At 54.3% G+C, this 241,605-nt stretch overlaps 9 protein-coding genes and 3 long non-coding RNA genes across 27 annotated transcripts; 7 read left to right on the plus strand and 5 right to left on the minus strand.

The window, feature by feature from the left end:
- Positions 1-5,788: 5,788 nt before the first annotated feature.
- On the plus strand, positions 5,789-49,302 carry PEMT (phosphatidylethanolamine N-methyltransferase). 3 transcript variants are annotated; one of them, XM_055708729.1, is made up of 8 exons: positions 5,789-5,944; positions 8,799-8,906; positions 29,223-29,338; positions 37,537-37,682; positions 41,964-42,075; positions 46,221-46,295; positions 47,048-47,108; positions 47,864-49,302. In XM_055708729.1, the coding sequence occupies exons 2-7, from the start codon at positions 8,814-8,816 to the stop codon at positions 47,100-47,102; spliced, it is 597 nt and encodes a 198-aa protein (XP_055564704.1). In that variant the 5' UTR covers positions 5,789-5,944; positions 8,799-8,813; the 3' UTR covers positions 47,103-47,108; positions 47,864-49,302. The 3 variants fall into 3 exon arrangements, with proteins under 3 accessions (XP_055564704.1, XP_055564703.1, XP_055564705.1); XM_055708728.1 differs by having other exon boundaries at positions 47,867-49,302; XM_055708730.1 differs by lacking the exon at positions 5,789-5,944 and adding an exon at positions 6,091-6,244 and having other exon boundaries at positions 47,867-49,302.
- Positions 40,900-46,214, minus strand: LOC114014927 (uncharacterized). Its single transcript, XR_003558627.2, has 2 exons — positions 44,475-46,214; positions 40,900-41,756 (listed from the first exon to the last, which is right to left on the minus strand). It is a non-coding gene; the product is annotated as an uncharacterized LOC114014927 (long non-coding RNA).
- Positions 49,303-49,519: 217 nt separating the features above from the next.
- LOC114014928 (uncharacterized) lies at positions 49,520-55,861 on the minus strand. Its single transcript, XR_008731978.1, has 2 exons — positions 51,111-55,861; positions 49,520-50,248 (listed from the first exon to the last, which is right to left on the minus strand). It is a non-coding gene; the product is annotated as an uncharacterized LOC114014928 (long non-coding RNA).
- Positions 55,862-57,440: 1,579 nt separating this feature from the next.
- Positions 57,441-59,481, plus strand: RASD1 (ras related dexamethasone induced 1). 2 transcript variants are annotated; one of them, XM_005435670.3, is made up of 2 exons: positions 57,441-57,861; positions 58,138-59,481. In XM_005435670.3, the coding sequence occupies exons 1-2, from the start codon at positions 57,576-57,578 to the stop codon at positions 58,686-58,688; spliced, it is 837 nt and encodes a 278-aa protein (XP_005435727.1). In that variant the 5' UTR covers positions 57,441-57,575; the 3' UTR covers positions 58,689-59,481. The 2 variants fall into 2 exon arrangements, with proteins under 2 accessions (XP_005435727.1, XP_055565005.1); XM_055709030.1 differs by having other exon boundaries at positions 58,209-58,457.
- An 899-nt stretch (positions 59,482-60,380) lies between these two features.
- Positions 60,381-66,051, minus strand: MED9 (mediator complex subunit 9). The gene is made up of 2 exons (XM_055709031.1): positions 65,863-66,051; positions 60,381-62,135 (listed from the first exon to the last, which is right to left on the minus strand). The coding sequence occupies exons 1-2, from the start codon at positions 66,000-66,002 to the stop codon at positions 61,919-61,921; spliced, it is 357 nt and encodes a 118-aa protein (XP_055565006.1). The 5' UTR covers positions 66,003-66,051; the 3' UTR covers positions 60,381-61,918.
- Positions 66,052-66,072: 21 nt separating this feature from the next.
- LOC129735981 (uncharacterized) lies at positions 66,073-69,146 on the plus strand. Its single transcript, XR_008732025.1, has 2 exons — positions 66,073-66,145; positions 67,265-69,146. It is a non-coding gene; the product is annotated as an uncharacterized LOC129735981 (long non-coding RNA).
- Positions 69,147-92,397: 23,251 nt separating this feature from the next.
- On the minus strand, positions 92,398-101,511 carry NT5M (5',3'-nucleotidase, mitochondrial). Its single transcript, XM_005435668.4, has 5 exons — positions 100,891-101,511; positions 97,358-97,458; positions 96,826-96,886; positions 96,303-96,417; positions 92,398-96,107 (listed from the first exon to the last, which is right to left on the minus strand). Exons 1-5 carry the CDS (start codon positions 101,152-101,154, stop codon positions 95,950-95,952), a joined length of 699 nt encoding a protein of 232 aa, XP_005435725.1. The 5' UTR covers positions 101,155-101,511; the 3' UTR covers positions 92,398-95,949.
- A 1,624-nt stretch (positions 101,512-103,135) lies between these two features.
- On the plus strand, positions 103,136-115,093 carry COPS3 (COP9 signalosome subunit 3). Of its 3 annotated transcripts, XM_055708066.1 has the most exons (12): positions 103,136-103,290; positions 105,780-105,909; positions 107,548-107,660; positions 107,764-107,813; positions 108,681-108,773; positions 109,489-109,668; positions 110,903-111,043; positions 112,191-112,364; positions 113,250-113,336; positions 113,686-113,799; positions 114,408-114,488; positions 114,742-115,093. In XM_055708066.1, the coding sequence occupies exons 1-12, from the start codon at positions 103,236-103,238 to the stop codon at positions 114,793-114,795; spliced, it is 1,272 nt and encodes a 423-aa protein (XP_055564041.1). In that variant the 5' UTR covers positions 103,136-103,235; the 3' UTR covers positions 114,796-115,093. The 3 variants fall into 3 exon arrangements, with proteins under 3 accessions (XP_055564041.1, XP_055564042.1, XP_027656145.1); XM_055708067.1 differs by lacking the exon at positions 105,780-105,909 and having other exon boundaries at positions 103,182-103,290; XM_027800344.2 differs by lacking the exons at positions 103,136-103,290; positions 105,780-105,909 and having other exon boundaries at positions 107,573-107,660; positions 108,613-108,773.
- A 4,031-nt stretch (positions 115,094-119,124) lies between these two features.
- On the plus strand, positions 119,125-131,390 carry FLCN (folliculin). Of its 4 annotated transcripts, none has more exons than XM_055710104.1 (12): positions 119,125-119,283; positions 120,126-120,404; positions 121,216-121,362; positions 122,023-122,244; positions 122,738-122,898; positions 124,504-124,595; positions 125,335-125,525; positions 126,683-126,796; positions 127,135-127,258; positions 127,607-127,738; positions 129,050-129,155; positions 129,963-131,390. In XM_055710104.1, exons 2-12 carry the CDS (start codon positions 120,156-120,158, stop codon positions 130,162-130,164), a joined length of 1,740 nt encoding a protein of 579 aa, XP_055566079.1. In that variant the 5' UTR covers positions 119,125-119,283; positions 120,126-120,155; the 3' UTR covers positions 130,165-131,390. The 4 variants fall into 4 exon arrangements, with proteins under 4 accessions (XP_055566079.1, XP_055566080.1, XP_055566078.1 ...); XM_055710105.1 differs by lacking the exon at positions 119,125-119,283 and adding an exon at positions 119,310-119,407; XM_055710103.1 differs by lacking the exon at positions 119,125-119,283 and adding an exon at positions 119,467-119,605.
- A 1,462-nt stretch (positions 131,391-132,852) lies between these two features.
- PLD6 (phospholipase D family member 6) lies at positions 132,853-135,494 on the plus strand. The gene is made up of 2 exons (XM_055710106.1): positions 132,853-133,291; positions 133,360-135,494. Exons 1-2 carry the CDS (start codon positions 132,868-132,870, stop codon positions 133,599-133,601), a joined length of 666 nt encoding a protein of 221 aa, XP_055566081.1. The 5' UTR covers positions 132,853-132,867; the 3' UTR covers positions 133,602-135,494.
- A 6,546-nt stretch (positions 135,495-142,040) lies between these two features.
- On the minus strand, positions 142,041-224,015 carry MPRIP (myosin phosphatase Rho interacting protein). 8 transcript variants are annotated; one of them, XM_055710099.1, is made up of 25 exons: positions 223,573-224,015; positions 212,301-212,378; positions 210,075-210,140; positions 187,604-187,755; positions 184,497-184,581; positions 179,745-179,955; positions 178,572-178,731; positions 178,215-178,451; positions 172,304-172,445; positions 171,625-171,741; positions 169,048-169,104; positions 167,672-167,740; positions 167,358-167,447; positions 166,823-166,932; positions 161,797-162,382; positions 160,759-160,875; positions 153,889-157,770; positions 150,833-150,980; positions 150,130-150,247; positions 149,250-149,409; positions 149,009-149,128; positions 148,450-148,536; positions 147,617-147,779; positions 147,114-147,199; positions 142,041-143,194 (listed from the first exon to the last, which is right to left on the minus strand). In XM_055710099.1, the coding sequence occupies exons 1-25, from the start codon at positions 223,690-223,692 to the stop codon at positions 143,123-143,125; spliced, it is 7,233 nt and encodes a 2,410-aa protein (XP_055566074.1). In that variant the 5' UTR covers positions 223,693-224,015; the 3' UTR covers positions 142,041-143,122. The 8 variants fall into 8 exon arrangements, with proteins under 8 accessions (XP_055566074.1, XP_055566072.1, XP_055566071.1 ...); XM_055710097.1 differs by having other exon boundaries at positions 178,215-178,484; XM_055710096.1 differs by adding an exon at positions 145,897-145,958 and having other exon boundaries at positions 178,215-178,731.
- A 9,512-nt stretch (positions 224,016-233,527) lies between these two features.
- TNFRSF13B (TNF receptor superfamily member 13B) lies at positions 233,528-241,342 on the plus strand. Its single transcript, XM_005435665.3, has 5 exons — positions 233,528-233,658; positions 235,688-235,828; positions 237,080-237,196; positions 237,821-238,072; positions 239,476-241,342. The coding sequence occupies exons 1-5, from the start codon at positions 233,532-233,534 to the stop codon at positions 239,748-239,750; spliced, it is 912 nt and encodes a 303-aa protein (XP_005435722.2). The 5' UTR covers positions 233,528-233,531; the 3' UTR covers positions 239,751-241,342.
- The last annotated feature ends 263 nt before the right edge of the window (positions 241,343-241,605 follow it).

Raw genomic sequence — 241,605 nt, forward strand, 5'->3', positions numbered from 1 at the left:
TTTAGGGCTTTGGGGGAGAGCAGATTGGCAATAAACACTCCAGCCAGCTGGGAAGAGTCAGGACCTTCTGGAGAAGAGAAAGCCAGGAGGATTTCCACCCTCCTGGAGCCCCGAAACCTCCTCCCTCCTTGCAGCCACCTCCCAGGCTGGGTGAGCAGCCGCTGCTCTGTGGGCTACGCTAGCAAGTGCTTCTGCACACCCTCGCTGCTACTCTCTAATCAGACACGGGGTTTGCAATTAAGTGACATGGAGTACCCTGGGGACAGAGTTGCTGTTTGAGCCAAGCTCAGATGAGTTCAGGGAGGGAGAGACCTGATTTCCTACTTAGCAAACAGGTCACGATCGGTGGATTCATTGATCCCAGAAAGTAAAGCCTCCGCTTCATTAGAGACATGCTGGTGATGAACGTGGCCTCAGGGAGTGGAGAAGCTGTTGTGAATCCTTCCCTAAATGTTGTCTCCACCAGGCTCAGCACAGATGCCAGGAAGCTTCTCCGACAGCATGGCTTCCTTCTGAGGGAGTCTGCCCCTTCCCTCAGCACTCATTGCACGCGTGGCTCCCTGGGCACCGAGCTCCCTGGGAATAGGCTGAGGCTGGAAAGATGCAGCTCAGTGCCTCTGGGTCTGCCCCCTCCCTCCGCGGTTCTCCCCACCGATGCGTGGTGAGGGCACAATGCCCTGGGTTAAAGCAATGCAAGCTGTGGCCAGGGCAGAACACAGAGGCGAGACCTGCAGGGGAGGTCCCCAGCCCCACGCTGCTGACATAAGGTGTACCTGGAGTCAGCTGGGGGGTTCCCAGCGCCTGGGCTATTTGTGAGGGATGTTCCCCTAGAAGCATGGACACAGCACTGGAGAGCTGGTTCAGGTGCAGGCAGCATGGGCAGGGCAGAGAAGAGGCAGCCCCAGGTGATCAGGACACACTGATGCTTGGCAAGATCCTTGTGCAAGGTCCTGCCCACTCTGCTCCCGAACCAGGACCTCGTGTACGCAAAATGTTTTGACTGTAAAGGCAAGGGGACTGTTGTTATTCCCCTTTGCCTGCAGGAAGGACAGATCCTGCTCTGTCCTCTGTTACATTTCTGATTTGCCCTCCGCAGATCAGCTCTCCCCGGAGGGAGTTTTCCTCGCTGGCTCCTGCCAAGAGTTACTGGCAATAACTTCTCGGTGCCCTTCAGTGCAGCTGCTCAAGACAGCAGATGGGGACGTGGGCTGTAGCTGTGCCAGACTGGTTGCTCTGCTGGGCTTATGCAAGTAGCTCCATCTACACCCAAAGTTCCTATTCCCTCCTGTAAATATGCATTGAGAGCCTGGTGTAGTTACTGGGAGCACAGCGGGAACGGTTTCACCAGGGGTGAGCGTTGCCCACGAGCTGGAGCAGGGCCCTGTACCGTCCCCTTCCCTGCATCACGACTCTGCACATAACTAGCACGGTAACAACACCCACAAGTGAAAAAGCAAGGCAAGGACTGCGAGCCTTCGACATGGAAATTTTGGAGGTTTTCCTGGTTCTCTGCATGAGGGGAGCACAGGATACACGACGGCTTTTAAGAAGGTTTCTGCTCCAGAGAATCAAGCTATGCTGCCGGTTCGGGGCAGGGATGTGTCATCCTGCTCCTGCGGGTGTTAGGACTTCTTGTTGCTAATTCTTTCAAGAAAGAAAACATCTCCCGTGGGCAAACCTGCCTGGCAGGACGCCCTGACGCCAACACAGGCATCCTCAGCTTGCAACAGCAACAAGCCTCCCACGCCGTGGCACGTCCCCTTCGCAGGGGCTGTTCCGCAACTGCTCCAGGGGCAGATCTCGAGCTCCCAAGTGTTTGGCTCTGGTTTCTGGCTCATGCTGATACACAGAGGAATGAAAGCAAAGCAACCTCTTTCCGGCCTGGCTTTCAGTTTAGGAGCATCTCAGTCTTTTGGAGAATTTAGGAACATGGAGTTGATCTTGGTTGCTGCCTGCGTCCAAGGGAACGCAAGAAGCAGTCAGGGCACGAAGAGAGGGAAAGGAGCAGCTGTCTCTCTGGATTTACAGGGATCAGCAGCCGAGTGAGTCCCCGGCATTAACCAGGGTGTAACAGGGAGCAGAGTCTGACTCACATACCATATGTTCCCAATCCACTGCGTTCAATCAAGCCTAATAAAATTGATAGGGGAGCATTGAAAATCTCGTGATTAATTCTTTATGATCTGTAATAGGGGAGCTGTGTGCCAATTACTCATAAACTGTAAATCATTCATCAGAATATAAATAGAGCTAACCTCCAGCACAAACACTACAGGATTTCCAATAGGATTGCAGGTCTGGATTGCAGCATTGCACCGCTGGTGACAACGTGTTATCTGATGGAAGACAGAAGAGTACCTGCAATTTTGCAGCTTCTGCCCAAGGTTTCAGCTCTGTGCTCCCGTGTTATTTGCTTCCCTCTAGGCTGGCAATGCTGTCCTTTACCATGTGTTTTGATGCTCTGTCCTTGATCTCCGCGACCCATCAGTACAAGCTCTTGCAGGCTTGCAAGGGTTAAACCCACAGGGATCAGCTTTATTTCAGGTCAGGCCTGAACACCAGGACCATGACACAGCCCTCAGGAAAGGGGACACAAAGGATTGGGAAAAAGGTCCCAGCCCCACACTGTGCCCATGGGACCTCTGTATCAGCAAGGGATGAAGCTGGGGTGGAACCAGCTGGATTGCAAGCTCAGATATGAGAAACCAAGACTGCCAGCAGAAAGTAGCCCTTCCCAGGGACCCCAACGGCTTGCTGGGGACCATGATAAAGTCTGGTCTGCCTGGCTGGAGCAATAGGCAAGAGAGCAGTTATGGGAGCTGCCAGCAAGCAGGAGGGGTCATGAGCTTGTCCCGCTTTGTGGAGGATGACAGCAAGAGCCACCATTGGCGAGTGGAAGCTGCGGGTGCTTTATATCCCCTTTCTTCCTTTTTCTCAGCAAGGAAACCAATCCTTTGGCCTGGAAGCTTTCTCCTGGGCTTGTAAGGGGAGACGTCTCTCTGTGCTTAAGTTGACCTGGCTGCAGCTTCCCAGCCAGTGCCCCATTTCTAAGGGAAATCCACCCGATGGCACTCCTTGCCCTGGATTTCCACATGCTGGGAGTCCCCCGGGTCTCCTTGTGTTTGAAATGCTCCTGAACAAACTGCAGCTTGCTGAGCCACAGTGACCTGCTAACGTGCAGGCAGCGAGCATCCTTCACCAGCCTGACGCACACATGCATTGCTGAGCTGCGCGCAATGAACATGTCAAACACATGGAAACCCTCCAGTGCTGCTGCAGCAGATGCCAGCAGAAGCAACGGCGGCTGCACCATCCCTGTGTGCTGTTAACAGCTGTCAACCAGCGAGCCGGCTCCAACCCTCCCTCCGACAGGGCAGCTCATCCCCGCTGTTACGAACGGCCTCGTTTAAGTGCTTTCTGCCCACGGAGGCATTTGCAACTCCATATTCATCGGTGACCTCTTGGGGTTGTGGTGGGATTTCAAAGGGCGCTGGAGGGGTTCAAGCTGACAAGGGACTTGGGAAAGCCGAGGGCAATGCCCTCTTCCTTAGCTCAGTGCTCAGAAACAGAGAGCTGGATAAAAGGCACGCCATGGGGAGAAGGGGAGGGATGGGGACACAAAGAAAAATCCAACCCTGCAGAAAGCCCTCTTTGTCTCCTTCACAGCTGCTGGGATGTTTCTGAAGTGGGATGGAGGCTGGTGCGGAGGGGCCCCACCACTGCAAACACCCCCTGTTCCTCTTATGTGGAAAATGTTCCCTGGACAGGAGACTTGGCAGTGGGAACAGCGTGGGGGTTCCAGTGTGATTCCCCACTCAAAACGCAGCCAAGCTGGTGGTAGGGCATTCGGGTCCTGCAGCACATGCCCTCACTGGGTGCTCCCCAACATGGGGTAACAGGACAGACATGTCCACGACAGCCCAGCTCTGCTGGCCTCGAGCGAGGAGCCAGCGAGACAGCTCACCCCACTGCACCTCCTCACCATCCATCCCTCACTCCATTCCCTGGCCCCTGCCACCACATCCTTGTCCTTTCCCAGCTGGCAGCATTGGCAGCACCGGAATGTTCTCCCCTTGCAGCAGGGAGGATGGTTTGGAGAAGGTTCCTCTGTGTTAATTCCCTCCCTGGGGGAATGTTTCCTCCTCTCTGAACGCAGCCATCGTGCTTTTCCCACTCCGTCCCTTTCGCCTTTCCCGCTGCCCCAAGCACCCAGCTGGTGGGACTCACAAAATAAACATCCTCCCATCTGCTCCCGCGCCCCAGCCTGGGAGATGACAGAGGTGATAATTACACACTCGGCACAGCAAAATTATCCAGCGTGAGGGAGAAGAGGCCGGAAGCAGCTGGAAATCATCCACCATGGGGAACGTTGCTCCCACCCACGGCGCCGTCATGCGCGTCTCACCCCAAACGGGCCCGGTGCTGCAATTTATACCGTGAATGTGCTCCTCGGGCCCTGGTGGGGTGGGGTCCAGCCCTGTGCAAGCACCCCCGAGTGCAGGAGCTGACCCTGCTGGCGGGAGGTGGGGATGTGCTGGTGCAGCGAGGGGTAGCGAGGGGTTTGGAGCGGCAGAACTAAGGAAAGCCGGTTTCCTGTGGAGCTGAGAGCTGTAGCTGGGCCCCCCTGGGTCTGCTGAAGTGCATCCTCCAAGGATGGCATTTTACTGGGGAGGGCTTTGCGTGAGCCATCACTCACGCACATTTTTGGTGCCTGCCAGGGCAGGAGCACTCAGACACTCCCGTGAGACCTCTGGGAGGGACACTTGCAGCTTATTCATGAGGCTTCCCTCACATCAAACTCCTTTCTGAAGAAAATTTATTTCCCCTCAAAGGAGGGTCTGCAAAAGCAGATGGTCCATGCAGGGACCCTCAGAGGTCTGCAGCAATGGTGCTACCTGATTTCCTATGCACAGGCAGGGCGAGGACTGCCGCCCACGATGTGCATCAACCAGAAACATCTTTGAAAGGAGTGAAGAAGAGAAATATTAGTAGTAATAATAACAGCAATAAAAATAAATACTACACCTGCTGAAGGGAGTAGGCTGCAATGAATTGTCCTTAAAATACATCCAGACTTGATGGCTTTACATTTTTCCCTGGAGTGAGTAATACTGGGCAAGCAACATTTAATTTCCACAGCCTTTCCAGCACCAGAAAGCCACTGGTGCCGTTTCCCTCCCTCTGGCCCTGGTGCGAGCACTGAACACGGGCAGCACGGGCAGAGAGACAGGGACTGGCAGGGGGACAGGTAGGGGGGACAGGGACAGGCAGGGGGACAGAGAAAATTAGGAGGGCCGGGGCCAGGCAGGGGGTCAGGCAGGAGGATGGGAACAGGCAGAGGGGCTGGGGCCAGGCAGGGAGTTGGGGCCAGGTAGGAGGACAGGCAGGGGGGACAGGCAGGGGGACGGGGCCCAGCAGGGGGACAGAGACAATGAGGGGGACCAGGGCCAGGCAGGGGGCCAGGGCCAGGCAGGGGAGGCAGGCAGGAGGACAGGCAGGGGAGGCAGGCAGGGGGCCAGGGCCAGGCAGCGGGGGCAGGCAGGGGAGGCAGGCAGGAGGACAGGCAGGAGGACTGGCAGGGGGACAGAGACAAGTAGGGGGGGCTGGGCCAGGCAGGCAGGAGGACAGGCAGGGGTCCGGGGCCAGGCAGGGGCACAGGCAGGGCCGGGTCTCTGCCCTGCAGCCCCCTGTTTCGCGCCCACTGCCCCCTCCGGGCTGTCCGCCGCCAGCCCCGCTCGGCCCCGCCAGCCGCCCGGTGGGGCGCATCCCCGGCCCGGGGGCCCGTCCCGCCCGCCGCGGGGAGGGGGGGCCGCCCCGCGCCGCGGCCCGGTTGCTTCACCGGCAGGGCCGAAGTCCAGGCGCCGGCAGCACGGGCCGCCCCCCCGCCGCCGCGGCCGGACACACTCGCGCAGCCCGCGACGGAGCCGGCCGGGCCCGCGGCGAGGTCAGTGCTTCCCGGGGGCGCGCTAGGCCCGGCCGCCAGGCCCCGCTCCCCCCGCGCCGCGCCGCGGCCCTGCCGGCGGAGGCGGGCCCAGGCTTCCCGGCAGCGCCACCGCGGGGCTCCGCGCTCGGCCGGCCTCGGGCGGGGGGAGGCGGCGGCGGCGGGGCGACCCCGGGCCCCCGGCCCCAACCCATGGCGGGGCGGCCCGGGCCGGGCGCGGGGCGGCGGGCGGCGGAGGCGGGCGGGGGCCGGCCCTTCCCGCGGGAGTGCTGCGAAGGGCTGGGCGGCCTGGAGTACGGCCAGGTACCGGCGGGGCCGGGGGGCGGGCGGGGAGCGCCGGGCTCGGGGCGGCCCCGGGGAAGGGCCCGGCCCGGGGCGCTGCCGCTCGGCAGCGGGGGGCGGCCCGGGGCCGGATCCCCCCAGCCCCGGCCTCTCCCGGTGCCTTGGCGGGGCTGCGCAGCGCTGGTGGCCGCCCCCCCGGCTGTGCCTGCAGGTGCCCGCTCGGGGCCCGAGGGACCCGCTGCCCTCCCCGGCACATTTTCCACCCGAGCCACGATGGCTGGCTCTGGGACACGGCAGGGCGCCGCCGGCACCGCACGGAGGCCCATGGGTGCTGCCACCAGCTTGCCTGGGTGCCCCTTGCAGCTCCCACCTGGCTGTCCGTGTAGCCCCTGCAGCTCCCACCCCGGGTGCCCCTGCAGCTCCTGCTCAGGTGCCCCTGCAGCTCCCACCCGGGTGCCCATGCAGCTCTACCCAGGATGCCCGGGCAGCTCCTACCAAGCTGTCTGTGCAGCTCCCACCTGGGTGCCCATGCAGCTCTCCCCGGGGTGCCCATGCAGCTCCCACCCAGGTGCCCCTGCAGCTCTCCCCTGGATGCCCCTGCAGCTCTCCCCGGGGTGCCCATGCAGCTCCCACCTGGCTGTCCGTGCAGCTCCCACCTGGCTGTCCTTGCAGCTCCCACCCGGGTGCCCCTGCAACTCTCCTCGGGGTGCCCATCCAGCTCCCACCCACCTGTCTGTGCAGCCCCTCAGCTCTCCCCTGGGCCTGTGCAGCTCTCGCCTTCCCTGACGTTGGGGCTGCAGGCAAGCAGGTGGTGTTTGCCACCATTATTGCTCACCCGCCAGGGAGGACGGGGCAAAGTTGAATGTTCTGTGCCTGTTACGTGGCTGTCCCAGCAGCTTGCCAAGACAGCTCATCCTAATGGGCCCCCCTTTATCCCTAAAAGCATATAGTAGGCACAGGCCAATCTGCCTCCCGCTGGCAGCAGCGAATTTGGTTGTTGAGGAGAAGAAAAGGAGTGCAATGTTAAGGTTGTTGCCAGCCAGGAGTTAGTAGGTCAAGAAGCTTTTGTTCAGCCTGTGCTGGCGGTGTGCTCAGCACCGTACAAAATGAGAGGAAAGAAGCTGTCCTGGTCCCACGGGATTGCAATTGAAGCGAGACCAGACAGTTCGGCCCCGGCGCCAGAGGCTGTCTGGGTGCCCGGGTTGTGTCTTGACTGTGCTGGGTCTGAAGAGGCGAGGTCTGATGGCGAAGGGCTGCTCGGGTATGAAGGGAGGGGAGGAGAGACTGGGGAGGGTGGCAGTAGGGGAAGGTGGGTCAGGATCAGGCCCGAGGGGCTGTTCCCATCATTCCTTACCAGCACCCGTGTCCCAAGGGCTTGGATGGAGGAGCCCGTGGGAGCTGGGGTGGTAGCAGTTTGAAGGCAGCCGTGACCCCTGTGAGGATCCCCCCGTGTCCCTGGGGCAGCACGGCCTTTGCTCTTGTGCTTTGCACCGCGGGCAGTGGCAGCTGTGCAGGAGGCACCTGGAGCGGCTGGACATGCCCCGGGACAGTGCGGGAGCCGTTCCCAGGGCCTTTGCTTTTGGCTACGAGAGGTGCTGCGTTTAGCAGCCCCTCTCCATGAATCCCACTGAGGCTCTGGTTGCTTTGAAGAACTTGTGAAGAGCCGGTGGGAATTTCTGTCCCGGACAGGCAAGGTGGAGCTGATGCCTGTTTGAGCCTTTCCTGTCCCCTGGCATCCAAAGGACTTGCAAACACAGCTGTGTTTAGGAAGCAAAAGGCCTCTACGTCTGAGTGTTGTCTTGATTCTGATTCAAGAGAGGGAAGGGCTTGGGCTGGGCTATTTTGTCTTTTGTTTTTCAAAGTTTTTTGGGAAAAAAAAAAAAGGCACTGGCTGTGTTTCATCCAAATACCACTGCAGGGAGAGGGGGCGGGGAGGGAGAAGCAGCATGGTTTATTGCACGTAAAAACGCTGACAATGTCAGGGAGCCATCCTGGGAAAAATACCTCTTTCTTAAAAGGAGAAAGGGGAGAAAACTGAGCTTTAAGGCTATTTGTTGTCATTAAGTACGACAGGAAACCCTTGCAGCCCTCACTGTGGAGGGGGTTTGCATCACTTACTTTATGGAAGGCAAACTTGAGGCTGACACAGTTTCTTGCTTGGAGTTTTCATGCAGACCAGCATCCCTGGGACGTCCTCGTTCCCCGGGGATGCCGAAGCGCTGTGAAACGATGCTCCCTTGCCTGCAGCTTGGAAACGCTGCTTGGGTTGGCAGCTGCCCTGTAGGACTGGTGCTTGTCCTCACAGCAGCAGTGTCCTTGCAGTGCCTCTGTCCTTCTGGGCACTGCTGCAAACGTGGGGCTCCCCGAGAGCCTGGTGCCCCTCAGGTGTGGGGGGTGATGGCTTGGAGGAGCCCTCATCCTTCCTTTTGGCTTTGCACCCTGACATCGCGCTTTGCTTGGGGCCATTAAAAGATGTGTCCGCTCTTGGGGGGCAGCTGAAGTGTTCGGTTTGAGATGAATTGCCCAGTGCCCCTGCAGGAACCTGCACCCCCAGTAACTGGCTCTCCCTCCCCAGGTGGATGTGACAGCCATGGCGCGGCTCTTCGGCTATGTGGATGTGACCGACTCTGGCTTCATTGTGGCCGTCCTCTCCATCGCCTTCAACCCGCTCTTCTGGAACATGGTAAGAGCTGCCTGCACGCCGGCTGCCCTGTCGTTTTTAGCCTTCCTTTCCCAGCTACAGGGGCATCTCCCTTGGGCCATGCTGGAGGAAAAACCCCTTTTTGGGAAAATCTGCTGGGCTGGGTGGGGCGAGCGGTGCCGAGTTATTAGGCATTAGAAGTGGGTGAGCAGGGAGCTGTGCTGCAGAGAGAACTGGCGCTGGGGGTGGCTGTGATGGGTGTCACAGGGGAGGTGAAGGCGGGAGCCAGCATGGGATGCAGAAGGAATTAGAAACTGGGCGTGGGAGAGGGGGCACAGCAATGAAACCCATCGTTCAGCCACCTCCTGCAGCACCTCCCACCCCAGCAGCCAGGCACTTGTCACCACTGGGACTGAGCATAAATGGCATTAAGCCCCGGCAAGGGGCTGCACTGGATGCGTTGCTTGCTGCTTCCCCTTGAAATATGTTGGCAGCCGGTTGTGTGGATGACAAGAAGCAAAAACAGTCAGCCAAAAGTTAACCTGAAGAAATTCCCCCTCCATCATGCTGCAAAGCCTGGCAAAGAGCTGCAGAGCTGGCAGCAAGCCCTCCCTAAGCAGGAGCAAGGATACCTGTGCGTGGATGATGCTCGCTGTCTCTGTGGGTGCCGTAGCACTCTGGGAGCCGAGACTGGAAGAGTCTCTGCTGCCCTTCACCGCTGCGGTTTGCTACCTCCCTGCAAGAGCAGTGAGAGTCGTTGCTGGCCCTGGTTTGGAGCACTGCAGGGCCAATGTGCCAAGCAGGGAGCCTAGGTGGGCTGCAGCACCAGGTGACTCCCACCCTGCAAGCACCCTCAGCAGCACGGCTGAGGTATGGGGTGAAACCTTCTCCTTGCGAGCACTCGTGGAAATGGGATGTTGTCTCAGCTAAGATTCCCAAAACCACCTGCCAAACCTCCCTGCAGGGATTCTCACCCTGGGGAAGTCTCCTTATAGAGGCCTTATTTTTCCAGAGGGGGAGGGCTCGGCGCTCTCTGAGTGCGGGGGCTCTTGAGATTGTCTCACGCTGGGCTTTGGAAAAGCGAGGCTCTCCTGGCTGTGAGTCACTTTGGAAACCTCTGTTGGAGCTCTTTGTTGCAGCCTCCCTAATTTTTCATGCAACTTGTTATTAAAAAATCTCACGGTGTCTGAAATGCGAACTAGAATGTGCCACATTATTTCAATAGTGGAGTCATCATTTAGCATAAAGAATCAATGAACAAGAAGATTCAGGATGTGGTCTCTCAGGGGAGAGACTGGCTCCAGCGAGAAACTGCATAAAAGGGAAAGAAAAAAGTACTTTATTAGCGTCTGCTGCTACGCCTGCGACTCGTGGGATGCCTGCAGCTTGGGAAATAGCGTTGTTTTTGGATCAAGAGTTTGGCTGCTGTTAAAGGACAGGGAAAGCTGATGTAACAGCAGGAAGTTCATTGCTCTGCGTTGCTGTTGTCCCCTTCCAGTGTCTGAAGAGCTTTGCCGTTGGCGGCAGGTGGCACTGCAAGCAAGACGTGCAGGGCCTGCGTCTGGGAGCAGAAGGCATCGCTGCATGGGTTTGCAGTGAGCAACCTGAGCTGGTGTGTTGGTGGGAAGCTCTGGGGAGGTGAGCGTGGCACTAGACGTTTCCCCGGCTCTAACGGCCCGGGTGGCTCTCACAGTCCATGTGCCTCTGGCCATCGCTTGCTCTGTCCAGGCTCCCGAGCACATGACTGGCGTTTTCAGGCTCTGCCAGTCCCGGTGTGTGGCTCACACCAGGCATTGCTGGAAGGCTCTAGCAGGGGGGGCTGTCGCATGTAAGCAAGCCCCCGCTGTCAGGTGCATTTTAGCAGGAGTGGCCCCAGCCATCCCTGAGTTTTTCCTGACCTGTTTCCTTTACCTCCTCCCCATCCTTTCTTCCATGTGATCTGCGTCCCCTGCCTGCACCCAGACAGCAGTTCTTTCCTCCTCTGCATCCCTGCACAGGCTCCCTTTGTCTTTTGCTATTTGAGTTCCTTCCTGGCAGCTGAGATTGCTTCTGCATCTGAATTACTTTGGGCTTGCAAAAGCTTTAGTGCAAACACTGGATTTCTGTGCAGTGCCAAGCACTCTCTGCTCTCTGTGCTTAATAAGTAATGTGGGACCCTGATCAAAAACCCTCCTGTGCGTGAAATTCCTGATTTGGGTAGAAATTGGGTGGGGATGCATTGATTTGGTTCAGTGTCTTAATTCCCCGTTTCTGCTGAACTCTGGCCAGGTCTGCCTCTTGCAAAGTTTGGCGCCGGGCTGTCCTTGCTGTGCAGTGCCGCTGAATAAATATGTGGTGGGGAAACCCTGGCTCCGTGTGGTGCTTGGCCTTGAGCATAGCAAGGCATTTGCCCTGGTAAGCCCTGGGCATGTTTCACTGGGGCAGAACCTGCAGGGTTTGGGGACAAAGCATGAAATCTGGAGGCTGTGGGGGAGTGTGGCTCTGGAGAAAACCCTGATCCTCATCGGGTCGATTTATGCAGTTCGGTTAGGAGAGCAATTTAGAGGACCAGAGCCTAAGTGGGGCAATTTGCAGGACTCCAGCCAGGCTGTGCTGGTGCTCTCTCCTGTTCTCCGCAGGGGAGAAAAGCCCTCCAAAAAAGGCCTCGGGACTCCCAGTTCCCACCCTCCTCCCTGCAGGCATGTGCCAGAGGATACCATGAACATCGCCTGCTGCGTTTCCCCATCAAACCCAGGGCTCGCACCCCATCTGCTTCCACCCCTCCATGCCAATTAAAATCCTGCCTGTCCCCAGGTTGCTCCCAGGTTATGTTGTCCATGGCACAGCTTGTGTGTGTTCCTGCACTATTCTTGGATGTTTTCCTTTTTTCTTTTTTGTCTCTCCTCCTCATGCTGTCTCTGCTTTCCCACCCGCTGTGGCTGTTATGAAAGGAGCTGCTGGGAGCCGTGGTCCCGCATGAGGCTGGGTGCAGGTGAGGCTCCGAAAGGCAGCAGCGGAGCTGGTTTGGGGGATGAAGTCACTTAAAACTCCCCAAAGATGCTCAATGCAGCTGGGAGACCTGAGCCGCTGTGGGGCTGTAGAGGGGCATCCAGCGAGGAGTAGGCGCGTCACCGGAGCCGTGCCATAAAACATTAACAAGGTCAGAGTGGCAGAAACTTCAATAAATCCCATCTGTGTTTGGAAAGCCTCAGAACGATGGGAGAAACTTCCCATCCCTTGGTAACTAAGGAAAGTATTAAATAACAGCTCCTCAGGGACAAACATTTTCAAGTGAGGAGGGGCAGATAACCTGCATGCTGGAGCCTTTAAAGAGCTCGCTGAGCCTTGGCACACAGGGAGTTTCTAGAAAGTTGGAAGGTTTCTGACACTCAATAGCGAACGGGCAAGTGGCACAGCTGTGAGCCAGGTGGTCTGACGTCCATCACCACGCAAGTAAGCTTCAAGTGGGGAGCGCATCTATCAGCAATCTTTTTCTTGATTTGAGCCTCTTAAAAATTTATGCCTGGTGTCGTGGACCGATTTAGAAATGGCACATCTTCAGCTGCTGCCCAGGAGCTTGCTCCTCCCGTCACCTCGAGTGGCCCCCTCGAGACACCCATGCATCTCGCCGGAATCTGCGAGGTGAAACCTCAGATGTCACGGTTAGGAATGGGCTTAGTGTAATTTAGCATGATTTTAAAGAAAATAGACCCCGTCAGACAAATGTGATTTTATTTTTCAAGGTTGCAGCTTTTCCTGTTCAGAGTAACAAGATCTCTGTTCTAGACTTCTGTCAAGTGTTTAAACTGCATGAGGTTTTGATTAAAGAAGTAGTTGCACAGGGACCTGGGCTGACAACGCCTGGCTCCTGATGGATGTATATCTCTTGGTTCATTTATTTTTAATTTCCCATCCTTTTCTCCTTCTTTGGAGACTGGAGGAATCTGCCAAGTGGATCAGAAATGCTTGTGCTGCTGAGGAGGGGGAACTTTGCAGGTGCCGGCAGCCCAATTTCACCTACCTTTTACCACTTCTTGCTAAACTCAGAGGAAGGTGCCTAGCCCAGAACCTCCCCAGGCTGCTGGGAACTGGCCGGGAGGCTCAGTGAGCCAAACTCCAAGAAGCCTTTTGGGGACAAGACAAAAATGCCTGATGCTGGGGGATTTCAGCAGCTCTCGCTGTCTTACAGAAGGGCAGGATTGAGCAGTGGCTTAAGGGCAGTGTGTTAGCACCTGACTGGGGAAAGGGTATGATAATTGCAGGGTATGAGATGGCTGTGCAAGGGCTGGGGCTGGAGCAGCAGGCAGAGCCTTGTGGCGAGCACACCTCGGTTAGCTCAAGTTTACAGGGTCGGGAGATGAATGAGTCCCAGTGATTTAATCTTTTCTGACCTTCAGAATTTGCCAACCTGCGAGAGTTTCATGGGCTTTCCCACAAACCTCTGCCTGCCTGCAGCCGCGGGTGAGAGCAGAAAAACAGCCTCAACCATCTTCTGGAAAGTGCTTTTAGATCCCGTTGTAGAAGCCATGGCACAGCGACGATGATTATCTGCTTATAACAGATGCTAGATCAATAGCAGGGCTTCAAGCTACGCTGCAAGGCAATTGACTGCACAAAGTGTTTCTTTATTGGGGTAAGGCTGGGCTTGCAATGAGGCTCGGATTCGCTCTTACATCTCCGGTCTTAAAATGTCACCACCAGCTCTGATGCCTTTCATCCTTTGTGCAGGGAGAGAACGCACATAATTCGTAATTGGACTCTCTACCAGGCAGCAATAGCCGTTTTCATTTCCTACAATGCCTGAGAAAGAGTGAGAATTTGCTTCCCCCCCTCCCCAAACAGCATTTAGTGGCAATTTTATTCCAAGTGACTTGGTAATGCTTCCCACTCAGGCGGTGAGGGCTTTGCAGCGATGCTGTAACGCGCGTGGTGAGCGGACAGCGTCGATTCTCTGGCCATCTCATAACAGAGCGAGTCCTGGCTGGGTGTGTAACACTGCGCCTGTTTGGCTCCTAATTTTAGCTTTTCCAGTGTGTCAGCACCGCTGCAAGCCACATAACAGGCACCAAAACTGGGTCGCATCCTCCAGCTTGCTGGCTGGAGCGACACAATTAGGAGTGCTGTCACCTTGAGGGAAAGCCACATCGGTCATCCCAGCGCTGCTTCCCTGCAGCCTCCCAGCGAGGGGTGGTGGTGGTTTCATCTCCATCTGCTTTAAGAAGCTATGCAATGTCTTTTTATGATGTTCTTGCAGGCTGTGCTGCCCGCGGCGGGGGGGAAACGCAGAGCCCCAGCCTGGCTGAGCAGCTGTGAGCTGAGATGCTTCATCTGTGTGTCAAGCCAGGCAAGTTCTCAGCCCTCAGGGCTCCAGGCAAGGCAGTGGCAATCATTTGAGCACAGGTACCTGCCAAAGCAGGGTGTGCTTGGGTGGCTGAGCTGTTTCCGTGCCTGTTCTTAGCATGAATTTGGGATCCAGCTAGTGTGCAATATGCCTGCTCAGCATTTCTCTAAACTGAGGTCAGAATCTGTCTCTCACCTCACAGTCCTTATAGATCATGGCCAAGCTGACCCAGAAAACAACCTCCTGTTTTTTAGCTTCTGTGCAGAATGCGTCTCTGGAAACCCAGGGTGTTTGTTATATGTACTGAACTTCTCTGGTTTAGTGTTTTAAAAATAAACTGGGCTGCTGGGAGCCCTGCTAGAGTAAGTCAGCATACACATTAAAAGATGAAAAAATATGTTTAAGCCAAGAGTCTTGTTTCCATTTGCATCAGAGGCTTAGCTTGTAGACCCTTGACGTAGGGAGAGGCTCTTTCCTGTACCACTCCTTCCCTACCGTGCCATGCTGCTGCTGAACACTCTCCTGCGGATGAGGTGCTGCTCAAAGATGTTAGTCTGTGAAAAGGCGAGTCTGTAACCACCTGCATCCTGTGGGACAAGGCAAAAAATGCAGCTGAAGGCAAAAAAGAAGGTAGTATGATCTACCCAGACCGGGAAGTGTGGAAGACAGTGGGTGTCCCCCCCCCCCACCCCCCGCCCCGTGGCGCTGGGCTTTGGCAGTGTTTGTGTGTAGCCCTGGGGCTGGGAGCTGCTGGAGCCCCGAGCAGGGAAACCCATTGCTTCCCCCGGGACACGGGCTGTCCAGGCACCGGGCGGGAGCTTCCTGGGTTGTGTGCCTGCCGCAATCATGATGTGAGCTGGGTGTGCTCCAGCTGTGCCATGGCACAGACCATTTAGCAGAAGCCTGCCCAGTTCCCAGAAGGATGGGATCTCCCAAAATAGGCTGCTTTGACGAAGAAATGCAGAAACACGCAGTGTGCTGGCTGCTCTTGGGAGGTTATTTCCGTAAGAACCATTGCCTGGCTTCCATCATGATGCAATTGCATCTTCTGCATGCCTGGAGACTCATGATGGAGAGGCAGGCGTTGGGGTTTCATGGTGGGGATGCTGGATCAGGCTTGCAGCAGGCTGGTGGCACACAGGGTTGTCACGCCAAAGAAAACGCTTCCTCCATTCCTCTATTTTCATCCCCTTTCATGAACTCTGAGGGGACACTTATCTCCAGTTGCTCATGTGACAGTAGCAAATGAGTAGTAAAGCAGATTAGTAAATCAGTAAAGCAAAACCCTCCTTCTCTTTTCCACTTAGATTGTGTTCCCAATGATACGAGTCACTGGAAGTGGGACTTGGCAGGAGCATCCCACATCCTTGCCCTCTTGAGTGTGAAACCAGATAGTTCAGCAGCCCAATCACAGCAGCACTTGGCAGACACCAGTTCCTGGTAAATATTAGGAGCCTTGTCTCAGTTAAAGCAAACAAGCATCTGCACTCCCCCCCCAGGGCTGCCTGCCTGTGTTGGCTCCCTTACATTCCCCTTTCTAAGGTATCCTGACAAAGCTTTAAAACTCCTGAACCCCAACCCAGGAAGAAATAGTCGATTTTTGGAAGCTGGTGCTGATGCATTACAGTGCCGGAGCTGTGGGCAATAGAGCATGCTTGGGCGGCGGCTTTGGTTGATACGTTGCAGAGGGCTGCGAGCAGCGGTGCACTGGCTGTTCAGAGCAAAGGGTTTTGATTTTGGAAGGTGGCCCCAACCCAGGGGAAGGTCTGTGGACTGGGATGAAATAGCCCTATCCAGAAAGCCGCTGCCTGATTTTCCTTTTCCCTGCCAAGCTATCCGAGCCTCCACGCTTGCTCATGTGCAGGGAAGAGGGGCAACTCTCTTAGAAAATTATGAATTTGGTTGCCAGAAAAGCTGGAAGCCGCAGGCTTCTGCACCTGCATGTGGCTTCATCAAACTCCCCTGATCTCCCAGCGAATGTTGGGGTCGGGGAGAGGAAGGCTGGCAGGAGCTCTTGATTTTCCTGTGTGTCACTGAAATCACGAATCTCCACAGTACATTACCAAGTCGTCTGTATTTGGCAATACTTGCTTGCGTTTTTTCCTTGCAAAACCTTTTTTATTCCCTCTTTTTCCTCCAGACCAGGGATGATGCAGCCATGCGCTTGTTCTGCAGGCTGGGACGTGCAAGCTGCTGCTTTGTCTGGCTGAAGGGTTTTCACACACTGTCTGTGTAGGCGCAATCATTTTTGGTGTGATCCTTTTTGCTCTTTTGGAAAGAAAAAGCGGGCTGCGAGCAGCTCACACCCCTGAAGTGGGTGAAATGGAGATGGGTTTTAGCAATTTTCTCTGCCTTTGGCTGTTGCAGGGAAGCCTGACCATCAGGGCTCACAGAACGCCTTCGTCGCCTCCTTTGTGTGGTGGGAGGTTTGCTCATTATCTGGTTTGTGCTTCAGTTATAAAAGAAGCTGTAATTGTAGCAGCTCCTTGCCATAAAAGCACAAAGACATTTTCAGGGAAGGAAAATGTACATGCGGCTTTTATGATCCTTTACAGTACTCCTTCTGCCTACTTTTTTCGCCTGCTGCCCTTCCTGCAGCATCAGCTCTGTGCCTGCCTGGTGCTCAGCGTGATCTCCTCTGGCTCAAGCCTCTCCTTTGCTATCGAAATGCCCCTTTTAGAAAGAAGTTGAGCATCTTCCTCATCAGTCTTGTTGGGTGAAGAGAGGAGGGACCCCAAATCCCCTCATGTAGTCAGGTGTTCCTATTCCTGTCTCTTCCTTCAGCGCTGTGTTTTCTGCGGTGAGTCCAACAGCAGATGCTCAATCTACAGAATCCCAGGAACGATTTTGAACTGGGATAAAAAAAAAAATCCCTCCGTCTGTGACTACAGCATGCACCCTTAACAGGACTGGAGTAGTACCAGATCAGATCACCTTGGGGCATACATGGCTGTTCCTATTAAAAACTGAATGACCTTAGACGAGATACAGTATTTTTAACTCTGAAGCATTCCTATTAAGTGCCCTTTCCTGTTTATTTTTACCAGGACATTGTGTTAATCACTGCAGAGTTACTCATTTGATTCCCAAGGCTGGAGAGCAGCAATGAATTTCATTTTGAGGCTTTGTCGTGCAATTGTTTTCCAGAGACTGATGTACTTGGAAGCCAAAGCGAGTGCATTGCCCAATGGAGGAACCTTACTTTCCTGCCTGTACCAGTTAGGCTTTGGTCCCTGGTGGGGATGTGTGGGGATCCTTAGCTGGAAGGGTTTGATCAGCCTTCCCCATCCACTTTCACACAGGGCTCTGGTAGAAATGCATGGTGCAGAAGACCATAAGAAGGTTTGAGCACTGCATGCCAGGCTCGTACGTGTGTCTTGGCGTTGGGCTTTGAGGCTGCAAAAGGAGAAGGGATCTCCTCTGGGGTTCAGATCACCGGGTCTGGGGTTGAGTGCTCGTTCGGCTTTTGGGTTACGCTTCTTGCATTGAACAAGACCCGCGGGGCGTGTGGGTACACCCATCGACACCCCAGTGGTAACACCAGCGAGCCTGAGGAGTTTAGTGATTGTGTTTAACCCTTCAGGTCGTTATTACTTGTTGTGCCGCGCGGTTTGAACATCTTATCCCCGAGGAGAGGGGAACAGCGTGCGCGGCTGCCCGCCTTACATAAAGATCAAATTGTCCCTCTCTATTGTTGGCCACTGGGACAGCAGCAGCATTGCAAACACGTGTGTCCTCGGTGCCGTGGGAAATGTTCCCAGGGGAGGCTTAACACGGAGCGTGGAACGTGATATGTCAAGCGGCGAGAGGACGGGAGGCCCTCCAGCCGAAATCAGCACTCCACCGAGCGCGGCCAGTGCAACCAGTACCTCTTTTCCAGCGAACTCTCACTACTCTGTGAAGGGGTATTAGATTTCTCTTGCATGTTGTGCTCTGCGAGGCGGATTTATTATTTCTTTTCTCCCCCCTTCCCCGTCCCCCCTCCCATCACAGCCCCTGGGGGAGCGATGAGCGAGTACACGCTGTCCAGAGGATGGGTGTATTGGGAGTCCTTATTAGCAGACTTATTCCAGAGAATTAAACCCTGATTTCACAAAAGGGCAGCAAGAGAGCGACTGCAGCTCTGGGAGAAGCCAAGCTGGCTTTGTGTGTTGTTTGCAAATGGCACAAGAAGTCCTGATCCAAGACTGCCGGTCCTGGTCATTGGGGTATTACAACCAAAAGAACAATTGTTGAGTTTCTTTACTATTTAAAACAGAATTTACAAAGCAGTGTACAAGGAAACCAGCCATGTCTCCTCTACCATGCTGTCACTTGTGCATCCACTTGTTTTGTTTTCGGTTTTAGGCTTGAAAATGTTCCTAGTCATCTTGCACTTCACCTTTTGACAACCCCACTGCAAAATATGCCTCTGTGACACCCGTCATTGTTTCTCCCCGAATTAATTGTTGTGTGTAATTGCGACCTGCCACAGGACGCTGTCTTGCTCTATTAAAAAGAGAGATGCTAATGAAGAACATTGGGTACCATATTACAGGAGAGTAAGGCTCGACTTGCTGGGACTTGTACTTGGTGTACTGTTACTGCCAGCCCGGGCAGAAATGGTGTTTCTGTCTCTCATCAGTCACTGGCTAATGACTGTAATTTTTACTTGCTGAGAAACTCTGGATATAATGGACTTCATTAACGGATACATGAGATGCTACCAGACCTGCATTAGGGGGAGAGAGGAAGAAAACAACCCCTGCGTGGAGGCAATTTTATTATTTATTTGTAGCATTAGAAGTGATGCAGAATTAGTGTCGGATTTGGTGGTGTGGCTAATGAGCTGGGCTGAGCTGGAATCCAAGCAAACCTATTAATGAGAGCAAACTGCAAGGATGATGCCTGGGTCTGGAAAGCCTCACATCAAACACAAGATCCCAGGCAGTGCTGGGATGGCTCGGCTGCTTTTTCTTCCTCCGCGTGGGGCTGTGTGGCTGTGTGCTGATGTGTTTGCATCTCGAGAGGCTTCTGCTTGCTGATCACCCTCAGCTTTCCTCCGTCCCCTTCTCTCCTGTCAGCTCCTTCTTACTCATACACTGGGTGAACTGGAGCTTATTTAATCTTCAAGACAACAGAGCCAAAGTATTTCCACTCCCATGGGCCACATCTGCTTGAAGAATTGCCCAACTTGAAATACTGCAGTATCCAGCCCTGGTTTTCGGTCGCAGGCAGTGACACATCTGTAAGTCCAGCTGGTTAGGGACACAGTGACAGAGCTCACACTGGTACCCAAACGCATATCTGCAACTAAATACAGGTCGTACAGGAGAGCAAAAAGGCACTTGAGTTAGCTGATATCTCTGGCATAGCTCTATATGGTCTCTTTGCAGTGAATCAGAGGCTGCCAGAAATGCCAGAGTCTTTAGGTGACCTCAGTTTCCTTTTACCTGAAGCAAGTGCAGGCTTGTCGCAGCTCGGTGAGAGGACGTGTCTTACACAGGATGCGCTTGCTGAAGACTGTCCGTTTTTATTCCAGCCAGAATGACTGTTTTTTAATCAGGCTGACCTTATTTGCAACAGCAATAGCGGTTTCAGCTAGAGGTTTGCAGCAATCGTTGGGAAGCTTTGAAGAGCAGGATAGATGCTTTGTGACAAACGTAGAAAGCTTTGTCCCCACATTTGAAACAAAACCCAAGGCACTGAAGTCTGCAGCAAATTTGGAGGGGCCTGACCTCAGCCCTGTGGATCCACTGAGATCCAGAGCCTGATTTAGAAATAATGCAATGGAGTGGAGGCACAAAAATAGAAGGGAAGTCTTAAAAAAAATAAAATAGAGGTGTTTGTCTTGTAACGTGGCATTTGTACTGAGCACTTGCTGACAGTGTGGTGCAGCAAAGAGCTTGTCTTTCTAAATCGATGCCAGTTCAAACATTGTCAGTGCTATTGTTGGATCGCTTTGTTTGAAAATGGGTCTTTTGGGTAGACGGCCTGTTCGGGTAAAGCAGCTGTGTGTATAACACTTCAGGCACTTTCCCCGGTTTTGCTTTTTTTAGTGTTGCATGAGTATGATCAACAGGGGGAAAAAAAGGCAAATACAGGATGTGAGGTGGGCAGAATATTCTCAGTCACTTGAGAGACGACCCACACCTTTACTTATGGTTGGTTTGGGAAGGTGCCTGCTGTGGACTGCCTGGGCAAAATCAGACCTGTTTTTGCTCAGAGAAAATGCTCTGAGCATCAGGAAAAAAGTATGAAAATACGAGGTTTGGGGTTTTCTGGATGGGAACTGTGTGCAATGGGAAGGTGTGGGCCAAGTCATCTGGGCATGGAAGATGAAAAAAAATCCAACAAAACATTGGGCAAAATGCTTCACTGTCCTGCACACTAGATGCTCATCTGGCAGCACTTGCCTTGCGTCTGGGCTCTAGCAGAGCCCCAAATACTTGTGTAAGGGCAGCCTCTGCCTTTCTCTAATCTTGGGAGGTTGTTTTATTTGGTTGTATTAGTGGTTTAGAGGAGCTGGGTGGATCCCGACTGCTCACCGTTCCCCCATGCAGCCTGTGTCTCTCCTGGTGCTTGGCCATCCCCATCATGTCCCAGACAGGGACTGGAAAGGTCCTTCCCCATCCCATGCTGCGCTCTGGAGAAATCATTATTTCACAGATACTTTTTCCATGGGTTTTGTTGGCCGGGAGAGTGGGTTTGCACCGTGCAGCCTGATTCCCTGTGGCTGGAGCACATTGCCCTTCCCCTTCACTCTTGGGGAGCTGCTAGTAAGGGTTCCCTACGCTCACTCTCAAAATTAATTAACACAGCTCATTCTGGGTTACTTGAAATCACCTGCCTTCAGCTTCCAGCTCGTCGGACATAAATCATGAGCTCCTAGCCTTGAGGAGAAACTGTTCAGATTTTGTGTTGGAAATTGCTAGCAAATACAGCCCATATTCCGTGTCATTTTTGTTTTTATTGAAGAGGTGAGGATGTGGCTCATGGAACATTGACAGACCCGGCTGCCTTGGCGTATGTTAAGCAGGGGCTTGTTTTCATTGCAGCCAGCTAATGAGATCGTACTTTGACAAATCACATAAGCACTATTAGAGAAATGAAATTTATTATCAAGCTGTTTATCATGAGTAGATTCAAGGTAAAGGCTCGTGTGGAGGTAATCTCAAGGGATGGCTTTGAGGTAAAGCGTACCTAGTCCTTATGAAACCCTTATCTGTTTACCTGCTGGCTTATTTTGTTTCCCCAACTCACGACTGTTAGCTGAGGTGATCTGTGCCATTTCAGTCCAATTACTTTGACTGAGGATGGATCCAGCAGGGTTTATCTTTTAGGCTAAGCTCGTAAATGATAGAGGCAGGCTGGGTTTTTTTAATAGGCATCTTTCTGATTCTGAAGAAGTTGAGTCACTTTACTCTTCTCCCTGTGTCAAAGTGCTCAGACTGGACCCTATTGACCCCCTCAACGCAGCATTTGTTGGGAAAGAGTCACTAGAAGAGGCACTCCAGCTTGTGTTTTGTCCTCTTAACTCGCTTGTTTGGGCGATGGGCATTGCGAGCAGCGAGGGCTTGTCACACTGGCTCATCTCAGTGCTGCAGCTCCACAGCCAGCCCCTTGGTTTTCGAGAGGAGCTCGCCCTGCTTTCTGCTTGTAGATAGTTCTCTTCTTCAACCCCTTGGATATTCTAATTTTTTTTGCAGCTCTTTGTGCTTTCCAAGCCTCCGATTCCACTGTGAGAGCCTGCAAATGTGTTTTTTCCCTCTGTGAAACCGTCACCTGGGTGTGCAGCCCCATCATTCCAGCTGGCTGTTCCACACCGCACTGTCGTTGCATAGCCAGTCTACACACCGCCTTGTCTCTCCAAAACCCCGCTGCTGTTGCTTTTGGCTGGAATAAACAACAGCCCCCCCATCCAGAGCTTGTCAGAGGCAATGGAAAAGTCTTCCTTGCGTCACATTGATGCCTTACTTTCCAAACTGAAAGCCCTTGGCAGACACGGATGAGCTAAGCTATCCTGCTTGGCTGTGGCTTGCTGACAGCTGTTATTGCCATCGTACCAGTGGGGGAATGGGAAAGGGGAAAAACTAACTGGTGTAGCCTCCTGGGGGGGAGACCTTTTGTGGCTGAGCTGGCCTGTCCCCATCTCTTGGGGCACATGTCAGGTCTGTGCCCGTCACACTGGGTTGCCCGGAGCCTCCAGGCTCTGACAGGAGTCCCTGCCTTGCTCTGCTTCCATGTGCATGGGCACAGAATGTCACCCGTTGTCCCCAGTGCCCATTGCTCATCAGCAGTCCATCTCTGGGTGCATCTTTTCTTGGTGCATTACCATAAAAAGACCTTTACAAGACTTTTTGTGGGCAAAGCCTCCAGCCTGCGCTGCCTTACAGCTCGCATGAAGCCATTAAGATGGTGCCTGTCTCTTCTAATATCGCTTCAGTGATTTAATTGCACGAACTGGAAGCTGCTGCTCCAGTACTTAGTGGGGGAACTTCACAGGGCTTTAATCATTTGCTAAAAAGCTTTCGGGCTCCATTACCATCTCGTGGCTCTCTCTAATTGAGTGCCTGTGAGTCAAGAAGCCTTCAGAGAAATAACTCGGGCTCTGGATTGGGTAGTCCGGAGCCACCGTGGCTTTTCCCAGTGCAGGCGGGAAGCAATTAAACAAAGTGGAGCCCATTAGGGTGCTGGCAGGAGCTGGCAGCCTGCCGCTGGGTCCCCCAGGGAGCTGTGCTGGCAGGAGGGACAGAAGGCAATCTCATGGTCACCCCGAGTGCCGGCTTCTCCTCCTGCCTCTGGCAAGTGTCCAGCTGGGGATGGGTCAGCCTGCTTTCCTCAGGCAGCTCGGCAACACCAGCTTTCCATGCTTGCCCTGTGGCACCTGCTGCCAGCCAGGTCTGGAGCTGGTGCCCACCTCAGCTGCGCCCTTCAGATGGATTCTGTGCTGGGAAGAACAGGGATGAGCAGCAGGGGACCCTGAGCAGCGCTGCGGCAGAACGGAGGGGCTGCGGCAAGCAGGGCTGGGTGGGATGGGGACTTCAGGGAGGCTGGGTGATAGCTGGGATGGGCAGAGGGGAGGGCAATGCTCCTGCCCTGCCAAAGGGAGGGCAAATGACGGCACATGGGATTAAGGCTGCTGGATGCTCAGCTGGCCCCGGTGGTGGAGCGCAGCTGAGAACTGGTGGCTCATAGCATATAAGGGATGGTGGATGGAGGATGCACAAGGGACTGGCTCGCCAAGGGCTGGAGGAGGAAAGACACCCGTTGTCTGCTTCATGCAGGGAGCCACAGCCAATGCACGTGTACCGACCGCCAACGGGCTTCACAGTGGGTGCAGGGGAGTCACAGCAGCCCAACGCCTGTCTGCCAAGGCCTGGCCATGGGCTACGCCTGGGGGGTTTAGGGTACCTTCCCAGGGCCCTGCGCCCACTTGGGGCTGGCCCGGAGCTCAGCAGCGGCGCGGGGAAGGCAGTTCTGCTGGTGGGCGCTTGGTATCGCCACCACTGCTGCACCGGGAACGTGACTGCGGGGAGGTGACGGCTAATTGCTGCAGCGAGTCAAGGACTGTTTAAGCAGCTAATTAATTCCTCCTAATCAGCCCTTGATCTGTTGAAAACTGCATGGCATTATCTCCTCTGCTGCAACACCTTGATAATTCCTGTCTGAATGGCCTTCACGGAGAACATATTTAAATAAACTCAATAGAGATTTCAGACAGATAGCAACTATAATTACCAGCTTGTACAAATTAAACCGTGGTTTGTTCTGTTCTTTTTCTCCTGCCTTCGCTGCCCAGAGCTCCTGCTAATCATGTTCTTGCTGCCAGTGGCACGCTGGTCCCCCGGGTGTTTTCTGCACATGCCTTCGGAAAGCCCGTGCCGGTGTCCCATGCCAGAGCAGGTGCTCAGCAGGCTGGTATTTTGGATGAGGCTGCACATGGGCACATGCCAGCCTCGGCTGGTGGTGTTCCTGTGCCGGCAAACTGCCCGAGCTGCCCCCCAATATCCCTCGGGGCTGCCAGGCACAATCCTCCCCAGGACCAGCCCTGCGGTTTCCCCTCCTCTCTCTCCTGAGGTTTGCAGTCTCCTAGAGAAGGAGAATTCTTCTCACCTAGGAGCGGCACAAGCACTCGGGACATTTGCCTTGAGTGGCTGCAAGAGCCCAGGCTGGAGCTTTCAGCCTGGCCACGGTGTTCAACCAGCACCATCAGCGCTTCCCTACCGGCACGTGGGCAATAAACCATCTGCACTAAGCGCTGCCAACTGCAGAGGGGCTCGAGCGGGGTTTGTTAGGAGGGATAAGGTCAGGCCACACTCATTTCCTCTGCGGTCACTTGGGACAGCCAGAAAGGCTGGCTCCTCTGGCATTCAGCAAAGGTCAGCCAGCCCCAGTGCTCGCAGGCGGGCGGTGGATGTGCATTTATATTGCAGCCTGCTCTGCTGTTGCGCGCTGTGTTGGCTCTGCTTCCCTGCTCGCTCCTGGCAGCACCGCAGTCAGACTTTGGGTGCTCAGGTGTAACTTCTTCCTGCCTGTCTTTTCGACAAATGTAACAGCTGCAAGCAGGGTCACTTTCCAGCATCCAAGAAGTGACAGAGGGCAGAGAATGTTGTTATGCTTTAATGAAGGATTCCAGGGAAACAGAAAGGAAAAATGTATTTTTCATAATGGGAACAGGTTGGTGCCTCTGGTCTCCATACGTGCAATAATGGTAACGTCAGGTTTCCCACCCTTTCCTTGGGTTACAAGCTAGCCAGGGCACGTCTGCCCCAACGGGAGATGCTCCCATCCAGAGTCAGGGTTCCTCCTGCCCCAGCACCCACAGGAGGACGTGTCCCCACGGCTCGTCTAGGAGAGGTCAGACAGAAGGAGAAAGTTAAAAAATTTGCTCAGGTTGGTTTTGTCTGAAGGGTTTTTTTGAGTCAGGGCTGAACCGTCCGTGTATCCAGGGCTCACCCTATGGACATGTATCCCCTTGGGACCGGGGTTCAGATGTGCCCTGGGGAGCTGTTTATTCTTCCTCTGAGATTTTTGTGGAATTTCTGACTTTTGGATCCCTTGGCAGGCTGCTTCCTAGACGCCACGTGATGGGGCAAAATCCTTCATGCTGGCAAATACTGCAAGGCAGGTACAGTGAAGGTAGCGTATCCTATTCACTGTCATCTTTTCTCCAGCCCAGACTTGGGCACCGAATATTTTTATGCCAACAGTTTGGCCAGGGCAAGAAGCATCCCTAAAAGTGGGCAGAGCATCTCCCCGGGGGGGGGGGGGGGGCGGGCAAAGGGTCCAGGAATTCCTGGAATGCAGGAGCACAGCCCCTCCACCCTGCTCCCTGGAGAGCTGGGAGCAGCCACTGGCCTCAGCCCTCGAGTGCCTCAGTTGCTCTTGGGTTGAAGGGAGCTGCTGATCCATCCCAGCTCCCAGGCATGCCGCAAGGATAAATTCACCAGTGGCCACACCGCCATCAGATGCTGTGGCGATGGGGCAGCGAGGGCATAGAGCAGCTGGATAGCACTGAGCTGCAAAATGTCGCTTAGACCTGAGCCTTTGGGCTGTGTGAGTTTGTTCCCCATCTCTGGGTGAGCCAGATGTAGACCTGGACTCGGGCGAAACAGCACAAAGTCCCTGCTTCAGAGCTGGGGTCGAGCAAGTTAAAACGTAGCGTGTTCAACAGCCAGCTTCCCTGGATGGCAGACAAAAATAATCAATTTCCTTGAAACAATTACTAAATATTAATGAGAGGCGATGGTCTGCCATACACACAGAGCTGTAAAGAGTGTTTCCTGTTGATCAGCTGCAGAGACAGGTTCGTGAGATGAAATTGCTTTTCAAATGGTTATTTGTGGCCCTTCTCGAGGTGGCTCGGGAAGGTTTGCCTGCCCGAAAAAAGAAAAGAAAACTCAGAGCGTTTCCATTTTGCATCAGGGCAGCCACTGGGGATGCGTGTTGGTGCTTTCATTTTTGTTTACGCACTTGCCTGAGCGGTTGGGGAGATGGCTGGGTTCAGTTACGTAGAAATCAGCCCTGAATTTACGTCGGGAAGAGGATATTCCCTGGGAATATCAGCCAGCTGCGCCTGCCCCCAACGAGTGCCGAACGGCCTGCCAAAGGCAGAACATGGGACCCAGGAGCACTCCCCGGCTTTGCAGCCACATCCGCTCGTTGATTTATTTCAATAACGAGCATTGGGGGAAACATTAAAAAAATTACTTACAGCCCTCACCAAGTATCCTAAAGTGAAAGCAGAGGGCTGGGAGCTTTAGAAAAGGAGCCTTGAATTTTTCTATTGCTTTGACCCTTGGGTAAGTCAGGAAACTTTGTATTAACTCGGTTTCCAAACCTGGAGGTCGGAAGAAAGAGAAAAATGCTCCTTTCCGTCCCTCACCGGGGTGCACAGCCATGGTGGGGGGCTTTTCCCTCCCCTATGTTGTGCTCTCCTGCAGGCAGCACAGTGCGGAAGGCTGGGAGAGCGGACGGCACACCGGGATGGAGGCAGCCCTCCTGGGAGGCTGCCAGTCACAGCCCTGCTGTGCCCCACACACGGCCACGGAGGATGCTGAAAGCATTTTGCATCCATCATGCAGTAAATAATAACACGTCGAATCATGATTTTGTAAAACCCTGAAGCCAGCTGCGTAGCCATGGGTCAGACAAGAGCTAATATTAGTTAGAAATGACTAAAATTAGAAAATTAGAACCGAGCCAGAACTAATTAGTCATTCAAGGAATAGAACCAGAACCGGAACAAATTGTTACTGAAATATCGCTGCAAGGCTTGGCAGGCACCGGTGCTTCCAGCCCCGTGCCGGCTCCCACTCTGCTTTGCTCGGGATGGCTCTCGCAGGGCCTCGGAAAGGAGCCGGGGGTCCCATTGGAAGGCTGTGACAGCTAAATAAAAGTTGGTGTCTGAGTCCCAGCTGGGGAGTTAGCAGCAGCACAATGCCGCAGGAGCTGGGCTGTGCTGGGGGCGATCCAGCTGCTGCCCCGAAGGGCTTAGGGAGGGCTTAGGGACGGCCCCTCGCTGCTCAGATGTGCCTTTCCAAAGGCGAGGGCAGCGACGAGGCTGCCGGCAGCACATGGGCTCTCCCTCTGATCCCGGCAGTGCTGCCTTCTCTTTCAGCTTCAGCTCTGCTGCCGGCTGAGATGCTTTGAAAGCTCTCTTAAGTGAGCCAGGAGCTGCCATCCATGCAAACCCCGCCAGAATAATTTCCAGGGAATTAGGAAGTTGGTACAGATAACTGGCATGTGGCTGCATTTTTCCCTCTGTGACTCAGTCACCTGTATGGTCACTTCTTTTTACTTTCCAAAGGTGGTAACTCACCCCATATTTCTTTTTCCACTCTCTCAGCACTCAAACAGCAGCTCCCATTTTAGCAGTAGTGTGACGCACAGTGTTTTAAATTCAATTTAGAATACAAACTATTTATACCAGCCAGAAAAAGGCAGTGAAGCAGCTCTCTCTGTCATGAGTGGATTTGTAATTTCAGAGCAATCATTGCATAACTAATTGAATCAGCTCTCAGCATGTGAAATCAGTGCCCTGCTTATTGGAGGTTTTCATCGTTCTCCCCTCCTGAAGCCAACAGTCCCCCGCCACCAGCAGTACTTTGTGCTTCTGCATCAGCCTGGGAAGAAAGCGGGACCTGCAAAGCTGCCTTTTCCGCTCAAATAGAGCCAATAAATTACCAAATACATTCAGAGTGGATGAATAGCTGGGTTGCAGGTGCCCCCTAAAAGCTGCCCAGGCTCCATGTGAGGGAGTGAAGTGCATTTGAAGCTAATGAAGTGCCAGCCGTGTCTGAGAAGCAAATTGGTGCCGAGATGTTCTGCTGACTCCCACCTCCCGCTTCGTTGCCCAGGTGTGCTCGGCTTGGCTCGAATTCAGGGTCTGATCCCAACCCCAGGCTTGGTGCCTGAAAGTGGAGCCTAAAAGAGGCAATAAGTACAGCGACAGCTTTCCGAGAGGTACAGGAAAGGTAGAAGACAGAGCAGCTGTAAGGATTTTCACCAGCTTGGGAGTGAGGGCCCTGGATTTGGTGACTTGGGTGGATCCATTCCTGCAGATTTTGGGAGCAGCTCCAGCCACCTGCGTGCAGCAGCCTCCCAGGGTGAGAGGGCACCTCCTCAGCTGTGAGGCATTTTGGGCAGGGGCCCATCAGCTTCTGCAGAACATGAAGCTTCACGTTGCAACCAGAAAAGAAATAAATGTGCTGCAAAGGATGCTAATGCCTCCCCAGAGATGCTGCCTTCGTACGTGTGAGTCCTGGGCTGTCACTGATGTGCTGTATGGGTTGCACTGAGACGGCCGTGCAGGGATGGGCGAGGAGTGCAGATGAGCCCTTAATGGCCACAATTCTGAGTGCTAATGAAGGCCAGCTGGTTCAGCCTGTACAAGTGGAAGCAGTTCTCCAGGCAAAGCTGGCAGCTCTTGTTTAGGGGGAGTGCTTGTAGACTTTTCTGGATGTGTACAGGGAGGAGTTGTTCCTGCCAGGTGTGATCCTTAAGTCTGGCTGTAGGAGATGATAGAGCCCAGGGATGAGAGCTGGGTGTTTCTGTTGTCCATCCCCTACTCAGGGATCTGGTTTCTTTGGAGAGCAACACTTGGCTCCATGGCAGGGGCCTCTTGGCTTTGGTGGCCTGGGGACAGCCTTAGCAACGCTCTCAGCCTTGTTAGACACATGTTGTCCAAGCCACATGTTCCCCAAAACCTGATGGGTAGGATGTTTTGGGGTTTTGTGGGGTTTTTGTTTTTTGTTTGGTTTGGATTTTGTGTGGGTTTTTTTATCGTGGTCCTGTGCCTCAGTGCTGCCAGCTGGCCTGGTGCACTAGGGCATATGCAATGCAAGCATCAGCAGGGGATGGGTAGGAGAAGGAGGTTTCATCCCCAGGCTTGGTTTAAGCCATGTCCCGCCAGTGGCCTTTGCTTGCTTTTTGCACAAAGCCACAGAGACGGTGTCTGCCCTTGCATCGGGCTGAGGCTGTGGGATTCCCGCTGCTGGGGCAGGCAGTGCCCAGGCTCCTCCAACCACCCACTTTGTTTTCTGTTGTCTCTTCAGGTTGCCAGATGGGAGCACAAAACGCGAGCGCTCAGCCGAGTCTTCGGCTCTCCACACGCTGCCTGCTACTGCCTGGGCGCTGTTATCCTGATGCTTAATTGTGTGCGGAGCCATTGGTAAGGCGCTAACTCTACTGCTATGTATCGAGGCATAGAAATGCCCCGACGGGGGGGGGGGGTGGGGGTGGGGACGGGGGATATTTGCTCTGCAGTGCTGGATCCAGCCCCAGCATATTGCTTTTACGTGGTGGGATACCTTCAGCCAGCAGCAGATTGATTGCAGGGTTTGTGATAAAGATGAGGGATGCAGCAGTATGGCAAAACCCATCAGTATCAACCGCTGTTGAGTGTCGCAGGTTTCCTTGCTCCACTCTCTGGGGGTGGTTTCCCATGCCCTGTGAGCAGCCCAGGTGACAGGAGGGCTGTTTGCACAGGATGGATCATATGTAACAGCAGAATTTTTTTAATTTTCTTATAAAAACCATAAACAAAGTTAAACCTGTTTGTAAGAAGGTGCAGTTTCCCACATAGAAGAGTGGGATTATCTGTGCACTTAGCAAGCAGTCTCTTTAAACTCTTATCTGCAATCTCTTTAAATACTACCTGTGCTAGCTAATAGTATTGTATGACTGATACACCATACACCATGGGGATACGTCCTTTGACGTTCTGAGTGCAGCAGAGAGGTTTACTGCAGAAGACTTCCTCAATGCCAGCAATTTATCTGCGATCTGGTAGGCTTTATCTTCAATGCTGTTAGGAGAGACAGACTCTCTTACTAAATTCCCAAATTCAATTATGCCAGGGTCAGAGCTAATGGGTTGTTTAGTACTCTGGGTAATTTCCCAGGTGCAGAGATCTCAGGTTGGAATTTGCACATGTATTTAAGAGCTTTGCCTTCCTGGAAGTGACACCAAGACCTGCCCTTGCCCTTCTGCGTTTGTCCCAGCTACTGCTTATTGCAGAAACCATAAGAAGGCTTGCAATGAATGGGGCCGTAATTGAATGCAGGCAGTACAGAGGTTGTGTGTGTGTGTTCTGCTGATGTCTTAGCGACATAGCAGGCTTGGATTTCACTGGGGAATGTCTCGGCAGTCTCTTGCACAAATGACACAGTCACTTGTTGTCTGGGAAGCAGTGCAAAGCTTTGTGCCTGCCTTTAATTAAAACCACAGCTGACGGAGGGGCAGTCTCTGTTCCCAGTGGTCCTGCTGCTTGCTGGGTCAGTGAGGCTTGCTGGGTCAGAGCAAGGCACTGGTGGGGAACTGCTGGGAGAGCCAAAGGGGCTTCATCTTTCCCAGCACCACATCACGCCTTCCACCTGCAGACCTCCCGGTGCCCTGCCAGGGCTAGCATCGCTGGCTCTGCTGGCTCTGCTCTGTGTCATGAGTTTGTGGGTGCTGTGAGGCTCATTGGGGGTGGCTCTGCCTGCGCAGCCCTTGAACTGCGCCTTGAAGGAAACAGCAGGATCAACCCAGGAGGCTGGAAAAGCCCCATTTGGACCTTGGTTTTGGAGGAGAGGCTCTAGCAGATGGGGCAGCTCACCACCAACCGAAGACAGATGAGACACTAGCCCACCCTGGTGGGCCAAGGCCGTTTCAGATGATTGCAGTGTGCTGTTTATTTTACCCAGGTGTTTCAACATGGTTTGGTTATTCCCTTGCTCTCCTGGGCACTGACGTTGGCCCGAGTGACAGCTAGCAGGCTTTGGGCTGTTCAGGCAAGGCAAGCCCTTAACTGTGGGAGTGACGGGATGGTTTCGGGGCGGTCATCAGAGCAGCAACTGCTGGAGTTGCCCTGAAACACAACTGGGAGACTCACTGCCTCCATCCCCACCCCAGCGAGCCCTCCAGGGCTGTCCAAAGCTTCTTGCTCAAGCCTGGAGAGGTTGGGCTGTTTGGGAGGGATTCATCCTGCCCCTTGCCCTTGCATGAAGGTACCAGCCAGGTCCAGCCGAGGGTTTAGCTGCCCAGAGAGGGTTCATGGTTTGTACGACACGGGCACTGTCTTCTCAGTGGCCAGTGATGCCAGGAGGGATGTCTCACCTGCTCTTGCTATTTTACTTTTCCCTTTATTTTCTGACTCACTGGTACTCGAGTGCGCTGATGAAAGCTGGTTTTCTGCTCCTCAGCCCTGCAGAGGCAACCTACCTGGCAAAGCATAAGCTGTGCCTCATGCTTCGGCTGTGCGCGGCAGTCAGGATCGCTTGCACAGAGCGTGCAGGCTGCTGATAGCAAGCAAGAAGAGGCAGCCCCGGGGGGTCCCTCCACCCCTAGTGCTGTAATCCAGCCTTTAAAAATCCTCTCTTTGTGCTTTGGGGACTTTTTATGTGACTGGGGGATGCCAGGGAGTGATTGAGGAGCCTACAGGATGACTCTTTTTGTTTTTAAAACTGCTTCCTTTTTGCAGCTGAATTTTTGAAAGGCTTCATGCTGGGGGCAGAGGAGGGGAGGGCAGAGCGGACAGAAACTTTGCGAGTGGGTTGGCATCGTGGCTGAAAGCACCCGGGAGCTGGGCTGTATGGCTGCTTCATCACCCACCCCACACAAGGTGACGTGGTGTGGGACACTGTGCCGTCGTCCTGTCCCCAGTTCAGTGCTGTGATGCTCTCGTGCAAGGTTTGCTCCAAAGGGATACGTTGGGTGTAAGGAGAATCTTGTGCTCAATTAAGCAATTAGGTGCTTCCCAGCTCTGCGCTTCATTATCAGTTTTGGCTTGCTTCTGAGAAGCAATCCAGAATGACCTGTGACCAGGGGGGACCTGCTTAGTCAACTGCACAAGACAAGCATCGTTAATTGCTTTGGTGCAATGATTATTTTCATTATAGCCGTGTGCATCCTGCAAGAAGAAGGGAACTTCCATCACTGAGGCTCTTATCTGTGAAAACAATGCCTGAACTTTTGAACTACCCACACTGTGTGCACTACCCCAGTGGTTTATGACTGTTATCAGTGTGATGTGGGACGTGACAACCTTTGCTGTCCTCCAGACATAGAGCCAGTGCCTCTCTTTCCTGCCTTACGGTGTTGTTGATATTTTTCCCTGCATTAGCTCTGTGCAGGAAACTGCCACTGGCACTGCCTGCACACCCTCCCGTGCTCCCTTTGCACACCCTGGCAAACTCCCCATCTCGGGGCAGGTGTGTGCAGGTGTCTTTGTGTGCAGGGAGCTGATGAACTTCCCACCTTAAGGGTCCTTGGGGTGTTTGCCTGAGCTGTAAAGGCAACACCCACGTGCACACCCTGAAGGGGGGGGGCTTGCAGATGTGAGGGTCCTGGGGTGCCCAGGGCTATGGTGCCTCCTGTGGGAATGACCCCCTGAGCGAGGGCAGCGCCTTTGGCAATGTGCTCGGTGGGTACCACGCTGCTGGCTGGCATGGAGTCCTTCGTCGATGCCACCCGCTGGGTGTTGCCTCCTGCATGGATGGGCTTCTTGCTTGGCACTGGGATTTCAAGAAAATGCATCCACCCTGGGTTGGGATTTTGCACAGGGAACGGGTTGTTTGTCATTGCCTGGTAGAGCCTCTCGGCTTTATGCTCATTTAATTTTATAAGTTAGTACCATGAACGAGCACGGTGTAAACAGTATTGATCAGAGAACTGCGTGGCCTCTTGTGCAGAAGTGACCAAGTTTGATGCTGGGAATCGAGTGTGGCCCAAAGGAGCTGATGTCCCCTCTGAGCTGCGCTGCCAGCAATCTCCGATGGCTGTGTGCGGAAAGCCCCAGGCAGCTAGTAGCACCTCCTGCTCCTGTCGGCCTGGCTGCTGGGCATCTGGATGAGGAAACAGGGCAGCTGAGAAGCGAGGCAGGGGGAGAAGCTGCCATAGCCCCCAGCTGACCTAAATAACACGCACACTGGCACTGGCAGAAAAGCAGAGTCATTATTGGCAAAAGAAGCTGTGAAGATGATGACCAGGGTAACAATTGCCGCTGGTATCGGCAGGACAATTTTAGTGTTGTTGGAGTTGCTTTTTTCAAATGAACGAGATCTTTTGTTGCAGTGTGTACTGCCTGGGCACCACTGGATGGTTTTACCCCCGTTGCCTCCTTTTGCTGAGAGGAACAAAACCTCAGGTGTGGGGGATGGACCGACGTCCTGTGTGGCGAGTGCGGCACCTTGCAGCGGTGGCTGCTGCCTCGGAAGCCCTGGATGCAGGCATCGCTGCTGCTTCCTCACTGCCTGCCGGCCCCTGGCCCAGTTCTGCCCCAATTGCATTTGCCAGCCCCAGTTTCCAGGCTGGTTTTTGGGATCAGGCAAAGGGAGCGCTGCTGGGAGCAGCCCAGCAGCGACCCAGTTTGCTGGATGAGGTCTCCACACTCCTCTGCAGAAAAGGGCTGACAAAATATGCTCGCTGTGGGCCACCAAGAGGCCCAGAAACCTAAAAGCTCAGCTTGTCTCTTAGCACGGTGTTCTCAGGTTTGCTTTGTGCAACATGCAGCCATTGGGATGTATTTGGGGCTGTGGGTTTGATTAAGTTTTCTGGTGTTTCAGTTGCCATAGTCTGGGGGGATAAATTGGTGTTTGTTGGTGCAAACCTGCCTGCGTGTCCTCTGTGTCCCAGCAGGAGGACCTGCAGCCAGGTTCCCTTGCTCCGACGTTCTTCCTGCAAGCCCACCGGCATGACATCTCTGTCCCTGTGCTTCGGTACCATTTTGAGTGGTTTTCCAGTTTTTGTGGTTTATTATGCGGTAATCTAAAAGAGGGGAGGTTCAGACTAGATGTAAGGATGAATTTTTTATGATGAGCATGGTAAAACACTGGAACAGCTTGCCAGGAGCGGTGGTAGATGCCCCATCCCTGGAAATATTAGAGTCCAGCTTGGATGGGGCTCTGAGCAACCTGAGCTGGTAGAAGGTGTCCCTGCCCATGGCAGGGGGGTTGCACTAGGTGACCTGTGAAGGTCCCAACCATCCCAAACCAGTCTGTGATTCCCACAAAGGAGCGATGTGCACGTAGAAGTGGCTGAGTGAGCCAGTGTGCCCTGTTTTGGGAAGGGTGGGCAGAACAGTGCCTGCTGCCTTGGCTTCCCCCCTGCAGAACCCTGCGGCACGCCGTGGCCATTGTGCAGCCCAACTGCAGCCGCCACAGCTGCTCCCACTCTGCCAGGAATTGGCCAAATCTGCCAGTTTGGCCAGAGTGGAGCTGATGGATTTGGTCTTTTCCCTGGTGGGGTGGAGAATGGGTACCTCCGGTGTCGTGCTTCGTGCTGACAAGCATGGGGAGATGTCAGGGGAAGCCCCATTTCCCCAGTTGCTGTTTGCCAAAGCTGGGGGCACCTTCCAGACCCCCCTCCTGCCCCCCCAGTGCCAGACATCCTCGTGCCAGCAGCCAGGTATGTGATTAAAGTAGGTCACAGCCCACCCACCCCTCCCCTGTGTTGGTAAGAGGGATGCTCCTCACCATGGCAATCGCTCCACTCGGCACATAAAGCATTTCCAGGTACTGGGAAAAAGCGTGGTTTTAATTGGTGTCCTCTCGGGTGCCGAGCTGGGCCGCTGCCTTGTCATGCAGCCAGAAATAAATGCTGTAACAAACGTGACTCAGAGGCACATGGTGAAAGGGACTGGTTTCATGACAGATTGGCTGCATGACTAGCTCCCCTAGCAAGGGAGATGGCCAACACCTTGTCCTCCCCCTGCCAGGGAGGGTGAAATGCAGTGCGGTGAGGCTCCCTCGCCACCAAGGAGCAGTCGTGGATGCCAGAATAATTGACGACTCCGTGCTGCTTGTCATGGCCCAGCATCATAAATGCTTAAAAGGTTTATTTACCAATTCTGAAAACTCCTGCACGCATCATGTTTAATGCAAATAGAGAGTGTGTTTAGGAAGATATAAAACATTACTAGAGGGAAAGGCAGTCCATTATCTCCATGCAAACACCTCCCTCTCTAGCTGTAAGCCAAACAGCAGGGGACCGAGCAAGACATGCTGATGAGGATAACTAATGCAGGTCTATCCAACCATGAAAAGGAAGGATGGGATCATCTGGAGCAGGGGAGACTGCTTTGCCAAAACAAACCGCATCACGTGCTGACTGCAAAACCTTCAAGGCTGGTCTGCAGTCAACCAGTTCATGCTCTTGAAGCCACCTTTGTCCTTCTTATGCTCTGAGGCCAAGTCGGGTCACTAGCATAGGATGGAGGAGCCTCAAGGATGTAAGATAGCCTGAATGCAGTTCATCTAGAGCAAGAAGCAGCCTCTGAGTGCTTTGCTGTAGCTGTACCTCTCTCTGCTTGGCTGTCTCTTTACTGGGGGCTGGAATCCAGGCAGCTGGGGCCAGCTTAGTGCTGCTCTCCCAGACCTGCCTCCCCAGGGATCAGCAGCAGCGTTTTTTGATCACTGTGAGATCCCTTCCCAGTGCTGGTGCCCTGTAGAGAAGTCCTGGCCGGACACACAGTCAAACCCCCAGTGCTGTGAAAAGGCATTAGCATCTTCCTCTGTGGGAGAAGAGAGCTCCAGAGCATCCCCAGGGACCTCACGTTGTGCTTTGAGAGCACGGCCAGGCCAGGGTGGCTCAGGGGGACAGGCACATCCCCGCAGGGGGACTGCTTTCCTCCCAAACCCAGGCAGTGCTGGTAGCAGGGGTGTGTATTTGGGCTTTCTCATAGGGGAGACTTGTGTAATTTAAAAATAAATACCAGGGAAATGATGCAAAGGGTTGTGCAGCTGCTGCTGCTTCACGTTGCATCCAGATTTGTGTGTTCCCATCAGTAAGGATTTGAAGCTAAACCAGTGTGAGCCTGGTGAGCTCGAGGAGGTGTGCTGGGTGCTGGAGGAGGGCCAGCCCTGGGGACGTGTGCATTTACATCACCTGGGGCCACGCTGTCATTCCTCTGCCTGTGCTCAGCTCCCTGGAAAAGAGAATTTCCCTGTGATTTCCAGCGTGGGGAGTGTAAATCACCAAGATGCTGTGTTCTTGCTCGCTCCCAAGCACATCACATTTGTTCTCTGTTTTGTTTCCTTGCTCCAGTCCAAAGTGAAGATTAAATGGCTTGCTCCAGGGTCCTAAAAACTTCTGACAATAGAAAACCTAGTGGGAACGAGCTCAAAAAAAAAAAAAAATAATTATCCAGGTCCCTAAACTATGGGGTTTAAATATCATCCTGGACTTTGCTTGGTGCATGTAACTTCCTGTCTGGTCTTTGAGACTTCGAAAGGAGCATCTCCAGCCGCTTGTCTGTCAGCCAGGCAGGCAGGGCTGTCCCTCTCAGCTTTCATTTGGGCAACAGAGAAAATCCAGGGATTTCCAGGGCTTGGGGAGGCTGGACATCATGGGGAAAAAAAACTATCCCAAGCCTTGCAAGTAACGTCACGGCAGCCCTTTCCAGCTGAGGCGCCTGGGAGTGCGGGCAGGAGCAGCTCTCCTGGCCCAGCCCTGGCAGGCATCGGTGGCCGGAGGCGTGGGAGAGCTGCGATTCCACTTGAATTTCAGCCTCCAGGGTGCTCATTAAAAAAAGGCTCAAAGTTTCCTGCCTCATGTGTCAGCAGCATGTGGAGAAACACTGTGCACAGCTCTGCGGGTCTGTTATCTCCTCTCATTATTATTAATGGGCATTTTTTTAATCACGGTGTTGTCTTCTTTGTAGTCATCCATTTGTGTCGGAGCTATGTGAGGTGCTGGGCCTGTCAAGCCCTGCTCTGGGCAAAGTTCAGGGGGCTGAAGGGAAGGGTCACAATTATTCCACTCACAAACGAGTTATTTGGAAGGTCAGACCTGCAATGCCTGAACAAGCTGGGAGCTGAGAAGCTGTGTTCACACTTGAAAATGCGCGTCTCTAGTATTTTCCTTTCGCCGTCCCAGTCCTCCCCCTCACTGTCAGGCTTCAGCCGTGAATCACTCCTGGGCACGTGGCTAACACATGAACACTGCAAAATATTTTGATGGAGAGGAACGGGGGTGGGAGCACGAGATAACCCAGCCGATCGATCGTTCCCAACCCTTCAAGCCCTGTGCTGAGGCATGGCAGCCTCCAGTGTTTGCAAGGGTGGCTTTCCCAGAGCTCCCAGTCACGATGAAATCTGGGGTTAGTGAGCAAGGCAAAGCTTTTGATATTGCTCGGTGAGGCTGGTATTTCCAGAAGTGAGCAAGGCTTGCAAGTAGAAAGGGCTGCCCCAGCAAGCCCTGGCTGCTCATGGGGCTGCGGCTCCTTGCTTCTCTCCTTGGGAGGCTGAGTAGGTCTAGAGGAAAAAAGGGACCTGGGGAAGGGTCCTTCTCAGCAGCATCCTCTCCCAAAGCTCCGTATCTCCCAGGGAGAGGTAGGTGATGTTAGTAATGAGTCGCCGCTTTTAACAGCCCTTGTTGTCTCTCTGACAGCTTTACAGAAGCCATGAAGAGCCAGCCGAAGCTGGAGGGCTTGGACTGCCGCTGGGGCTATTACTCGGGCTTGGCCATCTTGGCTGTAGGGACCCTGTTCGTCATCTCCAGCTTCTTAGCACTGGGATTCACTGGGACGTTCCTAGGTAAGCACCAAAAATTCAACAGCTTAAGCAGAATGTGCATTTAATTCTTGCAAGGGTCTTTTGCTAGGGCAGAGTCCTGTAAGAATTTCCTTGTCCCTGTCCTTGGGGCTGTTAGATTTTCTCTTGGCTTTATGATACCAAAGCACGATCTCACCATGTCCTTACCTGGCAGTGGTTTTATACAATGAGTCCCATCACCTTCCATGTCAAGTCTGAAATTTTGGAAAGCACCTGATAATCTGACAGTCCAAATGCCCTCCAGAAAAGGGACCCCAAGTGCAGACCCCACGACCAGGTCGGCACAGCGCAGCGGGTGCGAGCTGTCCGGCAGCTGTGCTCTATGCCCCCACCCACTCGACACACAGGCAGATGCAAGATCTCGTTTGCTTTTCCCTCTGCAATAAACCCGATGTTCGTTGACAGATTCTTTTATCTGCCGCTTTATGGGAGAAGGCATTTTCCACCGCGCCTGCTTTCACATTTAGAGAGTAATTCTATTAGCATTGTTGACTTTAAAAACATGCCAGTATGTGTGGAATTCATAAAAATAAAATAGAGACAGGAACAATAAATATCTAAGGAAAGGGGCAGCTCCCGCTGGCTGAAATAATCACAGCCCCAGCTTTGACACTGCATTTAGGCTGTGCTTTTGCAAGTGCTTTACAAACCAAATTCAATTAGCTCCTGCAGCGTCGCCAGGAAGAAGAGAGGGAGGTAATAAGCCTTCCAGGTTTCAAGTGAAGTTGCAAAGAAATGTGTTGAGTTGGCCAAGATCCTGCCACCAGAAATAGAGCTCAGCACTCCCGAATACATGCCCTCACCCTTCATCTGTGCAGCCCCACTCCTGGCCCCATGTTACACCCCTGTCCTCCAAAATCAGCCACAGCCTGTAGGAGTGACACTGTGCCTACATGTCCAGGGAGGCTGGGCACAGGAGTACCCGCCAGCAAGAGCTGCTTGAATGCTCCTGAAGTTCAGCCAGGTCTAGGGTTGTTTATGTAAGCCTGATTCATCCGACCAGGAGGATCCACAGGACTTGAACTGCTGGGGGAAGGCAAACAAGTGAGTCAGGCTCAGCATAAGCAGTGAGAGTGGCCCTGTCCCCCTCTGCTCTGCATGACCAGTGGCTCCCGTATCCCCCGGGGCACAGAGGAGGCAGGGGTCAGTGGCTGTATCGGGCACTTCTGCTCCATCCTCTCGGCCGGCGGAGGTCTCTGTGCTACCAGTGTACCGGGCTGCGGCTGCACAGCTCCGAGCCTTGCATGATGCAAGCAGGGCGTGAGGCCAGCACTCTCTGCTAGCCGGGGCATGACGGGCACTGGGGCAGAGCTGAGCTGGGATGGGGAGAGGCCAAGACCATGGGCTAGTGCAGCTGGGCTGGCTCGGGACCTCTGTGCCACAGAGGCATGGTGCAGCTGGAGCCCCATGTAGCATCCGTCCTTGGACCGATAACGGCTTCTCAGCTCCGTGCAAGCCCCCATGACTCCAAGTCAGCAGACTCTTAATGGAGAATGTTGTTCAGCCTTGGGGAAGACAAGGGGTCTGCAGGTCTTTGGGGATCCCTTTGGACTAGTACTTCCAACGTCCTCCTGCATGCAGGGTTTTAGTGATGTGCTGGTGCTGCAGGAGGAGCAGGGTCCTCCTTGGTGATAGCACTTCTGACTGCAGGTAGCAAAGGGCCGCACTGCTTTGGCAAGAAGGGGGTGTCCAGCTGCTTCTTCCAGTTGATATCTGAGCTCAAGAGAAGTTTTGAGAGAGCCTCTGACACCCAAGCACTTCAAAAACTTACTGGAATAACATTTGACCCTTTCCTTCGGGGTTTTCCTACAGCAGTGAGGGCTGAACCAGGCAGGGCAGAAGAGACCACGTTGGGGCTGCCCGGCAGATTCCTCTTTAACAGCACATTTAAGCTTTGGAGTGGCTGCAGAGCACTTTGTCTCTTGCAGGTGGGCTAAACAGTGCAGCGAGAGAGCAGTGCAGAGAGTCACCCCTCTACAACAAGCCTTTCTGTGCCACCCCATCTCCCGCACAGCAGCACCGACCCCAGCCTCTGCGGCAGCTGGATGCGGCCCCTTGCCCCGGCAGCTTTCTCCCCAGCACAGCCATCCTCCTGGGCCCCTGTCTCCGCACCGTGCCCTGGCAGGGATTCAGGCATCAGTTCAGCACCGTCTGCCTCACCGTTTGCCCTATTTCCCGACAAACGTAGGAACAAGGGTTTGGCTTCCTGGAAGCCAATGGCACCAAGAGGTGGCTCTGCCTGTCTGAGCCTATCTGTCTCGCACCCGAGCGCAGTTCCTTCCAGCACTGACTAAGATTTCAAGTAAATCTGACTTGACCAAAGTCTGTTACTGGGCTATGGTGAAGCCAGAGGCTCTGTGGAGAGAAGTGGAGGTGGTGCTTCAGCCCAGGTCAGGCTCCAGGGACGGGGGGGACCTTGTGGAGTGCATTAGATGGCTTTTTGCTGCTGTGATCCAAAGTGTCTACCCTGTGCCACGAGAGTTAGGCTGACCTCCAGCAAAAAATAATTCAAACTAGGTACCAAAGTCCCTCAGCCTGACAAGGAGCTGGTTCCTGATTTGAGAGCTTAACGGGGGCACCGGAGATGTGCCAGGCTGATGCTGTGCCACGCGACGCGCAGTCCTTTCCCTTCGCACCTGCCTGAGCAGAAAAACTGCAGGTCCTCTCTGGTGGTCATGTCCGTTTAACTGTGTGGGTCTAGAGGCAGGGTTTAAACTGGAAAAGCTCGTGTCCTGGGGGAGCTGCCCGCTCTTCCCAGCTGCTGTGTGCTCTGCTGGCAGGGAGCCTGCCAGAGGGTCCCAGGCCCCCCCCCCCCGTGCCAGGCACGGATAAGCCACTGCCACTGCACGGACCCAGGGCTTTGTGCAAATGCCATTTGGAGAGCGAGGTGTTCAACCCAAAGGCGAGGGCAGGCAGGGTATAATGAAGCATTTTGACACATAAGAACACACGGAAATGGGCTGTGGCAGGGGGGTGATGTGTTCTTTCTACTAGAACAATCTCAGAAATGCATTGCCAAGTAACTGTGAGAACATATAGTATGAATACCAGGCAATTATCTCACTTAGTGGCCTGTAGTTAAAGCCCAAAAGTATTGTCTAATTGGGCAGGTGCTGTTTATCCTTAGAAATAAATGTTTTTGCACTGTGTGAGGTCAAAGAAATTACACTACGATCCAGGTAATAATAATAACCTTGAATAGTTTGCACTCCTGTAATGCCTTTTATCTGGATATCCAAGCACTTTCTCACCATACATTAATCCTCACCACCCTCGGTGCTATAAGAAAGACTGTTATTATGATCGGTGCACAATAGCACCGGGAGGGATGGAGGAGACTTGCCCAAGGTCAGGGAACAGGCTGGCAGCAAAGCTGAGAACGCGACCCAGGGCGGTGGCAGCTCCCTGGGCTGATGGACCTGCACTGCTTCTTGCTGATGGATGCTGTGTCTTGTACAGTGGACTTGGAGCAAAGTCCTTGCTGGGCTTTGTGGCCTCGCTTGTAAGACCAACAGAAGTCAGCGATCTGCATCCTGGCCCTTTCTCCCCCTGAAATGCTGCTCACAAGCTGCATAACATCTACTTGCTTGTCATTTCTTTTCCAAGATCCTTTCAGGAGGCTGGAAGGATGACTCCGAGGTAGATAGGAGGCTGGTTGGGTGCTGACAGTTCTGAAAGCTTTCCTCATTACAGATGACAATCACCTATTATCACCATCATGCTGATAATTGAGTGTTTTGTAGGTAGAGGTGCTATTTTCTGAAATTCTGAGAAATTCTCTGAACTATGAGATAAGGGTGACATTGAATGAGGGCATTTGGTGGTGGCAGTCGTGATTATAACATCTCAAAACACCATTACAGTGCGCTGGGCTTCTTTCCCCATTAAATGGATTTGGTCCTGTGGTTCCACGTGCTTCCTCATCAAGTGGCATCAGATGGGCAGTGTTCAAATGAGAATGCCAGAATCAGCTGGGACCTCAAGAGCTGCTCCCCGATGAGGGACGTGGCTGCCGTAGCCTCGTTGCAATGCACAGACCTTCCTCATGGGCCATTCCTGGAAAAGCCGATAGACACAGAGTAAACAGCCAACCTATCTGTTGCTGTTTTCTCAGCCTGGAAGTCAGTAGCTAAACTCCTTTTTGCCTTCGCTCCGTATCCCTGGCAGGGATGCCCCGTGGCACAGGGCATCAGCGTGCCAAAGCCCCCCCCATGACTCCCAGCTTCACGGAGCCTAACCAGAAACCCTTTGTTTGCTCCGTAGGGGATTACTTCGGCATCCTGATGGAGGCAAAAGTGACCAGCTTCCCCTTCAGCATCCTGGATAACCCCATGTACTGGGGCAGCACAGCTGTCTACCTGGGCTGGGCCCTCATGTGAGTACGCACCCCGCAAACGCCACCGGTTGCAGGGTGCCCGTGGGGTCTGTGCGTGGCAGGGCGCGCGGGGCCAGGCTGCGCCAGGGCCCACAGGGACCCTCGGTGATGGCAGTCAGCAATAAAATGGCAGGGAAAGCGCAACACGCCCTGACTTGTGCTTCCTCACTATTTTTGTGCGTGCAAAGTCTTCTGCTGTCATAAAAGACTTGCAGCATTAATTGTAGAAAAATAAATAACGGCCAAGTGCTGGGGAGAGAGAGGAAGCATCAGCAAATGCTCTGCAGCTGAACGAGGTCCTTGGCAGGCTCTGCATGTGGAAAAATCAACAGTCAGGGCCGAATTCATGCCGGGTGTCACTCAGCAGGGGCAGGGTACTGATATGGGGGATCAGCGTGACCCTGTAATTACCTCCGAAAAAAGCAAAACAAGCCCACACACCCTTTCCCCCACTGCACGGTGATAACACTTCCGAAACACTCCTCATGTGATACAACACAGCTTAATAGCCTGCTTAGGAGGAAATGAATAGGCTGTAATTTAGCAGCAAATGAGCAATATACTCTATTCAGTGTAACAAGTTTTATGTGGTTTTCATTTAATATCACATTTTATTTATTTGCCCAGGAGAAAAAACCCCTGGCTGCGTTACACCAGGAGCCTGTAGAGCGTTGCAGGCCGTTATCACTAGATATTTTGCACTGGTGCTCCTCAGTGTGAGCACCTCTTTTCTACTTCGGTGGAAAAAATGAAGTGCTTTGTCACTTTCTGGTCACTTTTTCAGCCACGTGTGCAGTACTTTCAGGCCCCTGGTAATAAGTAAAGCTGATGGTTTCTCTCTTCTCTCCACTGAACGCTGCTGCTGTTCGTTCTGCACTTGAAATCCCTGCCCCCCCCTGCCCCGAGCGCCATCGGGGCTGGCTGCATGAGGCTGTTTGCTGCCTGGCAGACCCACAGTGCTGGACGGGGTCTGAACCCTGGGGAACGGTGCACGAGAGCCAGAGCGGGCTCGCTGCTGGGGCTGCAGCAGTGCCGGGCAGGAGGGCCAGCCGTGGGGTCAGCAGTGGCACAACGGCAGACAGATATTGCTGGGGGGAGTGGGGCAGAGCTGGGGCAGGATGAGCCCCCCCATACCACACCGCAAGCAGAAATGACCAGCACCACCACCCCTGCAACAGCACGGAAGGAGGAATAATGAGATTTTTATTTGTTCTAAGATGAGCATCGAACTGTTTCCTAGAACCTTTGCAGAATCAGCTGAACCCTCCTGAGCCGTTTCTGTCACAGAAATCCCTTCTTCGCCCCTGCGAGAGAGCAGCTTCACACCAGGTGCATGTTGCCTGGTCTTCCACCACAATCCTGGGCAAAGGCAGCTCCAAGTGGCTCGGGATAACAGCGTGATTGCCTCCTTTTTCTCATTAAAAAGCTGCCACTGTAAAGGGCAGCGAAGCATGACAAATAATTGCTCTTAACAAATTGCTGGAGCTGTGCAAAGTGGCACCAGGAGCCCGCCCGCCTGCCCTGGGGAGGCTCTGCACAGCCCTCAGTGCGGTGATTTGGGCTGTTTCTCTTCCTTGGGATCTCAGCTCATAGAATCGTTTAGGTTGGAAAAGACTTTTAAGGTCATAGACTCCAACTGTTAACCTAGCACTGCCAAATATGCCACTAAACCATGTCCCCAGGTGCCACATCTACATGTTCTTTGAACACTTCCATGGATGGTGACTCCACCACCTCCCTGGGCAGCCTGTCCCAGTGCCTGACCACCCTTTCGGTGAAGACATTTCCCCTAATATCCCATCTAAACCTCCCTGGTGCAACTTGAGGCTGTTTCCTCTTGTCCTGTCGCTTGTTACCTGGGAGAATAGACCGACCCCACCTGGCTACAGCCCCTGTCAGGCAGTTGAGAGAGCGATAAGGTCCCCCCAGAGCCTCCTTTTCTCCAGGCTGAACCCCTCCAGCTCCCCCAGGAGGAGCTCCTCACAGGGCTCGTGCTCTAGACTCTTTTGCCAGCTTTGTTGGCCTTTGGACATGCTCCAGCTCAGGCTGCTGAGTTTTTTTTGGGGAGTCCCAGCACTCTTCTGGGCTTTCAGAAGATGAGTCCCAGGGCTTTCAGAAGATGAAGAGCACCAGGAGGAAAGGGCAAAGCAGGTGTTCCACATCCAGTACCCAGGACCAGCGCGCCGGCACAGAAGGATTCGAGCCCCCACTATTGCTCTTGCAGACCACCCGCAGCCATGGGGAGCTGCGGCACGGGCTGGGGACAAACGGATTTCTTGCAAAAAAAAAACCTCCTACCAGGACCATGAAACCTTCCTGGCTGACTTATCATCAATGCTGCTACAACACAAGCCGTTGCCCAATAAGTAGGTCGAGCTCCTAAGAGAGAAACAACTCACCCAACTGCTTCCCATCGCCCGTGCGCACGGAGCAGCCTCCCTTCTCCCGAAAGACAAATGGAGCATTAGCTGTTTGGGGACAGCTTTGTGTATCTCTGGTAGGGAAGTGTTTTAACTCATGGCAACAGGCTGTGTAAATCAGAGCTGGAGCTGCAGCCAAATGATGCAATTAGAGGTCTTGCTGTCAACAAACAATCATGCAAATTTGTTCTCTCTGATAGGAATCAAGGAGGAGACATGACTAAGCATGTAATAGCAGGGGGTTGGGAGAGGAAGAAGTTGCCCAATGCTTCCTAGGGAGGGAAAAACTTATTGCAAAATGGAAACAGTGAAAAGGTGAAAATCTGTGTGCGTCTCTCCAGGAACTGATGAGGCCAGGCGGTACCTGAAAGCGGGTTCAGTGGGAGGTTTGGGTACTTCGGTCTCTCCTCTGAAGGGATGTTTTCCCAGCAGCACCAGTCGCCTTGCACAGGGCTCGCAGGATGTTTATCCTCATCAAGGACCAGCTGAGTCCTTTTTTTTGCTGACAGCCAGCTCTCATCCTGCTCAGTGCTGAGCTACAGCCGGCAATTAAAGGCAATCAGCAGTGTGCTAATTAAGGGTAACACTTGCAGCCATTAGCTGGAGGTGCAGGAAGGGTGTTTTGTAGGGGCTGGTGCCTGTGGTGAGCTGGACACAGCCGTGCTCCTTGCTGGGGAGAGGTGGGGCTTGGACCTCAAAGGTGCTGGATTAGTAAGTGGGGAACGGCTCCTGGGGTGGCTGCTCTCACCTCGGGGAATTCACACACTGCAGGATGGTGTTGGCACCTGGTTTGGGGACTGTAACCCACCAGCTGAAATCCTGGTGCCTTAGCAAAGCCCCCACTGCCTTCACCGGCATCTGCATCAGACACTTTTGGGCCAAGCATCAAAGAAGTGTCCTCAGGTGGGTGATGCAGGATTACAGCCTACATTGACATCTCTCTTTAGAGCACGGGATGCAGATCTTTTGGTCCTGATTCTTTGGCCTTGGTGCTAAAAGGAACGGCCATCCACATTGCATCCACAGCCCTCAAGCGCCTCTGCCCATAACCAGACAGTGCGGTGCCATGGGTGACGTCAGTCCCCAGTGCTGTGCCTGGTGACCTCCTGCTGAAGGACACCATTCAGCTGGACCTTGGGGGTGATATGGTGTGTTCTTAAAACATCTTGAACTGGGTTTAAATGTGAACTGAGCCCCCAGCACCCCTGCACCCAGCCCCACCATGGCACCTGTCACAGGGCAGGCAGGGACCTTTCCATCCCCAGCCCTACAATGCCTCAGTCACCGTTTTGATGTATAGGTACCATATGCTGCTCTGTCTGCCAGGTGTCTCCTGCACCCTGGGTGGCCCATCTTTCCATGCACATCAGGCATTTCCCTTATAGCGTGCTGGCTGGGAGCCACAGCCGTACGTAAGCAGCTGCTCAGCTATTAAACAGCCTTACAATCTCAGGACTTAGCATCAAAGCAGAAGCTCTCTTAGCAGAGACGTGCAGGGATCAGACTTAAAAGAAGTCGCCGAAGTAGGCTGGGGAAGAGTCTTTGCCAAGTAACATCTGTCTAAGACCGTTAACATTAAGTAGAAAAAAACTTACCCTTTTGTTCACTTCTGTTTAATGAGCAAGAGAGCGCTCTCATGGAGCCCAGCGTCTCATTTCACTTTCTAAACCAGGTCTTGCATAAGCCCATGTACTTACCTGATCTTTTCCTTCTCTTTCAAAACAGGCACGCAAGCCCAGCTGGCCTTTTGCTGACAGCTGTAGTGGCAATTTCCTACACAATCGCAATGCTGTATGAGGGGTGAGTAGCTCTGCAAAACTGGAGAGCTTCTAATTATTTCTACCAGTTTTAACTCCTGAGGTTTTGGGGAACTGCAGAAGTAGAGATGTTTTTTCCAATTAATTCAGCGAGGAAGAAGGAAAACAGAGGATTGTTTTTCAGTTGTTTTGATAATGGGCAGATTCCTCTCTGAAACTATTTGCTGAGTTCTAGGAACATTTATGCGTTTGTTTATTTTTATCAAAATGAGAGCTTTTTTTCTTTCGGGTGCCTGATTCCGTCTGTACAAGAACAATAAGGCAGGCAAGGAGAGGACTCATTGTGTCATCTGAAGAGACCCTGCAAGAAGAGCTTGCTTTTCATAGTTCCTTGGATGGGCTTCTCTGAGGTTTTGCACCACAATAGCCGGCAGCCCAGGACAGAGCAGCCCAGAATTGTTCCCAGAAGCAGTGGTTGTACTTCAGCAGTGAAAAGTCTTTAGTATTTGCAAGAGAGCGGAGATGCGGAGAGCTGAGGCTGCTCTGCATGCAGGGGGAGTCTGAGCGTGTTCGGAGCCTCATCCCACCTGACACGGGGATGGGAGCAGCTTGGAGCTGCTTCACAGTCAGAGAGACCGAGCCGAGGATTGCCATGGCACAGGAATAGTCAGGCTGTGCCAGCCTGCGAAGGGCAGAGTTTCTGGGTGCAAAGGAGAGCACGCAGTAGTCCTGATTTTAATTCTTCACCCCTTCTTTTGCCCCTCTCTCCCCAAATTCCTATCCTCCCGACTACAGGCCTTTCACAGAGGAAATATATCGGCAGAAACAGAAGGGAGTGAAGAACAAGTAGCAACAGGTATGTTTGCTGATCAGTGTTTCAGCAAGAGGGGCTGCTTTGCCGGGCTCCCCCGCCTACGAGCGTGTTAGATGGGGACGGGAGCAGCATCCACTCTCCCAGTGCCCCCCTGCCCAGCCCTGCCTCCCCCGGCTCCTCCAGAGCCCTTCCTGCACTTCTCAAGGGATTTGAGCTTCAAACCTCCGCAAAAACTCAGGTGGGAAGGCTTTGCACAGCAGCGGTTGTGTCCGCCTCTTGGCACCCAGCCAGCAGCCCCCAAATTGTTTTGATTATAGACTTGAGAGTCGGTATGAGGGAAAATTGCTGGGGAGCTTCAAGGCTCTAGGCTTAGTCTAAATCAGGCAGAAAAAAGCAGCTATTGGCCATGGCAGGTGCTCCAGCGATGGTGCAAGAGGGCAAGCGTGCCCCCCCACCCCACACGGAAATCGAGCATCCCTGCCCCAGGCTTCTCCTTGCCTGAGCCAGGAGTGTTTCTGCACGGGGGCTTGCACCAGCTCACCCCAGTAACCCAGCAGGGGCTTGCTTCTGGAGCCAAAGGCTTCTGCAAAAGCGCAAGTCCCTGCCCAGGCTCCTTTGCCGGGGGTTAAATGCCACCCTGGAAGCTCCCAGTGCCTCTGCCTGCTGGTGGCTGGAGAGGCTGGACAAGCACACAGCGCTGCCGAGGTTTTGGCAGCCCCGTAGCCTCTACCCCGGCACAGACGGTGTAGCACCGGTGAGGTCCCTAACATGCTCTTGTCTCTTTGTCTTTTGCAAAGCAGTGTCTCGGATACCTTGGTGCAGCGTGCCTCTGGTCCCCACGCTGTCCGATTTGCCCGTTTTCCTACTGAGATGTATCCTACTAATTAGCCCAGCAACCCTTAATGAGCCAACTGAGCACCCTGCGGTATTGGAAGCAATCAGAGGAGCAGCCCGAGCGTGGCGGCACCTCCTCGCTGCAGCCCACAGGAGCTGGAGGTCCCTGTCCCCAGGTCTCTGTCCCCATTGCTGGGTCACCGCAGCTCCCGCCGTGAAGGCGATGCTCTCCCAGGAACCACACAGCTCAGGACCTCCTGGCCTCTTCTCCCACACTGATTAGCAAAGATTGCAGGGGAAAAAGCAGTTCAGTGCCAGCCCTGGACTGGAGGGCAAGCAGAGTAATGATGGAGACACTGGGGACCTTTGGCAAGTGAGCTCTGAGCGCAGGGAAGCACCAGCTCTGGCTGATCCTGAAGATCATCTGAAGGTGCTGCTGAAGAGCCACGGGAAGCAAACAAAAGCTCGGGCGAAGCAACAGCGAGGGCTCAGGAGCCCCTGAGGCATTCAAACATGGCTGGAAGAGGGGAAACTGCTGCCAACCCAGCAACAAACCCCCTCTTTTCTGGGAGAGGGAAACCTCCCCGTCTAGAGCGTTTCCCACCTGTGCGGAGCCTTGTAGCATCGCCGCACTATTTGCGAAGTCTCCGAGAAAAGTGACTGAAAAATGTGTAGAAGTAAATGTATGATTTAAATCGCCACCCAAGGGGGATGGAGGGATGGCAGCCATCCCACGGGAAAACCCCAGCCTGGAGAAGACCAAGAGGAAGAGTCAGTCGCTGTCCGTGCCCTGCAGATATCCCATCCCTGGCCGTGTCAGTGCCCTGACCCGCTCCACACCCACCCAGCCCCTTTCTTTTCCCTGGGAGCCAGGTGGGGGTCCTGCCTGCCTTCCCCACCATGCAGTGCCTTCCAGCTATTGTTCACTGCCTTGCAGGGGCGGTGGGTGGGAGGGAGGGATAGGGCTGCTTCTGCCTTCTGCGCTGTGCAGCAGCCGGGTACGGATCTGCCCCTCCAGCCCTGCCACCAGCCTCGGCCAGTCCCAAAGAGCCCGGTGCTGGATCCTGCCCTGAATGGGAACATCCCAGGGGTGATGCTCCAGACCCAGGCTCAGTGTTTACAAATTCCCAGAACAGTTTGAGAAATAAGCTGTAAATGACCAAAAAAAAAAGCAGCGTAAAGCCCCCGGCAGTGGTGCTGAGAAGGGAGCTGTGCTGCTGCCGAATCCTGCGCAGGCACCAGGACGCGGTGCCACATCTCAATGTCATGTCCCCTCCGCAGAGGGTCCTCCCTTTTCTCAGTGTCATCTCCGCGAAACGGTTCGATTTCCTTTTGCTTTGCATGTTGTAATTCACCCTTCGGGCATCACTCAGCAGGAATTAAAAGTGCTGGTTTCTTTTCAGTTCAGCCTGTTTCCTTCGGCCAGGCACACGGACGCTGTGTGGCACCGCTTCAGAACGACTTTTTTTGTTTTTCACCAACTTAATGACCTTCCTTTTAAAGACTTGGGCATAGTAGTGTATTTTTAGATAAGTTTCCACATCCCCTTCACAGTTAATGTTTTTAGATGGAGGCTAAAACAGCCCAGTACCCATAGCAACCAGCAAGGAGAGGACACGTTGCATTATTCAGACAATTTATGTCAGAGTTGCCAGTCCTGGCTCAAAGTCTCTGATGTAAATAAATTCAGATTTGTTGAGAGGTGAAATCAGTATTTACCGAAGAGACACGTGCTGCTGCGGGAAGGATTGCTCTTAACAAGAAGTCAGCGAGGGCTGTATTTTTGCTGTCTTGTTCCCAGTCTGGGGACTGTGTACACTTTTCCCTGTCCCCTCTGCAAGGTCAGGGGGACACCAGTGGTACCATTCCCATCCCCAGCCAGCATCAGCCCCACCAAAATGGGTGTCTGTCACCATAAACCCCGGTGACGGAGCTGCTTTCCCTCCTGTGCTCACAGCATCCCAAAGGCGCAGGAGTTTGGTGCTGCGCCGGGGCTGGCTTCACGGACTCCATCCCCCTTGACCTGCTCTTTCCAACCCAACCCTTCCCACTTCCCAGCCGCTCTGTGTTGGCTTTGCATTGTACAGGGTTTGTTGTGGGACTATGCCAGATCCCCGTTTTTAGTAGCTCTTGCCACAGCAGCCAGCACGGATTAACAAGCCTTCGCAGAGCTGCTTCTGGCTGCTGTGGAGCTGGAGTTCGACGTTTCAGAGGCATCTGCTCTCTTCCTGAAGGGAAGGTGAAGTTCAAGCCCATCTCACAGGGTCCAAGCCTACCTTTGTCCCTCGGGCAGGGGGTTGGGCTCTGGCCAGGGCCAGTCCCCAGTGGTGCTGTGCTGCTCGCCTGGGCTGCGGGGAGGAGAACACAGAGAGATCATTAGTTATATTGTTTAACAGTATTGGGGGGCTGTCCTTGCTTACAAGGGAAAATATTTGATTCCTCTCCAATCACCTAATATTTCTAAGAATTGGAGTTTACAGAGGGTGGGGATGAAACCTTCAGGTTGAGCATGAAGCATTGGGGTTGTCGCAGCTATTTCCCTCCTTCCCATCCTCAGGGCCAGCACCTGGCTGCAGCTGGGCCACATCCTGCATGGATGCAGGGGTGGACCTCATGGCCTCCAGGTCAGGATGAGATTGCTTCTGCTTCCAAAGGAGAGACCTGCGCTGTCAGACCCCCAGGACCATCGGCTTGCAGCCTTGGTGCCATGCTGGCATGGGTAGGTGCATCCCTCCAGCTCTTGGGGAGGCATCGAGCACCAGTCAGAGTCCCTGGAAATGTGGTCATGGGTCTGGTTTTGTAACTTCACAGCTTCAAAATCCAGTGTGGGGCTTGCTGGGCCCATCTGAGCTTGGCAAGGAGGTTTGTTTGTAGCCTTGGGAAATGCTGCACAGGAGGCTGTGTGCAGATACTGCAGATAACGCCTCCCTTGATGTTCGGGACATTTCTCCAGAGCAAACACCAGGAAAGGGGAAACTAGTTAAATCACAACTCCTGCCTGGCAGGGACGGCTGGATCACCACGTCCATCACGCCGCACTGCCTCAGCTCACCCCATCCTGGTGCACAGCCCCCGACAGTGGCTGTGCCCACCCTCGTGCTCCACACGGGTTTTCTCCACGTGGCCACTTGCATGACTCCCCAGGACGTGTCTCCCCTTCCCAAAATGGCGTGTGGGTTTTTTTGGGGAGGGGGGATCACCCATACGAACCCAAACAGCCCCAGTGACGGGCACGTGATGTGGGCCCAGCTCCACATTCGTGGGATGCTTCATCCAGGGACACCTTGGGAGATGGAGTCTGTGTCCTGTGGTCTTTTCCCTGAAGGCAACCTGATGGTGGGGACCTCCAGAACAGGGGACACTTCCCCAAAGGCCCTGCTCTCCGTTGTGACCACCCATAACCCACACCCCTGTTTGCTTTCACCCAGCGCTGCTGCACTGCCTTCACAGAACGGCCACTGGCCCTTCGGTGGCAAACAAACATGCTTAGCCGGGAACGGAGAGTAAACACATGGTGCAATTGATGCAGCGTGTGTCGCATTGGTGGAGCGATGGAGAAGTCACCATGTCCCTGGGCTCCTGCCAGGCTTGGATTGCTGGTCACGCTTGGCTAGGGAAGGAAACGGGGGCTCAGGACCCTGGCAGTGGCTCCCGCACCCATCCTGACGCTGGGGCTGAGTCCCTGCACAGCCGCTCGTGGGCAGGGGGGACTGCCTGGTCTGCCAGCGGTTGGGATTTGATGCAAAAGCAAAGATGAGCTTTGAGTGCAGGTGGTATGGGGGCTTTCGGGGTAGTGTGGGCACTGAGTGCTTTATCAGGGACCCCTTAATCCAGGGAAGGCAGACACAGCAGGACTTACCTTTAGGGGGGAATAAATCAGTCCCCTCTGTCCCTGCTGTGCAGGGAAGGCAGTCTGGGTTTTAAATGGTCACAGAGAAATGCAATGGGAGAGCGCCCTGGTGGGAAGCTATTTCCCGGTGGGAAACCACCAGTGTTGGAGCCTAAACAAATGCCTGTGGCAGGACCAGGATCCGTCCTGCCTCAGTAGAGCGAGGGTTGAGCCTCACAGTCACTGCTGGCAGGCTCCTGCTCTGGGGTCTGTGGATGCAGGCAGCCCCCGCCTCACCAGTGCCCAGGGGATGCTTCAATATGACCCCCAGCCCAGGGAGGGCAGCGCCCCATACCCACCATTCCCCCTGCCCTTCTCATCACCCCTGAGGGACGGTGTGGAGACACCATCCACCCCACCCCGGCCCACCTCCGCCCTCCACCCCAGGGGTCTTTACGCATGGAGCTCCCGCCATGTGCCAGAGGACAAGTTACAAGGCTGTTTTCTTTAATTTCCACACTAAAAAGCCACCCCGGGACAGCCAGTGAGCTGGCCACGCTGTGCTGCATCCTCCTTGGATCTTATTTCAAAAAAAAAAAAAAAATATCCTAGGAATGTGCTGCTTTTCCCATGTTGCGTTTTCTTCAGAGGGGAACTGTTTACCGAGCGGTTCCTTTCTGAATCAGGGTTGCAGGGGGGAGGCAGAGCAGCCAGAGCCCCCCAGGAAGGCAATGTCGGGGCCAAGCTCTGCCTGTGTCCTGCTTTGGGCTGCACCAAGGCTGAGAGAAGCCTCGAGGGTCCTCGTGTTGGGCTCAGCCCTCACCCAGCTCAAGCCCCCCCGCCCCACACCTCCACCCCCAGCCTCAAGCCCTGCGCTGCCCTCAGCCCCCTCCGGACCCCGCCGCCGGAGGAGTGGGGGCACATGCAGGACCGAGACGCAAAGCACCTCCAGGCTCCAAGCCCTCGGCACTGGCTGCGCATCCCTCTGCTGGTTCCATCCGTTGCTGCCCAGCTGGCTCCGCACCTCCTCTTGGGCTTTGAGTTTTGTCCTACCCTGGCAGCTGGAGGGAACCCACCTGAAATCTGTAGCAATGCGACCGCTGGGGTCACAGAGCCTCCCTCTCCGCCGTGCCTCATATTCGGGGCCCTGTCGCTGCCCATCTCCAGTTACAGGTGACATTTCTCTCTAATCCCAGGGAGGCTGCTGCTCTCTGGAAGGGAGCAGAAGGCACTCGAGTTTGGGGACACATCCAGGACATGCAAACGCCTTTTGTCCATGCTGGATGCTGGCAGCATGCTGCTGCCTTGGAGCAAACTGTGGGCAAAAGGCTGGCATGAGGTGGGATGGAAACTGGGAGCAGAGGATTCCCAGGCTGCCCCTGGCTTGGGGAACCCCAGTTCTGCTCTGTATGGAGCTCTTGGCCCAGCTGTGCCTCATGGTTATTGACAATGGGTTCATGTCACCTGGGTGCACTCAGAGTGGAGATGGTTCCACAGCCTCTGCTGGAGAGCAGAGCACTGTCCCTGGGGTGTGAGGCAGTGGAACCAAGCCCCCTGCGGTGTGGTGCCAGCAGAAATCCAGCGCTCACCACATGCTTGGTCATCCAGCACGTGTTTGTGCTGCCGGTAAGGAAAGCAGTGGCACCGAGTGAGCCCCTGGATAACACCACTTCCCTGGCTTTGCACTGCGATACCGGCATTGCAGCCCCATCCCTGGGACTCTGGCGAGTTTATTGCAGCAAACACACACCAAAGATGGGAGAAGGGGAGCTGATGCAGAAAGTCCGGAGACCACGGCACAGCACAAGGCTGCTCCGGGAGCTGCATCGTGCTGGGCACAGGGATGGTGTCTCCAAGGGAGTTCTCACCACCCCTTGCCTGGATGACTCAAGGAACTGGGGATTTAAGGCATGTCTCAGGCTTTCAGGTTCTCTTTTAATCAAATCCCAAATGCTAAAAGGAATCAAGAGACATGAAAGTGTTGCTAAAGAAGTAGGGGGTGGGGGAAGGAAACAAATAAACCCACCCCCCTGGTCCCCAGCGACAAAGCAGCCCACTTCTGCATCATATCTCATCTGGGAAAAATTATATGTTGTGAATTACGTGCTTCTTCTGAAAAGCCTTAAAGGAGATTTAATAAAATGAGACAAGCTAATAATATAGGGAATGAATAGCAACCCTGGATGTTGCATCTTGATTTAATCAGATGCTTTTTCCCAGGGGGACAAGCAAGAGCTATAGCTAAAGCCTCCTTTCCCTTCCATACCCAGCTGCTCCACTCTTCCTCCAGCCCCTTGCTCCTTCTCTCGTCCCAGGAGAGCAGCCAAGGCAGGATTTGGGGTCCCACAAGACCCCACTGTTCCCCAGTAGCCGCTGGGAAACGCACAGCCCATGTTGGTTATTTGTGAGCGGGCTAACAAGCAGCACGCCGGGGTGCTGTACACAAACTGGGAGGGGGGGCCTGTCTGAAGACCAGGTCCCTGTCTGGGAGTGGAAAAACAGGAATTGGGGGGCAGGCTTGGCTCTGTGTGCGTGCTCCCAAAGCCCTGGTCCAGAGCCCAGGGATGCTGTGTGCTGCTGTGCAGGGGACAAACCCCTGGTAGGATGCGAAGCAACCTAAGAGCAACGGTAAGGAGCTCGAGTCGGATGTGCTCCTCTCCATAGCTTGGGAGAGGCTGCGGGGTCTGCGTGTGCCGGGGCGGGAGAGGCAGGAACAGCCCTTCCAGCCTGGGTTTTTTCACCGCTTGCACCCGTAGGACCCAGCTGTGAGCCGAGGCCAGCTCGACCCTGGGGTGACGATACTTCCCAGCTCCGCAGCACACTCGGAAATCAAAGCCATGTTCTGATGTCATTGTTCTTTTCCAAGTATCCCCCCGCTCGCCTGTCCCTGGGCCAGGCGGCGTGGTGCACACTCCTGCCTCCTGGTACATCTTGCTTCCTACATTTTTGCGAGGCTGATGCTGCTGTGAGCTCTATTTTGCCTCTTGCACAGTTCGTCCAAGCCAGACCCTGAGGAGTCGCATGTTCTGTCACTGGGATGTTTGTGTGACTTTCATGGAATCTCCCTCCCTCAGCCACTTGCTCGTGGTCACTGGGTGGGTTTTGTCCCTCAGCAGGTGGCTGGTAAACCCCAGGAGGGTGCAGGTAGGGAGAGGAACAGCAAGAAAAGGGGGGCTGATGTGTGCTGAAGGTGTTTGATTCCATTAAAGGTGTCTGCAGCCACTGGGTTTTGCGCACAGCAGTCTGCCTGCAGCTCTTGCTGTACCGAGCACCTTTGTGAAAGATCCTGTATCCTCCAAAACTGGGTGAGGAGCAAAACACCCCGCAAAGGGCAGGGTCAGACTGTGCAGGCGGTATGGCAGCCGTGGGGAAAATGCTATTTTGCCTGCCCCTGCTTAAGACTCAGGCTGTTTGCAGTCAGGTCAGAAATAGGTGGTGATTTTTAGCAGAGTCATAACCGTGGGAAGGCTTTGCCTCACAGCGAGGTGGGTCCTGCATCATCAGTCACTGGCAGCCAGCTCCCGGCAAATGTGCTCTGCTTCCACCATGAGACACGTTTCTAGATGATCTTGGGGGGACTCAGCCTAATGCCTTGTAATGCTCCTCTCCTTAAGCTCTGTGTGACTGCAAGGAGCTGGGCTCTGGAATAGCACAGGCAGTGCCCATATTCCCTCCCCCGGAGCTCCCGCAGCCATCAGCTCTCCTCCGTCTGCCCAGGGTCCCTGCCATTGCTTTTGGGGTGTCCCCATCAGGATGGCACCCCTGAGCCGAGCCCACGGGATCCTGGCGGCACATTTGCCTTGTGGTGTGCTCTGCCTTTGCTGTCGCCAATGAGCCTTTTGGAGGCAGCAAATGGATTTTCCGTGGCTGAAGTCTGTTAACCAAGGAGCAGACTTCAAGCTGGCTATTTTTACCTGTTCTGGCACTATTAATAGTTGTACGGTTAGCAATAAACGCCAGTCGAGATATTTGATTTGTCTGTCCCCCCAGAGGTTGGCGCTTCCTATTCCCCCTGTTGTTTTCCATCAACTGCTTCAATTAAATGATCTTGTCGTTATTTTGGGGTGATACATTTGTGCTTTGCAATCGGCTGTTAAACTCCTTCGCTGTCTCACACACAGATCAATAAACATAGGAAGCTGTCCCACTTTCTCTCCCCAAAGTGTCCTTGTGCCTTTGCTGCCAGGCTGGATGCTTCCCTGCAGGCAGGGATGGGGCCGTGAGGGGCTGTTTGAATCACCCCTCCCTTTCCCCCCCCCCCCCAACAACAACTCCAACTCCTCTGTAAACCTTTGGACAGTGTTTAAATTAATATCCAAGTGTAAGACCACACCTGGGGGAGATGGAAAGCTCAGCACCATCCGTTTCCCAAGCAGTGCTGATGAAATACACCGTGCTGCACAAATTTGTGTGTTCTACCTGTCCCTGACATCTGTCTTGGTGTGTAGGTAAGGCTTCTGCTATCCTGAACCTTATTTAAGTGTCACCTTTTGGGGTTTTGGGGGTTTGGGGTTTTTGGGTTTTTTTCCTAATAGATCCTCACAGGTGTTTTTAATTGACTTTCACATCAGCTTGATGTGAAAGAAGAGCTTGGCTTTCCTTGGGCTCTGTCTCTCACTCATCGATGGTGCAGAGATCCCTCAGAGCAGCAACATTCCCACTTTCCCAGGACTATCGCCTGCATCTTGCTGGTCAGGGAGGTGCTGGTTCAGCTCAGCACCTCTGCAGGCATCCCGCAGCCCTGGGCGGCTGCCGGGGCTGGCCCTTGCATCCCGCTCCAGTGCAACCAAGAACTCAGCACCCAAGATCAAGCGGCGCAGCTGCAGCCATGCACCCTGCCTGCCCCGGCAGCAGCGCGGCTGCAGCCATGCACCCTGCCTGCCCCGGCAGCAGCGCGGCTGCCTGCACTGCGCCTGCATCCCTTCCAGCAACCTTCCTCCTCTTCTGCCTCCCCACGGCCCCCGCTGGGCCCTGTGCCGTGGCTCATGCCCCCAGGCCAAGCATCCCCAGCCCTGCTCGGAGCGGTACTGCAGGTGCGCTGCCCGCGCTGCCCGCCCTGCCCGCGCTGCCCGCCCTGCCCGCGCTGCCCGCCCTGCCCGCGCTGCCCGCCCTGCCCGCGCTGCCCGCCCTGCCCGCGCTGCCCGCCCTGCCCGCGCCCTCGCCTGCCCCCTAGCGGCGGAGCGGGCGCTGCAGCGACACTGCGCTGGGCACCCGGGGCTGGGGTCGGGGCCAGCCGCCCCCTTCAGGGGACACCGAGGCCGCTCTCGGCCCCCGCCCCGGCCCCGCCCCGACCAGGGTCTTTTCTCTGGTCTTTCTGCGGGGCAGGTGGCTGCACTCCCGCCCCGGCACGGGCAGCGTTCACCGGAGCGGGGGGCGGGCTGGGACCCCCCGGGAGCCCCCGCCCCGGGTCCCTGCGGCCGGGGGTCCCACTGCAGGGGTGCGCAGCCCCTCGCCGGGCTGCCCGCGGGGCCGCTGCAACGCACCGGGGCCCCGGGCTGAGCTGCGAAGGGGTCGGCTGGCAAACGGGACCGGGAGCGCGAACGGGGCTGCGAACGGGCCCGGGCTGGGCAGCGCCGGGAGCGGGGGGCGGGGGGCGGCGGGCCGCGCGCGGGGCCGTGCACTGACTCAGCCGCCGCCGCCCCGGGCCGTGACGCGCCGAGGGGCGGTCGCTGCTGCCTCCATATAACGCGGCGGCGGCGGCCGTGCAGAGCTCACACCGGCCTTTCCTGCGAGGGGAGAGGGGCTGAGCAGCCGGGCAGCCGTCGCCTTCCTCCCGCTCCTCCTCCTCCTCCTCCTCCTCCTCCTCCTCCTTCCTCTCCGCGCAAGCTGCACTTTCACCGGCTTCAATGAAACTGGCAGCGATGATCAAGAAGATGTGTCCCAGCGAGGCCGAGCTGAGCATCCCTGCCAAGAACTGCTACCGCATGGTCATCCTGGGCTCCTCCAAGGTGGGCAAGACGGCCATCGTCTCGCGCTTCCTCACCGGCCGCTTCGAGGAGCAATACACGCCCACCATCGAGGACTTCCACCGCAAGTTCTACAGCATCCGCGGGGAGGTCTACCAGCTCGACATCCTGGACACATCAGGCAACCACCCCTTCCCAGCCATGCGCCGCCTCTCCATCCTCACAGGTACTTGGCTGGGGAGTGCCAGGAGAAAGGGGGGGGTGTCCCTTGCCAGCTTTCAGGGGTTCTTGCCCAGTTTGGGGATGTTTCTCCAGTCCCGGGAGGTGGGATTTTGTGTGTGCAGGGAGTGGGCAACTTTGCACCCTGCACGGGGTGGACAGGAGGATGCAGGACCCGGGTGCTGCCTGGTCCTTCCCTCCCCAAGTCGCCGTGTGGCTTAGGCAGTGGGTCTCTGTGTGTCCCCACCCCTGGAACCATCTCACGTTCCCTCTTTGTCCCCAGGAGACGTGTTCATCCTTGTGTTCAGCCTGGACAACCGGGACTCCTTTGAGGAGGTGCAGCGCCTGAAGCAGCAAATCCTGGAGACCAAGTCGTGCCTGAAGAACAAAACCAAGGAGAACATAGAGGTGCCCCTGGTCATCTGCGGCAACAAGGGCGACCGGGACTTTTACCGGGAGGTGCAACCCAGGGAGATTGAGCAGCTGGTGGGAGGGGACCCCAAAAAATGCGCCTACTTCGAGATCTCGGCCAAGAAGAACAGCAGCCTGGACCAGATGTTCCAGGCGCTCTTCGCCATGGCCAAGTTGCCCAGCGAGATGAGCCCTGACCTACACCGCAAGGTCTCGGTCCAGTACTGCGACATCCTGCATAAGAAGGCGCTGAAAGGCAAAAAGCTGCTGAAGGAGGGGGGCCGGGGCAGCACAGAGGAGGCGTACGGCATCGTGGCCCCCTTCGCCCGGCGGCCCAGCGTCCACAGCGACCTCATGTACATCAGAGAGAAGGCCATCGGTGGTGGGCACAGCAAGGAGAAGGACCGCTGCGTGATCAGCTAGGAGCCTCCGCTCACCCTGTGACGGGAAGGAAAGAAGGAAAGAAAGGAGGGGGGAAAGATGCTCGTTTCTGAACTGACTCAGGGTGGGCAGGTGCCCCCCCAGGCAAAGAAGGGGTCGCCTCTTCCCCAGCCTCCCTCCTCCCCAGGGATCACTTTCATCGGCTCCCTCCCCCAGGGGGGCATTTTGGGAGCGAGGGATGCAAAGGGGGAGGCTTTGGGGGGCAGGAGGGGGGTGTCGCTGGGACCAGCCTCCTGGGCAGAGAGACAGGGAAGAGTGAGCTGCTGGGCAGCCAGCTGGGGGGCTGAGCGTGGAGGGCACGGACCTTGGTGTTTCTTTCCCTCCCAAACCACCCAGCCTCGGGCACTGCCTTCAGGTGGGAGGGCAGGGGTCTGCCAGCACCTGCCTGGGGCTCTGGGATTGGTTTTTTGTTGTTTGTTTGTTGTTGTTTTTTAACTTGAGAAGCTGTGCACGGCCTCTGGCTCTGTGTCGTGTGTTCGTCTGTGTCTGCAAAACACGTGCAGAAGACACTCCTAAGCTGTTGCAAAGACATTGCATAGTTACAGCCCTGATGGACCAAAAAACTGATTCTTGTTTACATTTGTCTTGTCTGATTTGCAAGATTTGGGGAAGGTGGGGGGAGGAGGAAGGGTTTTTTAAAATAAGAAAATAATAGGCACTTTATGTAGGTATTGCTTGTCATTGACATGAACAAAAAAATCTTCAAGTGTTTCTACTGTGGGTGAAACTTGATGTTTTATTTTTTCTACAAATTAATAAAATCTTTTTAAAATGACACCTGTGGGTTTGCCTTTGCTTCCTCACCCTGCCCCCTAGCAAAACCCGATCCTGCTGAACAAAGACCTAAGCCCCACTCCAAGCTGCTAAAAACAGCCCCTCAGCTCAATCCCTTTATTACCCCATTTTCTTCGACTCCCAGTGCAAAGGTTTCCGCCTCTGCAAGCAGCAGATTTCTTGCCACACAGGGTAACGAGGGGCCACGCACAGTTAGTTACTCAAACGGGTGACCGAGCCAGGACTCTTTCCTCACTTCACTAACGCTGAGTGACGATCCTGCCAGCCCCATGACACGCCGGGCATTGGCACGCCATTCACTGCAGAGACCAAGCTAACTGACATCACTTCGTTATAAAGAGCTGATTGTGTTTCATGCTTTTTCCCGATCAACTAAGCACACTTTAATGATGTCAACAGAGAGTGATTCATTTGCACCCAGTCTGGGATATTGTTTTTATTTTGCAACATGAGTAAAGGAAGTACTTTGCTCAGAAGGTCACCTTTGCATCTGATGGTTTCTAATCTCTTCCCAATAACAAGTCACAGTAATCATTGCTAGAAGTGAAAGGGAAAGGGGGAAGAGCTCTTTCTGGCTCCAGCTTGTCTTTCAGTTCATTTTCAGTCCCTGCTCTCCCCTCAATTGGCAGATCAGATCTACATTTAATACACATTAATGGCAAAAAAAAAATCTATTGAAGCCACAAAAACTAAGGTGGGTGAGTGAGACTGCAAACCAAACCACTTCAGTTTTGTTTGAAACTTGGATTCAAGTTGACAGACTTAACTTGTTCCTGTGCTAAGTGCCAGACATTTCTTTGGAAACATGTTGTTTCTTCCAGCTCTGCATATGCCCCGATTTCACAGGAACAGCAACTGGCAAAAAAAGGGAAACCACCATCCAGGCATGAGACACAAGAATTTATTGAGCTGGGACAGGCAATGGCTGGCAGAAAGGTAATTTCAGTAATAAAAAGAGTGTACATTGTGCTTTGTTTATCTTGGTGTTCTGCTTTTCTCAGTGTTTACACACTGGCACCTTCCCAAAGAAAGTACTAGTAAAGTATTCCAGCGGGACAGAGCAATCCTTAGGCTACAGGTGAGTCACAACCATCCCCGCTATCAACAAGCAGAATTACTTGCCTTTTGGTTTAGGAAAGGAAAACCCAACCCAGACCTCACTTCTCTTCTTTTGAAGGCACCCTCTGGTGCTGGTTCTCAACAGACACTCTATTTCACTAGCTGGTTTTTCACCTCTTCTGCTACCGACCTGCACCCTCTTTCAAGATAATTGAGAGAACCATGAGACTCAAGGTCCTGTCACACCTTCGTTAGTCAGTGAGATGCAGCGCTGCTTACCAGGTTGTCATCTGTCACCGTAAGAGCTATCAGCAGAAGGACAGCAGGCAGGGAGCCCCGGGATCCATCCGAGTGTGATACAACATTCAAGAGCTTTCCATCAGCCACTGGCAAACGTTCAAGCCACACAAATGCTTGTGCTTGTGGGAAGCCCCTGGGGCACTCTGGATGTGCAACTGACCCATCGTGTTGAGCTCGACTGCTTTCTCATATGGAATAACTGAAAGCTCTTATCATTTAAGCCCTTTGTTTTGATTCTGCTTGCCCTCCTGTGTTTTAACAAGATACACAACGTATTGCCTACAAGACACACTCACCCAAGGAGACTTACACACCCAAAGCCTACCAAAATCCACTTCCTTGGCAGTCCCTGCTTCCAAAAAAGTGATGTAAAGACACAGGAGCTGTGCCCAGGCTATGCACATCCTCTGTGCTGCCAAAATCCTGCCCCTGCTCAGCCCACATCCACTCAGTGAATACACAAGAGGGGCAGTCTGGGATTTCTAAATCTTTACTTGGCTCATCTCAGACACAATCATCACTTGTTTAAAAAAACGGAGAGAAATACAGAAGTAATTGAAAGCAATCATTCCTCTTTCAACACACAGAGACTGGAAAGTGTCCCAGAGACCCTTTCCAGGAGCAGGGCCAAAGAGCTCACGCTTCTGTCTTATGCTCTCTTTATATTTGTCCACTTTTAAGGGGAAAAAATGCAGAAAATGCCCCCTTTTTTCTTGTTGAAGTTAACCACCAGGTACTTTGACCCTTAGCAAGGAGAAAACATAATGTCTCCTGCTTGCATGTACAAAAAATAACCCCACCCCGAGAGGAAACAGATGCATATATAAATGCACAGTCCTGCAGCAGATCAAAGTGAACATACTGCTGTAATCACCATATGTGAAGCACACAGTGTTCTGGTTCAGCGTGACGTGCCTGTGATCCACTCAGACACAACTTCAGAGCAACATGACCGAAAAAGCATACAAGAAAGAAAAGCAAACTTCTTCCACCTCTTTCTCTCCTGTTCAGCCAAGATAGGAGGTATCTCAGACCCGGAGAGCAGAGCTGTGCCCTTCCTATTCTTTGGGAATTTCAAACATGCAAAGGCTCTTGTACTTCTGCAGCAGTTCATTTTTGGTCCGGACCTGCTCCCGCAGGTTCTGCAGCTGCTGCTGCTGCTGCTCTGGGCTCACACCGATGCCAGGCATGGAGCTGATCAGCTTCCTCATCTCCTGGAACTTGTTCTTGAGCTCATTCAGCACCTGGTGAACATCCTGGCTGTCCTTGTCCATGCTGCAGAGAGGAAATTGAGATATTGTTAAATTCTCCTATTGGAAACACCCCTTTAGCCCACGGGGGTGACTGTAATTTCCAGTACAACCAGGGCTTAAACTGGAATTTACTGGGAAACTTTTGCCCTTGGTAATTCACCTATCCCAATAAAATGGACACAGACAGATATACAGCCTGGGTAGCCTCTGGGGCAAACTGGTTTCCTGCTGATCTCCAGCACAGAATCCGGTTACTTCGGGACCCATCAATTGTGTTAGGAGCTGGCCTGCAGTTCTAAAACATTACCACGGAGCAGGCTAAATTCTTCCTCTTGTTTGAACTCCCATATCTCTTTTTGGGGAAGTTAAGATTACATATGTGTGTTGTGTGTAGGCACCTGGAAAAAAAGATCTCAGTCTCACCCATGACCCGTTGCTGCTGTAATACAAAAATAAAAAAAATAAATCAATGCAGTCAAACAGCTTGACAGCAGAAAATAGAAACTGTTCCCCAAAGTATCAGAGAGTATCCAATGGCAGAGAAAATGGTACTTTGGGGCTTTAAAACGACTCTCTGGGGATGTATACCTAATAAAAGAGAAGCGACAGCTTTTTTTTTTTTAAGAGCAGCACAATTGGTTCAGCAGCCAGCTCTGTGCTTTTCAAGGCTCAGTGTTGTCTGAGGCAATGTCTGCCCTCAAACCCTCATTAGTATCTGCCTCAGCTTTGTTAGCACCAGCAAGACGTTTTACCGATTCCAGGCAAATACGAGCCCCTGCTTCCAGGACACCTATTAATAACAAGAGCGGGATTCTAATGGTCTTTGAAAACTGGGAGCCTGTTCAATAGCCAGACCTAAAAATAAATCTGCTTGGCATGACCAGGGCAGAGAGGTGCTCGATCATAACTTTGGGGAATCATGACACGGCTGAGAACGAAACTTTTAACCAGATGGTCGCCGTTTGTTTCAAAAGCCTGTTGGAACAAAATATTCATTACTCTCTTCTAAATAAAAATGCAGCTGGTACTATAATGTATCCCCATTATGCAGGCATTCACGGTCAGGTCAGCAATGGAAAAATACAGGCGCACACACAACCCCATGGCACGTCTGGGGAGGCATGGGCTGACACCGTCTTTAATCCCCCGTAGCTGCAGGCTGGCTTTGAGAGGGATGTCCTCCCTGCTCCACGTCTCCCCAAGTCTTGTTCCCTTCACCACACATAGAGAATTGACAGCTGACTGTCCGGCTGGTTGATCCAAAGGAATAATTATTTCATTTTTCGTTGGCTTGTTTTTTTCTCTGATGGGTGGTTTTCCTGCTGGATCAAGCCACTGAAGCAACTCCCTCTTTGAGGGCACGGACAGGCAGGGGTAAGGAGATGTGGGAAGAGACTGCAGCTGCCTGCAATAAAGCAGGATTCAACGCAACGTCCAGCCACAGGCAGTGCTGACCGACTGTGTGTAAGACCTGCCTTTAGGGACAGTGTTCATCGTTCTACCAGCACAACCAGCTGCCAGCGGAGCCACGCACTGGGACCTCAGCGGCAATGCTGTTTGACTGTACAAGGTTGAAAATATCAGCAAGCCCTGCTTAGGAAAACTTTCCCCAGACCCAAACAACAGGAAAGAGCACATGTCCTTGAATGTAAGCAAATTTACGCGGCTCCTGAGCACAGAGTCACCTTGGAGATGTGTCTTCATGGCTGAGTCAGTGTCAAAACAGCAGGGCTGGGCTCTGTGACTAGTGGCAGTGTTAAAGGATAATACATTTGCCATCTGTCAGGGACATGAGGCAACACATCCCACCACTTGCCTCTGTGGTCCTACACGTCTGCAGCACTGCTCAGCGTACCTACATCTGCTCAAGCTGCCCAGAAAATGCCGTGTATGAAGCCAAGGGAGGTAGCACGGTAGCAGGAGTGGGTGGCTCAGTGGGACAGGGCACAAGATATCCCAGGGACTGTCATCTGTGGGTCACCGTGACCTGCTCAGTGACGTATAGGAATCTGGGAGGTCTCAGCCCATGGCTACTGCCCACTTTGCTTATGTACATGTGCGTACCTGGCAATGGGCTTAACCTCACTTCTGTGGTCTGCACAGATCAGGCAGAAGCAAGGTCGGGGACAAGTTCCCCCAGCACAATGGGGCAACAGAGGGAAATCAGACAGTTTGCGTTCTCATGCCCTCATGTTTTGCCTCTGGACCAATCTGTCTGGGGATATTCAGTCTTTCCTTGCCATGGCTCACGCTGCAGAGCTGTTAAGGGTGAAATTCTCTGACCTTTCACACATCCTTGATACGAGTGAAACATCAGCGGGACACAAACCAGCCTCAGCTCCTAAATAAGCACACAGGGAAAGGGCAGCCAGGCCCACAACCAGTAACAAGGGAATTCATGCTTCCCATGCCCTCCACCTCACCCTGCAGGCTGCCCAGGTGAGAGCACAGAGCTGGCCTGGATGGCTTTTCAAGGCACAGCCATGACCCTAATGGGACTTCACACAAGCATCTCTAAAGGGGTTATCCTGAGCCAGAAATGTCACAGTTCTCAGGATCTGTTACCCCTACAGTACTTATCTTGAACTGGGAAGAGACCAATTTAACTTGTACTACTGCAGAAGCCATCCTCCCTTTTGCAGGTCCCCAGAAACCGGCTGCATTCCTGCTCCAGCAATGCCTGTACTTTTTGAGGCTGTTATCAGCCAAACAGTACAGTTATCTGGAGTGATAACCCAGCACAAGTACAACACTCCTGCTTCCTGGCTGTTACCGGTGGGGCATTGTCCCTGGGACGTGGGAGCACCTGCACCGCCCAGGTGACCCAAACACCAACCGAGGTACTGGTGTGACTCAGAGGGAGATGCACTTGGGGCTGCGCCAGCTCCCTCTAACACTATTCCCAGGAATTCCAGCTGGGAGAAAAAGGGCCAAGGAGATGCTGGGAGGTTGGAGAGCATTACTAGAGGGGGGACCTCATTGCCCTGCTACCCACCTGGGGCACCCTGAGGATGCTGGCAGTTGGAAAGCGTGATCAGAAGGAGGAACCCACTGTCCAGCTCCCCATCCAGAGCATCCCAGGGATGCTGGGGGCTGGAGAACATTACTAGAGGGGGATTCCATTGCCCCACTCCCTGTCCAGGGCACCCTGAGGATGCTGAGGGTGGGAAAGCATCATTAAAGGGGGGACCACACTGCCCTGCTCCCCACTCAGGGCATGCCTGAGGATGCTGGGGGTGGGAGAGCATCATTTGAGGGGGGGACCCCACAGCCCTGCTCCCCACCCAGGGCACCCTGTGGATGTTGGGGGCTGGAGAACATCCCCAGAGGGGGATCCCATTGCCCCACTGGGAGCCAGGGTACCCTGAGGACGCTGAGGGTGGGGCAGCATCATTAAAGGAAGCCCCATAACCCCACTTCCCACTCAGGGGATGCCTGAGGATGCTTAGGGTGGGACAGCATCATTTTTTTTTTTGGGGGGGGGGGTGTAGCCCTGCTCCCCATCCAGGGCACCCTGAAGATGCTGGGGGTTGGAGGACACCCCCAGAGGAGGATCCCATTGCCCCCCCGGGACCCAGGGCACCCTGAGGATGCCGAGGGTGGCACAGCATCATTCGAGGGGGGACCGCACGGCGCTGCTCCCCGTCCAGGGCACTCCGAGGGTGTCATCAGCGGGCCCGGGGCAGGGCAACCCCGCACCGCGGTGCCCGGCTCGGGGCGGGGGGCCCGGTGGCCGCGGCCGCCGTTACCATTTGATGATGTCGTGGACGAGCGGCAGGAAGGAGAACTCCTCCTGCGCGGGCGGCGGCGGCGGCGGCTTCTGCTCGGCGGGCGGCTCGGGCGGCGGCGGCTCCTCGGCGGCGCGGGCGGCGGCGCCCCCCGAGGCCATGGCGGACCCCGGCCGGGCCGCGGCGCCGCGCAGTGACGGAGCGGGGCGGAGCTCGGCCGCGCCGCCCTTCCCGCCCCGCCGGACGCCTGCGCTGCGCCTTCCCCGGGCTGCGGCCTGCGCCGGGCCCGGGCCTGCGCCGGGAGGTGGGCCGAGCCTGGCCCTGGGCCTGGCCCGGGGTTTGGGCTGGGCGTTCTCCTGAGCTTGGTCCTGCGCCTGGGCTGGGGTTCGGCTGGGCCAGCACTGCGGTCTGGGCAGGCCTCCCTCCCCCTGAACCTGGGCTGGGGTCTGGGCAGGCCTCCCCTGAGCTTGGGCCGGGGTCTGGCAGGCCTCCCTCCCCCTGAACCTGGGCTGGGGTCTGGGCAGGCCTCCCCTGAGCTTGGGCCGGGGTCTGGCAGGCCTCCCTCCCCCTGAACCTGGGCTGGGGTCTGGGCAGGCCTCCCCTGAGCTTGGGCCGGGGTCTGGCAGGCCTCCCTCCCCCTGAACCTGGGCTGGGGTCTGGGCAGGCCTCCCCTGAGCTTGGGCCGGGGTCTGGCAGGCCTCCCTCCCCCTGAACCTGGGCTGGGGTCTGGGCAGGCCTCCCCTGAGCTTGGGCCGGGGTGTGGGCAGGCCTCCCTCCCCCTGAACCTGGGCTGGGGTCTGGGCAGGCCTCCCTCCCGCTGAACCTGGGCCGGGGTCTGGGCAGGCCTCCCCTGAGCTTGGGCCGGGGTGTGGGCAGGGCCTTCCCCTGAACTTGAGCTTGAGCTTGGGCCTGGGCCTGGGCCTGGGCCTGTGCCGGGATCTGGGCCTGGGCCAGGGACAGCTGGGCCTGGGGCTGAGCCTGGGCCGTGCCCCTGTGCCCCCCAGCAGTCCCCGCTCCCAGCCAGGCCCCTCGCACCCCGCTGGCGCGTTGCTCCGCACAGGACTGAGCTTTGCGCGGAGGTGGGAGGCTGGAGAAAGGGCAGAGCGCAGGGTCCTGCACCCCGAGGGCAGGGCAAGGAGAAGGGCTCCCAGCCCCTCATTGCACGCAGATCAGTGAGCTGAGCCTGTGTGCATCCCTCCTTTTTGAGCCAAATCTTAGGGGAAAAATCACATATTCTGTGTTAAATCAGTAACACTGCAGGGTTTTGCTGTTGCTTTTAGATCCCAGCTTTCTGCTGTGGTTTTTCATTAGTTGGTGTCCTTAGTTTGACTTTAATGCAACTGGGGACAATATGTCGAGGGGGCTGAGTGACAGGGACGTGGTCTTTGTAATGCCTTAAAGATGGATACTTATGTGTGACCAGGCTTTCTGCCCAAGAGAGGAGGCACAGCTGACATCAGTCGGAGGGGAAGCAAGCTGGAGCGTTGGCTGAGAGCCTGAGCTGGAAGCTGGAGGAATCTGGAGGGAGAGAGACACAAATCTGGTGTCAGGGCTGGGGCTGCTGTGAAGCTGGGAGACGGGGAAGAAATGGGGCTCTGGCGTGACTGACCTGTGGGTGGAAGAGGCGGCTTGAGATGGCGTGTGGTCAAGGTTGGGAGATGGAGGGTGATGCCTCTCTGCACCAAACGGCCTCAAGAGTTCGCTTCAGCAAATGGCTGTGGCTGTCTTTAAACCCCTCTGTCAACACAAAGGATTGCAGCACTAATAATACCAGCCACAGTCATGAGTTTTTCTTCCTGAGTTGGCCTAGAGAAAATGCATAATTTAATTTTTCATTTGAAATAGGCCCCTCTGCTCAGTTATGAGCCGAGGATGACTGGGAAGGCAATTTTCTTGTTTAAACCAATTTCTTTTGAAAAAGCAAACAGAAGCTATTTATATATCAAATGAAAATGCTGGTAACCATTTAAACATGTGGAGTATTGACTGTTTGTTCTAAATATAGCAGATGTAATCGCTCACTTTGTTCCTACTGTCAGGAATAGAGCCTGGCTCAGGCGCTGATGCTGGAATGTGCGAAGGAGGAAGGAGCCCGGGGGAGCCCAGGTCCTGCTGGGCAGATCCCTGCGGGGAGGCTGGTGGTATTTATGCTCCTTGACTGAGCCAAGCAGGAGGTACAGGATGCCGTGTCCTTTGTATGGAGCTGAGCTGAGAGGTTCATTTCTGTCACTTTTTATGGGCTGTTTCTAAAGCAAGGCTTCGTTCAGGCTCTGTGGGGGACGCTTTTCTCTGTACTGTGCCATCTTAAACTCTCCCCTTGGCTTGATGGAGGAGGGCAGATAATTGCTAGGCTGCTGGGCGCCTGCCTCTTGTGGGTGAGTGAGGCAGTCGTCAGAGCAGGTGACAACATGCAGATACCATTCAGCCGTACCTAAAGCCCTGTCAATCAGCATTTCTTTGTGTCATTCAGTTCCCATTTTGGGTCATGTGTTTCCACAGCAACTGAAACACACAGCTTTATCTAGTTAGTGTGCCTCCTTGTCCCTGCCTCTCACCTTCCCTGTCTTGTGGGAACGGCTCCTCCAGCTCCCTCAGGTGACCCATCTCCCTCCTTTGGGGCTTGTCACATCTTGTGGCAAGCCCAGGGGAGAGTGAAGATGTTTTGTGGTAGGGTTGTGGTTTGACAGGCTCCTCCATCACTGAAGATGCTGGTGAATTGGCTGGGTGAGACTGTGTGGTCACCATTTGAGTGTCAGCTTGTATGAGGGGCACAGTAGAGCTGTTGTCTGTACCATGATGGTGTATCCCGATCCCTGGTGAGGACTGCAGGGGGATGTGAGACCCAGCTGACATGCTGACAAGTGTTGACCTCAGGCGAGGAGCAGTGCTGGTGTGCCCTAATCTTCACCTGCCCTTGTGGAGCTCCAAGTTGTGAGACCCTTGTCCTCACAGGGTGACTGATGGCCTGGGTTATTTCCTTGCAATGCAGTTCCTATTAGATATTGCCCACAGTGTGGTCTTCTTCATCCATGTCACTTTGCAGGCCTGTCGGGTCTCCATCTCGAACGGAAGGGCTGTGTGACCATCTGCTGTTCTGTGGAGCTGGTGTTGGTCTGCAGTTCTACCTCATTTTCAGTCTGTATTATTTTTACCCGCTGTCAGTTCCTCAGCAGAAGGGTTTGAATGAGCAACCTATGAAAACTAGTGAGGCAGCTAAAACATGAACAAAATTGCTTAGTGTTGAATGAAAAGAGTAATTTCCCCCTGGATTTGGTAATAAACCTGAAGTGCAAATGATCAACCCATTCCTCGCATTTGATTGTGGCTCTTTGTATAATTCACTTGCTGGACAGCCAGTTTCTGAAATGTGCAAATGTCTCCAAACCATCTGATCTCGGCATCTTAAAACCATCATGCATACTTGCTGCTCACCCAGACATTTGGTTAACCCATTAGCCTGAAAACCAGCTGATCAAATATTCTATATCCAGACCCTCTTTTGTTATTGCCTGTTTCCTTTACGATACCAGTGTTACTCTTTTTTTTTTTCTTTTTTTTTCTTTTTTTTTGTCATTTCTGTACAAATTGCACCTCTTGTCTGCTTCCAGAGGTAACTTTTGAGGGATTTACCACCAGTTACTTAATCCAGCACCAGGTGACTGTGCCTTTCACTGTTTCCTTACAATGACTTCACATTTTTATATTGATGGTCTGGCATTTCACTGGGCTCCACTTCTTGCTGCCGGACCATCTGGAGCTTGTTGTGCTGTTGCCACCAGCTCTGTTAAAATTTTTTACTGTGTGGCTATCACCAGGTTGAACTTTATCTCTTCCTCCTGCTGCTGCACTGCATCGTCAGCCTGATTTTCTATTTAAGTCTTGCTGTGCTGCCGTGCTGGGATAAGTCTGTATTGCTAAGTCGGGAAGGTGTTGTCAGGGTTGTGGCCACCTGGGATGGGGTGATAAGAATGAGAAGTTCCAGCTCCAGTCCTTGGCTGTGGTCAGCAGCACAGAAACGCTGAACCTTTTCTTTAGGTCGTGGCTGTGATCCTGCAACTGCTCAGGTTCCTGGCCAAGATCCCCCTAATTTTGACCAGATGGGAATTTGGTCTTGGGCTCTGTTCTGAGTCCTGATGTCGTTCAGGACCCTGGTGTCCCAGACTTCTTGGGGGGTGCTGATGGGAACTGGGGAGGTCGTAAGTCAAGCTTCATCCGCTGAAGTAATGTTTTAGCCAAAGAGATTTAGGCCCTGGAGGTCTGGCTGCCCCGGGACATGCAGCCCTGCATCACCACGCGCTCCCAGAGCTGCTGGTGCCCCAGGTGCTGTTGGTGTTTAAGATCCAGCTGGTATCAACAAGCAGCACCAAACGTGTCCCAAGCACCTTGGTGCCTCCGGGAGCTCACCGTGCTTTGGCACAGCCGCTTGCTGCTGGGAAAACCGCAGTGCCCCGTCCCAGGGCTGCCGTGGGGAGGAGGGCTGTCATCCCATGGCCCAGGAGATGCTGTCCTTGAGGAGAGTGGCTGCTTCTCCCAGGCAGCCCAGTACAGAGGACAGAGCCTGGGACAAGAGGTGGCACAGGAGGTTTGGCCAAGCTGCTTGTAGCTCGGGGTTGGGTGTCGGAGCTGCAGCGCATTGGCCTGGCCGGGAAGGCCAACGCTTCGGTGCACCGAGCCTCGGAGGGAGCATGGGGATGGTTCAAGGGCACAGGGAGTGCCCGGCGATCTTGTGACGTTCGTTCACTGGTGCCACCCCATCGCTGAGCAAACAGGGAGGCTGGCCCAGGCTGTGTGCCACCATGGGGAGGCACCCATGCCAGTGCGTGGGCAAGGCTGGCACCAAGGGCTGCTTGCGCAACGCCAGCTACGCAGAAACGTGGATCCGGGAAAACACGCTGGATCAGCCGCAGCCCCCAGCCTGGCCCATCTCTGGGTGCAAGCGTTTCTGAAGCTCACTGTCTCCGTTGGGCAGCGCTGGGGTATCCCGGGGTGGGGGGTCCTGGGAGCCACCAGTCCTGGCAGGGTCCCACCAGGTCATCCCAGAGTCGGGCTTGAGACTCCCAGCCTCAGCTTCCACCCAGTGCAAAGGGGTGAAAGTCACCTCGCAGAAGCAAGGCAGGAGCTTGGATTGTGAATTTGGGGTGTCCCTGAGGAAACCTACCCCTGCGGGGGGGATGTGCCCTTGTTACCACCGGGCAAAACTAGCTCCGTCTCCCAGCTGGCTCTCTCCTGCGGCGCAGTGACTCAGCCATGTCCCTGCCTTTATTTACAAATAATGAGTTTGCCACACAACACGTGCTGCAAAACACGAGGCAGCGGTGTTTGCGCTCTTGATATGTACTCGTGGCCTTGAAGCAATGCTGCAAGAGCCTGCACCAGTGCCCAGTGCCCAGCCTAGGGCATCTCTGACCTGCTGGATGCACACCCTGCATGTTGGGCAGGTGATGAAGCGGGACAGCACCTACCTGTGTGTCCCTGGACACAGACATCCCTGTGTGCATCCCTGCGAGTGAGTGTCACCCCTGTGTGTGCGTGGATCCCTGTGTGTGCGTGGATCCCTGTGTGTGCGTGCATCCCTGCGTGTGAGCGTGCATCCCTGCGTGTGAGCGTGCATCCCTGCGTGTGCATGCATCCCTGCAAGTGAGCGTGTATCCATATGTGTGCGTGTATCCATATGTGTGCGTGCATCCATATGTGTGCGTGCATCCCTGTGTGTGTGTGCATCCCCTGCGCTCGTGCATCCCTGGGTCCCAGAGCAGCACTGCCCTGCGCGTGGGCACAGGGTGGGTTTCACAGCTCCCTCTGTTCAGAGGACACATTTGTCAAGATAAATTTATCTGGATGCTTGTAGCAAAGACTTGCTAATAGGGCTGCTTTAAGGACATTAGTGAAATCCCTGCTCCATTTCTTGGTGCAGTTCTTATTCTGCTAAAGTGGGTCAGGCTTTGTTTGTGTGTTTGTCAGGTTCCCTTCAAGTGTGGCAGCAAAAGCCATTACCTTATGTTTGAGCACTTAAAAGTGTTGCTCTTTGGTTATTTAATGCAGGGGGAGAGGAAAGAAGCGTTGTTCAGACTTTTTTTTGGCACCACTGAAAAGGCATCAGGTTCAGATTTTAGCCTGTCCTTTGCTCTAATTGCAAATACAGTTTCACGATAATTGGCCTAATTACTGAAAACAGACAAATTTTACGTGGGCTTTGGAAGATTAATCAGGTGTCCTTGAGGAATTGCAGTTTTATATGCCAGAGCAGTGAGTGGGTTTCTGGGGCAGCGCTTGGCATTGTGGGAGACACATCTCCCTTGCAAATCCAGGCACTGGGAAACGGCAAAGTCTCCATCCACCTCCACTGAGAAACCATTTAATCCTTCTCCCGATCTGGGGAAAGGTGCATTTCTGCAGGACCAAGGCCATGGCCTTCTTCCCCGGCCCTGGGCTCCCTTTCGCAACCACAGCCAAGCCCGGACCCCCGGGTGCTCCTGTCACCCTGCCTGGGGCAGCCTGTCCCCCTCCTCAGCAGTGCTGGCAGCTCTCGCCTGTTTTTGGGGCTGGCAGCCCATGGGGCTTGTCACGGTCACACGGCTGCGGCCCCAAGGAGCCCTGTTTGCCAAGGGGTTAATGTTTAGCTGCTAATAAACAAAGCATATCAGAGAGGTTTTGCTAACCAGGTAGTGAAGCTTTCCCGGGAATTCTGCTGGCTCTTCCAGCACAAGCAAGGCCAGGATGTGACGGCATGTTTGCCTCAGATAAAGTTTTCAATGGAAAATGGCCTGGATTTTCCTAGAGCAGGCTCCTTGCTTCCCTCCAGCTCCCACTCGCTCACTCCTGGCCACCCCCTGGGCATCAGGGCATCTTTTGCTCAGCCACATCCCATCCGGCCCAAAAGCTTTCTCGCCATCCTGGCCATGCTCTGATTTATCTGAGGAGGAGTTGTTTATCAGGCTGGGATCGGTCTGCGGTTTTGGCTCCGAGCAGCTGTCGGGGAGCAGGGCTTGCTTCATGCTAGCAATGTCAAAATAAGGTTTTCAAACAATGTCAAGGGGGAAAAGAAAAACCCTCCTTGTTGTTCTGACTTGAGAAATGAGTGAAGTTGTCTGTTGTGCCTTTACCCCATGGGCATTTCTCAGCTAGAAGACTGACTTTTCCCCCTAAAGGCACGTGCCCTAAAGCCCAGCTCAGCAGCTGCTGCCCAGCCTGGTGACCATCGGATGCCTATGGCTCGATCCAGCCTGGAGCCAGCTTTTGCCCTTTTCTACCTTACAGATAACGCTGAGCCCAGCCTGGCTTCTCCCGCAATGGCAGCCGGCAGGGAGGGAGGCCGGAGCATCATGTGAAGCAATTCAGTCCGTAACACCATCCTCTAAACCCAGCGTGGCTCAGCCCATTTCATCAGTTCCTCGTGCCCACTTCATCATGCAAACAAATGTCATTAGAGAGGGGCGTTTGGCTGTCAGATAAACTCTTGCCTGTCCTTGCTCTCACTCCTGCCCCAAACCAGTGCTCCCAGCACTGCAGGAGGCCCTTCGGATGCTGCTGCTGCTGCTGCGTTTTGCTCTTCCTCCCATGGCGATGGCAGCTCCTGGCAAGGCTGGCCCCTGTGTCTCTCCCACCCGGGGATTACACCGGGAGCTGGCTGCCGGCCGGCCCGTTCCAGCGTCTCTCAGTACTGCGGAGATAATTGCCATAAGTCTTAATTGTTCCTGCTGGATAACGAGCATTTTGCATCATCATCTCCAGCTGCTGTGAACATCATCTGAGTTGCTATTTCAGGGGCGGAAAGCGGCTCCTCTGAGCCAGGAAAGGCTGAGCCAGGCTGGATCTGGCCACCCGAAGCAAAGCCCCTGTGCCGAGCCCCCATGACAGCAGTGCCAGTTTGCAGGCATGCTTTGGGACAAGGTGCGGGCCAGGGGCTATTCCCAAGAGGCAGCCTGGACACGAGGGTGTGCAAATGTGTGATTTTCATTGTGCTGATGAAACCCAGCCAAATCCCCAGGGATTAGTGTCTCCAGCCAGGCTTCTCCCACCTAGACACAACATTGTCCCTGTGGGATGCAGAGGGCTGGAAATGCATGTGCATATGCACGTATATGGATGCACACAAGCATACACACATGCAGGCATGCACATCCACATGAACACGCGTGTGTATGTGCACAGAGCTACTCCCACGGTGGGAACCTGCGGGCACATTTCCTTGCCAGCCTGGTGGGTTCCTGCTCCAGCCTTCACCCTGTTTGAACCTCTCCACACAGGTGCTGGTGTCCATATGCTCCAGAGGGAGACCCCTCTTTTATTCCCTGTGCTAAATTTTATGGTGTTTTAAACTAGCTAACAGGCTCATGAACTGGGCAATTGCAGGGGGAACCCAGCAGATGAGCAAACAGAAACCTCCACCCCTTAAAACACAAGGAATTGTCTTTACAGTGCAGTCACTGCTCAGTGTAAAGAGCTGTGTGTGTTCTCAAACACATCACATTGCTCTTGTCTAGTGGTGCCCCTTTTTTCAGGCGATGCTGTTGCAGACAGCAGGGCTGGCCACAGCCTCACCATGCTGTTAGACCAGGCAGACCTGCTCTGTAGAGGAATTATAGAGGAATGAAGCTGGGTTAATTAACATTGATAATATACAGCTGTGGGCTGGCTTCAGGGGCGGTGGGTTGGCTGACGTGGATAATGTGCAGCTGTGGCTGGTTCCTGCTAAGCAGTTAAATAGCTGAAGGAGTGGGTAAAGAGAGGTCTAGAAGAAGCAGGAGGAGGAGGGGGAGTGTGCCCTGGGTGTAGGAGAGCTAAGAAGAGGTCCTGGGAGAAGCAGGGGGCCTGGAGGTGGATGCAGCAGAGGCAAGAAGCAGGGTGGACTGGCCTGAAGAGGTTGAAGAAGCAGCCTAGATGGTAGATGTACTTTTGCAACCTTGTGGGGACTTTGTGGCTGTGCTACGGCAAGGTGAGGGAACTGCTTGTTGAAATTAACTTGGTATGTGATGGTTAAAGCCTTGTTGTAGTTGGCTGGTTTTGCTAGTGCTGTGACACTGCTCCACGCTGGCAAGACATGTGGCCTAGGCTGTGACCACAGCAAACATCACCCCTTTCCTCTGAGTGAGTGGGTGGAGGAACCAGCCACGTGGTGGAAACACCTGATGAGGTACTGATTTCTTCTCCACCAAGTACTCTGCAAGATGCAGGAACCTGCCACCTCCCAGGCAGGGCTGACCACAACTGGGGCAGCTCTAGTGCATGAGCCTTGCTTGGCAGCAGGGCAAGCATTTGAGCAAGGTAAGACTGTGGTGCTTGGTTCCCTGCGCCCTGTCCAGCACCTGGCATGGCTGCTGGTCATTGCTCAGTGCTGCAGGATGTATTGAGCAGCCAGCTGTGGGATTGCTGCTCCACTCATGCTCACAAATGTGGTTTTAGGGCAGCATCAGCAGAGGCTGTCCATCCCGTCCTTCCTGTCCCATCCCATTCCATCCCACAGCTCCCAGCCCTGCGCTCTGCACCTCACTTGCTTTTTATTCTCTACAAAACATAAGGCTGCAGCTGACTCGAGTGTGAACCTTGTCCTCGGAGCAGCATGCCTTGAATTAACCCTCTGGGCTCTTCGGGCTTGCAGAAGCTTTCAAACACAGTTTTCCCCTCTGCTCCAGAGATTTCATGGCCACAGCCGAGCAGTGAGGAGGCAATGCTGGGCATTGGGGTCCACGCTTGGCTGCCTGTGCCCTGTGATGGACCAAGCTGCTTTTGCCAGCTACTTTCGGCTGCTGGAAGGGGTTTGAGGACATCAATGTGGCATTAAAGATGTAAGGCAAAAGGGTTTTGCTGCCAGCTTGTCACTTGTGCCCCTAATGTTGTGCGCAAGCCCCTGGAAATGGGTTTGCGAAGGATGCTGCTGAGTGTCTTGGGAAAGGGTGATTCAGGGCTTGAGATAAGAGTCCTACGAGCCAGCTGGGAATGGAGAGAGAGGAAAAAATGTGTCAGGGCAAGAGAGGGGAGAGATAAGTGGTGCATCTGGGCCGGGAGCATGAAGCTGTCGGCCTCCCTGGCGCCGTGGGGCTGCAGGGCAGCCAGATCTGGGCTGCGACAGCCTTGGATGGAGCCGGCCATGCGGCAGGGCTTGGGGAGACCATGTGGGAGCCCCCTGCCAAAACCCTCTGGCTGCAGAGGGGAGGCAGCCCCATCCAGGAACCTGCTCCGGCTCCCGAGGGCTGTGAGAGGAAAGGGTGATGGGGATGGCTTCCCCCAGCCCCATGCAACCTGCACCCCACTCTCTGTCCCGCTTCCTGCCAGGGCTGCCGTTGCAGGGCACGGGGTCTGGTACATGCCAGGGCATGGGCCACGCTCACAGCAGGGAAATGCTGATTTAGTGCCATGAGCTCGTTCTGTCGGTGACTGTATGTTACACCTTTGAGAACTGCAGCGTGCTGCCTTTCGTATCAGCTTGAGCTTTTGGGGCTGGGGGAGGTTTTGTACCGAAACAGCCTCTGCCACTGCCCAGGTGGGGGTTTTGGGTGGCCAAGAGGGAAGGCAGCATCCTCGGGAGCCAGCTGGGCCCTCATGGCTGATTTTGCATGTTGTCTTCTAATTGCAGTTCTTCAAGTTCTCTCAAAGCAAAAAGCATAATTAGCTAGAGGACAGGAAAGGCAGGGAGCTGGGAGCAGCCTCCGGAGCTGGCGGCACAGGGGTGGCTGCCGGAGGGCTGGGCTGCCGCTCAGCTTCTGCAGGATCCCTTCTCCCCACCAGCAAACCAGCCGCTGGCATTTCTCCTGCCACCATCACAGTCCTTCTCCCTTGGTGTGCTGCATCCGCTTGGCCATCCTGGGAGGAAATCCAGGTGCTGGCAGCAGTTCCTCGATCTCGTCCCACCACCACCGCACCCCTGCAAGCACACAAACACATTTCTTTTCTGCCAACTCCATATTTGCAGCCACTGTATATACAGTATAATCCACCCACAGGGTATCCAGGCTGTACTTGGCTCGGAAGGACAGAACATCCTTGTGATTCAAAAGGTCAAAACGAATGTCAATACCCTGTTGGCTTGAGTCAGCAAGAATGCCAAAGCTGCCCTGGGGACACAGGGTGCTCAGAGGGTCAGTGGTGGCTGCTGGGTGTGCTGCTCTGCGCGCAACAGGCATGGGGTCCCTGAAAGAGTTCTGCTTGCTGCAGGGTCGGGCAGGGTGGCTATCCCTAATAATAACAATATAATGCTGTGCAAACAGCTTTGCCTGCTCCTGGAGGTCCCCTGTACACCTTTTCCACCCCTGGATAGTGAGGGGGGAAGCAGGATGTGATGCTGCTCCACAACGTCCTCCCAGCCCACGCTGGGAGCAGCCGCCCGGGGCTCAAGGCTGGAGCAGGACCAGCATCCACCCCGGCCAGACCTCCACCTCCTCCTCCCTAATGGAGAGAAACTGCTGTCGCTTTGAGCTGGGCTGGAGGAAACTCGGCTTAGGCGGATGCCTGGGATTGATTTCCAAGTGACAGAGGCGCTCGTGTGTCCCTTGAGCTCTTGGCCCTGTGCTTAACGATTTTCTCTGCTAATAATCTCTGCTGAGCAGGCAGCAGCACATGCAGGCACCGAGCACAGGGACGAGGGGGATTGTTTGGAGCTTGACGTGGTGATGGCAGGGCCACGCTGCTGTTCCTGACATACAGATTCTTTGCATTTCTCCCCCAGCCATCCCAGCAGGATGGCTGCCTGTGAAGCCCTTGATGCTGGCAGCACCAGCCCCTCTGATGGCCCCCTTCTAATGAGAACGAAGCCTTGTTTGGGCTTAGGGGATTTGCAGGTGAATTAGGAAATCCCTTTGTGGTGGCAGGGCAGATGCTGGGAGCTGATGGTGTTTTGCAGCAGGGTTTGGAGGCTTCGAGGCTGTGCTAGGCACAGGGGGTCCTTGGTGTGGTCCTCCTGGATGCAGCATTCCCTCCCACGCATCTCCCCTTCCCTCTCTCCATGCAGCACAGGGAGCAGGAACAGGAGTGTGAACTCAGGTGCAAGATTCTCCAAACACAGGCTTTTGGGGCAGCCTGTGGTTCTCGCCAGCCAGGCACAGCCTGCGAGGAGCCGTGTAGCCGGGCAGGAGCGGCAGCACGCACCAGTCCCCTCATGTGCCGAGGTCGGAGCAGGCAATGGCAGCTGGCAGTGCTGCCCAGCCTGGCAGGGCTTTCGCAGCCCTGACCTTTCTGGCTTTGAAAACAGGACGGGAACAAGACGGACTTTTGTTTTCATTTTGGGAGCTGGAACGGGACCTTCGGGCTGTTCCTGGGATGTTACGGCATCCCAACTGCCGTGGGGGCGGGGACTGCGCTCTGACACCCTAGGCAGCCTTGCCTGCACCCTTGTGTTGTTCCCATGGTGTCCTTCAGTGACAGAGCCCAAAGCTCTCCCTGTCCTCTCCTGCAGCCAGGCTCCCTGGGGGTGCTCCCCCAAGGGCCACCGGCGGGGACAAGCAGCTCTCCAAAGGACCAGCCTTCAGCTGGAAACCCCCACTGGCTCTCGCTGCAGCTCCTGTGCCCAGTGAGCCCCAAGGAGGTCAGGGAGTTTGTGCCGCTGCTCAATGCAAAACGTGACTGTTGCCCTCAGTGGCGCAGGGCACTGAACTAGAAAACCAGCGTACGAGGAATGTGGGTGCCCCTAGCTTGTATGACCCTTAAAACCCAGCTCATGGCCACCAAGCAGCCGCTGGCCAGTGACCTCAGACCGTGCTGTGGGGATGCAGCCAGGGACAGGAGGGCAGGGAGTGGCTGTGGCTTGCAGCAGGGCCATGCTTATGCCCATCACATGAGCCCAGCATCCAGCCACGAGCAAGGTCAGTGGTCCTTATCCAAGACCTGGAGACCTTCAAGTCACAGAAATTGGGGACAGCGTGACGCGGCACCACCATAATTAGGAAGATGCTCCTTGGCAGCCTCTCCCTGCACGGAGCTGGCACCAATTTGCTGTTTGATACATCGGCCATGAGACAGGCAGTAGATGACAAGAGTGTTTTATCTCTAGTGTGACAAGGGCTCTATCTAGAAGAACAGGCAAATCACCACATCCCTCTGATCACCAGTGGGGATCTGGCACTTCGCTGTCACCCACTGCCTGCCATGGCGCAGCCCCAAGGACAAAAAGCTTAGTGGCTCTCTGCTTCCTGGCCCCGCTCCTTATCAACCTCCCCCACCCACAAACAGAGAAATAACCTGCCGGCTCCCTGTGCAGGAGATTGCGGAGCTGGCCTGTGATGGGGAATAACATGGGCCCTGTCACGTCGGTGCATGTGGCAGTCACCGGCAGCATGGAGGCTTCCTGGCAGATCCCTGGGATGTGCCCGATAACCCCCCATGGAGGCTTCCTGGCAGATCCCTGGAATGTGCCTGATAACCCCCATGGAGGCCTCCTGGCAGATCCCTGGGATGTGCCCGATAACTCCCTGGGAGCCATTCGTGCTCACCCACGGGGTTGCCTGCCACTTGTGTGCCAAGAGCCCCTTTAATCTTGTTGAGTGACAAATTCATGCCACCCTTCGCAGGCTCAGGCTTTCTGCTGCAGCCGCCACAGCAGGGAAACACGTCATTTTCAAAGAAAATCAAGATTCCCAAGTCACCTGAGTAGCAGGGACTTGAAGAGTTCACTAGAAAAAATCAAGCCCGTTCTCAGCTGCCGATGCCATGGAAAGCTGGTGTGGGGCTGTTGGTGCGTCCTGTGGTGGTTGGTCCAACGTCTCCCCAAATATTCCAAATCCTTCTGCTGGCAGAGCTCAGCCAGGGCTGGTGGGGACAGGTCCCCATGGGCCAGAAGGCACTGGAGAAACAGGAGGGTTTGTAGAGTGTGGGGCTGGGGAAGGAGTGGGGACCTGCCGGGGCAGCCCCATCCCTGTCCCCTTTGGCCACAGCCCCTCCGCAGTGCAGTAACACCTGGCACCTCCTTGAACCCCCCAACACTGAGTATTCCTGCCCTGCACCGCCATTGCACTGGCCAGTCCCTTTTCCTTGTGCTGGCATAAGAATTTACACAGGAGCTGCGTCAGGAGCTGAGTCCGGCTGGAAGCATCTGCCCTGCCAGAGGTTTGTGCCCCAAGTCATCCCTGCACCAGTCTGGCAGGATTGGTGCCACCCTGAGGTGCTGTGGTGCCAGCACCCCCCTGCTCCCAGCTCTTGTTTGTGCCTGTGGGTGATATCGTCCCTGTGAAAAACATGATCTTTGGTTTTGCTGCCTCAGGGCTGAACTGTTGCCCTCCCTGGGGATGAGTCCCTGAGGGCTGGCAGGGATTTATAGCTTGCTGTGATTTGTGCTGGAGGTGGAGCAGGATGGAGCCATCGCAGCTGGCGCTGAACAAACCTTGGCATCAGGATTGTCCCGGCATGACCTTACCTGGTGATGCAGGGCAAAGCCCTGGGGATGGACAAGCATCCCCTGACAACTGCAGTGGCATCCACAGGATGGGTGACAGGGTGCATGTTTAGAGTCACCCATCCCCCTCCTGGAAAAAAACAGATGGGAGATTTTAAAATGTACATTTTTGCCTGTGGTTCAGGGGTTTAATCCTCTGCCCCAGTCCAGGAGGGACACAGTGGGACCTGGCACTGCCAGGAGGGACAGCAGGTGACCCGAAGGCAGTGCAGGCTGGGGCAGGCGGCAGGGCAATCAGCTGAGCAACAAAGCAAAGCAGAGGGGCTGTGGAAATAAGGGGCTGCCAGGTAACCAGGCCCTGGGGGCACCCCCAGGCACCTCTTCTCCTTGTACCATCACCCTCCTCTGTGCAGGAGTGGGGAGGGGAGAGGGCAAAGCAAGCCCTGAGAGCCGACCCCAAATCCCAGCCTCTTCCCTGGGCCCCCACCACCCCCTTCCCACCCAGCTCCCCCCACCAGCGCGGGGCTCTGCGGCCACACCAAGCACCGTCACACACGAGGCAGCACAGGGAGAGCTGGGACTCAGACGATTAAATAACAGCATCTTGTCTTCTGCAGGGTGTTGAAATCCAACCCTGGGTGCCCTCGAGCAGCTCCATTTTCCCTGCCCTCCTCTCCTGGGTGAGAGGTCTGTAGTTGCTCGGCTCTGTTTACTAACCGTGGATTTTTCCCTCCAGCTGTTCCTTTATTTCACTGCAAAGCGATGCAGAACCACCTTGGCAGGGAGCAGGTGAAAGCCCAACACTGATGCCTGCACCAGTTCAGACCAGCAAGGAGCCGGCATCCTGCCGGCAGGTGGGATAGAACACGAGGGGACATGGGGAGGCAGGGTCGGGTGTGCAGGGTTGGGGGACACCTGGGGTGGTGGGGCACGTGGGGTCACAGCAAAGCCAGCGCTGGTGGGGGGACTGCTGGGGACCACCATCCTCAGGGGACCTCAGGAGGGCCCTGGGGCCGTCAGGATGGTGCTGTCCCCCTTCTGAACCCGGGGCTGGAGTGTTCCTCACCTCCCATGTCACCAGCATCCCTCCTGGGACAGTTGGGGACAGTGGCTGGCTTTCCAAAGAGCTTTTGGTGACGAAATGCCTCTTGAGCAGCTCTGTACCAGTGCAGCCAGACACACAACCAGCCCACACCGAGGTCACGCTCTTCCCACTGGGCTTCTACCAGCCAGTGAGTTATTGCAGGAGGAAAGAGATGATTTAGCCTTAATTTATCCTTGCTGGAAAGATCCAGGCATCTCTCCCCAGCAGCCTGCATGGATCCAGGGCGGTGGGACCCACGTCCCCCGCGCCCCTCATGCACGCCTCGCTGCCTTGCTCCTGCGAGGTCCCCGCTGCCAGCCCGGTGTGCAGAGGACCGTGGGGACCCCCTGCATGATGCAAACTTCTTCCAACACACGTCCCGCTCACCGGAGCCTTTCAGGGACTTGGGCAGCCCCTGGATCAGCACCGTTTTGGGCCCTCCCTGGGTGCCCAGGCTGCCCGGGCAGAGGGAAGGCAAAGGGCTCTGGCACACACGGGCTGTGCCAGCACCATCCCAGTCACTGGCACTGGGAAACACCTGGGTGAGCCCGCAGGACTGTACTCGCAGGAGTATTACCCGATCGCTGTTGCTGATAACAGTCTTTTACCGCTCTTGCCCAGGCTGGCTGGGAAAGGTGGATTGGTTCAGCCTCCCACAGCCCTAAGGAGAGGGAACAGAGGTGCAAACAGCTAAAAATGAGTTTGGGGAGAGCCAGGGCCAGGCTGTGCCAAACTCTTTTGCCTTCCCAGCGGGTACCGAGGCGGGCATCGCACCCTGGGAGAGCCCATTTACCTGCCACTTACCCCCTGCTAATACTTTCTGACTCCAGTGCTCATTTTCACCTAAATTGCACACAGAGGTAGAAGTCAAAAGGCTATTTCTATGCGTGCCAGGAGAATTGCTGATGGAGAGACAGCTCCTGCTGAGAAAAATGCTGCAGCGTGAGCCCAGCCCTTTACTAGACACCAGAGCAGCCACCAAGCAGCAAAACTTCACAGGGAATCTGGCATCCTTGGGCTGGCCACTCACGGTGTTGCTGGGTTTGTTTTGTTCTGGACTTGAGATACTGGTTGGGCAAAAAGAATGCTTTGTAAGTATTGAATTAAAAGGATGATGCAAAAGCCGCAGGGTGCTGTGGCTAGAAAACGTGAGCGGTTTGCAGTCGGCCCCGGCGGGGCGCAGGCTGTTTGGAGAACATGGGGTTCCCGCAAATAGCCTGTTCATATGACTCAATATATAACCACCAGTTACACACTAGATTTAATCTTGGGTCAAAAGTCATGGATAATTCAAACCACGTAGAAAATGTTGTTCGCACGCTTGCTGGAGCTGTGTTTTTCTGCTACTCTTTGTTTGGGCCAAACAACCTCGGCAGAACAAATGCACCCCCGGCCCAGGGCAGTGGGGTTGGCGTTACCTGTGCCAGCTCCTGCCCTGGCCGGAGCAAGCTCTGCTCCCACTCCAGGAGCTGCCTGCTCTGCCTGCATCCCACATCCAGCTTTCTGAGTCTCATTTCATCTCACGCATTTGCTATGGGGGGGAAAAAAAAGGATGCTTCATGCCGTAAACCTCCTGTCAGCAGCACAGCATCAGTCCTCAGCCCAGTTGTTTTGCTGTTTGTGCAGATGCCTTCCCCACCCTGAATTAGCAGGGCTGTGGATGCTGCCTGCTGGGTCCCTGTAGCAGACTGGGAACCTGGCTCGGTGCATTCTGTATTTCAGTTGCTCCCGCTCAGGTGCTGCCCCAGTTTCTTATCTTGGGCAACATCTTTTCCAACCGAGTCATGAAAGCCACTCTGGTATCAAAAAGATGCCAGCAGGGATGTTCAGGACTGTTCTGTCTGGTTAGGTTAATTGAGCAAAGGAGTTCAAAGCAGGGTCTCAGGGACGTTGATCAGGGTAAAGATCTTGTGCTCTGGTGTGTTGGCACGGGCTGTGGGGAGCATCGGCTGCTCCATGTAGCGGTTCCCATGGGTGGATCGTTGCGCTCTCACTGCTTTCCAGAGGCAGCACCGGCGATTTCTTGTCAGGTGCTTCTCTGATGAAGGCTTCACTGAGCAGGGAAGGGAGAAGCCATCCTGCAGTTTTGCAGAATACTATTTGTAGGGAATGTGTCGTCCCATCTGACGGTGGCAGCAGACGTCACTGCCTGGCTGTTGCACGGGGAAAAGGGCCTCTTAACGGAGCACGGCTGAGCTCATCCATCACTGAACCTTCTCCATGCCTCGCTCTTCCTCTTAGGTCATTAGGAAGGATGAGTGATCCTTTCCTTCTCTTGCAAAACCTTTTGCCATGCAGTGACAGAGAGAGGGATGCAAAGAGCGCCTTAAGCACAAGAAAGCTTTTCCCTGCAGGAGCATGAAGGAGGCAAAGAAGCAGCATCATGTCCCTTTTGCAGTCAGGAGAGGCAGTGAGACAACCATCTCGCCCATGGTTGGGCATGATGATGCTAAACCCCATCTCTGGGCAGACCCTCTGGGTCTCTGGCTGCTCCTGCCCTCACACGGTGGAGCCGGTGGCTCCAGCCCAGTGGTGCTGGCATAGCCGGAGGGTTTTGCCAGCAAACTGGGGATCTGAGCCTGGGCTAGAGACAGCCAGAGCCTGGGAGGGCTGATTCCTCTTTCTAGCCCCAGTACATCTGCACAGGGAAGAGGGAAAGCCCTTTGGGACAAGGAAGAGAAAGCACTGGAACAGGCATAAATAGCTTAGTAATAATACTAATGATAGCACTTAGCACGTAGGCAGCAGTTTGCAGAGCAGAGCGCTTTACAAACATTAATTAGTGCTGGTAGACAATTCAGCGATATGGTTCCCATTTTGCCAACTATGAAGAGCAGAGAACCGACCATCTGCTTAAATCCTCTTTAATTTAATCCTGGGGCATTCGTAGGAAAATCCTGAGCCTGTTTCAGCATCGGATGAAGCTGCCCGAGCGCGGACGGACCCTTCAGACCCTCTCAGAGTGCGGCAGACACCAAGCATCTCGGGAGAGGGATGTTTGGAAGGGTGTTGGTGGCTGTGGGCTGCGCCTGGGGAACAGAGCTGGAGAACACAGGGCGGTTGTTTTCCGTGTCAATAAACACACGTGGCACAGCCAGAGTGCGGGTGGTTTCCCTGAAGACACGTTGTGTTGCTGGAGCCTTTTGCCAGCTGGGGGTGGAGGGTTTGTTTGGGCTGCTCTCGCCCTTTGTTGGTCTCTGTTTGACCTGTGGCAGTTTTTAGGACCTCTCGGGACACTCAGTTCATTAGCAAGAATTAAAGTAGCTGGCAAGAATGATCAGGTGAGTTAAAGCTGTACCTGGGGTTCTGCCTCAGGGGGTGGCTGTCCCAACCCTGGGAACATGCGTGGCTGGCACTGTAGGCACCAGACACAGCAGCCGAGGGTGCCTGGTAGCAGGATAAGTAAAAGCTGCATAATTTAGGGTGTTTGTTTCTTTAAAGATACCTGCATTGCATTGCACAGCAAGCAACATCCCTGCAACATGCGCTGCAGCGGGTTTTTGCTAAGGATGGGGGTCAGGGCTGGGGGCTCGGCCAAGGGGCTGGAAACAAGTTTACCACCAGCATGAGCCGGACGCAGGGCAGCACCCCAAAAATTCTGGGCGGAACCGCAGATATTGCAGGGTATCGCGCCAGGAGAGCGAGCAGCTGCGGGCACAGCCGGCCGGCGCTGGCATGGCTCGGTTGGAAGCAAAGCTGCTATCGCACCTTGAGACGGCAGCACAAACGGTGTGCAGCTGTGCATGGTGGTTTTCTGCAGATTTCACTCTCTCCATGGATAATTTCCAGGCAGGAAAAGGGGTAGATGAAAACACAGGGGATGGGAAAGGCCAGCCCTCCCGCAAGGAGATCCTCTTCCATTTCAGCAGCAGAAAAACATGTTTGTCTGGTCTTAAGCTAATTGAAACCCGCGGCCCTTTCCTAAACACTATGTTTAAATTTCCCACTACATACAAACTCATCAATCCTACAGATGGAAAAGCCTGCTCAGCTACAGTGCTGGCTAGTTTTCTCAGGTTGATTTATTAGGATTAGTGGCTTTTTTTTTTATTAGGTATAGATTTAAAAGTCTGTAATGAGGGAATTTTTCCTCCTCTCTGGGCAGATGGGTCCTAACACAGAGCATGAAGGAAAAGGTCAGGTAGGGTTTACAATGAATTTTATTTCTTCTGCAGACAAAAGAGCTCCTGAATCGCCTTGTCCCTGACTGAGCACACCACATATCTCGCTTAAAACCCTCGCTGAGCTGAGCCAGACTTGCAGCTACATTGCAATTATGCAGATGCTTAAGTGTTTGGCTAAGTCAGGGCCCCCCACCTGCTCACCGTCTCCAGAGCCTTTCCAAATTATCCCCCATCCCGGCCACATTTTGGGTCCAGGATGGTGCAATGGTCCAGATAATGCTGATTTCAGCAACATCCTCTGAGCTCAGGCTCCAGCTCTCCCTGCACAGCTTGGGCTCTCACTCGGGTTTGCCTCGAGGATGGCTTCCCCAGGCAGCTCCTGTGTCCCGTCTCCACACCAGGTTGCCTTGTTAAGTGTCTGATTTTAATTTCACTCAATCAGGAGCTGGGCCCAACCAATTACATAATAACGAGCTATTTATCCAGAGGGAGAGCGCGGATCTAGGTTAATTGGTTTGACAATTGAACCCAATCCTTTCCGGTTTTGCCCAGTTTTCCTTATTTTTCTCTCCTTCTGCACAGTATCAGCAAAGCTCTCAGCCTTGTTAATTAAGAAGGTAACTTCACCCCGAGGGCTGTTTTGTTCTCCCCTCCTTCCTTCAAAAGCTAGAATACAAAAAGCAGCAAGAATTAGCTAGTTTGGGATGAAGCAACCACCTCGGAGCAGGATGGAGCCGGTTGGGTCTGACGGGGGTCAGACTGCGTCGAGCTGCTGCTGTTCTCTGGGCTCTGAGGGAACAATGCTGCGTGGTGAGAGCAGGTGCTGTACCAGAAACCCTCCTGCCAGCATGTTCAGCGTGTTTGACAGGCATGTCACAAAGCTGGGTGGCTCAGAAAGCAGCGGTCTTGAGGGCTGGATGGGTGCTGGGCTATTGCTGGGGCTGCAGTGCTGCAGATCTGGGGGGAGAGATGCAGAAGGGTTTCTGTTTTCTTGGGAATAGGCAGCCCTAAATGTTTGGGAATTTCTGAAACCCTTTTAGCCAACAAGCGCTGCTGAAAAAGCCCCGTGCATGGGGGTCTGATGAAAGGGGGATACTACGGTCCCTGTGCATGGGGGTCCAATGAAAGGAGGATGCTACAGTCCTCGTGCACGGGGGTCTGATGAAAGGGGGATGCTACAATCGGGCATCATGCCCCAAGGCCACACCAGGCAGAGCAGATATAAAGCTTTGCCCTTTTTTGTGGACTCTCTGGTCTCTATTTATGTGCACTCAAAAGCAGGGACCCCCTCACAGAGCCGGTCTCTGACCCATGCCAATGGGGGTGGGACACTAACCTCCCTATTTTCCTGCCACCCATAGGTGTGGGCAGCCCCAACCCCGCTACATGTGAAGGAACTATAACATATTTTGTGCCACCATTTTCATAATCTGAAAATTTGTGGGCAGCCCAGAGATTGATTTTGGACCAGCTGTTGCCAGATCAGCACGGTTTATAGCCAGATGTGCTTCCTTGCAGACTGGTATGTCTTGCAGAGAATCAAGTGGCATCTGCAAAGAGGAGCCCATTGCACGGGCGAAGCAGCCCCAGCACGGCAGCGCTTGTGTCCCTGCTGCAGCGACGGGCTGTGCCCGGGCAGGCTGTGGCTGCCACTTTGCCCCAGTGCTTGTCCCCAGGAGCCCAGCCGGGAGCACTCGCCCTGCCATAAACAATGTACAAGATGTATGAGCAGGCAGCACAGCGGTGAGACCATGCTGCTGGACTAGAAAGGGAAAATCTGTTATAAAACAGGCATCCAAGGCACCAGTTCGTTTTTCCAGAGGCTGCAGGGGGTTAGAAGGGGTCTGGGACTGAAAGCAAAGGCAGTGCCTGCAAGAGGAGGGGGTGGTAACACCTGAAAAGCTGCGGGGACCTGCTCCCTGCAATGCTGCCTCAGGGCTGATGGAATCATCAGCTGGCGCAGCTGTAACTGGGATGGGAAGGAAGCAGGGTCCTCCGGCAGGACGGGGCACGGCTTGCCCCAGCAGCCCCCCGGGCTGGGGTGATGAGCCAGGTGGTTCCCAGCTGGTGCCTGGCCAAAAGCCTCGTGCAGGTGAGCACAGTGCCGCAAAAGGTAACATGGGCACCAGCAATCCCAGTCCCACTGAGACGGAGAGCTGGCTGAGGACAGGCACCGGCTGCTGCCCGCTCCTGGCCAGCGCCTTCCGCAGTGACACAACGGTGATGGCACTGAGCCTCGTGTGGGTGGCACCAGCACTGTGCACAGGTGGCTTTGCAGCACCAAGTGTAGCAGGTCCCTGCCTTTCCCATCCCTCCACCTTGGAAGGACTCGCTCCGTGTAGCACAAGCTGGGCCTTGTCCTAGGACATCCCCTGGCACATACGATGGGGCCCCCTTGCCTCCCCTTTACTGAGTAGATGCTGGTTCCTGGCATCCACAGCTGCCCCCGCTGCATCTCCCAGCACCTTTGGGAGTTTCCCCGAGTCTGCCGGCATTTTGGAGCCGTCCCCACATCCCCAGGAGATGTTGGATGAATCACCACCATCGCTGGCGGACGTGCAAGCATTGAAAGCAGTGCAGGTGCTGCCCGGCTGGGGCTCCCACTGGGTTGGCATGATGGAAACAAGCCACAGGCACCAAGCAGGTCACAGGGGACTTGCAGGGCTTGGGGACAGTCCCTGTATTTCCATAGACCCTCAAGTGCTTTCACCCGCTAACAGCCTTTCAGTTGTTGCTCTTAATCTCCATTCCCTGGATCTCAAGAGACCAGATGCAGTTTCAGTTCCAGCTACTTGGGGATGCTGAACACACACTCTGGGACATGGGGGATTGGACCTAGACACAGCCAAGGCAAGTTTCCCTGAAAAGCTGGCAAGTTGAAGTTCAAAACAGTTGTATATTCAGGGCAAGTCTGTTCTGGGAAGGGAGCAGCACCATTTCCCCAAGGCACCCTCTCCACCTGGGGAACAGTTTGGCACCCGCCAGCCAAGGAGAAGCATGTGGGCGAGGGAGCTGGGGATGGGGACAAGCTCAGACCCATCGAGGGTGGTCGTGGGAGCAGGATGTGCAAGCCCAGCTCCATGGGTGTCTGCCCACAGGGTGGCCCGAGGCCAGAGCCCTCCCCTGTGACGGGTATTTATGGAGCTGGATGGAACCCTGGAGCCCTCGTGTCCACATGCCAGCGGCTGCACACCAGGGCTGTACAAGCTCTTGGTCAGACCCTTCCCCCAGCTGTATCCCTGCTCCAGGAGCGTGGGGTGGGAACCTCCAGGAAAGAGCCACTGGTGGGATGTCGCCAGCAGGTTTGGTGGTTGGTGGGAACAGGAGGCGAGGTGGCCTCGTGCTTGGGGTTGCCGGTCCCGGCGGTGCTCATGAGTGCAGCGTCAGCAGCATCAGCAGTCGGTTTCCAGCTGCTGTGAGCTCTGGCCCCACGCTGCCCACAAGCCTGGCCCCGGGGAGGCAGGGAGAAGGTGGCATGCTCACGTCTAAACACAACATGTTCCACAAGCATGTTTGTTAACACAGTCGCAAATAAACATTTCACAGGATCTTTGCCAGGATGTCGGGCATAATGTGTGTGGAGCCTTGAAGGACATGAGAAAGCTGATGCAGCCCATCACCGTGGGTTCTGATCTGGCCTCCCCAGCACTTCTGGGGTAAGGGAAGTTTTATTCCTCTCCAGGGAGTGCGTTACTTAAGCCCTCGTGCACAAATAGAGAAGCAAAGCTCATTAATCCTACCAGGATGGAAATGATCGTGATGCTGGGGGAGAAGGGGAAGGAGAGAGGAAACCACCAGAAACCATCCCGGTTCCGCTTGCCCTTGCCACCCATGGCACTGCCCTCCTCTGCCCCCCACAACGGGCTCTGGCTTCAGGGTGAGCGGGTAGAAAAAGCAAAGTAATGGCCCTGGGTCCTTGGGGGATTTCAGGTTTGCAGGGGCAGGTTGAACAGTCTCAGCTCTGGGAGTGTTGGGGGGTCCCGGGGGGGCGCAGGGACAGAGCTAAGCAGGGAGGCATGGAGAAGGGGGGTATTTTTTCCAGGATATTTTCTATCTGGACCCTATAGACCCCTAGCTCCTCTCCTAACCCACACGTTTCCCATGCTTTTGCTCACCTCATTCCCTGCCCCATGCCACGCGGCAGCAGGTGAGCGAGGGGGGGGCTTGGCTGCTGGCAGGGGCCAGCCCAGCACCTTTCCCCAGCGCCTGCAGCTGCTTCCTCGGAACCCCACGGTGCTCCGGATGGCCCCGGCACACTGTGCTGCTGTGCCCACCCGGAGGGATGTGGAGGGCGTTGGGAGCCCGGGCTGGGATAACCAGGAGGGCTGGGGGCCGGAGGGAGGACTGACCCTGCTGCTGGAGGAGCCCAATCCTGCTCCGCAGCCCGGCTGGCAGCTGCGCTCCCACACACGATCGTACAGTCCCCTCTAGTGGATATTTCTCCTTCATCTCCATGTTCATCCTGCCTACGGTGCGCGGGCACCGCCGGGCTCCAGACCCTGGCCCTGAGCAGTGACCCCGGGGCACCATCCTGCTCCCCTCCCAACACCGGTCCCGGTGGCCGAGCAAAACTCTGTCCAGTGGTTGCCGTGGGCTGAGCCATCAGTGCTCCTTCCCCTCCTGGGCATGGGGGTGACTCATCCCCCCGCTGCCCCCTGCCCTGGCTGCGTCCCACGACACCCACCGCCCTTGCGTCAGGGCTGGCCCCAGCTGGCCCCGCAGCCCTCGCTCTCCCGCTTCGCCGGGTGTTGCACCAGGTCAGAGTTAGTTGGGCACTGGCCAACATGAGAAAGAGCTAACGAACACCCGCATGGCGCCAGCGTCCGAGGGATCCAGGTGTGAGCGTCGCTTGCTCCCACGCTGCTGGGTACTGCAGGCTCGGGCCAGCTCGGACCGGGGTGAAGCGGGTGGCTCTTGGGGCGAATTCCCTCGGCACCGCACTCCCGGCAGGTAAGGGGCTTCACACCATGGCTGTGAACTTTTCCACCTAGGACTTTTCCAGTGCAATGCCCAAATTCAGCATCCAGCCGAGGGCAGTGCTTACACGTTAGGGATGGCATATTTGCTATTGACAGCCTTTTCCCCATGGCAGTGCTGCTCCACTGCAACCCCTGGCCATGGGAAGGGTGCGAAGGCTCCTGTTGGCACCATCCCAGAATGCTCCCCTGTGCTGAGGGTGACCAGGGCCAGGTCACCACCACCTCCAATCTGTAGAGGAATGAAGGTAGTGGGTTAATGAACATTGATAATATACAGCTGTAGCCTTGCTTCAGGGGCGGTGGGTTGGCTGATGTACAGCTGTGGCTTGTTCCCACAAAATAGTTAAATAGCTCTGAGGAGGGTGAGAGAGGGGAGTTGGGGATGAAAGAGGTTTGGATGAAGCAGAGAGTAGGAAGGGTGTGGTGTGACCTCTGGAAGCCTGGAGGAGCAATGTGGACAGCGAGGAATAACCTGTAGTAGCAGCTGGATTTATGGACAGTAGAATCTCACCCATGGTAAAGCCTTGCTGCAGCTTGCTAGTTTGCCTGTGTGGTGACAATTGGTGCCCTGTGTGAGGTGGTGATGGCAGTCCCCGATGTACCTGAGACAGGTGGGGAAAGCCTGCGATTCACTGGGAAAGGTGAGCAGTTGGGGACAAAGAGAAGGGAGCCTGACCGCCGTAACTTGAACTGCAACACCTTCCTGCTCCTCTCTGCTTGCCTTGGAAACTGTGCTTGTCACCGGAAGATATGTGATAACTACAACCTGAGGCTTTTCAAGGAGAAAAAAGGTATGCAGGAGAGTGTGGAGGAGCTGATGCAGCCGCGGACCTGTGGGTCAACTGTACACCAGCAGTTTGTGATGACTGGTAGGGATGCGGTTCCTCCACCTTGCTCCACCTTTTACTGGGAAACATGTGGCCCTGGTGCCAGCCTGGCTGGTGGCTCCTAGCAGAGCTGGTGTCAAACCCGCTGCCTCTGTCCCTGCGCCAGGGAAAGGACCGTGTCTCCTCTGGGGAGCTGGGACCTCCAGCATGGTGCAGGGGTAGTGGGGGATGAGAAGCAGCTGGGGCCCGGTGCTTGCTGCCAGGCTTCGGAGGCAGCCCCAGGAAGCAGCTGCAAGGGCAGAGAGGTGCTTGCTGCCCAAACCAGCCCCAGGGCAGCTTTGTGTGCCCCACAGCAGGATCCTGGGGGGATGCACACCCAGTCCAGGCTGTGCTGCCTGAGCTGGCAGCCAAACCACCCTGTCCCCATGCTGGCCAGGAGCCCCCGGGGTGTCCCAGCTCCAGCAGGGCTGCACCTCCAGCTCACGGATGCAATCCTGCTCACACCTCGCGTCGTGTCCTGGAGTCTCACCAGCGTGAGGACAGTGTACCCCAGCCCCAGTGCAAATGCCCAGTCCTCCCTGCTGTCTCATGGTACAGCAGGGCAGGTCACTGCCTCCTGCGGGACACTCCTGACCTCAGCATCGGGGCAGCAGAGTCAGTCCTTGCGCTGTCCTGTCTCTGCCAAGCACGGCTCAGGCCCAGAAACGCACATCTCTGGCATGGGCTATGGCACAGACCACGTTTTTCCTTGCTGTAGCATCTAGGCAGGGGCTGAGCTATGGCAGGATTGGACTCACCAGTAAATGGGCAAATTGAACCTCCAAGGACTTGTAACTTATCTAATGCAGTGCTCTGAGCTGGAAGAGGCAAACCAAACTGTTCTTAAAGCTGCACGTGGTAGTGAGTTAGTGCTGCATTGAATACCTGGGGGGGAAAAAACCAGTTCCTACGCTTTGTCCCAGCATCAGCACTCACCTCCTCCATGCTGTGCTGATCCCAGCTACTGTGCTCAGGGCAAGAAGAGTCCAGGGCAGGCCACTGGAGCATCACTACCCGCAGCCTGATCCAGAAATGGGGATTTTCCCAGCCCTGCAGCCCTCCCTCCCTGCTCACAGCATACAGGCACTGGTCAAGTGCAGGGGTCCTTGTGGCATGGCCCCACAGTGGAAGGAGAAACCTGTGGATGCCCTGCGGCCTTGCGTGGAGCAGCCTGCAGTGATGGACAAGGTAGGAAACCCTGGGGAGAGCCAGCCCATGACGGTTCCAGTCCCTTTTATAGCATCTGCTCTGTAGCCCAACAGGAGACACACCTCACAGCTTTGTTTATTACAAAAGATCTTTAGGAAGCTGATTGCTACCAAAACCATCCCTCAGCTTTACTTCTGCCCACAGAGCATCTAACAGGGGACCGGCACTGCCAGGGCAGCAGGGCTGGGTCCAGGCTTTTTGAGCAAGGGGAGTTTCCCAAGCGTGGAGGTGAACCCCTCCATCCCCATGCTGAGGGCAGAGCCACAGGTGGGAAACTGCAAGACCCAAATTTCATTTCTAAGAAGCTGGATGCCAATAAAATCCAGTGTTTATTGCAATCTCCTCATCAGCCTCAGTTTTTAGATGTGCATTTAAAAATAAAAGCTCTGCACATCTTAGCTGGCCGCAGAAGGGCTTGAACACTGAAAGGGCTGATCCTTTGGGCGATGGAGAGCCATCTCCCAGTCCTGAGCTTGGTGGGAGCAAACAGGCCAGCTACCTGCTCGGGATTTCTGTGCATCGAGTCAGAGCCTCACGCATGAGAAACTCCAGCTCTGCTTTCAAGTACATTTGGCATGAACTCACATGGTCTCTCTGGTATCACATGTCCCACCAAGGGGGAAATACCTGCTGGCCCCCAAAGACCCGCATCCCTCAGCTCTGCCCCAGCCTTGGGGGAAGAAGCAGCTGCTGTAGCAATGTACCAGCTCCAGTTTTGGCTTGAGGATGGGCAGCAAGAAGGCTCTGGAGAGCTTTGGCAAGTTGTTTTTACATGGTGCTGCTGGGAAAAGAAACAGCTTGGACCCCATGAGGCCATCCTAGCTGCATGAAGGGGCTGGTAGCTGGTGGGGCTCCAGCAGAGCCCAGGGGTGTGTGATGCTCAGCAGTCATAGTGGTTGCCCATGGTTCTCGTGTAGCATCTCAGCTCCCTGCTTGCAAACCCTCCAGCCAAGGTGGCTCTTGGCCAGGGGGCTGCATATTGCAAACATCCCTCCCAAATACACCCCCAAACCAAGCCCACCACTCAGCAATGTACACAGTGCTTTAAACAGGGGTGGTGGTGTAGAAAAAAAAAAAAAAAAAAAAGCTTGTGGTATGTCACTCCCAGCACCATGGGCCAACCATGCTGTCTTTACAGACACGTCCCATCCCAAGAGACAGGATGGTTTTCAGAAAGATGGGAGATGATGCAGGCTCCATCCCTGGTGCTGCAGCAGCCGGGGAAGGCACAGGTTCAAAAGCACCACCTTCAGTAGCCCCTCTGTGTCCTGGACATGGTGGGAGGCCGCTGCCACTGCCAAAATAGGCTATTTGTTGGCTATGTAGCTTTAAGCTCACACAGTTTTTTTGCTGTGCTGATGGGGGCCCATAGGAGAGAGAGGCAAACCAAAGGCAGGAGCAAGCAGCATGGGGTGGCTAACCCTGGCTACCGCCGCTGCCCATGGGGCTACATGTCTCAGTGGGGAATTCTTCTCCTGCAGCCAGCAAGTCCTTGGGCCAGAAGAGCAGAGACATGCAGTGGGATCCCAGACATCATGGCAGGAGCAGGGGCCACAGAGCCTCTGTGGTGCCAGCAGTGCTGCATGCCAGCTCTGATGCACCCAGCACATCCCTGGGGTTTTGCTGGCAGCCCAGCACTGGCTCCTGCTTGGAACAGCCAGGCTATACCTGCCTTACGGCAGTGCCACGGGCAGCAGGGGGACACTGGCTCTCCCCAGCAGCTGGGATGTCTCTTCTCTGGGGCCAGGCAGAGCTGCAGTTCAGGGCAGGACTGGTGTGGGCTCGGGGAGGCAGGAACAGGCCAGGCAGGGCAGGAAGAGGCTGTGGGCACAGCTATGCAAAAAGCATTCCTCTTGGAGCTGTCTCTTGGTCCAAATGCTCCCTTTTCAGTGTCCAGCTGCAGCTCCCCAGCAGTGCTGGCTGCTCCCAGAGCTCAGCAGCCCCAGCAGAGCCATCTGGCAGTGGTGGCTGGCTCTGACAGCCACATGCTGCAGCCCCTTCACACCAGCCAGGTGGCCAAACACCTCGGCCACAGGGGTCCCAGCAGAAGGCAAGCAGGGCCAGCAGCACGCTCCGTCCCCAGACATCCAGAGCTGGGACAGTGACAGTGGCAGGCATCTGCAGAACAAACCCAATGCTACAGCCTCATAGGCCCCTCTGCTGGGCTTCCCCAGCCTTCAAGAGCAACATCCCCTCTGCTTCTTCCCTTACAGTACGTGAGGACTGAAACCAGCATCCACGGCTGCAGCCGTGACAATCCTCCACCAACACAACCCTCAGCCTGCCCTCTGGACACCCACGGTATGTCTGCTTTACCCACTTCTCAGCAACTCTGTAGCTCCTCCACCAGCCCCACATCCCCACACAGCAGCATCTTCTCAGGCAGCTCTGTGACACTGACCATCTCTGTGCCAGACCCTGGTGGGATGCAGCACCCAGGACCTTCTGTGTGGAAGCAGGGTGTCTGGCAGATGCACACCCAGAGCTTTCCCGGCAGGCTGATGTCAGATGCTACCAGGAGGAGGGAGATGAGGTGATGTGACCATGCAGCCTGTCTGTGCAGACCTTCCTGCTTTTCAAATCCAAGGAGCAACTGTCCGATCGCTGGCTGGCAGGGTGAGCCATAAGCACCCCCAGGGACTACCTGGCTCCTAGGAAAGGCTGGTGCCGCCACTGCCTGCTTGCTGCCCCAGAGATGCCCTGGGCAAGCAGCCCAGGAGTAATGAGCACGGGAGAAGAGCCCCTCTCTTCATAAAGTCTCAGCTCTAAAGCTGCGGCAGCTCCTCAGGGATGAGGGCAAGTGGGGATTCCTCCTGCCAATTGGAAGATGGCTATATCTTGGGTGTGACATTGCCTCAGGGCTTGCTCTCCACAGCCAGATCCACGGGAGGAGTGGTACTGTCCCTGTATCCTGCTGCAGGGACTTCCTGCGGGGAAGCATGTAGCTGTCGGGTTTCATCAGCTGCAAGGAACAGTGCAGCTGAGTCCGTGCAGAGAGTCTGGGCAGTGTCCACCTGCTCCCCCTGCCCTTCCAGCTGCCCCTCTCCCCAGACCCAGCACAGGCCGGGGGGATGTCTCCTCTGTATGAAGCCCTGCGAGGGCAAAACAAACCATGCAGATGATCCCCAACATAATGCGGAGAGGAGGATGGAGAGCTGGTCTGTGCCATGCAGTGCACTGACAAGGGCAGTGACATGCTGGGGGTGACCTTGTCCATCAGAAATGCCAGGGTGGCCTTGCAGGGGGTGCAGATGCAGCACTGAGACCCCAGGAGCCAGTGGAAAATGCCCCCCCAGCTGAGCTGCCAGGTCCACAGGGGCAATCCTGCTGCTGGTCCCTTGTGGCATGGCCAGGCTGGGGTCTGCTCTCTGGGTCTGGGTGGCTGTGGCTCTTCAGCTCACCCTCCTCTTCCTCTCTGTAGTAGGCACAGTGTCTGTCTGTCTGTCTGTGGTTTCAGCCTTCAGCAGGACTCCACATGGACACGAACGGCTGGCTGCAGCCTGGGCTGGCTGTGGGAGGCTGGTGTTTAGGTGGCCTGGCCAGGTGGCAGGCGTTTGCTGTCCAGAATGGCCTTCCAGTCGTCGGTCCAGGACTGCAGCCGGCGGCTGGGAGGCTTCAGCTGCAGGTGCTTGTTGTGGCAGGCCGTGAAGAGCACATGCTCCCAGCTGGGGTTCAGCTCAGCCCCTGCAAAGCAAGTGGAGAGGTCAGTTCTCTAGACAACTCCATGAGACGCAGAGGTTGTCCCTACTCCAACATGAGGAGCCTGCGGATACAACCCCCTGATGAGAGCCTGATTAAACAGGGAGAAATCAGCACCCATCACCCCCAGGTGCCATCTGCCCTCAGGGCTGCCTCTGGCCACTCCTGCCACCCTCTTACCTGTTATATCAGGTCTATCGTCTATAAGCAGGTCAGCAGAAACCACCGTCTTGTCTCGCGTCAAAACGATCTGCTCAAGAAACTCGGGGCCGAAGTGCTTCTCCACCCAGGCGTACTGGAAGGCAGGAGGCGAGCGGTGAGCTTGGGGAAGGCTGATGGATGGGGCAGGGGCTGCTCAGTGGAGCAGCAGGAGGGCACGGCACGAGCTACAGCCCCCATACAGGCGCACATCTCTCTTAATTAAGTTCATTAGTGGGAAGGATTTGGATGCTGCTGGAGCACAAGTGCTTTTAAAGCCAAGCAGCTTTTGACGTGATGAAATACTCAGCTCAAGCGTCTCAGTACATGCCAGTGGCAGGGGTCAGCTGATGGCAGAGCCGCTGCTCTGCCAAGATGCTTAGGAACAAAACTTGTGGGGCAGGGCAATATCACTGCTGCTTTACAGCCAGAGGCACGAGGGGTCAGCTGGCATGCGCTGAGCAGCGCAGTAGGGGACAGGGAGCTGGGATTCACAGCTGCTCACCTTCTCGTAAGGGCAGTAGCGGTACTTCTTGATTGGGCTTGTGCAGATGAACACGTCGGTGCTGCCACGAGGAGAAAAACAGGGGCAGAGTGTCACTCGGTGGCCAAACATGCTGATCAGACCCTGCTCCCCCTTGAGATACACCTGGGTGCTTCTGCAGGACCCCACTGTGTGCCTGGGCAGGCAGGCGCCCAAAGCAGACCCCCCACAACACACAGATCAAACCAGGGTGATTTAAAGTGTTAGTCCTCCATCTCGCAGGATCCTAACCCCAGGATGTGCACCCACACCTGCAGGACAAGCATGTTCCCCCTTTGACTACCCTTATGGGAGCAGAGATGAAGGCAAGGGGCTGATTTTCTTGGCGACTGCCCCCAGAGTCAAAGCCCTTGCTTTCCTTCCACGTTCGGCAGGCCGGGAGGTATTTTTAATGCTGATGTATTCAGTGCTTCTGCCAGGAGGTGGATGAGCCTGCAAAGCCACGGCTGCTCCCCCATCCATCCCTAAATCCCGTGGGCATGTTCCTACTCACTCTGCCAAATTTGCCATTTGCTTTACAGCTTCCACAGCTCCGGGGAGTGGGTCCAGCTCGATGAAGAAGTTCTTGGATTCCCAGATGCTGATGGCTTTCTCCTGTGAGGGGAAAGAGAGCAATTAGCGCACGGGGCTTCTTGCTACTTTTCTTCTTGCATGTGCATCTTCCCCACCCTTTGCTAGGACAGAGAGGATGGTGATGGTGAGAAAGGCAGGAGTGCTGGCTCTGGTCCCCTCCTGCTAACCTGCCCTGCCTCTGTGGGTGCCTCTGCTCCCCATCTTCCAGCCTGCACCCGTCCCATGCAATTTAGATGAGAGATGCCCTGGAGCCGGCTTGGTTTTGCCTGTGCAGCCCCAGACACAGAGGGCATGGCACGGTCCTTCAAGGCAAAACACAAGAGATTGTCCAAAATCAAACCAAACCCTGGGTCTGCATCTGGAGGGGCACCTCCACGTGGTCCAGCGACGAGCCCTGGTAGCCCTGCTGTAACGTGATGCTGTTCAGCCACGGATGCTGTCTGGCCTATTTGTCTCCGTCAGATCACTGAAATTCACAGCCAGACCACTCTCATAGGAGAAAGTGTATTATGGGATGAATTAATGTCAGGATGAATGCAGATGCTCCTCTTCAGAGATGCCTGGGCAAGGTCTACCAGGCAAATAGAGCATCTCCAGGCAGGGTTTGAAATGCTTAACACCCAGGTCGGCATCCCAAGTGCACCGGTATGGCACAGAGGGAGAGCGGAGCAGAGAGACCACAGGGAGCAAAACCTCGGGACAAGGGCAGAGTCCAAGGGCTGCCTGTGATGGGTCTGACACAGCTCTAAGGAACAGCATTCCCTGCACTCCCTCAAACAGGTAACAGCTTGTCAGCTGCCAAGCAAAGCAATTATTTTGCACAGACGCTGTGTCCTCGGGGAGGAGAGCCTGGGAGTGCTGCAACGTGGCTGCGGGCAGTGGAAGCAGCCTCATGCCAGTGTTGCAATGCTGCCAAGTAGCTGCAGCTGGGAGCAGTTTTGAAGGAAGCCCTGCCCTGAAGGATTGACCTTCATTTTGAGCACCCCTGTTTCTGTATTTGAGGTAGGGAAATTGGGACAAAAGGAACTCTAAGCCCATTCCAGCTTTCTTGTATTGCAAGGGTAGGGAGGAGCCGGCAGAGTGTCAGGGCAGGAGAGAGCAGCCTCGGTGGCACTTAGATGCTGGTTCTTACAGCTCACGGCAACAAACAGGCTGGCTGGACATGCCAGCTAGACTTGCAACTCCCTCCTGCCTGATGAGTAGGAATCTAGTGGGTAACCACCAGGTTTTGCCTTTACTACACTGGTACTGGGGGAAGAAAGCAGGCAGCCATGAGCAACGGGGTCTTCGCTGGAAACTCCAGGCTCGGGGCAGCAATGCCCCAGAGTAAACGCAGGGCTCACTCAGGGAGTCACAGTCTTCATCCTGCTGGCTGCCCATGCCGGGATGCTGGCTGCACACCTTGCCTGCTCTCAGGAAGATGAATGCATGAAGCCATTACGTTATTTGGGCACCAAGCATTTAACATGACGAGCCAGGATCAAACCCTGTATTTCTCAAAAGATCCCAGATAACATGTGAAGAGCAGACACCCAACTTAAAAGGAGAGACTACTCAGATCAGCTGTTGCATTCTTTCCTTTTGCCTGAGCAGCAGCAAACATTGGTCATTCAGAGGAGGGAAGAAAAGCTTTCTTCACACATGGTCATAATGGAACACACTGATTCGGTGCAAGAGAGCCAGCAGAAATGCCTCCTGGCACCATGACAAGAGCAGCTACCTTAACAGTTTGCCATGGGGCAAGGCAAGTATTCAAACTCCTGTTGCTCTGCTTTAGACCGGTGAGAAAAGATGGTTTATTTTTAAGATACTGACTGTAGTTGCACAAGAGACATCTGAGAAACGTGGCCTGATGCAGCAAAGCACTTCAAACCGTGCTGAAGTGTTCTCCTGCAGCAAGGACTTCCATAGCTATTCTGCTTCTACTTATGTCAAAAAGGATTTTGCAATCAAGCTTGATGAGGGAAGAACTAAGCTCGTCTTGAAGAAAAGACCCGCTTGGCTCCCAGAGCCAGAATAACTCCCTGAGGCACTGCACCCGGCAAGCTGCCTGGCAGATGGAAAAATCCCCCAGGCTGGGAATCCCACCATGTGCCAGGCAGGACAGACCCTCGATTTCCTTCTTCTTATCTCTATCAATGAGCAACTTCCTTGCCCGTCCAGGGCTCCCCATCCTTCCAGGTCTGTGTGCTCAGTGTATTGCTGAGCTGTTGTTGTCCCTCTCAGAGCTGGGACCTACAGCTCGTTGGACTCCTTGGCTCCTACTTTCTGGTGTCCTACAGCTGGTTGATAGTGCTCTCTGATGAGAGGAGACTGGAACAGCCCACGTGCCTGTAGCCACAGAGTGCCTCCTAACTCTCATTATCCCTGGTCTGAAACCACAGGTGAAATCAGGGCTGACCCGAGGTCAGCCTGTGGAAGTTTTGCTACTTGTTTAAGCCCAAGGTTTTGGTGGTTTTACGTGATCACAGCAGACACATGACAAGCTCCCTTAATTTAACACATCCAAAGTAGTTAAGATCAAGGGAAAAAAAAACCCCCAGCCACGTAGTTATCATGCATTCCTCTGCCAAACTTTCAGCATCTGCCTCACTGCATGAATGATGTCCTCCATTTCCCCTTCAGCAATCCCAACTAGAAAGGACTCAGTACTCCTTCAGCTCATCAAGCTATTTAGGACTTGGCCAGTGGGAGAGCCGCAGACCTTATTCACGTTCCCTTCCTTGGAGCCATCATACCAGTAACAACAAGAATACTTGCATTTGCTGTAACACTTTTCAACTAGCGCAACTGCAATCCACAGATGAGACTGCAGACATCCCATCGAGATGGGAACTTGTAGAGGCAGAAACTGACTTTCTACAGCACTCAGCCCTTCGCTGGATGATAAAGCACAACATAAAGAAAACTGCTTCTAGGCTTTAATTATTAAAATGAATACAATAATTTTCAGGCATGGGAGGGCTTGAAGTTGTTTTAAGTAAGCCCTCACATGAAGCATCAATTGCATGGCTTGCTCTCAACTTCTCTGCTGCAACCCACCCCTCACATTGCTGTTGAGGAACGAAATAATCCATCTAGGAGCAGTACCAATCCATGCAGCTTGGCCAAATCCGAGCTAGAAAACCCCAGCTATGCAACTTGGGGTATTTAAAAACAGATGTTTGGAAAGATCTCCTTTCTTTACATCTATCTGTATCCATGCATGCAAAGGAGGAGGGGGGGAAGACTGATGTGCATGAAAAATGCGGGATTTCTGGGAAAAAAGGCACTACTGGAAGCCCTCCTGTGTGCCGACCTGTACTTGTGTTTGGGTGGGACCTCTGGCCAGAACCCACAGCCCTCCCCAGCACAGCACCCACAAGTGGGGAGCCAGTGGGTCCCGTGGGGCCGGAGCTCCAGCCGCAGGGTGCGGAGCCAACACGCGCAGAGCCAGGGGATGCACAGACTCACACTCAGCTCAGGTCCCAGGCGCCCGTATTGCTCCGACACCCAGAAGCCCCTCCGGTCCTCCAGGGCAATGTAGGGCTTGTCGGGGTACCTGGCCCTGAACTTCTTGAGGAAGCCTCCCTCGAAGTCGGCCAGCACCCCGTCCATGTCCACCAGCACCCGCAGAGCCCTGCGGGACCCCGCTGTGGGGCCGAGCCCCCTGCCCAGCCCTGCCCAGGGGCCGCAGCGCCGAGGCCGCAGGTGCAAGAAGCTGCTCAGCAAAATCATGGTGGAGGGGGGGGCTCGGGGCAGGGGATGGGGGGCTCTGCGGGCAGGGAGGGGGGCCTTTATTTCAAGCACGCACCCCGCAAGCACCCCGCAAGCAGGCAGCCCTGGCAAGCACGTCCCCTTGCAGCAGCAGGAAGGAGCGGGGGGGATGCGGGGGGGGACGCAGCGGGGAGCAGAGGGGCCGCAAGAGGGGTGCGGGGGGGATGCAAAGGCCCGTCCTCGCCCCCAGCGCCTCTCCCCCGCCCCATCCCTCCCGGCGGGGGGCCCGGTGCCGCCCGGTGCCCGGCGCTGTGCTGCCCCGACCCGGCAGTGCAAAGCCCAGTTCCTCTTCCCGGTGCCTGGCCGAGCCCGGCGCGGCGGCACCGCCTTAAAGCGGCACCGGCGCCCTGCGACGGCGCGGTGCCCCCGCCCGCTCCCCCCGCCCCTGCCTCGCTTCCCCGGCTCCCAGCCTCGGGGGCACCCCGCGCCCCCGCCCCACCTTCCCCCTGCGGACCCTCTGCCCCCCGGTCCCCTGCCGACACCCCCCTCTGCCCGCAGCGGGATGTGGGTATGGCTTCGGGGGCACTTGCACGGTGTGGGGGCTTGTGTAAGGTGGTGAGTGTGCAGCTAAGCCTTGACGTAAAATACCCCCGTTTCTCCCAGTTCATGGGGAGGGGGCACGCTCTGCCCAGGGTCTCACTGGATGTAGTGCAGGTCTGTCCCCACGGGTGACGGGAACCCTTAAGAGATACTGCTGGGACCCCAAAGAAGTGCTGAGAGCACACCATGAAGGTCTGGGGCCCCAAAAGAAGTGATGAGAGCACACCATGAAAGTCTGCGACCCAAAAGAAGTGAGAGCACACGGCGAAAGTCTGTATGTTTCTGATATGTTCTGACACGGGACCAAAGATCACTCTGGTCGAAAAACACTGTGGGGATTAAAGCTGCTGAAGAAGGGGGAGGCTTCCGAGGGTGACTAACAGGATTAGGCAACCGCTGAGCTGGGAAAGAAAAGATTTTGGTTGACGGCAATAATACGGCTTTAGCGGTTCCAAACTATTTCATCTTTCAATTCCAGAGTGTTTTCCAGTGGAATATATTGTCCTTGTTTCACAGAAAGGGCAAACAGGCTGTAGAGATCAGGTGATTTGGGGAAGGTCACAGCATGAAGGAAGGAGAACTGCCAGCCAGGCTGTATGCGATGGTAAATGCCACAGCGAGGTTAGGCGGGAGAATCTGTGGTGTGTCCATCTGTATCCCGCTTTCACTCACACAGGGAGCACGTTGTTTATTACAAGGGGATTTCAGCACAACTTGATGTTTCTGACTAAGCGGCGAAACAATACGCACACATTGCGCAGCAGGGGGAAGGCCTCCTGCTTCGTGAGGGGAGGGCATGGGACCGACACGCTCCCTGGCCGCGTTACCTCAGGGCCGCGTCACCTCAACATCCATGCTCCTGCAGGTACGGAAAACACGCGGCCATAAACCGAATTAACCCGCATCAAGAACTCGGACCATGTCCCCGGTGATCAGAGCGAGTGTTACACGGGACATGACGGTCCCCGGTGATCAGGGCGAGCGTTACGGAACGTGACGGCAGCCACCTCCCGCACCAACCACGCTCCCCCGCCAAGGGGGATCCACATGGAATCCAGCCTCCCAGCGCCCGCTGCCCCGGGATCAGGCCCCGGGAGCACGCCCCAACGGCGGGGCCCGCGTCGCGCAGGGGTGACGCCACGATGGCGTCACGATGCCCGCCTCCCCCCGCCCCCCCGGCTCTGCTGAGTCACGGCTTCTCGCGCCCAAGGGGCCTCCCTTGCGCATGACGCGGGGCCGCCGCTTCCGGGCGGGTGGAGGGAAGGCGGTGGTTGCCATAACGACCGCGGTTCTCGCGAGAGGTGGCGAAGCGGCGGAAGTGACGCGCGGCGGCGGGCGTCGCGCGGCCCCCGCATCGGCGGCTGATTGGCTGGCGGCGGCGGCGCCCGTAGCGGTGGCTCCTTCCCGCTTCCCCCCGCCGCTCCCGGCCCGCGCCGCCCCCTCCTCCCCCCGCCCCGCCCGGCCCGCCCGCAGCGCGCGCGGCCGCGCCGCCAGCCGCCAAGATGGCGTCGGCCCTGGAGCAGTTCGTCAACAGCGTCCGGCAGCTCTCGGCCCAAGGTGACCGTGAGGGGGGAGGGAAGCCGCGTGTGGGCCCGGCTGGTGGCGGCGGGAAGAGGGGGCCCGAGGAGGGGGCGGCGGCCGGTGGAGCCTGCCGGGCCCCGAGAGGGCGGCGGGCCGGGGCCTGCCCGCTCTCTTGTCTCTCCCTCGGCGCGGGGCCGCTCCCGGGGGCCGCTGGCTGCGGCGGGGCCCGTGCCGGGCTGTGATTCGGGGCTCCCTGGCCGCATGCAGCGGGGAGAGCCCGGCGCCGTTTAGCCGCCGGGGCCTGCGGGGGGGTGGCCGTGCGCTCCGCGGCGCTCCCCGCGCCTCTCCCGGGCAGCGGCACGGTACCACTTTTGGGTGGCTGGAGGGCCTGGGTGAGCGGCGTGAACCGGCACCGGCGGTGGAAAATCAGGGGGGAGCAGCGGGCAGCGCAGGGATGTAACTGGGATTGTACAGCCCGGCCTGTCCCCTAACTGGGGAGCGTGCGGGTGCTGGCATGGGTGTCAGAACACATCTCAGGAGCGTTGGCTCCTGGGGACAAGGTAGAGCAGGACGGGAGAGTCCCGCCTGGCCACAGAGGTGTGTGACAGGCGGCCCGTCAGGGTTGCCATGAGCAAGTGTTCAGAAAATGCTTCAATAACCCTGGCTGGAATTCTGGGGTTTCATTGCCACGCTCCTCATTTTCCAGTGTGTGGGCACAGCGTTTCCTAGTTCTTGAACTTTTTGTCTGACCCTTGCTCTGTGTGTGGGATGTTTGCTCCCTGGAACTGATCAAAAATTGATGCTTTCCGCTGTGGCCCCAGGCTTTACTTTTGGGTGGAGCTTCATCTTTCTCATACTTTGGTTTAACTTATTAAATACAGAGCGTTTTTACAGGGGATATCGGATACAAGCGGCACATTATACCCGCAAGGTGCAGGTACAAACCAGATGAAAGGCGATTTCTTTGTACACGTGTAATTTAGCTGGAGAACTTTTTATTACGAGGTTTTATGGATGCAGAAGGTTCAAGGGGGGCTGGTTCACCTTACGGGCGCTCGCTGGGTAGACATTCTCTGTGAGAAAGTAAATCCAGGCACCAGACAGGCAGCTGGAGGTTCTGAGAGCACGCAGAGGTCTGTGTGCATGTGTTGGTTTGTGGTTATCAATGGACATTTAGTTGGGCCTGGTATGGGTATTTCTACTTGCTCTGTAAGTTCTTCAAAGTGTGTTTGTGGGTAGAAGGTTGTTGGGGTGGGTTTTTGCTTTGTTGTTTAGTGGAATGATAGATGATAACTGTAGAATGGGTGGATTTCTCTACTAGGGAGGACAGCAGAACTCAAGTTTTGCAATGCCTGAATACCGTTATCAAACCACAGAGCCTTTTAGAAGCCCTATTCCTTTCCTTTCCATGCTTATGCCTGGAGTGTTAATTATGTATGGAGAGCGTGGTCTTGGGGATGCGTTTCTGGAGTTCCTGGACTCTGGTCCCCCATTTGGAACTTCTGATCCCTCTTACTTCAAAGATAACATTTCATTGCTAGGGCTTCCCAGGTTTTCTTTTTCAAAGGAAAAGGCCAGAGCACCGAGGATAGCATAAATCTCTGTAAATAGAGGCACTATTCTTCATTTCACAAAGATTTTTGTGAGGGTGAGAGAACCTATTTTCTCTCCCTAATCTGCATGGATTGAACGTTGAAACAATACTCCGCTTCAGAAAGGCCTGGTTTTGATTCAAGTAATTGTGGGGGGAGGAAGAGTTTGAAATCAGTTCGTCGTAATTGATCTGCTTCCTTTGTAAGGTTTTTCAGGCGTGCTGTACCTTCCTAATACAAAATAGTTGCCTTTCATGCTGTGCTCGTAGCTCACAGCAAATAAAATGACATTGTAGATTTTAGTATGCAAAGTAAACTTAAGAACAGATATTTAAGTTCTTTTGTTGTAGGTGCTCTAGTTGTAACTTTAATGTCTACTTCCAAAAAAAAATGCTTATGAGCAGACGTGAAAAGTGGATAGGGCGCTTGAGAAGCAGCAAGGAACAAGCTCTGGTACTGGATGGTTTAGAAAGAGGAGGACACTATTTTTTGTACTGTTTTGGTTTTGTTTCTTCCCATAATGCCTAGAAGGCACAAGTGCAGATAGATTTACCCACATGAGGCAGAATTTGGCATCACGGTACACTGGTCAAAGTTTTGTAGACTTGGCATAGAGAGAGCCTGGCGTTAATACAAGACCCTGAAGCCCCATCTCTAACGAGGTGAGCTGATGCCACTTTTCATGTTGTGTTTGTGTTCTGGGGCCTTCCTTTGCAATCCCAAAGGCCAGAAGCTTAGCTGTCACCTGGTAAAAAAACATGTGGTGGGTACCTCATGTTGAAAATGAATGCTTGTTGTATTAAAGAAAAGTAAATTCTCTGGGTGGTGCTACTTTTTCCTCAGGTTATATAGGGAAGGATGGTGTAAGCCAGAAGTATGGGAATGCATGAGTGCTCTCTAATTAGAGTTTGACAATGATGTTTTGTATTTCAGGGCAAATGACCCAGCTTTGTGAACTGATCAATAAAAGCGGAGAACTGCTAGCAAAAAATCTTTCCCATCTGGATACGGTGCTTGGTGCCCTGGATGTGCAGGAACACTCATTAGGTGTTCTTGCTGTCTTGTAAGTGTGCCTTGCATTTCTTAGAATGGTGCTTAGTTTCCTTCAATGATGCATGTTTTGTTAGTAAAAATACCAAGGCAAATTTGTATTTCCAAAAGGAAAAAAAACCCCTCTGGAGCTTGTAAATGCCATTACTGTCAAATGGTAATATTGAGGGGTTGTTTTCCTTAAGGCTGTATCTATTTCTCTTATTTATGTCTTTAAGTATTTTTTTATATGTGTTCTGCAAAAAGGTATAAAACTAACTTTTGAAACTTGATTGGCAGGGCATAAATGTGCTGAACTGTAAGCATGAAGCAACCCTGTTTGTTTTTTCTGGTGGGTTTTTTTTTCTTCTCCAGCGAAGCCTAGGTTCTTATCATAGTTCTTGGGTATTTGTCTGTAGACAGCATTGAGGGTCTTGTTGCTGTCTGTAATTTAAGATAATACTTGAATTGTCTTGGTGATGCTGAGGTAAGGGGTAAAGATATTTGGCCCTGAAGCTCAAACTATTGTTTCTAGCTATACCTAACCACAAGTGAAGCATCTACAGGTTCTACTATTATTTTAAAGTTCTCTTCTAAAGACATTCATTCTATTATCCTTTTGAAACAAAATGACTGTAATACATAGAGATAATGCACTTAATACGACAATTCGCTAGCATCTCAGGAAAATGCATTATGGAATTTGCAAAAAGCAGGGCGTTAGTACTGTGTTAGCAGAATAATTGTATTGTAGAGTATATGAAAGCAGTCGTTAAAACAGGTGGAGGAAGAACATAACTGTTCATAAGAAATAATATTTAAAATATATTATTTGAAGGGATGGTATCAGTGGAGCATATAGGAAAGCTCTGCTGGCAGGAAGTGTGGCATGGCAAACTCCTGTGCTGGTAGAATAAGGCTTGGAAGGGAGACAGAGACAGCGGGTAACCTGGACAGTCATAATAAACCTTGTGGGGAAGGATAGGTCGTGATCTAGGTAGGTTTGAATTGCATATTACAGTGTATAGCAACGGCAGTATGGGCAGGGTTGTGTACCTTCCAACAGCATTAAACAGAGTTTTTTCTGTATGTTTTTATGATGTTTCTGGGAGGCATAGCTAGAGTTTTCATTGTCCTCAGATGAGTGTAATCATAGTTCACCTTACAGAAGAAGCAATGTGCAAGGTGGCAGGGTGCTACGCAACCGCTGGAGATGGAGAGGAACTGGAAGTGAAGAGAAAGAGCTCCTAACAAGAGATACACATCTAATAATTTAATAGTTGAGAATAGTTGAGCACATTCAAGGAAGAGGTGGATGTAGGATAGGCAGAAGTGTCCAGAGAAGTTGTGTGGCCGAGTATTACAATTCACCATCCTTAGCCAGTGTTTCTATTATGATTGTAACTATTGTGCCAGATAAAGTGATCTTTGTTCACCATAGTTTGTTCTAAATTGTGACTTGCACGAGACTGAGAATGGGGGTGTGTGTGGAAAGTGTATTTTCAAATGTTGTGCAGCTCCCGAGGAAATGGTATGCCATCTGTCATACACACTTCAGATCTGTTTGCAAGCATCTACATGTATCTTACAGAGACTTGACATTTGGAGGTTAATAAAAAAGCTTCATCTTCATTGTTAAGTGCTAAACTTCTTGTTTGTTTGCTTGTTTTAGGTTTGTCAAGTTTTCTATGCCCAGCATCCCTGACTTCGAAACGTTATTCTCACAGGTGCAGCTTTTTATCAGCACTTGCAACGGGGAACACATTAGATATGCAACAGACACTTGTAAGTTAAGCTTACTTTTGGACTTTGTGTGTTTTTGGATAGTTTGGTGTTACTGTTTTTTCACTGTGTTCGTTTTTTTTTGTTTGCTTTTTACTGTATTTAGTTGCTGGCCTGTGCCACCAGTTAACAAATGCCCTTGTGGAGAGAAAACAGGTAAGCAAGTGTCATCTAGTACAAATAAACTACTTACACATCCAGGCTCTTAAAGGGAATGTTAGCAGTCTCTTATTCAATTCATAAAGATTTGCCACTAACTTCACATTAAATATTTTTGTGCAGTTCCTTACTTGTTAAGTTTACTGAGAGGTAATGAACCTTAACCAAGATTTTAACATTACTTTAAGAAAAGCGTAAGGAAGATAAATCTTGGGGGGAAGAGTCACCTGAAAACACGTGCTGTCATGCAAACTAGGAGGTGTGTAGTACCAAGAATGTTCTTCAGACAGTGTGTGCGTGAGTAGGAGAGAGTTGTAAAAATTATTAGCGTTGGTGAGTCAGTGATGCTAGTTTCAGTGTTATTCTCACCAGTGTTATATAATGCTCTTAATGAAATGCTTTAAAATGTAAAGGAAACTTGGGTTTTGACCAGTGTTTTTGTTGCTAAGATACTGATGTTTTCAGGCCACTTCAGTGAAATCTAGCCTGAAATAGAAGTAGAGATCAAGTCTGGTCTAAGTGGAGTAAGGCGAGAGCCTTGCCTTTGTTACTTGGTGGGAGTTTAGATGGTGCCATGGAGTCAAGAAAGGTTTTCTTATTGTTACGAATTACTGTACTTCTGATGAGGCTGGCTTTGTGGATCAGAATTGATCACTTTATTTAGTTTATCAGGAGAAGTTGTATAGCCAAGGTTAATTTTATTTTCTGGGAGACTGCAGTATCCTACAAAAAGGGAACCTCAAGTTAAGTATTACTTAATGGAACCTGTCAATTAGTGTTATTTTTCATTTGTAAGTGTCAACATAAGATCCAATGTGCTGCCATCTATGAGAAATTATCTGAAAGAGATGTAATTTCTGACAGCCCCTGCGAGGAATTAGCATTCTCAGACAAGCCATAGACAAGATGCAGATGAACACAAACCAGCTGACCTCAATACATGCAGATCTCTGCCAGGTAAGGGATGCGTAAGGGCTTTTTATGAAAGTAAATGCTTAAAAAATACCTATAACCCTTTGAGGAAATGCATGTTCACATATTGCAATGTAAAAATGGCTTTTAACTGTTTTTTTCCCCCAAGTAATAAATAATATACTGGAAAAAAAAATCCCTTCTGTTTTAAATGTTCAGCGCATGTCCCCAGATCCTTTGGTTTTGTTTGTAACTTCTGAAAGTTCTTTGGCATCCCTTCTCTCTGAGCTGAAAGTCACACACAGCTTGTCTCAGGCAGTATAAGTGTAACATCCAGTTACTGTTTGCTCAAGTTTGACAGAAGGCATGTTTGTCTCTGTGTCTTTGGCCTGAATTTGCACTTGTGTCTCATTCTTGGCTCCTGGGATTTAGGGTTGGACAGGAATGTTTAGTGCAATATTTAGTGTTGCCAACACGGTAGTCTGGAAGGCCTGGAGTTACAAGCAACTTTGTCAAAGTCTAATTTCTTAAGGATTCATATAATTTATAACAGTTCACAATCAGTGTTAAGGGTATCATGAATAATTTGTGCAACAGCACTACTGACGTGCACTGTTTTTCCACTCTTGGAGGAGTGAGCTTTATTAAATAGTACAACCTCTACCATTCTGTGATTCTATGAACTTGGTTTCAACTTCTTCCTTATGGAAATTTGAATGGAAATGGCTAATTTACGAAAACTTGATTTATTTTCTTGTAGCTCTGTTTGTTAGCAAAATGCTTTAAACCTGCCCTCCCGTATCTAGATGTGGACATGATGGATATTTGTAAAGAGAATGGGGCATATGATGCGAAGCACTTTTTATGTTACTACTACTATGGTGGGATGATATACACTGGGCTAAAGAACTTTGAAAGAGCACTCTACTTTTATGAACAGGTAACTTTAAATAAAATGGTAAGTCTAAAGTGTGATCAATTGAAAGGCAAAAGTAGCATGTGTAATAGTGCTGAGAGAACGTATCATCTTTGAACTGCCACCGAGGATAGTAATAAAAGCTGTAAACCTGACAATGTACAAGCAGCCTCCACTTATTTTCATATTTAACCTTAAGGATATAATTCTGCTAACAGATCTATACCGTTGTTCATCATTCACATAGGTTTTGGTTTAGCATGTGTTCGTCATAGCGATACGTAAAAACTGATTTGGGTTAGTATTCACTATTAGCTCTTCTGTACTCTTCAGCATATGAAGTGAAGTAACAAACTAAGTCTTTAGGGGTGTTTTCCTTTAAGAAGGTCTCTTACAGCCAAGTAACCGTTCCACCATAGAACTATGCAACTCAAAGGTTGATGTTAAATTTATCTCCCTATAAATATTTGTCAGATGCCTGCTTATTACTGCTAGCATAGAAACAGTTCACAGGCTAACAGTCAGAATTGTGTGTTCTTAAAGAAAAAATAGCCTAGTGGTTTTGCTAAGACCTTGCTAATTTTATGAGGGGAGTTACACTTCTTCAAGGCTATTACAGTATTTTATGTTTTTACTTTTTCTGTGAAAGAGGAGAAAATCACAAAATTGGGAAAACTTTCTGTGTGTACAAGAGGGAAATGTTGTCAAATGTGCAAAATAAACTGGTGTGGCATTTTTCTTTTCTGTAAACAAGGGTCAGCTCTTGAGTAGCTAGCAGTATCACAGTAAACTAAAATTCCTTTTCCCTATTCTGCAGACCTCTTTCAGCATACTTAAATAGGAGCTCTGATGGTTTAATAGGTTTATAAAACCTTGTTAAGGATCTTTGTAAATCCAGGTTCTACAGGAACCGTATAATCACTCCTGGTAACAAGTAGCTACAGGTGGTTTCTAGTACAATTTAAGATCAAATCCAAGCTTCTTTCCTTGGTCTATATCTAAACAGGGTTATTTTAAGGTAGGCATCACTGTAATGTGCTATGTTTTGAGTAGTTTGTATAGAATTTACTTTTTTAGGGCATTTTTTGATAATTTTGACAGAAGTTTCTTAAGCTTTAGTGCTCAAAGGTGAATTTCATATGTCACTGTATCCTTTCTGCACGCAGCTTTAAACTGAGATTTTTGTTAATGTGGTAGCTACCAGGATTTACCAGTAAGTATCCTAAATTTCTGTTCCATTTCTTTCTTTCTTGCTTAGGCAATAACTACTCCAGCCATGGCAGTCAGTCATATTATGTTGGAATCGTATAAAAAGTATATTCTAGTTTCTTTGATACTACTTGGCAAAGTTCAGCAGCTACCAAAATATACTTCCCAGATAGTTGGTAGATTCATTAAGGTAAGTCTTGTGAATACAGCTAAATAATAGAATAAAAAAATCTGAATTTGTAAATTACTTTTTTTCCTACCCTCACTTGATGGTACTACTTTAACACCGCAGATCACGGGAAATAATGCACAATGTGCTGGAGTACAACCTCTTGCTGCCTTTCTAGCGTATGGTAGCTGAAGATTGTCTGGCAACTTCAACATCTGTTACAAACTGTATTTTTCATATTGGCGATACAGGTTTTTAAACTTAACTTTAAAAAAAACTTCAGGGTTGAGCAGTACTTACCAATGTTCTCTTCACTGATACTGCACATCCCTTGATAGTGTTTTGTGTTAGAACTCAAGCAAGACTCAAATTTCACTTGGCTTTCAATATGCAGTGTCCCTGTAAAAACATTCAACCTGTAACTTCATCCAGCTAAAGTATGAAATGCTAAATGGTTTGTTCCAAAACTCCAGCTTTATAAAGAGTAAAAGCTTCTGAAAAACCTGCAAGTTTGGAGTCCATAAGCATTCTGATTAGGAGGTGTAGGGTGGAGGACAAAACTGCTAGCAAGAGAGTTCTGATCCTAGGTAAATAACACACTTTAAAAAGTTAGGTTTTATTTAATACTTTGTTGATTTGTGACCAAACTTTTAGAGTTCCAAAGATCATCTTCTAACTTCAGATACTAATAAGCAAGCTCAAACAATTGCCATTTTAAAGTAATTCAGGTGAACTAGTCTTCGCCGTCTAAGTTTGTGTTGTCCATGCTGTGATGTGTTGTGGTCAAGGATGACTGTGTATTAGGGGATAGAACAAATATAATGGGCTGTGACTAGTCAATATGCTACTTGCCTTGAATTCAGCTTACTTCGTATGCTGGTCAGCTCACGGACTCTTCCTTGCAGTGCCGTAACTAGTACTGTTACACAGAGTTCCTTGAGTGATGTTTACTACATCTTATATTGCAGTAGTACAGATTTAGTGTATGAGGATCTATCACTGCCATGAAGCCATGTATGGGCATTGTGTATTTTTACGAGATTCTTGACCTACTTAAATTTAGTTCTATGACTGCATGGCTGCTAATGTTGAAGGAGCGAATAGATTTTGTGAAGCTGGTTGAACATGCTGTTCTTTAAGGAGGGTTCTCTCACTTTTCTAATTGCAGCCCCTTAGCAATGCTTACCATGAATTAGCGCAAGTTTATTCAACCAATAAACCCTCGGAGCTTCGAAATCTCGTGAACAAACACAGTGAAACATTCACAAGGGATAACAATATGGGGCTGGTTAAGCAATGCTTGTCATCTCTCTACAAAAAGAATATTCAGAGGCTAACCAAGGTAAGATGTAGGGGCTTTGTTTTGCTGAGAAGTTGTGAATAGTTTTTCTCAGAGTGTATTTCTGAAATGTATTAAATTCACAGCAAAATGATAATGTTGTAATGTCACAGAAATGACTAAAAATAAGATTTGTGTCTCTGAAAAAAATGAGACTAAAATGTTCTGTATAGAAAAACCAATTAATTTGGCTACTTACGTACTATTTAAAAGGTGATTCAGTATGTCTGTCAGAGGTGTTTGCCCATGAGATTTTCATACATAATCAAAAAAGTTTTAAGCACTGCTACCCAATGACCTGCATCTCTATTTGAAAAATAGGAAAACTGAACTTCACAGGCTACTTCATTAGAGAAGAGTGAGTGAATAGGACAGATTTTGGAAGTGTCTGAAGTAAAAGAAAAAACAGAAGCAGTGGAGTGATATGCTCCTTCAGCTGAGAGATCAGATTAATCCTTAAAGATGATCAGGGGAAAGCTCTCTTTTGGCAAGCTCAAATGATGCCTGTTGCAGTAGAACTAACCTCGGAAGGAATGCAATGTGCGCATCTCTTGAAGGAAATTCAAGGGATGGAAGGTCACCTTATTCATGTAAAAAGGTGAGGGAAGAGGTTGGACATGTCAGGACTGTGTCTGGGGTAAAAAGGAATTGCTGAGATGGAGTCGTGACTCCCATTGCACTGTGCATGTGTACAGACTAAACTAACAAATTAAAGTCTTTGGAGGAAGAACTGACTCCGCTCTCATGGTGCTTTTATAAGTAATAACTAGGTGTTCCACTTGTTGGTTCCCATTGGACTTCAAAAATAAGATTGCATAGGCCGTGGAGGATGGATAGGGAAAGTTCTTAACATCTTGTTTTAATGGTTTGATACTTTCTGAATTTCAGACTTTTTTAACATTGTCGTTACAAGACATGGCAAGTCGAGTGCAGTTGTCAGGGCCCCAAGAAGCAGAAAAATACGTCCTCCACATGGTAAGTCTTGTGACTTGGCTAAACTATCCTAATTTAAAAATTGATCCAACGTAAGAAGTCTTTAAGTGTTTAGATTGGCTGTGTGTGTGCTGAATGGCTGAAGAACCGTTATTTTTCAGAGTGAAGGAAATACTGTCAGTCTGCTGTGGCATTTAGAGTGTTCTTTTAAGACTTAAGTCTTAAAAGATGCATGCCCTATCTTAGGCAGAAAGTATCATTTGTCTTCAGGAAGCTGTTAGGAAATAAAAACTAAACAAGTTAAAGATGATTCCACAAGGAGTCTGTGTGTTGTAGTTACCTGAAATTCTGTTCTTAGTGATACCTTACATTAAACCCTCTCTCATTTCAGATAGAAGATGGTGAAATCTTTGCAAGTATTAATCAGAAAGATGGTATGGTCTGTTTCCATGATAATCCTGAAAAATATAACAATCCTGCTATGCTTCATAACATTGATCAGGAGGTAAATCTTTAAAATAGTAACTGCTTTTGCAATTCCTACTGAAGAATCTTAGTCTGTAATCAGAGAACTGCTGGGAGAAGCCAGTGTAGGTAATTTACACGCAGAGATTGAGGACCTTGAATCACTATTTGACAATTTCACACCTCCAAAGTACTGGCATTTAAAGGTTTTAGATTGGTAAGTCAGTTACTGTCAGTGTGTTCCCTGTTGTATTTTTTGTACAGTTTGAGAAGTTTCAGAAGACTGACAGCTTAATGTTGGTGATGTGAAATTCCTTGAATTGAATAGATTATAAAGATTGTTTCTAGAGCTTTAGATTTCAAGCCACTTCCTCTGGCTGTCAATAGCCTGCCTATAGGTTGAGATGGTTGACCCTAATGGGACTGTCTGTCAGTGGCCTTGAAAGGGTTTGTTAGGAAGACATGGATTAAAATAAAGAGAATAAAAAATGGTCTGCTGCTTTTGTTTGGGAGATGACGGATGAGAACATTTTGACATGGAACTTTTGTGATGGGAAAAGTTGTTGATTCTGCATAGCACAGCCATAAAATATCTTGAAGATCGTGTACAAGCTGGACAAAATAATCAACTTATATATTTATTTTAAGATGCTGAAATGTATAGAGCTTGATGAACGACTGAAAGCCATGGATCAAGAGATCACTGTGAACCCTCAGTTTGTGCAGAAGGTAATTGATTTAGTATTATGTAAGAGTATGTAAGAGATTCAGTGCAGTGAGTATGTTGCACTGAATGTCAGTATTTACAGTGTTAATTACATACTATTAATACATGCATAAACATCGTGCTTAAAAACAAAAAGGAAGTGCACGTTATTTCATATGCACTTTATTTTCATACCTGTTAGCTTCAAAGAACTGTCTGTCTCAAAGATAAGCCTTCAGACCTGTTTTTGAAAAGAAATAATTCTCTCCTTTCCAGAGTATGGGCTCTCAAGAAGATGACTCAGGGACCAAACCATCCAGTTATTCTTGAAATGAATGTTGCTCACCACTCCGCTTTCAAGTAAAAGCTTATGAAAGAATCACGCCTGGAATAGGGCATTGAGGAGTTCCACGAAGAGAGCAGAGAGAACTGAGCTTTGCTTTTCACCTGGACATTAAGAAAATAAAAGAACACCCTCTCAGTACTGTATAATATCAGAAATATTCTCTGCAAAGAAAAAGGAAATCTCAAAAGAAACTTAAAAGTCTGTTGTGGATTTATTTATCTTCAGATTAACATCGTTAATGCATTAAATAATCTACCTTTTGTTTTAAAGGGTTTGAATGTTGCTGTGTTTCTGTAGCAGTCCTTTTTATTTTCCTTCTGCAAAAAAGTGTTATTCAGGGAAGAATACAAACTAGTGTTGGTTCACTTACAAGATAATTGTTGGTTCGTTATTCTGTATTTAAAGTTGGCTCAGAGTGCAGATTGATCATATGTGTGGTGGGGGGAGAGGGGTGGAGTTTAAGTAAATTCTCTACATTATGACGTGCATATGTCCAGTGTAGCAGGCTGCTGTCTGTTAAATGGTGAAATAAGAGCTGTGTTCTTCCCAAAAGGATAGGCGTCTTAACGAGCCCTTGTAAGGCGGTTTTGCTGAAAAGCAGAAATCACTGTAGGGAATCCATATGTGACAGCTATTTATGATTTTAAGTTTCTGGTACAAAATACCTCCTAATAACATCTGCTCTTAGATCAAACTTATTAGACTTAAAAGGATAATCGGAGAAACCCTAGGTGTTCTGGAGGATTCTAGATATGAAGGTGTTAACGCTGCGAGAAATGAAAAGTTTTGTTCCTATAGAATTGGCGTGAAGGTGTTCAACAGGCTAATACTTTTCTGTGGTGGAAATCAGTGTAAGTGAAGGTGATGCTATAGATCTTTGTTTCCAAAGAAAATAATTTCTATGTGGAACATAAACAGAATTCTATACAGCTCTCAAAACGCAGGATTTTATTTGGCGATAACGTGCTGGAATGCTATCTGGTTTTTAATTCACTATTTTAAATGTAGAAACTTTGTCGTTGGATTCTTCTAAGTGCTTCACCCCTTAAATGAATGGGCTCTTTAATTTTCTGTAGTTGTCATGTATCTGGAGATTCTCACTGTTAAAACACCTTTGGAACACTTCATGTCAGTGCAAATCTACTACTACCAGGCATAAATAAACCTGTCATCAAGTCAGAATGTGAGGAGCTCAGCATCCAGTGCTTCCTACTTAAATGCCTGACTAGGAGCTGCTTGCTACTGCTAACCTGCCAGCTTTTTTTCAGGAGCCTAAGTGGGAGCTAAGCATTTCTGGCTCTTGCCATGTGAAGCTTGAATGTATTGAGGTCACCCATGGCTGAAAATACTCCATTTAATGGTTTCCAGTGCTGATACAGAACTGTTGGGGTTTTCATGTAAAATTGGTGTCTTAATTCTAGCAGAGCCTCTGTGACAGCGGTATGCTTTCTAGGAGAAGAGATGTCCCCAGGCTGATGTCTAGGTGGTGAACGATATTTTTAAAAGTATAAAATAGCAGTTTAGTATTGAACACAGCGTAGGTCCATAGTGTTAGTAGCTCACCACTGAGTACTTGTGCTTCCTATCATAGAGACTTCCATATTTGAAGGCAACTTTTACATCTGATCTTAAAGCCAAATCTTGGGTTTTTTCATAACTTGCCTTACCAGTCATGTAGCTAAAGATACTTACGATTTTTTGAAGGGTTTGGTTTTTTTTCCTAGTTAATTCTGCAGTGATTTCAATGCTGAACATACTTATGCAATTTTCCTCTCTGGTACTGTGGAAGTGTTAAATTAGTAGATTAGTAATGCTGTGGGCTCAAGCACAAAGCTGGGTTGTCCAAGTGTTTACAACCATGTGCGGTACTCAGAGAAAGGACTGCACATGACTAACCCCAAACTGCCACCTATACAAAAATGTGGATGGCTCGCCTTTCGTTGCCAAGGGCTCACTTGCCGAGGGAGAATGTATGCAGGATGCTTTTGTGAAGTTGGAGAAGAACCAGAAATGCCCACTTTGTAGTGGCTGAGCTTTTATGCTACTAGTTCCTATTAGTAAGCGTGGATGTAGCTGCTGAGAGCTGCAGGATGGCTTTCTATCAGTAGAATTAGAAGCAAAGTAATACGTGCAGCTGGCAAATAGCAGCTACATCTTCTCTTGTTTTTTTATCTAAAGTAGATAAAACAAATCCATGCTCACATCAAAAGGATGGTAGAAATAGCTATGTAATAGTTTCAAATGATATATTACACTATTTTTCTTAATTTGATTTTTAAGAGGGCAAATGCTTTTAAAGTTAGAGAACTGCTAAGGTTCCTTTTTCTGACGTGGGTAGTTGTGCTGTTAAACTCTGATTGCTGTTGAATTTTCAAAGTCAGGTCCCACCTGTAGAATCAGTAGATAAAGCATTCACCGAAAGTGCTTCAGGGAAGGGCTTTTAAGTACTAGTTTGATAAACACACACGGTCTGGCATCTGCATGTCTTGAGATACTGTTGAAATTAAGTCAGATTTTTAATGAAGTAGCTCCTCCAAGTCTTTGAACTAATTGCATGGGCTGTGGTCAGCTGAGACGCTTTGAGAACACTTGAGCTTTCTGGTTTTAATTTGTATTTATTGCAGGGAAAGACTTTTGATCAAATATAAGAATACGGCGTGCTGTGCTCTTCCAACCTTAGTCTCTCAGAGGTCCTGTGGCTAGTTTTTCTCATCGTGCATGGCCACAAGATGTGTTCACGAAATACTGAGTGCATGCTTTGATATCTAACTCCTATTTTCAGGCACCTTAATTAGCAAAGATACAAAACGCAGCTCTGAAGGTAGATGAGACGTGCAACTACACTTCTTAGCCACAGGAGGGGTCTCTAGCTCAGCTACTATTCGCTGCTATTAAATGTTGCCAAGAAGGAAGGAATGGTCAGAAGCTGTGTACAACCACCCCCTCCTGTTCCTGTGCCACCCAGGAGCCCCAGTCAGCCACCTCTGCTAACACACCTGTAGCGCTGCCACTGTGCCACATGCTTTTGCGTAACTCCGGCTGCCTCCTCCTATACAACTTCCCTTCGCTATTCTACAGTACAGCCGCGACCCGTTGTATGTGTTGTCATAGGTGATCTGTATAACGTAGGAAATGTTTTCTGCATGGCCAGACTGGCTGAGGAGGTTAGTCCTGAGAAGTTGTTTAAATGTACTATTGAAAAATAAAGATAACAAACGAGTTTTTCTTAGTTTTGTCTTAAATGAGATAGCAGGTCTTTTGTGTTTGGCTTTTCCTTAAGTTTTTTTTTTAGGGGGGGGAGGATCTCTTGTTGCTTCTCAGGACATGTGATGCTGGCAGGAGGCTGCTAGTTGTCTGCTGTGTGTGGCGGTGCCCTCGGCTCAAGAGTTTTTCAGGCTCTGCAGGTGGCTTCTCGGCATGCTCCTGAACAACCTCCGGTAGGAATAGCAGTTACTTTTTTGCAAACAGTGAGTCTTCCTTGGGAAGTGCTACCACAGGTCCTTGTCCGAGGTGGACTCTGGGATTAGATGGACTTTGGATTAAACATTTCTATTAATTTCTCTGTGTTACAATAATCATCCGTCTCACTGACCCTCTGAGTAATTGTTGTCTTCGGAGGTGTAATTACTAGTCTGTGCGTGGCTGCTTGAATCCAGAGGCACGTATTGTAGGGTATTAGCCGTAGCTGCCCTTTCTTGGGATTCCAGTACAAGTTGTACTCAGCTTAATGATCTGTGTGGTTACCTTGTGAAAGGCTTTTGTTTGGTAGTAAGGCCTGGAGGGATGCAGGGCAGGACTTGTGTTTTCAGAAAGCTGTAGGGATCAACTCCTATGTAAAAATGTGTGTGGGATGCAGTGATTTCACGATTTTGAGGCTGGAAAGGATTACGAGTTCACATGCAACTTGGTTTATTTTTCCATCGTGGTTTTCTATAGGTAAACAGGCATTTAATAAAACCCGATACCCTAAACAGAAACTGGAGGGGTTTAACGGAGAGGATCTCCATCAGAGCGCCCGTCCCTGCAAGGCCCAGCCTGAGCTCGCCTGCCTGAGCGGCTGCATGGAACCGCTTTATGAACGGAGCAGGAAAAGACGGTCCCTCACGGACGCCTCCATCTTCATCCCCGGTGCTTTAAGGAATTAAAGCACCCGCTGCGTCCTGCCAGGGCTGCCCCGAGTGTCCTGCAGGGACCCGGGGTGCCCGGCCGCGCTGAGCGCCCCGCCACCCTGCGGGGGGACCCGGCGGACCCGGCCCCGCCCGCCGTCACATGACCCGCCATGCGGCCCGCACCACCCCGCCGCGGGGGAGCGCGGCCCGCTCCGCCTGCGGCGCCGAAGGGTCGCAGGCGGCGGCTTGTCCTGCCCCCGAGGTCGGGCACTGCTGTCGGCTCCCTGCGGCGGGGCAGCGGACAGCGAGGGAAGGGAGGAGGCGGCTTCCGAACCTCCTCATCTGCCCCCCTCTCGCGTTGAGGTAATGGTTCTGCCCAGCCCCGGTGGACAGGGCGGTCGTGGGCCGAGGCACCGCCGCGCCCGGGCGGGGGGGGGTGCGTGGGGCTCCTCGGGAGAGCGGCGGGAAGGACCGGCTCGGTACCGCGGTACGAACGGCCTCCTGCTCCCTCTGTCCCGCTTTTTCCTCCCTCTCGCCGCTCGGCGGCGGCGGGTGGGCAGCAGGGAAGTTGTGTGCCCGTCTTCCCCCCCCAGCTACCGCTAGGGATGGTACGGGCCGGCGGGTCAGGCTGTGTCAGGCGCCCGCTGACACGGGACGGGCCGGGGCGGGGGAGCCCGGAGCCGCGGTGAGCGGGCCGGGGCCGGGCCGCAGCCGTCCGAGCGCGGGGGGCCGGGGCGGGCCGGTCCGGGAGCGAGGAGCCCGGGGCCCGGAGGGGGAGGCCGGGCCGGGGCCGGTTGGGCCTGAGGCGTTGGACTCCGGGCGCGCTGAGCGGGGCCGGTCCCGGCGCGTTGCGGCCTGAGGACCCCGGGCAGGGGCCCGGGGTGTCCGGGTACGGAGCTCTGGTCGTTCAGACCCCGGCCTGTCCCTGTAAAACTGGCCGTATCCGGGCGTGGGGGGCCGGCCCAGTCCCTGTTCCACCCCGGCGGGGCCTGAGGGGTAGCGGGGCGCGGGGGTCCGGGCCCCATCCCGCCAGGGCACGGAGGGTCGTTGGTCAGGTCGCCCCTGGTGGAGCGGTGCTGGTCCCTGAGGCTGAGCTTAAGGCCAGCTGCTCCTGGAGGGATGTACAGCAGGACTCGCACCAATGCTGCCGGAGAGATGCTTTAATATCTGGTTACTGATACTGTGTGTGTCTCCCTTGCCTGCAGGAGGCCTGGCGTATGTGCTGAGCTCTCACTATGAACGCTATTGTTGCCCTCTGCCATTTTTGTGAGCTCCACGGTCCTCGCACCCTCTTTTGTACTGAGGTTCTGCATTCACCGCTTCCCCAAGGCGCGAGCAGCGGGGACATCTCGGGGCAGAATGAGCAGGCAGAAGAGGAGGAGGGTGGCATTCAGATGAGCAGTCGGATCCGCTCGCACAGCCCAGCAGAAGGTGCCAGTGCCGACTCCAGCAGCCCAGGGCCAAAGAAGTCAGACATGTGTGAGGTAGGTGTGTGGGTCTGTGTGCAGGCAGCAGAGGCCTTTGGCTTAACTAAAAGGCTCTTGGGTTCTGGAATGCAAATTTAATCATTTAAGAGAGGAAAAAAAACATGTGAACGGCAGTTGTTTTGTATGTGACTGCTAGTACAAGAAGATCTCCAGGTCCTCATGCACCATAATGATCCATGACAAGAGGATGAAGGAACTGTTGTTGAGTATATAGACCTTGATAAGATGTTGTCTCGAGGTCTCTTTAAACCCTGTGATGTGTGATTCTCTTCTGTCTGAGAAATGCTTTCCTCGTCCTTGAAGAGCATTTACTTTATCAGATTAGGTCTGGTTATCTTTTAATAGTAATTTTAAGAGCAGTATTGATTAGGAAATGGAGAAAAAATGCAAAAGCAATTAAAACAATAGAGCAAATGTATGTTCTCGGTTGTTCTCATGGTTGTCTACTGTTAATATTGTGTTCTGAGATATTTGTTATTTGTTTTCCTTTAGATTATGGCCAGGTTTGTTAGGCTAGTTGGTTTCACAGCTGCTGTTAACTGAATTTTACCAGCACCATGTTCACAGCCAAATTAAATAGTGGAAAATGAACATAAGAACAGAGGAAGTATATTGCAGGGAGTTCTATGTGAGGAGCTGGGTTCACATCCTGACCTTGACTTATATTTCTTGTCTTCTAACTATTTGTGTTCTTACCTATATGTGTAGGTGACGTTTCCCTACATTTTTAAGGGAATATGCAGAGGCATTTGGAAACCTTAAATAACTGCATGCTTATTTATGGCTGGATTTGCTTTTCTGTCTTCAGGGTTGCCGCTCTCTTGCAGGAGGACATCCTGGATATGTCAGCCACGATAAAGAAACATCTATCAAGTACGTCAGTCACCAGCACCCAAACCACCCCCAGTTGTTCAGCATCGTGCGCCAGGCCTGTGTTCGTAGTCTGAGCTGTGAGGTAACTGTCCTGGGAGTACAGGGAGAAAACCTGCTTATGGACTTACGTGTAATTTCAAATCCAGGATAGTGCTTTGCTCATCTTGGCTCTCTGTGCAGCCTGAAACAAAGGGGGACGGAGGTGGAAAGTCAGACACACAAGTCTGTTCCATCCAGGATTGGTGGTAATTTTTAAGGTTGATCTTTGATAAGCTTGCGGTTTCCTTCCTGTCACCTTGTGACACCAAAAAATTTCCCTTTCTTGTTTTTGCTCCTAGGTGTTTATTGGGTTTTTTTGGTAAAGATGTTGGAATCTTTGTTTAGTACAAAGAAATACTTGATTTTTGTAGACCATTAACATTCAGCATCTCATAGAAGTGAAGGGAGAACCTTACAGATTGGTGAACATTTGTGTGTCGGGATCAGCAACATCCCTTGTGGATTCTCAACAGTTTCGTAGTTGAATAGAGCTGAATTCTTAAAATACGGTTAAATTGAATGTTTTGTAGTGTTTGTAGAATACCTCTGAAGTTCTGTTTGACCAAACCTTTTGTACAGTAGCCTAAAAAGGCTTGTTTTATTCATCAAGTGTGTTAAAGAGCAGGAAGCTTTATTCAGTTTATTACCATTTCAGCTGTGTGATGTGCTTAACTGTTTTTGTGTATGTGTCCCTGCCCTTCAGGTCTGCCCAGGACGTGAAGGCCCTATTTTTTTTGGAGATGAACAGCACGGTTTTGTGTTCAGCCACACTTTCTTTATCAAAGACAGCCTGGCTCGAGGTTTCCAGCGCTGGTACAGCATCATCACTATCATGATGGACCGGATTTACCTCATCAACTCCTGGCCTTTCTTGTTGGGAAAAATCAGAGGCATCATTGATGAGCTTCAGGGCAAAGCACTTAAGGTAGGTCAATGCACAGAGTCCATTTGACTCAACGCTAATAAAACATTATGACAGCTGATTTACAGCTGAGTCAAAAAGCTGATGCTGCTCATTGCAGTTAGGTGGTCATTAAGGTTGAGACAAGGGACAAGAGGATGGTGCATATCTGGGGGTGCAGGAGAGAAGGAACAGGATGCCTTTGTCATTTTCAGGCAGTCATAACACTTCACAGACGTAACTGCTAGACTGTAGCTCTGTTAGAAATGTAAGTAACTGAAGTTGTTAAGGACAGTGGTTTTGGAGCACAGGCATTGCCTAATGATAACTTTAGTCAAGCTAAGAATAAGATGTCCCTTCCCTCTCTGTTCCCATAATTTACAATATATTTTGGATGCCTGTGTGTGATGCACCCTTTTCATTTTGTGTTTTTGCTGGTTGTTTTTTTTTTGGCTCAGCTTTATGTAAGCATTCTGTCTTCTTCGGTCTCTTTCACTGCTCTTATTCTGTGGTGCAGGTGTTTGAAGCAGAGCAGTATGGGTGCCCTCAGCGTGCCCAGCGGATGAACACAGCCTTCACTCCCTTCCTGCACCAGCGGAACGGCAATGCAGCCCGCTCCTTAACCTCACTGACCAATGATGAAAACCTGTGGGCATGTTTGCATACTTCCTTTGCTTGGTAATGCCATTTGTGTTTCTAGCTTCTACTGCTCCTTCATGAAGAGGATATTGCCATATTCTGAAAGGGTGGAAATGTGATTTGAGTGTTTGGGGTATTTTTACTTGAGGTAGTAAGTTGGACTTTGCTAAGTAGTCTCAAAATCGTAAAACAAGCAGGGTTGGAAGGGACCTCTGGAGACCATCTAGTCCAACCCCCTGCTAAAGCAGGTTCTCCTAGAGCAGGTTGCACAGAATCATGTCCAGGCAGGTTTTGAATGTCTCAAGAAGGAGACTCCACAGCCTCCCTCTGGGCAGCCTGCTCCAGTGCTCAGTCACCCTTAAAGTAAGGAAGTTTTTCCTCATATTCAGATGGAACTTCCTGTGTTGTGGTTTGTGCCCATTGCCCTTTGTCCTGGGCACCACGAAAAACGGCCTGGCCTCATCCTCCTGTCTCTGGCTCTTAAGATATTTGTAGACCTTGATAAGATCCCCTCTCAGTCTTCCCTTCACCAGGCTAGAAAGGTGCAGCTCCCTCAGCCTTTCCTCCTGAGAGATCCTCTTCATAGCTTCTGCTGGCCCCTCTCCAGTAGCTCCCTGTCTCTCTTGAACTGGGGAGCCCAGAACTGGACACATCCCTCCAGGCACAGCCTCACCAGAGCAGAGTAGAGGCGGAAGGATCAACTCCCTTGACCTGCTGGCCTTGCTCCTCCTAATGCACCCCAGGACACCACTGGCCGGCTTGGCCACCAGGGCACACTGCTGGCCCATGGGCAACTTGCTGTCCACCAGCACTCCTGGGTCCTTCTCTGCAGAGCTGCCTCCCAGCAGCTCAGCCCCAGCCTGTGCTGGTGCAGGGGGCTGTTCCTCCCCAGGGGCAGGACCCGACACTTGCTTTTGCTGAACTTCTTTGGGTTCCTCCCTGCCCAGCTCCCCAGCCTGCCCAGGTCTTGCTGAATAGCAGCGCAGCCCCTGGTCTATCAGAAGTAATCTCTGAATTGGAAGGAGCTAAGCACAGGAAGACAGGAGCCTGCTGATGCCTTTAGGACAAAAAAAAGTCTTGTTGCTGTGAAGTAAACCTACTAACGTGGCTGCTAATGGAAGCCATTTCTATCTGGACGGAAAGGCCATGCTGTATAAAAGTAAGCATGGAAGAAAGAAAAGATACTGTACCCCCAGTGTGTTGTACCTCGGGTTCACGCTTGGAGTGCAGTGGTTGTTCACCTGGAAGTGCCTGTGTGTTGCGATAGGCAGCGTGGGAGGCGCAGCCGTTTGGCACAGCGGTATGTTTGTGGGAGTTCGGTTGCTCCAGTGCCTGATTTGCTCCTCAGGCTTCCCTGGAAAGATGCCACAGAGAGGGTTGCAACACTGGCATGTGACTTGGATGGGGGATAAGTATGTTGCACCAAGTGGTTGCAAAATGGTAGGTGACTTTGAGTGGCGGCGGTTGTAAGATGCGTTGATAGTTATCACACCGAGGAAGGCACATTGATGTGTTGAAAGGAAGCACAAATTGGTGTGTGGCTGGATTCTTTGTTGAGCTCATCGCACCGAGTTTCTTACTGGATTTTTGCACCTAGCAAGCAGGCCTAATGAGTGCTACTTCTGTTTCTTTCAATGTCTCCAGGCTTTTGAAAGCTTGTGGTAGCCGACTTACAGAGAAACTTTTGGAAGGAGCACCAACAGAAGACACCCTTGTTCAGATGGAAAAACTTGCAGGTGAGCTAGAAATTTCCAGAGCTGGAAGATCCTCTTGAGAATGCTTTAGATGGTAAAACACCAAGTCCTTTCAGCAGCAGCATGAGCACAGCCATCACTCATCAACTTTACCTTAGTGGCAGTTTCCACAGTAGGTGATGTGCTCTCCCGTGTGGAGATGACTGGGACAGGAATGTGAAATCAAGGCCCTTGGCCTCCTAGGCTCTCTGCATGCGCATGTGGTGTTTGTTACTTGAGTTAGGAGTGTTGCATCATTGTGATTATTGTTCTGGCTGGCTGGGTTGGCCCTCCTGATGAATCTCTACAGCCAAAAGAATTTGCAGTCACATCATATGGACTTCTTTTTTTTTTTTTTTACAAAATTTCTAAAATTAAAGGATGACAATTTTTTCTTGCATTGAATTAATCCGTTTAGACTAAAGTCTACAAAACCCTCAAAGCTTTGGCCATGACCTTTAAAAAGAGTAGAGAACGGATAATTGGTCAAAAGATGTGACTTTCTGTTCTGTAGGTGAAAATTCATTCTTGACCCTTTAGTGGTTGTCTTCTATGTGAGTTAATAAACTTCGATAACACTTAGGTGTGTCTGTGCTGCTAGTACTTTCAGTTACTGTGTTCTGAACTCTTGCCTTCCCACATGCAGCCAAAATCAGTCGGCTGCAGCATGCGTAGGCGCTTTTGAGGCAGTTCCCTCTCTTAGAGAGCAGCAATTTTTATGACCGCTGCCTTTTTTTCCTAGATCTGAAAGAAGAGTCAGAAGGTTGGGATGGTTCTGAGGAAGAAGAGAAGCCTTCTTCCCAGCCAGATGTTGTGGAAGGGCAGGAGCTGTCTAAATGCTCACCTGAAACATCTCTGATGCCAGATTGCAATAGCTGGAATGTGGCTCACAGAAGATTGTCTGTCTTTCGGTCTCTCCGGCACATGAGACAGGTAGGAGAGAAGCACAGTTACTCTGACGTTGAATTCACAAGATAATAACTTCTTTTCTCCTGATAATGTTTTTTTCAAAGATACATGTATTTCCTGCAGTCTAGGCTTCTTTCCTGGTTCTGTGTTCAGCACAGAGCCTGCACAGCTTGGGGCATGGTGTGAACTGCACCTCTTAAGGACGCTCGCTTCCTCAGAGATCATGTGTGCCTCTAGTGATCATTGATCATGTGGGATGGGATCATATGATTTCTCTCAAACTCTGCGCTTTTCTTCTTCCCAAAGCAGTGACAACAGTAACTTAATACAGAGGTCGTGTGACATCTTCAAAGCTAAGTACTGTTTGCTTAAAACAAAAATGTTTCAGAGGGGAAAAAATCATTTAGAAACAAAACAAATGATTCTGTACAGATCTAGCCTTTCACCAGTGCTTCCAGTTCTCCCTGGCTGAGGGGGAAGGTTCAGTGCATTTGACCCAAAGTCTTTTTCATACCAGCTTGTTTTCCTGGACACTCCTGACAAATACCTGCTTTATGTCTTTAGCCTCCTTTAGTTGTACTGTCTCCCAGTATGCTTGAATGCTTGAAGCTAGTGAACTACAGCGGTGTATTGCACGTGTGTGCTTTTGGAGGCTTGTCTAAGAACATTGTTTCACCTTCTATGCCTGAATCGCTGTTGTGTACATAACCCAGATCAGAGAATGCCTGAAAGTTCTTGTTTAACAGAAGTTGTTCAGTTCCATTCCAAATGGGCCTGTGTGCCTCTTACCAAACCTGCTAATTTGGCCAAGTGGGCTGGTTGATGCAGTCCAGCCAGAGCACTGAAGAATTTGGAGCAACTGAGAAATGAAACTGTTGTTCTCTTCATGTGCTTGATACTGAATTGGGTCATTGAGCGGGCATATTGGCAAAGTGGTACTTTGCTGCTCTTTGTTCTTGAAACCACAGATGGGGGCGAATATTGCTTTGCATGACAGTCTGATGCCCTTCGCACCTGTCAAAGAAATTCTGATCTTGGCACTGGTGGTTTAGAGCTATTACTCTGGGCACAAGACCTGCTAAATTTTCATGTTCGTTTCTGCTGTTCAGCTCAACAGGGCGAAGCAGGCATTTCACTACTTTTCCTAGCTAATGCAGAAATTTTTTAATTTTTTTTTTCAGGTTCTTGGGGCATCAGCATTCCGCATGCTGGCTTGGCATGTTCTGATGGGGAATCAGGTCATCTGGAAAGCTCGAGATACAGATCTTGTCCAGTCTGCTTTTGATGTGCTACGGGTAGAAACTTTTTCCTTTATTTCCTGGCTGCATATTTTTACATGTATTTTTCTAGTAGTCCAGCCTCATAATGACCTGTCTTTGACATGTCATCTCCTGGAGAATGTGTTCTAAATTACATGGGTTTGAAAAAGCAACAACAAAAATGGAAAAACACCCACCAAACAAAGAACTTTCAACCTCTGGATGTCTTGGTTGTCCTCAGCAACTGCATAGTCTATAAGGCTGAGTAGGGTACTTCTGATCCCCCTAAATCAGGAGCGTGAATTCAGGGAGAAAATTGTACTTTACTTGTTTAACTCCAGTGTCTCTGTTGATACGTTTCTTTCCCTCTCTAGACTATGCTGCCTGTTGGCTGTGTGCGGATCATCCCCTATAGCGACCAGTATGAAGAGGCATATCGGTGTAATTTCCTAGGGCTTAGCCCACATGTCCAAATCCCACCCCACATACTGTCATCTGGTAAGAGCCTGTTGCAGAACCCTCTCCTTTCCCTATCATCTTTTGTTGAAGAACATGAGATTTTGGGGGGTTTTTTATTAAGCATGGGCGGATGGTCTAACAATGCTGTGTGAACTAAAACCTGTAGCACTTTTTGTTTTCCCCGTGACCTTTCAGTAGTTGAAAGGTGTGACTCCTGCTGTAAGCACTGATCATAGCTGACAGTCCTGGTTCCTGTTGGGGAGAAGTTAATGGTGGGCCAGATACTTCAAGCTGATGGAGGTGTGCTTTCTCAGAGCAGTGTGCATAGCTGTATTTTAGAATCAAGGCTAGTACAGTTAATATTTTTCTGGGCTCTTGTTGCTCTAGAGTTTGCGGTGCTTGTGGAGGTTCGTGCTGCTACCCGGTCCAGCCTCTACCCAGCTGTGTTTGATGATGAGCAGTCCCTCAACAAGTACGAGTTTGTTGTGACCAGTGGTAGCCCTGTTGCAGCAGATCGAGGTAGGTGATTTGAAAGCAGAAAGAGCCTGTATCACTGAGATTAAAAGAGCATCTTAAGCTGTAACTGGTTTTTAAGCTGTTCGTGTACTGGCGCTTAACGAAGTCTGAGTAGAAGCCAGGTCAGTATACAATGCTATTATATAATACAGCTATTAGAGGTGAGTCGTTTAATCATAAAGCGTTTGCCTTACCAGATCAGTATTTTGCTTATGAATTTTCAGAAATGAGATACGAAATCTGTAGCATGGATACAGTAGCAATTGCAGGGTAATTCTTCTGTAACCCACAGCGAACGGTGTCTATTCTGGAATACTTGTGCATTTATTTTGAGTAAGTCTGGTTTGTAAGGACTGTGACATTATTCATCTCCCATGTTCCAATTGGCAGACAAGTATGACTGATACAGAAATACCCAGACCTTTTTTATTTGTCTCTCCTACTTTGTTGAAGGACCTGAACACTTGCAGTTGGGTATGATTCGAGTCAGGTCCATCAGTCTCATGTTTTTCTGGGAAGTCTTAATTTAGATGAATTGGCTTCACTGACTCTCAAAAGACACGGCAGATGGCTAATCCTTCTGCTCTGTCCTCTGAAGATACTACAGGTGCAATGCAAAGCAGAGACTACTCTTTCTGTAGTGTTCTTCCTGTTGTAAATCCTACATGAATAATTACATTAGTTTACTTTCCATCCAACAAGTGCATGTTCAGAAGCTTCTGGACAAAAACAGTGACTGAAAAGTCTTTTCACCACCACAGCATCTTACTTACTAGGCCATGGACTGCTGGGGGGAAAAAAGCCTCCTGGGGAATTCCAAATAGTGGTCCAGGAGAGGAATGCCTTGGGTTGGTTCTTGGTTTATTTTTTTATTAAGTATCTTGGAACTGCCCTTGGTAAGAGGAACATTAAATCCAGAGTAAGTGGAGACTTCAAACGTGGTTTAGTGGTGGACTTGGCAGTGCTGGGTTATTGGTTGGACTCGATCATCCCAACGGTCGTTTCCAACCTAAACGATTCTATGATTCTGTGATACGATTCTGTGGTAATGTAGCTTTCTGCATATAGAGGAGGCTGCATTAATGCACCAGACCAAAATACTGGTGACAAATGAGTGCAGACTAGTGCTCTTAAACAGAATAACAGGTAGAACAAATATGTATCCTTGTCTGTAATTCCAGCAGGTATTAAGGCCCAGGCCGTAGAGTAAATGGACTAGTCCTTGCTAACAATTAACTAGTAAAGGGGTAAGGGGTAAGTTATAGCTTGTGTGTCCTCTTTCTCACCCCTTCCCCCCTCTTTCTCACGCTGTAGTTGGCCCTACAATCTTGAACAAGATTGAAGCTGCCCTGACCAACCAGAACCTTTCTGTGGATGTTGTGGATCAGTGCCTTGTTTGCTTGAAGGAGGAGTGGATGAAGTAAGTACGACTACGCTGGTTTCAGAGAAACGGCTTTAGCACTAATCCTGGCACAGTTCCAGCTGAGTACAGGACAAACTGGTAGTCAGGTAACTGCTGCTGTAGTACTGACAGTAGTTGGCTTTACTGTTGGGAGCTAAGGATACTGGAGTCCTTCTGCTCTAGTCCTAACTCTCTCTTTGGCTTTCAGCAGTTCTTAACCTTTATGCTTCAGTTCACACATCTGGAGGTTAACCTACATGACAATACTTGTCTGCCTTGCGTACATTGTGAGGATTAAGCATGCAAATACATACATGCCTGTCAATGCGCGCTATATTCCAGTGCAGATAACATGCCAAACAGATGTCATGATTGCACCTTCAGGCACTACATTTCAAAGCAAGCTGCAAGCAGTTATAAAGGGAGACCAGACAGTCATGCGAAATAATTCATGGAACATTACAATTTTGTGAATTTTATCTGAAGGCCAGATGGGCACTGGATTTGTCTCCCAGGGAGATTCCCAGTTGTCACGATTAATTGTTTTACTTTCTGCTAGAATGGAAAAATGAACTAGAAATATGCATATTACTACTGAAAACGAGTAATCCCCCTAACTAATCCCCGCTTTTCTCGTACTCTTCCCCACCACCACCACCACCTTCTTCATTCAGAGCATGAGAATAGTTTCCACAGAATATTGTTTGAAACTTTTATTAACATTTAGTTGCAGTAGGCACTGAGAGAAGCTACAGTTACTGCTCTTTCCCTGTTTGATGCCTGCAAGTCCATTGTAATAGTGACAGGAGTTTCTTGTTTCTGTAGTAAAGTGAAGGTCCTCTTTAAATTCACTAAAGTGGACAGCAGACCCAAGGAGGATACCCAAAAACTGCTGAGCATCCTGGGAGCTGCGGAGGAAGACAACGTCAAGCTTCTCAAGTTCTGGATGACTGGCCTGAGCAAGACATACAAGTCCCACCTGATGTCAACAGTTCGCAGCCCAACGTCCTCAGAGTCCCGGAACTAAAGAGTGCCCAACCTCACTTGCTGCCTTCAGATACTGGCAGGGAACTCCGAGTTACCACTGCTGAGCCTGCAGCATGTGCGTTAGGCGGATAGTGAAACTTCATCGCTGTTCTCCTGGTCCTCCAACTAACTTGAAGAGCAACTTGAGTCTTTCCTGATTGCTGTGAGACTGGACTAATAAGTGCTAATAAGTAGTGCTGCTGTCTGTCCTGAAACTCAACTCTAAATCTAGACCTGCACACTCAAGACTAAAATACACCAACACTCAAAGAATCGGTGTGAATTAATTAAAATCCTGTACTGTCCTCGTTAAGCATTATGGTGTGGCAGTAGACCTCAGTTTTAAATATAATTGGCAAGACTCTGATACCTGTGACAACATCCAGAACTCTTGGGAGTGGATATAGTTAATCTCTCCGAATCCCACATAGATCTCCTAAATGCCTGAGAGAACGAGAACCAAAAATAAGTGACGTGTCACAGGGTATGGATCACATAAATTATTTCAAACCACTTTATGCTCGGATTTAAGAAGAGACTATTTTCTGCTGTAGCATAAGTCAGGATATCCTATTGGAGTCCTGTAACTCCACTTTATTTATTTATATCTTAACTTGAGACGGTTTTCAGCATTTGCTTTGGAAATCTTGTCTGGGAGGGAGAATTTTAATGTAAGAACTCTCAAAATGCAGCTTGCTCGCCTGTCCAGATGGTAAAATACTTGCCTTGTTTTGCCTGTGGTTGCGAAACTTCCAGGTAGTGAAGATAACCTCACCAGGATAAGGTTGCTGGTGTTCTTCTGTCTTCAGAAATAGTTTTCTAGCTTCCTTATTTAAGTTAAGCAGAGGAGATCCAACCTGTAGGTGCTCCCTTCTTATATAACTCTATAGTAGCCATTTTTGCTTAATAGTTCATGGAAACATTGGTGCATTTTTTAATTACCTAAACAGATATTCCTTATCTGTATTGTAAGGAATTACTGTTTTTGTTGTGAAGTCTTTTTTCTGGATCATTTTTGGGAAAACTTGACATTACCGTAGATGTTTTTAACAGGCTAGAGGCAGGTTTTACCCAGGTGACCTTCTACACTCATCCAAACAAGACTCGAGCTCAGAGGGGATGTTCCAACTTGTCACAAGTTCTGTTCTTATATATAAAATATGCAGGTTGATTTTTGTCTGGAACATCTGTAAAATGGAGACAGGCATTAAATCTCATTAAGAGCTATTTTTGTAAGACGGACAAAGCCTAGTTTTGTGTTGATTTTCAGTGTGTGTATGTGTGTTGTGGTGGGGGAAACAACAGCCGATCCACGGTAACTCCTGCATCTTAGCAGAGATCTAATTTACAGAACTTAATAGACCTTTTCCTCTTAACTTTATATGTTAGTTTCTTGTACATATGGAGCAGGAGATGCTCAGATTCATTATTAATTGATATTAATTGAAAATGCTTGACTGGACATAAAACAACTGCAGGATGTTATGCTTGGAAAAAGGCATTACTCTGTTCAGGGTTTGCAAAAAGGCTTGCATTTCCCAATGGTCAGTAAGGAAACGGGAAACAAAAGAGGTGCTCAGGCTCTAAAGGAAGCTTCAGATCAGGTATGTGTCTTGCTTCCTCCGTGAGGGAAAAACGGAGCCCACTAGCAGTGGGATAAAAGCGACAGAAGTAATTACAAAAGCAGGGGTGAGGAAATCAGCATTGCCGGTGCTGGGTTGCTGCTCGCTCCTGTGCCTGCCTTTTAGGTGAGCTACTACTCTGGTTTTGTACCTGAAAGCTGTTCTGGCCCTCTTCAGAGCTGTGCACCGCAACAGGCAAAATGTTGTTTGGCATTTAGACCTTCTCCATCGCTGAAGTGTTTTTATCCTTTAAAGAACAGCTCTCCCACGAGACCCAGCCTGAACGTCTGGTCTCTAACCTGTGGTTGTGTGTAAGCGCCCGTTAGCAACGCCGGCGTTTCTGTGTGGTTTCCTCCGAAACAGACAAAAAGTGGTCCCGAGGTCAAGCCTGAGGCTTCACCATCTTCCTTGTGCTCGTGGCAGCGGTGAGTTGTGCACGGGGCTGGCTGGTCCCTGGCCTGGTCTGGAACGGGGCTGTGGCACAGGCAGCCCGGTGTGGGGTGACCACCGTGGGAAACCATGGCCTTACCGCTTACCGGCTGCCCCCGGGACGGCAACTGCCCCCGGGACGGCAACTGCCCCCGGGAAAGCCAGCAGGGGGGAGCTGCTGAGGCTGCGCCCCCCGGGCTCCTGCGTGGCCTCCGACCCGTGTGCCGCCCGTCGGGGCAGGGGGCCCGGGGGCTACCGGAGGGTGGGCCGGGCCAGGCCCCGCAGCTGGCGCCGATGCCGCGGGCGCTCCTGCCGCCATCGACAGCTGGCATGTGCGCAAGTTCATTAACGAATTAACGAACCGGCCGGTCCGTGGGCACCGTTCCCCACCCTTTGCGCGATGCTCCTCGGGGACCGGCTGATGGGGCCGGGGCTCTCCGTGTGCCGGGGCCCGGCCGTGCCGCGGGGGGCCGGGCGGGGGCGAGGGGTCGGTAGGGGCAGGTGGGCCGGGGAGGGCCGGGAGAGGCCGCCCGCCGCCACAGCCGGGCCCTTCCGCCGCCCCCGGCCCGCCCCGCCGCGGCGCGCCCCGGCCCCGTGGGCGGGCCCGGCCCCCCGAGGGCGCGTCCCGGCGGCGGCCCCGCGCAGGCGCCGGCATGTGGGCGGCGGGCGGGCGGGCGGCGCTGGCGCTGGGCCTGGCGCTGGCGGCGGGGGCGGCGGCGCTGGCGCTGGGGCTGGGGCGGGCGCTGGCGGCGCGGCGGCGGGCGCGGCGGGAGGTGCTGTTCTTCCCCTCGCCGCCGCGCTGCACCGAGGCCCTGCTGGCCCAGGCGGAGGCGCCCGGCGCGGCGCCCCGGCCGTGCCCCTGCCCGCTGCCGCACGGCGAGAGCTCGCTGGGCCGCCTGCTGCGGCACCTGCTCTCGGCCCGCCGCTCGCTCGACCTCTGCCTCTTCGCCTTCTCCAGCCCGCAGCTGGGCCGCGCCGTGCGGCTGCTGCACCGCCGCGGCGTGCGGGTCCGTGTCCTCACCGACGCGCAGTACATGGCGCTGCGGGGCTCGCAGATCGGGCCGCTGCGCCTCGCCGGTGAGGCGGCACCCGGGGCTGGGCCGGCGCCGGGCACGGCCGGTGCTGAGCACCCTGTCTCCTTGCAGGGATCCCGGTGCGCCACGACCAGGAGAGCGGCTACATGCACCACAAGTTCGCCGTGGTGGACGGGCGGCTGCTCATCACGGGCTCCCTCAACTGGACCACCCAGGCTATCCAGAACAACCGGGAGAACGTGCTGGTCACCGACGACGCTGAGTACGTGACGGCTTTTCTGGATGAGTTTGAGAGGATTTGGGAAGAGTACAACCCCGCCAACTACGCCTTTTTTCCCCAAGGTCATAAGTGATGGAGCCGCCTCGGGGGCTGGCGGCAGCCCTGCCTCAGCCGTCAGCGTTCACGGTGTTCTGTGTGTCGGTGCTGTTGTATCAGCCCCAGTTTCGGCGAGCTCCCCCCAGGAGGGATGTCCCGTGCCCTGCAGTGCCCCAGGGGCCTTCCTGTGGGTTATTCCCATGCTAGAGGAATGACCCAGCTGCCTGGCGACTTGTTTTGTGAGGATAGTTGTGATACAACTGCGTTCGTAGGGCTTGAAACCCTGGGCAGGCTCCCCGCTGCGCCCCGGCACAGGTGTGTACGTCCATATCAGTGCTGGGCACGTTTCAGCGGTGAAATGGATGTTTCCCACTTTGGGATCCTGCAGGCCCAGTGGCTCTTCCACCTCCACAGCCAAAGGAAGAGTCAGGAGGGCTACAGCAAAGCCAGAGTCTGTACAGGGAGGTTAAGCGCCTTATGTTTCTTATGTTGGCATTAATTGTTGATTTTAAAAGTTTGTAAAAGGAAATTTCTGGAAATTTCTGGAAAGTAGGAAGGCAGAGAACAAGTACGTTTTGACTGTGTACACATTTCCTTTGGCTTGAGATTAGCAGAGCTCCAGCGTAAAAGCATGAGAACAGATCCTGACAGCTCGTGTTCCAGCAAGCAGGCATAGGGAGTCTGGAAAGGAACAAAACTGTTCTGGGGATCAGTCGAGCTTGTCTTCAGAGCAGACGCAGCAGCAGTTGGGTCCCCAGCGTCACAGCCGAGTGGTAGAAGGAAACCCCGGTGTATTCAGGTGGTGGGACACCGTGTCCTCTGGTTTGGTGACTTTGCCCGCCTGTGCTGGGCAGCAGGTTGGGGACAGCAAGTGAATGTGTCCCTACATGTCAGGGTGGAACAAAGATGGGTGTAAGCTTAAGAATTTCAAAACTAAATAGCATCTGTGTAAGAATTACTTTATCCTGAATATACAGTGTCTCAAAAGCTCGCAAAATGAAAAAAGGTCTTGATGTTTTTGTTACCAGGTTTGCTCGATACAGTAGTGCTGCGATTGGCACTACTAAATAAACCATTTCCACAGAAAAGCTCAGCGTCATCCCGGTTTTGCACTCCAGGCAGTCCTTGGGGGTTGGTTGTTCCAAATTGTTAAAAATTACTTAAAGCCTTAGGTGTTACTTAGGATACACGGAGTAACATCAACAGACTGCTGGGCTGTTCTGCCCTGGGTCTGGGGGAAAAGCATTACTGTTACCTGTGGTAGAGCAACTATGGAAGAAGCCGAGAAAGGTCAGTCTTTAGTAAATGCTGTTCAGAAGCATTAGATTTACACTACTGTAAACGTGTTACTGCTATTAAAATGCTACCTGTTGCATTTTCCTTGTGGAGTGCGACTACAAAAGCAAACAGCTCACTCATTTCCAGGCTCTGGCCTCTGCTGCATCCTTTCTGTAGTGTCTTTTTTTCAAAGAAACACCTCACTACACAGCATGCAAAGGGTGGTGCAAAAATAGTTTATTACGATATAGTTAATGTAAAGTTAGGTAATTATATTTACAAGATAAAAATGATCAGCTACATCCATGGGAACCTAGCATGTCACACAAGATTTTGTAAGGAATAAATACTGTGAGAAAAATGACATTTCTATTACCGTGAGCAGGTGATTGGGAAGAGTGGCTTTTAAAAAAGCACTGAAATAAACAAGTGGGAGGGAGAAGGGAAGGAGGGAGGAACTCGCACGAACTGAGAAACAGGAGCCTCCAACACCCATTCCCCTTTGCAGAGGGGAAAAATCTTGTGTGAGACTTAATTTCCTGGACTAATTTCTATGGAAAATGGCAATTAAAAGAGGCCGTTCCGCCCTACGGATGGACAGGGCTTGAGGACAACGGTGCTTCCTCCTCTCCCCGCCCCCCACCCCGCTGGGATTGCTCCTGGGGCTGAGCCGCAGGGATTTCAGCATCCCAGTGCTGCCCGGGTACCTCTGACCCTGCTCCGCCGCCACTTTGTCACTTGGCCACGTCACCGGTCGCAGGCGGGGGGCTGGCCACTGCGTTGCATCGTCGCAGGAACTGGGAAGTGACTCTTGCATCCTCGTTGCTCACAATTCCTTTGGGTCACTTCCAGAGGACGAGTGGTAGGGAGCGGTGTGTGCGTGGTTTGCATCCCGAACGAGCCCCCTTCGGCTACAGGTCAGTTGTCGGTTAAAGCTAAGGCCAAGCCTTCTGTTCTCATTAGGATGGTGGAGGAAAACTGACTGTTATTACCTGTACGGCCACTTCGGACACCACCCACGGCCTTGCAGAACTTCCCTCTCTCTCCCTGAACCTTCATCCTTTCCAATCAATGGTTCTTTAAAACCTCAGGTCATCCAGAACTCCAGGTTCCAGGAGGGTGGACACGGGTCAAAGGCTGCGTGTTCACATCTGCTTTCTACTTACCATAGTCTTCAGTGTTTTGCAACATCCTCTGCTGTCTCTAGGAGTGAGTGCTCTTGTCAGTCCTGCACACAGGCGGTGTGTGACGAAAGCATGAAGAAAGAATAGTCATTGCACCCATGATTCATGAGTTCGTGGCCAGCTGGCTTAGTTCAGTTAGTACCAACTTGTCTGACTCATCAGGTTTCTGCTAGTAAATCCCACACCCTCGGTTTCTTTTAGTAGTCTCAGGCTGAGGCAGGGCGAACCGCTGGGGCTGACTCCTGCGTTGGTTCCAGCCTGGAGCTCCCTGCTCCTGCAGCAGTACGTCGGCTCCTCTTGCAAGGAGGGGTTTGTACTGCAGGATCACCTACGTTCAACTCAGTAGTAACTACGTTGTGCTGAAAGTTATGGTTGAAGTTACATCCTGTACGTTACAGTGCGCTTCCATGCTGCTGGAGGATGCGTGGCTGTACCACGGGGGCCGTCAGTCCCTGGTAAAGTCCGAGAGCATCTCGGATGGGCTGGGCTGCACAAGTGAGTTCCAGCGTTACACCGGTGCCTCCCAGACCCCAGCCCTAAGCTACTCTGCAGAGGGCTGTGTGCACTCTCACCGAGTAGTTACTGCTGCCCCGTATAACAGGTAACAGCTTGCATGTGCGCGGTGTTAATGTCACTATCAAATACAAGATTACCGAGTTCTCTGCATGAAAAAAAACAACCAACCCCAAGTTTATAGTGCAGTAAGGTTACAATTCTCAAACAGACTGTACACAATCTTTGGACAGATATCTTCAAAACTAAAGGTGTAGGTCAGCAGAAAAGGTTTGAAAAGATATTTATAACAGTCATCAAAACCAAACAAAACAGTTTATCGGGGTAGGTGGGCTGGGCTGGGCAGGGTGGGCACTCCTCTCCCAGCCCACGGACATCTGTGTTAGAGCAAGATTTAAAAATCAAAACCACAACTTAGTCACAAAAGAGAACCCTCCACTAATTGTTGAGTAATAAATATTTACATTGCGTGCGTTGAATACTATACAGGTTTTAAATTATTTTAAAAGAGAAGAATAACAAAGCTTTTTTTCTAAAAAAGAAATGGAAAAAAATTACAGAGCAAAGGCAAGCTACGCTGAGCGTGCGCGTGCTTAAGTGTTCACAACCAAGTACTGTATCCGAGCTGTGGAAAAAATGCAAAGGTCTAGTGGAAGTGCAATCAGGTACAGAGCTGGTACCAGGGTGCCACATGTCACAGTGCTGGGGGCAGTGCTACGAAGGCAGCCCAGCCCGCCTCTGTTACAGGGGGAAAAACAAAACAGACTTTCTGGTTTGCAAATCAGCACACAGTTCTAGTTCTGAAGCAAATGAACACAATTTGCTGCTTTTTTTTTTTTAATATGTGGGCAAAGAAAAGGTCACGTTTAAAGAAGGATGCAGTTTGTCTCAGGGGAGACAGCGCAGATGGTTGGAAAATTTAACGGGGGGGGGGGGGGGGGGGGGGGGGGGGCGGGAGGTGGAAAGTCCTTGGAGCCCATCGGAAGGTGTCTGTGTCTGCACCTTCGTTGCACTTGACTCTTCCCAGACCTCCCGTCTCAGTGCTACCGACAGTTTCACACGTTTCACGCATTCCGCCAGGCGCACGCGGTGCCCTGAGAGCATCTGGAGCAGGATGCGGCCGCTGCCTCGCCGCACACAGCTGGCACCGGCCCACGCCGCGAGGCCACCCCACCATGGCCAGTACCGTGCCGCACTGGCCCCCATGCTGCCCGATTCCAAAAGCCTCCAGTGCAAGCGGGGAGCTCGCCCTCTCCTCCCTGAACTTTCCCCCCCCTTCTCCAGACACTTTCTAATTTAAATAGCCACTGATTTATCCTGGAAGCTGGGTGAAGCCTGGAGCGGGAAGAAGCAATAGGATAACTAAGGACCGCTGCTGTCAGTAAGCTCTCTAGCTGGCCCCCACCCCCTGGTTATTTTAAAGCACTGCTCTCTGCAGAAATATTTACGCTTTTGTCTGTTTGTTGATGCTGCAGCTTCTCTCTCTTTAATGTAAAGGCAGGTCATGGATGCCTCTTGCTTTGGAGGGATGCTCAGCTAGTTGCCAGGCTGCAAGCGGAGCGAGCCCGCAGCCCGGAGCAGAGCCTGCAGCGGTCCTTGGGAACAGCTGTCCGCAGCCACAGCATCCCCCCTCCTCCTTTGCCTCGTGACCCCCCCAAACTCATAGCTATCACCGTAAGACACCATATACAGAGCTCCCACCTGGTGAAGTGCTGCCCGGAGCGTGGCTGATCCTGACGACGCCAAGCGGCCGGTGCTCAGCCCCAGTGCACCCTCGGGACAGCAGAGCCAGGGTCTCTGGTTTAATTTTCCAAGGAGCCTAACTCCGCAGTGGGCGATGGCTGCTCCTACAAGCTACAGCATATGAGACCACCACCACCACTATGCTCATGAAAGCCCCCTTTGCTTAGCCATAAGTATTTTAAACCCATGAAGTTCAGCAATAAGATTAATTATTTGGCTTATTAAACATTGCCAAAGCCATGACAACGGTGGCCATGACAACGGTGGCCAGTCCCCCCCCAGTCCCTCCATACCGTGTTCCTCTGTCCTGCCATCCAACACCTTTTATTCCTGCTACACCTCCTGTTAGTGCCAGGGTTATTTCCCAGCAAACCTGCCTGTTTTGCTTTTCTCAGCTATCTGAAGGTCCAGAGAAGCTGGCCAACACGTATTAAACAAAAGCTCCCCCACAGCAAACCTCTGAGCAGCTGATCCCCTGGCGCTGATCCTGCTCATACGCAACTCCTAGCAAACCTCCTTTCAAATCCTTTCACAGATGTTTCAGGGAACCCCGAAAAAGGGGCTGATGCAAAGACCGACACGTTCTGTGCAGTAAGGTACAAACAGACTGGAGGAAAGAGAGGAGAAGAAAATCCAGCTGTGCTCCTGCTGGCACCGGACCCCCCGGCAGTGCCTCACCGGGGAGACGCAGGACAGCGCGTTTGTTGCCCTGGGTGAAGAACTGACACGAGTGGCCCAGAAGTGATGCACGATCCCTTGCTCAGTGTACGGGCACCTCTACGGGAAAGGAGCAGTACACAGGTGTTCCTGGGTGACCTTTCCCCCCTCTAAGCATCAGTGTGTTTTCATATGTGTCTAAAGAAGAGCACTCCCCACAGCCTCTCTTCACAGGGAGATTTGGGGCCAGCACAAGCAGAGATCTCCAGATCCCCCTCGCTGCCAGCACCCTGTGCTCTGCACAGCTCCCTGTGCCACTGCATTTCTATCACACCTTCTTCTGCCTTCCTGCACTATCCACCACCGAAGCGCTGCCACCTTGGCCGACACACTGCAGTGACCTTGCACCCATCCTCACGCCTTCTAGAAAAACCAAAAAACCCCACATAAATGTATTTACAAATGCCGAGTCAGAAGCTGCGGACAATCCCCACTGACTGCTCCGCGTGCGTCCCCCACTCCCCCCACCTCTTCTCTACACGGAGCAGTGAGGCTCGGAGCAGGAGCACTGGCGAAGAAACCAAGCAGCTCTTACTCACTAGGCTCAACACCGTAGTGCCAGGCCGGACACCAAGCTGCACGAGAGGACTTCCTGGTATAAGCACGCGTAGAGCAGAGAAAACCCCTCTGTGGGGAGCCCCAGGATGCTCAGTGCTGTATCCGAAAGGGTCCATCCTGCGTCCTCCGCACCACCGATGTGGTATTGGAAGTAGCAAGGTACAGAACTGCTAGTCCTCACGCTTGAAAGGAGTTCTGGGCAAATGAAGTATGCAAAGATAAAGCAGGATTTGCTAGGGGGTGTAAGAAAGGTCAGGGTCCACAAGGCAAGGAGACCAGCGCAAGTTCTGCTTGGTTGGCTAGAAAGGATGAAGGCCCACCATATATCTTGAGAGAAGAGGAGGAGGAGGAGGGTGTCCTTCTGGAGCCAGTGACATCTTGTAAGGGAAGAGCAATGACAATGACCAGGCTGACACACCATCCTAGCGCTGTGGCCCAGGGCCTCTGCCAGGTCACAGCTGCCAGGGCACAGAGCCCACCATGGAGCCGGAGCGGCCAGGGATGAAGTGTGAACTTTATCCCTGCCGAGAGCTGAGCAGATGACTTGGGATGTGACCAAGCCAGGTACCTGGCCAGGTGACATCTCCTGACACAGCCAGAAGGTGCACACACTACCCAAACCACAGTGGGTGGCATCACCTTCCCACCCCAGTAACAGCCCGAATGTGGATGAACCTGGGCCACAGCACTGCCATCTCCACGGGTCCTGCAATCGGCTCTGCTTGGTGGGCACTGGTGTCCCTGCTTTAACTTAAACACTGTCCTTAACTGCTCGTAGGTGCCTCTGAAGTGGTGCTGTGGGCATGGGGACCTGAACGTGCACGCCTCACCCAACTGTGAGGTTACACCAGAGACCCAGACATCCCAGTTCAAAGAAGCTGCCAGGGAGAGAGAAACCCCACACACCACTAGTGACAAAGGACCTTCTTCCAGAAGTGGACTTCTAAGCACAACACATGTGCACTTGACCTGGAAAAGGCTGAATCTGGGAAGGGCATCAACCAGGGAGAGCTGCATCTGGATCTCCTCGGCTGGAAGTGAAGCAGGACGCCACATCACAGCTATAAAGAGCAAGTGCTAACCATGCCCAACGTACCTGGGGTTTATCGCCACCACTCTCCGCTTCTGCTGGCCATCAGCTCGCTCAGCGTGGGGAGAGCTGTTATTTCCACAGTCCCAGGCCAGCACTAAGGTGACCATTTCCACATGGGGGCTCCCCAGTCTGGACTCCCATCAGGCAGGGGAGAGGCTGACGGCAAGCAGCTCTGGGCACACAGGCCAGGTTCCTCCACAGTGGGGTGGGAAGCAGGACTAAGGCGGTTGCCGGCTGATGGGTCGAAGCAAACACAACGCAAGCAGCAGCACGGAGACTCCTGGGAGCTGCTGATGGCTGATCAGAGAGGCGGTCCAGGTGGGTCGCGGCTGGGAAGGCTCCCGGGTGCTCCAGCGCTCAGATCACAGAAAGCGCTATGGTAGGCTCGGACTAGGACAAGTGGCTGCACGTCAAAACGTCTTAGAGGGCACGTGTCTGCTGATCAGGGAGAAGTCTTTGTATCCAAGCGGCTGAGCATCTTTCCTACCCTGCTCCTATCTCCAGGACTTCCAAGTACACCCAGGCACAGATGACAGAGGATCGCAGTGGCAGAGCATCCCCGTACGGGCTCTGCCTGCTGCATGGCACAGGCGTCTCGGCTGGGGACAAGCAGGGCTCCTACGGGTGGGACCGGAGTGCGGCCACACGTGCCCCAGGATGTGTCAAGCCGATCCCTTGGCCGTGGCCAGGCCACACAAGCTGGATGAGAGCCTGATCCACGCTGCGCTTAGATGACGCCATCTCCGGCTGAGGGTCTGGTGGCTGAAACACAAATTGGCTGCTCCGAGGGGCAGGATGAGGGTGACCTCTCCGGCACTGCCACGGGCCAACCTGGCAGGATTGGAGGTGGCTGTCACCAGCCCTGTGGCTGCAGCAGGGTTTGCTCTGAGGGCTGCGCTTGTACCGCCCGCCTAACAGACCCGACACCAGCCATGAAAGCAGACAGAGCTGCCTGCTCCAACCTCGTGTTACGCACCCAAAAGACAAGAGGAATTGCTCCACGTGAAGGCTGGGGCGCATCTCGAGGAGCCCAGCCCGATGCGATGCAGGTTGATCGGCAGCTGAACGGGGCTGGGACGCCAACGTGCCAGATGCTGCTTCAGCCCTGCTCCTGGCCAGGGCGATCGGGGAGGCAGGACCGGGGGTCTTTACAGGTGGCATCTTGAAACTGAGCCTGGGACGAAGCCACCATGCCTGGGCTGTCCTGCTGCAAGGCAGCGTAGGCTGCTTCTAGAAAGACAGCCTCTGCTCGGCTGGCCGCGTGCTGCACCTAGTGCTACCAGCTCCCTCAACTCACTTCTAGTTTGCATCTGTTCATCGGTCTCACGGTGCTAAACTGCGTGCTTTAAATACAAAAGCTGTTAGGACTGAGAAGGTCTGAAGCACATACTGGTTTTGAGATTTTTATTTCAGGAAAAGATCAAAGAATTAAAATAGGAGCTGCCCTGCTGACAAGAAGAGTTGAATTCAAGAAGCTGATAAAAAAGGAGCATTATATGCATTGAGCACTGTGCATTTTCAGTCAATATTGGCTCTACTTTCTACTCTACTTTCCTTTGACTAGGAAAAGGGAGTTTCACATGCGCACAGACCCTGGGATACACGGGACTCAATGAGAGGAAGGGAGTAACAGCAAAAAAAGAGGGTGCCGGGCTTGATCTAACAGAGGCAAGAAAGTGATCTTACATCTCGGCCCCCGAAGCACCAACTGACCACCAGCGAGACGGGAGGCAAAGACACGCCGATGGGGCGGACTCGACGGTGCACGCGAGTATCTGCAGCTCCCTATCCATAACCACCTGGGCAGCCACCAAAGCTCACCGGGCTTCGGTATCGCCTACATTCAGGAGACGGCACAGTCACGGGGCAGGAGAATCATTTCTTGCATCCTTCTCCAGCGAGACGACAGTGTTGTACCTCCAGGCTGCGTATGCCGGCACAGGCTTGCGCTCCCCAACAGCTTCCCCCAGGCTTTCCCCCCTCTTAGGTGCAAGTAATGCAATCGAGATCAACGGTTAGATTAGGCTCCCGGTGTGCTCTGAGCACTGGGTCTCTTGACAGCAGTAAGAGCTAGGTATGGCCGATACCACCCAGGCCCTGCTTGCATACCAAAACAGTTGGTACGACAGAGCTAGCTTATTAACAGGCTACTGAGCCTTAATACTGACACTTAGTGTAATGGTTTACAGTAAAAGAAGGATTCTCCTACAAAGCGCTGAAGAGAGGGGGGAAAAAACCCCCACCCTGATCCCTTCCTCTCCTTCTCAGAGTCTCTGGAGCATCTCACAAGCAGGGAAAGGAGCTGGGGAGGCGAGGGGGTGGCAGGGGGCACCGCCACCAGGGTGCCGGGTCCTGTCGGGGGTGTCAAGACGAACGACAGCAAGGACAGTCGTAAGGAACGAGAGACAAACGGTGCTGGTGCTGTGCTGCCTCAAGCTGGGAGGTGCGCGTGGTCAAGCAGAGCGGGGAGAACTAGTCTTTCTTCAAGTCCCTGGATTCAAAAAGCTTCAGGCGTTCTTGCACAGTCAGGCCTTCCTTCAGACTCTGGGAGAGACAAAAGACAGAGAGCGTCGGACACGGGAGGCAGCGGGCACCTGGCACGCAGGAAGGCAAAGGAGATGCGGGCAGCAGGAGAATGGCCTCCTTGGCGGAGAGGTTAGTGGGCCATGCTAAGAGAAACCACGTGGTTATGGAGAGCGGTTACTGGTGAATGGCACCTAGAGAGAGGGTGAGATTGCAAATGAACCAGCTGACACAGCAGGAGTGGATGAGAGGCACGCCATGCCGCAAGCAGGGTTAGCTCGACTCGGACAATGACCCCCAGAGCCTGTGGTGCCGTGGGCAATTTCAGCGGAGCTCTGGCACTGCGGGAGCCCCGGGGAGGTCAGCTGGGATGGGCGATGCTAAGGCATCACGCCGCTGAACAGGACCTGCCCGCCGGTCCCCCGCACCTGCCCGCAGCACCGACTGAACGTGCATCCATCCGGGACAGCCCTGGCTCCGGTCAACGTGCAAGCTTTGCTCAAGCAGCCCTGGAGACCGTGTTTTTGTTGCCAGTGACAATCCCACCCTTTCTCTAACCCCAGTGGGGTGTCCCAAGCCAAAGCTGCCTCTACTGCACAGGGTTAGACAGCGGACTGGCTACACGCTTGCTTCAGGTCTGGCAGGATCTAGTGGCTGATCCAAGTCAAATGCAGCAGCCAGACTGCAAGGCACCACGCTCAGCTAGCCAAAGGAAAAGCCTGCCCCGCTAGCTCTCGGCATCTGGAGTTGTGAAATCTCTCGCCTACACATGGGGAGCCCGGAGAACAGCCGTGTGAGGGGTACAAACCCAGAAGCAAAGCGCTGGACCCCTGTACGACAGCTTTACCGCAAACCCAGCCGCACAAGGCTAAAGCCAGCCTCCCCTCCTTCCTGCAGCCCCGAAGCTGTGGCTTTTGCTCCAGGGGAGCAGAGCAGCAGTGAGTTGTCCCTGCTCGCTGCTGCTGAGGGGGCACAGACCTCTGCCCCCCCTGCTGCCAGGCCCACAGAGCGAGGGCTCTGCTGCTGTGTGCTGGAAAAGCTTTCATGGCCAGCACGGGCAGCTGTCCACCTGCGCCCTGCAGGCAACCGCTGCCTGCAAGCCAACTCCTTGCAACCTGCAAGGGATTCGCTCTGCAGCTGGACCATTACTTGCTTTACAGACCAAGACGTGGCAGCTTCAAAAGGCACAGACCTGAGCACAAAGCCCCTTCTCCTAACACGCAGCCATCTCCCCTCACGCTTTTACTTCCCTGACTGTGGTGTTAGGACTGTACGGTCCTAACAGCAGGTTAGATTTTTGGGCTGGGTTTTCTTTCACGTGTGTTTATCAAGGCAGGACTCCATGATAAACTTGCCCCCAGGCTGCGCACATTCCCATGGTTACTGGATTTCTTTCAATGTTTCTGCTCCCACAGGCCCACAAATACAGAACGGCTTTGTGAAGCAACACGGAGATGAAAACACTGGAATGGGTTGGTCTGGGTTTACAAATGCTGTATGCTTTCTTTTCAACGGGCAGCAGAGTCTCTTGGGATGCGAGCCTCTGAGCACAGATTTCCTAAAGGAAGTTTACTTTGGGCCTCTTTAAATGGGCAGCAACCCCTGCATTCCAGCTTGCACATCTGATTTCTCACCAGGCAGAAGGAGACAACAGAAAACTATAAGACTACCCTGTCTGACAGCACAAATTCCAGTAAATTCACCCCTTAGGCGGTCTCACAACCCATCCGAGCTGCTGATGAGGGGAGCCTGATGAAGGGAGACTAATGTAGGATGAAATCCGTGATAAAGAGATCCTCCATCAGACCTCCCGGGGCTCTCCAGCCACCCCTCTGCCACTGTGCTGGGGGCCTCCCCTCTTTTCTCTAACCTCCCTCTGCAGGTGCTCTAATCTCACTCTTTACCACGGGCCAGTAAATTAACTATTGCTCCAGTTACTTGAGATAACTGGGTCATTACGATCAGCCTCATTTCTCATCAGCTCCCTCCTTTTGCTGGATGAGCTCGGAAGCCTCAGGCCAGCGTGGAGGCGCAGTGCACAGGGATGGAGAGCAGCAGGGTGGACACCGGGGAGCTGGAGGAAGCCTGGAGAGCAGGAGGAGGAGGTTACTGGGCAAGGAAGACTCTTTTGCTCAGGCACAGATCAACCTAAAGAAGCAGCAATTACGGGCAAAGGAAATTCAGGGTGGCCCTGGAGACCCCCTCTGCAGCTGGGACGGGGGCCACCATTTTACATGCCACTGGCTTTTGTGGGAAACGCATTTACAGGCATCACTGACCCACGCCTCCACCTGGCTAACAGCAAAACGGCTATTTTTTCTACCAGACCTGGCTGTTGAAGTTTAGTCTGAGGCATGCAGTCATTCAAGCATGCACACTCAGTGTCCCACGCTCCCCACACAGCAAACAGGAAAACGTGCCCCACTGTGTCCAAATCCTCACCACGATGGTTAGCTGTGTTGGTGAGGGTGGGAGGAGCAGGAAGGCAAGAAAGCCGTATTCCCCAGGGAAGAGCCAGAGAGACTGTTTCATACGGATCTTGGGCACGCTGACTTGTCCCCTCGCCTTCCCCCTCCCCCCGTAAAATAATTAGCCGTAAATAAACCAGTCAGTCATTAAGAGAGGGGCTCTCATTTGCCATGGAGGTGTGAGCAGTGCATGCAAAAGTGGGCTGCTCCCGTGGGCAGCTGCGGCGCTTGGTGGGTGCTGGTTTGTTTACCTACGTGGCAGGGAACCTGGACTCGGATTCATTTCAGTTATCCCATGAGACCTGCTCAATAACGGACTGTTGAAGGAAAAAGCAAAATAAAGAAAACAAAACAAAACAAGAAGCTCATAAATCCTAAATGCATTGGCGTTTGCGCAGCCCCAGCCCCCCCGCCTCGGTGGCGATGCGAGCAGGCACAGCCCATGCTTGCTCTCCTCTCTTTCCCCCACTGAGCAACACACACAACCACAAGGTCAGTGGTCTGAGTTGAAGTGGTGAAGGGAAACCCACCAGCAGACCTGGAGCAGCAGGTCTGGGCTGCCCTGGAATGCGCAGAGCTGCTCTCTGCTTTTCCTCGGTGCAGCACGGACACCCCAAGCTGGCCACCCGCCGCTCGCAGAGCCGGGGTGGTGGCTGTTTCCCCAGCACGGGCACCGAGCTAGAAGCTTTTTGCCTGCCCAGCTTCTTGCTTTGCCCAAGGTCCCAACCACTTCAAACATCAGCCTGAGACACCAGGTAGCGAGTGGCGAGAGGCAAAGCAGGTTTTGCCCAAGCTGATCTTCTTGCCAACTGACCAACGTTTAACGATGACTCCCGAGCGGCTTTCTCAGCCCTTTTAATCCCTGTGGTCCCACAGCAACAGCCAGCGTGGACCACCACATAACTCTGGCTGTCAGCAGGCCAAGCAGGGCAGCTGGGCACTGCATCACTGGGCTTGGGGACCCACAGCCAAGTACACAGAGAAACACACCTGCGCCACGTTAACACACAAGCAAAGCGTGTATTACATACACCCAGGACCAAGGCATTGTCGTTCCACATAAAGACCAAAAATCTTGCGGTGATGAACACTAACACCTAGAAGGATGTGCATGTTCCCACCTACTGACACCACCTAAATTTCAGCTGCAAACAGGGAGCAAATACTGGGAGAGTCCTCCTGTGAAAGACCAAAGAGCAGGGTGAACTTTGTTCTTTTTTCCAAACCAGGAGCAGCGTCACGCCTCCATCTCGGCAGGGTCAGGAGCGCGTGTGCCCTGCTGGGTGCTGCCTGGCTGCACGGCCAGCCCTTCACAGCCGAGAGCTCGCTTTTCTTCCCAGTGCCACCCAGGCTAGCACTAGTGATTGGGAAATTCTCAGTTTTTTTCCCCTACCAATTTCTTCCCTCCTGGGACCCCCATCGGAGTGTAACGCCGGGCATTCCCATCACACGGGCAGGAGATCCACGCTCACCTTTGACCTGATATTCCTTAGTTGCCGGCTAACACTGGATCTGTCTTTCTTCAAGAAATCAGGGTTGCTTTTTGATTTCATAATATCTGGGAAGAAGCAAAAGAAACTGCGTTAGCATGGTGCCCTCCACCTTCCTGCAAGGAGCAGGGCTGCGGCTCTGCTGCCCTCCCAGCCAGTGCCCTGATGAGCCCCACTCAAGCAGCAATGCCCTAAGGGCAGAGGAGACTCGGGGGTCTCCGCTCCCCTGCACCGCGTGCAGCATGAGGTTTTCCCAGTGCAAAATGCCTGAAGGCTTTCAAAGCCCATCAGCTCCCCGTCTGTGGGCTGGAGGGAAGCGCTGCCACTCTGGCAAGGCTGCGTGCAGGGAGTGGAGGTGGGAAGCAGCACGGAACAGGAAAAAAGCACCGTGCCAAGTCCTACACTTGGACCCGTTACTGCACAAGTGCTTGTATGCTTAGCTTGGGAAACCCAGAATTGCTTAGAGCTGCTGGAGGAGGACTGACCATATCCTGATACAGTGGTGTTCACAGGGGATTTCTCTCCCTGAGCTTCTGTGGCTGCTTTCAGCTGCTCTTTCAACCTGCTGATATCACAGTCTGCCTTGGCCTTCACGATGCTCAGCTCCGTGTAGATGTCCTTGTACTTGTCACTGGCGTATTTCTTATCCTGGCAAAGGAGCAAGAACAACCCAGTGGAGTCAGACAGACAGCTGGAGCCGAGGGGTTTGTAAATGCACTGAAAGACGAGCCTGGCAAACACCGACGGAAGAAGAGCCGGCAGTGGGGAGAAATGTTTGGCTGGGGCAATGCATGCATTTCACACAAGGCTCCTAAGAGCGGGACTGGGCCGGAGACAGGCAGAAGGCTGCGAGCCCCGCGGTGAGCGTACAGCGCTGCCTGTGCCTGCAGCCCCTTCGTCACGGGATTACTTGTTCATGGCTTTTCATTTTAGCAAAGACGCAGAATACAAGCAGAATTCCCAGAAATGGCCTTGGCAAAGGGACCATCCAGAGCACACCAGATCCGATGCTGGGAGGCTGGGCAGTTCTCTAACACTGACTATTTTTGCCAGCCTGATCTGAAGTGACAGGAAATGGGGAAAAAACACCAAAGGGGATGTTTTCCCACATGGTCTCCCTTGCGGGGTAAATCCTAAGCTGACACAGTCCCGGCGTGCTTTACTGACAACACCAAGATGGGTATTCGATTTCATTCATGGGAAAAATTAAGTATTTTGTTTCATGTGTGGGTGTGAGTGAGCCAAAATCTAAGCACACACACGCAGGGGAGCAGAGCACAGCCCGTAAGAAGATTTGCAGAAACCTCCCTGGCATTACCCTCAGTGCCGTCTGCAGCTCGTCTTTGAGGGAGCTGATCTCCTGCTTCAGGTACTGGATTTCGGATTCTTTGACCCGCAGCAGGACCTGTGGGAACAAAAGCAGCGTGTGTTCATACCCAAGAAGGCACAGGATGATCCCCAGAGGCTCGCCTGCTGTGCCTGGTGGCAACCAAGTCACAGCTGGAGGCTCAGCCCTGTGATGGCTCCACGCCAGCACCACAAAGCTGCTGGTTCACCCATCTTCTGGTTCATGCAAGGAAATTACTGCTGGGTCTCTCGGGAACTTGCTCAAGTTTGCACCACTGATGTGCTCCCTGCACGCCCTTTGGTTTCTCTCCCCACTACTCTGCATGGGCTGGATCCCAGGGGACAAGCAGGGCTGGAGGAGGAGAGGCGGGTGTATGGCTTCGCACGTCGAGAAGGGAAGGACTCCAAAAGCTCCCGGCCCCATTGCACCCCATGATGCACGGTGCTGCCCAGCCACGCAGAGCCAGTGTGTGGAGCGATGGATGGCTCTGGCACGTTCCCCGGGCTCCACAGGCAGCGGCAGAGCTCACCTCCAGCTCGTAGGCGTCCTTGCCCTGCGTGAGAGGCGATCCAGCAGCCTCTCCCCCGCCCTCCCCGGTCAGCAGGGTCCGCAATCGCGTGATCTCCGCAGCCAGGCGGTTATTCAGCTCCTGGGAAGAGGAGGAGGAGAGCTGTTGCGGGAAGGAGGAGCATGGCCACGGTGCGTTGCAGAGCCCGCCGTGCTGCCCGTCACCCCCCGCCAGCCGCCCAGGGTACGGTGGGGACCCTCACCTGGTTGTGGGCGTTGAGCTCCTGGTTCTCCCGCTGGCACTGGCGGAGGGCCTGCCTCTCAGCCTCCAGCGCCTGCGCCAGGTGGGCGTTCTCCAGACACTTCTGCGAATACTGCTCCGAAAGCACCTCCAGCTCCCGCTGCACCGACTGCAGCTCCTCCCTGGCAAAACACGCGCTGGGTAGTGCCCCCGCCGCACACACCCACCCGTGCCCACTCTTCCTCCAGCACCCTGGCACAACCCAGCAGGGATCTCAGCATGGAAGAGAATGACTTGCATACTCCCTTTGGGAAAAACCTCAACCCAGAGCGAGCCAACCCTTCCCGCTCCCGGCACAGCGGTGCTTGGACACCAAAGGGATGGGAGGTCCTGCTCTACGGGGTTAAATGGCAGGACTTCCTCAGGTTTCCAAAAACTGGGCTGAGATCTATCAAGCTGGCTCTGGGCACTCAAGACCGAGCGTGTCTGCACTCTTACGCAGACGCATCAAGGTTAACAAAGCGGCTTGGCTGCCTTGCTCAGCCCCCACGTGAGGACAGCCTTGCCACAAACAAAGGTATGGGCTTTCTCCTCGCCTAGTTAGACTTGTTTGAGCAACCCTGCTGCTACAGCTGCATGAAAAGCAGCACTGTGTCTTCACATCTGCTACTCCTGGTGACCACGAAGCAGCAGAATTTAGGAAGTATGGAGACTCTGACCTGGAGCCCGAAAGATTAGGGGCAACCAGGAGACTCTTGATAGTTGCAGCTGAGTCAGGACCAAGGGAAGAGGACCCTGTGATGACAGGTCTGCCCCTAACCCATCGCTGAAATCAGAGGGGAGGAAGGGGTCCTCCACACACATCAGACACAGTGACAGACAGAGGACGACAACGGTCTTACAGGTATTGCCTTCGGAGGGCCTCGATGTCAGCGTTGACGCTGCTGATCTGGGAGCGCTGAGACTTCTCCAGCTCTCGCTCCAGCTCCTCCCGGTGTGCGTTCTTCATGGCTTCGATGGCTGCATGGGACAGCAGTGTTAGCACCCAGCTCCACTCCACCCAAGGGCGGTTTTTTTTTTGAGGTTTTGTTTGTTTTTTAAAGGAACAAAAACTGAATCAACCCAGCAAATTTCCTACTGCTTCAGCCTGTGCCCCTGGCTGTGAAGTGGCTTCTGCAAATCCCACTTTTTAATAAAGTCCAAACAATTGTCTAATTCACATATTGTTTCCTGGATTGTAGGACCTCTAATGCAGAAGCCCTGGGCTCCAGCACTTTATAACTCCCCAGGGACACCGAAGAATGAATTCAGTGTGGAACTGGCAATAAATTAACCACAAAAATGACTAATGCCTTTCTGAGAGAGAATGGAAAATGGATCGGGCTATGTTACAGCCAAGGAGATGGGTACCGAGCCTAAAGGACCAGGAGATGGGCCTTCATCCAAAACATCCCTCCTACCAGCCCTTTCCCATGTCCCTGTGATCCCCACCCAGCCCTCATCCCACCCATGCTCTGCTCCTCTATACTGGAGCCACCACCACCCCGTGTCCCCATCAACACGGAGCTGCCCCACCGCAGGGGACCCTCTGGCATGTCCCTGTACCTGAAATAGTGGCAGCCGTTTCTTCTGCCAACAGACGGTCTTTCTCCTCCCGCAGCTTCTCCAGCTCCCGCTGGTGCTGCCGCTGCAGGTCCTCAATCTTCTTCTGGTGTGTCTCCTCCATGGCTGCAAAGCCCCTTTCACATGTTGCCTGCAGAAGGGACAAGGGGAAGGGGTTGGCCCAGGAGCGTGGGGCCGGTGTCACAGCGGTGGCCAGCCTGCTGGGAGCCACATGCCAGCACGTCAGTCGGCACCCAAGTTCTGTGTCATGGGGATCTTCTTCCTGCCCAGTCACGGAGGAGCCAGCTGAGGATGGACCTCGCAAGGTCAGGACTTGTCCTGCAGCCCCTTGACCCCTGACAGCTCCAGTGAAAGGGAAGGACAGGGCAGGCCTGGGGTCAGACCCAATCGGGGAATGCAAATATACGTTAAAGACACAAACCCAAAGCCTGCTGTGCCCCTTGGCTCTTTTGCAACGCCTGATTTTATGCGGCCACCTCTGGGGTGGAAAGCAGGTGACTCGTGACGGCAACAGGACCTTAATTCCCAACCAAGCATCGCTTCAAATGCTGCATGAGCAATTATTCGCTAATCAAATCACTGGGAATGAACTTAGGCCAGGACCAGGGTCACCAGGGGTGAGGTCCCCAAGGGCAGCCCATTCCTGCCCCAGGCACAGCCCCCGCTCCTGCCTTCGCAGGACAATGCAAAAACCTGTCTGCGGTTCAGCGCCAGCCCTGCCGCCCCGCCGAGCGCACGGGGATCCCGGCCGGACACACGGCTGCAGGACAGAGGCAGGACAGCAAAGCCACAGGCAGGCCGGAGCCGGGAGCCGGGAGCGGGCACGCACTGGGGACGTGGTGCACAAACCACCTCCAGGCATCTGGGGGCAACCACAATGCCAAGCGCTGCACCGGGCTTCTCTCCCGCTGGATGTTAAGGGCTGGCATTATTTCCTGATTTCAACGGATTTCTTCTTGATTCGCACTCCTGTTTTCCAGAGGAAGTGAGAACTGTCACTCAGGGTCCACTGGGACCCCGTGGGAGATTTAAGGGGAACAAATTCACTCCCTCGGTGACAGAAGTGCTCACAACAGCCTAACGCCACTGCCCTACACTAACAACATCCTCAGCATCACTTTGCTGTGTAATGCTCTGTACCCTATGCCACCCTCATCCCCAATTTTCAGCTCTGGTGCTTTTTTCCCTCCTCTTTAAGTTTTAATCCTGAGGCATTCTTCGCTTTCTCAGCCTTGGTGGTTTGTTTTTTTTTGAAACTCCCAACTCAGTGCCAGAACCTGTCTGGACTTGGCTGACTACGGAGTGGCACGAAGCAGCTTTGCAGGATTCTTCATTTCGCCTCTAATGCTGGAGGAGAATGGTGACGGCTCCTCTACAGGGCTGGCTGTAGATCTGGTATTTAACATTTTGTCAATGCATTGCTATAAATCCAGGACATCTGAACATGTACAAACCAGCACCTCGTGTTACCGATGTTATGTTCTCCATCAGGTTCAGAAGAGAAGAATCGAGCACCTTTAAACCTGTAAATTGGGCAGGGTTGCAGCCGCCGCGTTAGCTTTCTAACCGAGGGGAGTTTCTACCCTGCTGGCTGTCCCTCTGCTTCCTACAAAGGCGCACAGACAGGTCGGTCCCCCCTGCTCTCCTCCTGGACCCCTCTGCCCAGAAGATGCTGCCTGCCCTCCTGCCAAGAAAACTGCACATTTTGGCAGACCAAAGCTGAAAACACAGCCGGGAGGTCAGGTTCACCGCTTCCTCGTATTTTTCAGCCTCCAGTTAGGTTCTGGACTTTTTGCCTCTTCCAAGGAACACGCCTTGGTACAAGCAACCCTGCTTGGTGCCTGGCTGGCAGGCCAAGGCGTTACCCGTGTGTCCCACTGACCTGAGCAGGGGGTTCAAAAGGGCTTTTCCTTCCTAGGGGTTCCAACGGAGGAGACGGCATTCAGGGCACACCACCGCTCCGCTCCCATCTCCCCGGCAGCTCCCCCTCCCCCACCACCCAACTCGCCCCTGATGGGATGCAGCAGAACTCCTGCTCTCCCCAGGCTAAAACCAGCTTTTGGCTGGAGCTGAGCCACGCTTCGCCCTCAGCCCAAACGTGTGCCGAGGGTCTTGTGGCTGGAAGCGAGCTCTCCCACATTTTTGCCGGCTCTGAAGAACTGCTCCATGGAAGCCTGGCCAGCACGGTCTCCGTGCACAGCCGGCACCGCTGCCCTGTCGGCTGCCCAAGCAACCTGCGAGCACCTCCCTTGGTGCTGCCCAGAGTCCTCCACTGCCCTCAGCCACTTCCTAACTGGAAACGCTCCCCCATCAAAAGCCAAACACCAAACCCAAGGCTTTTTTTTTTAAGTCGCTGTACCACCTCAGGCTAGTTTGAGAGCCAGCCTGAGCAGCGGAGCAGTCTGAAGGATGGCATTTCTCTGCACCCAGCCTGGGTTCCCCTAACCATGTGCCGTTTGCGATGTAAGGAACCGCCGGTGTGCACCACCAGGGTGGTTCTCCTTGAAGCCTCGTGCAGAGGAGCTTTGCTACAGAGCATGGCATCCCTTCGCAGCTACTTTCCCCAGGAACATACGTTTTGAGATTATTAAGTTTCCATTTCATCCTGCGTTTTTGACAGCGGCAGAGACAGACTGGAGATCTGATCAGACTGGGAAAGACAGAGTTGAGGAATGCTTTTAAAGGGAAGTCACAAACAAAATGTACACCTCAGGTAAACGCTACGGTCTTCGGATTGAAGGAGAACGTGACGTTATCAAGCTACTTTGAAACTCTCCCTCCCTCCACATGCAGAGACCACCTCCAACAACCAGCCCTCCCGCTGAGACCAAGCCCTCAGCAATGCATTTAGAATAGCCCAGCATGGAGGGAAGGGCAGCACCATGCTTTACAGAGGCTTTCTAACACCTTGGGGCTTCCTTCGGCACGCTGGCCCTTTTGGGGGACGCCCCTCGGTTCAGCAAGTGAACCCCAGGACCGAATGCACCCTCCTGCACACTCAGCAGCAAGAAAGCATAAAGCATCAAACATATCAAGACCTTTAAGTTTTCAAAGTCCTTCTGGTACTTTTCCCTCAAGGTGGAAGCGTTCCCCTCCAGATGTTTGTTCTCCAGCTCATCCCTCATGACATTCATCTGGGCCTCCAGCTCCTGGATGCGTTCCCTCAGGCCGTGCATGGAGTCCAGCTCACTGTCGGGGCCCTGCCCAGTGCCCCCCGCCTCACCGGCCACCCAGGGGTCCCCACCACCTGGGCCCGCCGTGGGCGATGCCTCCGGGTGCTGCCTCTGGTACTCATCCAGGGTCTCCTGCAGGCGCTGCAGGTTCTGGCTGTAGTGCTCCTGCAGCGCCTGCAGCTCCTCGCCGTGGATGACCTGCAGCTCCTTGATCTTGGCCTGGAACTTGTCCTCCAGCATCTGCATCTGCTCCAGGTGATACCGCTCCATGTTCTGCTTGTCACGGACAATGGCATCCAGCTGGTTGAGGCTCTCCGTCCTCTCGGCCTTCAGAGCATCCTCTGTCCTGTTTAGTTGCTCTATCACATTTCGAATCTCCTCCTCATACCGTCCTTGTAACTCGCTCAAGCTCTTGCTGTGTTTGTGCTCCTCTTCCTCCAAGAGCCTTCGCTGGCTGTCAAGCTGGGACACCTTTGCTTTGAGATCGGCGTTCTCCCTTTCCAGCATGGCGATCACCTCGCCGTACTCACCCTGCTGCTTTCGGAGCAAGTCCTCATACTCATCCCGAAGGAGAGAGACTGTTTTCACGCGCTCCTGGCAGAGCGCATCCATGCTCTGTAAGGACTCCTTGTAGGACTTCATCTCTCTCTCGTACTCCAGCCGGACTTTGCAAGCGGCGTAACAAACCTGAGCCTGAACAACTGCATCATGGACTAACAAAGAGGAATACCGTTCAAGGTCTCCCATGCACGAATGATAGGAAAGACTCTCAGATATCTTCAGGAGCTTCTGACAGTCTCTCATTGCCTCCTCGGGAGGCAGAGAGAGTAAGGCAACAGAGATCTCCTTCAGAACATTCGCTTTGTCCTTTAGTTGTTGGGCGAGATCTTCCTGAATGGAAACAAGAGCTTTGCTACTGCACTCTGGCAGGCTGCCGATCTCCTCCACCTTGGCTAGTTCCTGACACGGCACCATTTGGAGACAGCTCCCGTCCCAGGAGATTTGGGCTCTTTCTGAAGCATCTTTTTGAATTTCAAGTGCTTCAGAAATCTGGTGCATAACTCCGTCAAAATCAGGAGTCCTGTACGCTTTGATGATCTCCTCCAACATGCACTTATGCTGCTGGAGAGCCGTTTTGGTATTATGGAGGTCTTCTTCGATTGTTTTTAATCTCTGATGAAAAGATTCTCTCATTTTCTGTGCAACAAACCCGAGTTCTGCCTTGACCAATGTGGCATCTGCTACAGCACTGAGAAAACACGGAGAAGGGCCCAAACCTGTTGTTTCTGTTTTGCCCTCAGTTTCTCCTTCTCTGGTGCTCAAGTGGGCTCTCAGCTCCTCCACCTGGCTCCAGAACTCCCCTTCCAGCAGCAGCTTCTTAGATAGGACGCTGGCCAAATCAACGGCTGTATGAGAAACATTTGCTGGCTCCAACAGAACCACCTCAGCCGTTCCCTGCATCTCTCTCAGAAGCTGAGATATCTCAGAGCTTGCATTTTTCAAAGACTCCGCTATTTGGTTGATGAGAGAGGCCTCAAATGCCACTCTCTCGGAAAGCCATCTCAGCTGGCTGGCGTCAAACATCTCCGCTCGCTGCTCCTTGGGGACATGCTCCTTGGAGACACGCTCCTCTTCTCCCAAAAAAACTCCTTCTGGAGTGGAGCCTTCCGTGATAAGGCTATCGCTCTGCTGATACTCCGATGGGACTGGCGCCCCTCTCAAGGTGTAGATTGCGTTTGATAAGGTTGTTTCCATGCTGGACAGAGTAACGAGGAACAAATCGCCCTCTTTTTCCTTGTCTGATTCGGGCAAAGATCTTAGTTGCTCCCTACACTTCTCTAAGCAAGTCAGCGCTTGATCATTTTTCATTTGGAAACTTCCCAGCTCACTGACATGATTTTCTATGAGCTTGAACTTTTCCTGCCTCTCACTCTCCAGCTGTGAGATCAAAGAACTGACTTGGGATAAGCTGGTCTGAAGTTGTTCCCGCAGCTGAGACTCTGTGCTGGCCCACTGATGGTGAAGGGCGATGAGTGTCTCCTGATTATGGCCGTGCTGGCTTTCCAGCTTCATCGTTACATCTTTGAGTTTTTCCTCTGTAATATAAAGTTTGGTTTCCAGGGAATGGATGATGGAGAGATAGGTCTCAGAGTCGCTCGTTCCTGATGATGGGTAACCAAGAGCTGGCTCTGATGACATGCTTTCTTCAGACAGCGATCTGTCTTGGCTCGTGTCCGAAGAGGTACTGCTCGTCCAGTTTTTCTCCGATCCGTCTGGGTGGATGTACTTTTGGCACTGGATGCTTGAGAAACGGATTCTTTGCCTCTTGGCCCCCATGATTCCTACATCAGGCTTTGCTAAGGCTTTCTGAACCAACTCTTGGTCCTGGAGCTCTACAGCTTTGGACGGGGAGCCAAACTCCTCCGCTTGCCTCTGGCTGGTCTGGAGAACCTCATCGTCCTCCTCCTTCAGTGCGTAACTCAGAGCTGGGAGGACATCCTGAGTTTGCAGGGTCTGCCCTGGTTGGGATGGATGACTTTCGTCAGCCTCAAGACTGGGGCCAAGGTCTTCCACCTCCTCAGCACACAGACCTGTGCCTACACCAGCTAATTTCTTTAAAGCCTCCTCCTTGGCCTTTAGCTTTACTTTAGTCTCCTCTAAACTGCTATCTAAAGCAACCATTTTAACCAAAGCCTCACTGAGATCTTGATCTTTCTTCTCCACAATTCTCAAGTGCATTTCCTTAACGTGTCTCAGCTCTTCTTCTTTTTCTTTCAGCACCTCCTGCACACCCTGGAACTGATCCGACACCTCCTCGAACGATTGCTCCAGATTGTGGTAGTTGGTCTCTTCCATCTTCAACTTGGCTTGCAGCTTCGCAACTTCATTATCTGACTCGGCAACCTGATTCATGAGCTCATGGAACCGACATTTGATCTGATCTCTCTCTCTTTCAAGCTCCTTGATGTGCTCTGCGAGTTTCTGGATGCTGGCCTCCTTCATCACCAGCTGCTCCTCCAGCTGGTGGACGAGCTCACTGCCTTCAAATTTTGCACTCAGTTTCTCCTTCTGCAGAATCTCCATTTGCTGCTCGCTGTTTTGCAGCTGGTTCTCGTACTCGTTGGCCTTATCCTCCACCTCCTTCAGACTCCGTATTAAAACCTGCTTTTCCCTCTCACAGCTCTCCAGCAGAGCCTCGTAATTCTTCTGCAGCTTCTCCTCCATGAGGATCCGCGCTTGCTCACTAGCATTCAGCTGCCTGCTCAGGTCCGCGATCCTGTCTTGGAGCCGCTGGACCTCCTTCTGGTGGTCCCTTTGCAAAGCCTGCTGCATCTCCAGGTCCCGCAGCTCCTGGGTCTTCTCCAGGAGGAGAGCCTCTGCGCTCTTCAGCTTCTGCTCGCTGGCCTTCAGCTGGGAGCTAAGCGTGGCCTCGCTGTGCTGCCACTCCTCCAGCTGCTCTTTGGCTTTCTCCTTCTCGCTCCTCAAGTCGCTCTTGAGCTTGGCCAGGGTCTGCTCCTTGATGGAGAGCTCGGCCGCCGCGTTACTGAGCCTCGCCTGCAGGCTCTGAATCTCGGCTTCGTGGTGCCGGATCACGTCCTTGGCCTCGGCATAGCTGCGCTTCAGCGACTGAATCTGCTGATTGATCAGCTCTTGACGCTGGCATTGGGCTTCCAGCTCGCTTTGGAGGTCTTGGTTGACTTTATGGAGCCTCTGCCAGGCACCTGATGGCGAGGCGGCCACCTCGGTCTTAAAAAAATTGATTAAATACTAGATTAGTAACACTCTTGGCTCTCCCTTCTGAGTGTCACACCTCTGGCCAGGCAGGCCATGGAAAACCTCCTTGCAGCGATTTGGCTGCTACCCACATGCTCCAATTGGGATGATTTGTTCTTGGCACAATTTTTTTTTGTTTGTTTTAACCAACGTTTTTGGTTGGTTTTTTTTTGAATGAGCGACAACTGCTCTCCAGTAACAGAAAACACGGACCACAACATCAAAACAGCTGTACAGTAACAGGCTAAAAGGGAAATAAAAAACCCAAAATCAAATAGAACCAAAAAACAATGAAAAAGAAACACCAGCAGTAAAACAGAGACGACAGACGAGAGAAAACCAGGAGGGGTGAGAAGGAGGAGGGGATGGGAACAGGGCGAGGAGAAAGGAACTGCTTTTTTAGCATGTTTGTTTTGTTGTGAAACAAAAAGTGCACAGTTCAGGTAACACAGTCCTACCGACCAAAAGCAACAACAGAAAGTGAGGTGACAGCAAATGACATCACATCCCACCCAGATGCAGGGAGACAGGACAGCCGGCGTGGCGATGTCATTTCTGTGATTGCCAAACAGGACTTAGTGGCTGCTCATCGTGTTAAAGAGATGTTGTTATGCTAAAGTTTAAGACTAGGGAGGATCTAATTTCTCTACCTGCAAAAAAAAAAAATCCAACAAAGGACAAAATAAAAAGCCTGGCAAGTGAAGGGAGGGAAAAAGTGTGATGAGAACATAAAATAAAAGAAACCAACCTTTGTGAGATGCAAACCAAAGCAATGTAGCATGCAAAGAGAAAACTCACAGACAGAGTCATGCAAAAGGCAACAGAAATTATGTATCTTTAAAAAAAAATACACAGACAGGAAGAGGCGAGAGAAGCACAGCGTGAAGCCTAAGAATTTGGCCTGCCTTGCTGTACTCTGGTTGCTGATAAGGAAAGCCCACAGATGTGACACTCAGTTATGTTAAGTTAAATTTCATGCTTTACACCAACATCATGCAAGAACATCCACCCGGGACAGGTTAGTACGTGACCCCTCCCGCCCACTGTGCCCAGAGCTGCGGCACATCTCCGTTTGTGGGGAGCAGGAGCCCCTGTCACTTCTCCCAGTAGGGTTCCAAGTCGGGGTGCCCCGTCCCGAGGAAGCTCAGAGTGAGAGAGGGGTTACACGAGGCCAGAGAGGCTTCGGTGCACAGCACATGCATCAGGGTGGGTATCTCAGCGGCTGCCTTACGAAATGTGCGGCATCTTTTGTGTCGGGGCACTGCTTGGGGGTCCATATGGGGCTGGTCATGCTGCCAAGGGGGGGTTGCTGCCCCCTGGACAGCTCAGGAGAGATGGGCTGGCAGCAGTCAGGCTCCTCCATTGCCCCTCCCCACAGACAACATAGGAACCTCTCCGAAATCAGGCATGATGGAGATACGGAGCACATGAAATTCAGAGGGTCCGCCCAAAAAAATGCTGTGATGTTTGCCCACAGTCTGGGGTTGCAGACCCCCGCCCCCCATGATTCCAATCCCTCCACCTCAGCAGGGTTTGGTGGGGTTACTCCCTTCTGCAACAGGACTTTAATCCCTCCACTCCCAGAAAAACGTAAGGGAAATCCCCAGAACAATTAGACCAGAGCAAGCAAAAGCCTCCAACCCTTCCAAAAACCCTCTCCAACTTCTAGGTCAAAGTTTGGGTCACTTCTCACTGCAGCAATGATTTGCTCGGCCCTTCTGTAGACTTGCTCCCCCTCCTCCTATTGAGGCGCTATGGCCAACTTCAACACAGCCAATCTGACAGTGGATTCAGCATCCAGCTTTTAGCCCCAATCCCTGATTTTTCTGGGCTCCAGGCAAAGGGAGGTCGGATGTCTTTGCCCCAGGGAAGCGGGAGTTAGTTACTCTTCCAACACTGCCAAGTGAAAATGGAAATCCTCCAAGCAAGTGCTGTCAGCTCGGGGACTCCAGAAATAAATGCGCTGTTAATAACTCCTCCAAGGAGATCTCCGGCGAGGAAGGCAAGATGCCCCCCTGCCTGGGCTGGCTCCACTGCCTGTGCAACTTCTTCAGGGGTTGTTTTTCCCGTGAGAAATAAGGACAGAAGGTTCAGCGTCAACACCAGGTTTGCTACCACAGGCGTGCAGCATGCAGCCACGCGTGGCCACTTTGATCCAGAGCCAGTTTGGCCAAGTAGATTTGAGCAGGTCAAAATTCTGTCCCTGCACAAAACAGAACTACGGACTCAGGAGAGCAGCCAGAAGCTGCCCTTTATGTGTCATGGCTCCTCTGGGCACGGACACTCCCAGAGGAAAGGCGAGAAAAAGTGCATTTTGTTTGGAGGAGGGGAGGAAAGGCTTCCCAAAAGACTCCCGTCTCTTTTTCCCCGAGCCTCCAAAACACCCTTCTCAGCTCTGCTGAGGAAAGGCATCTTATAACAGAAGAAACACCAAAGTGATCCAAGACACCAGGTCGTCCCGGTGCAAAGCCCACCCGGGCTGTGGGGAAGGTGCTGTGCTGTGTTTGCCCATGTAACCACCACACAAACCACCCATCCAGGAGCAACTGCTGGGCTCCACGATGCTTAGAAAGGCTCATGTGCACCCTGCTGCCCGAGGGGAACATCTGGGGCACAGAAACGGGGCAATAGCTGTTGCATAGACAAACACAGTACAGGAGGGATCAGAGGTGGACTTTGCTGAGGTCCCATCCGTCTGCCATGGCTGTGTTTTGTTTTCCCTCGAGGACACCAGTAGGTAATGCTACCTTCTGTCTACTGCATCCCAGATCAGAGGTTTTGTTAAGCATGACTCCAGTAAGGCTACAGAATCAGTAGTATTTGCAAAAAGGTCAAATCTGTTGGAGCCACTCTGTGGTGCACATCTCTGCACCCTCTCTGATGTCCCCTAGACTGAAGCCCACCAGGGTCCCCCTCGGGCACAGAGGAAAATGGGTTTCTCTCTCCTCCCCACGTTCCTACCTGCAACACGTAGCCCTCCCGGGCGCTCTGCTCCCGTCCCAGTGCCACTTTCAGCTGGTCCTGCAGGTGCCGGTTCTGCTCCAGGAGCTCCAGGGCCTCCTTCTGCTTCTGCTCCAGCTGGAGGGACACAAACAGGGACAGTATCCAGGGAGTGGGCAGGGGGTTGGCCATACGGAGCAAGCAGCTCGGAGGGGATGTGGAGCAGAATGAACGGGACTTCGGATGGCACCGCTACTTTGCTCTGCTCTGGGATCTGGATTTCATTTTGCCAGGCAAAATCCCTCCCCCCCGAAAGAACTACGTTATGAGTTAGTTTACTTTCTAAAGGCTCACTGCAGCAAAGGATGAACGGCACCAGCTCGTGCCAGGCGGGACCCTGGCAAATCCCAGCCTGCTTCAGATCAGCGATACTCCTGATTATTGCACGCCTGCACCCCTTTCATTCCTGCTAATACACCTTAATCCCAACTAACAACAACCTTTGTTACCCCAGCCATGGACCTCTTCCAAGTGAGCTGAGTCTCCTCCTTCCTTTTCCCAAAATCCTAAGATTGTTTGATGTAGGCTCCACAAAAAGGGAACCTTTGTGGTGCGTGCTACAACTCTGCTACAGCCAGTTTACAGCTTTGTAGACATAACTGCAGACGCAAATCTCTGCAGCTGCAGAGCCATGCAGAATTACGAGCCTGAATTCAGAGCCTGGTCCATGCCCATCAGTTGTACCCATCCCATCAGAGCAGGCTGGCTAGCAGCCAGCAGGGGTGGGGGCTGGGAGGGGGTAATGAAGTACCACTCTTGCAAGAACAGCCCTGTTTGCAACCGTGGGAACATGAAAGCTGCTGGCAGGGCTGAACGGGAACGGATGCGGATCTGTGCCCTGCCAGCTCCCCAGGGGACTCCACAGCATCCCTACTCGTTGCTATTACAAAGCAGGAATAAATGCAGCTTTTTGAAGCCTTGCTCAGGCTTCCTACAGTTACTGCAGTGGCCTGAAGGCCATTTCAGCAGGCAGCCTGCACCCCACACATGCCGCTTTACCTCCTTCTCCAACAGTGTGGTCAAGTGCTGCTTTGTCAGCCCCTCGTCCCGGTCTTCAGCGTGGGCGAGGTGCAGGGGTGTGATGGGGATCTGCTTCTCCTCCCGCAGCGGGGTGGTCTCCACCTGGTGCCAGCGCTGCTCAATCTCTACGTGGACATTCTGCAGTTTGATGTCTGCTGGGACGGGCAGGATCCGGTCCACCTCCATCCTTAGTGCCTCTTCTGACCCTGCCCCGTCCACAGTATCGATCATCTCAAAGCGCTTGCGCCTCTCCTCACGCCGCCGGGCCCGCTCCCGCTCCAGCTCTCCCGGGTCGGCGTCGGTGGCACCAGTGTCCCTGGGGAAGGCGGCAGAGCCGCTACTGGAGGAGTCTGCAGCGTTTGCACGCTCCTGCACCAGGGCTTGCTGGATGGGGCGAAACTCAGCCCAGTCAAAGGTCTTGGACCGTCCTTCTCGCCGGCGCTCGCGGGCACGGCTCCGCTTCTGCTCCGGGTCCAGCTCAGCTTGCTCTGCGTCTGGCTTCTCGCTCGGCTTTGGACCAGTCTCGAAGGAAGAACTTGTTTTACTTTTCTCTTCCGGCAGGGAGCTGCGAGGACAGAGAGAGGGTGAAGGAAGGCGTCAGTGGGTGCTCAAGTTGGCCAGGCGCTCCCACGCATGCCTCAAAGAGCTGGGTGGAAAGGGGCTGCTGGAAGCCCAAGCCAATACCAGGTGGGTGCCCCCCTACCCCTCCCGTCCCCTCGCCCCTCAGGCGCAGGAGCCACCGCTGCCCTTCCCCGGGGTCACGCTGGTGCGCAAAGCCTTGGTGCAAGCAGCCCCGGCTGCTCCCCAGCACGTCCCGGCCCCCGGCGAGCGGCCGATCCCAACCTCGCTCCTCCTTGGCAGCCACCCCCGGGCTAGGGACCACGACCCAGCAGCCCCCCACGGCTGAGGCACAACCCTGAGCTGTCCTGCCAGGTGGGGAAGAGGCTTCCAAAGCTCCTGCGGCACCAGCCGGCCGGCCAGCCGCCCGCCTCCCCGGCTGCGGGGCTCCATGCACACACGCCGGTCACCGCGGCCATAGTCACGTGCTGGCAGGGAGGATGCCACCAGTCCCACCAAAGTCGGTCTGGCTTCGGAGCTGCGGGGTGGAGAAGCACAGAGCAGCTCCCACAGGTCTTGGGTAACAGGGGGAAGGTGCTCCTTGAGCTTGCCAAAGTCGGGGTATTAACGGGTCGAAAACTTCTCTGTGCCGCTATCTGCACTGAAGGCACAGACCTCCCCCGGGGAAACCTGCCTGTGGGCAGCACGGGCAGCACGGGCAGCCACCCCGGCACGGGCGTTGCACGCCGTACGCACAGTTGTTGGTGCAGCAAGGAGAGCAAGAGTTACTCAACACACCGTGGAAGTCACTGAAAATGTCGATTTCTCAAGCAAGGAATGATTTTTAGTGCTGAGTTAGAGGGTGGTGGGTTGAGAGGGGAGACATACTTGTCAAGCAAGGGAAGTTAACAGGGGAAGGCAATACCGTTTCCAAACCTACAGATAATCCATAATGCAGTATTAGCTTATTAAACGTAGACATGCCAGCCTTGTAACATGCAGATCAAAATTAAAAAAGAAAACAGCAGTATGCTAAGTTGGCAGAAGCCCGTTCTGAGGGAGCGGCAGGCATTTGCTGAACCCTCTTTGCTATCAGAAGCCCCCGAGATGCCTCCCGAGGTGCAGCCTTGCTGCTCAGGCTGACTTCTGGCTCTCCCTGCTGCCAGCACCACCACGGCATCCCTCCGGGCTTCAGCCTCCAGTGCAGCCTTGACAAGCTTTCTAGAAGGGTGCAGTGGGAAGAGCTGGAAAGCAGCTCCCCGGGCCCTTTGCTGCAGGCACATCACCGCTAACGGGGCTCTGACCCACGGGACCGCATGCACCGAGACTGCCGCGACCGGGAGGGAGCAGCAGCAGCATAGCTTCTCCTCCTGCCTCCGTAACACACCCCAGCTCCTGCAGCCAACAACCTCAGGTATGTGCATACGCCCAAAACAAAGAATGGAGCAGAAGAGATGACTCTGCATGGGTCCAGGGCTAGTATCTTCCGATGCACCACAGGCTCAGTAGAGCTGGGTTTCAAGAAACTCTGGCAGTTACAGGCTAAAACCAGCTCAGAGAGAATTCCTTCTTCAGCTCTGTCACTTGCAGCTAATAAAATAAACCCAAAAGGCACCACGATGGAAACCACCTTGCTCCTCAGCCATTAGAAGATATTGCACGACTCCAAAGCCAGGCACTCAATCTGGAGTCAGTTAGCGATTAGAGCTGCATTTTAAATAAGTAAAGCGGGGAAGAGGTCGAGTCTTAAAATGGAGCAGAGCACTAGGAAATACAGGGTGTCCTGGGGCCCCTCGGATGTTGTTGAGAGACAGAAATTACACTGTTCTAAAATACCCGTGAAGAATCTCAGCATTTCTGGAGGCAGCATCTCTCGCGAGCTCCTTTCTCCTCTACTGCTTCCCAAAGGGCACGGGATGTGTGTCAGGGAGCGGAGGGGCAGCCACTGGGAACTGAGTGAAGAGACTCAGAAGGCTGACCCGAAGTGTCTCGCTTCATCTCCCGCAAGTGCCCCATGGCAATTAATTCTGCTTAAGCATTTCACGTCTCCGCCATCCCAGACAAAATGAAGCCACATCACATGGGAGGAGGGGGTCTTGGCCTCATAATGGTATTTATAGGTCAAAACAAAAAGGTTTTATCTTTTAATACAGGTGGCTGCGGGAGTGGTGCGAGCTGAGCACGCCGTGGCAGTGTGCAAGAAGCACACGAAGGCTGCAGGGAACTGGGGGAGCGCTGGGGAACTCGCACCGCAGCTGCGAGCTGAACAAGGACCCAGCGCTGAAGCAGCCACCTTCTTTCTTGTGGCTATTTTATACCTGCGTGGTCATCGTCAGCAGAGTGTAATTAAGTGTCTCTGCAGACTGCAGGGCACTGCTGAGGACAGGGAACAGCACAGCATCTGCCCCCACCCCAGGTGCTGACGCACACAGCAATATAAACAGTAATTAGGACTCGAGCAACCGAGAAAACGTGTGTTTGGCTCGGTGGAGACATGGCAGTGGGTTAATGAGAGCCACAGGAGAGGGCGGCAGGAGTGTGCAGAGTCAGACTGGCCCCAGGGATGGGGTGAACACCGCTGCCCTCCCGGCACAGCCCAGCATCCACACTGACTTCCCTCTTGCACCCTGGCTGCGCTCTGCAGACATTCACCACCTCTCCATCACGAGCCTTTGGCAGTCTGTCCTTTGGCTTCCCAGCAGCCCTGTTCCCAAGCCGCTCCCCAGGTGTGGGTGTTAATGACGTGCCCCAAGCCAGGCGGGACGGGCTGGGATCCCCCGGCACACGGCAAAGGGCTTGTGAGCAGGCAGCAGGTGAACACAGCCCTGCTTCACACACGGCACAGCCCTGCAGCTCACAGCAACAACTCAGCAAGGTGACTAACCCACGCCAGACCCTACCCCATCTACAACCAGCTCAGTGGAAAACACCAGAAGCGCACCCTCTTCTTCCCCAGCTGGGGGACTGAGAGTCACCTTCTACTTATGCAGCGTAACAAGTTACTGCCCAACTGGTACCCACGCTTGGACCCTCCCATGAGGGTGAGCCAAGTCAAACCACTTCATGTGGGCTTGGGGCAGATGCAAAGACAGTGAGCACAGGACCACCGTGCTGCAGTAACCTGTTAGGCTATAAATACAGCTGGTTCTTTACAGGCAGAGAGGTCCCCTCAAATCTCCTTGGTCTTCATCTTCATATCTAGTCACATCGGAAGATACCAGTGTGGGAAAATCAAGTGTCAAGACCAGGTTGCTTCTTCCCTTCTCTCTGGCTTTTATTTAAAGACAAAAAAAAAAAAAAAAGGGGGTGGGGTGGGGAGGAGGGGGACGGCGAAAAAAGAAAGAAAAATAAATGGAAACTGCAGGCCTTCCCATCCGAGGTGCAGAAAGGAGGAGCATGCAGTGAATCACGAGATATACAAACCACAAAACGTTAATACAGGAGAGAACACAGTTTTCCAACCTGGGCTTCAGCACGGATAGTTTCAAAGAGAAGTTTTTCCTGGGATTGCATGGAAATCAAACATACACAGGAGTGAGGAGAGAGGTGGCTTCCCCGAGACCCCCACGAGATCCACCAGAGCTCGGGCAGGGCTGGGAAAGAGTGGCTGAGTGCCAAGCGGGATGGGGAAGGAGAGGCTGGAGCATCTCCAGGTCAACAGCACCAGGTGAGAAGAGCCATTCCATCAACGCTGGGACAAACCTGGCAAAAACCTGCTCGTTGCAGCTACGGTAAGGACAGGAGATGGAGTTAACGGTGCGGCCGTGTCCACGAAGCCTGTAAGAGGTGGCCCGTACGAATGTGGCTGGCACGGTTAGCTGTGAGGTCAAACACCCTTCACCCGCAGCCACAAGTGCTCACAGAAGGTACTCTGTGAAGCAGGGGGTCCCTTCCTCTGGCACTGACAGCAGGAGGAGACGCGAGCATTACTAAGGCACAAGGGGAAACAAGCTGCGGCAGCTATCTGGAAGATCAAAAGAGGAGGGAAGACGATCTGCTGGCTGGAGTTTAAAATATATCAGAGCCAAACAGCTTCTAAATTGAACCCTGGGCTCGTGCTGCCGTGACCCGTGGAGGGGATGGGCAGCTCATGCTGAACAGTAGCCAGAGGAAAGGGGGAACCCAGCACAACTGAATCCAAGTGGTTTCACAATACCTGGTGGGAATCCAGAGGAGCCTTGATATAGGAACAGTATTTCATATTCCTATGCACAAATTAAAGCCACATTTTCAACCCTCTTTGAAATCTGCACGCGTAAGAGTAACTCAGCATATCAGCATCCCCACAAAGCGTATCCAAATTAAGCCCAGAGAGAGGGATGTGAGAACGCGCTGCAGCTTCCAGGAACAGACAGGCTCGGAAAGAGGGAAGAAAAGGGATAAGGGAAAAATTACTCCTGCATAGCAAACCAGACAAATGCAGGGGCTGCTAAACTCCCCCCTTTACCTTGTTACATCAGGAGCAGTGGTGGGGCGGACGTGCTTCATGATGGTCTGGATCCAGTTGCGACGAATGCCCGATGTCATGGCGGAGAGGGTGAACTCCCCTTCCTTCGTCTGTGGAGAGCAGGATCAGCTCAGAGCAGCTGATTGCAGACACCAGCACCTTCCCACCCCCCGCCATACCACCCTGCACCCAGCCCTGAGCACCCAGTGTGGGGCACTGCTTGCTGGCTGCATGGAGACCGCAGCCAGCCCCTCCATCCCCCAGCACACAGTGGGAATTAGCATTTCTCAGCAACCAGGCCGGTTTTGGCATAGCTGAGATCCTAAGGTAGACACAAAACCTTCCCATTCCCTCTTGCTCTTCCCCCAGCCAAAAAACTGGCTCTCCAACCCAAGGCTGCAGCTCTCTGGAGCACTGTGGGTGATGCCGAGTGGCCTCTCTTAGGTGCCACGGACGAGCATCTCCAAGTGGCAGCACAGCATGAGCCACCAGATCAACTGTCCTGCAGCCAGACTCTTCCTCAAGTTTTCCTTACGTGGATCTGGAAGCCGTAGTTTCGCTGAACCGGGTACTCGGTAACATCGTAGCATGTGGATAAATCAATTTCTCCATCCAGGTCAGCTGCCTGCAGAGGGAAGAGGTAAAATAAGCCGTAATGCTTTGCAAGCCCAAAGCATGGTGGGCTCACAGGGAGGGAAGCAGCAGGTCCTCAAGAAGCACAAAGCCCTGAAGGGCGATGCTCCAGGACCTTGACATCTGGGAAGACAACCCGTCAGGATCAGTTTGGGAGCACCTGTGGCTCCCCTGGATGCAGAGCGATGGGTAAACACCGATGGGGAAGACAATTACCTCCTCTGCCACGGAATCCCGGTAGTATCTCAGGCTCTGGTCAGTCAGCACAAACCAGTGCTTCTTCCACTAGGAAACAACCAAGACAGAGCAATGACAGTCCTGCACCTTCCCAAGCAGCGGGGCCTGAGCAGCCTGTCACAGGCCACCCAGCAGAGACATCCCGCAGGGAGGCAGCTCACAGCCTCTCCCCTCCCAGCTCCACACCCGGCTTCACCAACAGGCCCCCCGGGGGCGAAGGGGAGACCCGGACAGGCAGCAATGCAAGGGACACCGTGATGGTTTGCACCTCCAGGACCCTGATTTCCTCAGCACCGCTGCACCGGCAAAGTGCCAGACCCCCGGCAGCACCAACCCTGCGTGTGGCAGTGAAACACGGTGAGAGCCACGGGGGCAGCCGGAGCCTTCCTATTAGCTCTGCTGGCAAGGATGACGCTTTTAGTGATTGCACTTAACACCCTGGAGGGACTTTTTTTTAAAAAACCCCAAAACTCAAGAGTAAAACATTCATGCTGCAGATGAAGCAGCAGAATGAACGAAGAACCTAGGAACTGGGCTGGAGCCTGTTCTTGGCCCTTGCTCTACAGGAATATGCCTTCTGCACACTCCCGGTGAGGCACAGGCTTACCCAAGGCAGTTTCAGCTAACAAAGCGCTCGCTCCAGCAGCTGATTCTCCCTCTGGCTGCCTACAGCCCCAGGGCACAGCACACCAGTGGGGACACTCAGCGGAGCCCTGGCCACGGTGCTCACAGCCACGGGCAAGGTGCCCTCGCTCTTCCTCCATGGGCTGAGCAGGAGGGAAGCAAATCCAGGGAAGGGGCAGTTTGCAACCAGCTAGGGCACCCACGCTGCCTCGGCACACTGCCTGTCTCTGAGCCTTCGATAGGGCGGCACATCCCACATTCCTCCGGGAATGGACAGGAGGAAAGCGGCAGTGGCTGCTTCCCAGTGCCAACTCAGAGACATTTATTTATTTCTTGGCCTTGTCTTTTCTCCAGCACTCCAGAGACCTGATCTGAGCCTCATTACTGACGCCAAAGAGGTTGCTGGGTCGCAAGGGAGATGAGCCTAATAGAGAACAGGAACTTGAAACCAGTGCTGCTATTCAAGCTGCCCTGGCTCCCTAGAAACCCACGACACAATATCCAGCTGTGGGGCTTTGAAATCTCCCCGGGACAGAGAACCAGCTATTCCTGCTCCGAGACAAACACCGTTTGCACAGGGCTTGCACGCAGCCACTGCTGCCTGGCTCCAGAGAGTTGTACGAATTCCCTGTCAGTGTTCTGCCCAAGCACCTACAACTGGTTTCTCCCACTTGGAGCATCATTTTGAGATGTCAGAGAGAGCATCAGCCGCCAGAAACCAGGACTCTCACCTGTCCGTCCTCGTACTGCTTTGTCAACCAGCCCTTCTTGAAGTTCAGCAGGTCGGGCTGCAAGAAAGGAGAGAGGCGATCAGAGGGGTGGGAAGCATTTGTGCCCAAAAGACAACAGCAGCGGCTCGATAAAACACAGCGCAGCAATAGAAGAGGCTAGCAACAGTTTCATTAATAGAACTGTAGAATAGTTTGGGTTAGAAGGGACCTTTAAAGGTCATCCAGTCCAAACTGTATCATTGCACTGCGTGGTGGCTAACCGTTTGCTCCCAGAACAAGAGAGACCTGCTGTATGGTTTATTCAGGCTGTTTCCTTCCTAGCGTTTCTCTTGCAATTTCCTACTGCTACACCAGCATTACAGATGAAGGGAAACAAGGAATTGGCAAGACCGCAGGCAGTTTTGTCCCTCTATTATATATTATGAACGAAAAACTATGTGCTATCGAGGGAGCGGACAGACGCCAGCCTGAGCAGCCTCGGCTGTGATGCGGCTGCAGGCAATAAACCCACCAAGCCCCACCAGGACCTGCGGACGAGGCAGTGATAAGCCACGAACAAACTATAGAGAAAATTGCATTTGCAATGAGTACGTCCATCTCTGAAGGTGGCTGTGAGAGCTGGGAATCCTGATCTTAGCCCCAACCTATCCTGCGAGTGCAATACCACCACCGACCTGCTTCTTCCCTGCCAAAGTGCAGGTGGGTTCGTGCTCTTCCCTGCCAAAGTGCAGGTGGGTTCGTGCTCTTGGGGTCTGGGTCCTGTTAAAGCCCTTTCCTGTACTGCAGGAGAGCGTCAAGCAAATAATCTACATTTTGGATCAAAAATAACTGGCTCCCAACCATGCACTTTGCAGAGAAGGAAAACAGAAGGATTGCAAGAGTTACAGTTTTTCACAGGCTTGTTATTTATCAACTAGGAAGAAGCACAGGGCAAGAATCTTCCACAAAAGCAGATAAATCCCTCTTTAGCAGCATTCATACTACTTTACTACACCTCTTGGTTTTCTCCAAAATGTAAGCAAACCTGTAGGAGCATCCATGGAGGAACGGTGCTGCTAAGCAGTATATGCATGTGTTTCAGACTGGGCTGCAGCGACATGCTACAGAAGCACTGGAGGGGGAAGGTTTCTCCTGCAGGTCCTGCTCCTCCACAGAAACCCAGCTGCTTTCCCTGAGTGCTCGGGCAGGCAGGAGAGCACGGGCTTTGCCTGAAGCTGCAAAGCTGCTGAAGCATGAGAAGTTTGGGACCAGCTGCCACTGCAGGGTGTAGACATTAGAAACCCAAAACAGATGAAGCACTTGATGGAAGAGATACCCACGCAACACAAGCCACAGCTACAGAGCCTAACAAGGGATGAACTCTCCCTCAGCTTTTATCCTGATGGAAAACTGATCTGATCTGACACAGAGAACCCAATGGGTAGGGGAGAGTCTTGCAATCACCGCTGCAAGCCAGCAGGCGTGCACATTTTTCATATGTTGCCACTTTTATAACAGGAGTGGCACAATAAAGGTGTACTTAATGCCAAGGAAAAGGTTTTCTTCCCACTGACTGCATAATTTTCTTGTCTTCACTAGATGATGTGCTTTGCCATTTAACGTGCACTTACTGCACCTCTTTATTACCACCAAGAATTTAAAAATCACTCTTGTGGCTGTACAAGTCTACATGAAAAGCTACAGAAATGCCAAGCTACTGCATTTTTCTGAGAAGTCCTTGAACAGAAGCTGTCCATCCACAAAAAATGCAGCTTGTATTTACAATAGGTCTGTAATCTTTTTGAGAGATTAGCACGTGTATTTATTTTGTTCCTACAGAAGGGCGGTGAGAGGATAGCAATTTTGTGTTTGCTCTGTACTGTTTGCCTCCAGGTCTGGTGAGCATTTGAAATATGCAAAGGGAGGAAAGCTCAGGAGGGCAGGTTCAGCCCTTCCTCACAGCCTTCGTCCCACTCACACCCACTTGCAACTGCACAAACATCAAGGAAGAGGCATTAGAAAGCTGGGCCACGTTAGCTCTCTGAAAATGCATCAGTCATGACCCAGCACCTGGTCTGAGTCCAGAAAATTGCACTGACCCTCTGCTGAGCTGGAAATGCTGTGCTGCAGTCTCTGCCAGTTCAGGGGGACAGCACAGGGCAAAGAGGGGCTCTGGCCAGGCGAGGTGACCCAACATCTCCAGGGTGACCTACAGAATTAGGGTCTGACATACCAAGCAAAGCACTGAGGAAACGGAGCAATCCAGAGGAAAACAATTAGCAAAACGGGGATCTGCTTTCCAAGCTGCTGCTGTACTTTAAGGAAAAGGACTCCTCGCCAGACTCTGCATTTTAATTTCTGCAACAGTAGAAGGGAACAGGCGAAAAACACAGCTCTCCCCCTGCTGAGCCCCTGTGACTGTCAGGGTCAGTCACACCTGATTCAGGTCACTGAAACCTGCTCCAAATCTGAGTCCATCCCATGTCCTACGTGCTGGCTTTGGCGAAAGCAGCAGACAGTCCAGTTTTCTCTGGACCTGCCTGGGAAAGGCCCCTCACAGCCTCCCCCACCGCAGAGGACATGGCCCTGGTAGCTCACCGTCATAGAGGACTCTGTGGACCTTCTGTCCAGTGACTTTGCCCGGCGATGCGGGGACAGAGGAGATGCAGACACATCCAGGATGGCACCCACAGCTGCACCTTCGCAAGCGAAGTCCTGTGTAAACAGCATTAGCCCAGAACAGTGCAGGAACTAGGACAGCAAGTCCCACTCTCTTGGCTCATGGCACAAAAATCCACATTATTTAAGGGGCATCTCAGGCTCAGAACAAGTGTCATTTCATTGGCAATACTTTTTTTTTTTGTCCTTTCAGGCATTAATTTGTTCCCAATATACCTAACCGCATCTGGGACTCTGAAGATTGCCTGTTTCTTTTGTTACTTCACCCCATCCTGATGTGTCCTGCCACGCCAGATCTGAAGTTTCCCTCTTTCTATTTTGGAGGAAGGAAAAAAAAAAAAAAAAAAAGACAACCTGATTTCCCACTCTGATCTGCAGCTGGGCCAAGGAAGCGGAGCAGCAAGCAGCAAACCAGCGCAGACTGAGCACCCACAGCGGTTTGGCTCCTGCATGTGCCTGCCTGCGACTCCAGATCCCCTGCTCCACACAGGGACAAATCCTATAGCTAAACCCTATAGCTAAACCCTCTGTGCTGGGCTGCCGGGTCCCAGGTGCCATCCTCCAAACCCCACGGTGAGACCTTGGCTGAGCAGCTTACCCGTTTCCGTGGGAAAACCCTCTTCTCGCTCCTGCCCTGCCGCGTCTCGCTGGAAAGGCCAGCCCCGGCCGACACATTCGTTTCCATGTGCTCCGCGTTCTCAATATCTAATGCCTCAAATTTTTCAATTACCTGGGATCGCCTGGAAAACAGAGAGAAAGGGGAAACCAAAGGCGGTTTAAAGACCAGAACAGCAACTGTGTTGAGCTGTACAATCCCACAAATGTAAGGCTGCAGAATTGCTTGACCCAGTGTTCGCTCACACTTGGCTTTGGGTCCCTGTTCCTCTGCAAGCTCCAGCATGCACAAATCCAGGGCAAAACACCCCGATCTGACATGTATCATTCTACCCATGGCCAAAGTGGGGAAAAACCTCATGCTACTCAGCTCAGAATAGTATTTCCTTAAATATTTAGAAAACCCTTGCAAAACCAGCAGTAACTTTTTACTTGTATATTTTACAGCCCTTTGAGAAGCAAGGATTATTGAACAGCTTTGACTTAAGCTTTGTCTTTACTCCCTAGCACTGCAGCTGGTGACGGCCCCCCAGGCCACAGAGCAGAGACACATCAGACCAAGCTGGGGTGCAGAGGTAACGGGTGGCTACGGGTTCACTGCAACAGCACCCTGCAAAACCTCAGCCCCACGCAGGTAACCTCCCCAGTGCTGCACTGAGTGAGGAGTGTCCGTAGATGCCTCCAGACAACGGGTCTGGCTTGCAGGCTGTGCCAGCTGAAGAGGCATGAAGAGATGAGGAGCAATCTGTGCAGGCACAACAGGGCACCCCCTGCAAAACCCCAGGGCTCTACCCTCCTCTCAAACTGGTCTGCAAAGCCAGTATGAACAGCAGGGAGCACAATGTGGGCTCTCAAACAGCACACCTTGGTGGCCCATTGCACCACGGCACTTATGTCTCCAAGGATGGAGGAGAACTATGAAAAAATGTGGATGGAGCTGGAGCCAACCCCGGACCAAGCCTACATGGGATGCTCCTAAGAAGGAGCAAACAACAAACCTTTGCAGGTGGAATTAAAAGCACCGTTTCAGCATGAAAAATTGCTCACTGACCCACAGGTGAGGAAATACTGGATTTTTCAAAGGACCTGCTGGTGTCTATGCTTGTGTGTCTAGCGGTTCGGGGGCAGGTATCAACCTCAGGGCTTTAATCACAACCTGGGAACGTGCAGCAATAGCCCACCACCAACATACCCCCCAGCTGAGCTCCAAGCTGTGAGGTTTAAAGCTCAATTTCAAACCTCCCTAAAAAGCTCAGTCCGAGTGTGCTCCTGAGGCACAATTTGGACCCACGTGTGCCGCACCTAAACTCAGGGCTGCTTGCTCCGTGTGAACCTCTAACGTGCATGAAAATCACAATGGCAACCACATGAGGGGAAACAGGTTATTGAAAAAATCGGTTTTAACATTTCCCACAAAAAGGAACACCAGGTTAAGGGCTCAAAAATCATGAGATGTTCAGTTTTCAACCAACATTTGCACCAAATTCTGTAAGTGAGACAAAAGTCTGAGCCTATCACATCCCCCAGCGAGCTGGGGGCCCCCACTGCTGCTCAGAGAGAGGCTGCCAGGACCACGCACCGAAGCCCATAACCAAAGAGAAGGGACAACATTGGTGGGGAAGACTTTGCTTTGTAAATTCCAATCTCTCTGATGTTTTTATGAGACATCTATTCAGCCCCTGCTGCCTCCCAGTTTGCAGACTGGGAGTGGGCAGATCCCGGGCTCATGCAGAGCTCTCAATCCCCTTGGGATGTTCTGCTCAGGAGATGTCCATTCGTGTAAGCCAGCCGACGGAGAACTGTTTTGGAGTCACGATTTTTTAACGCTTTTTACACTGGCCCAGCCTTCTCTGAGTCTCAGTTTAGAAGGGAGTAAGAGGTCCATGAATTAACATTGTCTGTGCCCTATTAGGTGTGTGCCTGAAGAAAAACAAATCAGGAGAAAAAAAATAAAAAACAACCCAACCAAAAACCATAAAACAAAATTAAAAGCAGGTTGATTTCTCATGAAAGGGGCTGCACCACCAGGTTGTTCTACGGCTTGAGATTGAGATGAGATGGTAGCGAAGCAGGCGAAGTAAAGGTGGACACGTCACACAGCAACACAGCAGGAGAAGGTGGAGAGCAACAAGACCTGGAAGAAAACAAGGCTGGAAAATGAATGAACAGAAGAGGAAATTATATATCTGCATCTACATACAAAACAAAATCAAAATCATTCCAGTAATTTGTCATTGAAAAAGGGAGGAGAAAAATAAATCACTGCAACCAAATCACAGCCCCAAGGGTTAATATTATCCAGATTACAGGAAAGAATCATATATTTTTTTTTCCTTTAGCTCAATGTTTCAGAGAGGCTACTGCTAGAGATCCTGGGGGGATGGGGAGGGGAAGGGCTCTCCTCTCCTCCCCACCATGCCAAGGAGAGAGCTGCTCCCTCTGAAGAGCAGCTCTGTGTGGACCAAACAAGGCTGCGGACAGGTACAGAGACACATTTTAAAAGCTGCGGTGCCATTTAGTGCTTCCTCAACTAACAAAGCTCGTCCCAAGGAATTCCTCGGCCATGCAGGCTGTTAATCTTTTCCAGGCCACTAAACCCAAGCTGCAGATCTCAGCTGTTAGGTGGAGGGCTGCGTGCACTGGGAAGGAAAGCTATAAAGACCAGCACGAGCTATCATTACAGTGATTTTCTTTGATTGGAAGAAAGGGCTTGTTTTTATTGGATTCATTCATTATTTAAAAGCAAGAAAGACAGTGAGTGTCAGGAAAAGGAAGAGGAATTTCCCCAAAGGTCCACAAAAACCAAGAGGATAGTTTTACAAGAAAAAACAAACTATACTTGGGAGAGCAGGCACTCCTCTCTACGGGTAGAAGCAGCATTCAGAGCAGAGCCATACATTTCAAGAATTCAGAGAAGGAATTTGAGAAAGAAAAGTCTTTTAAGCTATTTCAGGCAGCTTTGCTATTTATGGAAGCTAGAGATACGCCTCAGCCCCCTGACCACGCTCCTACAGCGGATCCAGCAGATGCCAGAGCAGACTCTTGCCAGCATGCGCAGAACATGGGGTCAACCAGGAAAGCCACGGTTTTAGAGGCTGCATCCCTGGAAGTGTGCAAGGAAAGCCAAGCCTGCCACCCAGAAATTCCAGTGCTCCCGGGAGCTGCAGGAGGTGGACGAGCCTGCAGCCGCACACCCAGAGGAAGGGGCTCCGGGTCTCTGCACCCAAAGGACTCCCCACCCCGCTGGTGGTCTCCTTCCCAAAGCCGCTGGGATGTGCCAGGATTAATCCCTGCAGCTGCAGAGCCCTGCTGGGATAAATGGGGACGGATGCCTGAGGTGTGGGCAGCGGTGCTGGCAGCCCCGTCCTGCCGTGTGCCAGCAGAGGGAACTCGCACTCTGTCGCTCCGCCAAAATCCCAGCGATTATCTCCTGGTTTCTGATTCATGTTTGAGCGGCTGTGAGCTCAGGCGGCTGCATGGGGCGTGGAGCCAGCATCAGGTATAAATGGTCAACAGGGAAAATTTCCAGCACAGTCCTGCACTTAAGTCACGTAATACCTCTTACTGTAAGGGAACAGGACGAGAAGCCTTGAACAACGGCTTCATCTGGAGCTAAGCCTACAGGTGTGTCACTCAGGATGCAGCACCGGGTACCTAAAATTATTTTTTTTTCCATCCATAGCTCTGACACTCGCACTGATCATGGTAGGTAAACAAAACAAAAAAAAGGGGGGGGGGGGTGGAGAACGAGCCAAAAATACCAACAGAATCAGAGCAAGCTTGTTTGGCTGCACCGAGGGATGAAAGGCAGATCTGAACGATGCCCGGCTGGCGCCTATGGGATTGGCATTCGGGCAAGTGATTTCAGGCAAGCGTTCCTGGACATGTTAGTGGGTTACTGAGAAGGATTATTAGAAATGGTGTTAGACCCAGGGGAAAAAGCTGACCCCACAGCATGGAAGTCAGTTATTGTATTTGCTCAACCTCAAACAGCACAGACTGAGCTCAGGGGAGAAAAATGACAGGGATATGTGGACTAAGTAAACTCAAATTTAAAAAGCAGCCAAGCCAAGCTGAGCAGGGTGCTGGTGAATGTTAATTCTCTGGTGGCACACTGGACTGCCTTGTTATGCCCTGCCGAGCCCACCCACACACTCCAACACCCCAGCTCCGGGACACACGGCCTCTCCACCTGCCTGGACCAATTCCCAGGTTACCGGAGGAAAAAGCAAACGTGCCAGTCCCCATACACCGCCCGCCGAGCCATCCCTGCGCAGGGCACACTCCTCCAGGGCCACGGGCTGCAACCTCCAGCCAAACCCAGCCAAACCCTCCAGCGGGCAGGGAACCCTCGCCCTGCTCTGCCATCACCACCCTCGCAAATGAACACTGGACGGGCTCAGCGCCACGGGCAAGCACCCACGTGCAAACCTGGTGCAGCACCTGCTCCTCCCCCCACACCCGTCCTGCTCTGATAAAGGCCCTGGGCTGACGTAAGGGAATTTTTGCCAATATTGATAAAGCAAAAACACCTGGTAACAGCTCCAGGAGCCCAGCTGGGCTGGTAAAAAAGAGACTTTCCTTGGAAAAGGCACCCACCAGCAGGCAATGAGTGGGGCTGACAAAAGGACAGTCTCTGGCATCAGCTTCCTCTCCTGGGCCCTGTTATCTGCCTGTAAATCTGCTCCTCCCTGTCCTCAGCTGGCATATCCCAGCTCTGTTCTGGATCCCAGTGCTGCAAGATCCCCCCAGGGCTTGAGCAAGGGACCTCGGAGGAATGCAGGTGCTGGCCAGGGCATCCTGTGCAAGCAAACCCAGCAGGGACACAACCTCACCCACACCTGAGCCAACAGGCTGCACCAGTTCAGCCTACAAACCAGCAGTCACCAGCCTCTTCCCAGCCCCAGCCCGGGTGACCAAGGGACCCATGTGGCATCCCTCTCCTTAATCCTGGGGAAGCCCCAATTCCTGAGGCAGAGAAAGTCAAACCCGTGCTCCTCTCTTTTATTTCCCATCCAGCACTCCCTGTGCAGGCTGTTGGGGCTGGGCTCAGTTTGGGATCCTCCTGCCGACCAGCAACACCAGTACAAAGTTACACCATGCTTCCCAGACCTGCTCCCAGCTCTCGGAAGCCAGGCTGGAAAACAATCCTTTAGGGGCTGGGAAGAAATGGAAGAGAAGCGCCTGCTGAAACCGTGCGAGAGAGAACATGCCCGGAGGAAAACCAGGGCAAGAAAATCAGACTGGCAGGCAGCCCTCTCGCCTGGGGCCTGTCTCCCGGTTTGCTCTGCTGCCTTCACTGCACAAATGCATCTTTCCCAGGGCAAGTCGAGCCTGTCCTTTGCCTCGCCTGGAAAGCGCCAAGCACGCCGGTGCGCAGTACAGGCGTGCGTGTGGACGCCCTCCCCATCCTCCTCCGCACTAAGCTGTTTTGCAGCCCGCTGCGCCCTGCCTTGGCACTGCACCCGCCTCTCCTCTCCCAGATTAATGCCATGACATTTTGAAACCTCTTTCAGCTCATTAGGCAGTTGCGTAACGCACCCGGCACTAACACCATTTAGAGAGCTAACCTAATTAATGGTACCAGCTGCCAGCGTGTGCCATGCCAGGGAGGGGACGGAGAGGGTGGGCTTGCTTGCAAATACAGCCACCAAACATCAACCATCTCAGCCAGCTGTCCCCGGAGCAGCCAGGCAGGGTGACACCCGCCTGCCGGCACTACTAAGGACATCCCAGCTCCTGGTCGGGGTGGATGGGCATCCTTAAACCCAGGAGCACTGTAATAAAAAGGGGCTTCACCCGGCAAATGCCACCTTCTCTGTCCAGGGCGGTGGTGGGGACACAGCTTTGCTGCCGTTGCAAGCATGCAAGGGGACCAGCCACTCATCCCTTACCTTCTCTCACTGCCAAAGAGCCGGGCCACTTCTTCTCTCCCAGGGCTACGGGCCCGGGTTCTCCGCTCTAGCCGCTTCCTCTCCACCTGGAAGGCCTCACGATTACTGATCCTAATGGCCTTGGGAACGTCGGCCAGGGTGGTGTACTGCCGGCTGGCTTTAAAAGAAAGGGGACGCCCCGATTTTTCAGCTCCCCTTCCTACATCTCTGCTGCTGGAGTCCTTGTGCATGAGACAACTGCTCTTCGAGTCCAAGGAGTTCAGAGAGAAGCTGTGAATCATTCGGTCGCCTGATCGGGTACCTGGGGAAGGAAAGGGCTGGGCATGCTCCTGCGAGGGTGATTTGGGATAACTGTACCTGTTGTTTGGGGTGCTGGGGCTGGGTGGGCTTGGTGGGGGCGGCAGCTGCTGCTCTTCCAGCTTCGAGTCTTGCTTGGTCTTCTCCAAGGAAAAGTACCCGCTCTCAACACGCGTCTTCCGCCCACAGTCTATCCGCTCTCCATTCATGGAGCTCTCGTCTAAGGGACAGAGAAGTCACTGCACTTGGTTTCAAGTCCAAGTTCCACTTTAACAAAGAACACCCCGATTCCACCCAGGACAGGGGCAGAAAAAAAGCAAAGACGGTTTGGGCCCCAGCCCTGTGCTGTGCCACCTCTTGCACCCTTGGCTTTTCGAACCTGGCCACCCCTCATGCCCGTGGAGATGGTGGGATGGTCTGCAGAGAACTGGGGATGCTGGTCCAACCCTTGGGTCAGACTTGCAAGGATGAAAGACCTAAACCTTCAAACCAAGAAAGGGACAGCTGCAGTCACCACTCTGCACCCACCGCCATCCCCATCCTTCCCAACCTGGCACTGGCCATGTCTCCGTGGGCACAAGGCGATGGACACCTTGCTCCTGGCAGCCACGAGTGGGTGGAAAGCATCCCCCCCTCCGAGTGGGCAGATAAAGGGAACGGCCGCAGCACCTGGGGTCTGCCCGTGGCCCCAGCAGGAAGAGTCCCCAGCCCTATTGTTCCAAGCAGAACAATGCCACAGGCACAGCCTCTTCCAGGGACTCATCGGGGAGACCAAACACAAACAGGGCCCTGACGCGGGGCCCAGAGAAGGAAGCAGCACTCAGGGCTTGGCAGCCCCCCCAAACCCCAGGCTGAGCACAGAATGGCCCTGCACCCTCTGGGTGCCCCAGGCAGGGATTCAGATGGGTGAGAAAAGGCTTTCCCCACCCCAGCACAAGCACAGTGTTGCCTGCAAGGGCAGGCAGCCCCATCTCCCTGCTGGGGCAGAAATGGGTCCCACGCTGTGATTTTCCAGCATGTGAAGCAATTTTTTTCCTTTCTGAACTCCAGCCTCCAGGACCTTGCTCTGGTCCCTGCACAGCAGGGGCGTGGTCTGCCTCCCCCTCCTTGCTGGGATGCTCCAGGAACCAAATCCACAGAAAATTTCTCCGTCTACAGTGGTTTTCTGCCAGCTCAGCTACCCGAACCAGGTCATTGCAGCATCACACCAGTACTGGCACCCTGGTCCCTCACCTTCCTTGCTGTCCAGCACGGGATCCTTCAGGGAGCTGGCAGCCCCAGCCTGGCCTTGCACAGGGCTCTGCGCTGGGCTGATGCTGCTGCTCCCGTCCGCTTGGTCTTTGCCCCTCATTTCTTCCTGCCAAAGCGTGGACTTGGTGGCAGGGACCTTCTCTGCACTGGGGATGTTGCTGCTGGTCACGGCCATCTTAGCAGGACCAGGTTCCTAAAGAGAACAGGGGAGACAGCAGGGTTAGAGGGGTTTGTCCCAGCTCCGCACCCAGGGTCCCCATGGGGCTGTCCCTGGAGCCATGGGTGCCACACAGCTTGGGTGTTGCTCACAATGCATGCCACAACAGGACAGGGACAGGGATGGGGCTGCTCAGCCATGTGCCACTGCCACATTCGCAAGGGGACAAGCTTGCAGGTGGAAACCCTGCCCCAGGGCAGTGCGTCAGGGGGACAGGACCTCTCTGGCCAAAGGGACCATCACCGCTCTTACAGTGAGAGAGGAGATGTCCCTCACTGTCCCTCCCTGGGGAGGGCTCCTCAAACCAGCTGCACCTCCCCACGCATCCAACTGGGAAAAGATCCAGAGTAAAGGCAAGCTGGTAAGTGAAGGAGACCTTCAGCCAGCGCTGAGCAGCGGAGGGGCTTGCTGGCTTTGTTTGGAATACGAACCATCCCTCCCAGCACGGTGTGCAGGACGCTGTGGCCACCTCCACGTAACCCCTTGGGAAAAGCCCACCTTGTGGTCACGCAGCCCAGCCCCGAGAGGAGCCCTGACTCTTCCCAGTGTGCAGGGTCCCACATGGCTCCAATTACGCTCCAGCTCAGCAGTTCTTCCCAACGCTCACCCGGTGCATGTGTGGGGCTTTGCACCTAAATTCATGTGCAACACCGCAGACCCACGGAGAAACGGGTCTGTCAGTCCTCACTCACAGGGAACCTGGAAATGCTCCCCTCACCTCCACCAGAACCCAGTTTGGGGTGACAGTGCACCCTCTGTAATTGATGCAAATAAATACAGCATGCTCCATTTTCCCCTGCATGTCCCTGGTCCTTCTGCACATCCCTGGTCCCTCCGCGGGCTGTCTCTGCCTTTCACACACACAGACCAATACCAGGCTTCTCTCCTGGGTCCCATTTGCCAGGACTGCATTTTCTCAGTGTTATAACTAACATCAAAAAACCAAAGGACACAGGACAGAGGAGAAAATTAATTCCCAGTCACCAGCAGCTGCGCTGTTCATCTGTCACAGCTGGTTTGCTACAGGCCACTGATAAAAAGAATAAAACCCAACCGGTGCTGTACTCCTCCCAGCCACTTCGGTTACCCAAGAGGCTGCTTGTTTTAGAATGGAAACACAATGTTGCATTGAGCTTTATGCTATTTTAAAACAATACCCCTCATCTTAAATGCTTCTCTGGCTAACAAGGGGGTCTGGAGTCCCTCAGATGATGCAGTTTTGGTGGCCACAGCCCGGACAGCCCAGATTTGGTGCACACACCAGGGGAGGCAGCAGCTTTCACAACTCGTTTAGGGTTTGGCTTTATTCATTGGCAGATGTTTTGCTGTTGCTGTATTAAGCTTCTGCATTAGCAGATTATTTTCCTTAAAGCCACCAATAAATCAATGACAACGAACCCCCCCTCCAAAGTCTTCAGACTGTGGAGATTTTCCCAGCTACTTGTTCCCTTTCCACGGAGCAGGGGGAATCCAGGAGCACCCAAGCTGGCAGCCATGGGCTGGGGACACAGGCTGCGAAGAACATCCCCTCTGTCCCCCCTCCCACGTCAGCAAACCACCGGGGGTTTTAGCCCTGCACCTCCAAACTGGCATTTGCAAGGCTGTGCTGGAGCCACTGGGGATCTCCCAGGGAGTGGGTCCTGGCTCCATGCACGGCCACAACAAGCAGCAAATGACCTCAATTTTTAAAAGAAATCCCCTGGGAAATTTCACTTTAAGGGAATGCAGTGCTGGAGGTAAACAAACCAGAGTTCACGGGCATGCCACTCAAGGGGACCCTGCTTGAGCAAGGGGTCAGACCAGACAATCTCCCAGGTCCCCTCCACCCTCAACAACTCTCATTCATTGAACTGAAAGCCCAAAGCTCATCACCCGCTCAGGATATATATTTTTATATATCCCTTACTCACACCCCCGTACAATTATTTGTAGATATGTATTTAATTAGACAGAGATATGAGGGCCAAAAAGCAGTCTATAAGCAAGCAGAGAAATTAACTCTTTGCTGCTCAGTGCTATGAACAGCTCCAAAAAGGAGTGTGCACCAAAATCAACCAAACCAGCCTTCAGTTACCTGAAGCGTGTCTGGGCACGCTCTGCTTAGCTGAGCCTGCCACACCCCTGTGCAAACAGAGGGCAGCGCCTCAAATCCCACATTTCAGCCTGAAATCCTGCCTCAATTTCCCAGGTACAGCAGGCAAAGGCAGCCCAGTCTCTCCTGCTGCCCGCACCACTCTGCCAGAGGATGGCAAAAGCTGCAAGAGAAACCTGCCCTCTTTCCCCACCAAGACTGCAACCTGCTTGCAAAGCAAAGATTAAAACATTTCTAGGCTTGCACCTAACAACATGTCCAAAAACCTGCAGCTGCAGCAATATGGCCAGCTTCACCTGCATTGCTCCCACCCCAGTGATTTTGCAGGGGGAAGATGCAAAATGATGGAGGAAGCTGAAAATGGCCCTGATGCCCCAGGAGTGCTCAGCTGCAGCCAAGCTCTGCTGTAACATGGACAAGGAGAAACTATGTGTAGGATTGAGAAAAAGCAGAAATATCTATTGTTTTAAAATTTTTCTGTCGAACCATAGAGGTGTCCATCCCTGCCTGAGTGGCTCTCAGACACGATCTGCTGCCAGATTAGTGTGCAGCCGTCTTTAGAAAGAAATTAGGCTTTCTCCGCCGGCACACAGAAAGCAAGCTGAACAGCAGCCAAATTCAGGAGAAGCCATTTCACAGAGGGGGATTCTCTCCCCAGTATCCTCTCTCCTTCCCCAGACCAGCCACCTGCATCAACATGATTCAGGAGACAAAGGAAAGATGATTCTTCTGCCTTTACAGGTTGCTCATGAGCACCCGACGCAACACAGCATCCGTCTGGTAGCAGGTCCCACCCACATGGAGGTTGTTTTCAGAAAAGTGAATTAGAATCTTCTTTTGGTGCCATGGGGCTGGGAGCGATGGGATGGATTGGGTGGAAGGAGAGCAGCGAGCAGGATGGGGACGGGGTGGACCACCCCACTCCCTCCCGCACAAGCCTGAGCTTGAGCTCCTGTGGGATGGCTCACCCCCCGCCAAGGTGGGGAAAAGTGTCCCCAGGCTCCCCCAAGTACCTGGGGAGCCTGTCTGGCCGTGGGGAGCCAGCATCCTTCCCGCAGCTGCTTCCCTTATTTGGTGCTCAGGAGCTCGGATCCTGTATGGTTTCCAAGAAGTTGCCATGGTGATGAAACGTAACCCAGAATGATGTTTTTCTGGCTCTGCGCCCCTTCTCTCTGCCCCGTCCCCCTCCTGAACCCAGCCTGTATTTAGTGTTGAGCCAGGGATGGGGTGAGCATCTCTGCGCTGCTGCATCAGCTCACTGGGGTACCCAGAATGCGGCAGCCCCCACCCTGGGGCTTGACGATTCGCAACTCACAACATGTCAACTCTTGGCCATGGAGGGAGAAGAGACCTTCCCTAAAGCATCACCAGAGCCACCACTCAAGGGGCTGTGACAGTCCCAGCCCTTGGCAGAGGGTGGCTCAGACTTCAAGCTTGCTGTGCAAAAAAGCATCATCTTCTCCCCCGTTTTTTCTTCCTGTTGCCCAGAACCTCTTAATCTGATGGACTGGTGGAAATCCGATTCAAATGAACGTCGTACAAAACCCATGCATGACCCAGTTTGCACCAGGAGCACCCTGGAGACTTCATCGAACGGGACCTGAAAACTGGGGCTCAGGGGAGCCCTGGTGCTGGTTTCAGTCCCCCAGTGCTGCAGCCCAGCTCGGCCGGAGGAGCCCTCCCAGCCGGTCCCCCACAGCAGCGGGACACGTGCCCAGAGGTCAGGCGGTCTCGGGGACGCGGCTGTTCTCATCCCCGGCGAGGGACGAGGGTGGCCCTGGGGTCACGTTCCCCATCTGTGGGATTCTCCCCCACTCTGGCCACGTGGGAGCCCGGCAGGAACCAGTGAGTCACGGACAGCCCCACTTTTTACCATTTATAGTCAAAGTGAGCACGAAGCCACCGCTGGGTCCCTGGAGAGCCCGGCTCCAGCCCCCGGAGCTCCCAGCCTGGCCCTGGCCTTTAGTATTTTCCTTTCATTCCCATTATCTCTAGGGTCATCTCGAAGGGGGTAACCGGAGCCCGATGGAATTTCATCCTGTTTCTGCCAAAATGGCCCGTGAACAGCCAGCACCTCTCACTGGTCCCCCAAGGGGACCACGCAGCTTCGCAGCCGCTCCTGGGACAGCGTGTGTAGGGGCCAGTGCCACAAGACAGCGCCTGGGGGGAGTTAAATGTGGCCCCAAGGCAGCCAGGAAAGCAGCATGTGACCCTGGGAAGTGATGAGCAGGAATTAATTCACGCCGACCTGCTGCCCTGGCTCACCCTGGCTCTCACCCTCCATGCCAGCAGCATTGCCAGGCTGGCAGCCTGCTGGTCTGGCTGGTTTGGGAGGGGGGGGCATCTCCCCCAGGAGCTGGGCAATGCCATGGCCCCGAGAGGGGGGCAAGGGACGGGGTGACAGTGTCCCCCCCCGTGGGGTTACCTGGGGAGTTGGGGGCTCTACCTTCCTCTTCTTCTTCTGGTTCTGCTTGTTTGTCCTCGGATAGACTATCAGCATCTCCAGCCATCTGCAGGCAGAGAAAGCAGAGGGTGAGGTCTGTGCCCAAGGGCAGTGCACAGGGACGGGAGCGATGCTCGCACGCCATCATGGGGTGCAAGACAGCCTCCCACAGGCTGCGGACCCCAAAGCTGTTCCCCTCCGCAGGTGACTCTGACCACACTGCCTGGGGAGATGCTGCCCCATCCCTCCTCCAGCTGCCTGCAAAGCTCCAGAGACGGAGCATCCACATTTCACCCCCAACCTCAGCCTCCCGGGGTTTGTAACTTGGCCATAAGCACACCCCTGAGCTGGGGCTGGGCACGCAGAGGAGCTCAGCTTCTCCAACCTCGTCAGGCTCAACATGGTAAACAGTACCCAGAAATCACCCCAGCCCGCTCCTGGGGGAAAAGCAAGGCAGGACAGGAGGGGAGGACAGATGACCCCAGAGTGCTTTGGCTCAAACCCCACTCGCTGCAAGAGCAAGGCCGTGGCCAAGGCTGACGTGGGACAGGGATTCAAGGATTCTGAAAGACAGCCGAGAAGGACAGAGCCTCTGGGGGGACCTTCCCCTTCAGCGATGCCAATGGCCGCACACTGCACACAAGGAGCTTTTGTCCAAGAAAAAGCAGCGTGAACTTGGCATGGAGAAGTCCATCCCCTGCACAAACTGCTTCTTTGGGGGACCTTCCTGTGCCCTCCCACTGCGGCCTGATGACCTGCCCCTGCATCTCTTGTGAGCTCCACAGGGATCTGTGGACCCCTGGGAAACATTCCTGCTTCAGATGTCCCTGCTTCCCTCTCCTGTTCCCCCCACTTTGCACGCTGCTGCTGTAAAGCGTTTTCAGATGACCACATCAAGTGGGTTTTGGTTAAGCAATAAATGCCAGAAGCATGCAACAAACGTAAAACAAATTCTCCCCCGGCCAGGGAAATCTTCCTGTCGTGCTGCAACTGCAAATGAAACCCGCCTGGCTTGGACCCGGAGCGGGACTGTTTCGGGATGATTAATGCTTGCAGTCAGGAGCAAACGTGCTGCTTCAAAATCCAGTGCCGGGCCAATGAACAATAAATCAGCCCCACCTTGCTCTACAATGCCTCTCCCTCCCGTGTGGTGGGCAGGACTGGCAACAAAAGGCTGAGCTGCAAACTGGAGTTTGGGGAGAAGGAGAAGAGAGCAAGGCGTGTGGGTTGGCCATGTTTTGGGGAGTAGCCATTGCTCCTGCCTTGGCTGCAGGAGAGCTGGCTCCTCTGTGCCGTGATTCCCCTGTGCCTCTGTAAGCCGGCTCCGCAGCCGCTGCAACCCCACTGCTGCAAACGGGGCCACGGAGCAGGGATCGCCTACGCTCACGTCTCAGTAGAGCAGGGAAGTTTCAATGTTCATCTGATTAAAATCCCAAGCTCTTGCTAGAAAAATGCCTATTTCGGCCAGTATTTACCAAAACGGAGGGAGTCACAACCAAAGGAAATGCTTGGAAATAGAAATCATCTCAACAGAAAGCACCGACTCTGCTGCTGCCAGGGCTCGGGCAAGCAGGTGACATCACGCCTTGGGAAGAGTGGGAAAGAGCAAGCGCTTCATCCCTTCAGCTTCCTGCTCTAGTTTCAAATGTCAGCGAATTCTGGGAGGGAGGCACTGAGCCCCAGACATCCCACAAGGGAAATGCTCACAGGTGAGCAGCAGCACCATCCCAGCCCATTGCTGCGCGCTGGCAGCTCGGCTCTCCCGCAGCTCTGCACCCTCACCAGCACCGGCTTCGACCCAAGCTGGCACGTGAGATGGACGAGGATGTTCCTAGGTCACCATCCAGCACCTGGAGTCAGGGAATCTACCGCAATTTGCTCATTTTAGTGGCTTAATCTTCAGTGTTGCTGAGCAACTGCACCCCAGCAGCCGGCACTCCTATGAGCAATGATATTTTAATCATCCTCAGAGGTCAGATGCTCCACTGGGACCAGGAGGATGGGCTGCATCCCATGCAGGGAGCGAGCGAAGCGGGGCAAGGTGGGCACTGTGAAGGCAAGTCCGAACAGGGACAGGGCAAATGCAGAGCAGACAGCCCCAAGAGGCCACATCTGCCCAGGGATGGACCAGAACCATGGCGTACGGCTCTCAGGGTCTGACACGCCAGTTCCAGGACTATGGGACCTACCGCTGGTGTGTGGACAGGACCTGTGCCAGCGGGCTGGGTACCTGATCAGATGGTCCTAAAAGCACCGTTGGGCTCACCCCCAGCACCCATCAGCTCCAAGCCTGTCCTGATGTTCACCCTGTGGACAAGCTTCTTCCCTAGCAAGTAAACAGCTACCTTCTGCTGGGGCTGAAGCTGCCACGGCCAGCCGAGGAGCACCTTGGCACCTGATGTATCCTCTGAGCATCCCACAAATGCTCCAGCATAGCTCAGCTCATCCTCTGGGGTAAAAGCCACTGGGAGTGTTGTTCTGCAGCCGGGAGCAGGATGCTGCCCATCGGCAGACAACAAAACCGTGAAACAGTGGCCTTTGTAAGAAACAAGTGATTCAGGAGGATCTCAGCTCCAGGGTCTGGCTCTCAGGCTCCTGGCAGAGGCTGAGCTTCCTTAAGCACTGGCTCTGAAAGGTGGCCGGCGTGTTGGGGAGCCTCACACTCCAGCCCGGCATGACCAAGCACACGCACTAGGCATGGAGCAAAGACAAATAAAGGATGGCTACACAGGTCTCTGCTGAAATCAGTCCTGCTCACACCATAAATCTGGTGGCTCAGTGGGTGCTTAGGCCCCTGCTCAGCTGCAAAGCACCAGGCAATGGCAGGGGTCTGCCAGGCAGGGGAGTGGGGAAGGGGAAGGAAACCCTGTCCTTGCCAAAAAGTTGGAGAAGACTGGAGCTGACCCCAAGGCAGCAGCTACACCCGACCCCCAGGACTGTCCCTGCAGCAGGCTGTGATGGGCACTCAGAGATCAGCCTGGGTACGCACTCCCACCACACCTGGCCTGGGGCAAGGTCCTACCTGCCCTCCTCTTCCTCCCAGCTAAGGGAAGATCCCTGTGGTGGCTCATCCCCAGATCTGCACTCACCCGCTGATGATCTCCTTGTTCTCAGCCCGGATGAAGTGCTCTTTCTCCGGTGTCAGGATGCACAAGGAGAATTTCTGCCCTGTCCGGCTCTCCCCATCCACCACATCCGTGCACTGGTTCATGTTGATGGTGCCCTGTGGGAGGGTGGTTGGCTGCAAGGGGAAAGAGAAAGGAGTAACATTTAAGAAGAGGAGAGCAGATGAGTGCGGAGTTGAGTCCTAAAACCTCTCCTGGTGGACATGGGGATCCTACACACCAAGATGCTTTGCCCACGAGTACCCATACCCACCTGTGCACCATGCCAGCACACAGCAAAGCCCTGTGTCACACACTTGGGGACACAGCCCAGCAGGCACAACTCCTGCCAGCCCAGCCCACTGCTGCCAGTGAAACACTCCTACGCCAAACACCCAGGGAAGGATGGCTGCCCTGCTGCAGCATGGGGACACCCAGGCAAGGCACTGAGTGGCCAGCTTTTGGGTTTCCAACCCGTCTGGGGTGGTGGGGTAGCACGTGGGGCAAAGGGGTGGCAAAGCAGCAAGGCCCCACCGCCCTCAGCACTGAAAGGCTCAGGCAGTACAGACACACATGTGCCAGGTTTTCCCCATTAAAACTAACAAAACATGGACATTGCCAGGGAGGGACAGCAGCACAGAAGAGACCTTATCTGTCTGATGGGCTTTGCAAAGAGTCTCACCTCCTGACCCTCTTGCTCCAAGCAGACACAGCAGAGTGGGACAGGCAGTGCCCCCCCCCAGCCTAAGGGGATGCGGAGGGACCCAGAAGGGTGTCAGCGCAGACGAGAGCTGACAGGCCCATCTGGAGCGGCGCCGGTTCATCCGATTACAGCACAGCCACCCGCAGCCTTCCCTCCCTGAGCAGCGATGCCCTGTCTCCCCCCTGCCCACCCTACTTCTGCCCCCCCAAGCTTAGTGACACTGGGGTTCCCCCGGCACCCTGGCACAAACCTGTACCTGGGGCATAAATGACCAGGCAGAGGGACCCCTCCAAACTGATGACAGCATCACAGGAGCACCCAAAGCAGCCCATGGCCACCTCCTTGCCCTGCCAAAGCCTCCTGGTGCCCTCTAGATGGCCGGGCCAACGGGGAGATGGATTTTCGGCAGATGCTGTTAAGGTTTTTACCACGGAAACCAGCTCCCCTGCTAGTAAAACCCCTCCAAAAGCAGCCTGCGCCATGCAAAGAAGGGGCAGCTGGGGACAGCTCGATGGCCCCAGCCCATGACCCTAGGAAATTCAGATCAGCCCCCCAGGCTCCCTGGTTTACCCATCTGTGGGCTGTGGGAATGAGTCCCCTTCCCCAGGAAAAGGGCTTTCCCTGCAGCTGTGTCCCCAGGTGGGAACATCCTACAACAGCCCAGGGGTGGCATAGAGCCCTCATGGGTGCTGCAGCATCAGTGTCCAGTGTAGGCACACGATCGGGACTGGTTGTACACCAGGGACACCAAAACCTCCTCTTTTCATTCATGCAAACCAGCATCAGCATCCACAGACCCCACAGGATAGAGGGAGGGAGAGAAAGGGAAGCTGAGCCCAGACCCCTGGCACAGCACACGCACAGCCGCCCGCCCTGCACTGCCGCAGGTTGTCGGCTTCTAAGAGGATTTTTTGTCTTAGACAACAAAAATAAAACCCCGCTTTCCGGGAGCGATAAAAACCCAACGGAAAAACTTTCTCCTGCTCCAAGTACAGTCTTAGGAACATTTTTGTCTTGTTGGCCTTCGTCGCAGCCAGTGCTCTCAGGACTGTGAGGTCTGGGTCCAATCCCCTTCCCCACCCACAGTTTTGCACCAGGGAACACAACCCGGACCGGGGAGAAAGGGGATGAGGGCAGCTGCAGGAGGGAGCCCCAGTCTCTCATGGGTACCCTGGGCCACTCGGTCCCACGTGCCACAGGCCCCCCTCTGCTCCCTGGGAGGCCCCACAGGGATTTGGCAGGGAGCTGGCCTAGGAGGAGACAGCTCTCCTCCCTCTTTGACCCCACGGCAGCATTCAGGGCAGCTTCCCCTGCTGATCACACCCAGCCCTGACCCAAGCGTGCCCGGAGCGGAGGAGCAGGTCTGCCCCCCCATCGGGCCAGCCCCACGAAGTGGTTTTGCTGCACACCCCTCCTTGCGAGGGTGAACAGCGGCATCTTGCACAGCCCGACACATGGATCCCTGTCCACCACCGCGCCTCTGATCCAGGACACCAGGAGAGGGGCTGCAAGAAAAGCTGGGATTGCCCCCCTTGCACCTGCAGCCAGGGACAGGATGGGCACCGGGGATGAACCCCCCACCCCACAGCAGCCCCCCTGCACCTCTCAGCAGCAGATAAAACCTGACGGACCAGCAGCCTCGCTCGCTCAGGATGTAAATTCCTTTACACCATTTACTTCCTTCCTTGGAGGCAGCGCAGCCACTTTGAAGCAAAGCGAAATGCAAATGGTGCCAGGTGGAAACGCGTGTGTACACACACAAACTCCAGTGAAGAAAAGGACAGGGCTCAGGCAGCACTGCACCCCAGGAGTGCCTCGAAATCAGCCGGGGATCCCGGCGAAGGAGCTGGCAATGGTGCATGGCTGCTGTCCCCAAGGAAGCAGAAGAGGGACAGCCTTCGCATGCCGAAGCTGTGGGTCGGTGGCGTGGGAGCAGGGGAGACGGGAGAGGCTCTGCAGCAGGGGATGAGGACACACAGACCCCTTCCCTGCCTCTGAGCACCTGTGTTTCTCAGGGGTTTCTCAGGGCTGGGGATCCCTGGGGAAGGATGAGCAGAGCTGGTCCCCAGGCTGGTCCCAGGCCAGGTGAGGACTGCATGGCTCCAGCAACTGGAGGGGAATAAATAAATGCAAGAGCTGGGAGGTGTTACACGGCAGAGACGCCAGAGCAGTAACAAGGCTGGGACTCCAACCAGCCCTTTGAAGAGCAGGTGCTTTGATACATGGTGGAACCCAGCGTCAGACCCCGGAGCTACGGGGAGGCTTCGCGTCTGGGCAAGGCAGGAGTGGACGCTCAGGCTCAGCTCGGGCTCCAGCTGCTGGCTTCTGCTGGTCACCTCCTTGGGGACAGCCCCGTCCCCAGGCACTGACCCTGCCTTTACCATTTCCCATGCTGCTGTCCACGGGACAGAACACACAGCTACCCTGCCACTGGATCTGGTGCCTGGGTGTGCCAGGCAGCACGGCAGGGCGCACCAGTAGAGAACACTATTACGGGCACCACCACAAGCAGCATCTCTCCTCGGTGCTACCGGCCACCCCCAGCCTGGCAAGTGGAGCAGCCCCCTGCCGCTCACCACGTGCCGGCACAGGGAAGGCAGCACCTGCACCATATGAGCAGCTACAGCTCTCCACGCTGCCAGTACCAGCAAAGGAACCGCAGCCAAGAAACAATTGTGTTGCTGTTTCCCTCTGGTGTAACAGATCCATATTTACACACACACGTGTGCTTGCAGCATCCCTCTCCGTACTACACAAAGCCTGTAGTATGTTCTCCTCCTCTCCCTTCTGGGCACCCAGGGTGTGAGTCACACTGTGCCCTCCGCATCCACAAACCCAGCAGCCTCCAGATGAGATGCAGGGACCTTTGGATGGATGCTCTTAGGTTGCACAACCAGCCACTGCAGCAAAACAGTGGAAAGGAGGGAAAGAAAGAACGGGGACCTCTTACAAGCCCGAAGGAAGACATTCCAAGCAGGACATTACCAAGAGACCCAGGCACTGTGGCAGGAGGATGCACAGCGCTGGATGCTCTGTGGGTGATGAACTGCCAGAAGCAGCGGGTGATGCTTTAAGTCAACAGGGTTTATCTGCAAGACTCCCTCATTTCCATACGGTTTTGCAGGGCTAAGGCAGAAATACAGGGTTATTGAGATAGAAAAATTGGCAATTTTTTTCCAAGTACCTTCCCCATCATTTCTAACACATGTGCATCATAGAAGCTCGATCTAAAACACAACAGAACTTGGCTCAGCAACTGTACACAAGATGTTTCCCGAGTAGGTAAACCTGTGGTCAAGCTCTCGAGGAGCAGCACTGCCATGGCCTCAGTGGGACACAGCCAATGCCCACGCTGTTCTCCAGCACTATTACACAACGTGGGTTGACAAAATCTGGAACACAACCTTTAAAGAAAGGCGATGGGGCAGGGGGAGGAGGAAACCAAACAAAAGGGACATTTTACTTTCTGCCAAGAACCAGGAGGGGAAGAAAAAAAACCCCCTACAACCATTTGTCTATCTTGCATGGCGGGCTGGTTGCCTTGGCACCAGAGCCCGCCTGTCCCAGGGGGGAGATTGCAGCTCTGCCATCCCACCCCTGCAACGCTGCATGGGAAGGGCTTCGGCTCCAGCTGGCTCTGCCCTGGCTCCCAGTGCTGCTGCCGAGCAGCAGCGAGCCCGGAGAATAGACATCCATGCTTCCTCCACGAATGCTTCTTGACAAATGTTAATTCTCCGAGCTAAAATATTCATGAGGGTGGCTGCCAACAAGTGCGCTGCCCATTCGCAGCACTTTTGAGTACCATGCAGAGGCAGCTGCCGTGTTTGCTAAAAGCTTCGCCCATCCCCAGTGCCTGGGCACAGCCGACAGCGGTGCTCGAGGTGGGATGCAAGCAGGATCTTGGTTTTGCTGCAGCGTGGGAGGGAGCAAGGCTCCGCTGCCCCATCACCACCAGCACATCAGAGCAACATGGAGACAACCATACCTTGGGCGAGGGCAGCAATGCAGCTTGGGCAGGCAGCTCCTGGCACCGGCACGGCACAGGAGGCTCACACCAGAGCCGCGTCCACCGCTCCCACCCAGAGGGCATCAACAAGAAAGCACCAACCCCTTGAAAAGTCACGAGGAGCTCACTTCAGCCGTAGGAGGCTATGCATGGCCTCCCTAAACCACAGCTGGGGATGCACCGTGCACACACCGGGGCTGGCCCTGCCAGCAGGCTTGGCCGGGGGGTGCTGCTGGGGTGCTCAGCCTGCTGGTGCCAGCGGGGTGGCCACGGTGTGACCCGAGCTGCCCGGGCGAGCGTGGCTGGCACAGCAGCAGGCCTTTAATGAGCATTTTAGACTTCCTGCCACTAGGCACAAAGCTATCGATACGGTCACAACGCGCCCGGAGCTCTGCGGCAGGCAGATTTTATTACACTTATAGATCACCTAACAGGCTGAGCACCCTGGATTTATTAAATTAGACAAAGGCTCTTGAAAACAACCTCTGTGAGCTCTGCAAAAGGATGGACTAGAGCAGTCACCCACCGAAGGGGAGCAGAAGGTTGTGCTCCTCCATCCCACACCTCCCTACAAGCAGGAGCGCTCCCCCATCCCTGCCATCCCTGTGGCAGCTCTCTGCTCTCCCTGTGCCACACAAGCAGGAGGCAGGTATCTTTTCTTGGCCACCTGAGCACACCTTCCCCACCTGCAGCCTTCCCAAATCAGCAGCTACTGCTCAGTGAAGCCACTGAGAAACCTCCAGCTCACTCAGGCTGTGCACCAGGCAACAGAAAAGCAAGACATGTCCCCCTGCACCTCTGCAGGCACGCTTCGCGCCTCTGTGCAAGAAACAGGGGGAAGATGCCCCCAAATCTCGCTGCTACCTGGACTCACTAGCCAGCTAGAAGCCATCACCCCCCTTTCACCCACAGAGGCAGAAGCGGTGCTCTGCAGACGTGGCCTTGGCACGTGCCTGTGTGGCTCTGCACCAGCAGCAAACGTGGCTTGTGGTGCCGCCAGCAGCCACCCAGTGCCAGCACGAGGAGAGGACAGGACACCTGCCCCGGTGTGCGGCCAGTGACACAGTGACACCCTCCTGGTTGGATAAATGCCGTAACACTTTCCCCAGCCCCATCACGCATTTCCCCACTGTTGGCCCCTGCTTGTTCATCACGGGCACCAACAGCTGGCTCCTGAAATTCATTTTGCTGGAGGAGCTCCCCACAGCCACAGGTCACCTACTCCAAGGAACGGGCTCAGAGAGGTGGGCTTGGAGGATGGGTTAGCAAACCCTATGCATGCCCGTCCCTCCATGCCGAGCCCCTGTAGAGCCCTCCCGAGCCTCTACCAGGAGATGAAACATCATCAGCTCCATTTTTGCCAGGGGGAAGGAATTTTCTTCCCTGGGAGCAGTTTGGGGAGGGGGTGAAGCATAGGGGCTGGCCAGGAGAGTTCAGCCAGGGGCCACTTTAAGCAGAGTTGGTGTTTACATCCACAGACAGCGAGTCTAAACACTGAGGGAGGCCACGAGCTGCCTGCAAGCTGGCTGTGAGCACCCTCAGGCTCCTCTCCCACCCAACGCCACCTCGGCGAGGCATGGGCAGCACCCACCCCAGGGGTGCCCAGGCAGCAAGTTTGGGGCAACGCATCCTCATCCACAGCCCCGTCCCCCATGGGCGCCCATCCGGGGAGCGCGTGCTGGAGCGGAGCAAGCCTGGCTGGGGCTGTGCCGGAGGCTGGAGCTGGCTCCTCTTGGCCTTATATGGCGATTTTCGATTTTCACACCGTTCCTGCAGCTCCCAGCTGCTCCCACCCCAAAGCGGGTCGGGAGCTGGCAGCCAGCGCCTAGCCTGCCTCCTTCCTGTTAACCTCTTTCCTGCTGAACCGCCTTCAAGGGGTCTGTGCGTGACGGGGACAGCCGGATCCTGTCTTGACACAACCGCCCGCAGCAGGCAGGGAGGGTCAGCAAACCCAGCGGTGGTCATCAAGTGGGTGCGACCTCCCTCGGCGCAGGGGTCCGACCCTCTGGGTCCTTGGCAGCATCCCCAAATCCAGGGAGCCCTTCAGGGGAGCTTGCACCCATCCACATGCACACTCCACATCCAACACTGCTGGACAGAAAGAGGGACAGAAGACGCAGAGAACATTAGCACCATGATGGGAACAAGAACAAGGTCCCACCGGGAATGGGATCTAGAGGTCGCTCTGCGCGGCCATCCTGGCTCTTTGGGGACCAAAACAAAAGCCCAGTATTACACAAAGAACCTGGCACAGACACTCATATGCTGGCTCTCTGAGGACCAAAGCAAAAGCCCAGCATTGCACGGGCACTTGGCAGCCCCACCACGCTGAAGGCATCATCTCACAGCCCTGCAAACCCAAGAGTTACTCTCCCCTCTTGTTCTCTGGGATTTAATTGCATTTCAAATGCAAAATGTCCTCCTCCCTTCCTAAGAGGGCGGTGGGAGGAATACATGATAACAGATCCGACCCCATCTGCTTGCAGCTGCCAGCATGGCATCTTCCCCGCTCCCCAACGCGCAGGCACAATAGGTCCCCAGCCAAAGGGGAAGCAAGTATCTGCAGCGTTCAAGCAAGTTGTCATGGTAATCAGCCCAATGGCACAAGCCCAGTGAGACCATGCACTGGGACGGTACATGCAGAGAGGGACCGGAGCTTGGTGCAGGGACCACGGCAGGTGAGTTGCCTGGAGAGGGAAACACAGTCATTTGGGGGTGGGAAGGAAAGGCAGGCTACATTTGCATCTTCATATTTGAATTTCAAATTGCACTGCTCCAAATTGGCCTCGTCAACTTTCTTCTCCACCCCCTCGGTGTAGGAGACAAGTCCCAGGTGGTCCCTGCACCACACACATGTACAGGCACTCACCAGCACCTTCGTGCATGCCGGCTCGCATGTCCCTCCCCAGGAGCAAAGGGCTTCACCAAAACATCAGAAACCACGTCCCCACAGCAGGACTCCTAAGGTCACCCACACAGAGATGGTCATAGCCACGGTGATGACAATTTTGGAGACAGCTCAGGAGGTGGAGAGCTCAGATCCACCCATGTTGACCAGCCACTCAAGCCTTGTTCAACCACATCTGGACCTGAATTTCTGCTTCATGGGGGTAAGGGAAACAGCCTGAACATCTGCCTGGGCATCGGCTGTGCTGGAGAGCAGGGGCTGAACCGGGGCAGGTTCTGCCCAACAGCCCAGGCTGGCTCTGCTAACCAGTCACACCAGGGCTGAGGCTGCTGCGCTGACTCTCCAGAGATCTTTCACTTTCAAGCCTATAGCTGGGTAGGAAAACCGGTGAGACAGGCAATGCCCTTGCTCAGGATCTTTACAGCAGCTACAAAAAAGTGTGAAAGACATTTAAGTGAAAAAGGCTTTGCACCTTGGAAAAAACCTTACGAAATGAACCCAGGGCAAAGCTCCCTCTCTGCTCAATTTTGGAGCCAGTCTTCTTGCAAAGTGGGAAAAGAACCGCAGTTGACGTGGGCTCCATTATTTACAGCACCAAGCGCTGCTGGAATGACTCCCAAGGTCTTCTGTTCAGCACTGCTCCGACCTAAGGGCAACTCCCACCGCGGCCAAGGGCCACCCGAGGTGCCATCACCCTGGCAGCATGGAGGTGTGCTGCGGAGTGCACTGAAACCGGGCACTGGCTAAGATGTACAAGGCCACCCCACAGCATGTGGCACCCAGAAATCAGACTTGTGTGGAAGGACTCAGGAAGATCCAGACTAGAAATATGGGAGGAGAGAAGGAGCTGCAGAGCGAGCTGCTGCTTCTGTCTTCTCGGAATCATCGAGGATGGGCACGGCCAAGGTAAGAGCTATACAAGGAAAATGGCAAATTAAATCAATCAAAGCCCCATACCTCCCTAAATGAATCCATCTCCCCTTCAACTTAGGGGGAAGGAGGGACGGGTTTCCTGGTCTCCAGCCATCCCACAACCCCTCCTGTAAACGCACTCAAGCAGAGGAATCAGAGCAAACACACAGCAACAGACCGAGCCATCACCACCGTCACAGCCAAGCGAAGCCACATCTGACAGCCATCATCTTGAGCTCTGGCTAATTTAAGGCCCTGCATTACATCAGCTCCGGGAGCACAGTGAACTGCACACAGAGCAAGGTGAAAAATGGCAAGTACTTCCCACAATGAAAGAGCGTATAACATGGCAAAACATTTCCTGGTGTCTCAGTAAAAGAAAAAACTTTCTATTCTGTATGAACCAGAAATTTTCATTTCTTCACTAAAACACAAACATAAATGAAAGAAAGCACCACCTTGCAATGAACAAAACCAGCAGAAGCATCTCAGCAAAGCTCTGCTGAACATTCTTGCAAGACATAGGGTTAGACCCACTCAAGCCAACTCTGTTCCACCAGTGGAGCCGGTGCTGTACTGCAGGGCCACAGCTGCGGGTTCTCCCTGGTTTGGCTTATTTTGGGCTTAGCTGAACTGAAAATTTGCTTGGTAGGTTTTGCTTTACAGTGGGTAAAGGCAGTTTATTTGCGGTCAACACTCTTCCCACCCCACTGGGCGCACACAGGTCACCCGATGCCTGTCTGCTCGCCCTTCTGTGGGGAAAGAGCGGGCTCCAGTCTGGCCGCAGCAAAGCAGATGCCAGTTACATCCCACGCTGTGTTATCTCCCGTGGGAGCCATGCACTACAGCGCTGCTGCCGTGGTGGGGTTTCCCCCAAACCCCCACCTTCACCCCCAAGGAACTGTCAATACAGCATCTTGCACCAGCACTTGACAACTGCAAACGAGGTGAGGACAACCCTGGGGATCAGCAGCACCAGATCTGCCAGAAGTTCGGGCAGCTCCCACGGGCGCAGATGCTTCAGTGGAAGTTCTTGAATCTGGCCAAATTAGTCTGGAAATCTCATTATTCCCCAGTGCTGCTCTTATGAGCTTTGCAGAGCTTCCTGCTGGGCTGGGAATACCACACGGCTGGGGTCCCAGGGCGCTCGGGGGTCTGCAGCTGGAGGTGCAAAGGCCAAGCCAAGCAGAAGGGGTTGGGATGGGATGGGATGGCCAACCAAGCAGCAGCCACAACCTGCACCCCACACCTCACCCCATAGACAACCCCACACCTGCCCTGCTCCCAGCAGCTTCCAGACAAGCTTGGACTCTGCAGACCTTCCCAAAAGCCAAGGGGGTAGCTGGAGAGCATTTTCTGACCTTTGACTGCTGGCCATCCCACTGAATGGCACAAAATAGGAGGCTTTTTAGCCAAGAAAGGCAGTTTTCCAAGGAGAAAAGCTCCCAACAGGCACACACAGCTGTTGCAGAGCAAGGAGACCTCCTGGCAACACAGCTCAAGCTGGGCTTTGCTGCCACACGCAGGGTGCGGTGGAAGCACCGATGCGGCCAGCAGGCCGGGCAGGCACTGCTGGGTTCAAAGGCAAGCAGCACCCAGGGGGAAAAGTGTTCTGAGCACCTGCCATGGCCAGGGACAAAGGCTGGGAGTAAGACACCAAGCTGCCGGAACCATCCCTGTGTCTCAGGGGAGCAGCATGTTCTCCTGAAACCTGCTGCTCACATCTGGCTCCTGCACTTGCAGAGGAGTTCAGGGCGAGGAGCAAGTTCACAGCCATGAGCAGCTCCCGGGAACACTCCCTGCAACCTCTCCTCTTGGTTTGGCTCCAGCAGAGAGGAGCAATCTGGGGCTGGTGCACCCAAGTGGGATGAATCCAAGGAGGTTTCTCCATCCCCCATTCCTGGGATGACAGACTTCACCCCCCAGCATCAGCCTGTGTATGGCATTAACCACCCGTGCAAGCCAAACATCCCCTTCCTCCACACATCTGCTCCGTCCATAATCCCCGCTGTCCCTCCCCTAATGGGAAAGCAGCCAGAAAAGTGAACCAAAACCCTAATTATATCCCAGTAGCTCCCCAGTGCCCCAGTGATCTGCTGTGACTTTATCGATGCGGTTACAACAGGGCTGACGAAACAAGGAGGAAAGGGCCAAGGTTGGGTGGGCTCCAAAAACACCCCCCTTCTCCCCCGGCCGCAGCATCACAACGGGTGGAAATCCTGTGCGAGCGCAGGGTGCTGCCAGGACACTCCTAAACCCAACCTGGGTGTCCGTCCCCGCCACCTCCACCCCCCAGGGACCCTGTCGCCCACAGCAAAGGAAACACTGCAAGAAGCACTGCACTGGGAGGAGCGTGGTGACAGCCACAGTGGGAGAGCAGCCCACGGCCTCACTGCAGGTCCCCAGGGCAATTATTTGGCCATAAAATCACGGAGAGTCACAGCTACGGCACCTAGAACCACGGCACACAGGGCATGCAAGAGCGAGGACCCCCAGGGCCACGTCCCCACAGCCCCACGGCTAGGGATGCAACAGCAGCGGAGACGGGGCACAGCCCTGGGGTGCATGCAAAGGAAAACACGGGGGAAAAACCCTCCCTGGTAGGTGGGAGCCTTCCCGGCTCTCCCCAGCCCCCCGAGCAGCACCTCTGCCCCAGGGCCCTGCTCTCCCTTAAAAGCAAAAGAGGTTGCAGAGGAGCCCACGCTGCCTGCGGCGGGTAGCAGGGTGCAAGCCGTGTTAATGCACACACTCAGAGAAATCAGCTCCTGGATCCTGCGGGAAGGAGGTGAAGGGTAACGTGAAGTTGCCGTGCACGTGATTTACCTATGGTAATTTTAACTTTCAGCAAGACTGGCTGGCTGTTTGATCTTGTTGCCTGCTTGCAGTCAGACTTCAGTGACTGCAGGGAAGAGCCTCTTCCGCAGCTTTGAAGGAACAGGGCAAAACAAAAAGATCTTACAAAATATATATAACCAAAAGCACAATCACATGCTGTTACCAGCAGTATTTTGCTGGCTTTTTTTTTTTTTTCCACCTTACGTGTCTTGCAGCCCATGATAGCTCAATAACCAAGACCAGTAATAAAACCTGCCTGGGAATTCTCATTTTTCACCAGAAATGCCTCAAAACAACGCAGACAAAAGGTGGAAGACTTCAGCAAAACCCCCTGCATTCGGTAACCCTGAGAAAAGCAGTTTACAAAACCTCACTGAAGACCTTGGCTTGTCTCCGCACAAGTTTTAACCTGACGATATCCCTTTTACAGACTCCAAACCTGATGAATAATGCATGCCCAGGATAAAGCAGAAATATAATATTCACTAATGCTTACCGTAACAGAGAAACAAGGACTGCAAATAAGTAATTTATTAGCCCCAAACAGTGTTGCTGCTTGAACAGAACGCACACCTTGGCTTTCGGCCCCAAAAACACCAGGGGAAAGTTTGCTCTCGAGCCGTGGCAAGAGCATGCCGAGGGCTGGCTGAGACCCCCTGCTCTCATCACACCGCCAGCACAAAAATGCCTTGTCTCGTATTCTGAAAGATGCCAGCGGAGTGGAATACACACACACACACACACACCCATGAGCAAGGCTGGGAGCTGCCACCCTCCTTCCTCTTCCTCGGGGGCTGCAGCCGCCCCTTCTCCGCTGGGAGGAGAGCGGCGGTGGGAAGCCCACAACCCTGCGCTCGCCCACAGGCTCCAGCCGCTTTCTCAGGCATTCCAAAATTTGGCCGGAGACACTTTTTGCAACACACCCCCCTCCATGGCTGGACGCCTGCCTAATTGCGTATTTATTTATTTCTGCATTTTCCCAGCGCCCTGTACACACTGGGGTGGGGTGGGGGAAGCCAAGCCTGCCTCCCGAAGTGGACCCAAAAAAACCAGGGGGGGTGTGCAGCTCCCCCCATTCCCCAGAGGCCAGGAGGAAGCCGGGAAGCGCAGGGCTGGCTGGGAAAGGGGTGGGAGCCGGGAGCAGGAAGGGGGGATGCCGGCAGCATCGCCCACCCCCCTTTGCTTTGTGCGCGTGCTTGGGGAAATTAAAAATAGCTGCATCCAAAGAGTGGCTGCAAGCACCACAAAGAGCGTGTTGAGCGGAGGCAGCTGCAAGCTATTTGCTGCCCCTAGTAATCAGCATCTCAGCTTGCAGAGACCCTGCACACCCCCCCATCCCCTTCCTCCCCTGCCAGAAGCTGCCACTGCCTTTCTCCAACCCACATATGTCATGTCAACAATCAATGAATACAGGATCTCTGCTGGGAAAAACGGGGGAACATACTTTGATTTTTTGGAGCAGCTCCGTTGCCTTGTTTGATTCATGTCCTTGTCCTCCTCTCTGAGCTGTCACTGAGGGTTTTGCAAGACCAAATCCCACCCAGCGCAGCCAGGATACCCACGCCACCCAGCAGAGAAGGGACCCTTGGCAAGGAACAGGGATGTGCCAGCCACCGGGATGGCACTTCTAGGGATTCCTTTATGCAATGGGAAAAGGGAGAACTATTGCCCAGCGTCACCCTACCCGTAGCCCACAGCCCACCGGTGGTCCTCACCAACCTCAGCCAGTGGCCTGTGACAGGGCTGGAAAGAATTAAAACCGACCCTGTCCCCACCACCATGTGGTGCAGCTGGCAGGTATGGGGCCATGCGGCAGACAGCTCATTTCACACCACCTCCCCAGCACCAAGCAACAGTGGGGCAAGAAAACTGAGTTTGCTGGTTCTTTGGGTGGGCTGGTCATGCATGTCTGCAGACAGGCACGGCCACCCATGGACCGGGGATGCTCAAGAGCCCAGTGCTGCCCTGGCTTGTGGAGAGCTGGGATCAGGCACTGAAGGCACCCACCACTGCACCTCTTCCTCAGCTGCCTTGAGGGACTCCAGCAGAGCTCTCACCAGCTTCACTTCAACCGTTCCACCAAAAAGGGGAAGGAGAAAAGGGGGGGGAAAAAAAAAAAAAAAAAAAAAAAAAAAGAGAAAAAAGGGAATAAGCAACTGGAGCAACTGCCTGCAGTAAACAGCAGTGCCACCATCTGTCACCCACCGCTGCGGTATTCAGGGCTGTTGCTGGAGTGCTCTGTTTTGTTATGGCATTTGCAGCATGGTGGGATGCAGACGAAAGGCAGGTCTGCGGCCAGCACGCGAGGCAGAGGATGGAACACCAGCCAGGGCCCAAAGGGCTCATGTGAGGGTAATCGTGCGCTCAGCAATTAGCTATGTCATTTTGCTACCAGCTCTGACATCTTCACTGCTAAATACCATTAGAGGCGGGTTGATTCCTGGATCAACATTTCACACCATGATTTTTTCATTCACTGTGAGCGTGCAGCCAGGCTGGAGGCCACGGGTACAGAGCCCAAGTTTCCAGAAGTCATGAAGACTCCAGCTGCTGCAAGCGCCCGTGTCACTCTGCCTCCCATAAACTAGATAAATGCAATTTCAAATCCAGCCCATTTTCCTCCCTGCTCTTGCAAACGTCTTCTACACAAATGTCTTTGCTAGGTCTCAAGAAATGGAGGAGCAGGGAAAAAGCAAAAAGGACAGAGCCACTTGAACCTGTCCTCACTGCTCAGCATAAGAGCAATTCCAGCTTTGCAGCTCACCCTGCAGAAGACAATAGGGGCTGTGTTGTTTCCAGGAAGGAAGCACCTGGGCCAGGTCATCAAAGCTGCTTGTTCATTAGGAGGTCGCTGGCTGTACTGAGCTCTCCCAACTCAGCTTTCATTCTCTTGCCTTCTGTTAACTCCCAAACCTCCCACCACAGACTGCTTCACGCCAGGGCCTCTCCTGAGTGGGTCCTGCAGGCACCTAACGCCCTGCTCAGGGGGCTTGGATGTGGACATCACCATCCTCCATCCATGCTCAAGAAGATGTGAACAGAAAGAGCCAGCTCAATCACAGTAAAGCCAGGCACTTTTGGGGCCCCAGAGCCAGGTGCCAGGACTGCTGGTGGAGCCATCCCTGGAGGAGCCTTCCCCTGTTCTCCCAGCCCCCACAAACTGCCCCTCTACAGCTAGAGCAGTATTACTTCCCCAAACACCACATTAAACCAAACTAAAAGTAGTAAAACAGAAGAGGGTAGGGTAGGGTAGGAAACCATTCATGGAGGTGCCCACAGGTGTCTTGACAGCAGGACCCACCTCCAGCAGCAACTAGGGCCAGATACTTTGAGCGGACAGAAAAGGGAAGACACTAATCGCCCTGACGCCACCGTTATGGGATCCCCACACCCAATCCCCACAAACAAAATGACACCGGATCAGCATCAAGCATGACATTACTGCTAGAAAGACCACGAATAAAGATCTGTCTATTCTCCCAACCCTTTCAAGGCTGCTCAGTCCCAGCTTCAGTGATGTCCCGGGGAACAAGTTCCCAGGGCTCCCTGGAGGTTCATGGATTTTTTTCCCCCAAAAGGAGTATCGAAAATTAAACTCAACTCCATCAAAGATCTCCAAGCCCTGTCAGGAACCACCAGCACCTGTGCAGTCTCTACATCTCCTGTAGAGCAATCAGAAGGTTGTGCTTCGTCTCTTCTCCCTTGCACTCTGACTTCAGTGTCCCTTTCCTGCCCAGCTCCCCTGAAGGGGAAAGAACTGTTGCTCCCCAATTATTCCCAATGTCTCCTTATTTCTACTGCATCATCTTTGAGATATGCACTAAACATCCCAAGTGAAACCTCCCCACAGATCATCTTCTACCCTGCTCCCCAACGTAGTTCTTTCCCCAGCTCTGCTGCCCACCGCTGCCCATCACTCCCATCCCAGCCAGCTCATGTCCTGTGTGATTTCCCATCCACACTACTACCATGAAGCCAGGAGCTCCTGGATGGACCCATTTCCACCACCACCGCATAAACTGGTGGGACTGGCAGGGCACTATCACCATCAATCACCACGGAGACACATCACCTCTGGACTGCTGCAGGATGTGGCCATGCAAGGGGTCACCTTCCCTCTCCATTGGGCTTGAACTGAAAACCAGAGGAGCCAGGCAGAAAGTCCTCCAGCTACAAGACCAAGCCAGACCCACGCCCTGGAAAAAATCTGGAACAGGGGACCCTGCCACCATCCTGCCTCCCACACCCGCTCCCCTCCAGCCTTTCTGTTTCAGCCTGTTTTAAATTTGAAACATCCTTTCATTCAAACCAAAAGCTTTTTATGCTAAACAGAAACTGAAAGTCTTGAAGATCTGGCAAACAGAGGCACTGGCAAAATTGTGTCCGTGCGGTGAAATGCTGAGGACACGAGGAACTGGGATTTGTAAAGCCTGGTGCTCCCACGGAGGAGGGGGCAGGGAGAGCTTGGAAACACTTAAATGGTGAAACGTGTGGAAAAAGTAAGGATGTAGAGGCCAGGATGTTTAAGGTTCGTTTTTAATCCCTGCCAATGAATTTCTATTCCGTGCCAAGACTGAAGTAAACTGCTTTGATCTGAAAAGGAGGAGAAAAACACATGCACATATTCTTGGCTTCTTAACAATATAGATGACAAAGGAGGGAACTATGATGAAAATTAACATGGTGCAGCAATGCTGACAGTGACGTTTTAAAATGCCCCTTTCTTCCAAATAAAGAACATTTTGGAGGGGGGTCAATTAGGAAACAATAATTACATGCATCCATGCATCACAGCATCATCGGGCATGCATCCCTCCCTCCCTCTGATCCCCCATCAGCAGCCACCGACATTTACACCAGTCTCCTTTTTTACCCATTTATCAATTCCTTAGGTTTCCATGGCCAGGAGCGGGGCCTGGGGCCACACGGGGCTCCAGATGTGACCCGGCAGCCCCCTGCGCAGTGCCAGACCTCCCACCTCCGAGATGGCCTCTCTTCTCCTATTTATACACCCAGCCCAGGGGTCCCGGTGCTCCCCTAACCATTGCCAGATGCTGGGCTGGCCTTGCTCTTCATCCTGACCCAGTCCCATCAGCTCCCAGCTCCCTCCTGACCTCCCTCCCAGCCACTGCGGGCTGGAGCAGGGATGCCTGCTCCCTCATACCGGGGTTAATGCTATTACGATCCACCCGAGTTCCTGACTTCGGAGCAGGACTACTGTGCTGTGAGCTTGGGAAGGGTCTGCAACGCCACCGTGGAGGATGCAACCATCCAACCCCTACACATGAGTAAACTCTGGCACAGAGGTAGCTGATATTTCCTTATTTCTACTGCATCATCTTTGAGATATGCACTAAACATCCCAAGTGAAACCTTCCCACAGATCATCTTCTACCCTGCTCCCCAACGTAGTTCTTTCCCCAGCTCTGCTGCCCACCGCTGCCCATCACTCCCATCCCAGCCAGCTCATGTCCTGCATGATTTCCCCATCCACACCACCACCATGAAGCCAGGAGCTCCTGGATGGACCCATTTCCACCACCACTGCATAAACTGGTGGGACTGGCAGGGCTTAAACACCTTCTTATAACCACCCCAGCCCCCTAAACAGCTCTTAATGCCCCCTCCCTAATTTTAGAAAGCAACTTGACTCCAGCAAATAAGGGGCAGGACAGAGGCAGAGCTCACAGCCCATCTTCACACTTCACCCCACCACGCTGGAAAGTGCCGGACATGGAGCAGGGCCAGTTTGTTGGGAGAAGGACATGTCATGCCGAGGGATGCTCCCCCTGATCCCCCATGGGGGAGCTGGGAAAGCCCATCCAGAAGATGCTCTCACCTTGGCATTAGTTATCCACAACACCAGCAAGTCTGAGATACTGCCAGGTGAATGTGAATTTTGTCCTCCTTTCAAACCAGCACATCCACAAAGGAAAAAAGCCAGAATTTATTCTGTCTCAGGCAGCCACTGGCAAGAGGCCTGGTGTGATGGGATAACACCTCCAGGGAGAATGCAGCTCTTGCTGGGGGCAAAGCACTGGCACAAATGCCAACCTAGTAAAAATCCCAGCCCGAGGGAAGTGGCAGAGGGGTAAACTGAGGCACAGAGACCAGCCCTGGCCCACAAACACATAATGAGCCATTTAGAAGCTGGGTAGGAAATCCAGACCCTCTTCTCTGACCTGCTCTAGCCACAGGGCTGGATCTGTTCTCAGGCAGCACTGAGGCCATCACCCACCTGCAGGTCCAGCGAGGGAGGGGACAGTGCTCTCCATCCCTGCAAAACCCCTCCTGCACACCCACTGCCTCTCCGCTACGTTCCCACGCAGCAGGGCTCTATTTATAGAGATATTTATAGAGACCTCGGCTGCTAATTATAGATCGCAGCAATCAAAACAAAGGAGGCAAATGCTCTGCACTGCCAGTCTCTGGCTCCATCCCCTTAGCCCAGCGCTATTTTTGTGGCAGCTCTCATACCTCAACCAAAACCCCTCAAACCACCGAAGCACCACGGTGCCGGGCTGCTCTCCCACTGCAGCCGTAGCAGCGGTTTCCCCGGGGACCGCAGGGTGTTTTCCCAGGAGGACTGAGACCTTGCACAGCACGAGGACATGTCAGGAGGTGCAGCCAGCAGCACCTGTTTGGGCATCTCCCCCTGGACAGAGCGTGCTGGGATGCAGCTGCCAGGCAGGCAGCAGCCAGGGGGGTTTCGCTCCCCATCCTGGCACAGGTGCCTCCATGTCCCCTCCAGTAACGGAGCACGATCCCTCCCAGCTCAGGCAAGGCTGTTTCCCCACAGGCTGAGAGCTTTATCCTCTCTAGTTTCAAATATCCTGGAGTACCAAACGTCTAAGCAATTTGAGTGACTCTTCCACCTCCAAAACAAGTCTGTGGACACAACTGGCTCGGCTTCAGGTTTTTGGCAGGCTTTAGCCTCGCACTCCATGTAATGGGGAACTTGGGAACGCACCTCTCGGGAAAAACAAGGAAGTGCCACCAGACTGGCAAGCACATGGGGGAAATGTCCTCAGACACTCGCAATGCAGCATCTCATCCCCAAGTCCCTGCCACCCTCTTTCCCGTTTCCTTCAACTCAGTGTAAGAGTGGTTTTGCCACGCTCCAGCTGCTGCGGAGAAACATCAACCCCCCGTACATCACCTGGCCCAGCACAGAGGTTTGTCAAACAGCAGGAGCAAGCCAGTACCGAGGGGTAATCACGGTGGTTCAGCATGGAAAGGCATCCTCGAGCGATCGCACACCCTCCACATCCACCCACAGCTGGGAGGGAGGAATTTCTGCACGTCTGAGCAGGCTCGGCTTAGCCGGGAACGGCTGCTAGCACACTCCCACAAAGGGAAGGGGATGTGCTGCGCTTGGCGTTCCCAGCGGCCAGGCATGCTCCGGGTGGTGGCACCAGGCTGGGGCTGCCGGCAGGAACGGCACCCAGCATGGAACAGGGAGACCCTGGGGAGCGAGTCTGGCAGCTCAGCCTGGGTCCAAGGGGACAGAGGTCCACAGCCTGTGCACGACCTTCCCATCACAGCTGTTATGCAGAACTGGGTTCAGTTTTCAGAAATATGGCAGACGGACGGAAGGATGGACATACAGAAAGAAGGTGGCTAAGCAGGCACATAGGCTTGGGATCAGCTCAGGAACACCCACGGGCAGGTCTCAGGAGGGAGCTGAATGCCAGCGGGGCAGTTTGTTCCCACTTGCCCCACCTTCTGCTAAGGGATTTCTCTGCCCAAACTGTACCAATCCAACACCAAACTTGCCCACCCCACAGCAAAAGGCTCCCATCCCCAAGGCTGCTCCATCCCATGGCCTCTGCGTACCACAGCACACATCTCTGGGGACCCCCTGAGGTTTCCCCAGCCTGTGGCTGGGCTTTGAGCCACCCCTTCACCCCACTGCTCCCCAGCTGGCTGGGAGCAAGGAGCAGCATCTCCCTGGCTGGGCACGGGAGCATCTCCACCACCATCGCCAGCCCAGGGCTCCCCTCCCAAGCCCGCCCACCCCTCCCTCCTCTCCCACTTTTAATAAGAGCAGAAATTGCCAAACCCACAAAATTAATGCCTAAAAGGTTCAAGACAGAGCAATACAATCCCTGCTTGCAGCTGCCTGGGAGGTCTCCGGCCAGCTGTTGCCCAGTTCCCAGCATGCTGTGGAGGCTGCCCCCACACCGAGCCCCCCACGGGACCCCCACTCAGCTCCCAGAGAGGGGAACTGGGGCACACAGTGGGTAAGTCACCCCTGTATGGGCTGCAAAGTGGATCCCCCATGCAAAAAACAATGTCCTTGCCGTGTGTGGGACAGACACCTCCTGGTCGAGACCCCATCCCTGTTACCCCCCCTGCCCCACAGACGTAGTGGGGACAGGGACAGGAACCGGCACAGCCTGGGAGTGGAGAGCTGCAGGCTGCGAGCAGGCGAGAACCTCGGGGGAGAAACCAGTGTCCCCCAGCAACGCCAGCCAGCAATGCCCAAGGTGTGGTGGGCACAGGGCTGAGTCCTCACCACCTGCCCCCCGCAGCAACATGCTTGCTGACAGCCTGAGAGCCACCAGTCCCCTCCAATGACCCACAGCACTCAGCCATCACAGCCTGATCCTATGGGATGGTGGCTGTGGGTCCCAAACCCACTGGAGCTGTGGCACCCTCCAAGCCATGCTTTCCTGGGATGGAAAGCTGCACCACAGCTGAGCCCCAACACTCGACACGCTGCACCCAGCTACTCCCCACACAGGTCCCCCCTTCTTGTGCACACCAGCCGAGGGCTGAGCGCTAACATCTGCGCAGACACTTGGTTCTGGTGTAAGCTCTGAGCTGGGGGGTACTGGGATCAGGGTCCTGCCAGAGCGCACTGTGATGGCCACAGGTTACCCACAGGGACTGCAGCAAAAGCTGTGGGAGGTACCTGACCCTCTGTAAACACAGCCTCCCGGTACGCAGGGAGTCAGCCTGGCCCTGCCATCAGGGATGGAGCGAGGGCAGGGCTGTGCAGGGGCATCAGGAGCTACCAGAAGGGGTGCCCCGCTCCCGCCAGCTGAGCCCTGCTGGCACCCGATGCAGAGGGGTCATGGGCTGGCAGTTTGGAAAAACAACCTTCCCCAAGGTCAAGCGGAGGATACACCACAGGACACATTCCCACGTAAGGAAGAAGACAGTGACAGTCTGTCCTTCCTCAGGCCCCCAGCCCTGGTCTTGCATGGGCTGAGCAGCAACAAAAATCCCCGTTTCCTCCTGCTGGGGGGCTTTTCTCCCTGCCCCAGCTCAGCCAGCACAGCAGCGGTTGCTCTGGTGCCATGAGCTGGAAGGGGCTGAGGGAAGCTGTGCCCAAGCAACACCTTTAGCAGAGCTGGGGCTAACAGCAGCGTGGATCCCATGCAGTGCTGTGCTCCGCAGAAAGGTCAGAAGGGTATTTTTACACCATGTGTCAGATCCCAATGAGTAGGAAGGAGCCACAACCATCTTCTCCCTCTATGGCTGCAGCGAGGCCAGACTGAGCCCTCCTGCCCTCCTCCAGTGCGACCCATCATGCCACAAAGGGCTGTGGGGGCAGCGAGTCCCAGTGCCCCTTCCCAGCTGGGTCAGAGCCCTCCCACATGGCGCACAGGGCTGGAGGGGTGCAGGGACCCAGCAGTGGCCGAGGAGGGGGCCCAGACTGGAGAGGTGCCAGCATGGCGGTATGTCACACTGCCTGGGACACCGACCCACGCTCCACATGCGCGTACTCCCTTTTTGTTTGGGTTTTTCCACTTTTTCCCTTCTCAAGGGGAAGAAGCACAAGGGGAGCCTGGAGAAATGTGGGATGCCCCTAGCTCCCCGTGTGCTCTCTGGCATGGTCCCCTGTGGTGCCCAGGAGGCATGGGGCTGGGGCATGGCCCACCTGCTCCTCCCCAGGCGCAGCAGCAACCGGGGCAGGTAAACCTCCTCGGGATAACCAAGCAGCAAAACAAACAAACAAACAAACAAACAAAAAAAATCAAAACCTTTGTTTCCCAATATCCTCGCACCTCCGCCTCAGACTGGGGCACCTCCCCACTCCAGCCAGCCACACACTGCTCTCCTGTCAGCACAGGACATGAAACACCAGCCCACTGTGAAACCAGGTTGCCGAGACACTAAAAACGTATTAAAAGCCTCCACTGCTCTTACCAGAGACCTTTAAATTATTTAGGGCACTTGGATCAACCCCAAGAAAAAATACAAACAAACAAGGCATGAAACTCGAGCAACGCCCGCTGTGCTGCTGTGCCTCCCCAGCCCACGGTGCCCTCGCTGCAGGCATCACACGAGGACCAAGACGTACCGCCCTCACAGGGAGCCTCCCTGCCACAGGTCCCCACACGTCCCTGCCCCACGCGTGCGCACGCACTGCCCTGCATCCCGGCACGCCTGGCTTTGTGAGCCGCCCACCGGGGCAGATCCCGGCACATGGGTGCCTGCTGCACCGTGCTAGCAGCCTCAGCCTTCAGCTTGCGGTAGCCAGGAGGATAAATCAGCAGCCCTGTGCGGTCACGGCTGGGCTGACCCTGCTGGGCTCACCAGTCCTGCTCTGCGGCTCGCAGTGGACAGGTTTCCCTTCCTTTCGTCTCCCCACAGTGCCGGCAATGTGCCGCGGCTCCGAGGCGGGCAAGCAGCAGGAAGGCGTTCCAGCTGACCTACTTTCCATGGACATCGCCAGACAGGGCCTCCTTCCCAGGCACTGCCAAGGCGATTCACTGCCACCAAACCCCAGCTGGCACCAAGGAAACGGACAGAAAGGAGAGGGGATGACTTTGGGGACCCCTCAGCACTCCCTGTCAGAGCAGGATCTGTTGGCAACTGATTGATCTCATGCCAGGTAGGACTCACACACCTCCAAAACACCCACCATCCTCCGCAGGCTGTCCGCCAAGCTCCCACGCAAACCCAGCCTGGCATTAAGTCAAACCCAGCAAGCACAACTCTTCACCAGTATAGCAGAGACCGCCTCATGTCTCGTACCAGGAGCATCACCCCAGGCTCCTCCAAGGGCAGCAGAGGTGGCCCTGGCTGATCCCCACAGCCTGAACACAGTGGCCACATGCCTTGGCCGAGCAGCACTTACCATCTCGTCGAGGGCGTAGCGCAGCAGCCCGTGCTCGTAGAGGATGAAGAACCGACGCTGCCATTTCTGCAAGAGAAGAGAGCAAGGTGGGTCACGGCAGCGCCCACCAGTCCCCAGGCCTCATCTGGGGCACCAGGGCTGCACACCGCAAAGCTGGGGCAGAGAAAAGACACTGAAATCCCTTCGTGGCAGGGGACTTGTGTCAACAGGACATGTGCTCAGGTCTCACTGAGCACTGGCCCACAGCTGCCAAAAAAGTAGGGCGGACCTCCCCCCAGCACTGTGGAGACCGTTCCTAAAGAATGATGAATGTCGCAGAAGTATTCCTGCTCAGCCCCTCACGCCCCAAACCCAGCGGTTCTGGGTGCTGTGGGCTTTGCAAAGCAAAGCTCAGCTCTGCCGGAGGTCTGCTCGTAGCAGCCCGCATTGCCCCGTGCCGATTTACTGCCTGGCTTTGCGGGCACCCAAGAGGCGGCTGTTTCGGGGTTGCTTCCCCATCCCATTCCTCTCTGCGTCCAGACAGACCCCAAGCTGGCCTGGTTTAACCATGCAGGGGACAAAAATAACCAGTGACAAAAGCCTCCAGCTCCTAGGCTGGAACGAGGACTTTCCTCCTCTCCCAAAGGAAGCCCACAAGTCCCATCACTGCTCTCCAAGAGACTCAAGATATGCAGGTCACCAGAAGGATCCCTCACCTAAGTGCTCCCAGCCCTCAGCTTCATCCTGTGTCATCTATTCCAGCACCTGGCCCTGCAGGGTGACAGGGTGTCATGTTAGATGTCCCCTAGCAGTGCCTGAGCTCGATTTGGCTGGTGGCTGCACCTCCAGGGGAGGTACTGCCCTGGTGGTCCTGCTTCCCCTGGCACTGTGCTGGCACTGCTGCTTCTGTAGCCACGCAGCAAAACAGATTGGAGAACTGATCTGGCTGGAAAATGGCCTTTTTTTTTTTGCTGTGTGCCAGGTTGTTTTCAGCCAAGAGCAAAAACTGGTTGAGCAGGCTGAAATAAAAAAGGTCCTAGATTCATAGCCCCAGTGCAGCAACTCTTATCTTGCTTTTCTCAGCCCTCCAGGCAAAGTCCAAGGTCCTCAGGGACAAGCAAAACTGTGGAGGACCCTGTGGACCTCTGCATGCCGCAGCTTAGCGGGCAGCCTCTGCTCTGGGGGGGACCAGAGTCCCATGTCCCCTTAATGCTGGGCCAGCCTACGACTAGATGTGACTCCAAATAATGACCCATATACCCCAGGCTGAACTCAGAACTCAATTCTTGTTCACTCGGGAGAATTTTTATTTTTTTTTTTATTACTAGCAGCTCCAAGAGCATTTTGGCTGCGTGACAGAAGGTTCACGGACCACTGCCATCCCTCCCACGCAGAAAACAGCCCTGTCCTGGCGGCCTCAGCAGCAAGTTCCCGGGAAAAGCAGCTTGGGGACAGGCTGGGAGTCTTCGTCACAAGCCAGTGGTGAAATGACGTCAGCCTGGCCATGCCCTTATGGGCCTCACACCTCCCAGGGCAGGAAAGCAGCGCATGCTCCAACCCCCCACGATGCTGTTGTTTCTCCAAGGCACAAGCAAACCCCTTTAGGCAGGAGCCGAGTGTGCCCCGCTCTGTCTGCGGGTCTCTGCTGCCAGGCTTCAGAGCTCTGCAGGGTTATAGCACATGGGAACCACCTCTCACCCCCTTCCTTGCTGCAGGATCTGCCTGGCACAGGGGTAGGTATCTGCATCAGTGGATGGGATGCAGCCTCCCTCCAGGGCTCTGGGCATGCCCGTGATGAGCTGCAGAAAATAAAGCAGCTGTTTCCAAGCTCCAAAGGGAAAGTGGTTGCCTTACTGATGGTCCCAGCACAGCCCAAATCCTGCCAGCTTGAGCACCTTCCCAACAGTGTGGCACATGTCAGGCCAACCAGATGCCAACCAGAGCAGCATCAAGGCATCTAGAAGCAACAGCAGCATGCAATAAAACTGCATGGACTGAGCCTGCCCAGCACGTGCAGTGCCCCAGCCTGCTGCCCAGCACAGACACTTCACATCCCAGAGAAGGCATTCAAGCCCTGCTGCAGGAAACATCTCCTGGTTTCCTGGTTTGCACAAGGGGCTGGGTGCATGGAGATGCCTGCGGCAATCCCAGGGCTGCAGCCGTCTATGCGGGCACAGACAGGCCCTCACTGCTGCTCCTGCCACCCCCACCCACAGCATGAGGAGAGGACATCTCTGCTTCCCTTACCCGCGAGCGATGGACAGGGTTGTCAAAGTCCGTTCCTTCTGGGGCCAGCAGCAGCCAGCCGCCGTAAATGGGTTTGGCCTGCAAAGAAACAGCAGAGAAATACATCAGGCACAGAGGAAACTGGCTCACAGTGACCAGCACCGTGGGGCATCGATGGTCAGGGACCACAGGAAACCACACCAGTGCCCGGTATGAAGGCAGCAGCATGAGTTCAGGCTCCTGCACACAGGCAAACTCAGCCCTGCCAGTGCAGGGAACACGATGCCTGATGGCAGCCCATGGTGTTATGTACGCTACGTGCAAACGGGACTGAAATGAGGACTCTGGATGGGGTAAAATCCCAGCCACAAACACTAAACTGCCGTTTCTGCATGGCACTGCACCGAGAGCATCAACCTCCCAGGTACTGCCAAGCTGCAGAGCCCGTCCTCACAGACATCTCTTCCCCTCGCCATCGGCAGCGTGCCTCTACTCCAAAGCAAAAACATACTCCAAAGGAGAGCTCGATGTTTTCCTTTTGTTAATTAAGAGAGGAAAAACTACCCAGTGCTGGCAGTTCTCCAGCTCACAGCCGCTTCCCGTGCCGTGCACATCCAACACCCGTTTCCCCGCAGGGGTGGCCCCTGCCAGCCTGCTCCTCCCCGCCAGCGGCTTCCAGCAGCCCACGGCCGAGCACGCAGGAAGGTCAGAGCCAGGCAGAGGGAAAACAGCTCATTCGGCCAGGCGGGAAGAGAAAGGGAAAGAATACCCGGAAAGAAATGTCTTGCAGCACTGCCGTTTATCAGTGGAAAAAAAATATCCAGGCTCTCTCCACCAGTGGTTTGGGCACAGAAGTGGCAGGCGCGAAGCAGACCCAGGTGATGGCGAGCAGTGGGATGGGGATGGGCACCAGGCATGTCCTCCTCCGCAAAGTCCTATGGGCACCGTTCCTGCTGCCTGTCATGCTGCAAGCTATTAGCCAACTCCATTCCTGGCAAGGGTTGGGGCCAAACGCTGGTGTGCAAGAGTGGCACGGCATTGCCACACCAGTGAGGCGGCTCCGCAGAGGTACTGGGATGGGCCGGGAGGGAGGAAACCCAGGGCAGATCCAGCTTCGGGAGCCCCTGGGTCCAGGGACGCTGCTTTCCACCATGAAACATCCGTGCACGCCCAGCCCAGCTGCACAGTGACAAGGACACATGTTCCCAGCTCCTCTCAAAATTATTTGGTTAATCTCATTGCTTTCGTTCTTTTTTTCTCTTTTTTTAACTCTCTCCCCTTAAAGCTTAAAACCGTTTCCAATTCAGTACCTCCCCTAGATTCCTCCTGCCAGTTTCTGTGGTTTTGTAATGTTAAAAAAAAAGTTTCCCCTCTGGAAAAATCCCTGCAAACAATAGAAGAAACTGCCTATGCACCAAAAACTGTCAAATGCATGAAGCACTGAGTAAGCAAACTGGAAACAAGCCGGAGGAGCCCTTTTACTGTTTGTAAAGTGAAAAAGAAATAACAAAAATCTCTTATCCCCCCCTGAGAACATGACATATCAGCTCTAGGTGTTGCTCTCCCGGCAGCTGGGAAAACATGATTTGAGAAGACCTTCCTTCCTTCCCCCTCTCTGTAAAGGGGATTAAAAACAATAAAAATGAGTGCTGGGAGTGGGATCCAGTTGGGGGGAGTTGCTTCCCTCCCTCCCTCCCCGGGGCCCGGGGCATCCCTGCGCCCGCCTGTTCCCACGATCAGCACGAGCCTCACCCACACCGGGGGCCACGCTGGCACAGGAGGGCACCCCGCTGGCCCGGCAGCCCCCAGCCCTCCCCGGGTTTGGCGAGGAGCCCCCCACCAGCCCTGTCCTGCTCACCTGGGTGCTGGCGCCCTGCTCGCCCATGGCCCCCACGCTGCCCCCCAGCCGGCGCGGCACCCGCTCAGCACCCGCTCTGCGCCCGGCCCCGCGCCGCCCACGCTGCCAGCGCCCAGCGGGTGAGCCGTGCTCCGCCACTCCCCCGGTGCGTCCCGCTGGCAGCCCGCCCCATGCCCCCACCCAAAGGCACCCGTGACGCATCCATGCCCACGCCAGGGGAGGACTTTGGAGTGGGGGGCTCCTGCCGCTCCCTACCATGCCAGGACGGGGCCGCGGTCTCCCGTGTGGCTTGGGCAGAGCCACCTACAACGCCTTTCCCAAATTTCTCTTCTGTTTTACAGGGGGGAAAAGCAAAATTGCAAATAAATGGCTAAGGATGACCCACCAGAGAGCCAGGAAGCACCTTCAATGAGCCACTGCAGCAGGGAAGAGGGTCCCCAAACTCCCATGAGAGGCAACGCGGTGAGCCCTGAGCAACCGGCTCTGGTGCTGGAGAAGTCATTGCAGGTAGCCTCCACCACCCAGGAACAAGGAAGCAGATGACAGCACAGGCAGGACGCAGCATCCCCAGCACTCAGCACCGCCATGCCAAGGTGGAGTCCCAAGGATCCCCCAGCGGTGACGCTACGGGCAGCAGAGCTGTTCCCAAGGCTCAGCCTTCCTCCACCCCCTGATCTTCCCCTCCGTGCCCCAGCAGAGCCCCTAGGCACGGCCAAGAGCTCACCCCAGCAAAGCCCCACGAGCAAAACCTCTCTCTGACCCAAGCCCCAGCACTGCAGCTCAACCCACCCCCACCCAAGAGGACTATCCCACGCCATCCTGCGCACCCCAGCAGCATCCAGCCACACACAGCACCGCGTGTGACAGGTAGTACGCAATTCTGAGTGCCACACCAGGGAGGAAGTAACCGTGAAACCCAAACGGAGGACACCACCACCAGGGCCAGCACCGAGCAGCCTTAACCCACTATTACAGGCACGAAACCCTGCCTGGCTCACAACCTTCAGCAGACATCATTTTGCCCTCAAACACCCCAATTCTGGCTCAACTGACCACATATAAAGCACCAAGCACCGAAATACATGCCCTTAACATGGAGCACAGTCATTTCTTCACGGGTGTCACAAAAACGCACCAGTGGGCTATACTTATTTCAGCAGAAGCATCCAATTTCAGATATTGAAACCAAAATAGCTGAAAGGTATGAATTAGAGCCAGCCAGCGTGGGCAGCCTGGTTCCACCCACCAACAGATGAACACGCAGCAGCGCTTTTTAAAGGCAAACTAAAACAAGCTACTGCTAAAACCAAGCAAATGCCCAGAGAGGTAAGCATAAATAAAAGGGATATGAATCAGCGCATAAAGTGTCTGAAATAAACCCACCACACCTGCATTGGAATGGCCCTGCTGAAGCGAGGTTTAAAATAAACCTTCTTGAAGCCACTGTGGGAGGCTGGTCCAGGGGAGTGTTACCACACCAGGATGGAGCCAGAGCCGCACGTCGCTTCGCACCAGCTCAGCTTTCTCCGGAGAGCTCAGCAAGAGGAGGAAAATGGAACACCCAGCACTGAGCAAGAGCTCAGAGCAAAAACTTCCCTTGCCCAAGCAGATCCGTCCAACCTCACATTAAGGGATGGCATTAGAGCAGTCCCGGGGCTCCCAGGATGCCTTTGGCCACGCAGAGCCCTGTCCACCTCCCGCAAGGTCTGACGACGTTCGAAGGGCAGCTCCAGGCGGTTTCTCGCAGGAAGCAGCCACACAGGATGCTTGGGTACTGGGCAGCTTTGCTTTTATTCAGACGATACGTGGCCGAAGGGGTGAGCCACAAAATGATGTGGAAAGCAGAGTGGAAGGCAGCTACTGTCAGCGCGATGCATCCATGTATAGGGTGGGGCAACACTCGCAGGGCAGGCAGGAAGAGGAGAGCCGGTTCCTCTGGCACGGCTTGCGGTGATGGAGCCAACCACCCGCCATGACCTTGGCCAGGAGGTGCCTAAGCCAGTGCCTCACCACTCTGGGAGATCTGCCGGCACCTCAGCACCCAAAAAACCCGTGATATAGCCTCAGCACCTTCCAGGGGCACCACTGCATGGGACATGCGGCTGGGCTGGAGCCCCACAGTGGCCAGTTCCATCAGGGCCTGTGGGACCAGCAGAGGCTGACTCATGCAGAAACGCCCCAGCGTCACCGCTCCGCTTCCTGTCGCACCTCTGGGAACTCCCAGGTATCATATCCCATCCCACCTCTGATCCTGCCCGGCCCTGCTTAGCTTCAGGGCCCACCACTGGAGCTGTGCTGCGGGTGCTCACAGCCCCTCACCTGCCTCTCAGGTCGCTGCCCCAGCCACTGCATCGGTGCCCTGGGCCTGCAGCTCTGTGCTGCATCACGGGGAGGGGGACACACGCCGCCTCCAGCCGAGCACCCAGGCCAGCACTGGCAGCACACGGGTGGGAGGAAGTGGAGAACGAAGCGGCCCCAGCTCCGTTTACACAAAGCTGTCAGGCTGCTGCGCTGATGCTGCCCAGGCCCGGACACAAGTCACCCCACCCCAACCAGCTTCACCAGCACTGGGAATGCAATTCCCAGCAGCCAAGGGACTGGGATCCACAGATATGCAGAACCACTCAGCACTTCCAAAGTCCATGGTGATCAAGGAACCTCTGCACATCCCCAGGGCAGAGAAGGCACCATCACCCGCTTCCAGCAGGCAGAACAGGTCACAGGAGCATAACAACCCACAGAGCGCCAGGTCACAGGGCTGGAGGTGGGCTGCGACACCAAGCAGCACGCCTGTTGGATGGAATTTCACGTCTGCTGTGTTTGTCCGTGGCACCTTCACCTCCTCCCTCCCCAACGCAAACCAGCCAGCCAAGCAGGGTGCTTGGCAGCACTGAGCAGTCGCACAGCACCGGCCACGCAGTGCCCCACAGGAGCTCACAGCACAAGGTGGAACAGGAGAGCTTTGCTGACATCCACATCTCCTCTTAGGGTCCAAATTCAGCTCCCTGGCAGAGCACCCACATCCCCATCGGGGTGCTGGGACAGCCAGGTGGGCTGGGGATGCCCCCACAGCCAGTCCCCACCCACCCCAACGTGCTCCAAGGGAAGTCTGAATCCATCGCCAGGAGAGCCCTGGCTCCGAGCGCGTGGCGGGAGGGATAATCTGTTTAGGCTGCCGGCAGACGTAATCAGCCTGTCTCGGGTGGAGGCAGGGCTTGTTTTGTTCAGGCTTGGCAACAGAGCGCGAAGGGGAAAAAAAATGGACCATTGCAGCGGAGCTTTAGCCTCTGCCTCCACCACTGAATACAGAGAGCCCTGTGCACGAGGGAAGCAGTGCCAGGGCTTCCAGCAACCCCACGAGAAAGCGATGTCCGATGTCCCCAGCCTGGCCAAGGCTGTGGGTAAACCCATGGTAACTCCTGTCTCACCACCTCTATGTGTTCAGTCCAAATATTCACCAAAAGGAGCTTCTTTGAAAGCAGCAGCAGCGCCTGCTGTTCCCTGCACTCAGGGCAGGGCAACAGGGTCACAGCTCTCAGCCAGACCCGCAGGAGAGCATGGCCCCCAGAGTGGAGACAGTAAGGTCCCCTGTCCACCGCCTCCTGAACCACTCGGGGTTCCCCAGAGGCAGGGACCCATTTCTAGCACAGCTCAAGGGGAAAGTCACCACAAATGCTGTTGTTGCAACCTTGAAAGAGGAAATCTGGGTGGTTTCAGCTCTGCTCAGTTATGCACACCTTGGAGCCAGAGAGAACATCGCTGATGGGCGAGTCAGAGCAGCCATCACCTGGCAGGAATGAGGAAGGTGACATGGTGTTTGGGAGGGGAATGGGATGCAATACCCAAGCAGGCTTTCCTGCCCACAGCACAGCTTTTAGGAACTGAGAGACAGGCATCACTTAACATTTTGCACGCTCGCAGCGGGCTGCTGCATGGACCGCTGGAGACCTGCGACCCCGGCCGGCGGGAGGCTCTGCAAACACCGCTGTGCAAACCCATGCTCCGGCGGCAATCCCAAGGGCCGGGGACATTGCCCAGCCTCGGTGGTTAAGCCGCTTACATCTCTGTTTCCCTGCCTGTACAGTATTTCCCCTCCACTGTATGTCACTTGGCGATGCACGACGGAGCAGGGCCAAACCCCAGCGCAGGAGGCTGCTGTGCTGCCAGTGGGTGTCCACAGCCGCTCCTGGAGCAAAAGCACTCTCTATCCCCCAGCTCCACATCCAGCTGCTCGCTGTCCCTGGGCTCAGCCCAAATTGTGCTTTTTCTAGGCCAAGACCTGGGCATCTCCCGGGGACCATCCTGGACACGTGGTGACAGCCACCTCTCCATCCACCTCCTGCAAAAATATACTTGTGCAGCACAGGTGTGGGCATGACCTGGCTGCTGCCGAAGCTCCAAATCACCCAGGCCAGGTTTTCTCCACCAACACATCTCACTGTGCAGGAAGAGGCCAAACCAGACCAGACTGGACCTGGGGCACGAGAAGCACAAGGTGCCACTGCCGTGGGGTGGCCGGCAGTCACCGTGCACGGCACACCGGCAACCGTGACCCAGCTGTCGGCAAACCCCAAGGAACAAAGTTACCAGGGCAGTTTGCTGCGTGGGCAGCGGGAGTGACCGACCGACCAGAGGAACAGGAAGGGGAAAGGTTGAATTCACCCTCCGTGCAAACGGCCCGTCTCTCTGCAAATACCCTGGCCCTGGCACCAGGGCTGCACTTGGGTCCAAGCGCTGCCATCGGCTTGGGCGGCTGGAGCAAGAGCTGGAAGGGGTCGGCTGCGGTCAGCATCATTTGTCCAGCAGCAGCAAAATGGAAGTGGGAAGGGACGGGCTTTGTAATCCCAGCACGCCCTCCTCGAGCAGCCCCAAAGCCCGCAGGCGTATCTAAACACCTCTCACGATGGGGCTTCCTCAGCACCTGGGAGAAGCCACAACATCTCTCCAGAGTGCTGGAGTGTGCCAGAGCAGATAAGGTGCAGCGCCATGTAAAAAAAACAGCAGCAAATAAGTGTGCAAAGCAGACGGCTCTCCAGCACCCAAAGGCACCACCATGTCCCTTCCCCTGGGCCACACAGAGGGTTTAGTGCACCCAAAGCTGACCACAGCACCCAACTTGACACTCCCCCCCGAGAACCCACTGCCTTCACCGCCTGCATGCCACTCTCCAAGGGTGGGATGCTGCCCGTGGGGGACAGCCACCATGACCCTGCCCACCCCAGCTCCTCTGGCTGTGCCCCCCACGGCCCTGCCCGCTGCAGCCACCGATGGAGGCGGGTTTGACATTTGCAGAGAATCTTCCCCTGTTCGGTCCTAATCATTAGTCAAGTACAGGCGGATTTTTGCAGCATGATACAAGCAGCTGGGAGCAGGGAATGCAAGTGTGGGGGCTGCTTTCCAGGAAAGAGGGGCTTCTCCTCCCCCAAGGAGTACAGGGTGGAGGCAAAAGCAGGCCCAGGACACAATACCTCACCTTTTTGCCCTTTGGACAATGCACAGAGCCAGGATAAGACCCTGGCCCAGGGCATCACAGCCCCATCAATGCAATGCCCCAGAGCAAAGCCAAGTCTGCGAGCCCAGTCGACACTCTCCAGTCCCAGGGCTGCTGGTGGCCAGCTGTTTAGAGGCCAGAACAGTAGGAAAGTGATAAAGTCCAACAGGGGAGAGGTGGAAATAACCACACACACACACCCCTCCACTGCTGGGCAGGGGTGTCACAGGCCGGGGCAAGAGGAGGCAGTGGGAAAAGTCTGTGAGCTCCACTTTCTAACTGGGTGGTCCTCTGGGCATCCATGCCCAGATCTCAAAAAAAAAAAGAAAAAAAAAAGAAAAAAACCGAAAAAAACCCCACACTGGTAGCTGGAAAGACGTCTTGAAATTCCTCTATCTGTGCCAGTCCCCATGCCCCGAGAGAGCACACGCATGGAGAACATTAAAAGCAACTGCTTTACACTCTGCTTTTCCAATTCAGGCCAAGCGTAATTTTGAGGTTATTTCCCAGCCTGTTCCTGTTGTGGGGGGCTTCATCTTCCCTAGGAACCAAAGGCATGTGTGCACCAGCACAGCTCCACCTGGGCCAGCCAGCATGGAGAGCAGGGACCCCATGGGGACACCCCTATGGTCCAGCAGGGCCCTGGGTGGCTTCCTTGGGAAGAGGGTCCCACTGGCCAGGCCAGCTTTCTTCCTGGAGATGGAAGAGGGTCCCATCCATCTTCCCAGGGCAGGGTCTGGAAAGCTGACCTCCACACAAGGTCTGCAGGAGGTTAAAGGGGACCGTGCGGTGCCAGCGCAGGCACGCCTTGCCAGGAAAAGAGGGAATTCCCATGAAAAGGGAATTTCTCCCTTGCCAGGAAAGGGGCAGCACAAAGAGAGCTGGCGACAGGTGGGTGGAGCAGCCAGGACAGAGCCATCAACAGCATCGTGTCTGCCAGGGACCACGGGCTAGATCCTGCCACAGCACAGGATCGCAGGGCTCCGAGCACCCACACCAGCGCCCAGGGTCATCAGGACAGACCCACAGCAACAGACCTTCCCAGGGGGGGGAAGCAGACATGGCGACTGACCCAGTTTTCCCCATGCCATGTGGGCACCCCAGAAGGTCAAACGTAGGTTGGGGTGGGGGGGTGGAGGGCGGAATGTCAAGGGCATGTCACCTCCCTTCAGCAGCCCCGGGGGGGGGGGGGGGGGACAGCCAGGGCTCCAACAGGTGGTGGGACCACACATAGCCACCCCAAGTCACACTGACCCCCGTCCAGCAGCACAGCCACGCACAAAAACAACTCGTGAACACAGCGCTCCCGGGATTAGAGACTTAGCATCTGCGCAGCCCTTTGAAGTTGGAAACGCTAAGTCTGATTATTATTAGAGAGCTCCAGCTCATTAATCCTGATGTTTGGGGCTGGATTTCCCCCTCCCAGCCCCACTCCTAACTCCGTTCCCAAGTACGACGGGAATCCACTACCACCGCTAAATATTTGTGACTCTTCGCAAACACGCACCAGTCTCTGCCCCGAGTGGCTCCAGCACCCTGGAGCACCCCGGGAAGCAGGAGGGGCAGCTCCTAACACCCACGCAGGTATTCTGATATAAAAGTCCAAAAAAGACACGAGTGCGTAAGTGTGAAGTACCTTCACCTTTCCTGCAAGCCAAGTAGAAAGGTCAGATGACTCAAAAGAGCTTTTCTAGCCTGACTCTAGGCAATCACCAACACGATCCCTGTCCAGGGGGAAGAGTGGGACGCGCTGAGCATGGAGCCCCCACACTGCAACATGGGATCCCCCCTACCCAACCAAGCTTATAAAAAACCCCAAAAGTTAAAGCAGCAAAACCATTTAGAGCTGTTAAATGAACCGTTATTCCTGGGTGTGCTTTGGAGCGAGCACACCCCCACACATCCAGCCAGGCTCACCGCCGGAGCACAGAGCCTCCTCCTCCGACAAGGGGCATGAATTCGGAGGGGAGGTGGGCAGGGTAGGGGGCAAGCACCGGGCTGGCCACTGCCGGGGGCTCCTCAGCACTGGGGGCTGCACAGCAGGGCGGGAGGGTGCGTGCGTGCATCACGCTACCAGAGCCACCATCTTATCTGGGAAGCGGGATTACTTCACCCCAGCTGCAAGGGAGAAGCCGAGCAGGATTGCGCTGTTTTCCCAACCGGAGCCCCCACTCAGGGCCTGGATCCAGGCACGGGGCTGACCCCATCCCTACAGGAGCCCGGTGGTGGTGGCAGCCACCAGGGCCACCCGCCACCCCATACGGGAACAAAGCAAACGAGGGGCTGCCCAAAACACGGCTCTGGGTCCCCAGGGAGGGCAGCAGGCCCCCCACAGCAGGGCCAGGCAGGCACTATGGGGGCAGCGTGCAACGCTTTGAGCCCCCCCAGTAAAAACACAAACGCACTGCACCCAGCAGGCAGCAGAACCCAGGTGGGGCAGCAGGAAGTGGCCAGCCAGGAGCGGGGGGCTCTTCCCGAACCCCCTCCGGGATAGCTCCTTTGTCTGGGCACAGCCACGACGCTCCCCACCGCCCGCCCCTTCCCGCACACACCACGGCATTTTTTCCAGTTACATTTTTTCCATATTAGCCCTCAGATTTCATTATACACCCACCCCCCCCAGGCCCCCCCAGCGAGCACAGCAATATGTCTGATCTCATTGCCATAATAGGATCGGGAGCAGGGATGTCAGCCCCGGCCCGGGAAGGTGCGGGAGGAGGGAGCGCAGCCCCCTACCCCACACCACGCACGGGCCCCCGCACCCCAAACACCCCCCGCTACGGCCGCGCCAGCCTGGGGCCTGCGTCAGGCCTGGGAGGAAGAGGAGGAAGGCCCAGCCCTGGCCGCCCCCCGGCCTGGCCGCGCTGAGCCTCGCCGGGAAGGGGCAGGGGTCTTCTCCCGACCCCCTGGGAAAGCCGGGGGCTGTAGGGTGGGAGAGGCCACGTCCAGCGCCTCCAGGAGGGGATGTTTTGTTGGCAGCCGAGTTTTTCCCAGGACTTTCGGGATCTTTGGATGGAGCCCACAGGATACCCCCACCTGCTGCTGGGCACCCCGAGACGAGCTGGGATCACCCCCAGTGCAGGCGCTGCCGGCCTCAGGAACGGGGCGAGGGTCCAGGGGAGTGGGCAGTGGGGGGCCATGGCTATCTGTGGGGTCAGCAGGCACCCCATGGGACCCCACGCCACCCCTGGGGTCAGCAGGAACCCCAGGGGACACCACACAGTCACCATAAACCCCACAGGACCCCTTAACACCCCACATGACCAGACAGCACCCACGGGCCTCCTGAATGCCCTGTGGGGTTCATGGATACCTGTGGGTCCCTGTGCTCTCCGCGGGGTCAGTAGGCACTCCATGGGATCCCACACCACCCCTGGGGTCAGCAGGCACCTCATGGGACCCCTAGACACCCTACGGGACCAGACAGCACCCACAGGGCTCCCAAACACCCTGTGGGGTTCATGGATACCTGTGGGTCCCTGCACTATCCATGGGGTGAGCGGGCACCCCACGGGACCCCACACCGCTCCAACAGCCCACGCTGCTCACAGGAGCACAAGGCACTCACGGGGCCCCACAGTATCTAGGTGGCCAGCAGGCACCCCACAGGACCCCTGGAGACCCCACAGGCACCCACGGTAGCTCCGGGGCCAGCAGGCACCCATGGGACCCTGCGCTGCCCCAGGGACCCCCAGCCATCCCTGGGACCCTGCGCTGTCTATAGGGTCCTGGGCCATCCAAGGGGCCACCCACGGGACCCTAAGCTACCCAGGGGAATCTGAGGTACCCGTGGGGCCACCAGGTACCCACGAGACCCCGGGCTACCCACGAGGCCAGCTGACACCCCCGGGGACCCAGGCCCCGCGTGGGGGCGGGCAGGGGGCGGGGCGGCTTTTGGGGGGGGGAAACCAGCGGGGTTGGGGGGGGGGGGGGGCAGGTCGCACCTGGTTAAGGTCCTCGTCGTTGAGCAGGTGGGACTCGCGGGGCTTGAAGCAGTTCTGGCACTTGCTCTTGTTGAAAATGTTGGCCTGGAACTTCCTGCAGGGGTTGTCCTTGGCGGCCATGGCGCGCCCCGCGCCCACTGCGCGCCCGCTCAGCGCCCCGCGGAGCGCCCGCCCGCCGCGCCCATCGCCGCCCCGCGGCCGCCGCCGAGCGCGGGGGGGTGGGGGTAGGGGGGCGTCACAAAAAAAAAAAAAATACAAACACCACAAAAACAAAAAACCCACCGCAAAACAATCACACAAAAAGCCCAAACCCTGATAAATAAGAGATCAAATTAAAACCGGGGACGGCAGCAAACTGCCCGGCGGCCGCCTCCGCTGCGGCTCAGCGGGCGCGCATGGCCGGGGGGCAGCGGGGGCCGCGGTGGGCGGTGCGGTGCGGGCCCCGGCGGTGCTCGGCGCTGCGGCCGCCGCTGCCGACTGCGCTGCCCGCAAAGTTTCCAGCGTCGCGGAGCCAGGCGGAAAGGGGGGCGGCACCGCAGCGCGGACGGGCGCTCCCGCGGGCCAATGGAGAGCAGCATCCGCCGCTAACAAAGGGCCTCCCTGGCCAATGGGATGCAAGGAGAGGGGAGGGCGCGGCGGGGCCGCCTCGGCCCCCTCTGCCGTGGGGGAGGGGCGGTGCGCTGACAGCTGGAGGCGGGCTCGGCTCGGCTCGGCTCGGCTCGGCTCGGCTCGGGCACGAGCGGGCTCGGCGCGGCTCGGTTCGCCACGACTCGGCACAGCTCGGGACGGCTCGGCTCAGCGCGCCCCCCCCCCCCGCCCCGTGTGCTGCCCCCCCGCACCGTGCATGCCCTCCCCCCCAACCCGCCCCCCCCATGCCCCCCCTCCCCGCTGTGCACCAGCCCCCATGCCTCGCACAGCCCCCCATGCACCAGCCCCCCGCCCCCCAGTGCCCAGCCCCTTGCAGCACGCACGGCCCCCGCTGTGCACAGCCCCCCCCCCCCCCAGGCGCACTGAGACACCCCCGCACCCTGCACGACCCTCACACTGCCCAGGCCCCTCCTGGCCACCCAGCAGGGGGGGGGGCACGGTGCAACGGGTGGGATGTGCACCCCCACAGCCACCCCCTGAGCAGGGGGGTACCCAGGGGTGCAGCCCGCCCGGGGGCCAGCCCACACTGCTGCTGCCACCCCGGTGCTGTGGCCCCATGGGTGGTACAGAGCCAGGGTGCCAAAGCCCCACGGTGGCACTGCCCGCGTCCCCAGGGTGGGCACAGCACCAGTCCTGGCATGGGTGGGCACGTGGGGGGTCCATCACCCACATGGACACCCCAGTTCGGTGGGGGCCACGCAGCCTTGTGCCCCCACTGCAGCTCCGTGCCATGGGGTGCTGGGGACCCACGAGCAGGGACAGGGGTGTGTTCCCATCCCAGCCATGTCCCCAGTGTGCCACCGCCCGAGGCTGGCGGGCAGCTCCTGTTTGCCCAGTGCCTTTTGATCCAGTGGAAACCGGCAACACCAGCCGGTAAATACACCCGACGCGGCGATAAGGACACGGCACAGGGTGCGGGTTTGGCCTCCTGGCTCTGCCCTCGGCCACCGACCCGCTGGCACGCACCAGCTCTGGAAGGAGCCTCCCAGCCCTAGTCCTGCACATCGGCAAGCCAAGGGCCAGCACAGGGACCCCGGTGCCCGTGGGGACCTCGACACCCATGGAGCATCACCGGGGCGGGAGAGAGGTGTGAACAACAGCCCCGGAGCAGGGGGACGGGGCAAACGTGGCAAACGTGGCAAACGGCACCTCCAAAATGCACCCCAGCCTGGCACAGCCCACCACACTTGGATGCTGCGGTGGCACACGGCGTCTCCCGCTCACCCCAATGTCCCCCGCCAGCATGGGATGGGGCCCGGCTATAAGGAGCAGCCACAGACCTTCCCAGGTTTCTTCGGACCAGGAAAAACCCGTCGGAGAAGAGGCGGCGGTGCTGTCCCCTTGCATCCGGCGCTGCCCCACCGTTTGATGTGGGGCCCGGCCACGGCGGCCTCGCCGCGCCGGCTCCACGCTGCCAGCCTGGAGTAAATAAAGGCCAGCTCAATTGCCTGCTCATTTATTAATTTTCATTTCATCAAAGGCTACTTTAATCATCTCCCTCCTGCCATGGCCACTCGCAGCACGCACCGGGTCGCCGTTCCATGGGTTCAGGACGGGATGGTGGGGCTGACCCACTCCTGCACTGGTGGCACCGAGCCCAGGAGATGCTCCCAGGAGGGACGTGCAAGCTGCGGGGTGGCCACCCCCCCACCCCCTGCATCACTGCTTTGGGGGGATTTGCTCGCCCTTCCCTTGAACCCAAGGTTGGAAAAGCAGCATGGCCCTTCCCCAGGGAAGGAGGATTTTCCTGCGGGGATCTACAGACCCTGACGCCCTCGCTGTGGGTCCAGGGTTCACCCAGCACATGACTGCAGAGCTCCTGCTCTGACGACTTCCCTGACCAGCTCTTCTCCTACCTTCATCCCCCTCTCCTCCCTCCCTGCTGTTGTTGGATTACTGCCCACCACATCCATGCCCTGCATCCCAGAGACACCCAGATATTTTATTCCTATCCAAAAGCCCCTCTGCAGGTTGCCAGCCACCTCTCCGTGCTGTCCTCATGGTCCCCAGCTCTTCACCACCTCCTTAGGACCCCCCTGCAAACTGGCACAGCACCCGCACCAGCACCTTCCCATGCTCCCCAAGCAAGGGCAGGATGAGCAGGGTGCTGCACCCCTGGGAGAGCTTTGGGTGGGGAGCTGGGGGAGATGGGGATGGGGGCAACCAGTGCGTGTCCCCCGCTCATGTTCATGGAGGTGGGGCAGGGACCCCCAATCCAGCCTGGGGGGTCCCTCCAGGAGGGAAGGGGCTGCTTGTTCCCCAGCACCATGGGGCAGCGCTCCCCCCAAAAAAGGCACAGCGTGGGCATGGAGTGAGGCACAGGGGCCAGGACTGGCATCTCCCATGCCACAGGCTGTGCCTGCCCTGAGACGCAGCCGAGGTGCACTGTGGCTTGGGGCCACGACCTGGCGCCACGCACAGCTTCGCCGGAGCCAGCAGCACCTCACGGAAAGTGGCTGGTGCCGGGGCTGGCTCCAGTCTCTCCAAAAATCCAGCTGAACGGGACCGGCCTCTCTGCAAACCTGTTGGGCTGCATTCAGCCGCGCTGGAGCCACTGGCTGCCCATGTGCCGCAGCGTGTGCAGCCGGCGGGGCCACCAAAAACTTGCTGCCCATGACTCCCCCCTTGCACGCCCCAAGCCCCAGCATCGCCATGGCACAGAGGTCCCCCATGTGTGCCACCGAGGTGGGTGTCCCACCCCACCACCCTGCCATGGCCCGCGCCACAGAGACACCCTGTTGGGGCAGCCGTGCGTAGCAGGTCTCTTCAGCTCAGAGCCAGTCCGGAGCAGTTTTCTCAAATGAGGGCAATTAAAGTAATGGGAAAATGGAAAGTATTCATCAGGGAGCTGCCACAGCAGAGGAGGAAGGCGCTGTGGTGAGTCAGGGATCCAAACTGGAGCCCCAGCGCCAGGTAAACAAGCTGCAAACCAGGAGGTGTTAGTCACGGCCCCGGCTGTGCCGGCCCCAGCCTGGGAAGGGCATCAGCAAAACCCTCCAGCTCCAGGACAGGGTTTGGCAGCACCAAACCCCCTGGCGAGAGGACAGCAGCACCCACTCCTGGTCCTGGCGTGGAGGTTCCACCAGGACCATCCACTGCCTCCACCGGAGAGGATGTCAGTGGGATGGGGATGCGGTACCCATGGCCATGCTATCGTTTTCCTGGCAAAGGGGTGATGCAGCACTTTTTCCATCGAGGCAGGAGGAAGACAGCCCGGTGCTCCTCCCAGGTGGCCATCGCTCCCCGCAGGACCTTGGGCAAGTCATTTAATCTCTCTGTGCCGCCACCTCGCCGTCATTACTGTGGAGCCAGACGGATGGATGCCCGGGGAGAGGGCAGGATTCATGGTTTAAAGCTGGCGAGCCCTGGGATCCCCACTGGATCCAGGCTGGGACCAAGTGGCGCCAGTGAGGACTCCCCTCCTCCTGCCCTGCACCGAGTGGAGCCGCAGCCACAGCAGGGCTGGATGTGGCCCCTCCAGCCAGCCAGGCTGCCTGTGTGGGGGTCCAGAGCCCCCAGCACAGCCCTGCCTGGGGAGTATCTGGCAGGGGACCCACTGGCCAGGGAAGGCTTGGACGCCACTCAAGCCACGCTGCGTATAATAGAGGTGAAACTCACAGATTAGAAATCTGTATGGAGGTGGAAAATGCACCCATGGATGGAGGGAAAGTCCCCTGGGCCGCCCCGGGTACTGTCTCTGTGCCCTGCCCTACCTGTGCCCAACTTTCCCATTGGGAAAAATGAAAGGACCCAAATTATCCACTGCAGAAAAGCCACAGTGCTTGACTGCAGCTGATGTAGCTGAGAGAGGAGGATGCAGCTTCCATGGCGCTGGGAAAGACCACGAGGGTAGTTTGCTGGATGCACACGCGCACACACACAGAGAGGCTTGAGCTTGTCCCAGAAGCCACATTAAATCATGTCCCACCAAGCAGAGATTTCCTCTTGTCCAGAGATGCCAAAATGCCTGTGAGTTCATACCCTTCTCCTAAAATTGGGCCAATGGTTAATTACACTCCCAGTCGGGTTATCGGTGGCCGGGTCCCATGGCTGCTTCCTGCCTTGGACCTCGCTGTGCTGTAACAGGGAAAATCCGGCTCTTTTGTTCCCACATGTGCCCCCCTCTTTTGGCTGGGCTTTGCCTGTTGGGCCGGACAGAGCGGATTGCCGTGCGAGGGGAATGGCTGCCTGTCCCACTGGCTACCGGATCTCACCACCCGCCTCAGCATCCCTGCTAAAGACATCATTCCCGGGCAAAATCGGGTCTCTCCGGCCTCCTCCATCACTAGCCCCCTTGGGCACTGCCCCTGCGCTGCCAGCTGCAGCCGTCGGATGTCTGCTCTGCTGACTCCATATAATACAAGTTTTACAAATGAAAATGTCACATGGCCGTAAATTAAATACTTTGAGAAAGCCATTATAATGCAGCAACACAATTAGCTTTATCAGCCAGCCCAGAGTCATGCCAAAAACCAAAGCCGACTCACTTGACAGGAGCTGCCATCCATGAAACCAAGCTAACGACCTTAATTATATTTTTAGCTTCTAATTTTTGGCTGACAGTATCCCCAATTACCCAGCCCATAATTTGCTCAGGGACTGAGATGAGCCTACCTGGTCTGTAATTCTCAGGGTCAGCCCTTTTATCCCTTTTCAATATTAGACTCTCACTGGCTACCTTCCAGCCCTCTGGAATTTCCCCGGGCTTTTTAGTGTTAAAAATTAACAGCAGAGGTCCTCGGCAGCCTGCAAGTCCCTTCCTGCGAGGGTCCTGCCAGAAAGGCATCTTGTCCTGAGAAAATCCAGTGTAAGTTGGGACCGGAGACTTGTTCCTGCCAGGTTAAAACCTCCACGTTATCTGATTAGCTGCTCCTGCCAAAGATTGTCCTTTGACTCAGCTCCTTATCTGCTGCCCACGCTTTACACCTCAGCACACAGCCCTGGCACCCAAGCCTCTTGTCCCTGCCCCTTCACGATGCATTTATAGGGTTTTGTCCCCTTTTCTGTGCCAGCCCCCAGCCAAGTCAGGTCTTTTCCCACCCGGCTGTCCTTGCTCTCCGAGCTGCCTGCCAGGTTTGAGGAGCTGGCCCTGAGCACAGCCTGGTTTTCAGTAATGCTTCCCTCTCCTGATTTGCACCAGGTTTCAGCAATTTGGTTCTTGCAGCATCATCCCTGCTGATGCACGAGGGCACCTCTGGAGCCTTGCTCACCCCTGGGCTCGCCCGCAGCCCCCCGGCACAGCCGCTGCAAGCGGGCAGACCCCATGGCACAGGGGGTGCTGCAGCGCCCAGACACTGTTGGGTGCTGAGCATCCTTGGGATGATGCCCCGCTGCAGCCCTGTGGGTGGTGGCAGGATGGGACCATGGTACAGAGGGAGGAAGGGAGAAGTGTGGGGTGTCTGGGGGCACCCGAACCCCACCTTGCACCAGGGGCTGGTGGAAATGGAGGCGCTGGGGCCTGGCTGGCCCCGGGGAGCGGCCAGGGCTGCTGTGGCTCAGCACCCTCCCTGGCACAGGAGCCCTGGCCTGGCGGGGGGGAGGCCGGAGGGTCCCTCGGAGGATGCGGGCTGCAAAGGCAGCCGGAGCACCCAGCACCCCGCGGGGAGCCGGGCTGGGCTAGCCAAGGGTGCCATCTCCTGGGGAGACACCAAACAGCCGGGAGCACAGCCAGGCCTGGCGTCACACCTAGGTGCAGGGTGGGCACCCCTGGGCTGCACGAGTGGGCAGCTGGAGCTGCCCCCCAGGGCTCTCCGGCCCCCCAGGCTGCTCCATCGCTGCCCTCGGCTCCCGCCTGGGCTGCGGCGCTGCGGGCGTTGCGGGCAGCCAGGGCTGCTCGAGATGTGGCCACAAGCACCACAAGCGCTCTGTGGTGGCTCTTTGCCAACGGGATGGCCGTGGCACTGCCATGGTTCTGCAGCTGCACGTGGGTGCAGGCAGCCGGTGTGCCACCACGGCCCTGGCCGTGCACCTGCCCATGCCAAAAAGCCAGGCAGTGGCGCTGGCTGCTGTGCACCGGCAAGCCCGTGGCTTTGGTCACGTAGCAGCTCCGAGCTTTGCCACGAGGCATGGGCAGCAGTGGCAGGACACAGAGGTCAGTGCAGGGGATGGGCACATCCTGACCCCGGCACATTCAAGAGTACGTGTCTGCAGGGAATTAGGGTGAAAGAAATGAGTCCTCAGCAGCCGTGCTCGGAGCCATCTGTGCTCAGCCCAGTCTCACTGTTACTGGTTTCGACCCAAAATGACTCCTCTTCCCCTTCCCCCCGCCACGGCCCCTTTTTTCAGGTCCCAAAGGGAGCACGTGTGTGAGCAAATGGCTGGGCCAGGCCCAGCCCTGCCCAAGCAGAGGGACTGCAAAAGGCAAGTGGGCTGGGGAAAATATCCCAACAAACCTGCTCAAAGGGAAGGCGAGGCATCCCCCAAAAATTTCCGGAGTCAAACATTATCCACCCTGTCTGCCTGTTACCTGCAGCTCTCCTTGCAGCAGTGCCACTGGGGCAAGAGCCCAGAAGGAAAAAAGACTTTATTGTCAGGGCAAAACTGAGCCCTGTCACCCCAAATAGACTGTGGCACCTCTGGAGCCGTGTGCAGGTGGGTGCTGAAGGATGCAAACCCATCTGCGTTGGGAGAGTGGAGAGGGGATGCTGTGGTATGCAAAGCTATGCAGAGGGATGCACTATGCTGGGAGGATGCATGGGGAACAGAGCCATGGATGCTCTCCCACCAGTGGCACACAGCAAAGGAAGGGTTTAACCCAGGAACCCAGAACAGGGTGCTGGCAGCTGCTGCCCGATGCTGCCTGTGTCCTGGAGCAGGCAGGGCAGGGAGCAGCCACGGCCTTGCTGCAGGATGGCAGCTCATGGGGACCATGTCTGGAGGCATTTAAGAGCCACGTACTGTTCTCAGTGGCTGCGAGAAGGCACGGCTTCTCAGGGCACGGAGGGACGGACTGCTGGGGTGCATGGCTGAGGAGATGGGCTCCGGTCACAGCGTACACCGAGAATGTTAAAGCTGAAATCACGCTGCCTGATCTCTGCTCAGTGAGGAGGGACAAACCACCCCCAAGTGCTTCTCACTTCCCCCTTGAAGGCACACTAGGGTGGAAATTGCAAGTCTCCCACTGCTATTTTCAGAGGCAGGTTTCCCCTGCAAAACCCCGAGAGCCGGAGGGCAGGGCTGGGGCCATCGCTCCAGGGCCACGTTCCGCCACGCTCAAGCAGTGCAGGCAATGCCAAATCATTATTTCCTTTGCTGTCAGCTTTAGCTTTGCAGGTGAATGGGCCACGGGCTCCACCGTCTCCCTGGGGCACAGCACCAGCGGGATGAGGCTGTGCGTGGACAGCCACCCTTTGCTACGTGCAAAGACCGGTGCATTTTTCCCCCAAGCCCTTGCACCATGCAGCCCCCGCTCCCAGCCATGCCTCTGCCTTCCCACTCCCTCCCAGGACCTCCACAGGTTTTCCCAGCGGGAGACTTAAGCCCAGCAGTGATCCCATCCTTCACATCAGATGCACGTGTAGAGCCACGACACGTGGCACAGCACCGGTGCTGCAGTGTCACTGTGGCCATGGTGTGCCTCTGCTCCCAGCCCTCGCTCCAAGGCCTGTGGTCCCTTGGATGGTGCCGACGCTGATGCTGGCTCCCTCCCTCCCGCAGGATCTGGGATGTGATGGGCCACATCCAGCCACTGCGGGGCTGAGCAACCGCGAGGTGCTGAGTTCCTCTGCTTTGGACTTTGTTCCCTGTGAGCAGGTTCAGCCCCCAACGCCCCTGCAGTGGACACAGGGCATCACACCCTGCAAGCGGCCTTTTGGTCTCTCTCGGTTGCAGATCACCATGGTAAGCACAAAGTTGGAGGTTTTGAACGAAACGGAAAAAACCTTGATGCTGCCCCACTGATGTTTATAGAAAGTAGCAGGTATTACTTCTTCCTTCCCTCTTCAGCTGCTTCTGCAGAAAGGTCCCGACAGACCGAGCTGAGTCACTGTCCTGATGTGCTCTCAGTGCCCCTCGCCCCTTCCTGGTGGCACAGCCACGGCCACGGCGCAGCCCTGCCCAGCCCCTCTGCGGGAAAGGGGGAGAAACCTCCAGAAACGAATGCGCTGCCAGTTGGGAAGGGAGAAACCAGTAACGGCCCAGTCTGGCTTGGCTTTCTCTACATGTTCCCTCTGCAGCATCGTGCCACTGGCCAGAGGCAGCCGGGGTATTTTGCTGGCCAGAGGCAGCAGGGCAGCCGTGGTGGTGATGGCAGCTCACTCCCTCCGTGCTGGCTACACCGGGGCAGGCGTGCTCAGCACCATGGTGCGATCTGGATCCCACCTCCAAGTGGTGCCGCCCGGCTACTCCTCCACAGCTTTGCTGATCAAGCCCATTCCACTTGCAGGGTGAGGCAAGATCTAAAAATAAATATACAGCTATACTCTTGGAGACTGCCAGCAGCACAGAGGTGGCTCTTTCTCTCTGTGAAAACCAAGCTGTGTTATTAATGCTTCACACACCTCCACTGCCAGCAGCGAGGGCAGTGCCAGGCTCCAAGCCTGGCTGGGACCCCCATCGCCCATGCAGGACAGGGCAGCACAGCCCTCCTGCCTCCAGGACATGGATGCACTAGAGAAAAGCAGGTTTAAAGCATCTTACTGGGGCCCATGGGATGCTCTACGTGTCGTGAGCAGCAGACAGGCCAGGGGCACGGGCTGACTGTCCTGGGGACAGGGAAAGGATGGGTGCACAGTGCCATGCTTGGTCCCAGCTGGAGGCAGGGTAAGCTGCAGCTGCTCTGGCAGGCGGGGGTGTCTGGCCCTCGGTGCCCTGCGATGCTGGTGGGATGCTGCCCCTGGGGCCACAGAGCCCTGGTGAGGGGGTCTTGCTGCTCTCCACCTGCAGCCCCGTGCACTGGCATCCCCTGTGGCTGCGTGGCCTCTTGCTCTGACACAGCTGCTCCTTCTTGGCAAAGCCCAGGAAAGCAGTAACTCACAGGGCTGCCCAATAGCTCTCCTGGCTCAGGGCAGCTGCCTCCTCTACAGAGCAAGAAGTCATTCTCTGCAGGAGAAAACATCCCGCTGGAGCCAGGCAATGCAAGGACAGGTGCTACAGAGCTCCCACCCCTGCTAAGTGGTGCAGAGCTCCCACCTCTGCAAGGTGCCTGGTCCAGGACCCCCATCCCGGCACCCGGTGACACTGAGCCGGGCAGGGTGCCTCCCTCCCTGGCCCCCGCACCCCTGGCAGCCCAGGGATGCCCAGCGAGCCAATGCAATGCGCTGTGCGTACGGCAGATTTGCATCGAAGGGATAAGGGGAAACCCCAGGAAACACATGGCCCAGGCACTAATCAAATCTATCTCTAATAATAAACCTCCCGAGCAATGTGTGGGCTCGGGGCTGGAGCTCGCAGTGCAATGGCAGCAGCCGAGAGGGACTAGACGCCGCAGGAAAGTCAAATGTGAGTCACCCCATGGAGGGGTTGCATGGGGAGGTGGGGGTAAGGGGCTTGTCTGTGCCAGGGCTCGGGGCCACGGTGACATTTCCAGAGAGCTGGCAGGGAGCGGAGGCTCTCCCCAGGCTCTTGCTGGAGGAGCAGAGCCACCACAAAGGGCTTTCACCAGAAGTGATCAGTGCCATGGAGCTGGAGGTGAAATGGTCGCTTAATGCCTTGGACAAGGGGTCCATAGGGAAGTTTGGGGTGCTGGTCCCTGGTGGGTGCAAAGACAGAAGGGGAGATACACCCGCCCCTGCTGGAAAACGCACAGCTGCAAAGCCCAGCTACACCATGCTGGGAGCACCCTGAGGCTGCCCTCCACCACCAGGCAGGATTTTTCCTAGATGGGGCCAAACACCACCTTGGACCTGCCCTCGCAGCAGAGCAGCAGTGGGGAAGGAGCTGCCCACCCTGCAGCCCCCCGGCTCAGCCCCAGATCGCTGTTTCCCATGCAGTTATCCCACCTGGAACCGCCTGTAGCTCAAGCGTGGCCAGGCTGACCGCCATCCCCAGGGCTCACCACCACCCCTGGGGGTGTTCTCATCCTTCTTTGGGTACAAAATATCTTCAAAGAGCATCTGAGGAGAGCGTCAGCCTGAGCCTCGCTCTGCCCTGGGAAACGTCTTCAGTCAGCTTGATAGAAAGTAATTATTTAATTTTATAGCAATGTTAATTGAACAACTGGGACTGTAAGGGCAGCATCCCTGCGCAGAGTGGATTTATCCCTTAGAGTGGAAGGGTTTTACAGGTGCTGCCCCAGGTAGGAGCCAGTTCACAGCTGGAGCTGCAAGGGAGGGTGCTGCGCAGGCAACGGCAGGACAGATGGACACGCAAAGTGCCCGGCTGCCGCATGGTCCCAAGCCCTAGAGTGAGAGGAGAGATCCCCATCAGAGGGCAGGGGCTTGGCTGTACAAAAATCAAAGTCCGGCTTTGTGAAGGCAATGGCTCAGCCTTTGGGCACGCCAAGGCCAGCGCCATGCTGCAGCATCGAGGAGCTTTAAACCTTTTGGGCCCCATCAGCATCAGTGTCGTCCACTCGTGCAGGAAACAGCTGCGGCTCCCCAGCACGGCTCCGCAGAGGGATGTGGTTGCCCACGAGCCCTTTCAGTCAGCAAATGGCACATTTCCACCACGGCCACCCTGGTGCTGGGTTAGTGCTTCCTGCAGTTGCTCAAGCTTGCTTGCTGCAGACCCCATGCACGGCATGGCACGGCATGGCACGGCACGGGATGCCGGCAGGCACTGCTGAGCAGTGGGGCATTAGCAGGGACCGACAGTGGCACTCAGGTTGTCTCCAAGGCCAAACCCTGCAGTGGCACAGGTGAGGCTGCAGGCAGAGACATGTGACAAATAGCTCTTTGCAGGGACAAGAGCACGTCCCTCTCCAGGCATCCCAGCTGGCGCGGGTGAAACCAGCGCTTAAAGCTCCCCCAGAGAGATGTCCCTCCTGCTGCTCAGGGGAGATTTACACATCAAAATCGGGTTTCGTTATGATGCCAGGACACCAGAGAAAGATGTCAGAAATTACACACAGGAGGGCACGCACTGCCCTGATGTCACAGAGGAATTCAGAAGTTTCCAGAATTCAAAATTGTTTCAGAAGATGTTGCCAGTAGTCATTCTGGTCGTGTTTCTGTTATTTTCAGAAAAGCATGTAAAGACAGGAACGGTTCCCACTGCTCTTACCCCTGCGGGCAGATGCGTGTGTCCCCAGACCCGCAGGGCACAGCACAGGACCACCTGTAAGCCAGGGTGTCTTCCCTGCACGTCCCCTGGGACTGGCACAGGACACGTTCCTGGAGGCTTATAATTTGAAAAGCTTGCCAAGCCTGAAGCAGGTTTGGCCATACGCTCCTGCCCACGGCTAGGACCAGAGAGGTGGGGCACAGGCGGGTGTCCCCCTGCCAGGGGTCCCAGCCCTAGCGAAGGGACGGGGTGCCACAGGGCAGCCCGGTGGTGGCCACCCCGTATCCACTGGCCTCTCATTCTGCAGCCATGGATGGGACGCACGTCGGGCGGGATGCCATGAACAACTGCACAGACCAGCAGTACTGGGACACCCTCGTTTGCCAGTGCATCCCCTGCAGCCTTGTATGCAGCCGGCCCACAGTGAGGAGGTGTGCTGCGCTGTGCGGTGAGTGCTGGGCACCTGGCTGCGGGGCTGCCCTTGGGCTGCGTGCCAAGCGATGGGGCCAAGCTGGGAAGGGGGATCAGGTGCTGGGATGAACTACAAGGCAGGCTCCGAGCCAGCTCAGCTTAACAGAGCTCTGAGCCAAAAACGCCAGAGAACGTGAGAGCTTCCCAGCGGTGTCTGGCAACAGCTCAGCACGGACCAGGATCCAGTTGCCCACACAGAATCATAGAAGCATTTAGGCTGGAAAAGACCTTTGAGATCACCAAGTCCAACCATTAACCCAACACTGCCAAGTCCATCACCAAACTGTGTCCCTAAGCACCGCATTATGCATTTTTTAAACACCTCCAGGGATGGTGACTCCACCCCGCCCCCGGGCAGCCTGTGCCAGTGCTTGATGCACATCTCTGCACTGCTCCTTTTGGGGGTCACTGGGAGCCTTCCCAGAGCTGCACCAACACTCATATCCCCCCAGCAGCGACACCTCACCCTCCAAAGGCCATGCCTTGAGATACAGCAGGTTCAGTCAATGTGGATAACGACAAACTCAAGCTGTAGCTTTGCACGGCTGTACCTGCGAGCCCTGTGTGGGGCAGGCATCAAGGTGTAGTGGTAACAGGTCGGGAGGAGAAGAGACACGATGTACTTTGCACCCAAAGCCTGTACACAGCCCTGTGCATGGCCCCTTCCCTCCCCATCGAGCCGCTGTCTGGGACTGTTGCACCCTGTCCCAGGGCACAGGGGACCCAGCCCTGCACTGCGGCTGCATGCAGTGAAAAGTCACGCCTCCCTGTTGAGGAGAGGAGATGCCATCCCCGGAGTGCTGAGCCAGTGCTCGGGCAGGTTTTGGTGTGTCCCAAGAACCCGTGCAAGCTGCAGGGCAGCGGCAGCTCTAAGAGCAGCAACCCGGAGCTCCGTGCCACAGGTGGGTACAGCTGCATATGTCTGGCTGCGCATCGTCCCCTCCTCGCCTTTCCCCGGCATTCCTCACAGAGCCAAACACCACCTCAAAACCTGCGGATCTGTCACCCTGCCAGCGCTGGGGCCGCTGTCAGCACTCACAGCAGCGTGCAGGTCTCACCTGGCGCCCGTTGGAGCTGCGACCTTGTTCGGAGCAGCCGCGGGCTCGTCCTCGCACAAACCCAGGTGCCCGGGGTGGTGGGAGGGCCGTGGTGTGGGAGCCTTGTGCTCAACTGACAGGGGAGGAGGACGTGCTCAGGGCACCGTGTTCACCTCGCTCCCCTCCCGCAGAGTCCATGGACTGCAACAGGAAAGCCGGCTTCTACTATGACAAGCTCCTGAACAACTGCATCAACTGCACCATGGTCTGCGGGCAGCACCCAAAGCAGTGTGCCCCGTCCTGTGAAGGTAAGGCTGCGCCTGGGGGCAGGTGGAGCGGGGATGTGGGGCAGGACCCCCGGGGCTGGGCTGGAGGAGGGGCCAGGTTATGGGACCGAAGCGAGGGAAGGGGCAGCAAATCCTCTCTGCTTTGTCCTGGGGGGTTGCGATCTCGTGCTGCCGTTTCACTGGGACCAGGGAAGAGGAAACCAGGGCCCCCGTCCCTCTCACGTTTTCTCCATCACGGGGCGTGTTTCCCCTTCTGCGTGTCAGTGACTTGCACACCCGTCCCTCGGCCCCACCAGCCGGGGCAGGGTCGGCCGTTGCGTTTCCCACTTTGCTGAGTCGCCTCCAGCCCTCGGGGCAGGGGAGTGGGAGCAGGAGGGTTCTCCCTGCCATCCACAAGTCCCACACTGGGGTTGAGATGCGATCACTGGAGAAGGGAGGAGGGTGGGAATGGGGTGTGGGGAGGGTTCTCGTCAACCTCGGCACAGGAAAGAAACGCAAGCAAGCAGAGGCGATGCATAGCTGCTTGCAAATTCTTTCCAAGCGGAGCGCACAAGTGCTATTAGCACTTCCCTTATCACAAATTCAGTAGCGTGAAGCACGTGCCTGAAGGGTTTCTAAGCACACCCCTCTCTGCCTGCCCCACAGCGGGTGCCCTGGGGGCCACCCCTGCTCCGCCAGCCACCCTGGTCACGGCCTCGCCACCAGCGGCTGTGCTGGAGCCGAAGTCGTGCATGGAGCAGGAGCCGTGGCTGGTGGTGTACCTGCTGCTGGGCCTCTGCCTCTGTGCCCTCGTCTGCTTCCTGCTCCTGGGCTGGACCCACCTGCGCAGGAAGGGAGAGGTGGTCTCCTGCCAAGCCAGCGCGGGGACCTGCCACCGCAGGGAGGACTCCTCCAAAGGTGAGCGCTGGGGGGACTGGGGGAGGATGGGGAGCTTGTGGTGGACAGGCTCCCAGGTACGGCTGGGACGGACACAAAGCAGGGCCAGCTCACAAGGGGAGGGAGGAAAAGTAAAGCTGGTGACATGCTGTGTGGTTCAGTCTGAGCCTGGAAGAGGGGCAGGACTGGGCTCCTGTGCCCCGGTTCTCCACCGTAACCCCCGCCTCAGTCACTCTGCAAAGCCACAGGCACAGCTTCCCCCTGCCATGCAGGGGCTGGAGCAGCAGCATCAACCACCAGCTCTCCAGTCTCCATCCCCAGGCTGAGGGGCAGCCCAGCCACAGGCAGGGGAGTTGCAAGAAGCCGATCCTCTTCCAAAATGCACCACAGGCCCCAGGGCTTCCACAGCAACTGCAGCAACTGGGGCTGCACTGGGGCAAGCTGCTGCCTGGCGAGAAGCCCGGTACCACTAGCTACTTGCTCCTTCAAATGGGCAAAGGATGCGGCTGAATTCCCTTGCAGGATCAAACACCAGAGTTTTAGCTCAGGAGCCAGAGGGGCTTTGCAAGACTTTGCGCTAAGGAGGAAAGACAGGGAAAGGATGACATGGAGTAAGCCAACATAGAGAAGGTGTTTGTATTCTCCCTCCTCCTCTCCTCCCCTGCCTTTACAAAAACAATTGTCTACTTACCTATTTATGCATACACGTAGATGTTCACATATGTGCACCTCAGAGCCAGTCACACTGGATGTCAAAAATCACAGAGAGAAAGCCCACGAGCTGGTGTGTCACTTGGAGCCACTCTCCAGCAGAACGGTAATTCAAGCCATTCCTGTCTGCTGTGGCCAAAGGACACGGTGGCATTGAATGCTTGCTTTTAAGAGAAGCTGCCAGGTTCAAAGAGATTTACTGTGTCCTCTTTAATACTCCTAGTCTAACCTTGCTTCTCAGGCCTCAGATGACACAGCTGAGCCCTTCACAGCCAGCGTCCAGCCTGCGGAGTGCTGTGGGTCCTGCGGGCAGCCAGCCTGCCACGCTGTGCTGGCTGCAGCTCTGGAACCTCACACCACGCTGCGCCATCACATTTGCGTGTGCTACAAAAGTAGTGTTTAATTAGAAGATAATTTACATATAAGGTTATAAATATTGTAATTTCTTTAGTGCTAAACCTCCAGCATCCCTGTTCCAGGCACTTCCCAGTTTCCCCCTCAGCTCTCTCCTGGCAGGACTGGGTGCAAGCGTGTAGGCGATGCATTACATACAACACACGGTGCCGGGGGCTTTATCAAAGAGGTGGGAGGGGGGTGTCCTCTCCCATTCCAGGAGCAGCTCTTTATAGGCTCTTGTGTAGCAGTACAGAGCATTTCTTTTGTAAAAGGTACTCCTAAAACCCCTTGAGCTAATACACATAGTTTACTTGCAGATCATCTGGTGGAAGCGGGCAGCGTTGGTGATGGATCCACTGGCAGCAGGGTCCCAGAGCCAATGGAAACCTGTAGTTTCTGCTTCCCTGGACATGGCTCCGCTGTACAAGAGACCAAACCATGCCACGGCACCTCCTATCACATAGGGGAAAGAGCTGCTCCCTCTCACACCGGGATATGCAGCATGGGAAGTGCTGGGGCCATTCCCAGCCCTGACGATGGTCACTTCAAAATCATATGTTCTCCTTCACAAGAAAAGACGCCCATGGCATGACTGTAGCGAATGTTCCTGCACAGGATCAGAAAGGAGGGATGCTCCCTCTGCCCCCAAAACACAGCTGCTTTACCCTCCGTTCCCAGTGACTGTAACAGCTTCTACCAGGACCAGTGGACCTGGCCCAGCCTTTGCCCAGGGCTGTAGGCTACAGACAGTGCTGCCGGTTACAGACAGTGCTGTTTAATTTGAATCAGGAAAAGAAATTCTCATTATTCTTGTGCACTCCCAGTGATAGAAGTCGCTTCCCATTTAGCAGTATCTTCATCCTCCGCCTTGACCTCTGCAGACCCCTCTGTGCATCCCCGTCATTGGGAGCGATGTCTTGCAGGGGCTTTTCATCCTGGTTCCACCATCAGCATCACTTTGTCTCTGCAAAGGGTGTCGATGCAGAGCCAGGACCAGACTGTGGTGTCCACCAGTCCCCATGGAAAGCACACCTTTCCCTGCTTGAAAACTCTACCATGTAACAGAAGCCATTTACAAGCAGAGCTATAAGAATCTCAGACATGGACTCAGACCCAAGGACTTACTCATGGAGGTTATAATGACCACCGAATGCCACTGAGGTATTCTCAAGTGTGGCGTGTTTTCTGACTTTAACAGAAATTTCTTCACAGGACAGACTATTTGGGAAGATACTATGTGGAAAGCTCCACTGCCAGCTTTCAACACAGCTTGGGAAGGCAGGAGATGTTACGTGTGATGGCGAGGCTTGGCCTTGTGGCAGGACATGATGCTGCATGGGAGGCGCTGGGACAGGCACCAAAATCCCCAGTGGAAGCGGGTTTAATGCAAAGACTCACCCAAGGCTGAGAACTTTCTAAAAGACTGAATTTATGTATGTCTGGTCTAGGTTACTCAAAAAAGCCGGTAAAAGTGATGAACCAGCTAGAGACAGAGCTGCTTTAAGGGAAGATTTTTATCAGCCCTGGCTTTGAAAGCTAGTATGGAAAAATATGGGTTTCAACATGTAACCTGAAGTTCTCATTTCCACTAAAGGAGAGTGTAGGAATTTTTTGCTTGGTGAGAAACCACTCCTGGTAGGAGCTCATCCCCTCCAATTTCTCAAACTAGAGCTTCAAACTTTGAAGAATAAACATGAGTCAAAATATGCAGAAATTGGTGCTGGGAGACAGCAGGAGAAAGTATGAGCAGATAGTTACAACAGACTGTCCCCTTCATATTATGTATTTCTTTAAATGTCAACGTATTCTTACCACTACAGAAGGCACCACTTGAGGGGGACCGCAACAATGGTGCCATGAGTGATGTCCGGCCACCAAGCAGAAAGGTCTGAATGTCCCCGTTAGAATAAGAAAGTGCAAGAGGTGGTTTAAGGTGAGGACTAAGAGCTCATGCATTGGTCCAATAGCTGGCACATGGGCCAAAGCTTTGCCATCTTGAGTTGCTCCAGGAACCAACCTGACAGTTCTCCAGCCCGTTATCCGTGTGCGTTGCCTCTCATCTCCTCCCTCTGTTTAGCAAAGTCCCGCTCCGACAGCAGCCCAGGGGGTGGGTTTGCATTGTGCTGCATTTGCATCCGAGGGGAGAAAATGGGCGCATGCAAAATGCAAATCTTGTTTTACTCAGGTGGGCGTCCTGAACACAACGGGTGGCCCTGAAGGCCACCGGCTCACAGTGCGATGGGGAGAGCAAGGGCCTACCCGTGTGCATGGAGAGCAACCGGCAGGACCCCGGCCACGAGCTGGGCCTGCTCCCGCGGGACCCCCCCCCCCCCCGCCACCTCCACCCCCTCAGTCCGTGGGCCCCACGGCCTCCTGCACTCACCCTCCCTGCCTCCCGCTCCCTCAGCCTGAAGACCCTTTTGGCGTCTCCCCTCGCGCAGCCTCCC

Source organism: Falco cherrug, chromosome 4 (assembly GCF_023634085.1).
Source record: "Falco cherrug isolate bFalChe1 chromosome 4, bFalChe1.pri, whole genome shotgun sequence".
Classification (NCBI taxonomy): Eukaryota; Metazoa; Chordata; class Aves; order Falconiformes; family Falconidae; genus Falco; species Falco cherrug.

Excerpts from the sequence above, each read along its gene's own strand:
- PEMT (XM_055708730.1), top strand. The coding sequence starts at position 6,134 with ATGGCGGGGCGGCCCGGGCCGGGCGCGGGGCGGCGGGCGGCGGAGGCG. Across the intron at positions 29,339-37,536 it reads AATTGTGTGCGGAGCCATTG|CTTTACAGAAGCCATGAAGA; the intron begins GTAAGGCGCTAA and ends TCTCTCTGACAG. Across the intron at positions 42,076-46,220 it reads TACCTGGGCTGGGCCCTCAT|GCACGCAAGCCCAGCTGGCC; the intron begins GTGAGTACGCAC and ends CTTTCAAAACAG.
- RASD1 (XM_005435670.3), top strand. The coding sequence starts at position 57,576 with ATGAAACTGGCAGCGATGATCAAGAAGATGTGTCCCAGCGAGGCCGAG. Across the intron at positions 57,862-58,137 it reads CCGCCTCTCCATCCTCACAG|GAGACGTGTTCATCCTTGTG; the intron begins GTACTTGGCTGG and ends CTTTGTCCCCAG.
- MED9 (XM_055709031.1), bottom strand. The coding sequence starts at position 66,002 with ATGGCCTCGGGGGGCGCCGCCGCCCGCGCCGCCGAGGAGCCGCCGCCG. Across the intron at positions 62,136-65,862 it reads GTCCACGACATCATCAAATG|CATGGACAAGGACAGCCAGG; the intron begins GTAACGGCGGCC and ends TCCTCTCTGCAG.
- NT5M (XM_005435668.4), bottom strand. The coding sequence starts at position 101,154 with ATGATTTTGCTGAGCAGCTTCTTGCACCTGCGGCCTCGGCGCTGCGGC. Across the intron at positions 96,418-96,825 it reads GCTACTGCCCTTACGAGAAG|TACGCCTGGGTGGAGAAGCA; the intron begins GTGAGCAGCTGT and ends CCTGCCTTCCAG. Across the intron at positions 96,108-96,302 it reads CGATAGACCTGATATAACAG|GGGCTGAGCTGAACCCCAGC; the intron begins GTAAGAGGGTGG and ends CTTGCTTTGCAG.
- COPS3 (XM_055708066.1), top strand. The coding sequence starts at position 103,236 with ATGGCGTCGGCCCTGGAGCAGTTCGTCAACAGCGTCCGGCAGCTCTCG. Across the intron at positions 111,044-112,190 it reads TAGTTGGTAGATTCATTAAG|CCCCTTAGCAATGCTTACCA; the intron begins GTAAGTCTTGTG and ends TTCTAATTGCAG. Across the intron at positions 113,800-114,407 it reads TTCATAACATTGATCAGGAG|ATGCTGAAATGTATAGAGCT; the intron begins GTAAATCTTTAA and ends ATTTATTTTAAG.
- FLCN (XM_055710104.1), top strand. The coding sequence starts at position 120,156 with ATGAACGCTATTGTTGCCCTCTGCCATTTTTGTGAGCTCCACGGTCCT. Across the intron at positions 122,245-122,737 it reads TTCAGGGCAAAGCACTTAAG|GTGTTTGAAGCAGAGCAGTA; the intron begins GTAGGTCAATGC and ends TCTGTGGTGCAG. Across the intron at positions 127,739-129,049 it reads CCCTGTTGCAGCAGATCGAG|TTGGCCCTACAATCTTGAAC; the intron begins GTAGGTGATTTG and ends CTCACGCTGTAG.
- PLD6 (XM_055710106.1), top strand. The coding sequence starts at position 132,868 with ATGTGGGCGGCGGGCGGGCGGGCGGCGCTGGCGCTGGGCCTGGCGCTG. Across the intron at positions 133,292-133,359 it reads CGGGCCGCTGCGCCTCGCCG|GGATCCCGGTGCGCCACGAC; the intron begins GTGAGGCGGCAC and ends GTCTCCTTGCAG.
- MPRIP (XM_055710094.1), bottom strand. The coding sequence starts at position 223,692 with ATGGCCGCCAAGGACAACCCCTGCAGGAAGTTCCAGGCCAACATTTTC. Across the intron at positions 210,141-212,300 it reads ACCCTGTCCATCGCTCGCGG|AAATGGCAGCGTCGGTTCTT; the intron begins GTAAGGGAAGCA and ends CTTCTCTTGCAG. Across the intron at positions 178,732-179,744 it reads CGTGCTGGACAGCAAGGAAG|ACGAGAGCTCCATGAATGGA; the intron begins GTGAGGGACCAG and ends TCTGTCCCTTAG.
- TNFRSF13B (XM_005435665.3), top strand. The coding sequence starts at position 233,532 with ATGGCCCAGGCACTAATCAAATCTATCTCTAATAATAAACCTCCCGAG. Across the intron at positions 233,659-235,687 it reads ACGCCGCAGGAAAGTCAAAT|CCATGGATGGGACGCACGTC; the intron begins GTGAGTCACCCC and ends CTCATTCTGCAG. Across the intron at positions 235,829-237,079 it reads GAGGTGTGCTGCGCTGTGCG|AGTCCATGGACTGCAACAGG; the intron begins GTGAGTGCTGGG and ends CCCCTCCCGCAG.